This window comes from Coregonus clupeaformis, unplaced genomic scaffold, assembly GCF_020615455.1.
Source record: "Coregonus clupeaformis isolate EN_2021a unplaced genomic scaffold, ASM2061545v1 scaf0124, whole genome shotgun sequence".
Lineage (NCBI taxonomy): Eukaryota > Metazoa > Chordata > Actinopteri > Salmoniformes > Salmonidae > Coregonus > Coregonus clupeaformis.
The window spans coordinates 44,185-272,033 of NW_025533579.1; the positions used below are offsets into that span (position 1 = coordinate 44,185).

The window sequence follows — 227,849 nt, forward strand, 5'->3', positions numbered from 1 at the left end:
GACTGCCCGCTCCATGATCTAACATCAAAGCGGTGACCCGATCCTGCAGGTTCATGCTCTACAACATTCGAAGAGTACGACCCTACCTTACACAGAAAGCGGCATAGGTCCTAATCCAGGCACTTGTCATCTCCCGTCTGGAATACTGCAACTCGCTGTTGGCTGGGCTCCCTGCCTGTGCCATTAAAACCCTACAAATTATCCAGAACGCTGCAGCCCGTCTGGTGTTCAACCTTCCCAAGTTCTCTCATGTCACCCCGCTCCTCCGCACACTCCACTGGCTTACAGTTGAGGCTCGCATCTACTACAATACCATGGTGCTTGCCTACGGAGCTGTGAGGGGAACGGCACCTCCTTACCTTCAGGCTCTGATCAGACCCTACACCCAAACGAGGGCACTACGTTCATCCACCTCTGGCCTGCTAGCCCCCCTACCTCTACGGAAGCACAGTTCCCGCTCAGCCCAGTCAAAGCTATTCGCTGCTCTGGCACCCCAATGGTGGAACAAGCTCCCCCACGACGCCAGGACAGCGGAGTCACTGAACATCTTCCGGAGACACTTGAAACCCTACCTCTTTAAGGAGTACCTGAAACAGTATAAAAGTAATCCTTCTACCCCACCCCATCCCCCATCCCCCCATAAAAAAAAGTGGTTGTCCCACTGGCTATCATAAGTTGAATGTAAGTCGCTCTGGATAAGAGCGTCTGCTAAATGACGTAAATGTTAAATTTTTAAATGTGTATAACTCTCAAACAGTGATGTAGATAAGCAGAGTATGTTTGATTTTATATTAATTTATTAGGATCCCCATTAGCCTGATGCCAATGGCGACAGCTAGTCTTACTGGGGTCCGACATATAACGAAAAAGACATTACAGACAAAATACTTTACAATTTTCATACATTTAAAAACATGTAGTGTGTGTGTGCATCTATCAGTTACACATATACATGTATGTCAGTACATACACACAACAAGTAGGTCACATGGGGTTTAGCATTTCACATTTTGAGATGATGCCTTATTCTTTTTCTAAAGAAATTAATCAATGAATTCAAAGTTCCCAAGAATTGAGGCTGTTCTGAGGGCAAACGGTGTTCCTAATGTTTTGTACACTGTGTATGACTTTAATTTTCCAAGATACATTTCCCCTCAGGGATAACAAAGTATATCCTATCCTATAAGAGGAAGTGATGGAGACAGTGACAGTAGATCTCAGACCGTCTTCAGACTTTATACGTGTATAAACTTAAATTCAGTTCATATTATGTGCGTTATCAGGTCCTTCAATTGGATATGAAGTCTACTGGACATTTTTATTGAGCACATTAATCATATGGATATTCCCCTCAGTAAAACAACCTTGCAGTCTAAGGGCAGTTTGTTCTGGAACCTTCCATGTAACTGGCAGTAGGAGTTGAGATTCCGAAGAAGTGAAACTGGATCAATTGTAGTCTGCTTTTTTTCTATTCTTAAAGTAAATGAAATATAAGGATCTGATTAACCTAAAAGAGTAGAGCGGCAACTATAGATAGTCTACTTCCAATCCTACAGGAAATGGATGATTTGAAGTGTGTGTTCCTAAAGTAACTGGAATATCAAGCCAGTGTTTATCACTGATTTTGAGATACTGTATAGCAAAATTTGCAAGAAAGTGGAAGCTGTTTCTATATTCTATCACATTGTACTGTAATATAGTATCCATAGCCGTGTGAAGTAGGGGTGCTGGAGGTGGTAAAACTTCACAAATTCGTGTCGTTGCAATAAAAATAATTGCATTATTGATCTAAAGGACATGGGATTGGTATAAGGGAGAGAAAAAATATGGGAAAATAAAGAGGTGTAATGGGTTTGCACACAAAAACATGTAGCAGAAAGCTTACTTCATTATTCAATAGCGGAACAGAATGAAACATAACACTTGCTAACTGGTTTAAACTATCACAAAAGTTTGGAACAGACTATATTGCAGCAATTACCAAGAAAGGCTACCGTACCCAACAAATGACTAATGATATTAGCAATAGGCTAACAATATTTATTTTACAAAAGGCCTACTTATAACCTATCTTAAACTAAATATGGAGCACACAACTAAAAAGACAGACCAAACTTAATTTAGCCAACGAAAATGTCTCAACAGAATTAAACAAAACACGTTTAGCACATTAAAAGAACTGGTTTAGATTAATAAATAGGCTACATTAATAGCAATAATTTATAATAATTGTAATGATTTTTTTTTTAATGATTATACATTTATTTCCATGACAGAATTAAAAAGCAATTTTGGACTGACCAATGTAGATATTTTCAAATACATGCAACTTAAAAGTTACATATCACAAAATTTCTCTATTACTTTTGGACATTAGAGCAACCTTGGGTGTATCTTATTTGAGTCAGTAAAGGATGTTCATATGTTAGGTAAGATATACAAAACCTTGAAGAGAGCATATCCAACTGACAATCTCTTAGAAAAAAATATAAACTATTGGAATCAAGACTTTAAAATAACTGATGTTGGCACAAGATGGAGGGAATGTTGGAGCATAACTAACAAAATTACAGTTAACAAAAATGTACGCTTAATCCAGTATAAACTAATGTATAGAATTTATTAGACAAGAGACAAAATTCACAAATTCTTCAGCACAACGGCAGAGTCATATCTTAAGTGTAAAACGAACAATGACTCAATAATCCATGCTTTCAGTGAATGCTATAAAGTCCAAAAATTATGGGTGGAGCTAGAAAGTTGGCTGTGAGAAGTATTAAAATGTATACTTACCTTTAATCCGTCTGTCTGCATATTTCAAGACATGGCATATGGGGGTATAGTGAGATAGACGATTCTCTTCTCATCACTCATCTTGAAAAAACGTATACAAAAAACCTGGAACTCAATCAATCCGCCATAATTTACTAAATATAAATATATCTAATTATTTATTATTGAAATAGCATGGGAGACCGAGAAAAACAAATTGGTACAATTTAAGGCTATGTGGTAAACAATAATGCAGGCATTAGGGCAGGGGTGGGCAAACCTTTTGGCTCAAGGGCCACATTGAGTTTTTGAAACCAAGTGAAGGGCCACATACTACATGCATGACAAAACATGTGAAGCCTTTATTCATTTTCACATTGACACTAAACTACTAGTGTACTGTAAGTGTACATATGCTTGCAGAACAATTCTACCCTTGTACCATCTCTACCCTTGTTTTTGTGAACACATTTTTCACAAAATTGATATAACTTATAACATCACAGACACAGTCAAACACACACACTGATCCTGCATCTCTACCTTTGTAAAGTACAATCAAACTTGCAGTCACAATATGCAAACGTAAATATATATATATATTATATGACTGGAGACATGCAAAATGTAACAGCAGATGTGTGAAAATAAACTATTCTAAAATGTGAGTGAAACATATGGTAAGAGCTGTTTCATTTGGAATGGTCTGTTTTTGAAAGCATATTAAGGAACAATCTCCATTTTGAGCCATATTTACAGTTATCCAATCAACTGCATTGCTGGATAATTCTCACTGCATAACCATCACCATGAAAAAGCATAATCCTTGCCTACCCCAGTCACGGTTATTCAAGTCTTAATGTGAACAATGGGTCTGGTCACCTCTCTTGACAAGGGCATCAAAGTCTGGTGTCATCTTTGATGTAGAGATTCTCAGAACAGATGACAAGTGGTAATTTGTTAAATTTGACCTGTGATGGGATTTGTTGTAATTCATGACTGAGAACGTTTGTTCACACACATATGTGGACCCGAATAAAACAAGCATCCTTTGTTCGTGCTTTTTAATGTTTGGAAACTTTGTTTAATTCAGTGAGCCATAGAACTGGTCTATTGTTGCTGTTTTGTACTTCTCCTTCAAAGCACTGTCACATTGGATGTCGATGAGCTCCAATTGTGTGTCTGGTGGTGCTTTCTCAATGTCAAAAGACAGGGGGCATGATACAAACTCAGTCTCAATCTTGGTGAAGTCTGAGAAGCGGCGGGAAAACTCAGCATGCAGGTCGATCAAGGTGCTACTGTATGTCTCAGTGCGGCACTGCGATGTGGGCGCATTCAGTGCGGCCAGTGTCGGAAAATGAGCGAGAGACCAGCTGCTCATTTGTCTGGAGAACAACATAAGTTTGGCCTTGAATGCTTTCATGTTGGAATACAGTTCATGCACAAAAACACAATTTCCCTGCAGTTTCACATTTAGATCGTTCAGATACCCCAATAAGTCCACACTGAAAGCAAAGTCGCCCAGCCAATCTGTGTCTTTCAACCCGGAGAAGTCGTCAGCTTTACCAACCGAATGAAGGAACATTCCTATCCCCCCTCTCAGTTCCCACACACAGCTAAATACTTTCCCCAGGCTTAGCCAGCGCACATTTGAATGGTACAACAAGTCCTGGTGCTCTGCCTCTGTGTGGAAATCCTAAAAACGTGTCTGCTCCACTACGCAAATGTGAGTTTACTGTAGATGCATGCAATGCTTTATTATAAAGGGGATTTTTTTTCTCCCCCTCCAGCACCCTCAAAACATCTTCCCGCTGCTATGACAGTGTCCCATTGCAGACGTTCAGTATAGTTCCATGATGTTGTGTTTTCAGGAGGGGTTTAGCCACATAAGAGTACTGAGGAAGAGGAACAAAGCCTTAATGAAGATCAATAAACAGCTCAAGAAAGGAGAGTTACAGATGACAGAGGTGAGTCTATGTTACATCCTTAGAAATTAAAAGAACAGAACAGATCAGAATTGCTTATTCCACATGAAATGTCATGGGCAAACAAACCTCCACAGAGAACAAATACACAAAGAACCAGGACACCGATAAGTGTTATCACGCATCTCTCTTGTTGACAATGTCCTCCCATATATGGTGGATTCCATAAACATAGTCCCTCACGGAGTGACGTTTCACTGTGGTCCCGTGGGTTGTACTGGGGTACTGTTTATGGTCACACATGTGCACACAAATACACTTGACTTCTGAACCCTGAGTGTACATCCTGGAGAAACCACACAGCTGCATGTTCTTTGATGATAAGATCAAGACGTCCATGTTCTTCCCCACTTCATTACGCCAGATCATTCACAGGACATGCATAAGGTAAGGCAGGAACCTCAAGCATAACATATTACTTCACAATATGTAGTGTCAATTACACATTAGGGAATTGTGTGTACACAAAGGTCTTTGTGTCACAGTACTTTTCCCCCTTTATTACATTGATCATTCGTACATGTACAGACACTCGGCCCCTTTTCTTTTTTGTAACAGGGTAACATACTGCGGGACACTTATTTGGCCATCCTTAAGACACATTGTACGTGTTGCACTGAATGAAGAGTCAGGATAGTCCGTTTTACTGTTATGGAGTTTCTGTCTTTGTTTTGGTTATCTGTTGACCTACATTACCGTTTTGTGAATGCCTTTTCAAATGTATTTCACTACTCGTGCAATGGAGCCTCTCCGCGTTAAGATAGGAAGGTTTTCTGTTTATATGCACTGAAGCTGTGCAAACATCAACCTGCTGTCTCCTTTTGCTGGGGAAGGAGATTTTGGGTTTGGGTGTGAGGGGAGGGGAGGGGGAGTGACCTTTTTTGGTCCCATTTTTTATTATTTTATGTCTATTTTTTATTTCTATTTGTTACATTTTTTGTGCTTTTTTCATCCGTTTTCTCTGTTATCTTTGCAAATGCTTGGTCTGTTTTCACACCTTTTTCCTTTCAATATTTTAGATGGCTAACAACGCTAAGTAAGAAAGTATTCGCCCCCATTGGTATTTTTCCTATTTTGTTGCCTTACGACTTGGAATTCAAATAGATTTTTTTGGGGTTTGTATCATTTGATTTACACAACATGCCTACCACTTTGAAGATACAAAATACTTTTTATTGTGAAACATACAAGAAATAAGACAAAAAAACAGAACGCTTGAGCGTGCATAACTATTCACCCCCCCAAAGTCAATACTTTGTAGAGCCACCTTTTGCAGCAATTACAGCTGCAAGTCTCTTGGGGTATGTCTCTATAAGCTTGGCACATCTTTTTGCCCATTCTTCAAGGCAGAACTGCTCCAGCTCCTTCAAGTTGGATGGGTTCCGCTGGTGTACAGCAATCTTTAAGTCATACCACAGATTCTCAATTGGATTAAGGTCTGGGCTTTGACTAGGCCATTCCAAGACATTTAAATGTTTCCCCTTAAACCGTGTTGCTTTAGCAGTATGCTTAGGGTCGTTGTCCTGCTGGAAGGTGGACCTCCGTCCCAGTCTCAAATCTCTGGAAGACTGAAACAGGTTTCCCTCAAGAATGTCCCTGTATTTAGCGGCATCCATCATTCCTTCAATTCTGACCAGTTTCCCAGTCCCTGCCAATGAAAAACATCCCCACAGCATGATGCAGCCACCACCATGCTTCACTGTGGGGATGGTGTTCTCAGGGTGATGAGAGGTGTTGGGTTTGCGCCAGACATAGCGTTTTCCTTGATGGCCAAAACCTCAATTTTAGTCTCATCTGACCAGAGTACCTTCTTCCATATGTTTGAGGAGTCTCCCACTTGCCTTTAAGCGAACACCAAACGTGTTTGCTATTCTTTTCTTTAAGCAATGTTTTTTTCTGGCCACTCTTCCGTAAAGTCCAGCTCTGTGGCGTGTACGGCTTAAAGTGGTCCTATGGACAGATACTCCAATCTCCACTGTGGAGCTTTGCAGCTCCTTCAGGGTTATCTTTGGCCTCTTTGTTGTCTCTCTGATTAATGCCCTCCTTGCCTGGTTCGTGAGTTTTGGTGGGAGGCCCTCTCTTGGCAGGTTTGTTGTGGTGCCATATTCTTTCAATTTTTTTATAATGGATTTAATGGTGCTCCGTGGGATGTTCAAAGTTTCTGATATTTTTTATAACCCAACCCTGATCTGTACTTCTCCACAACCTTGTCCCTGACCTGTTTGGAGAGCTCCTTGGTCTTCATGGTGTCGCTTGCTTGGTGGTGCCCCTTGCTTAGTGGTGTTTCAGACTCTGAGGCCTTTCAGAACACATGTATACATATTGAGATCATGTGACAGATCATGTGACACACAGGTGGACTTTATTGAACTAATTATGTGACTTCTGAAGGTAATTGGTTGCACCAGATCTTATTTAGGGGCTTCATAGCAAAGGGGGTGAATACATATGCACGCACCCCTTTTCAGTTTTTTATTTTTTTGAATTTTTTGAAACAAGTTCTTTTTTTCATTTCACTTCACCAATTTGGGCTATTTTGTGTATGTCCATTACATGAAATCCAAATAAAAATCCATTTAAATTACAGGTTGTAATGCAAGAAAATAGGAAAAACGCCAAGGGGGATGAATACTTTTGCAAGGCACTGTAATATTGAAATAGGTAGGCCTAATCTTATAATAAGACAATTAATAATCCTGTCAAGAGGACTAGGGTCTTCTCCTATTTGAAAAAGCTAAAAGCAGATGTGGTATCTTAACAAGAGACCCATTTACGCATTAAAGATCACTCAAGGCTACAAAACTCCAGGTTCAGGCAGGTTTTCCATTCAGACTTTAACTCCAAAGCCAGAGGGGTTGCAATTTTGGTTAGTAAAATAATACATTTCTCTACTACTAATGTTATTTCAGACAGTAATGGGAGATTCATAACTCGCACCATTTGGCACACACCTGTAATATTGGTCAATGTATATGCTCCCAATTTTGATGATGTTGAATTTGGCAATGGGTTGCTGGAGGAAATCCCTTCTCTGAACAACCATCTTTTGATATTTGGCGGGGATCTGAATTGTGTTATTAGACCGGCTTTAGACCTCTCCAACCCCAGAACTATGTCTCCTTCTGCTATGTCAAAGTCCTTCTCAGATTTTATGGTTCAGAATGGGTGTACAGATCCCTGGAGATTTCAGAATACCCAGGCAAGAGAGTATTCTTTCTTTTCACATGTACACCATTATTTTTCTCCTATTGACTATTTATTTATTGATCATAAGTTACTTCCAAATGTCACCTCTTCTGAATATTTACCCATTGTAACTTCTGACCATGGACCTTTAGCCCTTGACATAGTCCTATCAGAACAAAATCGTACTCCTCTCTGTTGGAGATTCAATTCTCTTCTCCTGTCTGATGCAAACTTCTGTAACGTAATCTCCAGTTCTATTGATAATTTTATTTTTTCAAATCAGACAAGCTCAACCTCTCATTCTCTCTTATGGGAATCACTTAAGGACTATCTTAGAGGAGAAATTATTTATTATTCTTCTCATTTAAACAAAACTCGGAAAGCTAAACTAGAAGAACTCTCTAAAGCCATCCTTGACTTAGACCACCAATATGCCTTGACACCATCTCCTTGAGCTTCTTACACGAACTATGAAGACAAAAGAGAAAAACACCAGAAAATCACACAATGGTGGCCATACTGCATTTGTATATCACTCTGGAGAAAAAGTATAGCAAAGGAACGTTCTTTGCCGGGGCCGAGGGGGCAGGTAAGTGTTTGGGATCATTGTCATGCTGAAAGACCCAGCCACGTTTCATCTTCAATGCCCTTGCTGATGGAAGGAGGTTTTCACTTAAAAATTCACGATATTGGCCCCATTCATTCTTTCCTTTACGGATCAGTCGTCCTGGTCCCTTTGCAGAAAAACAGTCCCAAAGCATGATGTTTCCACCCCCATGCTTCACAGTAAGTATGGTGTTCTTTGGATGCAACTCAGCATTCTTTGTCCTCCAAACACGACGAAGTTGAGTTTTTACCAAAAAGTTCTATTTTGGTTTCATCTGACCATATGACATTCTCCCAATCCTCTTCTGGATCATCTAAATGCACTCTAGCACACTTCAGACGGGCCTGGACATGTACTGGCTTAAGCAGGGGACACGTCTGGCGCAGCAGGATTTGTGTCCCTGGCGGCGTAGTGTGTTACTGATGGTAGGCTTTGTTACTTTGGTCCCAGCTCTCTGCAGGTCATTCACTAGGTCCCCCCCGTGTGGTTCTGGGATTTTTGCTCACCGTTCTTGTGATCATTTTGACCCCACAGGGGTGAGATCTTGCGTGGAGCCTCAGATCGAGGGAGATTATCAGTGGTCTTGTATGTCTTCCATTTCCTAATAATTGCACCCACAGTTGATTTCTTCAAACCAAGCTGCTTACCTATTGCAGATGCAGTCTTCCCAGCCTGTTGCAGGTCTACAATTTTGTTTCTGGTGTCCTTTGACAGCTCTTTGGTCTTGGCCATAGTGGAGTTTGGAGTGTGACTGTTTGAGGTTGTGGACAGGTGTCTTTTATACTGATAACAAGTTCAAACAGGTGCCATTAATAAAGGTAACGAGTGGAGGACAGAGGAGCCTCTTAAAGAAGAAGTTACAGGTCTGTGAGAGCCAGAAATCTTGCTTGTTTGTAGGTGACCAAATACTTATTTTCCACCATAATTTGCAAATAAATTCATAAAAATCCTACAATGTGATTTTCTGGATTTTGTTTTCTAAATTTGTCTGTCATAGCGTGCATGGTAAAAGTGAGCCTCTTACTTTTATTGGGAGAACTTATATATAGGCAATGCTTGAACAATCTGAATTCAAACTCTTGTCCACTACAGATGCAGAACGGTTACTATTGCATTCACGTGGTACCTACTATGAACATGGCGACAGGGCAAGTTATCTGCTCGCACACCAATTAAAACACAGTGCTGCTACCCGTCTGATTCCCCAAATTAAAGATTCCTCTCATAGCTTGATTTCTGACCCTATGGGGATCAATGACGCCTTCAAATCTTTCTATTCCTCCCTGTATACGTCTGAATTTCCATCAGTTACTGCCAATATGACTCAGTTTTTGGGTGAACTGGAGACTCCCACAGTTGAGGCTGAAACTGCAGATTACCTTGATTCTCCTCTCAGCCTTGAAGAAGTTATTCAGTCTATTAAGTCAATGCAGAGCAGCAAAGCTCCAGGGCCTGATGGGTTTTCAACTGAGTTCTTTAAGAAATTCCATACCAAGTTAGCCCCTTTACTTTTATCTTGAACGTGGCTCGCGGCCACCCACCCTAACAGAGGCTTCAATAGCGCTTCTCCTTAAGAAGGGGAAAGACCCACTTCCTGTTCTTCATTTAGGCCCCTAAGCCTCCTTAATGTGGATGTAAAGGTGTTGGCGAAGGTGATAGCAAGGCGTCTGGAAGTAGTCTTACCAGGACTCATATCACAGGAACAAACCGGCTTTATAAAGGACAGATATTACTTTTTTAATATTCGGACGCTGTTTAACATAATTGATTCTAAACAATCCTCCAACTCCCCTGAGGTGGTAATCTCCCTAGACGCAGAGAAGGCATTGGACAGAATTGAATGGGAGCACCTATTTGCTCCACTACATCTTGTGCTCTCTTGGTCTCATACAATTTAAGGTTTTACATTGAGGGCATTTTTCCAAATCCAGATTGTCTGAAATATATCAAAATGTAAATGATGAGTGTGATAGATGTCATGTCTCACCATATGACCTTAGTCAAATGTTCATTCAATGCTCTAAACTACAAAATTACTGGGATTCTGTTTTTATTTTTTTATTTACATTTACATTTTAGTCATTTAGCAGACACTCTTATCCAGAGCGACTTACAGTTAGTGAATGCATACATTTTTCATACTTTTTTTTTTTTCATACTTTTTTATCTGAGGTGCTTGAAATTAACCTGCAGCCATGTCCCTTGATAGCTGTTTTTGGTATTCTAGAAGACTTGTTCTCCTTGGACCCCAAACATGCCGATATTGTTGCTTTTATATCCTTATTAGCTCGACCTAGAATTATTTTCCAGTGAAAGTCTGCTCAGCCCCCCTCTATTTCTCAATGGCTCAACGATGTAATGTTCTTCCTAAAGCTTGAGAAAATTAAGTATTCTCTTAGGGGTTCCAATGACACATTTGTTTGAAAATGGCAACCATTTATATCATACTTCAATGGCTTGCAGAGGCTCCCCTCTGATGAGATGCTTTAAGGTTTCCAAGTAGGTTGGGAGGGAATCGAGGTGGGTGGACTGAGGTAGGGCGGAGAGGTAGGGAAGGGACTGGGGGGGTTGGGAAGGAAGGAAGGAAGGAAGGAAGGAAGGAAGGAAGGAAGGAAGGAAGGAAGGAAGGAAGGAAGGAAGGAAGGAAGGAAGGAAGGAAGGAAGGAAGGGAGGGTGGTTGGGATATGATCAAATCTTTGTACTTACATTGATGTACATTTTGTAAAACATGAATAAAAATATATACACCAAAAAAATAAACATGTACTTTTCCTACTCTTGATAAATCCAATACTGTATAATCAACATGTTTACTCAATTATAACTCTGTTGGCTTTCTCAGTGGAAAGGTACAAAACAATACAACGAACTTCAGGTAGCCTGGTGGTAAGGAGTGTTAAGCCAGTAACCAAAAGGTTGCAGGATTGAATCCCAGAGCCGACAAGGTAAAATCCCTAATTGCTCCAGGGTCGCTGTCAATAATGGCTGATCCCCTGGCTGTGGCCCCACTCTCAGGGGGAGTGGGATATGGAAAATATATATTTCACACCTGTGCAGGTTACCCACTTGTACATACAGTGAAACAGGACTTTATAAGCACCCCCTAATTATATTAACTTTGATTGAACAAAAGAGTCTGTCTGTGAATGAAGTTATCTGCATGTGTCCAACATTAATTGGAAGTTCTAGCCTCTTGCTGGGGACGAGCTTGATAACAGGGTCTACTCCCTGGCCTCTCCTGAGAACTGAGAGTCATGGAATTTCGGGAGGGAAGATCTGAGAGAAAGCTCATTATTTTAGCAATAATAAGGTTCCCAAATGATCTTTCGTCCAAGGTCAAACAAGTATGCTGTAATAGTAGAAAGAGGAGGGAGGGAAGTGCTACTAAGGTACACAATAGTAAATGTTGGTAGACAGAAGGTGCTCTTTGGTTAAAGGGGTGAATTGGTCATCAAAAAGAAAGGAGGACCAAGGCACTCTTCATATAATTAATTAAAATGCCTTTATTTGTATGGCATGTTCAATAGAAACAAGTTTTTTTTTTTTATCCGTTTCGGCTGCATGGCCTTCGTCAGGGAGTACAAAGAAATAATACAATGTCCTCTTTTGAACAGCTATTCCAAATAGCCCTAATTTGAATGCTGTAATGGTCGATTTGAAACCCAAAACCTTTTAATGTGATTTTTTACATGTTCACATTTTAGTCATTTAGCAGACACTCTTATCCAGAGCAACTTACAGTAGTGAGTGCATACATTTTCATACTTTATTTTTTTCCATACTGGTCCCCCATGGGAATCAAACCCACAACCCTGGCGTTGCAAGTGCCATGCTCTACCAACGGAGCCACACTGTGATAGGCTGATTGCAGATATTTTATGTTTATTAATGATGTGAAGACCAATCACTGGGAAGCATTGGAATCAACATGGGCCAGCATCCCTGTGGAACGCTTCACACCTTGTAGGGTCCATGCCCCGACGAATTGAGGCTGTTCTGAGGGCAACAGGGGGTGCAACTCAATATTAGGAAGGTGTTCCTAATGTTTTGTACACTCAGTGTATACTTCTGTGTAGCAAAGCCCTTTTTTTAATGAACATACAATAAAGTTGCTTATTTTCAAATAGCCTCAACAATCCTTGGTATCAACAAAGCAAATACTCCACAGTAAAACACTACTAGTAGCTAGATATAATTTTAAAAGCAGAATAAACTCCTGAGGCATTTGCTAGGGAGGGTGACATCAAAAAGCACAATGCAACAACCATGCAGGATAACAGTTGATAATGAGTCATAAATGTGAGTAAAATACTTTTTAATAAAGTAATCTTGGGGTTTTGTCCTTGACACAATTACAGTGCCACCCCTCTCAAAATGTATTTATTTTCTCCCAGCAGCTATCTTCTCATTTATCGCACATAACTAGGGCCGTGTATTGGTCAATCATGTCACATGACCTGGATTTATACTTTTATTTTAAGCCTTTTCCAGAAATGAGAATTAGAATAAATATAAAAGCAATTGGCTGAAGGATGGTGCTGGACCATCTGACATTAAAAAAAGGGGAGTTTGATGAAAAAGATTTCAATAAAAGGTTAAAAGCCAGGTCATGTGATATGATCAACCAAAACACAGGGCTACCTATGCAAACAATGTCAAATGTTAGATCACACACTGCCCCCTATTGATATGGATGAAATACAGTTTCCACAACTAATAATATCGAGAAATAATGAGATTTAACTCTTTGTTCGAAAATATTTATTGAGACATCATCAAACCAACATTTTTCAAGATACAATGTCCATTGGAGACCAACACAGGAGCGATTCAAAATGTATCGCTGCTCATTTGACAGTCCAAAAAGTTCATATCAATTCAAGTGAGCAGCTACATACATACATTCACCATAGACTAGTCTCTTTAAAGTGTTTCTATAGAAATGACAGTCATACAGAACCCAGAGACTCATGTTCACATTATTCAAACCAGTGGAGAGGAATGGGGACAAGTCAAACAATGCCCCTGACTTTGTGGGGAGTTGAGAGTTTACTGATAATAAGGGCGGTAGCGGGACTGATCGGGGTGATGGGGTCCAGGCATCTGGCCCTGAGGTGGGGGGCCCTGCATCCGTGGAGGAGGAGGCCCTCTAGGGGCAGGCCACATCCCAGGGCTCAGACCCCCTTGCTGGTTAAAAGGGGGACTGAGTGTGCCCTGATCCTCAGGGAACTGCTGCATGGTGTTAGGGTTGTAGTGGTGGGGAGGGGGGGCGTTGACTGGAGGACCACCATGTTGAGGTGGGGGGCCTGGAGGAGGGTGGTTCATGTAGGGGGGCATCTGACCCATGATGTGTCCTGGCGGGGGGGTAATGGGAGGGGGTGCGTTGGACATAGGCGGGGGAGGGCCTGCCTGGTTGTACACCATGTGAGGTGTCCCAGAGCCCTGGGGCGGGTGCTGCATGGGATGGTTGATGGGTGGAGGGGGAGGAGGAGGGGGGCCGTAGTGCTGTTGCGGTGGCGCCATCATGTGGTGGGGGTGGGACACTACAGGCTGACCAGCGTAGTCCCCAGGATGGTGGTGTGGGGGTGGAGCAGGGCCCGGGCCGGGAGGGAGAGGGTCACGGGAGGAAGATGTGGAGGAAGAACCGGAGTCATCCTGGATGGGCACGGTGATGAGGTTGCTGCGTGCGCGTGTAGTTACCGTGGCGATGCGGAAGGTCTCCTGGGCAAGAGGAGGCGCATCATGGGAAGCCGGTGGTGGCTGACCGTAGGGGTCATGACCACCGTGTTGGAGGGGGGGTGGGAGGTGCCCTTGGGTCTTGGGCAGGTGAGGCGGGGGCACGCGGAAGCGGTCAGGCACATCTGAGGATGTGGGAAGGTGCAGGGCGTCCTGGCGGCTTGCCAAGGCCTTAGCTGCCCTCATGTGGCGGTGGTTGATGTGGGCCTGCAGGTCACGCTGGGAAAGGTAGGTGCGCTTGCAGCCCTGCACGATGCTGCACATGTACAGGGAGCCCCGCAGACACTGTTCGATGCGCTGGACCAGGTCTGTGCAGCTGAAGAGCTGCATACTGAACATAACAAAGGTTTAGTTAGTAAGTGCAGTCAGCAACCACACATACAGATAGTATATGGACAGTTGAATACACTAGTGCAGCGATTCTCAACTGGTGGGAAGTTTTGAATGGGTCGTGGGTAGTAATGGGGAAACAAAAATTCCTGAAGCATTGAGCATTTCCAGACAGTTGTGGAGAAAATAGGTTCATTACGCAAGGATTCGATCAACACAGAGTACACTAGTGGCACGTAATGGTCAAAAGAATTTAGAACAGCCAAATTGTTATAGATGGCATCACACATGCCTTCACGCCTTGTCTTCTACCGAAACCAATACCAAACCAATCAGGTGGTTGTTCGACAAAACGAAGCGTCGGACGTCATTGATCACGTGCTTCTGATAAAGTGATACAAGCCTCGGTACACTGTTGAGGCAAACTGCTTAGCGATTTTGACGCATGCCCCGGAATCAAACGTAAGGTCACTAAATGCAGCTGTCTGAGTTAAAAAATGATTTTACTCCAGTCTGAACTTAAACAACTACAACCAGGTAGAAAGTGTGTAGAAATTATAATGATTCTACAATTATTTATTTTTTATAATTTAATCTTTTTTTTTGTTCAATCAAAGTATTTTTTATAGAGCTATTAGCAGAGCTATTAAGCGGATTTGGTTGATTTTGTGGTCTCAAACCAGTGAGCTTATTAATATTCTTCATCAAGAATATGGGAACATTTTAAATATTGACAATGAAAAATGTGGGAATGTTTTTCCCTCGTCATATAATTTGCTACCTTTACAATCAATATAGCATTCAAAATATTTTTCTAGATTGTATTTTGGCTATTTTTGTTTCACGAGACGAATGTTGGGTACCGACTGAGACAACCTGGTTCAATTTGGCAAAACCAGTTGAGAACCACTGCACTAGTGGATAGGTTAAAAATAAAAATAAATGTCAAGAGCTTACCCTGGGCACATCTTGTCTCCCTTCTTCTCGTGGAGCAATGCACACTCATAGCAGAACACATGTTTGCATGGAATCTGGGGAGTTCATACAGATAATAACATTATATGCTGCTGCACTCATAGCCTTTTACTATAAAACGTTTTTAAGAGACACATAACACACTATGAAAAACTTGATCGAAGAGACATACCATGCGTCCATAGATCCTTATGGGCAGACCACACTTGTCACAAAAGTGAGCTGGAATGTCATCCTTTTCACCTATCAAATTCAACTGTGGGGAAAAGACCAAGAGGTCAATGACACAGTAATGATGTAGAAGGAATGCATTTTTTTCTCCCAAAGATAGAAATTAAAACACTACCTTAAAGTCCCAAAACATTTGCTGGGGGAACCTCCGTTGACTTGCAAAAACATCCCCAGCCTTGGTACCACAGTCGAACCTCTCCTCTTGCTTGAAGCTAAAACTCTCTAGAAACACAGATATGTTGCCTTACAGTAGTCCCATATGAAAGCTTGCTTCTATGACCTAGCAACAGGCTTCCCTATCCCAATACTAGCCCTTGGGAATTAAAACAAGGAGATAAGAAAGCACTTGTGGCTGGCTAACCTTCATCCCCAGCCTGGGGTTTGGAGGGCAGCCTGCCCATGGGTCTTTGTGTCCGGGGAGCAGGTTTGCTCCTGATGGTCGGTTTGGAGATGAGTTTGATGGGGATGCGTCTGCGGACATCAGGGCCCCCAAGACTCCCCGAGCCGTCCGTGCCTTGCAGGTCATTGTCTGTGGGGGAACGATGGATCATTCAAATTGTCAGTGGCCAGATTCAGTCATCAGTTACCAAGCGAACATTTACATGATACTTGCTACTAGCAACGACACTATAATATAATAATAATAATAATAATAACGACACTATAAGTTGACAATCCATAGGTGATCAAAACCACGATGAATAGTTTAGCAAAGCGCTCGTGTATCATTTTAGCTAACGTCGTCTGGAGTTACATAAGTTGATGGAGAATGCAGACCGTAGCTAGCACTTAGTCCAAGTTACAAACATCGTATTATTTATTCTGATTTTTTTGTCAAGGTTAGAGTACTGTCCTGGCAATTTTAAGTTCTTAGCTTTGCACTGGCAGATCAACTCCAACCGTCACTTTATTCTAAAAAGCACAACTAGCTAGCTAGCTACTACTGTAGCAACACAGATCTGCGGAAGCTAATGTTAGCTATATATTAGCTTTTTAGCTAGCAGTGGGCTGGCAACGAGAGGTTGCTACAAGGCCGCAATTTTTGTACTTTAAACACTCCACTGATAATACTTGTAATATACAATTGAATATGAATAAGTTCGCAAATGAAATGTATTTCGCTGTGTATGAAGTTAAATCCACTGATACACAAATAAAACTAAAATATAGGTGAAACTGGAGAGTCATTTGTCGCTTACCACTTTGGTCCATAATTCACCGCAATGCAGTATGGGAAACTATAATAAAAAGGGAGGAGTTGAATTCAACTACTGAGGGGTCGTCACTAGTTACTACGATCACAAAGTCATAAACCCAGCCCATTTCTACCATTTCTCTTCTTAAAATCTGTTTTTAAACCTAACCCTAACCACACTGCTAACCTTATGCCTAACCCTAACCTTAAATTAAGACCAAAAAGCACATTTTTGTTTTCATGAATTTTTACGATATAGTCAATTTGGACTTTGTGGCTGTGATAACTAGTGGAAACCACCACTGCGGTGCAAAGAACGAGATTTCAACCAAAGACAGTACAGTATAAAGATAGGCAGAAACTGCTTCTCTATTAGAAATCCCCGATTACGCTTGTAGGCGATATCATGGCGACGTTGGCTAGCTACGCTCATGCGCATAAACAACGGTCGTCACGCGCAAAACTGCGCATGTGCATGCCGACAAATCAAAGGCACTCCTTCAATATAAAGTCGTTTTTGACGAAAATAACAACGTGTCAGTTTGTCTCTTTCTCGCGGTTGTAGTTATAACATATTCATCTACTAAAGACATTGGCTTGAACCTAGGTTGTGCCTTTAGATTTTGAGAAAATGAACAACTAAGGAATAATTATTTACTTCTCTCATTGACTCCTCAAACCACAAACCCCGGCCTAGTCTGCTTGGTCTGCTTCGTAAGCGTTCCCAAAAGTCTCGCGATGTTGCACCTCTGGGTTTAAAAACTATGTGGTTCAATGCAGCGTCTTCTTCTTCTTCTTCATGTAGTTTTTCCGTCAGACTAGACGCTTCGTTGTGTATTGCTGCCTTTCAGAGTTCGGAAAGTGCTTTGCACATTTGTTCACAAAAAAAAAAGGAATATGGGGGAAAAAGGAAATTGCACCATCATCTAACCAGATACTGTATACAGTGATCCCTCGCCACTTCGCGGTTCACTTATCGCGGATTCGCTATTTCGCGGATTTTCATAATGCATTTTTTTTTTGGTGCATTGTGCTCTGCATTCTGATTCGCTAAAAACTCACTCCCGCTTCTTGTATCAAAACATGCTACGAATTGTGCTATCATTTTGTCGTCTCGTGCAGTTATGTGTACGTACATAAAACAGCTTGGCAAATTTACATTAAGTTGGCCAAATTATCTTGTAATTTCGAACATCTCCTAAACCCATAATGTCGACGAAACGGCCTGGACCGACAAAAGCACCTGCGGATGGGCCCAAACGGCGGAAGATGCTACCTATCTCAGATAAAGTTAAACTTCTGGACATGCTAAGGGAAGGTAAAAGCTATGCAGCCGTTGCTCGCCATTACGGAATCAATGAATCTTCCGTTCGTTACATAAAGAAGGAGGAAAAAAACATAAGGACGACAGCAGCAGTCAATTTTAATACGAATGCAAAAAGGGTTGTAACTGTCCGCAACAAGACCATGGTACGGATGGAGACGGCATTAGCTCTGTGGACTAATGACTGCAGGAAAAAAACATAACCCTGGATACAAACGTTATCTGCACAAAAGCGAGAATGCTGTATGAAAACTTTGCTGTCAGTGACGGGGAAGAGGGAGAGGATGCCGGGCCCTCAGCAAGTGCTGCTGACACAGTGGGAGAGGATGCCAGGCCCCCAGCAAGTGCTGCTGACAAAGTGCCAAGCGCATTTAATGCAAGCAAGGGCTGGTTTGAAAAGTTTAAGAAACGCTTTGGACTTAAAAATGTTTGTCTGCACGGTGAGATGGCGTCTGCGGATACCGCTGAGGCAGAAGCCTTCGTGAACAATAAATTCAAGGCGATCATTGATGGAGACGCACAGCCGCTGACCGATGCAGAGCTGGCAGAAATGACAAAGCCACAAAGCGACGATGAAAGAGAAGAGGGAGAAGAGGACACGAGAGATGAGGAGGAAGGACTAACGCTTGGTCGCTTAGCAACCATGGTGCGAATGGCCACTGAACTTAAGCGAGTAGCTGAGGAATGGGACCCTTTGATGAGCCGTTCGTTACAGTTCTCCAACGTAATCGATGGTGGCATGTCGGTGTACAAGGATCTTTTTGCAAAGAAGAAAAAAGAGCGACAACAGCTGCCTATCACTATGTTCTTCTCCCGAACAAACACACCTGCACCGCGGGCTTCAGAAGAAGAGAACACTGCAGAGCGCAGTCAGGATGCAGCGGCCCAGTCTGAAGAGCAGTGAAACGGCCTACACGTGAGTCACTGTATTTGTATACATGTAATAGTTGCTAATTGTAAAAAAAAAAAGTTTTCTATTTCGCGGATTTCACTTATCGCGGGTCATTTTCGGAACGTAACCCCCGCGATAAACGAGGGATTACTGTATACCACTATCCCCAACACACCCCACCACCCCTTCCCACTACTTTGGCTGTAAGAGATCCTACTCCAGGCCGTCGGCCTAGGAGGCTGGAACCCCTTCTCTCAGAACCCCCAGTAGTTCTTCTGCACTAAAATCTTTGACACCCAAAAACATCTCTGCTGCTGCTACTACCAGTTCAATCTTCTGGGATTTTCTTTCCATCTGTGCAGTACAATTAATGACCATAGCAATGAGCACCAAGAAGCCAACCTTACTAAAGCACAAACTGTTCGGGTCACTCTGTATTGGCCTACTATTCACAGGGATCCTCTCAGGCTTTCTCACACTTTGCCCTCCATCCTCTACTTTCATTACTGCCTCAGCAAATGACACTTTGTGCACTGCTCTCACCCTAGAAACATCAACCTGTCCAATTGAAGCATTACACTTTTCCCACTGAATCTACACACTCCTTTGTCCCATGCCCTCCTGCACACTTCTCACACCTTGGAATCCCCCTCCTACATACTGCTGTAACATGACCGTAAACTTGCCACCTGAAACACCGTAGTGGGTTTGGAACAAAAACTCTCATGGCTGTAACACAACAAAATGTGGAAAAAGTCAAGGGTTTTCAGGAGCGTAATTATCTCTTCTGTACTTTGTGTTGTTATGCGTTAATAACATGAAGACTATGTTACCCAGCAGGCTATGCGAGGGGGAGAAGTTGAAGTATGCCTTGCATGGCTACACAAGGAGATTGCTTACTAAAGTATCCGTTTATTAATAGTTCAACCTACGCCCTGGTTTGTCATTATTTAAGGAACAAACATAACATACTTGACTCAAAGGAGAAAGTACTCTGCTTGTGTTTCGCAGATGTTGATTTGGGTTTGAACCTCACACTCTTCTTTCTGCCTCGCTTCATCTCGCCATCCGCCAACTTCCTCGCCCAGGCCTACAACATGAATTCCATCTTCCGCATTTCATCCCAGCTCAACGCAGCATTAGAAGAAGTCCAGTGAGATAAATCAATATCTAACAAATATAATAAAGTCATTAATATCTTTATCATACATAATAACTGAGTTGCAAATGTAACACATTGTGTTTGTGCAGAAAAAACGTATGTTTGAACATTGTATTAGATCTGTAGGCATACTTGAAAAATTAAAGTTATTCCATGCACAGTGCAGATGATGCATGGTCATTTCTGTATTCAACTGATAATTAGTGGTAACTCAATTGATTATCTCATGATGGAATTATCGAAGACCTCTAGCCCACTCTAGTGGAAAAAGGCCTTATCAGAGGAGCAGGCCAAGACCATTAGGTCCACTATCCTAGACAGTACTGTCGCAGACAGGAAATATCATATGTACTTGTGATTTATTTACATTAATATGCAGCTTGTTGTCAACAATCCACTTAAGCCCCAACCTGGTCCCAATGTATTGAAAACTGAATCAGACAGACAGAATATTCCCCATGCTGGTGAATTTTTTGAAAAATAAATCAACTGTTTATCCCAATCAAAATGTAATAACGGAAACTATATTGTTTGATAAGTCTACAGTCTCGACAGGGAACAGAAGCAAAGATCTACAGTGAGGGAAAAAAGTATTTGATCCCCTGCTGATTTTGTACGTTTGCCCACTGACAAAGACATGATCAGTCTATAATTTTAATGGTAGGTTTATTTGAACAGTGAGAGACAGAATAACAACAAAAAAATCCAGAAAAACGCATGTCAAAAATGTTATAAATTGATTTGCATTTTAATGAGGGAAATAAGTAGCTGGCTGTGGCGTCTTATGACGAGGTGCCCGGACGTTTTCACGGAATAATACTGCACCTAGTTAGCTAGCTGAATAAACTAGGTTAATCTATTCCTAGAAAACATTGAACCGCTGTAGTTTACAACAATTATAGTTTCTGAGGTGGAAGTTGGGAGAGTTATATTTGGGAGTTGTGGTGAGGGAGGCCCCGCTCTCTCCTTTCCCAGATGTTTAGTTCATTTTATTCCGATCTCCTCTGCATTATTGTAGCCATCTGCTGCAGCCTGTCAACTATGCCTCTGCCTATCCCTGTTCTCTCCTCTCCGCACAGGCTACACAAACGCCTCACACCGCGTGGCTGCTGCCTCTCTAACCTGGTGGTCCCTGCACGCACGACCCACGTGGAGTTCCAGGTCTCAGGCAGCCTCTGGAACTGCCGTTCTGCTGCCAACAAGGCAGACTTCATCCCAGCCTATGCTACCCTCCAGTCCCTCGACTTCTTGGCGCTGACGGAAACATGGATTACCACTGAAAACACTGCTACTCCTGCTGCTCTCTCCTCATCTGACCATGTGTTCTCGCATACCCCGAGAGCATCTGGTCAGCGGGGGTGGTGGCACAGGAATCCTCATCTCTCCCAAGTGGACATTCTCAATTTTTCCCCTGACCCATCTGTCTGTCTCCTCATTTGAATTCCATGCTGTCACAGTCACTAGCCCATTTAAGCTTAATATCCTTGTCATCTATCGCCCTCCAGGTTCCCTTGGAGAGTTCATCAATGAGCTTGACGCCTTGATAAGTTCCTTTCCTGAGGATGGCTCACCCCTCACAGTTCTGGGGGATTTCAACCTCCCTACGTCTACATTTGACTCATTTCTCTCTGCCTCCTTCTTTCCACTCCTCTCCTCTTTTGACCTCACCCTCTCACCGTCCCCCCTACTCACAAGGCAGGCAATACGCTTGACCTCATCTTTACTAGATGCTGTTCTTCTACTAATCTCACTGCAACTCCCCTCCAAGTCTCCGACCACTACTTTGTATCCTTTTCTCTCTCCCTCTCCTCCAACACTACTCACTCTGCCCCTACACAGATGGTAATGCGCCGTCGCAACCTTCGCTCTCTCTCTCCCGCTACTCTCTCCTCTTCCATCCTATCATCTCTTCCCTCTGCTCAATCCTTCTCCCTCCAATCTCCTGATTCTGCCTCATCAACCCTCCTCTCCTCCCTTTCTGCATCCTTTGACTCTCTATGTCCCCTATCCTCCCGGCCGCCTCGGTCCTCCCCTCCAGCTCTGTGGCTTGATGACTCATTGCGAGCTCACAGAACAGAGCTCCGGGCAGCTGAGCGGAAATGGAAGAAAACTAGACTCCCTGCAGACCTGGCATCTTTTCACTCCCTCCTCTCTACATTCTCTTCCTCTGTTTCTGCTGCTAAAGCCACTTTCTACCACTCTAAATTTCAAGCCTCTGCCTCTAACCCTAGGAAGCTCTTTGCCACCTTCTCCTCCCTGCTGAATCCCCCCCCCCCTCCTCCCTCTCTGTGGATGACTTCGTCAACCATTTTGAAAAGAAGGTTGACGACATCCGATCCTCGTTTGTTAAGTCAAATGACACTGCTGGTCCTGGTCACACTGCCCTACCCTATGCTTTGACTTCTTTCTCCCCTCTCTCTCCAGATGAAATCTTGCAACTTGTGACGGCAGGCCGCCCAACAACCTGCCCGCTTGACCCTATCCCCTCCTCTCTTCTCCAGACCATCTCCGGTGACCTTCTCCCTTACCTCACCTCGCTGATCAACTCATCCTTGACCACTGGCTATGTCCCTTCCGTCTTCAAGAGAGCGAGAGTTGCACCCCTCCTCAAAAAACCTACACTCGATCCCTCTGATGTCAACAACTACAGACCAGTATCCCTTCTTTCTTTTCTCTCCAAAACTATTGAGCGTGCCGTCTTTAGCCAACTCTCTTGCTATCTCTCTCAGAATGACCTTTTTGATCCAAACCAGTCAGGTTTCAAGACTGGTCATTCAACTGAGTCTGCTCTTCTCTGTGTCACAGAGGCTCTCCGCACTGCTAAAGCTAACTCTCTCTCCTCTGCTCTTGTCCTTCTAGACCTGTCTGCTACCTTTGATACTGTGAACCATCAGATCCTCCTCTCCACCCTCTCCGAGCTGGGCATCTCCGGCGCGGCTCACTCTTGGATTGCGTCCTACCTGACCGGTCGCTCCTACCAACTGGCGTGGCGAGAAGCTGTCTCCGCACCACGTGCTCTCACCACTGGTGTCCCCCAGGGCTCAGTTCTAGGCCCTCTCCTATTCTCGCTATACACCAAGTCACTTGGCTCTGTCATATCCTCACATGGCCTCTCCTATCATTGCTACGCTGACGACACACAACTAATCTTTTCCTTTCCCCCTTCTGATAACCAGGTGGCGAATCGCATCTCTGCATGTCTGGCAGACATATCAGTATGGATGACGGATCACCACCTCAAGCTGAACCTCGGCAAGACGGAGCTGCTCTTCCTCCCGGGGAAGGACTGCCCGTTCCATGATCTCGCCATCACGGTTGACAACTCCGTTGTGTCCTCCTCCCAGAGTGCGAAGAGCCTTGGCGTGACCCTGGACAACACCCTGTCGTTCTCCGCTAACATCAAGGTGGTAACCCGATCCTGTAGGTTCATGCTCTACAACATTCGGAGAGTATGACCCTGCCTTACACAGGAAGCGGCACAGGTCCTAATCCAGGCACTTGTCATCTCCCGTCTGGATTACTGCAACTCGCTGTTGGCTGGGCTCCCTGCCTGTGCCATTAAACCCCTACAACTCATCCAGAATGCCGCAGCCCGTCTGGTGTTCAACCTTCCCAAGTTCTCTCCCGTCACCCCGCTCCTCCGCACACTCCACTGGCTTCCAGTTGAAGCTCGCATCTGCTACAAGACCATGGTGCTTGCCTACGGAGCTGTGAGGGGAACGGCACCTTCGTACCTTCAGGCTCTGATCAGTCCCTACACCCAAACGAGGGCACTGCGTTCATCCACCTCTGGCCTGCTGGCTCCCCTACCTCTGCGGAAGCATAGTTCCCGCTCAGCCCAGTCAAAACTGTTCGCTGCTCTGGCACCCCAATGGTGGAACAAGCTCCCTCACGACGCCAGGACAGCGGAGTCACTCACCACCTTCCGGAGACATTTGAAACCCCACCTCTTTAAGGAATACCTGGGATAAAGTAATCCTTCTACCCCCCCCTTTACTCCAACCCACCCCCCAAAAAAAAAATATATATATATATATTGTAAAGTGGTTATCCCACTGGCTATAAGGTGAATGCACCTATTTGTAAGTCGCTCTGGATAAGAGCGTCTGCTAAATGACGTAAATGTAAATGTAAAATGTAAAGTATTTGACCCCTCTGCAAAACATGACTTAGTACTTGGTGGCAAAACCCTTGTTGGCAATCACAGAGGTCAGACGTTTCTTGTAGTTGGCCACCAGGTTTGCACACATCTCAGGAGGGATTTTGTCCCACTCCTCTTTGCAGATCTTCTCCAAATCATTAAGGTTTCGAGCCTGACGTTTGGCAACTTGAACCTTTAGCTCCCTCCACAAATGTTCTATGGGATTAAGGTCTGGAGACTGGCTAGGCCACTCCAGGACCTTAATGTGCTCCTTCTCGAGCCACTCCTTTGTTGCCTTGTCCGTGTGTTTTGGGTCATTGTCATGCTGGAATACCCATCCACGACCCATTTTCAATGCCTTAGCTGAGGGAAGGAGGTTCTCACCCAAGATTTGACGGTACATGGCCTCGTCCATCGTCCCTTTGATGCGGTGATGTTGTCCTGTCCCCTTAGCAGAAAAACAACCCCCAAAGCATAATGTTTCCACCTCCATGTTTGACGGTAGGGATGGTGTTCTTGGGGTCATAGGCAGCATTCCTCCTCCTCCAAACACGGCGAGTTGAGTTGATGCCAAAGAGCTCCATTTTGGTCTCATCTGACCACAACACTTTCACCCAGTTCTCCTCTGAATCATTCAGATGTTCATTGGCAAACTTCAGACGGGCCTGTATATGTGCTTTCTTGAGCAGGGGGACCTTGCGGGCGCTGCAGGATTTCAGTCCTTCACGGCGTAGTGTGTTATCAATTGTTTTCTTGGTGACTATGGTCCCAGCTGCCTTGAGATCATTGACAAGATCCTCCCATGTAGTTCTGGGCTGATTCCTCACTGTTCTCATGATCATTGCAACTCCACGAGGTGAGATCTTGCATGGAGCCCCAGGTCGAGGGAGATTGACAGTTCTTTTGTGTTTCTTCCATTTGCGAATAATCGCACCAACTGTTGTCACCTTCTCACCAAGCTGCTTGGCGATGGTCTTGTAGCCCATTCCAGCCTTGTGTAGGTCTACAATCTTGTCCCTGACATCCTTGGAGAGCTCTTTGGTCTTGGCCATGGTGGAGAGTTTGGAATCTGATTGATTGATTGCTTCTGTGGACAGGTGTCTTTTATACAGGTAACAAACTGAGATTAGGAGCACTCCCTTTAAGAGTGTGCTCCTAATCTCAGCTCGTTACCTGTATAAAAGACACCTGGGAGCCAGAAATCTTTCTGATTGAGAGGGGGTCAAATACTTATTTCCCTCATTAAAATGCAAATCAATTTATAACATTTTTGACATGCGTTTTTCTGGATTTTGTTGTTGTTATTCTGTCTCTCACTGTTCAAATAAACCTACCATTAAAATTATGGACTGATCATTTCTTTGTCAGTGGGCAAACGTACAAAATCAGCAGGGTATCAAATACTTTTTTCCCTCCCTGTATAGTTTATTCCTCGTCTCTCTCTGAAGTCTTTGCACCAAGAAAGGTTGACAGACCAAGATTCAAAGGTCAGATTAGGAAGGAAGAGGTGATGTTTGCTCAGTTGTGTCTAGGACATTGTACATTTAACTCTTCATTACATCTGCTTTGTGTCTGGAATGTATGGTCGATGAAACAGTGGAGCATGTGTTGTTATATTGTTGTAATTATGTTGAAGAGAGGGAAAGATTGAAGTGTAGGGTCATTGAGGTTGGACGTGTTTGGACGGATTTAGAAGGGATGGGGAAGGGTCTGTTAGAAGTTAGTAGGGCTCTTTTAAATGTTCTTAATAGTACAGTTAGGTAGGTGGATTTAGGTTTATCGGTTTGTTTCCCTTAATACATGTAGAGCTAATGTAAACAGTGATTGACCACACACTCCAGCACAGTAGGTGGCAGCATGCACCTTAACGTTTGTGGTTTAAAAGCGGATGGTTTGAGTAAAAAAATAAAATAATGATAATGGACCTTTTTATACAGTTTCTTGACTGAGTCCAGCTCGCTAATAATCACAGAAATTCCAGCTAGACAGTCAGGGAGAATATACTTTAAAATGACTCAAACTGAACAGAAAAATAAACACAACATGTAAAGTGTTGGTCCCATGTTTCATGAGCTGAACTAAAAGATCCCAGAATTTTTTGCTGATGTCAATGTTGTTGAACAGAGTGCCTCATGGTGGCGGTAGGGGTTATGGTATGGGCAGTCCTAAGCATGATAATGCACGGCCCCATGTAGCAAGGATCTGTACATAATTCCTGGAAGCTAAAAATGTCCCAGTTCTTCCATGGCCTGCATACTCACCAGACATGTCACCCATTGAGCATGTTTGGGATGCTCTGGATCGACGTGTACCACAGGCACAGCGTGTTCCAGTTCCTGCCAATATCCAGCAACTTCGCTCAGCTATTGAAGAAAATTGTGGGACAACATTCCACAGGCCACAATCAACAGCCTGATCAACTTTATGCGAAGGAGATGTGTCGCGCTGAATGAGGAAAATGGTGGTCACACCAGATAATGACTGGTTTTCTGATCCACACACCTACCTTCTTTTTAAGGTATCTGTGACCAACAGATGCATATCTGTATTCCCAGTCATGTGAAATCCATAGATTAGGGCCTAATGAATTTAAATTGACTGATTTCCTTATATGAACTGTAACTCAGTAAAATCTTTGAAATTGTTGCGTTTACATTTCTGATCAGTATACTTTAAAATGACTAAAACCAACTCAAAACTGTGTAGAAATGATAATGGACCGTTTTATACAGTTTCTTGAATGTGTCCAGCTCCCTAATAATCACGGAAATTATAGGTAAACAGTAAGGGTGTATCGAACATTCCAAAAACGATGGATAGAGGACTATCTTTTGCAAATTTTGATGGTGAGGTACTGTAACATAACCAATTTTCAGTGCGGCCCTCCGGACATAGTTGGAGACCGAATGTGGCCCCTGGGCAAAATGAGTTTCACACCCCGGCCATAGAAGAAGTCAATGCGCACTCCCCTGCGCGCCTCCGCGAGAATATTCGCCATTTTGATTCGAAAATATGACCGAGTTTTTCCTGCTTTGCATGCTTGAGAAGGCTAGCATTTGATTTGATTTACTGTAGAGGATATACATAGACAGTACGCGTAATAATATTGAATATACAAGGTACAAATGTGAGGTAACTGCCTGTCCGTTGCAAGAGAATAATATATGTGTCACCAGGTTGACATATACTTTGCTCATACTGCTCGTCAGCCTGACCCATCAAAACAAATCACGTTTGGCTAGTTCGCTAACTAACGTTAGTTATTAGCTAACGAAGGTAGGTAGCGTTAGCCAACTTCTAGCCATACATACGAGTGGATTGCAAACTTTGAACAACACGGTAAGTTTCTCAGGACCAACGTTGGCTAGCTAAAGCTGGTGAGTTATATTTGGGCTTGGCGACTAACTATCTGGTTAAGCTATCAGTGACAGTACATAGTTAGCTAAATAGGGTTAACTAGCTTTTGCCAATTTAGCTAGATAGCTCAAGTTATGCTAATGATAGTTAACGTTAGCTGCTAGTTATCGGACTCCGAGAGAAACTAACGCCGACAACCAGCCATCTAACTAACTCGCAACGACAAAGTTGATACTAATGTGCTCAACTTGTGTTAACGTTAGCTAAATTGTATGGTAACGTTAAGTTAGTTAACTACCTGGAAAGCTAGCGGCTCTGGATTCTCTCTGCATTTGACTGAATGTATCGAATCCCTCTGGCTCAGCCAATCTACTTTGCTAACTGAATTAGGTAGCTATCTCGCTTGCTAATATGTCCTAGCTAACTAATACTAGCTGACGTTAGCTGCTGTTGTTCAGACATTCGACGTTAGCGAGACCAAAAAGAGAGAAGTTCGTTCTCAAGATCATGTCTCAGTTGCAAGAAATGTTATTAACTACCTAACATGTTACTTCCTGCATTCGTGAAGATATACTTGTTGCGGAAAATTCCACACAGTTGTAAAATTGTAGTTGTCTAGAAACAAATCGACGGTCTTGGAATTTCTATCCATTGAACAAACAAAGTCAACCCCGTTTCCAACTGCATGGCAAGGGTTTGGCACTGGCAGCGTTACCTTATAAATAATCAATGTCAAATCTCTAAGTAGTGAATAGAAGTAGCCAGCAAGTACTACAGTAGTGACTTGTGAAGTAAACAGAAATGTGAGCTACCAACACTCAGCAGTTGATGTGCATTTCTTGCCAAGGCCACCACCATATCATTTTACATTTCTACAGAACATTGTCAGGCAAGGAGTGATAGTAGACCCTAAAGGGTTCCTTATCTTACAAATGGTTATTCGGAGAAATTATCAACATGGAAAAGTAGAATGGGGGGGGTTGAGAAGTGAATTAAACAATAATACAAAATAATATACATGTTTACATGAGACAATAATACAAATAAAATATACACTTTGACAACTGTAGCAATGATAAATGTCCATTGGCGAGTGGGGGCTATTGGCCATTCTGACAGGTTTTGGCATGAAACTCTTATACTGCCCGCATCAAAGTAATGGAAGCGGGGAGAATATGCCGTGGCTGAGGTCCATGATAGGCATACAGACAAAATAGAACAGTCAAATTTGTAAATAAAGCAATTATCCAAAACCAACCACATCTTGAATCCTTGGTATAAGGTGGCAAAACAAAAGAGCATCTTAAATGGGGCTCCCTGTTGCTACTTCTGTTAGCAACTCATGGAGAAGTGCACGTGCTTAGCTGTGCAGCCAACTGAGACTGATAAGCACCTAATTAGGAGATGGGAGAGCCTGGCTATGTCCAAATGATCTTAGATAGCCTCCTTTAACCTATCAACTCTCCTTCATAACCACTGATCGTAGTAGACTTTATACGTTTCCACCATGTCCAAATTATCTTAGATAGCCTCCTTTAACCTATCAACTCTCCTTCATAACCACTGATCATAGTAGACTTTATACGTTTCCACCATCTTGCTTTTGCCTAACTAATCAGTGGTCATGAAGGTGAGGAGACAAGGAAAGGAAGCCATCTAAGATTTGTGACATAGCCTGCCCTCTGATTGCTCTGTCTATACCGCGTTCACATGCCATCGGAGTTATCAGAAATTCCTAGTTCCGACTGGGACGTTTCACTTAAACGACCCTCCAAGTCTGAATTACAAGTGGGAAACTCTGAGAAAATTGTTGACAACTACAACCTTATCAATATGGATAATGTAGCTAGATTGACCATATTGTCAATGTCAAGCTAGCAAACTTTTATTATTAGCAATGTTAGCTAGCTTATCAAGCTAACTAAAATCTTGTTGGTTGACGAATTGTTCCGATCAAAAAGCACATGAATGAAACAAAGTTGTATATCCGACATCACAACTAGGAAATAGGAAGTTCTGACGAGCATGTGAACGAACGCTGCATTACTACACTGCCCCATAAGCCACTTGCTTTGCTTAATGACAGGCTTCTGTTGGGTCATAGCATCCAGTTGATTGCTCTTCAACCATTGTTCCTCTTTTCATCATTTACTACATTAGCCAGTGGACTGTTTTGTTGAGGATGCCCCTGGTGAGTTCTATTTTAGATGAGAAGTCAAGTTTTTGCTTTTTCCTGTGTAGCACTCTAGGGGTTATTGTTGCACTAGTGAGCTCTGTGTAAATGTATGCCAGATGGGCGCTCCGCACGTGCAGGGCAGGGTTGTCCAAATAAGAGGAAAAAGGAGGAAACACGTTGATTTCCTTTTTCAGACCCATTCTTGTGTTATGTGTGGGCGGCCAGTCAGTGTTGTATTGCACAGGCCAGCACATTTGTCTTTTGTTGACTAAGCAAGTCGGTTTGACTTTGTCCCTTCTAACATGTCTGAATGATGGTCTTGATAGTTTAGTGTGTTTACCATAGCAACCATAGCCAACAGATTTTTCGAAACTATTCTCATTTCCTGTCTGTAGTTGTGGTTGCCTAGGCTATAGCTTATAGCTAGGTTGTTTAGTGTGCAATGCTGACGTCAAAAACAGTGAAGTAGCTAGAGCTAACCACAACCTTTTCACATTAGTGATGTGTGAGTGAGGGTCCAGGAAAGGGCAGTGTGCACTATATGCAATTTCTTCTGCATATCTTTTTAAAGCATACAGGTAATAATATTAATTGTAGTAGCTAGGCAGCTAACCCTGGTAGTCAGCCCAGTGTTCATACATTAGACTTATGACAAAGTTGTCCACAGGTCTGACCTAGAGTATGTGGACAACTACAAATACAGTCTGGTTAGACTGTAAACTCTCCTTCCAGACTCACATTAAGCATCTCCAATCCAAAGTTAAATCTAGAATCTGCTTCCTATTTCGCAAACGAAGCCTCCTTCACTCATGCTGCCAAACATGCCCTCGTAAAACTGGCTATCCTACCGATCCTTGACTTCGGCAATGTCATTTACAAAATAGCCTCCAACACTCTACTCAGCAAATTGGATGTAGTCTATCACAGTGCCATCCGTTTTGTCATCAAAGCCCCATATACTACCCACCATTGTGACCTGTACGCTCTTGTTGGCTGGTCCTCACTACATATTCATCGCCAAACCCACTGGCTCCAGGCCATCTATAAATCACTGCTAGGCAAATCCCCGCCTTATCTTAGCTCATTGGTCACCATAGCAACACCCACCCGTAGTATGCGCTCCAGCAGGTATATCTCACTGGTCATCCCCAAAGCCAACACCTCCTTTGGCCGCCATTCCTTCCAGTTCTCTGCTGCAAATGACTGGAACGAACTGCAAAAATCTCTGAAGCTGGAGACACTTATCTCCCTCACTAACTTTAAGCATCAGTTGTCAGAGCACCTTACCGATCACTGCACCTGTACACAGCCCATCTGAAATTAGCCCACCCAACTACCTCATCCCCATATTGTTATTTATTTTGCTCATTTGCACCCCAGTATCTCTATTTGCACATCATCTATTGCACATCTATCATTCCAGTGTTAACACTAATTGTAATTATTTTGCACTATGGCCTATTTATTGCCTTACCTCCATAACTTGCTACATTTGAACACACTGTATATATATTTTCTGTTGTATTTTTGACTTTATGTTTTGTTTTACCCCATATGTAACTCTGTTGTTTTTATCGCACTGCTTTGCTTTATCTTGGCCAGGTCGCAGTTGTAAATGAGAACTTGTTCTCAACTGGCTTACCTGGTTAAATAAAGGTTAAATAAATAAAAATAAATTAATTAATTTGACCGTAATTGGTAGCCTATGCAAGCCTATAATCCATTTCAAAATGCTAATCTCATTTCGTAAAGCATTTGCATAGGCCTAACAAGACCCAAAGCATGCATCTGGAATTTTGTTTAAGATTTTCCAGCTAGTATCTCGTAGTTGATGGCATGCCCATTTTTCAGTGTGAGCCTCTCCATTATGTTGGCTTAAATGCCATTCACTACTGTCTTCAGGTAATTAAGTTAGCTGGAGTTCTTTGTTGTTTGTGTTCTTGACGACACAACACAAAGCATTGCGCATTTCACTGTTGTTAGGCTAAATTGAGTTGATATATAACATTAGTCTAGGCCTAGTTTTTTTATAAGCCACAAGGCAAGTCAGGGCAGGCTGTTGTAACTATTGGCACAGCAGTTAATTGTCTCATTCATAAAACTGAAAGCTAAGAATTCTATAGAAGCAGGTTGACTTAGGGTTCGGCTGCCCGACGCTAAGATTTCAAAAGTCAAACCCTGCTTTCTCACTAGCAGTCTACTAACTAGAAGGCTAGGTCATGACCTTACAACTAATGGCAGCCAGACAAATGTATTTCTTGAAAGTTCTATTCAGAATCCTCCTTGTGATGTCAAGCAGTCTGAGTAAATCTGATGCCACACATGCATCTTGTGTTTAAAGATGACTATGCAAATACTGCTGCTGACTAATAATGGATGTCTTTGAGAGCTGATGCAAGGTCCTATATGAATTTAATTATAATTTATTGTAACCCCAATTCCCTTCTCTCTCTCAGGTTATGGTGAGCCCTTCAGTGTGTTGTGTATTAAGGAGGCCCATGTTCTAAGAGGAGACCCATGCTGATAAATGCCAGGCCTCGCCACTCTCTCTGCCGTCTGCACAAACACAAATGCCTGCCTGTCTGTGAGGAAGGTCTGATTAAAGATACCCACATTTCATCTACTGGTAAGCACAATTACTGGAGGTTACATCTCAAATGATATCTGTAATGAGTTTGTTGTTCATGTGTTGACCGAGTCAGTGACCGTGCTTATGTGGATGTTTTTAGATGTTCCTGCTTCATTGTTTTCATCTTTGTGTGTGTATTTCCCCTGTTACCCTCCCCACCTACGCATGAACCTCACCTCTTTTAATCTCCCCCCTTTTCTTCCTCTTCTCCTTTATAGTAAATTACATTTCTTTTCATAATCTCAAAAGCAAAAAACTAAAAAGTAATTCATCATCATGAGTAGCCTAGCTTTAGTTAGCTAGGTCAACCAATACATCATTATGAGTAGCCTAGCTATAGTTAGCTAAGTCAACCAATACATCATTATGAGTAGTTGGCTAGGTCAACCAATAGAGGCCACGTCTTTGAGTGTATGCATCCTTTAAAGATGGAGAGGGACAGTTCATGGCTTGCTCAGCGGAAAATAGTCAGGGAGATGGTTGAAGTGTCTGGTGGTGATCTTGTAGAGGGCTACAAGATCAAAACCACCAGAAATATGCAACAAAACTCAATGTTATCAAAAACAAAACAGCTCATAAAAAATAAAAACAACTTGTAAAAACACATTTACAGGAGCTCTCTGCTTAGGCTGCTACTAGGGCGCCATGCCAACATTGCGTCCCTCTTTCTCTGACTCTCTCCTTCTTTCTCCTCCTAGGGCTGTGCCCCCTGTCCAAGCAGCCATCATGTTCTGGAAGTTTGACCTGCACACCACGTCCCACATCGACCAGCTGCTGGACCGGGAGGACGTGACGCTGCGGGAGCTCATGGAGGAGGACGATGTCCTGCAGGAGTGCAAGGCCCAGAACCGCCGGCTGCTGCTCTTCCTCTCTCAGGACCACTGCATGACAGAGCTGGTCAACCTCATCACCACAGAGCCCCCTGCTGACCTAGAGGAGAAGAGCCGCTTTAAGTGAGAGAAAAGGGTCGACCGAGGGGGAAGAGGGATGGGCTGAGATGTGGCCGCTCAACACACGTGTATATTATGACATTATTGTAAGAGAACATTTGTGCTAAACAAAGGATACTTTTAATGAAATAAATATTCAAATACACCCTATGCTTAAGCCATCACGGACTGACCTTCCCTCTAAAAAACAGTTGTACGGAATGAAAGGGGCTTCTCCGTAACATGCTCTGACATTGCCTGGGTTCTATGCTCAGTGGATGATAAGTACCAACTGCCAAGTTTCAACGCAAGACCAGCATGCATACACTATTACGGTCTTTTTTATTTTCCTGTGATTCTCAATGTCAAACACACAGAGATCCCTGTCTAGAGTGAAAGAGCTTGTGGCTGTGCGGTCTAGTCCTCGCCTTGTCGGTTATGAGTTCAAATCCAGTTATGTCTGCTCAGCTGTTATCTGCAGAGTTGGTCGAAGGGCAGCTGTGATGATTGGAGGAGGTTAAAGGGGCTGGAGCACAATGGCCACTTGGTATTTAAATACAGACTTTGCCTATAAAAACTAAAGCCTTGTTCACATTAGCATTTTGAAGTGACTTTTTGGAATATCTGTTTCGAATCTGTTCATTTTCCTGCAGTCTGAACAGCCAAAACGCACATGGAATCAGATATTTCAAGCCACATTCGTAGGTGGTTTGAAATCAAATACAAATCTGATTCCTGGCCATGCAACTTGTCTGAACGGTCAAATCTGATTTATTTACCCTCAAGTGGTTTTTATTTGGCATATCTTGTTGCTTGCTAGCTACTCTGACAGTATTGACAAGAACAGGTGGTAGCTAACTAGCTTGTTAATTGTTTAAAAATGAGTGAATGTGCTAGAAAGCGAAACAGCTACCTAGCTAGCTAGTTGAGGGTTGTGGATTTCTACAAAATACTTGTTTTGAAAGTTGTATCATTTTATCCTTTTAGGCTTTAAAATTGTTCTTTTAAGATTTTTAACATTCAAAGCAACTAGGAAACGTCCATGGCAGGCATTGTGGTCACCTTAGCTTGCTACATAACTTCTGAGTGATAGGAAGCATGAGCAATTTCTATTGAGCCGACATATGCAGCGTTCACCGTGAATGGGATCTCTGCGAAAACAGGAACATTGCCTTTAAAAGCCACAATGCCTATATTCCGTGATTGGATTGAATCCCGGCCTTAATGGGAGCCAAGATACGTTTTTGATGGCTTTAAGGTTGAAGACTGATAATTGACAGTGTAGAAACACAATAGGATGTTTTGAACTCACAACGTCATGAACTGGGAACAGAACTACCAGTGCCATGATAGATGCCTCTAAATTAGTTCATGTTTTTAGGTTGATTCTTCTAATGTGACAGAAAAGTACAACAGGTGGCGTTGGGTTTGAAACATGCCCTCATAGAAATCCTATTAAATTACTATTCTAATTCCTAACTCTATGCATGCCCTCTTGTGGACAAAATCTAGCCATGTAAAGAAGCTTACAAGACACAAAAAACACCCAATAGGGCCTGGTTTCCCAAAAGCATCTTAAGGTTAAGTTCATCGTTAGAACCATACTCATTCCTATGGTTCTAACGATGAACATAGCCTTAAGATGCTTTTGGGAAACTGGGCCCTGATCTTGATTGGGTCCCTTAGCATAGCATACACAACATGGTCTTCAGCATACTGAGTCCAATAAACATGGATTCAGAATTGACGAAATGAGCATCGTCAGAATATTTCCAAACATCGTAAAAGTATCATATTTCAAGAATTAATACAGACTGTACACCTCCCTCCCACACTGACACTTAGACTGTTTTCCCCCCCTCTCATCCTGTTGTTGTCGTCCCACATTACAGGTTCCCTAACATCGCCTGTGAGCTCCTGACATCAGACGTGTCCCTCATCAACGACAAGTTGGGCGGGGACGAGTCACTCCTGGAGACTCTCTACCACTTCCTGGAGCAGGACCCGCCCCTCAACCCGCTATTAGCCAGCTTCTTCAGCAAGACCATTGGCAACCTCATCGCTAGGAAAACAGAACAGGTAATCTCAATGCCCAAGAAGTCATAAAGGTGGATAAAGAAAATGTAAAGACCTATCTGGAGCTCACCAAATGTCTCTTTTGCTCCAGGTAATCTCCTTCCTGAGGAAAAAGGATGGCTTCATCGGCCTGGTGCTGAAACACATCGACGCCTCCGCCATGATGGACCTGCTGCTTCGCCTCATCAGCTGTGTGGAGCCTGCCCCCTTGAGGCAGGAGGTCCTGAATGTAAGCTGCCACTGTGGGTCTGTCTGTCTGCCAGCCATACCTGTTCTCATAAATGTTGTGTTCAATTAGAAATATAATTTCTTATTGACTTGGACATCTTGTATTTCTCTCATTCATTCCCTGTCATACTCTTTCTTTCCTTATCTCAGTGGCTGAACGAAGAGAAGCTGATTCAGAGACTCTCAGAGCTCATCCATACAGGCAAAGACGAGGAAGTGAGTATAGACCTTAGTCTGATATTGCAGTACTATACCTGGACAAGGCATGGTAGTTCATATTAACCATCTGGTCAGAAGTATGAATCCTGATTTGTTACATTTTTTTTTTTTTAAGAGACAATCAAATGCGTCCCAGACGCTTTGTGACATCATCCGCCTTAGTCGAGACCAGGTCAACCAGATGCAGGAGAACGTCGAGGCCGACCCCTTATTGGCTGTACTAGAGTCGCAGGAGAGCGTAGCGGGGCTCCTGAAGACAATGTTTGAGGGGGAGAGGAGTGAGGCCTCCATTGTTAACGGAACTCAAGTGCTACTTACCTTACTGGAGACCAGGAGGTCCGGGTGAGTGGAACAACTGTTCTCTCTCATATAAACTCTCCCTCCCTCATATCTCGTTCCATTGCCTTGTCCAGAAACAACCTCTAGCCACTTGTGGAGATCTTAAAAGGATATGATAGAGTTAAGCTATATGGTAATACCTCCACCTCGCCTTCTGAGAGGCTGGCTGGATTTATCACCACATTGCTTACACCTGTCCAATCCTCTCAGATCTCCACAAATGTTTAGGGCAGGTGTTATGTGAATTATTTATCAAACTATTTCAGTGTCTCTGTGCGTCTCCCAAAAGGTTGTAATGCTTTTGGATCAATGAAACGGACAGAGTCCCGGTCTGCATAGTCAGAGATGTTTATTCATTGAGAATTCTGCCATCTTTTATACTCACACGTCATACAAAAATCCCTCCCCTCTTTAGGTGGGCTGTAGTTTTCCACTTTAAAACTGCTCACCTGACCATCAGTTCACACATACAGTGGGGGGAAAAAGTATTTAGTCAGCCACCAATTGTGCAAGTTCTCACACTTAAAAATATGAGAGAGGCCTGTAAATAGGTACACGTCAACTATGACAGACAAAATGAGGGAAAAAAATCCAGAAAATCACATTGTAGGATTTTTTATGAATTTATTTGCAAATTATGGTGGAAAATAAGTATTTGGTCAATAACAAAAGTTTCTCAATACTTTGTTATATACCCTTTGTTGGCAATGACACAGGTCAAACGTTTTCTGTAAGTCTTCTCAAGGTTTTCACACACTGTTGCTGGTATTTTGGCCCATTCCTCCATGCAGATCTCCTCTAGAGCAGGGATGTTTTGGGGCTGTCGCTGGGCAACACAGACTTTCAACTCCCTCCAAAGATTTTCTATGGGGTTGAGATCTGGAGACTGGCTAGGCCACTCCAGGACCTTGAAATGCTTCTTACGAAGCCACTCCTTCGTTGCCCGGGCGGTGTGTTTGGGATCATTGTCATGCTGAAAGACCCAGCCACGTTTCATCTTCAATGCCCTTGCTGATGGAAGGAGGTTTTCACTCAAAATCTCACGATACATGGCCCCATTCATTCTTTCCTTTACACGGATCAGTCGTCCTGGTCCCTTTGCAGAAAAACAGCCCCAAAGCATGATGTTTCCACCTCCATGCTTCACAGTAGGTATGGTGTTCTTTGGATGCAACTCAGCATTCTTTGTCCTCCAAACACGACGAGTTGAGTTTTTACCAAAAAAGTTCTATTTTGGTTTCATCTGACCATATGACATTCTCCCCAATCCTCTTCTGGATCATCCAAATGCACTCTAGCAAACTTCAGACGGGCCTGGACATGTACTGGCTTAAGCAGGGGGACACATCTGGCACTGCAGGATTTGAGTCCCTGGCGGCGTAGTGTGTTACTGATGGTAGGCTTTGTTACTTTGGTCCCAGCTCTCTGCAGGTCATTCACTAGGACCCCCCGTGTGGTTCTGGGATTTTTGCTCACCGTTCTTGTGATCATTTTGACCCCACGGGGTGAGATCTTGCGTGGAGCCCCAGATCGAGGGAGATTATCAGTGGTCTTGTATGTCTTCCATTTCCTAATAATTGCTCCCACAGTTGATTTCTTCAAACCAAGCTGCTTACCTATTGCAGATTCAGTCTTCCCAGCCTGGTGCAGGTCTACAATTTTGTTTCTGGTGTCCTTTGACAGCTCTTTGGTCTTGGCCATAGTGGAGTTTGGAGTGTGACTGTTTGAGGTTGTGGACAGGTGTCTTTTATACTGATAACAAGTTCAAACAGGTGCCATTAATACAGGTAACGAGTGGAGGACAGAGGAGCCTCTTAAAGAAGAAGTTACAGGTCTGTGAGAGCCAGAAATCTTGCTTGTTTGTAGGTGACCAAATACTTATTTTCCACCATAATTTGCAAATAAATTCATTAAAAATCCTACAATGTGATTTTCTGGATTTTTTTTCCTCAATTTGTCTGTCATAGTTGACGTGTACCTATGATGAAAATTACAGGCCTCTCTCATCTTTTTAAGTGGGAGAACTTGCACAATTGGTGGCTGACTAAATACTTTTTTCCCCCACTGTACATACATACACACACACACACATGCATACACACACACACATTCCTTAGTTATCGCCGTCCTCACAATATCCTGCACCATATTTCATACTCCATAAAAAGCATATAAGTTGATTTGCATATAAAAATTCTCATTCAATACAGGTTCATCAGGGTTACCCCATGATTAAAAGCGTAACGTTACTCTTTAGCAATGGTACCCAACCTGTTTACCCACTATCTGGAAACAACAGTCTAAGCCTATAGTGAAGAACATTTGCTTCGTCACATCCTGCAACATCGGTTAACTAGTACATCATACTTAAAACAAGACTTTAATACACAAAATATAATTACAATAACTTTTAAACTAGAGATTTATAGTTCTAGGAAAACATCCAGTCTCAAACTATCTGAACCGTCGTCCTCCTCCACCAAGCCTGGTGGGTCATATTCTTCATTCGGTTGGTCGGAGTCCGGGATTGGGCCGAATCTCACCATCTGCTGTGATACTGCATACTCCAACGCCTTGCTCACCAACCCTCGGACACAGGGAATAAGACAACATCCACAAAGAACAAGTATACCCATAGAAGCTATAGCTGCAGCCAGAATAGTTACAACAATAGTTTTCCATTTACCAAACATGTTATCAAACCAACCAGTCATTGATGTATTCACCCCCCAGTTCTCAGCCCATTCTTTACTTAATGCAGTGAGACCTGCCAGTGCTCTAGTTACTGTACAATCTGGGGCTGTATTGTTGGGGATAAACATACAACAATGACCTCCCACCATCTTGCAAATCCGCCCTTCTCTGCTAAAAGCATTTCGAGAACCAAACTATTCTGCAGGTCATGAGTGAGGTGACGGATTGTTGGCCTGAGATTCTCTTCACTGCATCCCTTGTCTAATTAACGAACCTTTGTAGATGTAATTAATCCGGTCAACATTTTTATGAATTGTAACCCACCAGAAAACCTTGTTGTAAACCCTTCTCCAATTTGATCTGTGATTCGCATTACTTTGGTGTCTATAACATTGAGTTCATGGTGAATTGGGGTGCCTTAGTATTATCCTTTTTAAGAGTGGTTATTTTAATATCAGAACAATTAGGTGAGGTTTGGTTTGATCCCAAATCTATCACACAAGAGAACATGGTCTGAGGCATAGGTGCAGTTAGAAGGGTTGGCCTACCTGTTGAACAGGCATAACAATTAGTTTGACCCAACGCCCTAGCTGTGTAGTTCATCCACCTTACCCAGAAGTTCTCATTTGAAATTCCTTCTACTTCTCCTTGGTTCATTTCCTGCAAGAGGAAATATTCTACCCTTGGTGGTTTAGTGCTATTTAGGATTCCTTCTGAGGGCCTTCCAAGGGGTATTAGACTATTTGTTGATACCTCTGGTGATAACATTGGATCTACCTGCTGATCTGTCTCGGAGGTGGAAGATTCATTTCTCTCCTGAAAAATGCCCCGAAATCATCAACACAGGCCCAATAGTTCCTTGCTATGTCATCTTGCATAATTGACTTTACCGTTATCACCAGTTCCGTTTTACATTTATCATGGGTTTGTTTAATTCCCCATCGGTGTACTGCGTCCATTCCATTCTCATAGTATGTTCCCCAGGTATGTTTAAACACCCTTGCCCAAGGACATGAGCGTTCCCCAGTGCAAATGTATTTACCATACCTTCTAGGACCTAACTTTCTTGTACACGCCCCCTTCTTACCAAAGCCCACAAAACCTCCTATCTCTTTATGGGAGAAGTCGAATGGTATCTTGAATCCCCCATCTTGTCCTAAACTGACTTTTTAACTATTAAAATAATCATTCCCCCAATAGTCTTTCTTGGTTTCAGTATTTCTACGAGATCGAATCAGTGCATCATTTCCCTGTTTAGGTTGACCTGGATTAATCCATAATATGGTTAACATGATGATGCAGCTCAGAGTCCACCAAAATCCCTAAAACCGCCATCCCAATCCTGTCCAGTTCTTCTCTTTAACTCTGTGTGTGTTCAACAGTGTTGGTATGTGGGCCTACCTTTTTGCAGTGGGTAACGTGGACCCAAGTGGCTCTCTCAGCTATTCTTATAGCGAAGGCAGTTACCAATAGGACTTGGTATGGTTCCTCCCAGCGTGACTGCTTTCAATCCTTTTTCCTCAACAATTGGATCCACACCCAGTCTCCAGGTTATATACAGTGGGGGAAAAAAGTATTTAGTCAGCCACCAATTGTGCAAGTTCTCCCACTTAAAAAGATGAGAGGCCTGTAATTTTCATCATAGGTACACGTCAACTATGACAGACAAATTGAGGTTTTTTTTCTCCAGAAAATCACATTGTAGGATTTTTAATGAATTTATTTGCAAATTATGGTGGAAAATAAGTATTTGGTCACCTACAAACAAGCAAGATTTCTGGCTCTCACAGACCTGTAACTTCTTCTTTAAGAGGCTCCTCTGTCCTCCACTCGTTACCTGTATTAATGGCACCTGTTTGAACTTGTTATCAGTATAAAATACACCTGTCCACAACCTCAAACAGTCACACTCCAAACTCCACTATGGCCAAGACCAAAGAGCTGTCAAAGGACACCAGAAACAAAATTGTAGACCTGCACCAGGCTGGGAAGACTGAATCTGCAATAGGTAAGCAGCTTGGTTTGAAGAAATCAACTGTGGGAGCAATTATTAGGAAATGGAAGACATACAAGACCACTGATAATCTCCCTCGATCTGGGGCTCCACGCAAGATCTCACCCCGTGGGGTCAAAATGATCACAAGAACGGTGAGCAAAAATCCCAGAACCACACGGGGGGACCTAGTGAATGACCTGCAGAGAGCTGGGACCAAAGTAACAAAGCCTACCATCAGTAACACACTACGCCGCCAGGGACTCAAATCCTGCAGTGCCAGACGTGTCCCCCTGCTTAAACCAGTACATGTCCAGGCCCGTCTGAAGTTTGCTAGAGTGCATTTGGATGATCCAGAAGAGGATTGGGAGAATGTCATATGGTCAGATGAAACCAAAATATAACTTTTTGGTTAAAACTCAACTCGTCGTGTTTGGAGGACAAAGAATGCGGAGTTGCATCCAAAGAACACCATACCTACTGTGAAGCATGGAGGTGGAAACATCATGCTTTGGGACTGTTTTTCTGCAAAGGGACCAGGACGACTGATCCGTGTAAAGGAAAGAATGAATGGGGCCATGTATCGTGAGATTTTGAGTGAAAACCTCCTTCCATCAGCAAGGGCATTGAAGATAACGTGGCTGGGTCTTTCAGCATGACAATGATCCCAAACACACCGCCCGGGCAACGAAGGAGTGGCTTCGTAAGAAGCATTTCAAGGTCCTGGAGTGGCCTAGCCAGTCTCCAGATCTCAACCCCATAGAAAATCTTTGGAGGGAGTTGAAAGTCCGTGTTGCCCAGCGACAGCCCCAAAACATCACTGCTCTAGAGGAGATCTGCATGGAGGAATGGGCCAAAATACCAGCAACAGTGTGTGATAACCTTGTGAAGACTTACAGAAAACGTTTGACCTGTGTCATTGCCAACAAAGGGTATATAACAAAGTATTGAGAAACTTTTGTTATTGACCAAATACTTATTTTCCACCATAATTTGCAAATAAATAAATTAAGAATCCTACAATGTGATTTTCTGGATTTTTTTTTCTCATTATAGTTGTCATTATTATCTCTGTTATAGTTGACGTGTACCTATGATGAAAATTACAGGCCTCATCTTTTTAAGTGGGAGAACTTGCACAATTGGTGGCTGACTAAATACTTTTTTTCCCCACTGTACTATGAATCACCTTCTCCTTTAATTCTCCTGTAGGACACAAATTCTTAGACATACGGGTATGGTTAACGAACAATTTTCTCATGTGTTCTGCTAGTGTATTCTCTAGTTCTATGTCTGCCTGTTCTGGTCCTGCCAACTGTGGCATTCTGTAAGGTCTTCCAAACACTTTCTCAAAGGGGGATAACCCATCTTTATCTGGGGCTACTCAAAATTTCTTCCCTTCACTCCGTGATAACTCTATAAAATCAATTTCCAATTGCTGGAAGGGGTACTTAGCCGGAGGATACTCACCCTGAGGTGCCCTTTGTCTGCCCTGGTGATTATTTTGAGCACAGATAACACATCTTGAACAAAAGTTTTTATATTTATTTTTATAATTAGTAATCCCATATGCAACAAAGTGTTGTCTAATCTGCTCTACCATCCATCCCTCCCGTTGACACATGGCTCTGCCCGTGTGTCAATATTGCAGCATATCTAAACAGTAATTTCGGGAGAATTGGTAAGCTGTCTTTGACCCATATTCCTTCCTTATTTACTGTGCCTTGCTTCACCCATCTGTGAACTTCCTTAATTGGGGCCCTACTGTAGCTCTCTATAAGTAGATCTCTATCTATCGAAACTTCCTCTTTTGACAGCTGACTGGGACCAGAGAAGTGTTTTAACCCTGCTGCAGTGTGTGCAAACCTGGGCCAAAATCCCTGCTGCAGTGTGTGCAAACCTGGTCAAGACCTACAGGAAATGTATGATCTCTGTAATTGCAAACAAAGGTTTCTGTACCAAATGTTAAGTTCTGCTTTTCTGATGTATTACATTTACATTTTAGTTATTTAGCAGACGCTCTTATCCAGAGCGACTTACAGTTAGTGAATGCATACATGTTTTGTTTTTTTATTCATACTGGCCCCCCGTGGGAAACGAACCCACATCCCTGCCGGCCAAACCCTCCCCTACCTTGGACGACGCTGGACCAATTGTGCGCCGCCCATGGGTCTCCCGGTCGCAGCCGGCTGCGACAGAGCCTGGACTTGAACCAGGATCTCTAGTGGCACAGCTAGCACTGCGATGCAGTGCCTTAGACCACTGCGCCACTCGGGAGTGGAATGTATCAAATACTTATGTCATGCAATAAAATGCAAATTAATTACTTAAAAATCATACAATGTGATTTTCTGGATTTTTGTTTTAGATTCCGTCTCTCACAGTTGAAGTGTACCTATGATAAAAATTACAGACCTCTACATGCTTTGTAAGTAGGAAAACCTGCAAAAATCGGCAGTGTATCAAATTCTTCTTCTTCTCCCCACTGTAGGTAACTGTCCTTTCTAAGTAGGCTACAAATAACACCAAACACATGCCGTAGTTCACCAGCATATATTGAATTTATCTCCATAGTATTAATATCCAATGTAGCGATTGACGTTCCTTAATGGAAACCCTAAATTGTTTTTGTACAACATTATATTAATTATGTCTCACCTATGACGTATGTCTACGTTTGGGTGAGCAAGTTAATACAGTGAGGGAAAAAAAGTATTTGATCCCCTGCTGATTTTGTACATTTGCCCACTGACAAAGAAATGATCAGTCTATAATTTGAATGGTAGGTTTATTTGAAACAGTGAGAGACAGAATAATAACAACAAAAATCCAGAAAAACGCATGTCAAAAATGTTATAAATTGATTTGCATTTTAATGAGGGAAATAAGTATTTGACCCCCTCTCAATCAGAAAGATTTCTGGCTCCCAGGTGTCTTTTATACAGGTAACGAGCTGAGATTAGGAGCACACTCTTAAAGGGAGTGCTCCTAATCTCAGTTTGTTACCTGTATAAAAGACACCTGTCCACAGAAGCAATCAATCAATCAGATTCCAAACTCTCCACCATGGCCAAGACTAAAGAGCTCTCCAAGGATGTCAGGGACAAGATTGTAGACCTACACAAGGCTGGAATGGGCTACAAGACCATCGCCAAGCAGCTTGGTGAGAAGGTGACAACAGTTGGTGCGATTATTCCCAAATGGAAGAAACACAAAAGAACTGTCAATCTCCCTCGGCCTAGGGCTCCATGCAAGATCTCACCTCGTGGAGTTGCAATGATCATGAGAACGGTGAGGAATCAGCCCAGAACTACACGGGAGGTTCTTGTCAATGATCTCAAGGCAGCTGGGACCATAGTCACCAAGAAAACAATTGGTAACACACTACGCCGTGAAGGACTGAAATCCTGCAGCGCCAGCAAGTTCCCCTGCTCAAGAAAGCACATATACAGGGCCGTCTGAAGTTTGCCAATGAACATCTGAATGATTCAGAGGAGAACTGGGTGAAAGTGTTGTAGTCCGATGAGACCAAAATGGAGCTCTTTGGCATCAACTCAACTTGCCGTGTTTGGAGGAGGAGGAATGCTGCCTATGACCCCAAGAACACCATCCCCACCGTCAAACATGGAGGTGGAAACATTATGCTTTGGGGGTGTTTTTCTGCTAAGGGGACAGGACAACTTCACCGCATCAAAGGGACGATGGACGGGGCCATGTACCGTCAAATCTTGGGTGAGAACCTCCTTCCCTCAGCCAGGGCATTGAAAATGGGTCATGGATGGGTATTCCAGCATGACAATGACCCAAAACACATGGCCAAGGCAACAAAGGAGTGGCTCAAGAAGAAGCACATTAAGGTCCTGGAGTGGCCTAGCCAGTCTCCAGACCTTAATTCCATAGAAAATCTGTGGAGGGAGCTGAAGGTTTGAGTTGCCAAACGTCAGCCTCGAAACCTTAATGATTTGGAGAAGATCTGCAAAGAGGAGTGGAACAAAATCCCTCCTGAGATGTGTGCAAACCTGGTGGCCAACTACAAGAAACGTCTGACCTCTGTGATTGCCAACAAGGGTTTTGCCACCAAGTACTAAGTTGTGTTTTGCAGAGGGGTCAAATACTTATTTCCCTCATTTAAATGCAAATCAATTCATTAAACTTTTGACATGCATTTTTCTGGATTTTGTTGTTGTTATTCTGTCTCTCACTGTTCAAATAAACCTACCATTAAAATTATAGACTGATCATGTCTTTGTCAGTGGGCAAACGTACAAAATCAGCAGGGGATCAAATACTTATTTCCCTCACTGTATTTAATTATTATTCCAATTATTATTTTCTGAAGTCTCTAGCCTCTCATTCAACACAAATCCCCATCATCAAATATACTCCCAGCAGAACTGGAAAAAACAACAAAACAGACTGTGATTTCCAGGCACTGTTCCTTTGTTCTGGCCTCACTATCTCTCCGAGAGTTGGCACTCCCTTAAGATCTCTTACTCCTATTTTCTCTCCCAATCTGCTCTTGGTAAACTGCATACTTTTTTAACCTCAATCAGTGTTGCTGTGCCGTTCTCCACCCTATCAAAGTATTTTTAAAGGTCCTGCTTATCTCTGGTCTCATTCCACTGAGGAACGCTATATTTTTAATTGCTGATGGTAGGGCGTATCATTCCCCTGTCTCTGGTCTGGCTCGGTATGCCACTGTTTGCGTTAAACACATCTTTAACTCTCTCTAAGTACTGGCTGACAGTCTCACTATCCTCTTGTTTACACTCATGTGCTTTAGAGAAGTCTGCATGACGATGGTAATGTTCTCTGAGGCTATTACACAATTCAATTATTTTCCCAATATACTCTCCGTGATCGGCCCATGGCAAAAGTGCCCTCTGGGCATCCCCTGAAACCCACTGCCCTCTAACGGCAGCCCAAACCTTAATATTCCTGTTTTGGGGTGGGTCATTCCTTCTACCGCTCTGGCCACGTCCTCTGTGTTCATGGCCTGTCTGCTAAATGGCATATTATTATTATTATTACTGTATACATCTAAGGTTGATGGGGCCCCTTCATTCCCTGCCAATAGATTAGGTAAGGCTATCAGTGGGTACTGGCCCCCTCCTACTCTCTCATCTCCTGACTCATACCTTTACACACCTTGTGCATCTTTTTTACCATGGATTCGAGTTTGTCTGCGTCCAAACGTCCCTCAAAACCATACCTCTCCCTCCACCTGGTCACATAATGGAGATTTCTTCTATCCCTGGACTCCATAAATCTTGTATTCTATTGACAGGCAGTGTTGTACGAAACTCCAAGATATCATTACATGAAAAGCTTATTATTCAAACTTATATACAATTATCATACACACCTCTATCTCATCATTCAAACTTCAGAGTGCGACTCATTTACACCATTATACCACTCTCATTCCACATTCACACAATGTTGTTCTCAAACGCGCTTAATTACTATTTGTATAACCTACAGGAATATTTTATTCTATCAAAGGGCCCAAATTTGGAATGTTAACCTTATCCCAGTTATTATTTTACTGTAGTCAATTTTATTACAATCCTACATTACCTCTAAAGTTTCCAAATATAATGTCCGAAACACACCCTGAAAGATTGACCAAAATACAATGCATTCTGTCATGATCACACCGGTACACGTGACTTGTTCCTCCAACAGGATTTCTCATACCCCTCCTAGTAATGTGAATCTTCCACTCAGTTGGTAAATGTATATCCACATAACATTAATTATTCTCTTTCCTAATGCGAGATTGGGCAAGCCCTTTCTCCACCAGCTTTTAGAAGCTTCAAACGACCTTAAATATAGTCCCTTTCCTTACACTTTCTCCACAAAGAAAAGGCTATTATTTACAGGATTTATTTTTGTTGTCCGATCACCCACACAGATAAGCAGCCACTCGTGCTTAAATGAATCACTGAATGACTCACAGCCGCTCAAGCTAACCATTCACCCGTACGAGATGAGCAGACCTACTCTATCTTAACCTTCTCTTCACACATTACTTTCACTGTATTTCCCCAACCCGGATTATTTGTTGAACGTTACTGTTCTATAATCTACTACAGGTTCTCTGAATACAGGTAGTTTCTTTTGGTAATGGCCTATTACCGTGAATCGTTACGGACCCACCAACTTTAAATTGGCTACAACCTTAAATCGGCTACCTTAAAATGGCTACGCATTGATCAATTTGCTACTTTAAATTATGACGTTACCCTCAGTCAATATTTTAGCAAGTTCTCAAATCAATTTCACCAAGTAATGAATAAAGACTACTGACCTTATCCTTGCAGCCGAGATTCAATGTAGGTTTGGATTCCGTCACCGTCTCTGTCATTAATCAGGTGTCCTCTGGCCTGTTTTAACCCTTAACCCGACGGTTTTCAGAGTTACCTGGAATGACAGAGTCAGGTATTGGATTCCGGCTCAGAAGGACCAAGCTGTTATGTGAATTATTTATCAAACTATTTCAGTGTCTCTGTGCGTCTCCCAAAAGGTTGTAATGCTTTTGGATCAATGAAACGGACAGAGTCCCGGTCTGCATAGTCAGAGATGTTTATTCATTGAGAATTCTGCCATCACAATTTCAGAGTCCATCTTTTATACTCACACGTCATACAAAAATCCATCCCCTCTTTAGGCGGGCTGTAGTTTTCCACTTTAAAACTGCTCTCCTGACCATCAGTTCACACACACACGCATACATACACACACACACACACATGCATTCCTTAGTTATCGCCGTCCTCACAATATCCTGCACCATATTTCATACTCCTTAAAAAGCCTAACAGTTTCTCTCCTCCCTAAATTGGGAGGCCTCTTTATCTTGGTTTCTCAGTTGTCTGTAGACAGTTCTCCTTGTCCTTTGTTGTCTGGCCTAACTCTTATTCACATTGCTAAATAGTAGCTCAATGTCATAGTCTTTACTGGTCCTACACTCACACATTCTAACACATTTCACACAGTTTCAGGGTGTAATAATTAGTCATTAATAATTATTCTATCAGCAGGGGTAGGGGCTAGAGGTTGTTCCTAGACAGGGACCATCTCTCCAGCTATTTTAACATGTGAACATCTTTTTCCTTATCCCTCCCTTGTTCTCTCTCTCCGTCCCAGGTTGGAGGGGCTGATGGATCTCTATTCTCAGGGATATGAAAGGACTTACACTGTCAACAGCAGTATTCTACATGCCATTGAGCCCCATCTTAAGGACTTCCAGCAGCTTCTCCTGAATCCACCCAAGGTAAGGACATACAGTAAGGCCGTATGGCTGTGGCTGATCAATTTACAGTGGTCAGTGGGTACTAAGAAAGAAAGAGAGACACTCAGTCAGTCTACAGTCAATAATTTTTATGAAACATAAATACTTTTTGGGTTAAAATTGTCTAATTCAATTATGTTGGAAGCCAGCAGACTGCAGGAGAATTCCAACCATACTTTAATAAATAAACTTCAGGGGGTTTACAACCATTAACACACATAATTGAAATCAACTTGTTCAACACAGTCTTTCCTGTATGCATTGGACTGTTGAGTAATTTTATTGAACATAGTGTGTGTTTCTATGTGTGTAGAAAAGTGCAATACTGACGACCGTTGGCCTTCTGGAGGAGCCGCTGGGGAACGCCCGCCTTCACGTGGCCCGGCTGGTGGCTGCCCTGCTGCAGACCAGCGCCCCCAGTGTCTGTCAGGAGCTCTGCAAGCTCACCACCATGGACCAGCTACTGGTGTGTCTGCAATGCCGGGTCTCAAACTGCTCATGATCTCTCACTCTTTGGCATTCATTCATTTGTTCACGCTCTGGCACGCGCTTTTCTTTTATTCATTTCCTCTCCTTTCGGTCATTCACACTCACTCACTTTCTTGCTCTCGTTCACTCACCCACCATCGGTCACAACGGTTCTCTCGCTCTTTGCTCTCCACAGGACCTGTTCTTCAAGTACTCATGGAATAACTTCTTGCACTTCCAAGTGGAGCTGTGTGTGGCGTCCATCCTGAACCACTCTGGCCCAGAGGAGCGGCCTGTCCCTGGCCTCCAGAACCACAAGGAGGAGAAGCCCCCAGCAGGCCCAGAGAACCAGGGGGAGGCAGGAGGGGAGGCTGGGGAGCCAGCCAAAGCCAGCGACCCGGTGGAGGAGACCACCCTTCACAACACCCTGGTGGCACATGTAGGTGGCTTGGTAGCTCTGCGTCTGTCTATGTGCAGTAATACCCTTGTCTAAAACATCACATTTTATTTGCTTGCTATGAGCCCTTCCCAAGGATGCAGAGTTTACAACAAAAAAAATAGGAACAAAATAAAATCAATAAATGTGCACAGGTATGCGGTAGATACAGTATGTACATGAAGGCAGGGTAAAGTGACTAGGCATCAGGATAGATTATACTAATAAGAGTAAAATAAAGAACAGCGTAGCAGCAGCATATGATGAGTATAAAAGTGTTTGTGTGGGAGTGTCAATGAAGTGTGTACAGTGGCTTGCAAAGGTATTCACCCCCCTTGGCATTTTTCCAATTTTGTTGCCTTACAACCTGGAATTAAAATTGATTTTTGGGGGGTTTGTATCATTTGATTTACACAACATGCCTACCACTTTGAAGATGCAAAATATTTTTTATTGTGAAACAAACAAGAAATAAGACAAAACAGAACACTTGAGTATGCATAACTATTCACACCCCCCAAGTCAATACTTTGTAGAGCCACCTTTTGCAGCAATTACAGCTGCAAGTCTCTTGTGGTATTATTTTTTTTTTGTGTGTGTCATTTAGCAGATGCTCTTATCCAGAGCGACTTACAGTTAGTGAGTGCATACATCATTTTTTTATTTTTCATACTGGCCCCCCGTGGGTATGTCTCTATAAGCTTGGCACATCTAGCCACTGGGATTTTTGCCCATTCTTCAAGGCAAAACTGCTCCAGCTCCTTCAAGTTGGATGGGTTCTGCTGGTGTACAGCAATCTTTAAGTCATACCACAGCTTCTCAATTGGATTGAGGTCTGGGCTTTGACTAGGCCATTCCAAGACATTTAAATGTTTCCCCTTAAACCACACAAGTATTGCTTTAGCAGTAAGCTTAGGGTCATTGTCCTGCTGGAAGGTGAACCTCCATCCCAGTCTCAAATCTCTGGAAGACTGAAACAGGTTTCCCTCAAGAATTTCCCTGTATTTAGCGCCATCTATCATTCCTTCAATTCTGACCAGTTTCCCAGTCCCTGCCGATGAAAAACATCCCCACAGCATGATGCTGCCACCACCATGCTTCACTGTGGGGATGGTGTTCCCGGGGTGATGAGAGGTGTTGGGTTTGCGCCAGACATAGCATTTTCCTTGATGGCCAAAAAGCTAAATTTTAGTCTCTCACATGGTTTTTGGCAAACACCAAACGTGTTTGCTTATTTTTTTCTTTAAGCAATGGCTTTTTTCTGGCCACTCTTCCGTAAAGCCCAGCTCTGTGGAGTGTATGGCTTAAAGTGGTCCTATGGACAGATACTCCAATCTCCGCTGTGGAGCTTTGCAGCTCCTTCAGGGTTATCTTTGGTCTCTTTGTTGCCTCTCTGATTAATGCCCTCCTTGCCTGGTCCATGAGTTTTAGTGGGCGGCCCTCTCTTGGCAGGTTTGTTGTGGTGCCACATTCTTTCCATTTTTAAAATAATGGATTTAATGGTGCTCCGTGGGATGTTCAAAGTTTCTGATATTTTTTTATAACCCAACCCTGATCTGTACTTCTCCACAACTTTGTCCCTGACCTGTTTGGAGAGCTCCTTGGTCTTCATGGTGCCGCTTGCTTGGTGGTGCCCCTTGCTTAGTGGTGTTGCAGACTCTGGGGCCTTTCAGAACAGGTGAGATCATGTGACACTTAGATTGCACACATGTGGACTTTATTTAACTATGTGACTTCTGAAGGTAGTTAGTTGCACCAGATCTTATTTAGGGGCTTCATAGCAAAGAGGGTGAATACATATGCACGCACCACTTTTACGTTATTTATTTTTTAGAATTTTTTGAAACAAGTAATTTTTTTCATTTCACTTCACCAATTTGGACTATGTACATTACATGAAATCCAAATAAAAATCAATTTAAATTACAGATTGTGGTGCAACAAAATAGGAAAAACGCCAAGGGGGATTAATATTTTTGCAAGGCACAGTATATATAGTCTAGTGCAGGGGTATTCAGCTCTTACCCTACGAAGTCTGGAGCCTGCTGGTCTTCTGTTCTACCTGATTAATTGCACCTACCTAGTGTCCCAGGTCTAAATCAGTCCCTGATTAGAGGGGAACAATGAAAAAAACGCAGTGGAACTGGCTTCCAGGTCCACCGTTGCGTTTGAGGGGTCTAGTGAGTGTGCGTAGAGTCAGTGCAGATAGTTTGGGTACCATTAATTGACTATTTAGCAGTCTTATGGCTTGGGGGTAGAAGCCGTCTCGGAGCCTGTTGGTCCGACAGCGTTATACATTATAAAGTTGTGTTTTGATGTTGTCTCTGAATCTGTATTATTTTGTTCTTCCTCCTCAGCTCTTCCAGCAGTGTCGGTTGGTACAGAGGATCCTGGACGCCTGGGAGGAGAACGATCAAATACAGTAAGACAAAATGTCAGACACGCAAATCTGTGGAACTGCCTTTGGTATTGTTTCACTACAATGCTGGAATCTAACACATGATAGTACTGTCTGTTAGATGTCATTAACCTGTGTGTGGTTTTGTCTCTCAGGGCGGAGGGCGGCGCTAGGAGAGGTAACATGGGTCACCTGACCAGGATGGCCAACATGGTGGTACAGAACCTAGAGAAAGGACCAGTCCAGTCCCAGATCAGTGACCTCATCAAAGGTATGTGTTTTTTGATGAGCTGCCAGATTGCATACCTTCCTATTCTTTTATAAATACAGAAGTAGGAAAGAATGTTCAACTGCTATTGCCAGTTACTGTGCCTGGGTGAGTACTCAGAACTGGTCTGGTCTGTGATATTGCAGAGTTGCCAGAGGACTGCAGAGGACGCTGGGAGAGCTTTGTGGATGAGACCCTGAGAGAGACCAACAGGAGAAACACAGTTGAACTGGTGAGAACTGGTATCAACCAATGGTTGGGATGATGGGTTGCTTTTTACACGTCCCGCCGCCTCATTATTGGTGTTGATTGGCAGTGTCCAGGTCCAGTAACTGTGTTTCTCTCCAACACACAAATAGACACATTTTTCTTGCTCAAGCATTCCCTGCTACACATTCTGTCTGTCATTTCCTCACGCTCTAATTCTGTCTGTCCCAGGTGAGCACCCATAACCTACACTCCTCCAGTGAGGACGATGATATGGAGAGTCCCTTCCCCAACGATCTGTCACTCCAACAGGTAGGAAGCCAAAGCACCATGGCAACACATTTGTCTGCCCATGAGGAAAGAGAATGATTTATGAAAGGACTCATTTCATGTTTTCCCCCCCAGGCTTTCTCAGACTATCAGACCCAGCAGATGACTGCCAACTTTGTGGATCAGTTTGGGTTCAACGATGAGGAGTTCAGTGAGCATGATGAAAACATCAAGTGAGTTTAGTCGTCCGTTCCACTATTCCTTCTCCAATAACTAGAAGTCAGCTTTGAAACAGACTGTACAGCAGTTTGCTATGACAGACCTCAGGGGGCTAACAGCTGCTGTTTGCATTAAATGCTACTTTGTTTCCTTCCTTTCCTAAGTGCCACATTTGACCGGATTGCAGAAATAAACTTCAATCTAGATGCTGATGATAATAGTGTAAGTTGTTGTATTGTGTTCCGTAATGTCTACCAGCTTCATTGTGCGTGTAGTGAAAGTTTTACATGTTTCCCTCTCCCTGTGTGTGAATACAGGCCAACGCTACTGCCTTTGAGGCCTGCTGTAAAGAGAGGATACGTCAGTTTGACGATGCTGAAGAGGAGGAGGACATTTGGGAGGAGAAGGAGATTAACTATGCAACACAAGTGAAATCCAGAACAAGGTTGGTAAAAATTCAAGATCCAAAAACAAAGTAGGGGATGTTATGCCAATGTGCAGCTCTCTCCTCGATCTCACTCTCTCACTCCTTCTTTTTTTCCCCAACTCTCGCTCTTCAAACCTCTCTTCTCTTTCTCTCCATGTGTCAGGTTTGGGGTGTCCCACACCTCAGAGAGCAGCTCCAGGAGTAGTCTGGAGAACGGGGGTCGGGAGCGGGACCGCGGGTCGGGCTCAGACGAGGACGACGACTCCAGACAGAGCGCCCCAGACACAGGCAGCCTGCAGGAGAGCAAGGACAACACACCCAGTACGCCTGGCAATCAATCAGCTACTTGTAAACTATGCTTATTACCCATAGTTACTCAATCAATTAGACAGAAATCATGAATGGTCTCCACTTTGCGAAAACCATTATTGTAGACTTTTTTTTCTCCTCTTACCATGTTATCATGTGAAGGTCAAAGCTGGACAGCGAGTTTCGGGGACGCTGGGGGTAACTCATCCTCTCCGGGTCCTGCAGGCTGGGATTCCCCAGGGGGGAGTGGAGGAGACAAACAGGTGGCAGGTTGGGCCAACTTCACAGAGTTCCAACCTTTCAGCAGGTGGGGACCAAACACTCTCCATACAATTCTATATAAATTTGATTTGATGTTAGTGTCTGGGATATCGTAACTTGTCAATTTATCAAACATTTTTAGGAAGCCCTTTTTAAATCACCAACATAAGACGTTGTTGTTTATGTCATTGTGTGACATGCCTAGTGGTGTGTTGTCAGTGCTCTGTACCTGAAGCTAACCTCCTCTCCCTGCAGCCCAGAGGCTGGCCCCAGATGCAGCTCTCCCGTAGGCAACAGTGACGCAGACAAACAAGTCAAACAGGGTCCGGACAAGAGTGGTGAGTGTGGGATGATGGGAGGTTTCAGCCAACTGACATTTGGCTTAGCTCCCCCTTGTGGAGACAGTCACTATTGCATTGAGACCAGTAAAACCTTGTTTTTCAAGGCTTTCATTACCTAACGCACAAGCCAAAGCAATAAAGTGATTGTGTGTGTCCAGGTGCGAGCCCCTCTCCCGGTGGTGAGTGGCCGGTGGGTGAGGGTAGGAAGGCTCCCCTCGTAGCCTCAGATAGCAGCTCCTCCGGGGGCTCCGACAGCGAGGAGGACGACAAGACTGCCGCCGCCGCCAAGGCAACCACCAGCAAGAAAGCAGAGGTCAAAAGGTTGGGAAACTAGAACCTGTTGGTTTAACATGAGTTAGACGCCTCATCCTCACGTTCAGTCAATGCTAAATCACTCTGAAGAAGTCCACTCAAGCCTTAGTACCCATGTAAATAAACATCTATATTTGAAACATAACTACCACATTGAAGTAATTATATACTGGACTTGAACTGAAATGACTGGATTCAGAGTTTGGAAATCCAGGGAGCTTCCCATGAACTATGAATGTGCTTTACTAAAGAAAAATCACTAGTATTTTAAATAAGAGTTGGAGTGGTGAAGCTAAATATGTGAAAAATACAGTTTATATAAATTAAACAGGTCAATTCAATTCTTCACATGTTTATTTTCTACGCACACTTTTGTTGAAGACTGACTAACATGCAAAAAAAAAAATCTCTGTGCTACAGTGAGGAGAATCCCATCCCTCTGGAAAAACTGTCCCTCACAGACGCCCCCAAGTCCCACCCAAAGGCACAGCTTGCAGCAGACACACCGCCAACCTCGGCCCCCACCCCTCAGACAGACAAGTAGGTGCAAGCTTGTGTGTGTACAAGTAATGCAAATAATGCATGCTTGCACGTATACAACACACATACACATGTAGAGATCCCAGGCAGATCAGGGCAAAAAAATATTCTAGCAACCCAGTTTCCTTTTCTAAACAGCCAGAGCCAAGACATGCATCTGGACGTTGAACAATAGCAGTGCTCTTTGCCAGTGTTGTGAGCCTGTAGAAATATTTACTGTGAACTCTTATTCTGCCAGAGAACGAGAGGTGGTCTGCAATGTAGGATTATAATAATGTTATCACCCTCCTCTCACTTTGTCTCCGTCTTCTATCTTCTGCCTCACTTCCTTAAATCGCGTCTCTCTACCCCCTCTTCTTCTCCTTCTACCACCCTCCAGAGAGAATCCACCCCAGGCCCAGTACCCAGAGATGCCAGCAGTCAACGGGCCTGTCTGAGGGGCAGACAGACAGAGCCCTAAACCCCAGACTGGTGTGACAGACTGTGCCATTTCCAGGGAGACCACCCTCCTCCCCAAATAACCTCACTGCAACCTACAGTGTTTTAATGAATCACGCTGCCATGTTATTGGAACTGGACACTGCCAATCAACACCAATAATGAGGAGGCGGGACGTGTAAAAGCAACCAATCATCCCAACCAACAGGCAGAACAGTGTAGAGGAAATTGTCTTCAAAGCCTTTTCTGATGTTGCACATAAGTACGTGTGGTTTTAATGTAGCAGTGATCTCTTTTAAACAACCGAAATCTGAGAGGAGTATAAAGTTTTTTTCTGAAGGATTTGTTCTCTTACTCTTTTCACAAACAGTTGGACCTAAGTGGTAGGGAGTGGATAGCACAGGTTAACTAAACGAAATGATGCCTCAACAATAAATACCTTTCTGAAATATTTTTTTCCCTTGAGAGCTTAAAAGAAGGCACTTATGCAGTCATTTTTACTGTACATTCTAGCACAACGTTAAGTGTACTACCCTCATCTCTTTATTCTTGTACCGCACCAGTTCTCTGAATGTTTTTTAAAGTGTCCATCAAGGAAAAGGGGTGGGTCGAGGAACACAGTTCTATAGTATTAGTCTTCTGCTCATGTGCAATAATGACAATTAGCCATTTTATTTAAAAAATGACTTAAACCTTTTTTTTTTTATCTACTTTTAGTGTTGTCAAGAGGAAGACTCATTCGGTATAGTTATATGGGCCAACTAATTTAGATATAAACTGAACTCAAGGTTTTGATCTGTCTTATGTTATTGCATGTATAACTGGTTCTCTGTTGACCTAGCTAGTGAGCTGAGACCTGATTGTATTTGACTTTAAGTTATTGTTATCCCCCTTAAAATCAACCAAACATGATCTACCTATATTCAAATATTTACATTTAAAGTCATTTTACAAGCAATCTTGAGATTACCACGTGTCAATGTTCCGTTTTTCCTCAACACTTATAGGGAAGGAGTTGCCTTTGCAACAGATAGGGTTGAAGCTGTCCTCTTGCGAAACACGATTTGAGAGGGTCTACGTTGGGTTCTGCTAAATACATGATCTCTCTAGTGCAGTGGTACTAGGAACCCTGGGGGTACTTGGCCTATCAACAGGGGGTCCTTGAGAAGCCTCATGACACCATAGGCCTACTGGTAAAATTCACGAGGGGGTACTCCGGGCAGAGCAAAATTCAGTAGGTGGTACAGCAACTGGAAAAGGTTAGGAACAGTTGCACTAGTGTACTTAATCATTTGACACCTAGCTAGTTCTATGACTGTTGTTTTTTATGTTTTTAAATTAGACAATTAAAGTGTGTGGTTGTCCACATGAATAGCAAAGTACTTAAATGCATCCTTCCATTCTTGGAGATTTCACTGATCCAACAGAATTGGATGGATGACAACCATAGAGCTTTCACCCATCCAATTATGTATGATCACCTTCAGGCATAGAGGAAGGGCAGGATGCATTGGTGTTTCCCCCAGCACCCTCCTTTTAGGACTGTTACCAGAATGGAGGTGAGTGTCTTGATGCCAACTTAACTTGTTTCAGTCTAAATATATAAAGAGTGAGTGTAAAACAGATGATTAGTGTTTTAACAGGTTAATTAATGCCATAGCTTTTGTGTTTTAACAGGTTAATGCCATAGCTTTGGCTTGTGATTCATCTTCCTCAACTCACTTGTGAAAGCATCAGCTTTCCTCACACACTGTCATCTCCATCACTTTACATTTTGTGAATAGTATGTCACCGACAGTTCTTGCCTTGGTTACGTTTAGGGTTGAACAGTGAAAAGAGTAGATTCTAACTTGTCTTTGATCTGACAACATTTTCTTAAAGTGCATGTACTAACTTGGCCAGTCTGATTTCTGTTTCTCCTGCCAAGTCTAACGACAGTGGCCTCAGGAAGGCTATATAAAAAGTTCAGACTGGTGATCCCTGCCCATAGCACTGACCACTAACTACTCCAACAGGGTGAGGCCCCTCTAGACAATCATCCAGCAATCAACCATCACATGCATAGATATGTAATTAATAGATCTGTCATCCCATTAGAAACATTGTCAGTCACATATCTATTTAACCATCACATTCACACTCATAACCCTGTATTCTTCAGACTGGTGCTGTGTCTTTATTATAACCAGTGAATGAGGTCGGGCTGGTGCGGTGTCTTTGAACTCACGTAGCACTGAAATTGAGAGCTTCATAAATCGTAACTGATTAGAGACATTATCACCCAATAAAAGTAATCTGTTAATCTTGGACGAGAAAAGGGACAAACCTACACCAAACCAGTGACGTTTAAACCCACAGTGTTTTTGTTTTAATTCTAAAAAATATATTACATGATTGACAGACCCGGCTCAGAAGAAAATGTCTAATTAGAGAAAAAAAGAAAAACATAAAAATAAATAATAAAAAAAGGTTACATTGTACTGATCTGATTAATGTTGTGGATATAATCTACCCAAATCAGGAGAGATGAGTAGACTGCAGTAAATCGAGTGAGCTGGGCTTTTTAAGTGTGTGTCAGTGAGTGACATTTGAAAACACCCCACCTGTGTAGGTAAGCAACTTAATGAGATTCCTTAACTCCATTCTAGAACACCCACCTTAACTAGGGAGGCTAGTTCTTGCTCATACAAACACACCATTTCCACTCTGCTTAGGGGTTGATATTGGGGAAGGACAACAATGTTAAAAAACAAAACAAAAAAAGACATTGAGGGTTTACTTATACAACACATTTTCCAAAAAGTAGTAGCATTAGTCACGTTAATACAGAAATAAACAAATGGCACATTGGATTCCTAATTTTAAAAATAAAAGTGGTGCTTGAGGAACTTTTCTTACCGAGGAGACAAAGTTAAATAAATTACTACCATAAACGTTACATACAAATCTGAGTAGTATATACAAAAGGAGTTAAGACACAAACAATCTACATTTCAAATTTTATGTTCAACAAGACAGCAGTATAATCATATTTTACACGGCAATGTTTGTGTTAAACGAGAAGGAGTGTGTCTGTTTTTGTGACTTGGGGGCTTAAAATGAGGGCTAACCGATACTGCTCTGTAGCATAAAAAAACAAAAGTGATTTAATCACAAATTCCAGCTAAACATATTATTTCTCTACAATGCTCTAACAGACATTGACTCCTCTATGTACAGGCTTAAGAATAGAATGTAACAGGCTCTAGCTAAAAACACTGGTTTAGACAGAAGAGCAGCCGCGAGAGAGTTGGGACTCGCTGAAGTATTACTGTTCACACAAATGCAGTTGTTCAGAAGCCAAACTGCCTCACAGACCACCAAACAAAGGCTGAGTAGGTAAACATAGCACAGAGAGTGATATCTTATGTTCGGACACATGCTTTTGAGACTTTCAATGCAATTAATTGGCTGCGTAATAATTATTGTTGTTGGGGATTTGGTTAAAATGTGTGAATTTGAATTATTCTAAGTGCCTTGAACACCACCTCGTCTGGTTAAGAACTGTATTACCTGAAAACAAAAATCGGTTGTTTTTACTTGTTTAGAGCACATTCCAATCCAACAGTCTAATACTTGTCACATGTTAAAATCCACTGGCACTTGTATAACTGAAATACCATTTGTCCTATATTAAACCTGACCATATAAACAGAGGGGGAGGGGGGTCGTATCCAGGAAGTCTGCCATGTTAGTTGTCATGGCAGTCAGATCCAGTCTCAGCACTGTGCCATGTAAACAGACTAGTCATCCATACCATAATCCCCTCTGCTCTGCCCACAAGCCCCATCCATCTGCATCTCACCTTATCATTTTGTGCATAAATTAATCTTCACAAAAATATATCCCTCCTGTTCCTTCAGCATCCCTTAACATTTTCAACGGTAATAGTGGTTTTTATTTGTTTTTTTTAATAAGAAATATAAAGGAAGAACTTTAGCTTGGGAAGTACAGCCCATAGCTTCTTGTGTAAACACTAATATTGTTCTGCAAACAGAGACAGACTCCCTGTCCGGCGGATGTAGAATCTAATCTCCGACTGCCATTCTCCTGGCTTGATCACGAGGGCTAATAACAGCTTTCACAGTATATCACCATCAACTGCTCTGGGGGTGATAACTAGGAGGACTGATATCTCTGACACAATTTTGAGTGACCCAATTTTTTTTGCAGATAAGCTGTAAAAATTTTTAAAAAAGGTTTAAATCCTTCATAAACCGTTGAGGGCTCCCTTGGCGGTGTGTCTGGGGAATAAGAAACATCTTAGAGGAGAGGGGATCTATGAGTGTCCAACTCCTTACTGGGGTAAGACTCAGCTACATCAGGCAGTGAGAGGGGGAAACAGGGGAGGCTTCAACGTCAGCTAGCAGGTGACCATGACGACTGTCCAGCGTCAGTTGGGGCCGGTTTCGTTTGTCGTCACGTTCTGGATCCTTTTCAAAGTGGCCGATTCTGTGTTCTGTTGTTAAAGGAAACACTCCAATTCACTTCCTGTATTCATGGACTACAGGCAGGAACCTCTGCATGGCTGGGCTGGAGACATGGGCTGGATAATGTAGTTCATCATTACTTCCTCCCTGGAGTGTTGAGGTGTGTGGAGGAATGGGAGTTGTAGTCTCTAGGAGATGGGAGGGTCTGGATACATCTGCATGCTGGTGCATGCTGGAGGCCCCAGTTAGATTAGTCTGGTGAGAAACTGTCCATCTTCACACAACAAACTATATCATGCTTTTTTTCTTTTAGCTCCATTTTGCATAGACATCCAGCGCAAATAGTGGTAGATCTACCAAGGTGAGAGGCTACAGCCAGCAACACGGTGAGACAAAAGCGAGTGGTCATTCAGGGACTTCTCTTCCTTTCGTTTTCATTTCCTTTCATTTTTATAACAAAAACACTGAAACATGACATCAGTTCAACACTACTACAGACACTGAACGGCACTCAACTGTGGAAAGGACTCTACCCTCATATGTCTCAATCCCGCCTCCTTCTTGAGAGGACCTCCTGTGATTGGCCAGCAGAGATGTCCATCGGGTGCCTCAGCACTGCTCATTGGTTCCTGGTTGGATAGTTCCTGTTATGGTGGAGCCGTGCAGCTCTCTAGGCATCAGAGAGGCAACTCTGAATACTGTCCATCCACAGCTGTGTGTTGGGGCTGTCCTGCGCACAGAAGTTATATACTCTTTTGGTCGTCTTGAGCTGCCATAGAAAGAGAATGAGAGATGGTTAAGCCTGTTTGATCTTTCTTATGTTACCGCATAGATTTCCCTTTTACATTTACATTTGAGTCATTTAGGAAATGCATTCACTGATCATAACATGACAGAACATGTCACAATACACACTCATAAAAACCATCACTCTGAGGGCTCTGGTAACTCACATCAAAGAAGGCTTTCTCCTCTATGTGTTTGGGCGCTCCCATGGTGGGCGTGGCTGGAATGACAGACTCCACCTCCGCCAGCTCAATCACCCCCTTACAGTCCTTGTCCTTCCTGGTCTCATAGTATCTCAGCTAGACAGAGAGAGAGAGATTATCACCATCATCCACCACCACCACAGTAACAATCACCATCAGTATCATGGTCCACCTCCCTCCTCTTACCTGATGTTTGGTCTTGTCCAGCACAAACCAGCGGGGTTTCCATGGCTTCAGCAACGCACCTTTCTTATACAGGATGCCCTCAAAACTCCTGGGGGTCAAAGGTAGAAGAAACACAGTCAGCCACTATCGTAACACACTGAGGGGTAATGTGTTGCTGGGGCAGAGATGAGGGTAGGAGGCCACATTCAGGTGTCTGGGGAGTGGGTACAGACCTGTTCTCACTCTCCGTGCTCTGGAACTGGCTGTAAAGGGTGCTGGTGCTGGGACGCCCGGCCACAGGGGTGGAGGTGGTGCTGGCCTCACAGTCCATGGAAAGGTTAATAGAGGAGCCCACTCCACTCTCCGGAAGGTACACCCCCTGTGACCGCCGCTGGTGACTCAGGTTGGACGACATCAGCAAGGAGCTGTTGAACGACGGCTGAAAGAGCGAGAGAACGGAGGAAGAGCAAGAAAAAACAGAGGAGGATATTGTGTGTTAGGCAGGACTAATCTATTCAATAAAACACAAAGTAGCGTTTCTATCATCTTACCACTAGAGGTCAGTAGAACACATTACTATAAATCTACAAAAAGTTATTTTCAAATAATCTTCAAAAAGTGTCTTAAGTTTGTGTCTGTCAGCAGGATGGTATCCTAATAGCCAGTGAAACCCTAGGTTAGCTGCTGGTTGTCCAGCGTTTCTCACCCTGTTCTCCAGCTTGGCCTCGCCCCGTTGGTTGGCCTTGATCTTGTCCCAAGTGTCCTTCCATTTCTCTGGTGGCAGCCCCAACTCAGCCTCCAGACTCTGCAGGTCCTAGGACAGAATACACAGAGCAAGTCAGATTCATGTATAAGCATTTATACAAAAAGTTAGGGTTATACAGGGACTACTGCAGTATGGTGATGGTATGTAATGTGTGTAAGTATATCTCCACTAACCTGCAGCAGTTTGGTGATGGCGTCGGGTACCACTCTGCTGCGGCTGTCGTAGCAGGGCCAGACGATGTGTCTCTGGGACTTGGGGGTGGTGGTGTCTGGTTTGTCAGGCACCTCCTCAGCCAGTCTCTCCTGCCGGCCCCTCTGCACCAGCTCCCAGTCGTACGACGGGCCCTCAGACAGCGTCTCCTCTGTGTAGAAGTCCCACACCTTCAGGTTGGAGATGAAGCTGTACGGCCGCAGCACCTGGGGGGAGAAAATTGTAAAAACACAGAGGGATTTAGCTAGTAAATGACCACATGGATTTTTTTGTTACCACTAATCGTGCATCATTTATGTGATTAAAAGTAATAATTCTAACTACAATATCAGCTAGTATATCTTAAGTCAAGTCTAAGATCGTAAAACTAAACCTCCCCTTGAATTTTCTGTAAACTTCCCCACCAGGGGGCAGTCTAACGTAACCCAGTAGTGTTCCAGGCTCACTCACCTCCTCATCCTCTGGTGAGAACATGTAGTTGAAGAAGATAGGTGTTTTCTTGTTGAGCCGGTCGATGTAATCCCACACTGACTTACACACCTGTGGGTTCTTCCTCTCCCCCTTCTCCTCGTACAGAACCCCTTAACACAGACGGAAGGTTTATCAACTCACTGAACCCACTCCAATCACTCAACTGGCATACAAGTTACACTTAAATACCTCAAAGTGTACTGAAATAACCTACTTATAAGAATTCAGATAGTATCTATGGGGTCTGGAGTTTCTCCTAACCATGTAACCTGAATCTGGAGATAGGTCATGTGATAAGGAAAAACTCCTGCCCTGTAGAATGGAGAAAAGGCTCACCGAGCTCGATGCGTTCGTAGTCCGAGTCGAGCAGGAAGGTTCTGAAGCGGTTGGACACGTAGTGGTAGGCCAGGAACTTCAGGTAGTACTGACTGAACTCAAACTCCATGGGGAACTGAAGGTGGATCTGAGGAGGGGGGACAGGATTTAAGGTAACACGTCAGTTGCACTTCCTGTGTTTACTGCTCAACTTCCTGATCGTCAAACATTCACTGGCCTTTTCTCAATTAGATTTGCTAAACTCCTGTGTCCTCTCTCGCCTCCTTTTGAAAAAGGTCAAAGGTAATCGAGGAGAGGCGGTGAGGAGAAGGAACGTGGACGAAAATGCGCTTGTATGAAATTAGACTCTCCTCCACTCCATTTACAGGGCTGGAATCCCAAAATAAATGTGTAAAGTGATTAAACAAATGTATCTAGTTGTGCAAGACATTTTATAGATAAAAACAATATGCTACTTATCGTTTTAAAACGTGTATATATGCTTTTCTCCTCTGAAAAAATACAATATGATTCAAAGGGGGTGTGGCATATTTCAAAACTATTTTGCGAAGAACTCAGGTAGGATACATAAGACTATCCTCGATGAAAGGTGGCTTTCAAGGAGGGGAGGACAATTCCATTTGCCTACCCTTCAAATTGACACGCTCCTGTACCACTCGACCACTTAGGACAGACTTTTGCCCAAATGAGAAAAGGCCACAGAGTCAGCAGACTGCACTCTCTCAAACAAATGTTTGGATGAAGGGGAAAAAAGGAAGAAATGTTAAAACTTTTAAATAATCTGTTCTAGCACATCCATATAACAGGATGGTCGGACGTAGCGTACTCATCCGATTACATTCTGGAAATATTTGATCCAGGTTAATAGTTATTGGCTGAGCTTTGTAACATAGTTTACATGAAGAAGACTATTTAAAGATGATGAGGAAAAACACTAAAGAAAGGATCCTAGTGAGATATGGGTCATTCTACCAATTAGGTGCCTTTTGAGTAGTGTAACTTAGTGAAATTAACCTTTTTATTTCACCTAATTTTAACATTGTTATAAAGAGCAATTCTCAAGAGGTTAAATACAAAAATGACTTTAGTAAGTCTTAAAACATCCATAAATCCCCTTGTGACAGGGGCAATGCAAGCTTCGCCAATTTTTTTAAATTGTTTAAACATTTCCTAGATCGTCTTTGTATGGGTAACAGGGTTGACGTGTTATGCTATACCCACTCAGTTTTCCACCACAAAACACCAGAAAATGGCCAAACAGAGTAGAATGAGCTCACCTGCTTTTACACTATTATTAGATGTTCAATGTTTCTTTTTAATAAACATTTTTAAACGAGAGTTCAGTTCACGTAACATGGTTGGCCTTAAAATGAAGGACAGAACTTTCTTTTCCTCCTTAAAATGAATCACTAATCACGACATAAATATTAATCTTCAGAAATGACTTTATCAAAGTAACAAAATAACTAGTGCTTTACAATGATGTTGAAAACTTGGATAAATGTTGTGATTAAGTGGGTTAAAATATTCCTAGAAGTCAAAAGAGGATGCACAGATTTATTGAATTTTCCGTGTGCTCAATATTAAAGGGCTCTTCATTTAATACAATAGGTTTTTCAAATTAAATATTTGTGTAAAATATCAAAGGTACGCAAAAGGCACTCATTTCGTGGAACGACCCATATACACTGAGAAAACAAAACATTTGGAACACCTGCTCTTTCCATGACATAGACTGACCAGGTGAAAGCTATGATCCCTTATTGGTGTCAACTGTTAAATCCACCTTCAATCAGTGTAGATGAAGGGGAAGAGACAGGTTAAAGAAGGATTTTTAAGCCTTGAGACATGGATTGTGTATGTGTGCCATTAAAAGGGTGAATGGGCAAGACAAAATATTTAAGGGCCTTTGAACGGGGTATGTAGTAGGTGCCAGACGCACCGGTTTGAGTGTGTCAAGAACTGCAACGCTGTTGGGTTTTTCATGCTCAACAGTTTCCCGTGTATATCAAGAATGGTCCACCACCCAAAGGACATCCAGCCAACTTGACAACTGTGGGAAGCATTGGAGTCAACATGGGCCAGCATCCCCGTGGAATGCTTTCGACACCTTGTAGAGTCCATGACCTGACAAATTGAGGCTGTTCTGAGGGCAAAAGGGTGTTTGTTTTGTAAGCAAAAATGTTTTGTACACTCAGTGTACGTCCCTGTGTGTGTAATAACACTACTGTCATACCTGTACTCACAAAACCCCACACGTACATACCTGGTGCACGCAGTCGAGAAACTGCAGGAAGACCGGTGTGAAGCCGCTGCTCTGGCTGGCCAAGGTCTGGGCACCGCGATGACTGAACCTGTGGCCAAACGACAGCCACTCCTTCTCCACCAGCAGGCGGAAGCCATCCAAGGTCCGGTAGTATGGGTCTGACAGAAGCTGGACCAGAGACACCACCTAGAGAGAGACACAGAGTCGGTGCGATAGTCAGATAGACAGGATGACTGTAATTTATAGGTTACCTAAACTGCGGAGTGAGGAGAAAGAGAGACAGGCAGGCAGTCAGACAGACCGTTAGCACAGGCAGAGACAGGGTTGAGACCATGGAGAGACAATGCATCACATATATATACAAGGTGACCTACATTAGCTGTGAGAGGTGTGTGTGTTTGCATTGTGAGTATGTTTAGTGAGTTAGTGTGTTGATGTCATACCTGAGTAGTAACGTCCCAGCCGTCCTCCAGACTGACCATGACTGACGAGCCTGTATCTAACAACTCTACCACCAGGACAGACACCTGCAGAACCCTGTGGAGCTGGACACACACGGCATGATAAGCACACTTAAATCATACACACATTGCAATTAACTTATGCCCAGAGTCAGGATAAACACACGTAAACCAAATGCATCCATAGGTCTCTCTCTCGCACAATACATACACTTTTACAGTTGCACACGCTAACACACACACACACACACACACACTGTATGAATGAGAGCATTACCAGGCACATCCATTCGGACTCCTCCAGGCAGCGGTGGAAGGTCATGCTGGGTTCAGAGGTGGCTGAGCTGGGAACACAGGCCTTCATCAGCTTCTTAAAGCTGTTCTTCACCTGCCGCACGTCGCACACCTCGATGGGCACCACCTCCCACTGCTGGAACGAGTCCTGCTTCCCACCCTTTTCACATGGGACAAACAGGGGTCAAGGTTCAATGACACCAAGACCTCCAAAGACTTCTGGGATATTGAGTCTTTTATCGATGTTAAATCAGTAGACAGTCTAGTGTAGTATTGTGTATTGGCAGTTACCTTGAGCTGTGTCTTGTCTCCGATGATGTAGAGGTAGGCCCTCTGCTGTCTGAGGAACAGGGCCTCGCTGGGGCCCCCGTTGGGCTGGGGAGACTCCTTACTGGACAGCCTGTTCCCCACTTCTGGGTTGTAGGCACTCAGACGCCCACTGCCCCGGATACTGCCCCACTTCCCTGGAGCACACATATATACAGGTAGAGGTTTTAGAGGGGGTTATCACACATATACAGGTAGAGGTTTTAGAGGGGGTTATCACATATATACAGGTAGAGGTTTTAGAGGGGGTTATCACATATATACAGGTAGAGGTTTTAGAGGGGGTTATCACACATATACAGGTAGAGGTTTTAGAGGGGGTTATCACACATATACAGGTAGAGGTTTTAGAGGGGGTTATCACACATATACAGGTAGAGGTTTTAGAGGGGGTTTTCACACACATACAGGTAGAGGTTTTAAAGGGGGTTATCACACACATACAGGTAGCGGTTTTAAAGGGTGTTATCACACACATACAGGTAGAGGTTTTAAAGGGGTTTATCACACACATACAGGTAGAGGTTTTAAAAGGGGTTATCACACACATACAGGTAGAGGTTTTAAAGGGGGTTATCACACACATACAGGTAGAGGTTTTAGAGGGGGTTATCACACACATACAGTATGCATTCTCCAATCCTCTCTCCAAATCTGCCATTATCAACACACACACAAGCCATATATGCAGTGGCACATACATTCATTGTACTTCATACCAATAGACTAACTGAAAGCCATGCTGATAAGAGTTACCTAAGGTAGAAATAATTGAACAACTACTATAGTAAGATTGATCTATTTTGCTAAATAGTCTATATGTGAAAATGATGCTCCAAACCAAACAACGCTGGAAAAACATGAGTCATCAGACCACTCACAGCACACAGTAGTAATCAAACACAGAACAGAAACATGGACAAACACGAGGATCTGCAGCAGAGTGTGTGTAGAGTCGACGGCCCACTAGAACAGCATGCAAACAGACGCCTTGAAAGAAGAAGAGAAGCTCTCCATCAAAGAGATTGGACAACAAAAAGTTAGTCCTGAGAGAGAGACATACACACACACTAGGACATCACAGGGAAAAAAGGACTGACGGACGGGGGCGCCAGCCAACGCAGACAGACCGTCACTGTTAAGAGACCTGATTGGTTAGATTGGGGGGACAGGTAGCCAGGGGTCGGTGCATACTGTACCTCCAGGGGGGTTTCTGGCCTTGCCTGAAACTCTGGGCTGAGAGAGGGAGATGACCCTCGCCCTTTGACCCAGAGCTGAGGTCAAATGACACAGAGATGATGCCCGTTAACCAACACCATAGACCATAGGGAGAGATGGTTTCACACAGCTATACATACACACAGGCCCAAATGTGGATAAGCTATGGAGATGGGTTATTATTAAGGTAACATAACCACCATTCCTCTTTGGGTTAAAACACACTCGCATGTCAATTAGTTCCAGTGAACGTTCCTTGGCTGGTAATTGTAGGGCAAGCCACAATACAATCCCAAACCTATAAATATGAGACATTCCTTGCAAAGGAAGTTTCAATGAACTAATTGATGCAAGGAACACAACCACATACACACAAAGTAAAACCACAATCTCACCTCCGCGGCTGAAGGTTCCAGGTATGTCCTCCTTGCCTCCCATCACCTGTTTCATCAGAGCTCCGATCTTAGGCTGCCTCAGCTTATCTGACGAGTCTGGAGATAGACACAAGCAAAAGGTCACAAACTCTGTCTTAAGAGAGGGTGTGTGTGTGTGGTGTGTGTTTCAGGGTTTCCGTTAGGAAAATGTGGCCCCGGACATTTGATCGACAGCATTTTAATTGACCAAACTTTTGAGAAATTTACCAGATCTATACGTGTTGGGTGCGTAACCTGATTAGGGTGTCCACCCACGCTGCTCAGAATGACTGAAATCCCATTCAGTTTATGGTAATGCATCTTAACAGAACATGCAACTCGAGGATGCAACGGCGTGCGTCCTTCCGAATTCCGAAGCGCACTTTGAAGATGTTAGAATAACTGTCCACATTTACTTTTCCTCAGCCAACAAGACGAGTAACGAACAGGAAAATCACTAGCCTATGTCAATCTACTGTCCCCATTGTAGAAAAGTTGACCTATTCTATTGGTTAGCTTGTCGTTCTGTGCGAGAAAGAAATAGCCTATTCCAAACAGACTCTGGGACAGTTGTGGGACGATAGATCCCAAATTCATACAACCAGTACATCAAAATAATTTAAAAAGCATTGAGGCTCATGCACAGATCAAAACACTTGAAATGTTGATAAACTATTATTTATTCACATAAGCGCAGCAATGCGCACACGGCAGTTATAGGCTACTCGCTAATGTTCGTTCCATAATGCAATTAGCGGGAAAACACAGTTGCCGAAAGTGCACTGCAGATGCAAGCGGATTCATGTGACAGAGATGAAAATATCCATTCGAAATGTAGAATGATTGGAGATCTAAAGATGCAACAACTAGCATGGATTGCTAAATATGACTAGGATTGTGTTTTTGGCTACTGGACAATGAAAGAAAGTTGATTTGAAAACCAATAGAACAAGAGAAAATGTGGATACTTGTTTCATTGGCATATGGACATTTTTATAAAATAAATGTTTATAGAAACAGATTTTGGCTCAGCTACATTGAAGCAAGGCAAGACATGCCTCATAATGAAATAAAACGTTAAGGTTTCACACAATTAAGTATATGTTTTTCAAAATACATACCATCTCCAGCTCACATTGAAAAGTGGTGTGACCTGCTGAATCATGCCTACCGTTGACTAAGCACTTGAATGGCAAATGGGAAGCGCGCTTCAATTACCAGTTAAAAAAAAAAAAAATAGTAGCTCTTTTTAAATGGTGGCTATCAAAACTGTTTTTAACACGCGATTGCATTTAGAATTGTTGTGCAATGATTGGGCTTATAAAATCACGTTTCACTCCAGCAGCAACAGGAGCTGTAGCAGCAGCAGTCTTACAGATTTTCCTCTAATAATAATAATAATAATAATAATAATAATAATAATAATAATAATATGCCATTTAGCAGACGCTTTTATCCAAAGCGACTTACAGTCATGCGTGCATACATTTTTTGTGTATGGGTGGTCCCGGGGATCGAACCCACTACCTTGGCGTTACAAGCGCCGTGCTCTACCAGCTGAGCTACAGAGGACCACATATGCTCTGTATGCTATGTGCGTGTGATAAATAAGAATCATAACGACTAACGAAAATACACACATGCCAATTTAATTCCACTAAATTATGCAAATTAACCTATAGACCGATAAGCATGACCGGTCAAATGTATTTCCATCGACTGGTATTTCCAGCAATGAATAGGCTAAAAAGCATTATTTTGAAATTGGATTATTAATTTTTTGGGTGGACAATTTACCGGTGCCAATTTTATTTATTGGCTTGTCATTTTAAAAAAATTGGGCCAAAAGCCGGCTATTACCGGCTAACGGAAACCCTGATGTGTGTGTGTCCTACCTGATGTGTGTGTGTCCTACCTGAGATGCTCATGTGAGTGGAGGTGAAGCCGCTGAGTGTGTTCCTGCCGCTGGGTTCACTGTAGGAGGGCATGGAGCTGATGATCGCCTGCATGTACTTCTCCTGCTCCAGGCTGGTCGAGTCTGCCTGGGAGGGGCCTGGGGAAGGGTCACAACTGTCAATCACCACTGGTTTATGCAGCTTTGCATGCTGGGTATACAATGCTGAATACTAAAAAATGCTGCTCAAGCTGTAAGGGGCATGCGCTGTGCATTTCAATGCACCTAAAGTGTTTGTCTATTTGCTCATTGTTTCTGATGAGTTTAGACTTTCTCGATCACATTCTTATACTTTTCCATAAAATTGCTACTAATATAGCTAGCTTTGGAGTGTTTTTGAGTGTTTTATTATTCCTAAACAAAGCCCAATATTCCCTTAAAGACACCATCTAACTAACTTTTAGTACGTGTCGTACCGGCGCTGGGGGCATTGGGGGACTTGAAGAAGCCCACCACTCCCTTAGCATGGAGGCCTGCAGAGCGCAGCAGCACAGCCTTGGTACGAGAGTTCCTCCAGCACACCACAGGGAAACGGTTCTGTCTGTAGCAGCGGGAGATGCGCTGGATGGTGGAGTCTGGGATGCTCTGGGGCACGATCAACAGGCCGGGGTAACTGGTAACACACAGACAGACAGAGAGAGAGAGAGAGACAGAGAGAGAGAGAGACAGGGAGTTAGGGTTGAGAAGACATTCTGTTCATGTCCCTGCAGAATGTCATGACCACAAGATGTCATGTGTTTAAATATAGTCTGTTCATTGACCCACTCTGCATATCAAGTTGCATCATCAAAGTAAAACGACTGAATGTTTATTTATATAAATGTCAAGATCAAACGTGTACTTGAAACAAGAAGGCACTCAACCTGAATGCAGTGCTTAGAGACTAAACTCAGAAAGTTACTTACTTGAAACATGGTCCGTATACGGTTTGACCATAAACCTACCACATGCGATTGAGATTCATTTTTTAAAAAACACCACTTCGATACAGCTACCACTGGAAGTGACTTTTTCATTGCAGGTTAGGAGAACTTATGCAGCAGGTTAGGAGAATTAGGTTCAGGTTAGGAAAATGGTTAGGGAAAATGCTCTCCTAACCTGCTACAAAAAGTCACTCCCAGTCATAGCTATATCTAAGTGGTATGTTTATAGGGAGTCCCACATGAGATTTGACCGTGAACCTGTCGTAAAAACATGTTCCATCTGCGGTTGGACCGTGAACTTACCTCCTGCAGACGGTGTACATGCGGTTGACGGTGGAGATGCGGAAGGGCTCGTTCTTGGAGCGCGTCAGGCTGTTACTGAGCGTGCCCAGTCCTAGCCGCTGGTAGTCCCGGCAACAGGCGCGCTCCACCACGTTGCTCATGGTCTGTCTGTCCGAGGAGCGGATGGTGGAAGAGAGGGTGAGGGAGCCCTGGTCCATCTCCTCTGAGACTTTAGCAGAGACATAGACAGTCAGACACAGTGTACACTGACCTACTACATCAGGTCAAACACTGACCTACTACATCAGGTCAAACACTGACCTACTACATCAGGTCAAACACTGACCTACTACATCAGGTCAAACACTGACCTACTACATCAGGTCAAACACTGACCTACTACATCAGGTCAAACACTGACCTACTACATCAGGTCAAACACTGCCCTACTACATCAGGTCAAACACTGACCTACTACATCAGGTCAAACACTGACCTACTACATCAGGTCAAACACTGACCTACTACATCAGGTCAAACACTGACCTACTACATCAGGTCAAACACTGACCTACTACATCAGGTCAAACACTGCCCTACTACATCAGGTCAAACACTGCCCTACTACATCAGGTCAAACACTGCCCTACTACATCAGGTCAAACACTGCCCTACTACATCAGGTCAAACACTGACCTACTACATCAGGTCAAACACTGCCCTACTACATCAGGTCAAACACTGCCCTACTACATCAGGTCAAACACTGACCTACTACATCAGGTCAAACACTGACCTACTACATCAGGTCAAACACTGACCTACTACATCAGGTCAAACACTGACCTACTACATCAGGTCAAACACTGACCTACTACATCAGGTCAAACACTGACCTACTACATCAGGGTCAAACACTGACCTACTACATCAGGTCAAACACTGACCTACTACATCAGGTCAAACACTGACCTACTACATCAGGTCAAACACTGACCTACTACATCAGGTCAAACACTGACCTACTACATCAGGTCAAACACTGACCTACTACATCAGGTCAAACACTGACCTACTACATCAGGTCAAACACTGACCTACTACATCAGGTCAAACACTGACCTACTACATCAGGTCAAACACTGCCCTACTACATCAGGTCAAACACTGACCTACTACATCAGGTCAAACACTGACCTACTACATCAGGTCAAACACTGCCCTACTACATCAGGTCAAACACTGACCTACTACATCAGGTCAAACACTGACCTACTACATCAGGTCAAACACTGACCTACTACATCAGGTCAAACACTGACCTACTACATCAGGTCAAACACTGCCCTACTACATCAGGTCAAACACTGCCCTACTACATCAGGTCAAACACTGACCTACTACATCAGGTCAAACACTGACCTACTACATCAGGTCAAACACTGACCTACTACATCAGGTCAAACACTGTAGAGACCATTCAACATTTTAAATTGCTGAAAGTTAAACAGCAACTCAAGACTTTTACATAAAACATGTATTTATGTCAATGGGTGCGTGGATCTCAATTCAAAATGCCACCCTAAGCCTTGACGTTGCTACTTGAGTTGTCAACACCATGGCCTACCTGAGACCTCATCCTCGTCCAGCTCTGACTGTTGGCTGCTCCTGTTCTCCCAGGTGGGAGGTGAGTATTTCTTCCGGGTCACATACTGTCGACCGATCGTCCTCTTGGCGCTCTTCACCAGGTTTTTGGAAAGTGTTCTTAGGAGAGAGGGTTCAAAACATAGTTAACTTAAGACCACAGCAAAACACACAGAGGGGCAGTTAAAGCAAAACTTAATGACATCTACTTCCTGGGTCATATTCATTTGGGCACACCGTAGCAAAACACTTTGCAACAGAAAATGAAAACAAGTGTTTCTTATTCAACAAGTTTAAATAGCACCTCCCTGTTTCGGCCCTTTTGCTTCCATTTCACGTCAAGTGAATACAACCCTGGTTAGAATTGTAAAAAGGTACAAATGCACTGAGTGGGTACTTAGAAGTTTAATGAACCTGTTAATTAAATCCAAGGCACATCCCTAAGCCGATTCGGCGGTAGTCTGTATGCATAATTAAAGTCCATGAATGCATTAAAAAGACTGCTAGCTGAGCCTGCTCACTGCTGCAGGGGGGTTGGGCCCGCATTGTCGTGAGGTTAATATCAGTGAATGAATGGAGTCTTTTAGTGGCGTGACGACTTGGGGAGGAGATGGAAACACCAGGGACAAACATGGAGGAGCCGTCACTGTTTCCACTGCTGCATTATTCAACAGATAGAAGCCAGCTCTCTGTGAGAGCTCGTGCTCTTTTCATACCCCACATATGCGAGAGAGAGAGAGAAATAGAAAGAGGGTGGGAGAGAGAGTGGGGCATGATAAAGTAAAAGGGAACTCTGGGGGTCTACTGGCAGTGACAGTTGATAGAATAGAGTGTAGGATGTGAAGCTGCATTCCTCTGTACTTATCCCTGCCTAGAATAAGTCAGTGAGCAGCCAGCAGAACTAAACAGTGCATGCTATATGGACCATTGGTGGTTACACATGAACAAGGGTTCACACACACTCAAGCATTTACACTCGCAAGCAAAAAGTCTATATATCCAGTTATTAATATAAACCACAGCAAACACCGACTTTAAATCAGAAGTCAAATTAAAAAAAGGTTTTGATATATTCTGTAAGCTGTCAGGATGGCTATGAAATGTAGTGCAATAATGTAGACTACTATATCTCTAGAGGGTGCTGCTTGGGGCAGGCCGTATATTCGGCTCATTTTACAGAGCTGGGGTGTTATCTGTGACTCAAATTTTTTAGTTAGCGCTTTTTAATTGGATGTTCTGTACTTGACCTGGAGGATGTGAGAGGTGTGAAATGTCTTACAGATTTACACTTTCTCATTGCTAATAATCTGCCGACAGATGATAAAACTGGAACAGTACTGAAGTTTTATACAATGCTGATGTGTGTCGAAATGTGCATTTTTGGCGTGTGCATGCCCTTACTGTTTCTTTTTAGGGTTGTTTTGGTTCTTGTGGTTGACGTGAGTGTGTATTATCTCGGTCTTGTCTTACTTTATTGACTGGTTCTTGTCCTTGGTCTTGTGTTCAACCAACGTCTTGCCACTCTGGCCCACGGTGAAGGCGAAGGTTCCCTGGACGTGCTGGGGGTAGCGGAGCTTGTGCATGTGCTTCCGGAACACCTCGGCCAGGTCCGACGCCACCTCCTCATCAAACGCTATCTTCAGCAGCTACAGGAGGAGAAGAGAGATATTAGGAGGAGGGTCTGAGAGAGACAAAAATTCATGTTCTGTCAAATTTTAAATGGAGAGAGTTACGATGCAGAAGGAGGGTAGAGGTGTACCTGGAAAGTGCAGGAGCGTAGCTGCAGACCCTCCTGTATGAACTGGTCCATGGACAGACTGACAGAGATCCTCTTCTCCTTAGTCAGGGAGGCGATGGGGAACGACCGAGTCACCACCTGCTCACCCACTGCACAGCAACAACACTCAGGGTTAGCAAGAAAGTGTGTGTGTGTGTGTTATTGCTAACATGTGTGTTTTCAACACCCTCTTACCCAGCGGGTCGTTAGGCGTGCCCTTGAAGATGAGGCGGTAGGTGGTGAGGAAGATGGCCCCCTCAGCAGGGAGGAGGGGTGGACCCCCCATGGCCCCCGTGGCCTCCTCCCGGCCATCTGAGATCAGGTGCACCCGCATGCCGTCCATCACCAGCTCCTCCCCCGCCAGAAGAATGGGCCTCAGAAGCTTGGGCTGCAGCACGGAGAGAGGGAGGAGTGAAGGAGAGAAGAGGAAAGGGGGAAGAGATTGGGGACAAGAAGAGAGAGGGAGGGCAGAGGAAGATAAGGAAGAGGTAGATGTGGGGTAAAGAAATGAGAAGAGTTGATAATTGATGGAAGGAGAAGAGTAAGCAGATTGAGTAGAAGGACAAGGTAGGTAAGGATGAGGGGGAAAGAGACAGACAGTAGAAGAGCTGTTAGTGCTTTATGTCCAACAGAACTCAAATGTATAAGCCATCCTTACATTGGTGCTTCTATATTTCAAAACAAACTAGAGCAAATTCACCACAAAAAATGGCACACATCAATCCAGGTCGCATGCTGAAGCACAAATTTATCACACGACACATATAAAATGGAGACATTTGCTTGCAATTTGTTATTTTTGTTAAATGTTACATAACAAACGGTTTGCCTAAATCTCAATTGGCTGGTGGGATCTTGGCAAAGACAACCCTGATGCTCAACAAGTAAAACAAGCAGAAGGGAAAATACAACACATTTACGTGGTTATGTTTATAAAGTTCGGTATGAAACTATTCAGATCTATTAAGACCAGTATCATATTATGGCAATTTTGAGTGGTTTAGAGTTTTCCCCTTAGAAAGAGGTAATATGTTTACAACCATTTGTATATTTCCTCAAATTTTTCTCATAAAATCATCTAAAAGCATCCTTGAGAGGTATTAAAAGTATGAAGAGTGGCAGGTCTAGTTTCTGTTAAAGACCAATAGACCATCTGGCTCAGAGCATTGACATAATTTCCTGTCCCCAGCAACGCTGGAGAGGCCTGCGCTGGGGCAACTACGCCAAACAGAGCAGCTCCACTCATAATAGAAAATAAATTAAGGCACTCGTTTTGTAACCCATTTCATAATCTGTTGTGCAACACCTGATGCCCTGGGTGCAGCTCCTTCGGAGGGTTTAACTGGAATTCATATGAACTGAACGCTCACGCAGAAAAAAACTGAGAGCATTCTGGGAGGTGGGATCAGGTCAAATGTGAGGCGCTCTCTGAGGTATTATAAGATGGGATAAACACAGAAAACTCACAAAAGGTGAGATGCAATTGGACTGATATCTGATACAGGGCATCCCTGAGCTCTTGGTTGATGCATATGCTTGGACACTGCTAGGTTTCCATTAACACAACAGATATGCAGATGATGCCATGCTAAGCTACCATCCCTCTCCAACTGCTGGCAGAACACTCCACAGAACAACCAGAACAAACAAGCTGTAGTCAACCAGGTCACTGAGAACTACAACCTCCAGCATGCACTGCTCAGGCTGTAGTCATCTACCAGGTTCACGTTCAGTAGGCACCAACTAGAGAAAATATAATGAAAACAGAAAATCAACGTTCTTCTTCGTATTGGACAAAGTCAGATAGTACCTCCTCCTTTTCAAAAAAAAATTATCCCATTTAGTTCCAACTGAACGAGACCCCAGCTTCTGAGAGGAGGGGAACTACATCACCCAGCATGCACTGCTTAGGCGTAATAGTGTGAGTCACACATGGTGCTGTTGCTGGGACAGACGTACCTGCCGTGGGCGTGGCACTGTGACACTGAGCTGCAGAGATTGGTGGAGAGGGGGTTGGGCGGTGCTGGCCTGGGGCGGGGCTCTGCATGGTGTTTGTCCAGCGTAATGTAAAATAAGGAATTGGTTACCTTTTGGATCGGTGGCAGTCGCTTACTCTCCCTGTGGACTGCATCCAGCGTCTCGATGTGCATCTGAACGATGTCTGTGGAGCAACACAGGAAGGGGAGAGAAAAACTGATTAACACTCACTCCTAATACACAATTTGAACTGTCTAGAAAACCTGGGTCATATTCATTAAGGCACACAGTAGGAAAACGCTTTGCGACGGAAAACTAAAACAAGTGTTTCTTATTGGACAAGTTCAGGGAATCCCTCCCTGTCAGTCAGTTTTCTTTCATTTAGTGCTTAACGAATACAACCCTGATCTGTCAAGAAAAGTTCACAACATGAGTACCAAAAACACAAAATGGAGATTCCTACCTGGTATCATGGTGTGTAGTGCCTTGAGGTGCTCGTTGGTCACCCCACTCTCGTTACACACTTTGTCTACGAAGCGATTGATAAATCGTACCACAGAGTTGGCCACGTCAGAACTCTCAGCGTCCTCAAAGCCGCTCTCTGTGTCGTAGCTCTCCGCCATGCTGCCAGCAATGCTAAAAAATAAATAAAGGCATCTTAGGAATGACCAATATGAGCTTCAACTTCAAAGTTAAAGTCTTATCCCTAGGCATCATTTTGTTGCTGGTTCCATTGTAAGATGTTACAAAGCTGCCCACAGTTTAATAAGCTGTTTCTAACATGTGATGAAGCTGTTGGGTGTGCTTGTCTGTCTGTGTGCCTCCCTGTTGTCGTGTGTGTGTGTGCGTGCGTGTGTGTCCCTCACCTGTTGGTGTACCTGTTGGTGACGTAGCTGTTGCTAACACTCTCCACGTCCCCAATCCCAGACCTGTTGAGCAGGCGGTTCTTGCTGGTGTCCAGGGGCAGTAGCAGGTAGGACATGCGGTTGGCGTAGTGGATGGCCTGGCTGAACACCGTGCTCTCCTCCTTCTGCACGCGCTCACTCTGCTGCTCCTTGTTGAGCGTGGGCCACAGCCTGCTCTGCTCTGACGCCAACTCCAGAGCACCCAGCAGCTCCTGACCTCCTGCTGCTGGACCAGACTCCTGCTGCCCGTGGGACTGGAAGGGGAAACGTCAGATGGGGTCAATGTAAGAATGTACTCCAAGGACTAAGTACCATTATCAAGGAAAAGGCCTCGGTTATGTTTTTATTGCTGTGTTTGATACTAATATACAGGAGCATTAGCTTAAAAACAGTTGCATCTATAAGCTTAAAAAGGTTCTGCTTGTTCTGAAGTTTTAGGGTCTGTTCTTACAGGGGTGGGCTGCTCCCCCTCGTCTACCTCCAGATACAGGGCTCTGATGTGGTTCTGGACATCACTGTAGAACATGGCCTCCCAGAACTGCATGTTGGTCCACACCATGTGCTCCTGCACACAGCTGTAGGCAAACTGGGTGATGCCCGCACCTAGTTTCTGCCAGACACAAACACACAGCCACACAGAAGCTTTAGAAACAGACCACTTTGAGGACAATTATTTGTGTTGAATAAGGATTGTTTGTGTTTGTGACATTTTGTAGACTTACTCTGCAGAAGGCCGTAACCAGGGGAAGGAGGACGGCTGCAATACCGTGTTCATCCATGTGGGAGCAGTCCTGAGTAGAAAGAGAATAGAGGTCAATGTCACCATACTCTCACTCAATGTCAGCCATGCAAACAACACAGATTAGGCTACATTATTCAGTGTATGATATTGTGAAAATAGAAAAGCCTCCATAGCAGTGTAACAATAGGTAGCCTTGTACTGTTTTGAAAAAGTCCCAAGGAGTTAAGGTTATTGCTTTCAGAACTCCTTCAATACAGCCGCTCTATGTACTGAACCCGACTGGAATACAATAGAACTTTGACTATAAGAGGACAGATACTTTTTTGGGGGCGTCAGCATGTACCTGTAAGGTGCAGTTCATCATGCGGACGATGTAGTCAAACTGCTGGTCATCCAGCACAGCTCGGTTCTGCAGGACGTGCTGGTTGAGCTCCTGGGTCAGACACACCCTGGCCGCCCGGCCCTTCAGCGCCCGCAGTACCGCTGGCATCAGCTAGGGGTGGGGGCGCAGCAAAGGACAACAATATTAGGAGATGCCAACTTTAGGAAGATATTTATGGTTAGGTGTTATGTGCAGGAACTTCATTTTGCTTTTATAAAAAATTATCTGTATGTTTTCAAAAGATAAAAAGTCACTAGACTATCATGTAGGTCAAACCTCTAAACTAGCTATAAATCAGCTATATATTCTTAACATCTAAGGAGTTTCAAACAACTTTTATCATTCCAAAATGGCAGAGCACAGAGATGCTGTTGTGGCCTTGTTTCTCACCTTCTTTGCTTCCAGCATCTTGTTGTCAAATATGTAAGTAATGCAGTTCCTGACCACCTCCAGCCTGCGAGCACTGTTAGCCAGGACATGACCATGCCTGTCCACGATGTCTCCTGGAGGAGCAACACGACTCAGGGGTTATTACATCACACTCATCAGTCTACACTGAATCTACACTGAATACAGCTCAATTAAACCCATGCTGAGAGATAGATGGGTCACAGAGAGGTTGTCCTAACACAGAGGACAGTCTGGTGGACCGTAGGACAGTCTGGTGGACCGGAGGACAGTCTGGTGGACCGGTAGGACAGTCTGGTGGACTGCAGAACTAACTGTCTGGTCGTCTGCTGGACTGTCTGTGTCTGGATCAGCCTCTTTAGACCAGACATCAAGCCAATCCATCAGACACAATCTCATGTTGGCATCTCTGCTAACTTCTAACCCACAACCCAATAGGAATGTCTGCATCAGTCTTTCAACTGTCCATTCACGGCATCTATTTAATCCCACCATCCCATGCCTATACCGCTCCACACCCCCAGCCCTCCACTACCCCCATCAACCCCCTCCACTCAGTCTTTCCCACCCAGCCTGGCACACTCACCCAGTGGGGGTCCTGAGGGCACCATGCCCCTGAGCTCGGCCTTGACCACGGGTGGGGCGGTCTTGAGCTTGGCGGCGGCGTGGTCGATGAAGAGCTGGACCGTGACGTCGTCCAGCGGGGGAAAGATGGCCAAGTTCTTGGGGTCATTGTGACCAGGGCTCTCAGCTGGCCGCTGCACCTTATGCATGGCCACAGCAGGGTACGGGTTCTCCTGGTGGGAGAGAATAAAAGGTGAGAGACCATAACGGGGGAGAAAGCGCAAAGAAATTGGTAACTGGTCTCCTGTTATTTTAGTTACTACATTACATACATATGGAGGATCTTAATTTAACCTATATTGTCACAGCAACAGGATTTGAACACTTAGTCCATAATGTTACTTGATCGGTGGTTAGGCTATTAGCTGGCCAAAAGTAGGCTACATGAAAAGTGCAATAGGGCGATTCCATGCCAGCGTTGCCAGAAAATATTTTTGGTATCTCAGATTGTTCATAGAAACTTAATTGGGAGGAAGGATGTTTGATACTCTTTGTACATTGTAACACAAACCATTTTGAGAAAATCCTGAAAGTGAAAATTTCAGGCCCTTTTTAGACCTATGCATGCCTCCTGTAAGACCTATGATCCAAGAACCGTACATGATACAGACAACACCTTGGTGTCATTATACACCTTATAGTATACTGTAAAATATGGAGTATCGATACATTCTGAAATACAATTTTACACATGAATCTATTCAACATTAAAGCTATTAATATTAAAATCTCAAAAGTACCCTTTTTGATTTTGTTCATTTTTAGACATTGTTTTAAACAATATACTCTACAAGCAATGTTCCCTCAAAAAAAATTAGGCACTGAACAAATTTCAGGTCTGCTGAGCACAAACTTGAACGTTGTGAAAATTCTGTGCAACTTCTGGCGCGCGTTTACTGTGAACACTGAGGCTGTATCCGCTTCAAGTTAGTTATAACAGTGGCCAAGTAGGCTACTGTGGCTATTTGATCATATGTAGGCCTATCAGAGTGGCTTACCATAAATAACTATGGAGAAAATGCATCCCATAACATTTTAACATGGAAACAGCTGTTCTATCATTCAGACTACAGTAGCAGCCAATGTGTGGTGTTCAATGTAGGCCTACATACCATGAGACTTTTGAAAAAAAAACATGTAGGGATTGCCATTAACCTGTTTATGCACTTGTCCTTCAGACAAGGAGGTGACTGAAAATGTTGTGTTGTTTGATACAAAATAAAATGCATTATTATTCCCATACCATTATTACAGAGAATCACACAAATTATGCTATCCTCTGCCTATTGGCTAGAAATGCACACATTTTGTGCTCTTGTAGGAAGCAACCGCTCCACCATTGCTGACTAGAAATGTGGTATAACTAATAACTCACTTAATAGCCAAGAAAATGAACAAATGTACACACCTGGACAGATGCAAAACAAGCACATCTACTCACAACCACTCATGCTGTAAACACAGTCCAGTTCAAAGGGAATGGCACAGATCCATATATGGCAATGATCTATTTGCATATAGGGATACTGCAGCTCTGATTGGTTATGGCGCACCGGTCTGTGTAGAGCATTGGCCTGTCATTGATAGTGTTAACTAAAGGGGAAAACTAGAAAGTTGAGTGAAGTTCAATCTCGTGCTTCTCCGCGCAAGCTGATATTTCTTCTGCGCGGCAGTCCCGGGGAGCTGCGCACCTGCGCACGCGCAGAGCTTAGAGGGAACATTGTCTACAAGTAAATCACATTTCCAGAGTGGGCTCTCTGCTACTTTTAAAGTTATGATAAATGTTATGAGCACCACCAACACAGTGAATGGTAAAATGAATTCAAAGGGAACTCCCTTTGCTACAGGAGGCTGTGATTGGTTAATGACCTATAATGTCAATTGATATGTATAAAATTGATAATTTCTTCAAAAGTAGCAGAGAGCCCATACTGGAAACTTGCTGTGTTTTAAGAGTATAGTTCCAAATAATGTCTAAAAATAACTACATCAAAAAGGGTACTTTTGAGATATGAATAGTAGTTTTAATGTTGAATAAATGAATGTGATTTTATTAATTTCAGAATCAAGACATACCCCATATTTTAAAGCACACAATAAGGAGTGTAATGGCACCAAGATGTCTGTTCCATGTACAGTTCACGGATCATAGGGTCTTATAGGAGGCATGATTGGTCTAAAAAGGGCCTAAAGTGGCCACTTTCATCATGATAAAAAAATGTTAAAATAACCACGTTAGTGTGGGTTTTCAGTGAATTTGACTTAAATCACGAAGCTCATCAGCATAAATTCTCAGCAACAAAAGGGTGATAAAATTAAGATCCTACATCTGTAAATAAAATAAATAAATAACTATGTTTTTCATTTTTTTATGCACAAAATACGTTTTTGAAGAGCTGCTCGGCCAGCTCCTTGATATGGTTCATGACTTTGTGCGGGCTGCACTCCTCCTGGCGAATACGCTCCACCTGATTGGCTATCAGCTGTAGACACAGGAAAAGAACCAGGAAGTTAGAATACTTTTTCCTTCACATCTTTACCACTGATTGGGAAGGTGTGTGTGTGAGGGACACTCACGTCATCGAACAGGTCTGTTGGTCTGTAAGGCGGCCCTCTCTCCGATATGAACCCAGCGAACGCCATACCGTCCAGAACCTTCATCAGGAAGTCATCCTCAGTCAGAGCCCTCTGGCCCAGGAACGCAGCCTGGAGGAACACACACTCGTCAGGCCTGAGATTCTTGGGTTCCACTCTTCCTTTTTAAGTGTTAGACTCAAAACAGACAGTTTGCAGGTCTGTTTAGAGCAAAATGTATTTCTCCTCCAGACAGACAAAGTGATCTATTCCATTATGTTCATAAAGACCGTAGTTAGTTTTAGGCTAGTATGAACACAACGTAATATATCACCTTAGGAATTAAGTTCTGAGAGGTAGAGGGTGATGTGTACCTTATGGAAGCGGATGACTGGTTCAGGATGGATCCGGATGATGTGCAAACACCAGCGATAGCCATGGAACAGCTGGCCGAACAGCCACAGAAACACCGCCCGGATCTCCTTATCCTGCAACACACAGATAGGGAATTATAACATACTGAGGGGAGAGTACGGGACAGCTGGACAGTAAGCCTGGGAAAGCTCAGAAATCCAGAGACCTTGCTGCTGATGGAGCGTTGCCCCAAACAAAGAGACAGGGAGTTTCTCACATTTACGTTTTTGTCATTTAGCAGTTGCTCTTATCTAGAGCGACTTTCCGTAGCGAGTGCATACATTTAAATATTTTTTTTCATACTTTTTTTCAAAACACACCCAGAGTCACACACCCACAGTCACACACCCACAGTCACACACTTTCCACCGAGGATAGAGGGGCTCTACATTACCTGGATCTTGAGTGTGGAGGGTTGTGTGGAGGAAGGGGGGAAGGCATGGTCCGCTATCTCCAGCTCTGGGTCCAACACCTACAAACACAAGATGGCAGGAGTCACATTACAACAACATGGACAGAAATATCATCTAACAGTCTTCTCATTACATCCGTTCAGTTCATCAATATTATACAGTACATAAATCCTACAGCAACTGCTGCTATATTTTGGCTTTTGGACACTGCTTCATCGGGTATCCTAAATTACAATATGATGTCAGTGGCTTTTAAGAAGATGTGAATTCTTAGAAGCCCCTCTCATAAATGAGACAGATGTGGCTTCAGACTAAGCAGCAGACCCCCATTAACTAAATTAGCTGCAGTATCTCCTATTCAAAGTCCTATTTATGTTTGGGGATTGTGAGGTGAATTAATTCAGCTAATCGTTAAGAGAGCAGCAGAGTACCTAGCTAAGCCAACATCCAACGGTTGCTACAAACTATCTCTAGAAGCATCACTGTAACAACCTTCACCCACCACACACACATCACTTTTCCAGATGATTAAACAAATTAACTATCCCTCCGGTCGCAAAACCTATCGCTTTTCACGCTCTGCAATTATCCTCTCTGTGCTGGTCTGGGTGAGGGTCACTTAGACTCAGGCCTGTTATGTTATGTGAGCTGGCTGTGGGGCTGAGGCTGGAACTGGGGCTGGGACTGGGGAAATGTGTCCCTCCCTGACAATGCAGGTCAGAACCCATCCAGACTGACAAGGCCATGGGTCCTGGGGCTGGCGCCATAAGGAGACAGACAGTGCAGACAGACAAATGCAGGGCAGAATGGACCCCACAATCACACACACACATTCACAAAACCACACACACACTGTGCTTCATTGGTTATGGAAGGACGCATGTGTGCATACACGTCACACGCACGCAAAGTGTTTTATTGACTCAACAGAGGACATCCAGTGAAATGCTCCCTGCATTACAGGGCTCTGGTCCAGCCCAAGTCTCCCATTCCAGCCATGCAGGGTCACCGGGCCAGCACTACAAGTCTCTATGGCCCACACAGGTTAGGACAGAGGGAGACGGGGGAAGGAAAGAAAGGAGGACAGAACAGAGGGAAGAGAGAGAGGCCTGTATATTGTATTGTAGAATGGTCGGGTCACATCACAGGACTGGTTGTTCTGAGATGGAACAACTTTACAGTCCCTATTACTCACCAGAGCAGGTATTGGCTGGTACCTAGCTCTTTCCACTGTTGTTCATCAAACATCAAGGAATGTTTAAACACGGTAATGAAGGACAATGAAAAAGTATACTGGTTTAGGAGCAGGTCCTTTTCAATGTCCCTCTGACCAAGAGGACACTTACAGCCTAACCCTCATTCTCTCTCTCTTTAGCCTTTCCCTCCTCATTTATGTCCCTCCCTCCCTCCTCTCCTCTCCAGTCTAGCCGTAACAGATTGACTAATAACCGTGCAGATTGAGTATGGCTCATGTTTCATGCCCTCCAGCCAATAGAGATCAAAGAGACCGGCCTGAGATAAAGCCCATAGGCCTCAGACAGACAGACAGCCTTGGAGAATTACAAAAGCATGAACACTGTAAAAATATAATTTACCCCAGACTTGTGTCAGAAAACAACCACAAATGTTTTTCTTCTTGAACAGTTAAGAAAAGTGCCAAAGGGCTAGTGAAATATGCATTTTGAGCAATTCCGGTCAATGTCTATCCGGCAACATACAACTTTGACTCTTATCCTGATAAAGAAATGAGGGGAGGAAGACATTTTAATCTAGGGAATAATATGTTCCCAAATATTTCTCATGTGGGACAGCATGTCAGATTCTATGATTAATCTTCTCCCTCTGGTCCAACTCTGTTAACACAAACACACACTATGTTTGGGCTGTGGGAATCAATGCCAATGTCATTCAGGCAAACAAATAACTCCTCTTTTGGCTGCAGATTGTAGTATCATTTCATTCATTGAAGATGGGAAGATCCATTCTTTCATAATTCTTTATTGGACTACTGTGTATTACAGTAAGCCCCGTCTCACCCTGGCACGTACAAACTCACACCAATTCTGAAACTAAACAGACATATCCTCATGAAGAGTTCATGACTGCATTGTTTTTATAGTTGTGTCTCATGCGTAATTTCAATATTGTAAAATATGATATTGTTTTATAGGGGTATGTAATGGTAATTCCGATTTCTTACCTTAGAATTTAAGATTGTGATCTCACAAAGGAATTTCCCACAAACACATGATTGCTTACAATATCAATGCGTCATTCAATAAATAAAATCTCCTACTATTTGTCAGCTGTAGCTATTGATGGGAAAGCTATGGCATGGCTCTCCTCTACTCCACGTAGGAACATGCAAACAAAAACAAAAGCATAAACCAGCCAGCAGATACCAATGATACGCAGGCCCAGTCAGGAAATCTGATTCGTTTTACATAACATCGATCTTATTTGAACAATAACTTCAGATGAGATAAGAGGAATTTCCAGATTGTGCTGGCAGTGAGAAGTTCAATTACAATAAGGCACTTGATCTTATTTAGAGAAAGAGTTGGTTCAGTTGGTGTGGAAGTAGTAAACCAAAGTCTCAGTGTTGTGCTGTTGTTAAACGACTATAGCTGTACATGGTTCAGGTTAATGCGCTAGTGTTGTATTGGTATTGGTGACGCTGATGTAGCTGTATGAAGTGAAGGTGTAGAAGTCTGAAGGATGGGAGTGTTGTTGTCATGGTGGTTACCATGGAGAGGGCGGTCTGGGTCTGCTGGAGGAGGGGGTCGGGGAGCAGGGAGATGTGGACACACTCAGGGATGGTCACCGTGCCTCCGTCCAGGTCAGCGATGATCACGTCCAACTGTAGAACACAACACACAAGGGCGGCTCAGTCAGTACGATATCTTTGATAGATCTCATAAGAGAGCACTATACTGCATTCTGTAGATGACGCTAAGTATGCTGAATGATAACAGTAGTGACTGACAGCACCACAGACACACACAAACGCTTCTGTCAACAGCTGTTCATTACAGCACTTTACCTAATGCAGCAGTGAAATGTACCTTTTAACAGGCAGTTGGGGTTGCCAAGGCGATAACCTCTCACTCCTGACCCCTTACACTCCATCATCAATCGATCTATCAAAGCCATGTGACTGTATAGTATACTATATTATACAGACAGGCAGTCCGTTGTTAAAGTCATTACATTACAAAGCATGGCGAGGGACCACATGTAGTTTAATGCACACTAACCTAGACCCCAGAAACAGACTAATGACTGTCTTTTCATAGTCCTAGTCCCAATTTGAAATGTATTTAGCACCTAGCCCACTGTTGCCATTTTACCTGCCTTGATTCTAAATGTATGTTGTTTATATTGTATATAATTTAGAATTTTTGAGCTTTGAGATAACTAATGAAAAGCGATATACAAACTAACTGTATTATTAGTATTATTCATCTTAATCATTAGTTTGTCCTTAATAACAGGAAACTCTTTCAAAGTCATCCAACATTCCACGGAATATGGAAGAAAATATATTTAATTTACATGTCAGGTACACCTTGGCATGGTTTACAAAGACTGTTGTGTTAGTGCTGAGAGGAATCTAAGGCAACAGAGGTTTCCGATTGCTAGAACACAGCAGGTCTGGGTTGTTGAGTGAGATTAATTATAGATAAGGAAAGGGGGCCAGAGAACTGACAAACACATATCTAGTAATCAAGATCGTACTACAGTCTGTCAAAGTATGGGGGGGCAACTCAGAATGAAGAAGGTCTTTACTGTCATCAGATAGGCTTTACAGACGCATACACCGACGAGACTATATAAACATTATATAGAAAATAAATCAAAAGAAGTATTGTAGATTGGGACATACGGTCATGCTACCCACCAGTTCCTGGGTCTCGGAACGGAAGAAAGAATTGACCCCGATGATGAAAGGCGTGGGTGTGCTCAGCACCTCCAGGAGTTTCCCTGGCAGGATGGGGACGTACGTAAAACTGACGGGAGGGAAACAAGAGGATATCAGATTGACCAGGAATCAGATTAGGAGATGATATGATAAGTGTGAGGAAATCATAAAATTCCCTAAACTAACAGACCACTATCTTGTTAATCAAATCCCTGTAAATTCACTACATTAAGACACCTATGAATGTATTTTACAATGAAAAACACATACAAAAACAACCACACACACACCGTCACGCACACACTCACACAGTCATGCACACACACTCACACACCTACCTGTATTTGAGGGGGAACATGATGGCCAGTAGTGCTCTGCAGGCGTCTGTAAGTCTCTGGTAGCTGCTGGACAGGAACAGGATCTTGTGTTCCGTCAGAGCAGCACAGAACAGATACAGAACGTTCACTATACCTGAGAGAGACAACATAACAGAGGTACAGTATTCACTTTACCTGCAGGGAAAGACTGACTGCGTGGATTGTAAAGATCATCAAATGTGTGTTCTAACAAATGATCAAACATGAAGGCATAAAAGATAGATCTCTACTATATACATGTAGGCGTATTTGGCCTTTTCTCCTAACTCATATCAAATATAGGCCTATGATTTGCATTCATCAAGCAATTAAACAACTGGTGAAGGTTCTCTCTCAAAGGGCAATCTTCAAGGTGAGAGAACATTGGACTCTGCGATTGGTCCATGTCACTAATCATAAGGTGCCCCATTGGTCCAGGGCTGAGTAGACTGCGTTGTGATTTGCCGTACCAAGCTGTCTAAAGAGATGGGCTACGCTGCTGCCGCTGACAGGGAGGGAGTCGTTGATGGGCGTCTGGATGACCTGTCGATCACCTGCACCCAACGTTATAGTCCTCTATAAGAGAGAGAGAGAGAGAGAGAGAGAGAGAGAGAGAGAGAGAGAGAAAGAGGGGGTAGCATGGAAAAAGAGAACAGATAGTGTGAACGCCCTTTCTTGGAAAAATTGGGATTAGCAATTACACTTCAGCACAATCACAGAGGGTTGGAGTGTATAGAGGAGCGGAGAAATCAGAGATGGAGAGAATCACAGGGGTTTAGCAGGTACATTAGAACTACACAGTCACCGGCCATTCACAGCTGAACAGGAGAGAACTGACCTATGCTGAACTGAGAGCCCCATAGCAATGGGTCTTACCAGATTCAATCAGCCCACTATATTAATGGACCTTTATGGGAGTCAAATACCAATGACATGCCAGATTGTCCATTCAGGGACATTTCCATTGCATTTTGAGTAAGTATGGAAAGGGAAGAGTTCATATGTTTGATTGATTTTGGGGGGTTCTTAACATTTGAAATGTGTTGGTTTAATCACGTCTTATTGGTTTAGTGTTACTGCATAGTTCTTACGGCCATGTGACGCAGAGGGAAGGGAAGCGCAAGACAGAATGATTTAGATTTTTTGTTGTCGTTTGTAACATTCATGAAACATCTGATCTTAGTCATGTAAACTTCACATTGCAGCACATACATGACATTTATAGGTCAAGAGAGTTGTAGTAGTTGTTGTAAGTGCCTTCATCCCCCTTGGCGTTTTTCCTATTTTGTTGCATTAAAACCTGTAATTAAAAATATTTTTATTTGGATTTCACGTAATGGACATACACATAATAGTCAAAATTGGTGAAGTGGAATGAAAAAAATTAATTGTTTCAAAAAATTCAAAAAAATCTATAACGGAAAAGTGGTGTGTGCATATATATTCACCCCCTTTGCTATGAAGCCCCTAAATAAGATCTGGTGCAACCAATTACCTTCAGAAGTCACATAATTAGTTAAATAAAGTCCACCTGTGTGCAATCTAAGTGTCACATGATCTCAGTATATATACACCTGTTCTGAAAGGCCCAGAGACTGCAACACCACTAAGCAAGGGGCACCACCAAGCAAGCGGCACCATGAAGACCAAGGAGCTCTCCAAACAGGTCAGGGACAAAGTTGTGGAGAAGTACAGATCAGGGTTGGGTTATAAAAAAATATCAGAAACTTTGAACATTCCACGGAGCACCATTAAATCCATTATTTTAAAAATGGAAAGAATATGGCACCACAACAAACCTGCCAAGAGAGGCCAAACTCACGGACCAGGCAAGGAGGGCATTAATCAGAGAGGCAACAAAGAGACCAAAGATAACCCTGAAGGAGCTGCAAAGCTCCACAGCGGAGATTGGAGTATCTGTCCATAGGATCACTTTAAGCCGTACACTCCACAGAGCTGGGCTTTACGGAAGAGTGGCCAGAAAAAAGCCATTGCTTAAAGAAAGAAATAAGCAAACACGTTTGGTGTTTGCCAAAAGGCATGTGGGAGACTCCCTAAACATATGGAAGAAGGTACTCTGGTGAGATGAAACTAAAATTGAGCTTTTTGGCCATCAAGGAAAACGCTATGTCTGGCTCTAACCCAACACCTCTCATCACCCCGAGAACACCATCCCCACAGTGAAGCATGGTGGTGGCAGCATCATGCTGTGGGGATGTTTTTCCATCGGCAGGGACTGGGAAACTGGTCAGAATTGAAGGAATGATGGATGGCGCTAAATACAGGGAAATTCTTGAGGGAAACCTGTTTCAGTCTTCCAGAGATTTGAGACTGGGACGGAGGTTCACCTTTCAGCAGGACAATGACCCTAAGCATACTGCTAAAGCAACACTCGAGTGGTTTAAGGGGAAACATTTAAATGTCTTGGAATGGCCTAGTCAAAGCCCAGACCTCAATCCAATTGAGAATCTGTGGTATGACTTAAAGATTGCTGTACACCAGCAGAACCCATCCAACTTGAAGGAGCTGGAGCAGTTTTGCCTTGAAGAATGGGCAAAAATCCCAGTGGCTTGATGTGCCAAGCTTATAGAGACATACCCCAAGAGACTTGCAGCTGTAATTGCTGCAAAAGGTGGCTCTACAAAGTATTGACTTTGGGGGGGTGAATAGTTATGCACGCCACTGTACGTTGCCATAATTTGTAAGTGTGATCTTTATGTTGCATGCAATTTCAATGACTGTTTGGGATTTTTACGTTTTTGCAAGACCGAAAAAGCCTGTTAGCCCACATGAGTTAAGGCATAATTTGCACAGCATGATTATTACAGTGAGTCTTGGCTGCAAATGAAGACAAATAGCATAGAGTTGCATACAGGACAGGTAGCACAAGGACTAAGAAGGCATCCTACAACCACAGCAGCCTCTTGGACAGACATCACATAGTAATACAATAGAATACACAGAAACAACTGGATCTGCCTACAGAGGCTGTATACCACATCAGGTAGGAATACAAAGTATTTTAAGTACTTCCAGGTAGTTCTATATACATGTATTTAGAAATTCTTTGAAAATACATATTTCACTATAAAAATTACAAATGTATATATTTATAAATAATTTCAACAAAAAAATTATACCCCATTTTTTTGGGGGGGGGAGGGGGGATTTATTGAAAAACAGGCCTTTTCGAATAAACTCCAGAAGCAGGAATCGAATGTAGCCAAATCTTCATCTCAAAGTACTTAAAATACAGGGCCCAGGTATATCTGTGTATAGCTGGAAAGGAAAGGTTGGCGTTAGCCATGCTCTCTACAGCAGCAGCAATGGGAGAGCTGTTGAGACATCAACGCAGTGACCCAACTGATCACCATTTCACCGTCACTCTTCTGGTCAACAATCAATTATATATCCTTGAATTTACCAATAACAGATTTGTAAAATGATCAGCCATTGGGTCACAGATTGAGCCTTATCAAAGTGATTTGATTGGTTTTCCCATGAGAGGTCTGCGTTTTGACTGGCAGAGGAGGAGAGGAGGATGGACTTAGAGAGAGGTAGGTGAAATACACAGACATAGGAGGATTCTGACAGAACTAGGGAAAGCTAGGAGCTGATTGGTTGAGAGGAGAATAAAGTAGTCAGGTGGCGTACCAAGCTCTCCTCTCTCTCTTCCTGGCCCGGCTACATAAGTCAAGCACCCCACAGAGAGAGAGAAACACACAGAGAGAGAGAGAGAGAGAGAGAGAGAGAGATAGAAACACCATAGGAGAACACGCGGATTAGACACAACAGGGTGCAAACAAAAACATGACAAAACAATATGACAATAAAACATTAACATGACAATATAAATATACACAGACGGTAACAGCGTGGCATTATGACATGAGAATGTGGCAACATTAACATAAGGCACAGAGTCAAACCAGCTGTCAAAAAATGAAAGCTCCCACAGCTCAGTACATACATCAAATGGGCGAATTAGTCAGACGAGGTGTTCATGACCACGGGGTGAAATAACTGAGGAATTAAAATGTATACTTGTGTAACATTGGCATTTTTCAGTGAAGTTACTTTAAAAAGGTACATTTCCTTAGTTCATGTTTTACAGTTAATATTTCAGGAAATCAAAAAAATACATTATTTATGGAGCTTGGCCGATTGACAGAATGTCCTTGGGCTGGTAGCTGGAAGTCATTGTGGAGACTGGCTGGTAGCTGGAAGTCATTGTGGAGACTGCACAGACAGACAGTCATTTACAATTATCTATTCAATCACACAGGCAGGTGCATACACACAAACGTTCAGGCAGGTTCCATATTAGACTCGTTTATAGTCCAGAGTACAGTAATTGGGCTAAAGGTTGCTGCTCTGTATGCCAGGAGTGCGTATCTGACAGTTGAGATAATTGCCAGTTCCAGTAGTAAAGTGGATGTGTTGCAATGCATGTTGGGTTGACGTGGCATGACTGGGGAGAGTCCTAGCAACTCCAACATTAGACCTGAGTCTAATAGAAAGGCCTGTGTCATTAGAAGTTTGACATTTGACCTGCTATTACACGTAACAAACACCTAGCATAGCTTTTCATGCACCGTTAGATTACAGAACGCTCTGCGCTATACTATCCAATGCCTGAAGGTCTGTGTAAGTCAAGCGTATGTTTGTTTTTGTTTGCAAGATGTGTGTGTGAGTGTGTCTGTGTGTTAATGCTGATTAGTCCTGTCTCTCATTCAGACCACTGCACTGCCTGCTATGAGGCCATCTGGTGCCCCATATGGTCACCCTCAGAGAACCAGTGTGTGTGTTGTGTGTGTGTGTGTGTGTGTGTGTGTGTGTGAATGTGTGTGTGTGTGTGTGTGTGTGTGTGTGTGTATGTGTGTGTGTGTGTGTGTTCCTCACCAAGTGAAAAGTCTATGCACTTCTATAACAGATCAATAATGGCGACCACATCAGATCAATCCATGACAAACAGCACACAGAATCAAAACAATTCATTGACTTTAAAAAGGTCTCAAATGATCAAAATGATTGGACAGGTTAATGTAGCATGGAATATGCAGGATCGTTAGACCACAAAACCCACAAAAGCAGACTAATGCAAACTGCAAACCACTGAGTGCATATTAATCAGCATGGTTTGAGATGATTATATGAAATACAAACATACTTTTTAGAATCATCATGTTTATCTAAACAGATAAAATCACAATAAGGCAAGCGGATTGGTAAGAAGCTGCCGGAAGGTGATGTTACCTGGTCCTGAAAGCAGCCCAGTAGCCAGTCACAGGCTAGGGCCTGAGGAACCGAAAGATTTAAACTACATACTGGGGATTCATTTATCTGTAACACACAGGAGGAACCAATGTACAGCGAGGTTGAATTGCATGTACACAAGGGAACAAAATGTACAGAAATGTACGTACAGTGAGGGAAAAAAGTATTTGATCCCCTGATGATTTTGTACGTTTGCCCACTGACAAAGAAATTATCAGTCTATAATTTTAATGGTAGGTTTATTTGAACAGTGAGAGACAGAATAACAACAAAAATTCAGAAAAACGCATGTCAAAAATGTTATAAATTGATTTGCATTTTAATGAGGGAAATAAGTATTTGACCCCTCTGCAAAACACAACTTAGTACTTGGTGGCAAAACCCTTGTTGGCAATCACAGAGGTCAGACGTTTCTTGTAGTTGGCCACCAGGTTTGCACACATCTCAGGAGGGATTTTGTCCCACTCCTCTTTGCAGATCTTCTCCAAGTCATTAAGGTTTCGAGCCTGACGTTTGGCAACTCAAACCTTCAGCTCCCTCCACAGATTTTCTATGGGATTAAGGTCTGGAGACTGGCTAGGCCACTCCAGGACCTTAATGTGCTTCTTCTTGAGCCACTCCTTTGTTGCCTTGGCCGTGTGTTTTGGGTCATTGTCATGCTGGAATACCCATCCACGACCCATTTTCAATGCCCTGGCTGAGGGAAGGAGGTTCTCACCCAAGATTTGACGGTACATGGCCCCGTCCATTGTCCCTTTGATGCGGTGAAGTTGTCCTGTCCCCTTAGCAGAAAAAACACCCCCAAAGCATAATGTTTCCACCTCCATGTTTGACGGTGGGGATGGTGTTCTTGGGGTCATAGGCAGCATTCCTCCTCCTCCAAACACGGCGAGTTGAGTTGATGCCAAAGAGCTCCATTTTGGTCTCATCTGACCACAACACTTTCACCCAGTTCTCCTCTGAATCATTCAGATGTTCATTGGCAAACTTCAGATGGGCATGTATATGTGCTTTCTTGAGCAGGGGGACCTTGCAGGCGCTGCAGGATTTCAGTCCTTCATGGCGTAGTGTGTTACCAATTGTTTTCTTGGTAACTATGGTCCCAGCTGCCTTGAGATCATTGACAAGATCCTCCCGTGTAGTTCTGGGCTGATTCCTCACCGTTCTCATGATCATTGCAACTCCACGAGGTGAGATCTTGCATGGAGCCGCAGGCCGAGGGAGATTGGCAGTTATTTTGTGTTTCTTACATTTGCAAATAATCGCACCAACTGTTGTCACCTTCTCACCAAGCTGCTTGGCGATGGTCTTGTAGCCCATTCCAGCCTTGTGTAGGTCTACAATCTTGTCCCTGACATCCTTGGAGAGCTCTTTGGTCTTGGCCATGGTGGAGAGTTTGGAATCTGATTGATTGATTGCTTCTGTGGACAGGTGTCTTTTATACAGGTAACAAACTGAGATTAGGAGCACTCCCTTTGAGAGTGTGCTCCTATTCTCAGCTCGTTACCTGTATAAAAGACACCTGGGAGCCAGAAATATTTCTGATTGAGAGAGGGTCAAATACTTATTTCCCTCATTAAAATGCAAATCAATTTATAACATTTTTGCCATGCGTTTTTCTGGATTTTTTTGTTGTTATTCTGTCTCTCACTGTTCAAATAAACCTACCATTAAAATTATAGACTGATCATTTCTTTTTCAGTGGGCTAACTACAAAATCAGCAGGGGATCAAATACTTTTTTCCCCTCACTGTATAGGCCCAATATACTAGTCGTGCACGATTTAGTATACTAGTTTACTGTATGTTACACTGCTTCATGCAGTAGCGTCATTGAATTAGTTTGAGACAAACAGTAAGTTTAAACTGTGCACATAGGGTGAATACAAGAGCTAAGTAGATATTCCTATACATAGTGTGTTACAGTGGAGGCTGCTGAGGGGAGGATGGCTCATAATAATGGCTAGTACCATTCCACTTATTCCGCTCAAGCCATTACCACGAGCCCGTCCTCCCCAATTAAGGTGCCACCAACCTCCTGTAGGTTACTATGCTGGCCATCTCCTCTGTGCTGAGGACCCGGCATTGACTCAGCACTGTGGGTTAGCATAGCACACCCGCTAATGCTAAGCTACAATGCTAACAGGTTGGTTAAGCTAATGTGCTAGCTGTCTGCATTGGCCAACATGCTAAGCTAATATGCTAGCAGGTTGGATGGGGCTAACAAACTAATAGGCTAGCTGGTTGGGAGGGTTGCATAGCCCAGGAGAGTACGTACAAGTCGGTATGCATGGTGAAAGGAGGTGTGTTTACCTGAGAACCACCAGCAACGGGGATGACGCAGGTGAGGAGGTTTCCGATCACCGTTTCCAAGGGAACGCTGAGGCTGTCCACATGCACGGTGTAGATGAGCCCCAAACAGTTCTGCACAGAGGAGGCACACAGTTAAAAGACAAGCACACACTTTCCTTGACTTTTAGCGAAATGACACAAATGGGGGTTATTTTGGTGAAGAACACATCTACTACCTAAAGAAAAATACATCCAAACCAAGCCTAGAGTTTTGTCTCAAACACTCTTTGTTGTAACAAGAAACAGAGATGAGATGTGCAATTGGAGTATTGGACAGAGACATGCAGTGGTGCTTTGAGGTGCGTCTTACCCTGAAGACCTCTGTGTGGTCCAGACGGGACACCAGCACCAGGCTCTTGGGGGCGAAGACCTGGGCCGGCTGGACCAGCCCTGGGACCTCGTCCTCATCCACCTCACTGGCCTCAGCCTTCTGTAGCTACACACACAGGGAGAGACAGAAGATCAAACAGTGTACAGAACGTAGCTTACTTTGTGCAAATGTTCTATTGATGTATCATTAAAGATCTAACGTCATATCACAGACGTCACATACTGCTTAGAACTTTTATAAATCGTTATCGGTTTCTCATATGATTAGATCGTCTTTGATGCCAGTGTAAAATGTTGGCACACAGTAGCTACACAGTACTGCTGTAAGGACACTGTTATTGGTTCATAATGACATTGGCTCAGTGTGTGAGGAGCAGTGTGGCCAGGGGGCCTCATCTCTTTCTCCTCCAGTCTCTCACCTGAGGGTTGTCCAGGCCCTCCCAGAACGTGAAACAGGCACAGTAGTGACGCTCTGAGTTGATGTCGGTCAGAACCGACACGAAGAACGACGGACGCTCCCTCTCTGGAACTAACTGCCATCCGTTGGGCTGACAGAACTGAGAGAGAAAAGGAGAGAGGGAGAGAAGAGGAGCGAGGGAGGGCGAGGTCGACAGAAAATGGGTCAAGGGGGCAGGGGTCGAGAAAGAAGGGAAGAAGGAGGGAAAAGGGAATGAGGTGAAAGGGATAGAAGGAGAGAAGGGAGAGATAGATCCCCTGTAGCTCAGTTGGTAGAGCATGGCACTTGCAACGCCAGGGTTGTGGGTTCGTTTCCCACGGGGGGCCAGTATGAAAAATCTATGCACTCAAAAACTGTAAGTCGTTGTGGATAAGAGCGTCTGCTAAATGACTAAAATGTAAATGTAAAATGAAGCACGAGAGAGTGATGACAGGAGAGGAACATACAGTATTAGTGTGCCATGTCCCAGTGTGGTATATCACATGTCCCTACTCTTCATCTCTCTGTGACTCACCTCTGATCTCTAGCCTATAATTTAGTTATTTTCCACCACTAGGCTACACCAAGTTAAGAAAACTTTCCACGTGTCAGAAATTATTAACCTTACACCACTATTTTGGATCAGGGTGAGAAATAGGCTAGAAGCAAGCCAAGGAATAACCATTGAACACATTGTGCTGTAGGCATTAATCTTGTAAAACATAATGAACACTTAGGAATTCTTCAATATTAACTCTAGCAAAACACATTAGACAATAATGAGGTAATCAGTATTGGAATAAGGGTTATTTGGGAGACAATAAATACACATTAACAGTAAATGATTCTGGGTTGATCCCTTCATGATGCAGCCTTTCTTCAGGTATGGATGATGTATGTAGTATCGGGTAAATATGTAGGCTATTGTGCATTTGTTTGTGTGAGTTATGTTAGTTACATACCAGTTCGATGCCTTGTGGAAAGGGATTGTCCTCCCAGTCCTTCTCAGGAAAGCGCTGGAGAATGTGACCTTGCCCCTCACTGCCCCCTAGAGAAAGAGAGAGGAAAGAGGGTGACAGAAAGGTCAGGTCGGAACTCTTGATCAGAGAGCCAAGGTATCTGTCAGGGCCTAGTCCACTACTGTAGGGCTCACCATACGATATTATCACAATACTTAGGTGCCGGTACGATATCTATTGCGATTCTGAACGATTCTATATGTATTGCAATTCGATACTGCGATTTTATGTTCCAAACATATTTCTCACTATATTGCTGCACAGAGACAAGAGAGAGCATGAGAAAATGAGTTGGAAATAAAAAGGCTGAAAATAGGTTGACTCACTATATGAGCATGGCCTTATTTCTATTACAGCATATTGGATGACTCTCATTCATATTCCATTCATCCAGTTCAATGGAACAGCAATAGGTTTAGGCTCCTACATGATACTCTAATTTTCCCTATACCCATCATTAGGTTGCTACAACCAAGCCTATGAATGCTGTTTTCTAGTGACATTTATTTGGATACATCCATAACAATGAGCTAATGAGGCGCGATTTTGCCTGGCATAGAAAATATACTCTCTCGTCAGGAGTGTTGTTCAGAGGAGCTAGCCAACAACACAGCTTACACAAACAATAATGTAATTATTAGTCCAACAGTTGCAAAGAAGAGTTTCCATTTGGTTTTTGCGACTGCACTTGAAGAAACTTTAAAAGTTCTTGAAATTTTCCAGATTGACTGACCTTCATGTCTTAAAGTAATGATGGTCTGTCGTTTCCCTTTGCTTTTTTGAGCTGTTCTTGCCATAATATGGACTTGGTCTTTTCCAAATAGGGCTATCTTCTGTATACCAACACAACCTTGTCACAACACAACTGATTGGCACAAACGCATTAAGAAGGAAATAAATTCCACAAATTAACTTTTAACAAGGCACACTTGTTAATTGAAATGCATTCCAGGTAACTACCTCATGAACCTGGTTGAGAGTGTGCAAAGCTGTCATCAAGGCAACGGTTGGCTACTTAGAAAAATCTCAAATATAAAATATATTTTGATTTGTTTAACACTTTTTTGGTTACTACATGATTCCATATGTGTTATTTCATAGTTTTGATGTCTTCACTATTATTCTACAATGTAGAAAATAGTAAAAAATTAAGAAAAACCCTTGAATGAGTAGGTGTTCTAAACCTTTTGACCGGAAGTGTAGTTCCAAACAATGTCTAAAAATAACCTAAATCAAAAAGGGTACTTTTTAGATATGAATAGTAGGTTTAATGTTGAATAAATGAATGTGATTGTTTTAATTTCAGAATCAAGACACACCCCATATTTTAAAGCACACTATAAGGAGTATAATGGCACGAATATGTTGTCTACATGATTCCATATGTGTTATTTCATAGTTTTGATGTCTTCACTATTATTCTACATTGTAGAAAATAGTAAAAATAAAGAAAAACCCTTGACTGGTACTGTATATCTTGACCAAATTTATGCAAACTGGTATTGTTCCTAAAGATTTCATAATTGGCAAAGTTATCACCTTCTATAAATCTGGGGATCAAAGATCTTTTACAAATTATCGCCCAATATCTGTACTACCATGTTTTTCTAAAATCCTAGAAAAATTGGTATGAGCACCAATACGGTTTTCGTAAAAACTATTCCACAGATATGGCTCTTTTGCAACTTGTGGATAAAATATTTACAGCCCTTAACAATGAATACACTCTTGGCATCTTTTTAGATTTATCCAAAGCGTTTGACATGGTTGATCATGAAATATTACTTTCTAAATTGCATTATTACGGTTTTCATGATTTGCATATAATTTGTTATATAGTTATGTTTATGATAGAGAACAATTTGTTTATGCAAACGGCTGTGCATCTACCATGGCCAAGATATCCTGTGGCGTCCCACAGGGTTCGATAACTTTACCTTTGTTATTCCTAATCTATATCAATGACCTTGCTGCTGTGTCTTCTACCGTACTTCCCATTCTCTGCTGATGATACCAATTTGATTTTATCACAGAATAATTTTGATTGACTAATTAATGAAGCCAACTCAGGCATGGCCACCTTTTCTGAATGGTTCCAGATAAACAAATTATCTTTAAATGTAAAAGAAATCCTACTTGATTGTATTTAATATTAAGAATAAGAAATATTGTAAAAAAGAAGAGCCAGAAGTGGGTGGGAATTAAATGGAACAAGTCACATCCACTAAATTCATCTGAGTTCTAATTGCTGAAAAGATATCCTGGAAATATCATATTCAATTTGTCTGCAGCAAAGTGATTAAATCTGTTATCATCATCAGAAAGATTAGTGGTTTGGTTAATCAGACTTGCTTCCTAACTCTTTACTATAGCTTAATTTAACCGTATCTCATTTACTGTAATATTGTCTGGGCCAGTATTTACATGTTAGTCATTTAGCAGACACTCTTATCCAGAGCGACATAAAGTAGTGAGTGGATACATTTTCATATATGTTTTTTCCGTACTGGTACCCCCATGGGAATCGAACCCACAACCCTGGCGTTGCAGGCGCCATGCTCTACCAACTGAGCCACACGGGACTGTACATATTACAAATTACTCATCATACAAAATGCATTTGCAAGACTAGCCACCACCTCTAATTACCACCTGGCTCCATCTGCACCTTTGTTTAAGAAACTCAATATCTTGTATATTTATGACATCAATGTACGCCAATTATGCATTTTCATCTACATAACAAAAGACACTGTGATAACCTTGACCCTCCCCACTGCCGCACCTCACATAGTCAATTCTCTATCAGATACAGAGGTACCATACCCTGGAATTCTTATCTTCACATTGCCAAAACCTCAGCATCCCTCAATAACTTCAAGCGAAGACTAGGGGTCAGCCTAACGAACCAAACGACTCCGTAACCTCCTCCATATAGCCCAACTCTCACACACGCACATCCACATTTAAACAAAACATTTACTGTTTATATATTTTTTGTGATTGCTGATCGGTTAATTTGTACATTTGTGATTAGTGGGTTTTGTTATTTGTTTTTACAAACCTTTCTTATTTTTGCACTTATGTATTGTATATTGTTTTTTTGTGGTGTGGTTTTTACAGTATATAATCCCTTGGGCTTCCAACCACACCTACACAGTTTATTTATTTGATTTTGTTTTTATCTGTATTGTTGTTTATCACTTATTTTCTTTGGTGCAAATAAATTAAACCTAAAAGTATCGGGATATATAACTGTAATCGATTTTGTACCCCATCACTACTGTCATAAAGAAAAAGATAAGCTCAATGCCCCAAACTGTTACTTCATGGCACAGTGGTTTAGGTTACTCTAGTTTAGGGTTCTGACACACCATTAGTGTTTGCTGTCCGAGATGACTTCACCTCTGAACGTCATTTGCTAACTGAGTGTGCACAGATTGTACATGTAGTGAAAAATGGCGGCAGTCGGACGTGTAAAGCGGGTTGTCCCTAAAACAAAGGCTGCGTTCGGCAGACGAACGCTAGATCCACATTCATGTGATGTGTGCGAACCTTAAAACCTGGCCTTGAGGGATCATGACCCAGAAGTGCATTGTTCTAAGCTGCCTCACTAATAGGCAAATACTTTCTTGGCACAACGCTCTTGCGATTCTTCCCGAACACAGTACGATTTCCTTTCAGACTTTAGCTAAAACATTAGTGCTGCTCATCTTAACAGAATGCCAAAGGCCTTCTTATGTAACCTCTACAAATCACCCTGTTAACCATCATTTGAGCTTCTCTGTCCAGACAGTCGTCTTCACACAGAATTCTCTTTGTTATGTCAAAGCATGGGACCAGTCACTGAAAGAGACATTATTCCCAAAGTAAAGAAGGAGGGAGGAATAGAGGGTTTGTGGTTGAATGCTGCATCAGTCTGAGAAAAGAATAAAAGCCTCTGGTCTTTATCCCAAGAACAAAACCAGGAGCCCGGTAAGCCCAGTCACAATACACAAACAAAAACTAGGGCAGGCAGGCCAGCAGGCAGGCAGCTCCCAAAACCAAACACACAGATGGGAAGGAAATAGCCTACTCATCCTCTCTTCTGCACTCTCTCCTTCACCCTCTTTCTCTCTCCCCTGAATCTATCTCACCTCTTTCTCTCTCCCCTGAATCTATCTCACCTCTTTCTCTCTCCCCTGAATCTATCTCACCTCTTTCTCTCTCCCCTGAATCTATCTCACCTCTTTCTCTCTCCCCTGAATCTATCTCACCTCTTTCTCTCTCCCCTGCATCTATCTCACCTCTTTCTCTCTCCCCTGAATCTCTCTCACCTCTTTCTCTCTCCCCTGAATCTCTCTCACCTCTTTCTCTCTCCCCTGAATCTCTCTCTCTCTCTCTCTCTCTCAAAGATGGGAGTCATGAGACATTGAGTTGCGTTTAGCAGACCAGCTGTCCTTCATTCCTGACCACTTAAAAATACAGTTGGGTGTCAAAAACACATGATGACCAGTCAAACACAGAGCTGCAGGAATGCAGGAAGCCAGCCTTTCATATTACATTTACTCTCTCATTTGTTTAAAACACCACTCAAGATACGTCTAAACAGACGTGCGCAGCGGTCAGGGACAGGGAAGGCATTTACATTTTGCAACTTTTGTATCGCACTGCTGTTTATTAATTTAGACCTACATTAAGTGATGTGCAGGCAGCATAGATGGGATGGGCTGGGAAGGGATGGGATGGGCAGATTATCAATAGTACCTCTGGCTAAGTTATCCGTACTAGCATACCACTTACAATGCATGTCCAATGCATTCCTTCATCTTAAGTAGTATGCTAGTGTGGATATTGGAACATATTGTTTCAGTGGCAGCCAGGTGGTGGTGAAGAGAGTGTGTTTTCTACATGCACTCAGAGGACCTCTTCAGTGGTGGACTGTAGACTGAGATAGGAGAGGAGTTCATAAAAACTTCCTTAAGGTTTGGCTCTGTGAGCTTCAGCGCGTAGCACAGGTAGGTAGGTGTGCGTGTGTCTTAATTTCACAGAACATTGTCCTAATGCATATTGTGTGTGTGAGTGAGTGAGTGCATGTAGTCTATATACTCTATACTAGAGATTATTATTATTATTATTATTATTATGTAGTAATATGTGGAATGGGTTAATCTGTGCAATAACAGCTTGCGTGACCAATAATCGGTCGAAGGTAGAGTATCGCTACATGCAAGTGGCTTGGCCAGTGTTTACACATCTGTGTTTGCAATACAATTACCGGTAGTCTAGGGCTGGGCGATATGGCCTAAAAATTATATCTTGATTTTTTCAAACGTATGGGCGATTCACAATATACACTGAGTGTACAAAACATTAAGAACACCTTTCTAATATTGAGTTGGGCCCCCCCTCCCCCTTTGGGTGGTGGACCAGTCTTGATACACACAGGAAACTGTTGAGCGTGAAAAACCCAGCAGCGTTGCAGTTCTTGACACAAACCAGTGAGCCTGGCACCTACTACCATACCCCGTTCAAAGGCACTTAAATGTTTTGTCTTGCCCATTCACCCTCTATCTCCAACTGTTTGAACAGCATACTAGCCTGTCCACTTTGTTCAGATGTTGAAATAGCGGCCTACCTTATTTCTCAGAATGAAAACGAGTTGCCAATTCATTATATAATCGTTTTTTATGCTCATGCACATTTAAAAAACACAGACTAGGCTAGCTGCTAGCTGTTCCAGCGTGAGACAGAAACTGAACATTCATTTTCCAGAATCAATGTTCATTGATACTCCTGTTTTAGTAGGGTAAAATCAGAGTAAGCAGTGATCTTTCATCTTTGTTATTGTGAGTGGCAGGGGGAGGGGCTTGATGTGTGGGGGAGGGGCTTGGTGTGTAAATGGAAAGGTGCACAGTCACAGCAGAAGGAGTGAAGGAGACAAGACCAAAAAGACAAAAGCCGTGAACATGCGGACATAAGCGTTCATAAAAACAAGAACAAAATTATAATACTTGATTCTTGCGATACAGACATTTGCAATTTTGTGCTTAAAACAAACTCAAATTAATTAGATATATTGCTCAGCCCTACATTTACATTTCAGTCATTTAGCAGACGCTCTTATCCAGAGCGACTTACAAATTGGTGCATTCAACTTATGATAGCTAGTGGGACAACCACCCAATATATATATATATATTTCTTTTATGGGGGGTAGAAGGATTACTTTTATACTACATGAGTCAATCGTAACGTGGTAGGTAGGCAGTGGCACATCACTTATGTGAATTCTGGTTGTGCTGCTTTTTGACTGCAATACCAGTGTTACACTAGTGCAGACATCCTGATGTTATACTAGAGAAATTGTGTTTCCATAGCTAGGGCTGCCTTGGCCCCAAGTCAGAGCAGGTCCACTGAGGCCATGGCCCAGGGAGTCCCAGGAGCCGGGCCGTTTTTGGTAAAACACCGGGGTAATTTGGAGGTGGAAACACAAAAGTCTGAGGCTTTTCAGTAAAACACCAGGGTAAATCTTCAGTGGAAATGGAGTTGACATGCAGAGTCACTGGGCCCACAACAAACTTACAGTAACCTAAAATTACCTTTAATAATAATAATAAATGTCTCACAATAGACTGCAGTTACCGTAACAGATACAGTCAGGTAAACACCCTGGCAGAGTGATTCCTCTGCCACTAGGTTGCGATATGCTATCAGCCTTGGGCAGTGATTGGTGTGGATATAGTAAAATCTAAAATCTAATTTGATTTGTCACATGCTTTGTAAACAACAGGTGGAGACTAACAGTGACATTCTTACTTACGGGCCCCTTCCCAACAATCCAGAGAGAGAAACAAGAGAAATAGTAGAAAAATAGTAACAGAAGGAATAAAGCCACAATCTGCACTATTCAAGCTGATCTAACCCCCCAAAAAAACAAATACACAATGAGTAACGTTAACTTGGCTATATAGTGGAGATAAGCATTCTGGTTTATGGCACTGAGTACACAGCCAGGCTGCAGGACATCCTGCATCTGGTAAAGGTCATATTACCAAGCAGAGCTGAGGGAAGGAGTCTGCCTTAAGGAACGGACACAGCGTTAGTGTTTGCTGGCCGAGAGTACTTAGCACCTCTGAACAAAGTGGCGGCTGTAATTTGCAAACCGAGTGCAAACAGATTCTACATGCAGAAACGGACGAAAATGTCGGCAGTCAGACGCCCAGGCGTGTAGTCCCTAAAACACACTGTGTAGTCAGCAAGCGAACAAATGGCAGACAAACGGCACACCATAGTTAGGTGCAATGTGTTTTCTTAAGCGCTTCTAAGACAGCTAGCAAAATGTCGCCTAGTAGCTAGCTGGCTACATCAGGCCACTGTGTTTAGGCTAATGAGCTGCTAACTAGCTAGCCAATTAGACATACTGTATAGCTAAGAGAACTATAAAATCAGCTAGCTCATTTCATTTTAGCTTGTTATCTTTATGTATTTATCATTGTAAATTAAAAACACATGCTACAAATGCATGTGTAGATAACAGGCATGGAGGAGGGTGAAAGGATTTGCCTCTCCAGCTGTCAGAAAAGGGAGAGAGTAGGCTACTAGCTAGTTAGATAGGGCAGGTCATTTTAAGGGAGGACATTACGAAAATATTCTCCACTTCTAGTCCCTAGAGGGGAAAGCTATGAAGACCGACAGAGTCAATAGCAACCACAGGAGGCTGCTGAGAGGAGAACGGTTCATAATAATGTCCGGAACGGCGCTAATGGAATGGCATCAAACACCTGGAAACCATGTGTTTGATGTATTTGATACCATTCCACTTATTCCGCTCCAGTCATTACCACGAGCCCGTTCTCCCCAATTAAGGTGCCACCAACCTCCTATGATGGCAACATAATAATCAGGGCTGTCTAATTGTAATAATGCTGTGAAAGCCTGTCTGCAGATGAAGAGGTTCCAATGAATGTCCCAAGAGACTGCTGGCACATCCTTGTATGCCATGAGTGGTATGTGTACTTATGTTACCAAATGTTGTATACAACAATACAGTTAAAAGTCACAATGTAGCTATTACAACTTGAGCGGGCCAATCCTGCTCCTGGGAGGTGTGCAGGCTTACGTTCCAGCCCAGTACTAACACACCTGATTCAACTTATCAAACCTAATGAGTTGATAATGTGTATTGTTGCTGGGCTGGAATAAAGGTCTGCTCACCCAGTAGATCAGGGAGTGGAGCAAGGTTGGCCAGCTCTGGTATGGTAAATGTTTTGTTCACCTGAAATTACGCTCTAGTAATAATAACCTACTTAGATTTCTAACATTTACAAACAAGTTGGCTTATATGTACATTTTGAAATGATATGTTGATTCATTCGATGTTGCTTCATTGAAGTGTTTGTTTTAAAACTATTATTCAAGAGTAACTAGTGTCAATGTCCATCTATCCTGCAATAAAAAGGGGTAAAGATCTGTCTCCAATGTGATTGTGTTTCTGTGTTTCTCAAATGAACAATAGCGTTGTGAGCTTTCCAATCTGTTAAATTGATTTGATTGTCACTCTGTTCTCAGGATATCAACCATGTTGCTGCTTATCATAATGGTGTGCATCACCGATGCAGCCATAGGCCCACAGTATGATGGCATTACTGGCCTTTTCGGCATGTGCAATGCGCCCTTGTCATTGTACACCTGAAGCAGAGAATAGCTAAACTCACACATTGTTTGAACATTGTTAAGCTGGCTATATGTTCTCAATTTAAAATGACTTGGGCTCCCCTGAAATTCTCCTGCCGACGCCGCGTCTGGTGGAAAATGCACTGTTAGTCAGTAGCACACAGATTCCCACATTCACACTCTCTGTCAGTGTACCCGAGTCATCCTACCCATCACTTCCAGTGGCTCTCTCCTCCTCCTTTCCATCCCACTCTCCCTCAGCCCATCAGACTCCTAACAAACAGAGGAGAGCTCAGATCCATGTGATTCATTTTCAGCGGCTGTGTGTTCAGTCAGCCATCTGGAACGGGAAACGCAAGCTGACTTTCCTTGACTCCCTGAGTGCTGATGGAGGAATACTACAGTCTCACTCCGGTTCCAACATTCCCAGGACCCATTCCAGGATTCTTGATTTCCAATATATTTATGTTGCTGAGTCAGCGAAACAGAACAGGCTCTTAGGATTTCCATTAATACATGGCATGGAGGACAACACACACACACACACGCAGGCGTTTAGGGATGCTTTTAGTGTTTCAGAGGTATTGCTAATGGATTTCCTCTCTGCTGCTGGTTCTGTCTCTGTGGGATATCACTGCTTTTAAACACTTTACAACAGTCAAGTCATTGGCTCCTTCACTTCTACCTAAAAAGAAGAGGCCTTTTCACTTCAGCATTGCATAGAGAATCATGCAAGAGCATGTATGCACACAACCACTGGTTGTCATGACAACAGTATGTGTACTGCACAACATAGAGCCTAGAAGCCTGCAATTTAATGAAGCTTACCATGACAATATACATAAATCAGGAAACAGAATAGGCCGCCAACTGTCTGCAAGTCTAAAACATTCAAAGGGACCTGGTCCCTAGAAAGGTCTGTGCTACAGAGATGTACCTGGCTTGGCCAGCACAGGGAGGCACCGGGTACTAGAGCAACTCATGACCCGCCAGTCAGCCCTGTCTGGTATACCCCGTGGCCATGGGGAATGCACCCAGCAACCGGATGACCAGCTGGCATCAGGACGGGCGAGACGGAGTGGGGACTGGGGTTGGCATCCAGTCAGTGTACAGGTCAAATATAGACTCAATGACATGATCAGATGACTGATTAAACATGACGGTTTGCCTTACAGTGGCAATCAGCAGTTGAAACAATAACAAAGCGTTCGCCCTGCCCGTTTCGGTAAAAATGTGTGGGATGGGGCTGAAGAAAAGTAACCACTCTCAAATTCATCGACAGAGATATGGATGCAAGGACTGACCATCTGTGATATAAAAATTATAGTTTCAACCATGTTGAGGCTATATAGTGTTTTACTTTGTTTACAAGCATTGGTGTAAAACAAGCTTATATTTTGGGTTCTGATGGGCTACGACAGTTGAACTAAGCTTATGAGGCATGTATAAGTTATATTCTTCAAGAATCAAATGGGTACATAATATGTCATTCATTTATTAGTCCAAAAATTGATGTAGTAACTGCAGATTGCCTCTTTAAAGTGGCTGTTGGTATTCGAAGAGGTGAGAGTTTTGGCTTTAGTTTTGGTGTTTACCTATGATTCTGCAATGGTTAGGCACATTCTGAAAACCTACTTTTTAGTGACCGGTGGCACAAGCAGGAGCCTTTGCATAATCCTTAGTTAATCCTCCCTGTAGGTGAAAGTTGAGCCATTTTGGGGTTTGGCTGATGGGAAATGAACAGGCCCTAGGCCCTGGAGGCACTATCAACATTTACAGTAAAGGGTGTTACCTGCAAACACAAACAAAAATACTATGATTTGAAATATGAATCATAGCTACAGTTCTGGAGAGGCAGTTGGCAGCAGCATGTCAAAATTAAAGTTAGGCCTATGCCTGGTGACAAAGAGGTATTTGCATGAGTGAGGTTTGCAGGCCATTAATCAGTAGGTTCCCCCTGCGAGAGGCCCAGTGACACACTCAGTGTGACACAGTGGAGGTGAAGTGAAACTAGGAGCAGGTGATGCTTATTTTGGGCCATGGTCACGAGGTGAGAAAGTTAGCGGATGTTAGAAGGTGTGGACTGAGTGGTTCTGCTCTTCCAGAGAAGAGGGAAGGTCTCAGACAGTATTGTAGTGCTTCCCCTAGCATCACAAGGTAGAAGTAGCCACTAGCCACCTGACGTGTTGGTAGCAGCCCTGACCATAGTTCTTTAGACTTCACCCTTAGAAAGAAGGCTGACATGGAGATCACCTGTATAGAGACCATAGTAACCTGAGTTAACTCCAGGGGACCCACAGGACTGTGCAGGCTATTGTTCCAGCCTCAGGCACAAATATGTGAGCTGATCAACAGTGAAACCTCAGCAGGGTGAGTCTGGGCCAACCTGGACAGTCAGGTAGACTAGACTACAGTTGTCTCCTGGGTGATGAAGTAACAGAGTCTGATTTAGGGGCAGAGCATTCAGACTGGAGCGTGACTGGAATGTGAACTGAGCCGGGCAGCGTGAGGGAATGTCAGACACTACTATCAGCGGGACCTGCTGTTGGGTAATAACTACTGGAGGTGGAGAAAGAGAGGGAGGGAGAGGGGAAGAAAGGTGGTGAAAGGTGAGAGGTAAGAAACCGGTGAAGCAGGGTCAGAGTTGAGGTGGGGGAGGGGTCCTATGCTGACAAGGTGCTGAGATGGAGGCCTTAGATCAGGGTTTCCCAAACTCGGTCCTGGGGCCCCCCTGGGTGCACGTTTTGGTTTTAGCCCTGCACCACACAGCTGATTTAAAGAATCAGCTGTGGGGGGTCACTAGGACCGAGTTTGGGAAACCCAGCCTTAGATCACCATAGAGCCAGTGACTGAAACACTAAGTGATCTTGGAGGATAGACAGTTGGAATAGTGACTGGCTGTAGACTGATAATGATCATATGGTCTTGGATGGACAGTCAAGGGTATTAATGCACTGTTGAAGCTAGGAACATAAGCATTTCGCTACACCCGCGATAACATCTACAAAAAGTGTGTGACCAATCAAATTGTATTTTATTTGAAAGCAGGCTGATAACAGCTCTCTGTGTGTGTTGTGTTCTTGGCATCAGAACAGACCACAACCACAGCTTCTCGCTTTAGTCTCCAAACCACTATGACGTGACAGCTGGTTACCATGGTTACTGTAACTCACATGATAAATTAGCACAAAACGGTGTGTGTGTGTGTGTGTGTGTGTGTGTCTGCATGGTGACAAAATGGGAGCTGCTCTGGGGCCTGCCATCACATTACTTATGCTTAGCACATAGGTCATTATCTTGATCTAATCTTCATAGTTTCAACATCATCAAATATGTTTTTACCTGATAAAAAAGATGTCAGGACACTTGAAGCTAACAAGGTTAGCGTGCCATAGTTATTGCACTGTGCAGCTCTGCATTTTTCAGGCTCCTGAGGTCAAACCACACATGGCCAGAGAAGTGGATCCATTACAGGCCCGATGCACAATGCACTCTTTCTCCCTCGCACACAGTATACAGGCCATAAACCTACTCAACACACATAACACAAACAGACACCATGATATCATTTTCAAGCCTATCACCACACCCACTCACACTGTCCTCTCTGTAATGCACTCTGACACAGTCCTCTCTCTATGCTGCACACACACACACACACACACAGCAGTGTTGATGTGTAATATGAATGAGGGTGAGTCAATCTCTCTGCTTAAAAGCAACAGTGCAGGCCCACCCAGACCCAGGCCTCTACTTGGCTCAGAGACACTGGGTGGGATGCACAATGTGACTGGACACTGGAAAGTATGGCAATAAATTAATTAATAGGATCCAAATATCTCTAACATTTGTTTTCAGAATTTGGCAACAGTAGACACCAGGAAGAAAATATCACTATGGAAAAAAAGATGAACCCAATCCATTTTAAAGCGGTCTCCTGTAGCAACCAACACTGGCATGCAGACAGACCAGAAGGGGGAAACCGCCATCGCCATGGTGACCATGAGGGTCATTTTCTTTGCGCAAAAAACTTCACTCACATCCTTCCTGCTAAACTAATACCCCCCTCTGTCGGCCCCTCTCCCCTCCCCAAACCAAAAACGCAGGCTTTCAAGGAGAGGAAATTCTCTATTCTGTGAGAGAGAAAGAGGCTGTGTCCCAAATGGCACCCTATGTAGGCTATCCGAAATGCACTTCCTGGTCAAAAGTAGTGCACTACATAGAGAATAGGGTACCATTCGGACAAGAGAGATGTGACCAACAAGTCTTCGCTTTAACTTTTCACTTTTTGTTTTGCAGCAAAACAGTCAAGGTCACGATTCGCCTCCAAATATGGTCGACTGATAAACATAATTTACTACACTTCCTTTGCAGTCGTCTGCGTTTGTCTCTGAGGTCTGTCTTCTGTTTCCATCTCCTTCCTACTCTACTACTTTCTGGCCATTGCGACACACACACACACACACGGGTGAACTTTCCAGTGAATCTTAGTTCCGTGAAGTCAGACTTTTTTTCTAATATCAAACTAAAGTGCCTGTTCTGTTTCAAACTTCTCTATTTGAGCCCCTGTCTTTTCTACATTACCGGTATGCAAATACAGCAGCCTACAGCATCTACCTGCCCTGTCTCAAAGCCCTTAGTGCCCTGGTCTAGAAAGAGTGTTTTGGCTTTGCTTATCATGGACGGGGTCAGGTTTGGGGTCAAGGAGAACTGATCTTGCTACAGTTCATAAGCGTCACATTCCTTCATTGAACTACTCACGCACTATACACACACTCCTGGCCAGCCAGCAGCAGCACACAGTCTGTTAGGTGACAAGCTACTAAACTAGAGTTGTCAACATATCACATTCACATCACAGCTGTATGCAGACAGACTAGGAGGAAAGGATCCAAATATCTCCAACTTTAATTAGTGACACTCTTCAGCATGTTAGCACAGTGCTATGCTAATGGATATAGCCTACAGCTTTTAGGCCTGTAGTGGTCATTGACTTCTAGAGCAGGGATCATCAACTAGACTAGGGCGGTATACCGTATATATACCCTTAACTGAGGTATTTGGGAAAAGCGACTGGATGGTTGTTCAATATCTTTTTTTATACATTTGAATATTTGTAGCTACTTTTTAAGTAAATACCTGCAGTCAACTTGTGCAATATGTTAGGAGATAAAGAACATTGCATTCTTCATTTCACTGGTCACATTATGATGTTGCTTATGGTAGTCCCCAGTCATTTCACGTGGTTTTTGTTTACAAGCACACGACGAGAGACCCTTGTGAGTCACTCACTGTTGTACAGCATGCGCCAGGTGATCTAATTACAGTATGGAATTCGCAACTAAATGTTTTCCAGCTAGATATCTTATAACTATTAAGTTAACTGTCTAAAATGTGCTAAATGCTCTGCAGCTGTGCATTTGGTTTGCTAATTTAGTAGCAAGTTAGCTATCTAGCTAAGTGGTTAGCTTCTTCCAAAATCAAGCATTCGCTTGGTAACAGCAGAGAATCCCCTCCTGGATCAAGAGCCTTGCAGGCTATTATTCACAAACTGTGAGTAGAGTTTGAGAGTTAATTGTATAGTTTAGGTCAGAAACTGTACAAAATGTTCGCAATGCGCTCATTAGCATTTAGTTAGCATTCTCTATGAGGATTCCTTAGTACTTGTTAGCACTCTGGTAAGTGACATCTTATGGACTTTGAATATTAGTACTCTTTAAATAAATACCTGAAGTCAACTTGTGCACTAGGTAATACATAAAGCAGATCGCGTTCATCATTTCAGCCGTTAGATAATTTTTCATTATGAAGCTTTTTCATTATGAAGCTTACCGTTACTAGTTTTCCAAAACCGGTGTTTGAGCCAGTCACGTGTGTTTGTTTACAAAGAAGCACAACGAGCAAAATTGGGAGTTTCGTAAGGTGAGTCATCTCTGCAGCGCAACTCCTACTAATATTTGCCAGATATATATATATATATATTTGAAGTCGGAAGTTTACATTTACATTTAAGTCATTTAGCAGACGCTCTTATCCAGAGCGACTTACAGTTTAGTGAATACATTTTTTTTTTTTTATACTGTCCCCCCGTGGGAATCGAACCCACAACCCTGGCGTTGCAAACGCCATGCTCTATCAACTGAGCTACATCCCTGCCGGCCATTCCCTCCCCTACCCTGGACGACGCTGGGCCAATTGTGCGCCGCCCATGAGTCTCCCGGTCCCGGCCGGCTGCGACTGAGCCTGGATTCGAACCAGGATCTCTAGTGGCACAGTTAGCACTGCGATGCAGTGCCTTAGACCACTACGCCACTCAGGAGACTAGTAGCTACTAGTTTACATACACTTAGGTTGGAGTCATTAAAACTTGTTTTTCAACCACTCCACACATTTCTTTTTAGCAAACTATAGTTTTGGCAAGTCGGTTAGGACATCTACTTTGTGCATGACAAGTCATTTTTCCAACAATTGTTTACAGACAGATTGTTTCACTTATAATTCACTGTATCACAATTCCAGTGGGTCAGAAGTTTACATACACTAAGTTGACTGTGCCTTTAAACAGCTTGGAACATTCCAGAAAATGATGTCATGGCTTTAGAAGCTTCTGATAGGCTAATTGACATAATTTGAGTCAATTGGAGGTGTAGCTGTGGATGTATTTCAAGGCCTACCTTCAAACTCAGTGCCTCTTTGCTTGACATCATGGGAAAATCAAAAGAAATCAGCCAAGACCTCAGAAAACAAATTGTAGACCTCCACAAGTCTGGTTCATCCTTGGGAGCAATTTCCAAACACCTGAAGGTACCGCGTTCATCTCTGCAAACAATAGTACGGAAGTATAAACACCATGGGACCACGCAGCCGTCATACCGCTAAGGAAGGAGACGCGTTCTGTCTCCTAGAGATGAGCGTACTTTGGTGTGAAAAGTGCAAATCAATCCCAGAACAACAGCAAAGGACCTTGAAGATGCTGGAGGAAACAGGTACAAAAGTATCTATATCCACAGTAAAACAAGTCCTATATCGACATAACCTGAAAGGCCGCTCAGCAAGGAAGAAGCCACTGCTCCAAAACCGCCATAAAAAAGCTAGACTATGGTTTGCAACTGCACATGGGGACAAAGATCGTACGTTTTGGAGAAATGTCCTCTGGTCTGATGAAACAAAAATAGAACTGTTTGGCCATAATGACCATCGTTATGTTTGGAGGAAAAAGGGGGGTGCTTGCAAGCCGAAGAACACCATCCCAACCGTGAAGCACGCGGGTAGCAGCATCATGCTGTGGGGGTGCTTTGCTGCAGGAGGGACTGGTGCACTTCACAAAATAGATGGCATCATGAGGAAGGAAAATTACGTGGATATATTGAAGCAACATCTCAAGACATCAGTCAGGAAGTTAAAGCTTGGTAGTAAATGGGTCTTCCAAAATGGACAATGACTCCAAGCATACTTCCAAAGTTGTGGCAAAATGGCTTAAGGACAACAAAGTCAAGGTATTGGAGTGGCCATCACAACGCCCTGACCTCAATCCTATAGAAAATGTGTGGGCAGAACTGAAAAAGTGTGTGCGAGCAAGGAGGCCTATAAACCTGACTCAGTTCCACCAGCTCTGTCAGGAGGAATGGGTTAAAATTCACCCAACTTATTGTGGGAAGCTTGTGGAAGGCTACCCAAAATGTTTGACCCAAGTTAAACAATTTAAAGGCAATGCTACCAAATACTAATTGAGTGTATGTAAACTTCTGACCCACTGGGAATGTGATGAAATAAATAAAAGCTTAAAAAAATAATTCTCTACTGTTATTCAGACATTTCACATTCTTAAAATAAAGTGGTAATCCTAACTGACCTAAGACAAGGAATTTTTACTAGGATTAAATGTCAGGAATTGTGAAAAACTGAGTTTAAATGTATCTGGCTAAGGTGTATGTAAACTTCCGACTTCAACTATATATATATATATATATATATATATATATATATACACAGTATCTCACAAAAGTGAGTACACCCCTCACATTTTTGTAAATATTTGAGTATATCTTTTCATGTGACAACACTGAAGAAATGACACTTTGCTACAATGTAAAGTAGTGAGTGTACAGCTTGTATAACAGTGTAAATGTTCTGTCCCCTCAAAATAACTCAACACACAGACATTAAATGTCTAAACCGCTGGCAACAAAAGTGAGTACACCCCTAAGTGAAAATGTCCAAATTGGGCCCAATTAGCCATTTCCCCTAGTGTTAAATGTTGTGTCCTCGCTCTCACACTCCCTCATACTGGTCACTGGAAGTTCAACATGGCACCTCATGGCAAAGAACTCTGAGGATCTGAAAAAAGAATTGTTGCTCTACATAAAGATGGCCTGGGCTATAAGAAGATTGCCAAGACACTGAAACTGAGCTGCAGCACAGTGGCCAAGACCATACAGCGGTTTAACAGGACAGGTTCCACTCAGAACAGGCCTCGCCATGGTCGACCAAAGAAGTTGAGTGCACGTGCTCAGCGTCATATCCAGAGGTTGTCTTTGGGAAATAGACGTACACGTGCTGCCAGCATTGCTGCAGAGGTTGAAGGGGGGGGGGGGTCAGCCTGTCAGTGCTCAGACCATACGCTGCACACTGCATCAAATTGGTCTGCATGGCTGTAGTCCCAGAAGGAGGCCTCTTCTAAAGATGATGCACAAGAAAGGCCGCAAACAGTTTGCTGAAGACAAGCAGACTAAGGACATGGATTACTGATGAGACCAAGATAAACTTATTTGGTTCAGATGGTGTCAAGCGTGTGTGGCGGCAACCAGGTGAGGAGTACAAAGACAAGTGTGTCTTGCCTACAGTCAAGCATGGTGGTGGGAGTGTCATGGTCTGGGGCTGCATGAGTGCAGCCGGCACTGGGGAGCTACAGTTCATTGAGGGAACCATGAATGCTAACATGTACTGTGACATACTGAAGCAGAGCATTGGACTCCAGTGGCAACCTGTGAAGCTCTGGTTAACTCCATGCCCAAGAGGGTTAAGGCAGTGCTGGAAAATGATGGTGGCCACATAAAATAGACACTTTGAGCCAAATTTTGACATTTTCAAAAAAACATGTATTAATTTTTTATTTAACCTTTATTTAACCAGGTAAGCCAGTTGAGAACAAGTTCTCATTTACAACTGCGACCTGGCCAAGATAAAGCAAAGCAGTGCGATAAAAACAACAACACAGAGTTACATATGGGGTAAACAAAACATAAAGTCAAAAATACAACAGAAAATATATATACAGTGTGTGCAAATATAGCAAGTTATGGAGGTAAGGCAATAAATAGGCTATAGTGCAAAATAGTTACAATTTCGTATTAACACTGGAATGATAGATGTGCAAAAGATGATGAGCAAATAGAGATACTGGGGTGCAAATTAGCTAAATAAATAACAATATGGGGATGAGGTAGTTGGGTGGGCTAATTTCAGATGGGCTGTGTACAGGTGCAGTGATTGGTAAGCTGCTCTGACAACTGACGCTTAAAGTTAGTGAGGGAGATAAGAGTCTCCAGCTTCAGAGATTTTTGCAGTTCGTTCCAGTCATTGGCAGCAGAGAACTGGAAGGAATGGCGGCCAAAGGAGGTGTTGGCTTTGGGGATGACCAGTGAGATATACCTGCTGGAGCGCAGACACCGGGTGGGTGTTGCTATGGTGACCAGTGAGCTAAGGTAAGACAGGGATTTGCCTAGCAGTGATTTATAGATGACCTGGAGCCAATGGGTTTGGCGACGAATATGTAGTGAGGGCCAGCCAACAAGAGTGTATAGGTCACAATGGTGGGTGGTATATGGGGCTTTGGTGACAAAACGGATGGCACTGTGATAGACTACATCCAATTTGCTGAGTAGAGTGTTGGAGGCTATTTTGTAAATGACATCGCCGAAGTCAAGGATCGGTAGGATAGTCAGTTTTACGAGGGCATGTTTGGCAGCATGAGTGAAGGAGGCTTTGTTGCGAAATAGGAAGCCGATTCTAGATCTAACTTTTGATTGGAGATGCTTAATGTGAGTCTGGAAGGAGAGTTTACAGTCTAACCAGACACCTAGGTATTTGTAGTTGTCCACATACTCTAGGTCAGACCCGCCGAGAGTAGTGATTCTAGTCAGGTGGGCGGGTGCAAGCAGCGTTCGGTTGAAGAGCATGCATTTAGTTTTACTAGTGTTTAAGAGCAGTTGGAGGCTATGGAAGGAGTGTTGTATGGCATTGAAGCTCGTTTGGAGGTTTGTTAACACAGTATCCAATGAAGGGCCAGATGTATACAAAATGGTGTCGTCCGCCAAATTCGGCCCGCAGGCCACCAGTTGGGGAACCTGTTCTAAAGCCTTGGTTGCAGTCTTGTTTAACAGAGAACAGTGACAATGAGGAGAGCTGTTACACAGGGCATTGGCCACGGAGATTGACCACAACAGACAGAAGGCCTATGGCTTAATGACCATGCAGTAGTCTCCCAATGATCTCCTCTGAGTAGGACAGGGGTGGGTGGCTCAGGAAATTCAAACACAATAGATTTACAGCAATCAAACTTATCAAAACCCTCTCCCTACGCTTCACTTACAGCAAGTAAACTGATGGATATAAGATATGTTCACTCACTAGGGCTGGGAATTGCCAGGGACCTCACGATACAATATTATTACTAAATAGGTGCCTATACGATATGGATTGCAATTCTCACGATTCTATTGTATTGAGATCTACGATATTGAGATCTACGATGTGAAGCCGTTTGTGGTGACAAAGGGCACGATATAGCATCCATAATAATATTGCGATATGTAACTACTCTTTCCCTTTACCAGCTCCCCAGGTACTAGTGTCTACCTCCCATGGCCATCCTAGTAGCTATCCCATCCAAAAGCATCGTCCTAACCCCACACCATCCATCACACCCAAAAGGTAGGAGTTTATCTCCAAGGTGTCAAAAGGTCACGCTGTTATGTTTGCTCTTCCGCTGGCCAACACAGGAAAGAGGCAGTGGATGATTTAGCCACAGAGTTTCTAAACCCAGAGGCGCAACAATGCGAGACTTTTGGGAACGCTTGCGAAACAGACTAAGCAGACCAGGCCGGGGTTTGGGAAGTCAATGAGAGAAGTTAAAAATTATTTGTTAGTAGTTAATTGTCTCGAAATCTAAAGGCACAATCTAGATTCAAGCCAATGTTTTAAAGTGTCACTCCAGTCTAATTTTCACCTCATTTAACACCTGATTTACTTAACATAAGGCACATCTCAATAGGTGGTCCAGGTAAGTCATGACATTGCACAAGTGGGGGGTGAGCCTTTCCTCTTTTGTTCTCTATTGCTCCTATTTTTATTTTATTTTTTATTTCACCTTTATTTAACCAGGTAAGCCAGTTGAGAACAAGTTCTCATTTACAACTGCGACTTGGCCAAGATAAAGCAAAGCAGTGCGATAAAAACAACAACACAGAGTTACATATGGGGTAAAAAAACAAAGTCAAAAAATACAACAGAAAATATATATACAGTGTGTGCAAATGTAGCAAGTTATGGAGGTAAGGCAATAAATATATATATTGTTCCTCAATCAAGGCGGGAGGCTGATGATATCACGACTTCCCATCAGACCAACTCCTTGAATGCCCTACTCCTTGAACTTTGCAGTTATGTCAACAAAAAAAAACTTTTGCTCAAAACATATTTTTTTACCCTTTAGTGTGTGTACGTTACTGTATTTATACTTGGGATATCGCTTTTCAACAGTAAAAGTTTTAAAAAACGCTGTAGGCCGCCTATCAAAATCACACTTTAATAGAAAAGTCCACAACAATGCTTAAACAACATTAGGAGACCACTTGAGGTCTGTAAAAAAAATATGCGAAATTTAGATTTTTGGGTGTAATTACCCTTTAATTCAAGTGTGCACCTAGCAAGAGGCTGTTTAGCTGTGTTTTTGTAGCACACATGGGATGGTAGAGTTTGCAAACCCAATACCCACTGGATTTATGGAAATAATCATGATAATTCTGCCAGGTAAGCATAGGCTACTTTGTAGTTAACATTTAATTGAGAACGTTTTTTGGGAAAGCCTTTCCATCTACCAGAAGACTGTTTTCATTAGCATCATCGCTAACGGCTACACAAAGTGGTAGACGCACGCACCACACACACACACAGACGGGCATTCTCATTGCCCCTTCAGAAAGTTGCAGGAAATACGAATCACTGATGCATTCTGTTCATGTCTTTTGATCAACTCGGGCAAAATAAAATGTTCAATACCTTTAGTTGATACACTACTTAAGGTCAATATGTTTTTGAATATTGTTGAATTCCGTTTTAATGCCTGAATTCCGTGACAGCCCTAGTTATCATATGTGGACCAGAATGAGGCTCTCCACTACCTTATGTTATTGCAGTGATGATTCACCATCTTCATCAAATGTTTTCATAAATTATCTGCAGATAATCGCCAAAAAGCCTAGGCCTACCAGTTGCCTATGTAAATTAGGGAGTCAAATAAAACGGCTCTTTCACTGATGCCATTCGGTTGCATGGCTACCCACACTACTTTCTCCGGCCAAATGCTACAGCATGCCCACTGATGTTAGTTTCTTCTCTGCAAGGAGTCTGGATCGGTGTGTCTCCCCGACCATTCACCGAATGCGAACACATTCTGGGCCATCTGATTGGTTCAGAACCCGATGGGTTGAGCCAGAGCTAGAACACATGTTGGTAAAGCAGCGGTTAGAAAATGTGTCATTGGCTTTGATACTCTGATTGGTTAGAGACTATCCAATCGCTGATTACTTGATTTTGTACAACGCCTCTCGTGCCCTTCGTCACCACAAACGACTTCAATGATGGCAGTCTCAAACTAAAGTATGTAGAGAAAGAGCAGCGGAATAATTTAGTTTGAGTCGTCACGCTAGCGATTCGGTAGGCTACTACACTGACTGAGGCGACGAGAGTCACTCACTTTAACACAACAGCGTCTGGCAAGCCCCAACATCCTAGGAAAGGAAACCTAGGATATCCTTTGGTTTACTTGTCCCGACGCGACAAATTAACTTTTAACAAGGCACACCTGTTAATTGAAATGAATTCCAGGTGTCTACCTCATGAAGCTGGTTGAGAGAATGCCAAGAGTGTGCAAAGCTGTCATCAAGGCAATGGGTGGCTACTTTGAAGAATCTCAAATATAAAATACATTTTGATTTGTTAAACACTTTTTTGGTTACTACATGATTCCATATGTGTTATTTCATAGTTTTGATGTCTTCACTATTATTCTACAATGTAGAAAATAATAAAAATAAAGAAAAACATCTTGAATGAGTAGGTGTGTCCAAACTTTTGACTCGTACTGTACATATTACATAAATTACCTCAACTACCTCGTACCCCTGCACATTGACTCTGTACCGGTGCTCCTTGTATATAGCCTCGTTATTGTTATTTCATTGTGTTACTATTTCCTTTTTTTATTTAGCTAATTGTTTTTAATTTTTTTACTCTGCATTGTTGGGGAAGGGCTCTTAAGTAAGCATTTCCCAGTGAAGTCTACACCTATTGTATTCGGCGCATGTGACAAATACAATTTTATTTTGACTCCGCATGGCTGGCTATGTGAAAGAAAATAAATGAATGTGCCAGAAACAATAATTTGGCTAAGTGGATTTCGACTCATTGTTACCACTTACACATTACATGGGACGTGCAAATTCACGAGCATCATGCTCTCTCCCTCTGTGTAAAGAAATTTGACTGCAACCAACCAAAGCGCACACAAATTGTACAGGGAGGCGGAACAGAAAGCAGACTGCATTTCCCTGTCGTCGCTCGCTTTGTGACTGACAGGCGCCTATCCTATCAATAGATCACTAGAAGATGCATATCTTTCATTCTAGTGGGAGATGGCTCGACGGACTAGCAAATTGAAACTTAAATGAAAAGTAGCCTACTTAATACAAAGGCAACAGTAAACATGTCGTCCCCCACGAATGATGCAGCGGCCCCCTTTGGGACAATCAGTGTAATTTGGTAAATGACGAATCTCAATGGCAAGACTCATCATTCATTAGGTAGTAGTCTGGAAAATATTGCGTCTAGAGACCTTTGTTCATAGATGCCACATATCAAGTTTCGTGCATATCGGTCATTATGTGCCAGAAGAATAGCATTTTAAGTGTTATTCAAGAAATTCAAAACCATCATGCCGGACCTTATGGGACATTGAGGCAAATGTGTTCCTTGTGAGGCGAGAGAACTATGGACCTACAGTCATGAAATTTGGGACAACGGGGTGAGGGGCGTGACCCTTCAAAGTTTGCATTTTCAATCTCTTGTTATAGCGCCATCATCTGGCCAATTTGTGTAATTTTGTAAATGCCGTATGTATGGCAAGACGGATCATTCACCAAGTTTCGTCAAAATCGGTCAGCGGTGTCAGATATCACGTGTGACTAAAGTACGGACTAACGGACGGAGACAAATCCACAGTCCCCTCCCCGATTTCATCGTGGGGGACAATGAAGTGGAAAAAGTAGCTGAAAATGAGTCTGTAACCGGCTGATTAGCTGACGGCCGGCGCTAATGGAAAACACTGCCTAGTAGACAGACAGGTACAGAGACACCGAGAAAAGAGCCAGTGGACCACACTTTGAGGAACGCAGTACATTTGCATATTAACAGACAATCTTATCTGGTGTGACCTACAAGGAGGGGTGCATACAAAAGACGGCAGGGGTGGGGGGGTGAACAACACACAGTAATAATCTGGATCCATAAATCAAACAGCTTTCCTTGGGAGAGGGGAGGGGGTGGGGTTGACAACTGTAAAAAATAAATATCACCCATTCACCAGAGATGAATAACCATCCAATCAGGAGCAACCTTTTCCGGTCCAGGACCAATCAGCATTGCTTCCTCTGTCCCTTTCAACCAATCAGATGCTGTGTGCGGGATTAGGCCAAACACAGTGGGACACCAGATTATAATTCCTTTCTTTCCGAGACTAAACTGTGATGGCGATGATGAAGAAGGGGAGGGGGTCTTGATCATAGATAAACTGTACGGGCCTAACAGACATAATCTAGTCCCACTGCTGAATTACCCTCGGGGGGATTGGAACGATTACTCGTCTAACCCCAGGCTGACTGGGAACAGGATTGCCCCAGTCCTGCCCTGAGGGGTAACAGCAGGAGGGGAGGAAGGGTGAGGGGGATAAATGATCCAAATTCCAGGGAAGACAATCAAAGCAAAGCATGCTTCTAGTAGGGCTGGGAATTGCCAGGGACCTCACAATACAATATTATCACGATACTTAGGTGCCAATACGATATGTATTGCGACTCTCACGATTGGCTAACTTTTTAAAAAGAAGATTGAGCACAAGCTATGAAGGAAAAATACTGGATTATTGGTGCAGGTACAGCCTACTAGCGTAAAAATAATATTGCGAAATTTGCAAAACGATAAGACATATCGTAAAATAATATCCCGATATGTAACTGTATCGATTTTTTCCCCCACCACTAGCTTCTAGAAGTGGTTCACTGAGGGCAGGCTGCAGGGCCCTGGGGCACTCGGCTGCCTCCTGAATAAGAATCATTCATTACAGCAGACAGAGAGCCATGAAACAGCCACACGCACACAGCCCCGGGCTGGGGCAGGAACATAAACAAAAGTCCCACACTAGAAGAGCAGTAGGCTTACATCCAGGTCAGAGTCGGGACCAGAGAGTCACTTCACATAATGTCTGCAGGGAAAGAAGTATCCGGCACAAGCCCTGAGCGAGACCAGACCAGCCAGTATTCAGTGTAGCTCCACACTGAGACAAGCAGTGGCTGTTTATAGCCTAACAGACAGGGAGAGGGTAATGTTACCAAGATACCATGGGATGAAGAGTTGTCATGTGAATTTCTATCTCTAATTCAACCTAAGCTTGAATCATTACCAGAGGTTGTAAAGCTCTGGTTTTAATCATCAATGATTCAAGGTCCACAATCCACAAGTAATTATCGGTAAATTTATTCAAGGAGAGCTCTGCTCAAAAACGCAAACATACTGTTTTTATACCCCTTGACAAAAAGACACTATGCTCCTCACACCTTTAGGTGGCTTTCTTAAACAGTTCCCGCCTTCCCCCTTGAATGGTTAGTAACGCCCCCTCTGTTAGTGGGTTGACACTACATGATAATTCTAACATTTATACTGTGTTTGGGGTGAAATTCTTTAGTCATTATTCTTAAAATCCAAATTAATCTAACAAGAGTCCCTTTGCCATGCCAAATACACAGAAAGACACAGAAAGGCACATTCCGACACACACACAGGAGCACACAGGCATGCACGTCACACACTCACAGCTCTGTCCCCCTTCCAGTAGCACCCCGTCCCCTATGAAAGACAGATTGTGAGGTCTATTTCTGGAGATCCTGAGTGGCTGCAGCCTGGCCTGCTCTGGAACCAGGGAGGAAGTGGTAGCCCACAGATCGAGATGGGCATTCGCTGGCAAGATCACGGCACTCCTCTCTCTCGCCTTCTCCCTCACTCGTGTCCTTTTCCGCTGCATTGGTTGTTGTGGTGTTTCAGTCTCACTTTGGCCATCTCCAAATGTAAAGCTGCTTAAAATCGTCCAGCAAAATGTAGGCATATCTATGCACCTGACCTAAAGAAGCAAATCTACAATAATTAAGAATTTCAACAAGCATTTTGCTACGGCTGGCCATGCTTTCCACCTGGATACAACTACCCCGGCCACCAGCTCTGCACCCTCCACTGCAACTTGCCCATGCCCCCCCCCCCTTCTCCTTCATACAAATTCAGACAGCTGAAGTTCTGAAAGAGCTGCAAAATCTGGACCCCTACAAATCAGCTGGGCTAGACAATCTGGACCCTTTCTTTCTAAAACTAGCTGCCGAAATTGTCGCAAACCCCTATTACTAGCCTGTTCAACCTGTCTTTCTTAACGTCTGAGATCCCCAGAGATTGGTAAGCTGCCGCGGTCATCTCCCTCTTCAAAGGGGGTGACACTCTAGATCCAAACTGTTACAGACCTATATCCATCCTGCCCTGCCTTTCGAAAGTTTTTGAAAGCCAAGTTAACAAACAGATCACCGACCATTTCGAATCCCACCATACCTTCTCCGCTATGCAATCCGGTTTCCGAGCTGGTCATGGATGCACCTCAGCCACGCTCAAGGTCCTAAACGATATTATAACCGCGATTGATAATAGACAGTACTGTGCAGCCGTCTTCATCGACCTGGCCAAGGCTTTCGACTCTGTCAACCACCGCATTCTTATTGGCAGACTAAATAGCCTTGGTTTCTCTAATGACTGCCTCGCCTGGTTCACCAACTACTTCTCAGATAGAGTTCAATGTGTCAAATCGGAGGGCCTGTTGTCTGGACCTCTGGCCGTCTCTATGGGGGTGCCACTGGTTTCAATTCTCGGGCCGACTCTATTCTCTGTGTATATCAATGATGTCGCTGTTGCTGCTGGTGACTCTCAGATCCACCTCTACGCAGACGACACCATTTTGTATACATCTGGCCCTTCATTGGACACTGTGTTAACAAACCTCCAAACGAGCTTCAATGCCATACAACACTCCTTCAGTAGCCTCCAACTGCTCTTAAACACTAGTAAAACTAAATGCATGCTCTTCAATCGAACGCTGCTGGCACCCGCCCACCCGACTAGAATCACTACTCTCGACGGGTCTGACCTAGAGTATGTGGACAACTACAAATACCTAGGTGTCTGGTTAGACTGTAAACTCTCCTTCCAGACACACATTAAGAATCTCCAACCCAAAGTTAAATCTAGAAATCGGCTTCCTATTTCGCAACAAAGCCTCCTTCACTCATGCTGCCAAACATGCCCTCGTAAAACTGACTATCCTACCGATCCTTGACTTCAGCGATATCATTTACAAAATAGCCTCCAACACTCTACTCAGCAAATTGGATGTAGTCTATCACAGTGCCATCCGTTTTGTCACCAAAGCCCCATATACTACCCACCACTGTGACCTGTACGCTCTTGTTGGCTGGTCCTCACTACATATTCGTCGCCAAACCCACTGGCTCCAGGCCATCTATAAATCACTACTAGGCAAATCCCTGCCTTATCTTAGCTCATTGGTCACCATAGCAACACCCACACGTAGTATGCGCTCCAGCAGGTATCTCTCACTGGTCATCCCCAAAGCCAACACCTCCTTTGGCCGCCATTCCTTCCAGTTCTCTGCTGCCAATGACTGGAACGAATTGCAAAAATCTCTGAAGCTGTAGACCCTTATCTCCCTCACTAACTTTAAGCATCAGTTGTCAGAGCACCTTAGCGATCACTGCACCTGTACACAGCCCATCTGAAATTAGCCCACCCAACTACCTCATCCCCATATTGTTATTTATTTTGCTCATTTGCACCCCAGTATCTCTATTTGCACATCATCTCTTGCACATCTAGCATTCCAGTGTTAATACCAATTGTAATTATTTTGCACTATAGCCTATTTATTGCCTTACCTCCATAACTTGCTATATTTGCACACACTGTATATATATTTTCTGTTGTATTTTTGACTTTATGTTTTGTTTACCCCATATGTAACTCTGTGTTGTTGTTTTTATCGCACTGCTTTGCTTTATCTTGGCCAGGTCGCAGTTGTAAATGAGAACTTGTTCTCAACTGGCTTACCTGGTTAAATAAAGGTTAAATAAATAAATAAATAAAAAAGCAGTGGGTGAATCTCCTGCCTATCAATGACAAGAATGCTGCTCACTTGTCGCTGATAGGTATTTAGTTTTATAATGAATTGGACACAACACTATAGTAGGTGGCATTCTTCATGCTTCTCTTGCCTATACAGATCTGTGTACCTCTATCTGGGCTGCATGCTGTTGTAAAGGGAGCTGAGGCGCAGCGCTGAGCTCTGGTCCAGGCTCTCTCACTGTGCCAGAGCTGTCACTCCTGGGTGAAAAACAACTGCCGTGCATTCTGTCTAGTCCCCCACTGCTGCATACACAAACAGTAACACTCCTCCAGTTGCCTGGGAGGGAGGTAGAAAAGAAGGGGTCAGAACGGAGAGCAGTGTGTGTGTGTGTGTTGCGGCTGATAATGGAATGAGGCCCTTGGCTTCTACAAAATGACTGACAGCTCCCCACCCACATGAGAACACACACCCCTCTCCCAGTTTTCATAGAACACAGACACACAACAGGGGGACAATCTGGATTCTCGCTCTAAACACGTCTCCCAAGGGTCCTCTCTCCTATTTCCTGTTTGGGCCGGGAGCCCCATGGACGGAGTATCCGATTCGCTGCAGTGTTCTCAGCACAAAAGGGGAGGGCTGTCAAAACAGACCTACACAAGAAACCCCAGTCAGGCTGACCACAGACCGGCCATCTTGTTCCCCATGTGAAGTCTATCTGATGGATGAGAGTCTGGGTTGAGCACAATTATCAGGCAACCTGACACCTTAGTGACTAAGGGAATGTGTGAATGGGAGCTGCAGGCAGCGGTCATCAGGGCGGGGGCATGTCCTACAACCACAACATTGACTGTATACAGTACAGTAGCAAAACCTGTCCCACATGGTGCAGAGGTTTTGTTCCTCTGGATATCCTCTTCTAATAATTCAACTGATGAATGCTTTAAATTGTACACTGTCGACTCTAATTCTAAGCCTAGTCACATACAGTTAAAGGATGGGTGTACGCAGGTAAAAGCCTTTCTCCATCGCTGAATGTCATTCAACATCACTGAATGTTATGTTGATGATGTAATCACCCAGGAGGCATCTTCTCTAGAAATACAGTGATGTTTAACAACCCAGTCAGTGGAAGCAACTTGCAAACACTGATCTCACACACCCAACCTGTCAGTCAGCAGTTGTGAAACATTCCAGGCCTGTGTAAATGTGTTTGTTTCTGTGCGTGTCAGTCAAAACACAGATGAAGCAACACCTCCACAACTGTGCTTTCAGGACACCGCAGAACATGCAGGCTGCAGCTCTGTCATAATGTCAGGGAGCATCAAGCTCTCTCTGGCATGCGAGAATGATGTCAGAAGACGATGTCATTGCCCCTTGGAGCATGCATCAGCCTAACAGAATAAAGAGTATCAAACTGGAGTATCGATCTGATTGCAGAAGAGGGGGTATCCACTTTAGGTAATGAGTATGGAGCCAGGGAGTCAGTGTTCTGGAACAGGGGGGGTAAGACTCTAAAATATGCTTGTGTTGTTGAAAAGTAAAATGCATACGTTAAAGAAAGAATAAGATGTAAGATGCATATGTTGCAACAACTTATTTACTATGCATGTATTTATTATGCATTGGGCTGCTGTAAAAGGGTTTCAACTACAGATAAATCATCATCACCACCACTGAGTGTTGTTTTTATATTGGGTACAGATGCCTCATTTCTCCTTGATCACCTCAGCGCTTGGGGTTTTAATGTCTGCTTCCCAGATGCTTTACAGGCCTAGTCTGCATTCAGCAGCAAGAACAGCAGGGTAGAAACAGGAAGGAGAGACATTCTGCAGTGTGTGCAACGTCCACATTATAACATCGTGGCACTGAACCTTGCAGGTATTGGCCCCCTTCAATACAGAGATGCGTTAAATGTATGCAAAAAAAAAAAGGCTAATTGTCAAACCTCGTTAACTTTCCAACCAAGAAATAAGTACACAAGCCAGTTCTTGCTTGATTTTAGACGCAGAGGACTTGTCATAGTTCGATGTTTCTGCATGCTCCATCTAAATAAGTCAGACAGAATCCATTCTATAAATAAAATAAGTTACAAGTTTCCAACTAGCTTAATATATTCATCGGATAAGGTGGCTTTAATATACTTCATGGAGAACGGGCCATTATACCGCACGGATCTAGGCCACCATACAAACGGGGGGGCGTCAGATAACGGTCCCAAACCCTGAGCGTCCGCAACAACACAACAGGAAGAAAACGGAGCATCTACTGAGCTCCGTTCTGGCCGCTCTGGTTCAAGTGGCTTGGGGAGGGGCACAGCCATCTAGTTAGTCCACAAACAAAAACAGACAAAGAAAACAACAAACAATACTTCAATTTCTAACCAACAATACTTCCATTTCTAAAACATATATATAAGGTTAGTTGTTCACAAGCATAGGCAGTAAGAATAGTACGCTTTTATCGAGCAAAGATTTGCTTGCTTCTCAGAATGACCAGTTGGTCCTTTTAATTTCTACCTTTTTTATGTAAAATCTCGACACAAATCTGTGACATTTGCACTAACTCATTCCTGTTAGCTTGGCGAGCAGTGACAGAAAGTGGTTTCGCTTTAGTTAACTAACAAGTTGGTTTAATAAATCCGTATTTGCTAGAAGTCTACTCTAACCAACGCCGCCAGCACGTTAACTAGCTAGCTAGCTAACAATTAATTATAATATACCAAGCTAGTTAGCTTGCAAGTTATAATAATAATAATAATATGCCATTTAGCAGACGCTTTTATCCAAAGCGACTTACAGTCGTGCGTGCATACATTTTTGTGTATGGGTGGTCCCGGGGATCGAACCCACTACCTTGGCGTTACAAGCGCCGTGCTCTACCAGCTGAGCTACAGAGGACCACACTTGCGATACAGAGGACCACACTTGCGATACAAGTTCACATCAGTTATTAGTTAACGTTAGTTAGCTAGATATATAGCTAGCAATGCAAAATTATGCATGACAGCAAAAAAAATGCAATGCAGACATTCACTCAAACTCTTTCCTCGTGGTTTGAAATGACACCAGACGGCGGGCTAATCTCGAGAGGCCTTTGACATCCACGATTTGTAGTTCAGTGCCCTGCCCCATAAGACACCCCAAAACTGTGGGACGCCGTTTTGTCCTGGCCCGTCCCCGCCTCCCGTTCCTCCGCCTCCTCCTGTTTACCAGGGCTGAACCGCGGCTAATACGCTAGCATTAGCGAGCTAGCACTTATGAAAATAGCTAGCCCAACACTCACCTCTCTTATCGAGGTCGTAACCGACCACCACGAAGTAGTCCGCGAGCCTGGCCATCTCGGAGTTCACGGTGACAGGCCTTTATTGCGGTATCCTTTCCCTTTACCGTCGATATTCCATTCACATTCTGTTGGCGAAAGACACATCACGGGCGACAGTACCATCCTTCCAGCTGTATCCTGCCGCCATACTGTCAGTATGCCTTGCCCTGACAGCGGAGTGTGATGAGTCTGCGCACTGGGTTACAGAGAGGGGCGCATGGCAAGAATGTCCCACAACGTCCCATTAATGTAGTTGGGTGTAGATCCTTTCAAAAAACTATAACCACAATTGCCTAGAAATGCCGCACTTAGCTAGCTAGATGCTGACAATTATCTTACTGAAAACATGCAATATTTGCGGTTGAATGATTCTGAACAATTCGTATATTTAGCATGCATCAATAACATCTTGGCTACAGGGCATGGTACACTTGGGAAACCTTATGTAATCTACCAAAGTACATCAACATATCAAATAAACACGTTAAAACACGTCTGACAGCTCAAAGGGGCTATTTACAGTGAAAATGACAAAACTGTATCATAACCTTACTGTTCACTCTCTGTCAATATTTTGGGTATCTAAACTAGAGACCATTTCTTACCCATATATGTCACAAGGGTTCCCCAGCCTGCATGTAATTCCTGAAATACTCTGGAATCAGAGGGTCTGCCAGAACTGATCAGAGGACAGCCCACAGGAATGCCTGCTTTCGCAGTGTGTGGTCAAAACAGATGGTAGCCCATAAAGTTGAAATGTAATGTAGATCTATACAGAAAATAATCGGTATAAAATAGGATTGATACATTTTCAGTTTTACGCAGTATGCTTGTATGAGAGAGAGATTGAATAGAACATCACCTCTGTGTGCAGCTGAATAGCCAGTGTGATCCTAACCACAAGCGTCACTCACATTGTCTCCTCATGATCGCCTGAACAGAACTAAAGTACCTGTTACATAATAAATTCATGCTCATTTCAAATTCCAGCATGAAACTGCAGAGCACTTGGAATACAGCAGTCCCAACACAGAAAAACTCTTGCCTTGTAACGAACACAGAACAATATTGTCACAACATTGCAGTGATGTTGCGATACCGTTAAGTGATAGGGAGGTTGAGGGCAGATGAGATGTATCCCGGACATCCTCTGAAACAGAGGCCCAGTTCCGTGCGGCCTGCTGTCCTTGGCTGCCGGCACCGTAACGTCACTGAGAAAATTCCAACACTTCCTGCACTGCGACCTTTGACCCAAAGTATTTATCACTCCGGGATTAAAAACCAGGCATGGCTCTTAATCATTTTTGTCTTTCGTTTTTGTTTTGTATAGCAATCAATCAATCAAATTGATTTATAAAGCCCTTTTTACATCACCAAACAGCAAGCAATGCAGATGTAGAAGCACAGTGACTAGGAAAAACTCCCTAGAAAGGCAGGAACCTAGGAAGTAACCTAGAGAGGAACCAGGCTCTGAGGGGTGGCCAGTCCTCTTCTGGCTGTGCCGGGTGGAGATTATAAGAGTACATGGCCATTTAAGGCCAGATTGTTCTTCAAGATGTTCAAACGTTCATAGATGACCAGCAGGGTCAAATAATAATCTGTGGTTGTAGAGGGTGCAACAGGTCAGTACCCCAGGAGTAAATGTCAGTTGGCTTTTCATAGCCGAGCATTCAGATGTCGAGACAGCAGGTGCGGTAGAGAGAGAGAGAGAGAGTCGAAAACAGCAGGTCACGGACAAAGTAGCACGTCCGGTGAACAGGTCAGGGTTCCCTAGCCGCAGGCAGAACAGTTGAAACTGGAGCAGCAGCACGACCAGGTGGACTGGGGACAGCCAGGAGTCATCAGGCCAGGTAGTCCTGAGGCATGATCCTCGGTCTCAGGTCCTCCTGGAGGAGAGGGAGAGAGGGAGAGAGAGATAATTAGAGGGAGCATACTTAAATTCACACAGGACACCAGATAAGACAGGAGAATTACATGAGATATAACATACTGACCCTAGCCCCTTGGCACATGGACTATTGTAGCATAGATACTGGAGACTGAGACAGGGGTGGGTCGGAGGACACTGTAGCCGATATCCCGGACAAGGCCAACCAGGAAGGATATAACCCCACCCACTTTGTCAAAGCACAGCCCCCACACCACTAGAGGGATATCAACAGACCACCAACTTACTACCCTGAGACAAGGCTGAGTATAGCCCACGAAGATCTCCTCCACCACACGAGCCAGAAGGGGCGCAAAGCCTTCTCTCTTACTGTACTTGTCCCAGACGATTGATATCCCCCCTTGACTTAGAATGATAGACTGTCACTGTGGGTGGTTGGCAAAAAAATGTATGTCAAGAAACCCCCCCCCCCATACCTTCCCCCTTCAGTGAGCGCAGTGTCAACCCGATAGCATATACTGTAGATAAATCATTGTTGACAATAGAGAGATACTATTTTCGTATGCCTGTAGTGAGTCAGGTCAAGGGGAATGGTCTATGCTTCTTACAGCTGACGTGTAACATGGCCTTGAACTTCACTTGACAAACTGCCAGTAGGCAGGAGGGAGGGAAACACACAATATCCATATCCTTGGCTCTCCTGGTTGAGCACTAGGCTATAAGGTAACACCATTCACTGCCCTGTTAACTGCAGTTACCCTGCTGGTGCTTAATTAAAGGTGTTGTAGATACAGAGAGACCTGAGAGAACGAACTAGAGCCTTTTGGCCTTAGTTACAATGGATACACTGACCAAGTTCCCCCACAATGCCTTGGGAAAGACGGCGTCTGTGCTAATGAAGTCGTCCCTTGCAGCTGGGTCATCTCCGCATCCAGTTCCAGTTCCCCTCTGAAGACAACTCAGCCCAGCACTGCTGACATTCCTGGTCCTTCTCACCGCTCCTGTGTATCTCCCCTGTGAGGAGCATCCATGCCCTGGGTAGACATAGCACAGATAGCAAGATCTCAGATTGGCATACATGCACTGTTATTATGTTGTGTGTTGATAATGTTACTAAGCAAAATTAATAAGTTCATATTGAGTTACACTTGAAAACGCCATTGGCGTGGGAAAACAAAACAGACTTTAAAGCAGAGAGAATTGGCTAGTATTTGTTCCTGATCTCAGTTCCTACATTGATTACTATTGTCACACAGAGACAGCGCTCCTCCTGTCACTGATTCTCTGTAACTCATGACACACAGCCCACTCAGAACACAAAGAGCAGAACTGTCGGGCCGGATGCGACGAGTCACCTGACTTCCTGCCAACAAACCAACAGACAGGAAGTGGGTTGAAGGCCTCTTGCAAATCATAGCTCTTCATGGGGTATCCAGCGTTCAATTGCTCATCCTCTGAGATTAAGCAAGCGTGAAAATGTCCTTAATGAGGACAAGAAGAGTAGCGATCAAAGGGTTTCACTTCCCCAAGTGTCTCAGACAGACTGTATTGTATCTGACGATGGAAGTGAAAAGGGGAACTGTTTTATGATGTACTGGTAGTCTGGTGAAGGTAAAATCTGGTCTCTATATACTGCAGTGCTCCCACCGTGGAAGGAAGAGGGGTAGTTCAGGATGTCAATAAAACTGACGTCTATAGTGCTGCAATAATACATAATGTTTCCTTTCAAGGAGGCAGATACCATCTAAGTATACATAAACACAATAGTAATTGAGCCAATGATATTTATCTGCTGTGGGAATTTACTCTTTGAGAAAACAAACCAAATGTAAGTGTTGGACAGACTGAGGCCTGTATGAAGAGGTCGTTGGACCAGTCTGCGATTGATAGGAGAGGCCCTGACCCAGGCTGTAAGGCCCAGCCTCCTCATCACTTCCCAGGGGTCAGTGCTCCACATAGTCCCCATGGTACCCAGGTGCCTGGAGCACACACTCACCCGCAGGCGATGGGAAATGTAGCAAAGGGCTTTGTGTACAGTAAACTCTACCTTCCTGCTCTGTAACTATTAGTGTTTTCACTCATAACATACAGAGAAGAAGCTCCGGGGCAGGAAGAGATGTCAGAGATCACTCTCCTGAGCTGTCTGTTGCAAGAACAATTATGTTCATTTATTTAAAGTGAATTAAAGGTCACATTAATTTACTGTATCAATTAAATATTATAAGCGAGTTGTATTTTGAAAATCCCTGTCCATTCAAGAGCTGAACCAAACTTAACCCCTGACTTTGGTCGTTGCCAGGTCTGTAAGTAAATGTACTAATGAACCTAGCATGCCTCTGAGAGCATGCATAAAGTAGGTTAACTGCAGTAAGTTTGCCCTCAGAACAGCCTCAATTCGTCAGGGCATGGACTCTACCAGGTATCGAAAGCGTTCCACAGGGATGCTGGCCCATGTCGACTCCAATGTTTCCCACAGTTGTGTCAAGTTGGCTGGATGTCCTTTGGGTGGTGGACCATTCTTTATACACATTGGAAACTGTTGAATGTGAAAAACCCAGCAACGTTGAAGTTCTTGACACAAACCGGTGTGCCTGGCACCTACTACCATACCCCCGTTTTGTTTTGTCTTGCCCATTTACCCTCTGAATGGCACACATACACAATCCATGTCTCAAATCCTTATTTAACCTATCTCCTCCCCTTCATCTACACTGATTGAAGTGGATTTAAAGAGCAGGTGTTCTTAATGTTTTGTATACTCAATGTACATAGACATGATACTATCATTAATCTTTTATTTGTTTGGTTATTTGATACTGTGATCTCCTGTTCTACTGCCGCCAGTTAAAAAGGGCCCGGTCAGGCGCGGTCAGTTCTGGAAGCACCACTATTGTCTGCCTCCACTATCCCACCTAGCAACAAGCACACTGTCTGTGCTATCATCTTTCACCACACAGATAAGTAATCCCTCATTTGCCCATGAAATGGGCACACTGTGCAAAACCCTGACTCCCTTAGGCCATCTCCTCCAACCCCCCTCACCTTCGGCCCCTCGCTGGTAACAAGAGCCATGCAAACAAACTTGACTGTGAGCCGTCAGAGAGACGACTACCCACACAAACAAACTTGGTTGTGCGCCATCCCAAACAAACTAGCCGTGTAAACACATTTGATGGGGGGAGCCACTGTGCCTGTGAGCACACAGGGGAGATGGGGATGCTCATCCCAGTGGGAAAGACCATGTCTCCAAAATTATTTTTCTTAGAGGATTTAATGGTGCATCATACTTAGGGTTTAAGGGTCTGCTTGACATTACAAAAAGTCCTAATTCGATCATGTTTGTTTTTTTGTGTTTAAAAAAATGCTGACAAATAATGTTTATCTTCTATCTGGGACATAGTCCCCAGCCCCATAGTAGGTCAAAGCCTTTGTGTTTGGCAAAGCTCCACTGGGATCAGCCATGTGTGCCTCTGCAGCTGGCCTCAGTAACTGGCCTCTGCTGTAGAACATTCGACTGATAGGAGGTTCACTAGGGGGCAGCAATTGTAAGATAACTAGATACAGTGAGGTTTCTGGTACTGTGCAGAAGCTCACAGACAGTGAACTGCACTGTAACTGAGTAAAACAACATAAAAAGCAGGAAGGAAATGAATATATGAGTGAATTAATGGATGAATGAATAGATGCACATGGAATTGTTGGAGGATGGAGTGAAGTAGAAATAAATATTTGAGAAATAATTCCTGAAATATCAGACAGCCACTTGAATTGATCAAGTTGCTGTGCAAGGAAGGAAAGCAGGTATTGGGTACCCACTGGGCAAGCACTGATTGAATCAACGTTGTTTCCGGGTCATTTAAATTAAATTACGTTGAACCAATGTGGAATAGACGTTGAATTGATGTCTGTGCCCAGTGGGTTATACAGTAACTGTTTACAGTACGTACAGATAATGAAGTACTGCACTACCAGTCAAAAGTTTGGACACACCTACTCATTCAAGGGTTTTTATTTATTTTTACTATTTTCTAAATTGTAGAATAATAGTGAAGACATCAAAACTATGAAATAACACATATGGAATCATGTAGTAACCAAAAAAGTGTTAAACAAATCAAAATATATTTTATATTTGAGATTCTTCAAATAGCCACCCTTTGCCTTGATGACAGCTTTGCACACTCTTGGCATTCTCTCAACCAGCTTCATGAGGTAGTCACCTAGAATGCATTTCAATTAACAGATGTGCCTTCTTAAATGTTAATTTGTGGAATTTCTTTCCTTCTTAATGCGTTTGAGCCAATCAGTTGTGTTGTGACAAGGTAGGGTTGGTATACAGAAGATAGCCCTATTTGGTAAAATACCAAGTCCATATTATGGCAAGAACAGCTCAAAAAAGCAAAGAGAAATTACATCAGTCAATATGGACAATTTCAAGAACTTTGAACGTTTCTTCAGCGCAGTCGCAAAAACCATCAAGCGCTATGATGAAACTGGCTCTCATGAGGACCACCACAGGAATGGAAGACCCAGAGTTTCCTCTGCTGCAGATGATAAGTTCATTATTGTTACCAGCCTCAGAAAATGCAGCCCAAATAATTGCTTCACAGAGTTCACATCTCAAAATCAACTGTTCAGAGGGGACTGTGTGAATCAGGTCTTCATGGTCGAATTGCTGCAAAGAAACCACTACTAAAGGACACCAATAAGAAGAAGAGACCTGCTTGGGCCAAGAAACATGAGCAATGGACATTAGACCAGTGGAAATTTGTCCTTTGGTCTGGAGTCCAAATTGGAGATGTTTTATCCCCGCCGTGTCTTTGTGAGACGCGGTGTGGGTGAACAGATGATCTCCGCATGTGTAGTTCCCACCATAAAGCATGGAGGAGGAGGTGTTATGGTGTTTTGGGATGCTTTGGTGGTGACACTGTCTGTGATTTATTTAGAATTCAAGGCACACTTAACCAGCATGGCTACCACAGCATTCTGCAGCGATACGCCATCCCATCTGGTTTGGGCTTAGTGGGACTATCATTTGTTTTTCAACAGGACAATGACCCAACACACCTCCAGGCTGTGTAAGAGCTATTTTACCAAGAAGGAGAGTGATGGAGTGCTGCATCAGATGACCTGGCCGCCACAATCCCCCGACCTCAACCCAATTGAGATGGTTTGGGATGAGTCGGACGGCAGAGTGAAGGAAAAGCAGCCAAGTGCTAAGCATATGTGGGAACTCCTTCAAGAGTGTTGGAAAAGCATTCCAGGTGAAGCTGGTTGAGAGAATGCCAAGAGTGTGCAAAGCTGTCATCAAGGTAAAGGGTGACTATTTGAAAAATTTCAAATATAACATATATTTATATTTGTTTAACACTTTTTTGGTTACTACATGATTCCATATGTGTTATTTCATAGTTTTGATGTCTTCACTATTATTTTACAATGTAGAAAATAGTAAAAAATAAATAAAAACCCTTGAATGAGTAGGTGTGTCCACACTTTTGACTGGTAGTGTAGTACTTCATTATCTGTACGTACTGTAAATCCAAACTTTTGACTAGTACTGTATATCCGTAGATTTTTTTTAGGGATCTATCAAGAGGTTTTCTCAGAAACAGGGGGGAACTTTTGGCCTCTGGGAGCATCCATAAATCTTCCCCCAGGCTACATGTGTTGTTTGTTTGTATGCACATCTTCTCCGCCACTTGAATGCACATTACCGGTACTAAAATGATTAGGCTGTTTTGCAACGAAGCCACCTACTTTGAGAGAAATTATCAGAACACTTCAGCTCTGTAATTTGTTTATGTGGTGCTCCCTGTTCAGAAACCATAAGCGGACATATCCTGACCCCCTGTGTACACAACATTAGATAGCACAGATGTTTTCTACACACATTATGGCGTGGAATATGTTCAGTTTTGCCCTGGGGAGCCTCTGTTTATAAGGGCTCCCGTGAAATCACAGTAAAACATTTAGCATTTCCAGAACATTTACACAACAAATCAGCCAGTCTGTGACCCCAGAAATGTCACATCGGCTGAGACAAGAAGAGAGGAGGTTGGGCAGTACCACTCTTGAATGGGTTGAGTCCTACTTGTTGGGGAGGGAACAAGTGGTTGAGGTAAATGGTTTGCCCTCCGAGGCTACCTATAAGCTGTGGCGTGCCACAGGGGAGCGTGCTAGGGCCTCTGTTATTCCTGCTGTACATTAATGTACATTAATGATACGAAGGATGCTTGCTCATGTCATCTGTTTCTGTATGAAGAGGTCTCTGTACTCCTGGTGTCTCACGAAAACCAAACCACATTGGAGAGAATACTGAGTGCAGAGCTCACTAACATTAATGCATGGCTCATAGACAACAAGCTATCTCTGCACGTCGGCAAAACAGAAGCAATTCTGTTCGGGTCTAAATTGAAACTAAGCAAGTCCTCAGACATCAGGGTACAGCTAGCAGGAAAGGTACTCTGTGCCAAAACAGCAGTTAAAACTCTTAGAATGTACACTAAATTGCAACCTGGGAGGGGGGGTATGGCCACTAAGGTACCAGGTAAGAAAGGGCTAGCTAATACACTTATTTTGATTATGCTAGTGTAACGGGTTAGAACCGTCAACCTATTTTGAATTCACTCTTGTTGGTCTGCCTGTGCCAGGTGTGTGTGTTAGTTATTTAAGGGTGTGGCCTTTTGTATAAAACGCTTCCTGTTTGTGTCATTCAGGGGATCCCCTTACTATGTGCTGGTCGGCTTGCCTTGGGGAGCGGTGAAGGTGGTTTTAACAAAGTTTGAGAAATAGGAATTATTGTTCATGTAGTGTGTTTAGGCAGTGGCGTCCATATTCCACTAGACCTGCTCTCCTTCTCCCTGGGCACGCCCTCCGTGACTGTGGCAACACATTATTATTGTCTGTTTGAGTATGTGAATGGAATGTATAAACCAAGTTTTATTTGTTTGTGAGAAATCTGATATTGAAGTCTGTCTTGTAGGATCAAAATTAATTGTTTTTGTCTGATTCCAATGCTCCACTCTTTGATGCAAAGAACCTGTTATGTTTAGCTTAGTCCCAAGGACCTCACCTCGCGTATTAAAAGGTGGCATAGTACAACTACAGGAATGAGATGTTTCTGTGTATTTCCTCCACGTTACACTTCCTAGTTCGAAGGCTTAACTAATCTACTAAAAAGCAAGCTTCAGATAGCCCAGAACAAGTTGATTAGGGTGGTGATAAATCTGAGCCCAGGTACTCATATTGGTAGGAGTCAGTTTCAGGAGCTCAACTGGCTGCCCGTCGAGTCAAAGGTCACACAGACTAGGCTTAGTCTGGTACATAGGGTCATCCATGGGGCAGCTCCTAGGCATTTATCTGACTACTTTCCCCATGTTAGAGATTGACACAACCATAAAACTAGAGCTAGGATAGCTAGTGTGTGTGTGTATGTGTGTGTGTCTGTATAGATTTAGAAGACTGACAGGGAAAGGTACTTTTTTACACTAAGGAGCCTCTGAGTGGAATAGTCTGCCTCTGTTAAAACTATTCCCACTCTGTGTAAGATTTAAAAGGAAGGTGAAATCCTGGTTATTGGTTAGTGTGCCTCTGTGAGCAATCCCTCCTAGCCCATTGATGATGACCAAGGCGTTCCTTTGTCTATAGTATGTATATGTGTTTTTATGACTAAATAATCAATTTGCCTGCCATTTTAGCTTCAGTTTCTTTTATCCTGCTACATGCCAAACTTGCCACATGCTATCATGAAAATGAGGACCACAATGGAAAAAAGTCGTAGACTTTGTGGTGTTTATCCTCAATGATTCTTAATCAAGTGCATCATTTTGTATGTGTACCTTGTTTTAAATTATATATACACTACCGGTCAAAAGTTTTAGAACACCTACTCATTCAATGGTTTTTTATTTTTACTATTTTCTATATTGTAGAATAATAGTGAAGACATCAAAACTACGAAATAACACACGCCATAACACCTCCTCCTCCATGCTTTATGGTGGAAAATACACATGCCGAGATCATCCATTCACCCACACCGCGTTTCACAAAGACACGGCGGTTGGAACCAAAAATCTCCAATTTGAACTCCAGACCAAAGGACACATTTCCACCGGTCTAATGTCCATTGATCATGTTTCTTGGCCCAAGCAAGTCTCTTCTTCTTATTGGTGTCCTTTAGTAGTGGTTTCTTTGCAGCAATTCGACCATGAAGGCCTGATTCCCGCAGTCTCCTCTGAACAGTTGATGTTGAGATGTGTCTGTTACTTGAACTCTGTGAAGCATTTATTTAGGCTGCAATTTCTGAGGTTGGTAACTCGAATGAACTTATCCTCTGCAGCAGAGGTAACTCTGGGTCTTCCATTCCTGTGGCGGTCCTCATGAGAGCCAGTTTCATCATAGCGCTTGATGGTTTTTGCGACTGCACTTGAAGAAACTTTCAAAATTCTTTACACTTTTCCAGATTGACTGACCTTCATGTCTTAAAGTAATGATGGACTGTCGTTTCTCTTTGCTTATTTGAGCTGGTGGACTTGGTCTTTTACCAAATAGCCCCCCCCCCCCCACACACACACACACCTTGTCACAACAAAACTGATTGGCTGATTGGCTCACAAATTTACTTTTAAGGAGGCACACCTGTTAATTGAAATACCTTCTAGGTGACTACCTCATGAAGGTGGTTGAGAGAATGCCAAGAGTGTGCAAAGCTGTCATCAAGGCAAAGGGTGGCTATTTGAAGAATCTCAAATATAAAATATATTTTGATTTGTTTTAACACTTTTTTGGTTACTACATGATTCCATATGTGTTATTTCATAGTTTTGATGTCTTCACTATTATTCTACAATGTAGAAAATAGTAAAAATAAAGAAAAACCCTTCAATGAATAGGTGTTCTAAAACTTTTGACCGGTAGTGTATATAAAAAGAAAGCAGCGTCGCACAATCAGAGATCCATGTCCTTTGATCGCTTGACTACGACTCTAGAACATTATCTCGACAGGACATCATGGTGCTCTGTCGGTCCATTTCAAAGCCAGAGAGAGTAAAAGTTGGAGGATCATTTCAAGCACAGTGTGTGCTGCATATTACACAACCAGTAATGCCAGTGTATGATTGAGAGATCAAACCAGGCGGTAACCTCTCTGTTCATCAGTACACTGAGGGCACTGATTCACAGGGCTGATGTCACATGATGCCTGTTCGTTGTTACATAAATGGTTCAAAATCCTGGTAGAGCTGTCCAGCTTTGGTATCCAATACATCCTAACCTCAGTTTGAATCAATCAGTTACCAATTCAGACACCTGTAATACATTGCAGAATCCTTGTGGTTGATATTCATCTCTTGATTTTGCAAGGGTCAAATTATATACTATTGGACTTTTTCTCTCTTTAAAAAATCTTGATTGGAAACTCACTTTTGGCCAAATTTGTATTGCCATCTCTAGAGTAGGAGAATTACATGTCTCATTCATTATGGTCAGAAAATCACAATTCTCTATGTAGCTATAATGTCATGTTTATAGTATGCTTATAGATGAGTAATGTATGCTGTATGATATAATGTACATTTTTACCAAACACTGTAACAGGCTAGACCTGACAGATGCCTTTTGAGGACAAGAAGAAGGTGAGTTGATGTCCTGATTGGTTTACTTTCGCTGACTGCGTCATTGTTATGATCCCCCCCTGGGAAAATAACACCAAACCAGAGATTATAATAGATTATAGGGAGTGGATACTTTAATTTCAGCCCAGGCTGGATTAGGCTGATAGTGGCTATTACCTGTGTGGGCACTGATACTAATGTTATTATAATACTTATGAGAGACTAATGGAGGACTTCAAAGCCTTCAACACGGCAGGAAGACACACAGTGACAACAGTGGAGGGTGAGAAATTGGGAAGTTGGCAGCAGCCAGACGATTTGTCGAGTAATGAGCATTGCTTAAAAACACAATTCATAACAGAGAGAGAAGGGGAGAGAGACGAAGAGAGAGACATTTCAAATTGTGGAAAACTGTCTGACTGAGTTAAACAAAATGTATTTGATTCTTCATGGGTGCTCTGTTTCAGACGTATATTCCCTATATTTACTTACCCCACTCTATAGTTTATATTAACCCAAGCTGAAGCTTAAGGGGGCTCTCATAAACTGGGAAAGACACTCAACCTTTGGCATCCAATTTGGTCTGTTTTCTCTGAAATGATGGTTGCATAACTACGTAACTCTCCTCTGTGTGTTGTGTGGATCAGGTATGTACATTATGACTATGCAGCCCAATTAATAAAACATGTCACAATTAGGATAGAGCACAGGTGTTCATGCTTGCTAAGCTCGGAGACAATACAGACTCGCCCACTTTCCCAACGTACACTGAGTGGCACTGAGTGAAATATGACTCATGTGATTCATCAGAGTCAGTTGTAGGATATACGAGTCTAAACATGTGACTGACACATCTACATCACCGTAGTAAGGTTAGTAAACACAAATGACAACATCCTCATTGTATACATGAAGAAAACGTCCTAAACAACTTAGCTGCACGTGATCTTTATAGCCCTGGTAGCACCAAGCCATATAATAGCCACTTTAACCACTAATTATCATAGGTCACATTGTACTCTTTGTGAGGTCATATTTCCTTATAGTTCTGGAAAACCATGTTTGTATAAATGTATAAACCAAGTTTTATTTGTTTGTGAGAAATCTGATATTGAAGTCTGTCTTGTAGGATCAAAATTAATTGTTTTTGTCTGATTCCAATGCTCCACTCTTTGATGCAAAGAACCTGTTATGTTTAGCTTAGTCCCAAGGACCTCACCTCGCATATTAAAAGGTGGCATAGTACGACTACAGGAATGAGATGTTTCTGTGTATTTCCTCCACGTTACTAAATGTTTGTGGCATAATCAGGAGCAATCTGTCAAATAGCTTATGTATCAATAGCACATTGGGCAGTACTTAGAATGTGTAGCCATGGGTGTGTCCCTCCAACATTCAGAGGAATTTGAAAGAGAAGTATCTATTCTTATCCCTAAGGCTCACTTGGTGTTGAAGGCAAAGATAAGAGAGAGGGGAAGGGAGCGCGTGGAAAACACATGATAAAAGTCTAAGAAAAGCATTTTGAGAATATGCCACCATTTGTTTGTATGACATATACTATGGCAATTGTTAATAACACAACATTTGTATCAATGGTCAGTTAAGGATTAGTATGGATATGTCTTAAAATCTATCTTAAATATGAAAATCTATAACTAACAGAACACACATTGAACTTGTTCTCTTGGAAGTTCTTGGAAGGTCTTTGACCAGTCAAGCACCATCATCATTTTGGCATGTCAGTTGGCATTTGACACCAAAACCTACAACAGCAAACTTGTAATGTCACACTTCAACAGACACACATCCGACAATTGACGGAGCCTATCAGGTGCACCGTGCGGAATGAGTCCCGCCCACTCAATATTTATACGCACAATGTCATCTCGCGTTCAGCTTCAGAAGTTGAGTCTGAGAACTTCATCTTGACCAACACTTGTTAGATCCGTGGGAAAATACTTTGAACTACGAGAATATTGCTGAAAATCCTCATATACGTAAGATAATACTCACATTAATGAAATGTACTATTTCAACGAGTTATTACAGTTATAATTTGAAATGCTATATAATTTTTATGTAAAATATGAAAAATGGGTGTAGCTGGAAATATTTTTTATACCTTTTCTTTAGTGCTTGAGGTTTCTTTATGCATAGCTTTTAATTGGCCACACATAAAGTGGTTCGTGCACTTTGTATGCACTATTGAAATTATTAGGCTACTGAATAGTGAGTGAATAATGCACTTGCAGGTGTAGAACAGGCACTCTTGAATATTTATTGCAAAATAACTGTATTTCTTGCATATTTTGATAACATATCCTAATCAATATCCTGATCAAATTAGACAATTGATTTACTTTTCTCTACTTTTTTTCTTCTCTGTTTATCACAGGATTACTTGACTGTCTCACGCATTGTTGCCTGGATATCAGTACTAGCCTAAATACCAAAACCTTTTGGAATTTTTCTTCACCGGGAGTTGAACATCGTCCAGGTGGTTTGGGAACCCCCTCCTTCCCAGGGGGTGTGCGTGAGAACTCGTCCGGAGATGCGTTCGCTTCTGCCGGTTGCTGTGTATTGCATCAGCCTACTCTCCCTCCAGCAGCTCCTGGCTCTCCCGGTCGCAGACCGTCTGGAGAGAAACAGGTAAGAAGAAAGACATTACATCACTTTCCTATATTGAACGTGCGTTCCAGTTCCTTCTCATTCACTTTCTAAGAGTAATCCTTTCAGGATGTGATGATTATTGAACAGAAATGCTCTTGTGGAGGGCACAATGGACATATGAAAGCGCATGCAATTTCAAGAGGAAATCTAGAGGCCTAATTCAAATATAGGCTACATGTAGTCTTATTTTATTCAAGGATTCGGAATATACAGCGATGGGTGAGATGCATTATTATGATATTGTCTATTCTCGAATGTCCAACGACTTTGCCGATGTTTGGTGAATTGACGTGCGCCTTTTTTTTAGCCTACTGTTTTTTTAAGTCACACTGTCAAACCACAAACCCGTTGAACCACTTATTATATAATGTTGAGGTTAACGCATTAAAGTACGCTGAAGTTTTTGTTCAGTCAGGTGTTGTGTCGGGGAGATAACGGATAGAGAGTAGTAACGGTTAGAGAGTAGTGCTAGCCGGCAAGGTCAGAGAGAGACAGACGTGATACACTGAACGTGCGTTCACGCTCAGATAACCTGGGGGCTCTGTAGTTATGATATGACCATGTGAAAACGTTTGAGGGGAATCCGTGTTTTTAGAATGGATTGAGAGTTCATCCATGCGCGCTTTGCGCAGTCTCTGGTTTGCACTGCTCTATCCATTGGGCTAGGTCTGTTATGGGATTTAAACACTTATATTGACTTAAAGTTCATGATAATGTAGGCTAAAGAGCACTATCTTATCCATGATCTCTATGTTGGAAAATGGGCACCATGATGAAATTACGCATTTATTCCATCTGCATAATAAAGTGTACTCTTCAGAATTTATGTTCTTATATGATGCAATTGAATTTAGTCAAAAAACTCAAAACGTAGTTAATGGGACAGAGGACAATACGACTGTCATTGCATCATATTGTTTCACACTGCGCTACAAACCCAAACTGATGCGCAGGTTAGACGCGTTATTACACACTGTTATGTATTTTATTGAAATATTACCCATGAAGATAAACGTTACATCCAATCTGGCACTATTCATGAAATACTTCCGTACAGTTCGTTATAGGTCCCTAAACAAAAGTGATAGCTACTTGCGTCAGTGTTCAAGGGTAAGGTTAATTGCGCCAAACTAATATACTATCCCCCTAATGTTCCATGTGATTTGATTATCTACTTTATCTGACTATATTTTGGAATGCAACAGATATATGGTTGTGTGTTTGTCTTACAAATTAGGTTTGGTTTTAGTAATTTGTTCAGGCAAATGTATGGTCCTGAAGTTAACAGTATGTTGTGTTAGGAATATGACCTCATGTGGGACATATGATAGCAGAGGTGGAAAAAACAGGCCCCCTCATGTTGACATTTGCTGAATTTCCCCCCGAAATTCCAGGCATTGGCTACTGTACTGTAATACTGTAATGAGTGGCACTTGTATTTTTCCACTCTGCTATTCTTCTGTGTGTGACATGGTAGTAAATCCCAAGATCACAGGGAATTGGTCAATAATACACACAAACACACACACACAATTTCCCATTTCCTATTTCATTGGGTGGGCAGACGTGCCTGTGCAAAGTGAAGGAGAAGTGAACCAGTGAAGACTCCAGTCTCTGGTATGTTTTAGTGCAGTGAGAACTAGAGCAGAGGGTAGAGTCAGTGTCTGCATGCCCTCTTCTGGTGGGAGACTGACAGGAACCTGGACCCTGTCAATGAGAGAAACCAATGAAAACAGATGATTGCCTTCACCCAGAGCCGTGTCTTTACATAGAAATCTGGGATGTTGAAAACTTTAAGAGGAACATTTTCATGTGTTAGTCATTTTTTGGGGCAAATGAAGTGAGGCACTTGGTTGTATCCAGATGTTCCTCTAATGTGGGTTAGCGCTGTAGGACACAAAAAAAAAAAAAAATGTCCATGAGTTGTGTTGTTGGCCTGGTAACTCAGACATGATCAACCAAGGGATCTGGAGATGATCATTTGTTGAGTCTTATTCATATTATTACTAGGTCAGTGACACTACTGTTAACTTGCTGTATATCTGCACTCAGACTCACCATTTTAGGGGCATCAACTTTCAACAGAAAAGTGATACATGTCAAATTTTGCAATTTAACAGTTTAACCACCTCTGTCTACAGGTGTGTGTGTGTCTGCGCATCTGTGTGTGTGTGTGTGTTTCACAGAGCATAGACAAACACCTGCTGCTGAAATCAAATTGAAGCAAAGGGAAGCATGACTCAAACCCCTCTCTGTTTATGTCAGTATGAGCTCCCAGCAGGGATGGGCTATTTCTGCTTCCCAATGGTTGTTATAACATTCATTTCCATTTAAAACAGTAGGGACAGAATTTGTGGGTAATGATGGATGGGATTGCGGTTGCAACAGTGCTCTCTATCAGTGTATTTGAGTGAACACAGCAGCGTTTCAAAAACAAACAGTTCAATAAGAGGGAGTCTGTTTGTCCTTTCCAAGCTGTGGTTGTGTGAGGGGTTATCGTTCCTCGTAATCCCCTCTGGATGTTCCCTTGGTGATGGAAGGGAGATTCATAATGTCCTCCCTCTATTTCCTCACTCTCTCTCCAATTCTGGTGTCTCTCTTCTCTCTCCCTCTCTAATGCTGGTTTCTCTCTCTCTAATGCTGGTTTCTCTCTCCCTCTCTAAGGCTGGTTTCTCTCTCTCTAATGCTAGTTTCTCTCTCCCTCTCTAAGGATGGTTTCTCTCTCCCTCTCTAATGCTGGTTTCTCTCTCCCTCTCTAAGGCTGGTTTCTCTCTCTCTCTAATGCTGGTTTCTCTCTCCCTCTCTAATGCTGGTTTCTCTCTCCCTCTCTAATGCTGGTTTCTCTCTCTATCTCTAATGCTGGTTTCTCTCTCCCTCTCTAATGCTGGTTTCTCTCTCTCTCCCTCTCTAATGCTGGTGTCTCTCTCCCTCTCTAATGCTGGTGTCTCTCTCCCTCTCTAATGCTGGTCTCTCTCCCTCTCTAATGCTGGTGTCTCTCTCCCTCTCTAATGCTGGTGTCTCTCTCCCTCTCTAATGGTGGTGTCTCTCTCCCTCTCTAATGCTGGTGTCTCTCTTCCTCTCTAATGCTGGTTTCTCTCTCCCTCTCTAATGCTGGTTTCTCTCTCCCTCTCTAATGCTGATTTCTCTCTCTCTCTCAAATGCTGGTGTCTCTCCCTCTCGAATGCTGGTGTCTCTCTCCCTCTCTAATGCTGGTGTCTCTCTCTCTCTCTAAGGCTGGTTTCTCTCTCTCTCTAATGCTAGTTTCTCTCTCCCTCTCTAAGGCTGGTTTCTCTCTCCCTCTCTAATGCTGGTTTCTCTCTCCCACTCTAATGCTGGTTTCTCTCTCCCACTCTAATGCTGGTTTCTCTCTCCCTCTCTAATGCTGGTTTCTCTCTCCCTCTCTAATGCTGGTTTCTCTCTCCCTCTCTAATGCTGTTGTCTCTCTCCCTCTCTAATGCTGGTGTCTCTCTCCCTCTCTAATGCTGGTGTCTTTCTCCCTCTCTAATGCTGGTGTCTCTCTCCCTCTCTAATGCTGGTGTCTCTCTCCCTCTCTAATGCTGGTGTCTCTCTCCCTCTCTAATGCTGGTGTCTCTCCCTCTCTAATGCTGGTGTCTCTCTCCCTCTCTAATGCTGGTGTCTCTTGCCCTCTCTAATGCTGGTGTCTCTCTCCCTCTCTAATGCTGGTGTCTCTCTCCCTCTCTAATGCTGGTGTCTCTCTCCCTCTCTAATGCTGGTGTCTCTCTCTCTAATGCTGGTTTCTCTCTCTCTCTCTAATGCTGGTCTCTCTCCCTCTCTAATGCTGGTTTCTCTCTCCCTCTCTAATGCTGGTGTCTCTCTCCCTCTCTAATGCTGGTGTCTCTCTCCCTCTCTAATGCTGGTGTCTCTCTCCCTCTGTAATGCTGGTGTCTCTCTCCCTCTCTAATGCTGGTGTCTGTCTCCCTCTCTAATGCTGGTGTCTGTCTCCCTCTCTAATGCTGGTGTCTCTCTCCCTCTCTAATGCTGGTGTCTCTCTCCCTCTCTAATGCTGGTGTCTCTCTCCCTCTCTAATGCTGGTGTCTCTCTCCCTCTCTAATGCTGGTGTCTCTTGCCCTCTCTAATGCTGGTGTCTCTCTCCCTCTCTAATGCTGGTGTCTCTCTCCCTCTCTAATGCTGGTGTCTCTCTCCCTCTCTAATGCTGGTGTCTCTCTCTCTAATGCTGGTTTCTCTCTCTCTCTCTAATGCTGGTCTCTCTCCCTCTCTAATGCTGGTTTCTCTCTCCCTCTCTAATGCTGGTGTCTCTCTCCCTCTCTAATGCTGGTGTCTCTCTCCCTCTCTAATGCTGGTGTCTCTCCCTCTCAAATGCTGGTGTCTCTCTCCCTCTCTAATGCTGGTTTCTCTCTCTGCCTTCTTCCCTCCTTTTATCTATTTATTTACTCAGTAAATGTCCCACTTTTTCTTCCCTCCAAACCAAACGCTCTGTTCTTCCCATCACACATGATGATCCCATCACAGGCTAATAACAATAACACAGGCCTCATTGCTCCGACTCTCATTCCCCTTTTCAGACTGAGGTGTGATGTCCTGATCATGGGCCTTGTGTTTTGACACCCCTGCTCTAGGCCATTCACAATACAAACTATACCCTTATAATACGCCATTTAGCAGACGCTTTTATCCAAAGTGACTTACAGTCATGCGTGCATACATTTCGAACCCACTACCTTGGCGTTACAAGCGCCCTGCTCTACCAGCTGAGCTACAGAGGACCTTCATTTTACATACAGTAACAACTTGAGAGAAAATAGTTGAAGGTCAGAGCCAAACCACAAGTTAAATATGGCTTTAGAGATGAAGCAGCTTTACATTGTGGATTCCAGTAGTGGGATGCAGGGTGCCCCAGAGAGAGGCGTGTTACTGCACTTGTTGCCGTGATGACCCTCACTGCTTCCACACAGTCTGGGTCAGAGGTCAACGACATGATATGACATGTCAGACATCCCAGACAGGATGCACGCATCACAGTTTGTGTATTGAGAGTTTGTGTATTGAGCGTGTGGAAGTGTAAAGTGTATTATTGTTAGAAAGATGGACTGTGTATGTGTAGCCTCCTGGTCTGGCCATGTGTATTTGAGTCTGTGTGTATTTGAGTCTGTGTGTATTTGAGTCTGTGTGTATTGTGGGCATGAGTTTGCTCAGGATCCTTACTGGACAGAAAACCCCCAATGATTTTCCCGTCTGTCCATCCTCCTCCTAAATCATTAACTCCTTCTGTCTCCCCATATGGGACCAGCATCAGGGCCAGGACCCTTGCCTGCAATTCAGATGTCAACACCCATCCATAGTCCAAACACAATATTTACCCCAGAAACAGGCACATTGCATCATCATCCACCACCTAGAGGACATACTGTTGTCTTCTGAGGAATATATCAGATGCTCTTTGCATCCATTAGATGGTGATAGATTTTATAACTCTATATACAGTAACTTTATATAGATTTATAGACGTTTATACAATATCAAAGACACAACATGAACATTACCTTGACTAATATGGCTCATAAATACCTAAACTTTACGTGAGTTATCTCTTATATGTACTTGCAATACACTTTGCATGCTTCACGGTCTGATATAACCGCGTAGATCGCTATGTGAGAGGCAGTATGTATGGCTCTGAGGTTAGACCTCTGCTCTGAGGACGTATGGCTGCTCTGATGTGGGCCACACTGTAAACAGAGGCCTGGACTGCCGATGTATGGAGATATACTGTCTCCCTCTCTGTATCTACCACATAAACACTGCCATGCCCCTCCCTCTCTCTCTCCCACTCTCTCGCTCTCTCTCTTTCTCCTTCTCTCTCTCTGTGCTCCGTGGGGGTCATTGCGACCAGGCCTAAAGAGAAGAGAGAACTAGTCTCCCGCCAGGCAGCTCAGAATTCCACAGTGGATTAGTGTCTAAGACCTAAATTCCACCGTCCACATCCATGAAGAACATGCTTCCACTCTGCACTGAAAGCCTGAACATGGCGAAAGGCTTGTGTGTGTGTGTATGTATGTATGTATGTATGTATTGTGATGTCACGAGAGGCTGTGTCCTGGAGGGACGTTACATCCCCCTGAGATGGCTGCAAACCCAGACAGCTATGGCTCCATCTGCTGGTAGGGTCGGGAACTCCACCCCTCTATGGCCAATCTTCCCACGCAGCTGAAACAAATGAGGAGCTGATGAGCTGAAGGTTGGTTGAAGGGAAGAGACACAGTCTCCAACCTGGGCTCTCTGGAGGACAAGAGTGCTGCACGTCCACTTCCATGAGGAATATAAGGATTTGGAGATACTTACCTTTGGGAAATACTCACCTTTGGATATATGCACCTGTGGAAATACGTGAGAGACATTTGGAAGGACTTTTTTGCTGGGTTGGCCACTAGCTGCAACGTGGACTACAGTAAGGCTGGGGAAAAGTTATCTGAGCGAGTGAGAATTATGATTTTGGATGTGGAAGAGACATCCCTGAACTGTTAACCCTTAAAGAGCCACAAGAGAACAGAATTTTGTTATATTTTCGTTAATTTCCCAAGACCGATAATAAAATCCTTGTTTTGTTTGAACCTTGTCTCCTTGCACTACTTGAGCAATCCCGCTGAAAGCTGTGTAGCCTCTCGTGACGTCACAGATGGTGGAGAATACGGGCACGCTCAAGCGTTAATAGTGCATGTCAGAGGAGGATACCGAAGGTTTGATCACCCAGTTTTCCAAGTTGGCCGTAGGCTCCCCGCCGACTGAAATGGAGGACATATTGAAAGCCCTTGTTGCTGGCCAGCAAGCCCAGATGCAAGCAAACGTGGCTCTCTTGGAGGAGCAAAAGAAAGCCAACCTTCTGAAGGCAGAGGAATTGCAGTTGCAGAGACAGAGGGTTGTCCAAAATACCCGCCCAATAAAGGCAAGTGACTTTATATCTAAGATGGGAGCTACCGATGACATTGAGGCATACCTGCATGCATTTGAGGCCACGGCCACTAGGGAAGCCTGGCCCAAGAAACAGTGGGTTGGTCTGTTAGCCCCCCTTTCTAACCGGGGAATCGCTGAATGCTGTCCGGGACCTGGGCCCTGACCAGGTTACTGACTATGATGCCCTGAAGTCTGAGATCCTCAGCAGATATGGACTCACAAAGTTTGGTATGGCCCAGCGCTTTCACAGCTGGACCTTCCAACCAGACCAACCTCCTCGGGCGCAGATGCATGAACTTGTCCGAATCGCAAGGAAATGGCTGGATCCGCAGAGGAATACAGCAGCGGCGGTGGTGGAGGCCGTTGTGGTGGATCGTTACCTACGCGCCCTGCCTTATGAGGCAAAACGGTTCATCAGTCAACAGGCCTTGACCACGGCTGATCTGACCGTGGAAGCTGTGGAAAAGTACCAGGCCACAGCGGAGATGCTGAATGCTTCCCGAAAAGACCCCAGGAGTGCGGCCCCCACCACAAATGGGAAGAACCCGTCCAAAGGACCCCAAGGTCTCGAACCCAGCCACGTCAGGACTTATCCCGGCTCCAGGGGGAGCCAGAAACCAGGCGGGTCCAAGAAGAGTACACCAGGAGGGGGAAACTTCGACAGTGTTACCGGTGTGGGGAGATGGGACATATCTCCTGGCAGTGTGGGAAACCAGCCGATGAACCTATGCCCACTGCGGAGTCCTCCAGCTCAGCACCCACACACCGTTTTGCCTCGCTCTTGGGAGTCGTAGATGGCGGCCCAGATCGACCCCCCACCTGCCCGGTAACTGTGAATCACCATGATGTGGAGGCCTTACTGGATTCTGGTAGCCGGGCCACCCTGGTGCGTAAGGATTTGGTGGGCCCAATGTGTCTGACCCCGGGGAAAGTCCTCCCAGTTTCCTGTGTCCATGGGGACACCAGAGAATACCCCATTACTGAACTTACAATGACCAGCACACGGGGAACCATACACACGACGGCGGGGGTGGTTGATTCCCTCCCCGTCCCTGTCCTAATTGGACGAGACTGCCCAGCCTTTTACCCACTCTGGAGAGAGTCTCAGGAGAGGATAACCCGAGTACCTCGGAAACGGAGAGGCAAGACTCATCCTGGGAAGGCTCCGGTGCAATCCTCCGAGTTACTCACTCCCGCCCGGGCTCTGATAGGGATGGCAGGTGCCCAGACCGACACAGAGACGGAGCTACAGAATCTGGACAAAGAACTGTCTGGTCTGAAGGGGACCGCTGAGAGGTATCGTTTGTTAAAGCAACAGTTAGACATGAAGACAGAAGAGTTAGATATCCTCCAGGCTAAACTCCAACAGAGCTCCTTCCCTAAGCAACAGGAGGAGCTGGAGAGGCTGCGCAGGACCATCGAGGAGTGTGAGGAGACCCTGCGCAGTAGTAAGGAGGTCCAGAAGAAGGCAGAAGAGAAGTACAAGGTGTTGGAGAACAAGATGAAGAATGCGGAGGCAGAGAGAGAGAGGGAACTGAAAGCTGCTCAACAGAAGCTAAACTCTGCTAAAACCAAGGCTGATGCGTTCAGTAAGAAACTCAAGGAGAGACAACAGGAGGCTGAGTCCCTGGTCCTAGAGTTGGAGGAGTTGAAGAGAGAGCAGTCTGGCAAGCACCACGGCAATGCGGACGCCCTCTCCCGGCGTGATGCCTTCTTCGCTGCCTTTACCCCGACGAGGACGTCGGTCCCGAGGAGGGGGATGTGTGATGTCACGAGAGGCTGTGTCCTGGAGGGACGTTACATCCCCCTGAGATGGCTGCAAACCCAGACAGCTATGGCTCCATCTGCTGGTAGGGTCGGGAACTCCACCCCTCTATGGCCAATCTTCCCACGCAGCTGAAACAAATGAGGAGCTGATGAGCTGAAGGTTGGTTGAAGGGAAGAGACACAGTCTCCAACCTGGGCTCTCTGGAGGACAAGAGTGCTGCACGTCCACTTCCATGAGGAATATAAGGATTTGGAGATACTTACCTTTGGGAAATACTCACCTTTGGATATATGCACCTGTGGAAATACGTGAGAGACATTTGGAAGGACTTTTTGCTGGGTTGGCCACTAGCTGCAACGTGGACTACAGTAAGGCTGGGGAAAAGTTATCTGAGCGAGTGAGAATTATGATTTTGGATGTGGAAGAGACATCCCTGAACTGTTAACCCTTAAAGAGCCACAAGAGAACAGAATTTTGTTATATTTTCGTTAATTTCCCAAGACCGATAATAAAATCCTTGTTTTGTTTGAACCTTGTCTCCTTGCACTACTTGAGCAATCCCGCTGAAAGCTGTGTAGCCTCTCGTGACGTCACAGTATGTATGTATGCATTAGGGTTGTCACGATGCCAGTATCGTGATACTACAATACCAGATTTTCCAATAAACAAATGTGACTCTAGGTGACAACATAATGCTGTTCGATTCTAATATTAGGACTGTTTTCCTCAAGAAATTAAATCTGCTTCGTGGTTTGTTTCCTTGCCACGATACTTCTGACTATCGTGATACTGGAATCGTGACAACCCTTGTACAGTATGTCTGTTTGTCTGTGTGTGTGTATACTGTAAGTGTTAAAGAAGTAACACAGGATAAAGGCAGAAGAATGAACACAGATGGAGCTCTGAGGTCTGAGGAGAGAAGGACTAAGCTCTTGTTTCATATTCTGTTGGTGGTTGAGAACAATTTAGGTGCTATACTAGCTAAGTACAGTCATTTGTAGCGTAGATGGATACCTACATTACCGATGGAGAGCAGGCCTCAATCAGGAGTCAGCACTGCAGCTGTGAGTGACTGCCTCAGTCCAATTGGAACGTGGAACTGCAACCACTGTGGGGTTTGAAGTCCGTCTCCCAATTCCTTAACCCCTACACACTTAAGTCTCCTGCGGGGAACAAGAGAGAATAGAGAGAAAGTGATGAGTCTCCTTTCGGTTTCTGGATACGTGGCAGTCGTTCTTTCAAGCCATGGACTTTAGCAACTGTGTACACTTTCACCCAATCCAGTGCATGATGAGGAAAGTGCTAAATCACCCCTCTTAGCACGTACTTATCATCAACACAAGAGGTTATAAAAACACCAACGCATGGAGAACAAGCGGCAGCAATGGTTCATTCACAAATAAATCGCCTTTCGCTTATTTCTGTCTCCTTACTGAGAACACAATCTGTCCTCTGTTAGCTGCATGGGGCCTGGCGAGGATTATGTATGAATGTGCCACATTTACTGCTGATTACGACAGCCCATGGTAGGCCCCTGGGTATAAGCATGTATGAAGGGCCTGGTACTGGCCAAGGCTTACCCCTCTCTGAGGGGGCCTTACTGGGGCAGAGGAGGGCATCAGGCTGGGGCTGGTGGGACAATGGGCGATTCCACACCAGTGGGAGTGTAACATATTTTTGGTATCTCAGATTGTTTTGACAATTCTCACATTGAAACTTCATTGGGGCAAGGATGTTTGAAATGCTTTTCACATTTGTACCACAAGCAATGTTTGAGAAAATCATGATGAAAGTAGCCATTTTAGGCCCTTTTTAGACCTATACATGCCTCCTATAAGACCCTATGATCCGTGAACCGTACATGATACAGACAACATCTTGGTGTCATTATACTCCTTATAGTGTTCTCTAAAATATGGGGTATATCTTGATTCTGAAATAAAAAATGTCACATTAATTTATTCAACATTAAAATATGAATATGAATATCTCAAAACTACCCTTTTGGATTTTTTTCATTTTAAGACATTGTTTGGAACAATATACTCTATAAGTGAATAACATTTCCAGTGTGGGCTCTCTGCTCATTCTGAAGGTGCGATCAATTTTATGAGCACCACCAACACAGTGAATGGGAAAATGGATTCAAAGGGAACTCCCTCTGCTGGTGACTTGCTGAATGTGCAATCCTAAAGGAGGGCTGTAATTGGTTAATGACCTATCAGGTAAATTGATATGTATAAAATGGGTAATATCATTAAAAGTACCAGAGAGCCCACTCTGGAAATGTTACGTGTTTGAAGAGAATGTCTAAAAAGGATAGTTTTGAGATTAATATTAATATTTGTAATGTTGAATAAATGAATGTCAAAATGTGTATTTCAGAGAGAACACTATAAGGAGTATAATGACATCAAGATGTTGTCTGTACTATGAACAGTTCACAGATCATAGTGTCTTACAGGAGGCATGTATACTAAAAAGGGTATAAAATGGCCAATTTCATCATGATTTTCAAAAAAATGGCTTGTGATAGAAATGTTACAAACATGTTAAACATTCTTCCTCCCAATCAAATGTATATGTGAGAATTGCCAGAACAATCTGAGATACCTAATTGCTCCTGGAAGTAACTCTGGATAAGAGCGTCCACTAAATGAATAAAATGTAAATGTAAATACCACAAAAAAAATCTGCTCCCGCTGGCGTGGAATCACCCTATTGTTGTGGTTCCACTGGTGGGTCTCAGTTGTGATTCCAGACCTTAACCTCAGTCTAAACTGTGGGAGTAATACGAAAGAATAACCCCACACTGCAGCACAAAGGAGTTGGGATCATCTTACCCTTTTATCGAACCCTCAAATCCCTCCTCCCTCCGCCCCTTCCCCAGGCTAAGTGACTTTTAGCTTAATGCCCTCTGATGAAAATGTGACTTTTACAGAACAAGTAGGTGGATTTGTTACCAATATATTAAAAACAATAATCTTCCACATATCAGATGGTGCTCAAAACAAATGTTGAGTGAGTGAATGTTTCCAAGAATGTGTAGCTCTGATATCTTTGATCCCCTGCCAATCACAAAGACCTCCATTACTGTCAATTTGCAGGATTACTTTCTCAATAGCCAAATTAGACGGGCTGTCAGATCAGATGTGATCCAGTGAGAGAGTTCCCACGTTGGGCCGGCCTACAGTACATGGTGCTGTTGCCTTCTCCTGGCTGTGGGCTAGAGCAAAGGCTTATTGTGGGATCAGAAGAACATCCCAACGAAACTGGAGAGGAGCATGTGCACTGGGTGGCCAAAAGGCTTATTGTGGGATCAGAAGAACATCCCAACGAAACTGGAGAGGAGCATGTGCACTGGGCACACTCACAGTCACACCTCCGGTCCAAAGTCTTTGGCCAAAACGCTCCCCTCAGATCCATCCGATCTCTCTGGAACAGACACATACAAATGAGTCCTGGCTGTACCTAGGGACAAAACAGACAAGTTCACATTTGCTTGTGAAGCCATTATATAAAAGTCTAAGGGCATCAGTGTCAGGTGAAGGTAAAGCCGTCAGGTCAGAGGGTGTAACAGAGAAGAGAGGAGGACAAAAGGACATGGCAAGAACTCGCTGGGTGGGAGGCGAACCCCACAGAAACCCAAACACGTTTAACCTCCTTTAAACAGCAGACTCGCTCTTTCTTTCTTTTTTCTCCTTCTCCGCCTCCCTCCAGTTACTAATTCGCCAAGAAAATAGTTTTTTAACTACATCACAGGGTCTTTATGGCTGTCTGCCAGCCCAGAATAGCCTGACTAGCGAAGCGGCCATCGTCTGACTGCGTTGGGTCGGGCTCGGGGTGACATGGTGTGTTATGGGAGATTCCAGTGCTGAGTGAGCCACAAAGTCCACTACTGCTCCACCAGGGGTGGATGAGGGCATGTTAAATGGGCATTAAAACACACACAAAGACACACACAAACAAACGACTTGGTCGATGGGGTGGATTGGGACTGACACAATGTCTTAGAGCGGCAGGGAGACTAGAGTTTTGCAAGGTCAAACATTTGTTGATGTGCCCTTGAGCAAGGCACTTAACCCTAATTTGCTCCAGGGGTACCATACTACTATGGCTGACCCTGTAAAACAACACATTTGACTGCACCTATCCGGTGTACAGTAAAACATATATCAATTGTTTTTTACAGATGTGAAGCTGGGTACAGCACACCCACTGGGCACAGATCAATTCCACTTTGGTTCAACGTCATTTCATTGAATTGATGTGGATACAACGTTGATTCAACCAGTGTGTGCCCAGTGGGCATTGTTTGGCACTGGCAGTCTGCACACCGCATCAGACCTGTTTTTGTCCCATGATCCAGGGGTTAAATGAAGCTGTTCTGTAGCGGTTTCACCTTTCTTTTGTTTATTCACCATCTCTTCTTTCCTAACGGATTAAGTTTCTTCCTTCCTCATGTGTGAGAAACACATTTTCCACCATGGATTCGAAACACAAAAGAAGAATGAGCCTGTACAGAAGATTGTATTTCAGCCTTTTTGTGTAAAGAAAGGTCAACTAAATAAAAATGTACTGTAATGAATATAGACTATCCAAATCTATATAACAACCACATTGCAGTATTTATGCGGTATATAAATGTAGCTTTTTCGACGCAGTCAAATACAATTTGTGCCTGTCTGGCAGCCTGGTGTTTGGCACAGAAGGTGGGTGTGACTTTGCGTTGCCATGGCAACAGGACAGAGCTGAATGACTAGGTGCTCCTGGAAATAGTGCTCCCTCTGTACTACCACAGTGGTTACCAGTGACACCCACCATCACCAGGCACCAGGGCCCTGCCCTGTACGGGCAAACAGGCTGGATGGCAGGGAGACACAGGTGGTGACAAAGCTCTTTCAGTGTTTTCTTTGTGGTGGAACTGCTGGAATAGCATTATATTTTAGCTTGTAAAGTAGCTAGATTGGCTAGTTACATTGGGCTGCAAGCCCGCAACTCCCTTTGAGGTTAAATTGGTTGAACAAACCCATACAGGTTCATTGTCATGTTTGTAGGGTATTTTCCAGAGAAGAATGTTTAACTTCAGAATTTTGACCACGAACAACATGTTAGGCAGCTTCATACATTTACATTACATTTACGTCATTTAGCAGACGCTCTTATCCAGAGCGACTTACAACACCACCCTGCATACCCTGCTGACTTGCCTCTGAAGCTAAGCAGGGTTGGTCCCTGGATGGGAGACCAGATGCTGCTGGAAGTGGTGTTGGAGGGCCAGTAGGAGGCACTCTTTCCTCTGGTCAAAAAAAATATTCCAATGCCCCAGGGCAGTATTTGGGGACATTGCCCTGTGTAGGGTGCTGGCTTTTGGATGGGACGTTAAACAGGTCACCTGACTCTTTGTGGTCACTAAAGGTCACTTATTGTAAGAGTAGGGGTGTTAACCCCGGTGTCCTGGCTAAATTCCCAACCTGACCATCATACCATCATGGCCACCTAATCATCACCAGCTTCCAATTGGCTCATTCATCCCCCCTCCTCTCCCCTGTAACTATTCCCCAGATCGTTGATGTAAATGAGAATGTGTTCTCAGTCAACTTACCTGGTAAAAGAAGGAATAAATAAAGGCAAGAGCCTGGCCAAGGCACTGAACACATGAACTAAGAGACCGTCTTTAGGAGGCAGAGAAGGTTTTGGAACCCTGTTCATTAATATGGCCACTTCTCACTGTGTCTGTACAGAGATTGGTTGGTTACCACTGGCATAGTGGCATTCTATAGTAGGCCTACCCTGTTATTTCTCACATTCCAGTCAGCGTTTCACAAGGAGAACGCTGCTCTTTTTATAATTACGCTGTATGCCAACTATCATTACTGCTTCTCCTAAAGAGCAGTTGGAAGCCGGTCAGAACCTGATGCTGTGGAAATGTTTCTATGCTCTTTAAAATAGAGAAAGTATACAAAAGGGACATTTTCTCTTCCTTGTTCTAACTTTATCATGGGAGGACATTTAGCACACAAAGGTCATACTTAATACTTCAAAGAATTGAGGCTTGATATACCTACACCCACTGGCGCCATTTTGAGAATCGAATTCCCTGACTCACTGCGGCCAGTGCTTGGCCAATATGACTTCCGCCAGGTGCATGAGCCTCTACCTCTTTAGAGCATCTGTAACGAACTAAGACACAGAGACACAAATTAGAGCCCTCTGAGCAAACACACCCACAACTGTTCAGAGAAAAGCATCCCCAGTGCCAAGTTTAAGTTGAGCAGCCGGTGTCATCGTCAAAAAGAGAACAGATGGCAGGGTCTCCTCATTCTCAGCACTAAAGCCAGAGTCAATCTGAGCTGTGTTTGCTAAACATGCTGTTCCTGAAACTTAGTGATGCCTCCGTCCTGTGGACACTGGCCACAGCTTGCTCTGTACATTAGCCTTCCCTCTCTTGAGTGGGTAGTCAGTAAATCTCCTGAGCCACTCTGTCTGTTTGCTTTCGCTAAGGTGGACATGGAGTCTCAATAGTTGTGACGTCCAGTATGTTACCATGTAATAAATGGGCAGCAGCCAGGTCCCCATGCTGTTTTGTTCCTGTGCTGAAAGGCCATTAGTCTTCTCAAATGCAATAAGACAGGATGGTGACACATCAACGCTCACCATGCCCATTCCATGTGGGTAACGTTTACTGTCAGTGTGTGTCGACATAAAATGCTGTTGGAAGTGTGCTTAACAACAGTCTGATAACAACTAGGCCAGTTCTAAAACTAGTTCTCTGATTCAATGGTCAGCATTGACCCACAGTGGAAATATACAGACATCAATCTTGACGTATCAAGATCTGAACTTTGTCTTATTTTTTCCTGTGTTCCCAGGTTGGAGCTGCTTAAGAAGCTTCATGCGCTGAGAGAGGAGGAGATCTTCACTCCAAAAACTGGCACCAAACTCGCCAGCCCAACAGACTCCAGCCCTTCATCAGACCTCCAGCCCTCCATCAAATGGCTATCTGGCTACCTCCTCAGAGACACACCACCCACTGTCATGAACACAGCCCATCTTGAAGCTCTGGTATGGGCGAGGGGTGAGGAAGGCGTGGAGCCCCAACGGACGGGGTCAAGAGGTCGTCGTCATGCCCACTCAGGGTTGCGGGGGGGTCCCCACCGCCCACAGCTGATGAGAGTGGGGTGCGCCCTGGGAACCTGCCAGGTTCAGAACCTCAGCCACCGGCTCTATCAGCTGATTGGCCAGAGCGGACGGGAAGACTCCTCCCCCATTAACCCCCGGAGTCCGCATAGTTACGGATGAGCAACGGACGGATACTTTTCTCTCTCTTCTCTGAAAACATAAACACCCCAGCAAACCTATATCTATAGACATGTATCTCTATTTTACGTATCACAGATAGCCTTTGCATTAATGTTAGATGTAGTCCATACATTTTTTAGATCCTGAAATGTCAATTTCTGTACTTTTTGAATGACATTTGCCTTACTCCTCTGTACGCCTCAAAAATGCATCATGCTGTTTAAGTAGAAGGAATCTGACATGAATGAAAGCCTCTTAGTCGACACTTCCCACCACCAACCACCCCTGGGAACGAAACCTGTCACCCATAGATCCTCTGGACATTTGGGCCTCGTCAAAGTCTTTGTGTTTCTCCCGGCCTCCTGACTAGCCAAAGAGCTGCAAGGGGCTCAGTTTGACGTTCTAATCCTGTTAATGTAAGAATAAATGCCCCCGTCCACCGGTCTTTCTCCTTAACACAAGCCAGCGCAACTGGACGTGTCTGTATAATGCCTGATGACCTCCACAGCAGCAGTTAGCTCTGGCCCCATTGATCAAACACTTAAGCCTCTAATGTGGATTTCTACCAGGGCTAGGATCAGATCCCTGTCAGAGCGAATATATTCCTGAAGACCCGTCAAAACAACCCGATGAACCCTTTTACCCCAGAGCCCCCTAACACCCTAAACCCTGCCCCTTTAGATCTGCCAGGACAATTTGAGGGACCATGTTTGACATATCTGGGGTAAGCCTCTGATTTACAGACCACCAGCAACCATTTATGGGCAGACACAGACACTGACCTTACAGACAAGAACCTACTGTAAGTTCTCTGTCATCTGCAGCCAATGGTGTTCCCGACAGAAGCTGTCTGTGGTTCTGTGAAGGAGATGTTTCAGCAGACCACAGCCTTGACAGCCGCATTCAGCCATAATAGTCAAGTTCTGTTCAGCAGTGGCTGGATGGAGTTCTGCTTCTGGACTCGTCTAGTAGAGACTGTTTATAGAAAGAGAAAGAAGAGGGTCAACATTTCAATGACTCAGCTCCTATACAAGATGGAGGTTTTCAATGTTTTTATTATGAATCATTGTGGATCTATTTCAGCGTTGAGATCTATTGGTTGGCTCATGAACACAGTGAACACTCCTGCTGCCCTTATCCCAGGGGCTGAGTGTGAAATATTATCCCCTCCACCTGATTCTTAAGTTCTCCCTCTAAGTCTCGACTTTAAGTTTACAGCAATTTAATCAATCAGACCTAATCTCTTTAGTTGTACCGCCATGGTGGTGAGGCGGCAAACACACCAACTCTACCAGACTTAGGCCATCGTCTGCTGTATTTATAAACAAAAGAATCCTTGACCGTGCCTTGCCCAGGGGACCATATAATTACTAGCTAAACCATCACAACTTGCCAACCCAAACCCAAAATCTGCCACTAACAGTACTGCCTATGAATATTGTCGTTATGAATAATAATCAGGTCAGTTATGAATACTTAGATCCTAAAAATGCTAGTAGTTTAGTGTGTATAAAACAACACTTTACGCTGTATGCTTGTAGTTTGTCAAATGAGTCTAAATTAGCACAGAGTCAACAGCAAAGTGCTCTGCTGTTACGTTGTGGCTTTGTAATGACAGACCACGGAGACCAAGTTAGGGAGACAGAGTGCCACATTTTAAATCTGTATACGAAATACCATAAAAAAATACATGTCCTGAGATCCCCTTTTTCCCTTGTTATAACTGTCTCTGAAATGGTGGGCGGATGCCCTCACTAAAAATAACTAAAAACAACCTCAACTCAGCAAGCATACAAAAAACTAGACCAACCTTCAAAAGGTGCAGAGTCTGTCGATCTGAAAAATCAAGCCACAACATTTCCATGACATAATGCCCATAATAATAATGCAGCCTGGCTCTTTGAAACACATACAAATGTTTCATATTCTCAATGTCAGAGGATTAGAATAGTTGAAATAATCCTCAACGTTCAGACTATTAGTTTTCTAATATCTTTGATCTAAACTTTCTGATGTTGTTATTATTGCAGTTAGAAACCAGGTCAGCAATTAGTCATACATTCATGTATTTATGCTCACAACGACTATGTAACTATTAGGTTACTGTGTCATACTTCTACAATCACAGGAGTACCCAAAATTAGCTTAGAGACTTTTAGGGTCCAAGTTTTTACTGTTTTGTTTTGACCACAGCGTTGCCTCAATCAAATAATTATACAACTAATTAAGTTATAATTCTACAACTAATTAAGTTAGTTGGGCAAGTGGTTTAAATTCACCAAATATCTGACAATACTTGACAGTCATTTTCTTTTTTTGTGATCTACATACTATAATGTGCTGTTATATTCCTCTATCCATATTTCCCTTTCATTTTGTCTTGCTTCTTTTTGTGTTTTTGGACTGAATCATCTTAATTGAAAGTGGGACTTTAGTTTATTTTAGATTTCGCTCATTTAATCGTAGAATGATTCTCTGTCTCACTCTCTCTATCTCTCCATCTCTCCCTCTACTACTCTCTCTCTCCTATCTCAGTAATTATGGCGACGCCAGGTCGCAGGTCATAATCAGTGGTTCATTGGTTCTTTAAGTCTAATCTGTTCAAAGGCTTTGTGAAACACACATGCCATTCTCTGCTGTAATGGAGCTAATCAGTGTCTCGTGACAGTTCATTAAAAGGCTTTTCAAACGCTAAGAACCCTGGTGAATCTCTCAACTTTCTACCCACCACTGTCACAGGTGTGTGTTTGTGTCTGACCTGCCACATATAGTATCAGGAACCAACCTTGTGTTTGTTGGATTTTTGTTGTAGTCATTTTGTTTTTGCTATACTTTGTCTTTGTATTGTGAATCTTATGTGACGGTAATTACACGTCAGCGTTGTGTCACTGGCGGGTCCGTAACCTTTCCTAGCAGCATAGCTGAGTGTTTTGTTTGGGTAAACTTGCGTAGCACCAGATTATTTACGACCTTTGACCACTAATACCTCCCCTTGTGTGCTGCGAGAAACACTCTCCATCAGTCTTACATCAAAACTAACACTGCCATCGCCTGCCATTGTTAACTTAACCTACGTTGTAAAGAGATGCAGGAGTGTGTTGTGTGCTCTGAGTGGAAGTGCTCAAGTCTGTATGTGAGTGTGTATGTGTAGGTATGTGTAGGTACTTATAGTATAATCCTAGCCAGGGATCTAACACATCACAATCTCATTCAATATTTAATTATACTTAAGGTCAGAAGCCTCTTTTAGGGTCACAGCAAACTGAGCAAAGCACTTTAAGGTTGTTAGTTCCTCACAACTTGAATTTCAAACGTTGCAATTATATTTTTTATGACAGATGAGAGTTTTATTGTATATATTGCATTTGATAAAGATCTGTATGAATGTCTTTGAAGAGTTGTCAGTGGAGTGGAGTGAAGATGATTGAAAATATAATGCGCACGTGTGCATATTATATATTATTAGTGGTACTATTTAAGAAAAGTAATGTATTTAAGTTATCTTTGTATGTTTATATATGTATGTCACCAAAGACACTATTTATCTCGTATTTTCCACGCTCCTAAAAAGTGACATTTTGTTAGGAAAAAAAAAAAATCCTAATTGTAGTTAAATGTTCATGTCAGACAATGTATTTCATTCTCTGTAAAATAAAGAACTACACTGTAGTGAGATAAAGTCTAGTGTATGCCTCTAATTTGTGAAAGCGTGTGTGTGCGTGCGTGTGTATGCATGTTTACCTTCACGTGTGTGTGAGTACATTATGAGCAACTCTTCACAACAGTTATTGTTAACAACATCGATGCCATTGTCAAAATGAATTAAGTCTACTCTTTACAGAATTATACAAACATTAGAAAACCTGACAGTTGCCAGTGCTCATCAATATTACTACATCTTAAAATAAATATAACTAGAGGTACCAAGAACATACATATTACTCAATATTTCCTTCAAGAAACAGAAATATCTGAAAAAACACCCATTCCTGGAATCTGGTAAACCTGGGCAAAGGTGGCATCATAGTGGAAAAGTGACCATGTCCTTCACCATGTCCTTCACTCTACTACTACTAGCAGCTAGTTAATCATTATTAAATGGAGCAAAATCCATACTGTACAACACATGATTCAGATTCATGTAATACCGGGAAGGTTGTGCCTACCACGGAGAGTTAATGAGTAACTAGAGGGCACATGCAGAGTCAGACACATCACTGGACTGCCCGCCCACCTAGAGGCAGCTGGTTGGTGGTCAAGGAGGGTGTGGGGAAAGGGGAAGAGGGGGACTAGTTCTACCACTGAACCAGAGAAATCCAAACCTTTACAGAGTGCAGGACACCCGACCACGCCCACAGACTATTCAGAGTATGTGTGACATCCGAGGAGTACTTACAGTATGTTACAGCCGTCTTTCCTGATATGAGTTCCCATGTCAGCTAAAACTGTGTCACACACATCAAGAGTCCCCGGATACGTGGAGATCAAGTCACATGACTTGTGGAATCTTAACTTGGGAGACGGTGTGTGTCTGTGTGTGTGTTTAAACTTACAAGGGTGTTGCATCATACACAAATGCCTAAATGGTGACAGAGATCTACTGGACCTGCATCAGAGATATCAAGTCTGCAGCACCCCAGTCCAGTCCAGTACATTGCTCTGATACATCCAAGATGTCTTTCTGGGTTTCTACAGTGGCTTGCGAAAGTATTCACCACCCTTGGCATTTTTCCTATTTTGTTGACTTATAACCTGGAATTAAAATTGTTTTTTTGGGGGGGTTGTATCATTTGATTAACACAACATGCCTACCACTTTGAAGATGCAAAATATGTTTTATTGTGAAACAAGAAATAAGACAAAAAAACAGAAAACTTGAGCGTGCATAACTATTCGCCCCCCCCCCCTGCTGGAAGGTGAACCTCCGTCCCAGTCTCAAATCTCTGGAAGACTGAAACAGGTTTCCCTCCAGAATTTCCCTGTATTTAGCGCCATCCATCATTCCTTCAATTCTGACCAGTTTCCCAGTCTCTGCCGATGAAAAACATCGGTGTTTTCAGGGTGATGAGAGGTGTTGGGTTTGCGCCAGACGTAGCGTTTTCCTTGATGGCCAAAAAGCTCAATTTTAGTCTCATCTGACCAGAGTACCTTCTTCCATATGTTTGGGGAGTCTCCCACATGGCTTTTGGTGAACACCAAATGTGTTTGCTTATTTCTTTCTTTAAGCAATGGCTTTTTTTCTGGCCACTCTTCCGTAAAGCCCAGCTCTGTGGAGTGTACGGCTTAAAGTGGTCCTATGGACAGATACTCCAATCTCTGCTGTGGAGCTTTGCAGCTCCTTCAGGGTTATCTTTGGTCTCTTTATTGCCTCTCTGATTAATGCCGTCCTTGCCTGGTCCGTGAGTTTTGGTGGGCGGCCCTCTCTTAGCAGGTTTGTTGTGGTGCCATATTCGTTCCATTTTTTAATAATGGATTTAATGGTGCTCATTGGGATGTTCAAAGTTTCTGATATTTTTTTATAACCCAACCTAGATCTGTACTTCTCCACAACTTTGTCCCTGACCTGTTTGGAGAGCTCCTTGGTCTTCATGGTGCCGCTTGCTTGGTGGTGCCCCTTGCTTAGTGGTGTTGCAGACGCTGGGGCCTTTCAGAACAGGTGTATATATACTGAGATCATGTGACACTTAGATTGCACACAGGTGGATTTTTAAAACTAATTATGTGACATTCGGAAGGTAATTGATTGCACCAGATCTTATTTAGGTGCTTCATAGCAAAGGGGGTGAATACATATGCACGCACCTCTATTCCTTTATTTATTTTGTATAAAAAAAAATTACAAGTTATTTTTTTCATTTCAATTCACCAATTTTGACTATTTTGTGTATGTACATCACATGAAATCCAAATATAAATCCATTTAAATTACAGGTTGTAATGCAACAAAATAGGAAAAACACCAAGGGGGATGAATACTTTTGCAAGGCACTGTAGGTCTTGTGCGAACGTTTCTGGGGGCCTCATTGTGTATTCAACTGACTGTTCATTGTCTGACTGATACAGTACAGTACAATGATCCATCCACTGAAAACCACGTTTGCCATGTTTGTAAAACTTCTAGTGACAGAATGTAACTGCAAACATCTCTGACCTACACTGTAAAAATAGAAAGTCTCAAAACACCATGATTGTGTAATGAAACCATGAAAAGTAATGCACCTAAGCTGAGATCTGGCGTTTGGAGGGTGTTTGAATGTAAACCCAATTGAAGTGTTTTAATACACATAATGTGTTTTATAACACAAATGAAGTACTCTGAAATACCCAAAGTGGTTCTTCAACCTGAATATTGGTGTTTTTAGGAGAGTGTTGTGAAAACACTTTTTGGAGTTTCAGTGCATTTAAAAGGCAGCATCAAAACACAAAAACTGTGTTTCTCATACAATGAATGGCTTATAAATTCAAATGGTTTATAGCCAAAATATTGATTGTGAAAAGAGACTATGGAGAATATATTTTTTTGTAATTCCACCTTCATTTTTGCAATGCTTTATTTAGACAGATTGGAAACAGCAGGGGCAGTAAGATGGTACATTTCTTTGGAATTTTACGCTCAACCACACAGCCACACCGTAAGAAATTATTCTGGGGTGAATTGAAATTGTCTAGCGGTAACGCACCCGGCTTAGTCACCCCTCTCCCCACTGAAGACCAGGGTTCAATTCCCCCCTTCAATCTGTTTCTCCCACCTATCTGTATTCCCTCTGTCATTTCATAACTGTCTCAATAAAGTGTAAAAATAACAACAAAATATCTATAAACAACATTATGCAAGTTGTTTCAATGATTTGTTAATGTCATTTTACCAAATAATGTAAGAATAAATCCAACATAATATGTTGCTCAAAATGTAAGTATCTTTCATGAGGATAACCAGAGAGAGAACATTTAGTGATTGAACTCATTGGAAGTCTGGTTTTAATCACCTTGCGTTTCCTATCTTGCCATGTGACTCTGTTCTTAGAGGATTGTGGGTAATTCAACAATGTTTACTTTATGATTCTTTCACACAATGTTGTATGCATGTTTGAAGAAATAAACGTATATTTGTATATTAGTATTAAGCTTGTTGTGCCATGAGGTGTAATGGAACATGATGAACAGATATCAAAACCATCAAGCAAATTGATGTCAGGCACCCATTCCCACATTCATGACTGTCAATGAAAGAAGCAAGGTCAGAATCCTGTTCTTGCAATTCAATCTCCAGTTACCGCTGGTGGTTTGAACACTGTGTCTGCCAAAATGGTATAAAATGGCAAATTATCAAATACATAAAACAATGTTAAACATTAAGACACTTGAGAAAATGGGATCTAATTGTGCACTAGACAGGATTTAAAATGTCAAAATGGTGTTTAGAAGCATTAGAGAGAGGAAACAAAATAGTGTTTTCAATATTATCTGTTATTGCTCCCAGTCCCTGTCAAGGTGTTGTAGAACACTTGATTAAGTGGTGTTACAACACACCATGTCATGCTCCAAAACATCTCAGGATGATGTGTTTCAATACTCCAAAATAAGATAAGGTTTTCGTCTCCTTCAAGTTGGTGGCAGCTCAGTTGCCATTCGTTTTGGTGTTAAAAAGCACCTCATTTTAACAGTGTCTTGGAATCTGTGATGGATTTTGACCGTGTCAGTGTGTTGATCTGGTTTGTGTTGTCTGTCTATATAACACATTAACATTTACACACCACAGTACCGGTCAGTGGGAGAGATGTAAAACTGTACTTAGTCCATAGAATTCATCTTCCTCTCACTACCATGGTATGCATCTCACAAATACAGCATATATACTTTGTGTAAAACAGCTATGGGTCAACCACTAACCCGAGAGAGGTGGAACAAGAGAGATGGAGAGAGGAGGAGGGTTTGGAAGATCGAAGAGAGGAGGGAATAAGAGAGGGAGCTGGAAAGCGATAGGGAAGACGTGGAAAGATGCACATATGCGATGCACGCAAGTTCTCAATGCCAGCAAAAAAAGCCTCCATTTACATGTTGCTTATAAGTGCATTTCACACTTTTTGAGGATTATGATAGGATTTTAAGGCCCGTATGAATGTCCTGCTTAATTTAATGTTTGTGTCATCATCGCAAATCAACTGCATTATACTTAAAAAACACTTAAACCAGTAAAATGGCTCTTTGGCTAGCGTTTGCTACAGCGTATGTCAATGAGCGTTAGCATTCTAGCTAACAACTGTTATTTTGCAAAGATCACAACCAAATAATTTTAGCGACTGTTCAAGCAATAACCAAAACATAATTGTAAGTGTATGAGAACCCCCCAAAATTATTTTGTTTAGAAGTAATAAAAACGTAAATCTAGGCTAAGCGCAGATGGCGATTACTTTCTTACTGCTGCCAAAAGTTGCTTGCATCTGTGCTTGATGTCAGTGTGTCTTGTAGTGAAACGGGGTCTGTAGATTGTGGGAAAGAGACAAGATAAAGAGGAGAGAGATAGACAGAAATGGGGAGGAAGGTAGTGATTGAGTGAGACAGTTAAAGAGAATTATAGATACAAATCGTAATGATCTATAGTATGTCAAACGCTGCTGGTCAGGTGATAAACTGACAGAACCCAGAACTCTTCTTTCCTCACACACCTGACCAGAGCCTCATATGTCAGGACTCACCCTCTTCCCCTGTCATAACATTTACATTCCATCACATAGGAGTTGCATAGTAACACACACATGCACATACTGTCAGGCTGAAAAGTAATGTGAAAGTGTATAGGTTTGCACATGAAAGAAAATTCATGCATTATAATTATTTGTAGGACTCTGTCAGAAACTTTCATTGGGGTTTCTCCATGTACATTTATGTGTGTGTTTTGTCTTCCAATAAAATGCTTGTTGAGAAAAAGCAGAAATGTTAAGTAAATCCTAAAATCTGTAGAATCAAGCAACCCAGATACAGTGCCTTAAGAAAGTATTCACAACCCTTTACAGCAGGGTTCTTCAATTCCGGTCCTGGAGGGCCGAAACACCTCTGTTTTTCATCCTCTCCTTCTAATCAGGGGCTAATTCAGACCTGGGACACCAGGTGAGTGCAATTAACTACCAGGTAGAAATAAAAAACAGAAATGTTTCGGCCCTTCAGGACCGGAATTGAAGAACCCTGCTTTACAGCCTGAATTTAAAATGTGTTAAATTGAGATTTTGTGTTTCTGATCTACACACAACACCTCATAATGTCAAAGTGGAGTTATGTTTGTAGAACACTTTAGAAATTAATAAAAAATGTAAAGCTGAAATGTCTTGAGTCAATAAGTATTCAACCCCTTTGGTATGGCAAGCCTAAATAAGTTCAGGAGTAAAAATGTGCTTAACAAATCGCATAACAAGTTGCATGGACTCATTACGTTTTCAATAATAATGATTAACATGATTTTTGAATGACTAACCCATCTCTGTACCCCAAACATACAATTATTTGTATGGTCCCTCAATCGAGTAGTGAATTTCAAGCACAGATTTAACCTGTCAGTGTTGCTGTAGGTGGGTGTGGTGGTGGAATCAGGCGCAGGACGCAGAAAGTAAGTCCAACAGACTTTAGTGGTTGCACAAAACACAAGCACGAAATAAATGCCCTGAGGCGAGAACTCCGCACGCAGGCGAAAATAAAACGGGCGCACTAAACAGGTGCGACAAAACACTCCAACACAATGGAGAACAGCTCAACCGAGCAAACAGTATACGTCCAAGCAAACGCACGACAGTGAAAACAATCACACACAACACTTGACAAACACAACGAGAACTTATAGGACACTAATGACACTAAACGATAACAGGTGTACAATACCAGACCAGACCAAACGAACATAGAAACATACAACGGTGGCAGCTAGTATTCCGGAGACGACGAACGCCGAAGCCTGCCCGAGCAAGGAAGAGAGGCAGCCTCGGCCGAAACCGTGACATAACCACAAAGACCAGGCAGTTCTTTCAATGCCTCGCAAAGAAGGGCACTGGTTGGTAGATGTGTAAAACAAAAAAGCATATCCCTTTGAGCATGGTGAATTATTAATTAGGCTTTGGATGGTGTATCAATAAACCCAGTCACTACAAAGTTACAAGCGTCCTTCCTAACTCAGTTGCCGGAGAGGAAGGAAACTGCTCAGGGATTTCACCATAAGGCCAATGGTGATTTTAAAACAGTTACAGCGTAATGGTTTTGATATGAGAAAACTGAGGATGGATCAACAACATTGTAATTCACAATACTAACCTAAATGACAGAGTGAAAAGACGGAAGACTGTACATCATTTTTTTATTCCAAAACATGCATCCTGTTTGCAACAAAGCACTTAAGTAGTACTACAAAAAATGTGGCAAAGACATTTACTTTTTGTACTGAATACAAAGTGTTAGGTTTGGGGCAAATCCAACACAAGACATCACTGAGCACCACTCTTCATATTTTCAAGCATGGTGGTGGCTGCCTCATGTTATGGGTATGCTTGTCATTGACAAGGACTAGGGAGTTTTTTAAGATAAAAAGAAACGGAATACAGCTATACTTAACAAAAAATATAAATGCGACATGCAACAATTTCAAATATTTTACTGAGTTACAGTTCATAGAAGGAAATCAGTCAATTGAAATAAATTAATTAGGACCTAATCTATGGATTTCACATGACTGGGCAGGGGCTCAGCCATAGGTGGGCCTGGGAGGGCATAGGCTGACCCACTTGGGAGCCAGGCTGTCACGATCGTTGAACGGAGTAGACCAAGGCGCAGCGTGATGAGCAAACATATTTTATTATCTTTAGTGATAATAATAACAAAACAACAAACGATAACGACACGTGAAGTCCTAGGTTTAACACAACCAACACGGAACAAACCAAACGGAACAAGATCCCACAACTATTGTGGGAAAACAGCCTGTTTAAATGTGGTTGCCAATCAGAGACAACCAGCCACAGTTGACACTCGTTGCCTCTGATTGAGAACCACACTGGCCAACATAGAACTAGAACACATAGAATATACAACACAGAACAAGAACACATAGAATCTACACACCCTGGCTCAACATATAGAGTCCCCAGAGCCAGGGTGTGACAGTACCCCTCTCCCAAAGGCGCGAACTGCGACCGCGCCTTAACATAAACCAAACAGGGGAGGGCTGGGTGGGCATTCCTCCTCGGAGGCGGTTCCGGCTCCGGGCTTGCCCACCACCCTCCAATAATCCCCCCGTAGCGCCCCTGGTCCGGTCCCGCTGGCTGGAGCTGGACTGGACATCGTAGGAGCGGATTGCTTAAGCTCCAGTGTGGAGCAACTGACCGGTACCTGACCAGGCACCGGTGACCCAGGCACGGGTTGTGCCGGACTGACGACGCGCACCCCAGGCTTGGTGCATGGAGCAGGAACGGGCCGGACCGGGCTGACGATGCGCACCCCTGGCTTGGTGCGTGGAGCAGGAACGGGCCGGACCGGGCTGACGATGCGCACCCCTGGCTTGGTGCGTGGAGCAGGAACGGGCCGTACCGGGCTGACGACTCGCACCCCTGGCTTGGTGCGAGTGGCAGGAACAGGCCGGGCCGGGCTGGCGACGCGCACCGTAGGCTTGGTGCGAGTGGCAGGAACAGGCCGGGCCGGGCTGGCGACGCGCACCGTAGGCTTGGTGCGAGTGGCAGGAACAGGCCGGGCCGGGCTGGCGACGCGCACCGTAGGCTTGGTGCGAGTGGCAGGAACAGGCCGGGCCGGGCTGGCGACCGCACCGTAGGCTTGGTGCGAGTGGCAGGAACAGGCCGGGCCGGGCTGGCGACAGCGCACCGTAGGCTTGGTGCGAGTGGCAGGAACAGGCCGGGCCGGGCTGGCGACGCGCACCATTAGCTTGGTGCGGGGAGCAGGAACAGGCCGGGCCGGGCTGGCGACGCGCACCATTAGCTTGGTGCGGGGAGCAGGGACAGGCCGGGCCGGCGACGCGCACCATTAGCTTGGTGCGGGGAGCAGGTACAGGCCGGGCCGGGCTGACGACGCGCACCATTAGCTTGGTGCGGGGAGCAGGAACAGGCCGGGCCGGGCTGGCGACGCGCACCGTAGGCTTGGTGCGAGGGGCAGGAACAGGCCGGGCCGGGCTGGCGACGCGCACCGTAGGCTTGGTGCGAGTGGCAGGAACAGGCCGGGCCGGGCTGGCGACGCGCACCATCAACTTAGTGCGGGGAGCAGGAACGGGCCGGACCGGACTGGTGACGCACACCACTTGCTTGGTGTGAGGAGCGGGACTGGGTTTCGTCATAACCCTCCGCTCCCTCAGCTGCCTACCCAGTTCCTCTCACCGTGCCTCTATTCTCACCTTCTCCCTTATCGCCTCCAGTAGCTCCACCCTCTGCACCACTAACTCCTGCTCCCTCTGCACCAATAGCCCCCTTAACCTGGTGGCCTCCTCACCTAACCTCCTAATACGCCCTGTAGCTGCCTCCTGCTGCCCCGTCGCCCATGCCGTGTGCCCCCCCCCTCATTTTTTTTTGGGGTTGCCTCTCGTCCGTCCGACGACGACACTGTTGACGCCGTTGCTCCTCTCTCCGTCGCGCCTCTACCGTCTCCTTCCATGGACGGCGATCCATCCCGGCCTGGATTTCCTCCCAGGTCCAGGACCCCTGCCCGTCCATTATCTGCTCCCACGTCCAGGCTGCCTGCTCCTGGACACGCTGCTTGGTCCTGGTATGGTGGGATCTTCTGTCACGATCGTTGAACGGAGTAGACCAAGGCGCAGCGTGATGAGCAAACATATTTTATTATCTTTAGTGATAATAATAACAAAACAACAAACGATAACGACACGTGAAGTCCTAGGTTTAACACAACCAACACGGAACAAACCAAACGGAACAAGATCCCACAACTATTGTGGGAAAACAGCCTGTTTAAATGTGGTTCCCAATCAGAGACAACCAGCCACAGCTGACACTCGTTGCCTCTGATTGAGAACCACACTGGCCAACATAGAACTAGAACACATAGAATATACAACACAGAACAAGAACACATAGAATCTACACACCCTGGCTCAACATATAGAGTCCCCAGAGCCAGGGTGTGACACAGGCCTACCCACTGGGGAGCAAGGTCCAGCCAATCAGAATTTCCCCACAAAAGGGCTTTATTACAGACAGAAATACTTGTCGATTATTGTCCCATGTCTGTCTTGGTCTCGTGAATACCATGTATTGTGCTCTTGGTATTACGGTCTCGTCCCGTGTATTGTTTAGAGGTTGTGCTCTTGTTATTTCAGGTCTCGTCCCGTTATTGTTTAGAGATTGTGCTCTTGGTATTACAGGTCTCGTCCCCTGTATTGTTTAGAGGTTTACACCTCGCTCTTTCGTTTGGGTTACATCCCTGTGTAATTGTCACGCCCTGGCTCTGGGGACTATGTTATGTTGAGCCAGGGTATGTAAGTCTATGTTTGTATATCTATGTGGGCCTGAGTGACTCCCAATCAGAGGCAACGAGTGTCAGCTGGTTGTCTCTGATTGGGAGCCATATTTAACTATCGGTCTTTTCACTTTGTGTTGTGGTTTCTTGTTCCGTTAAGGTTTGTTCGTGTTGTAACCTTAGACGTCACGCATCGTTGGTTATTGTTTTGATCGTGTGATCAGTTAATAAATATATATTATGTTCACCTTCAACGCTGCGCATTGGTCCTCTCTCGTAGACGATCGTGACAGAAGAAACCACCAGAACTGGACCAAGCAGCCTAGTGAGGAGCAGAGTAGGTGGACTTGGCAACAGTGGAGGCAGAGCTTCGACTGGGTCAAGCCGAATGAGGAGCTGAATGACGGAGATTGGAAGCAGAGGAGCGAGAGGTGGGCGAGAATTATCGAGGCCTGGCCCACGGGGAAGAGAGACTCCCAGAAATTTTTTAGGGGGGGGCTCACGACGTCGGACCAGCAGGAGGCCGCGATAGAGCGGCCCAGTGGGTTGCCAGAGGAGGCCGCCAGGTTACGGGGCCACTGGTCGAAGAGGGGATGGAGGATGTAGAGGCACGGCGAGAGGTACTGGCGTGTGTTGCCAGTCCGGTCCAGCCCGTTCCAGATCCCGGTGTAGGGCCAGTGGTGTGTGTCCCCAGTACGGTCCGGTCTATTCCTGCTCCCCGCACCAAGTCAGGGGTGCGCATCGTCAGCCCGGTTCGGCCCGTTCCTACTCCACGCACCAAGCCTACGGTGTGCGTCGACAGCCCAGCCCGGCCCGTTCCTGCTCTCCGCACCAAGTCTGTGGTGCGCGTCGCCAGCCCAGTCCGGCCCATCCAAGCTCCCGCACCAAGCCAGTGGTGTGCGTCGTCAGTCGGCACGGCCCGTGCCTGCTCTCCGCACCAAGTCTGTGGTGCGTTTCGTCAGCCCTGTCCGGCCCATTCCTGCTCTCCGCACCAAGTCTGTGGTGCGCGCCGCCAGCCCAGTCCGGCCCATCCAAGCTCCCCGCACCAAGTCAGGGGTGCGCTTACGTCAGCCCGGTCCGGCCCGTTCCTGCTCCCGCACCAAGTCAGTGGTGTGCTCGTCAGCCCAGTCCGGCCTGTCCCTGCTCCACGCACCAAGCCTACGGTGTGCGTCGTCAGCCTGGTAAGGCCCGTTCCTCCTCCACGCACCAAGCCAGGGGTGCGCGTCGTCAGTCCAGCACAACCCGTGCCTGGGTCATGTCCGAGCCGGATCCGCCGCCGGGGCGGGAGTGCCCACCCGGTCCCTCCCTGTTGTGGTTGTTTGGCGCGGTCGGAGTCCGCGCCTTTGGGGGTACTGTCACGCCCCTGGCTCTGGGGACAATGTTATGTTGAGCCAGGGTATGTAAGTCTATGTTTGTATATCTATGTGGGCCTGAGTGACTCCCAATCAGAGGCAACGAGTGTCAGCTGGTTGTCTCTGATTGGGAGCCATATTTAACTACTCGGTCTTTTCACTTTGTGTTGTGGTTTCTTGTTCCGTTAAGGTTTGTTCGTGTTGTAACCTTAGACGTCACGCATCGTTGGTTATTGTTTTGATCGTGTGATCAGTTAATAAATATATATTATGTTCACCTTCAACGCTGCGCATTGGTCCTCTCTCGTAGACGATCGTGACAGTAATATATATATATATATATATATATATATATATATATGTACCTTGTGTTGGGTGGAGAAAATAAAACCACTATTATGTATTCCTGCGCCTGTCTTCAAATCCTTATACAACATGACAGGTAAATAATTATTATCCATGGACACAGCAACTTTAGATATAGACTCAAGGTTTAATTAGAACAACCACACAACTTCAGGGGACAAATAAAGGATTAAATCCTATGAACAGAGAGCTGGAACCTGCTAAGGCATCAAAATCTAAATATTTACACCCCAGAGCCCCAGCATCCGGTATCAAAATAAAAGTCCTCCAATTACGGTCCCACACTATCACAGTACTGCAATGGTTTATTACAGCTTGTGTCTAAGTCTGTGTCTGTGGGTGTAAGCACACTGGCTTCTTCTCACACTGACTTCATTGATATACAGTAGACGTTGACAGTTCTAATCGGTCAGCTGGCAGTAGAGTTTGGTTTCTAACCTTGGTCTCAAACTCTATATGAACTCAGCACTACAGATAACCAAGGAACAGCGATTGGTCTCAAGGGTGAAAGTAGTGCTTAATTGCCAACCCAATGCAACTTTGTAATGTTAGTGTTTAAACCTTGTGATTCACTCACAGAGGAGGTGTCATGGGTTCTTTTCTGGGCAGACTCGGTACCTTGCAAGGATCACGTAGATCCCTGTGGTAAAGCATTCTTTCACAGTGATGAGAGACAAGCCATCGTCTGAGAGGGCAGGGAGGTTCAGAATCTGTTAAAGAGCGATAAGGAGAGAGGTTGAATGAGATGGTAACTCTGGTCAGCTGAGATGAAATTGTTACATACACAACACATACACACACATACAGTAGCTGAGTGTAACTCACTTTATCAGGCTTGAAGATTACTACAGATTGTGATTTGAAGTGCCACTGACATGCGTTCAACAACTTTGTTACAGTGGTTAGTTGAAGAAAGAGTACAGCGCATGCACACACACATCAAGACTCATGGTGTCAGATCTCGTTTGTCTGAATCTTACTGACGGGAAGCAGGCTATGACTATCATAATAAGCACTCATGGGTGGGAGATGGATATATAGCCTGCTTTAAGCCTTAAGTAAAACACAATTTAACTCCTGTAATCACACATAAATCCCTGGACTCTAGTGTGGAAACAAATGTGAGAGACCTAGAGGCTCAAAGGCCCTGGAAAACCAGCAGCTTTTCTCACTTGTGGGAAAACTGAAGTATGGTTTACTGTATTGGGGAACTTCAGAATCAATAGTGCTGTGAAGTCATGCCTCATGTGATTGGGAAACACACATGCATCTCTCTCTGAACGTCTGAAAGCTACAGTTCCATGATGCCACATACCTCATGTGTCTGGTCATGTTCACTAACTACTGTAACACCCTCTGGGTACCATGGGGTACCACACCCTATTACGCACCAGCCAAGATTCTGGGAGAGCGCACTGGTTCTCTTTTGATTACCATGGAGGTAACTCACTAGATCATAGTTGCCTCAGATTCCTGCAGGACAGGAAGATGATTGACTGTAATGTGTGGGTGGTGTCAATTTAGACGTACTGTCTCGGCCGCTGCATTACATTTAAAACAGATGGAGCAGGCCACATTGAAGTTTTCATTACATGTAAGTATGGGGTCATTCGAATCTGGTGTCATATTTTAACGTAAGTGTTGCCAATTCAGGACTATTACATAACACACGATAGGTTGGGAGTAAACGAGTGGCGCTATGGTCTAAAGCACTGCATAGCAGTGCTAGCTGTGCCACTAGAGATCCTGGTTCGAATCCAGGCTCTGTCGTAGCTCAGTTGGTAGAGCATGGCATTTGCAACGTCAGGGTAGTGGGTTTGATTCCCACGGGGGGCCAGTATGAAAAAAAATTAACTAATGTATGCACTCACTAACTGTAAGTCGCTCTGGTAAAGAGCGTCTGCTAAATGACTAAAATGTGAACGGGTGAGAAGGTTCATGCTAGCAGCACTGGCGAATAATATTCTGTGCATGTACTGTAACCATTACACTTAACACTTTTAAGCTATACTAGGAGTGACATTCAAAGTAATCGCCATTTCATTATTAATGGATAAACAGTAGTGTGTGTGTGGTAAAAAGCAGCTGTTAAGCATGAATACGTGTGTCATCTATTATACTAGTGGGGTTATTTTAGCCTCAGTCATAGAGAGGAAATAGAGAAGAGCTCAGCTGGTCTGTGAGGTCATTCACTCCCCAGGCATCAGCAGCCAGAGAGGAGCGTGACTCCACACCACGCCTCACATTTTCAGCTCTCTCTCTCTCTCACTCTCGCTCTAACACACACACACACACACATATGCATGCACAAAACACACACTTTCACACGCACACACACACACACACTCTCTCTTTGTCCACTATTCTAAAACCACACTGGTTACTGACACAGACACACACACAGTTCCTCTACCCTCCCCTGAACCCGTGATCTCCAAACCTGGGTGTAGTAGTATACGTGCCGTCTCACACATAGTATCTCTCCTCAAGCAACCTCTTCACCCACCGAAAATGGAAAAGATGACCTGAATAACTATAGGCAATGCTATTACTAGCCTGCCGCACAAGATTATAATTTAATACAGATCAATTATAATCATTATGTTATTATGCAATGTGTATTTGGATTAGCTGGGTTCGGCATTGTAAATAGAGGATATGCTAATTATCTATCCAGATTTTATTTTATGTCACATGAACCTCTGGCATAACTGATGAGAAATAATTTATGTTGTTTTCTGTTTAAACACTTAAAATGCTTGGAATGTACAGTATCTCACAAAAGTGAGTACACCCCTCACATTTTTGTAAATATTTGAGTATATCTTTTCATGAGACAACACTGAAGAAATGACACTTTGCTACAATGTAAAGTAGTGAGTGTACAGCTTGTATAACAGTGTAAATGTTCTGTCCCCTCAAAATAACACAACACACAGCCATTAATGTCTAAACCGCTGGCAACAAAAGTGAGTACACCCCTAAGTGAAAATGTCCAAATTGGGCCCAAAGTGTCAATATTTTGTGTGGCCACCATCATTTTCCAGCACTGCCTTAACCCTCTTGGGCATGGAGTTCACCAGAGCTTCACAGGTTGCCACTGGAGTTCTCTTCCACTCCTCCATGACGACATCACGGAGCTGGTGGATGTTAGAGACCTTGCACTCCTCCACCTTCCGTTTGAGGATGCCCCACAGGTGCTCAATAGGGTTTAGGTCTGGAGACATGCTTGGCCAGTCCATCACCTTCACCCTCGGCTTATTTAGCAAGGCAGTGGTCGTCTTGGAGGTGTGTTTGGGGTCGTTATCATGTTGGAATACTGCCCTGCGGCCCAGTCTCCGAAGGGAGGGGATCATGCTCTGCTTCAGTATGTCACAGTACATGTTGGCATTCATGGTTCCCTCAATGAACTGTGGCTCCCCAGTGCCGGCAGCACTCATGCAGCCCCAGACCATGACACTCCCATCACCATGCTTGACTGTAGGCAAGACACACTTGTCTTTGTACTCCTCACCTGGTTGCCGCCACACACGCTTGACACCATCTGAACCAAATACGTTTATCTTGGTCTCATCAGTAATCCATGTCCTTAGTCTGCTTGTCTTCAGCAAACTGTTTGCGGCTTTCTTGTGCATCATCTTTAGAAGAGGCTTCCTTCTGGGATGACAGCCATGCAGACCAATTTGATGCAGTGTGCGGCGTATGGTCTGAGCACTGACAGGCTGACCCCCCACCCCTTTAACCTCTGCAGCAATGCTGACAGCACTCATACGTCTATTTCCCAAAGACAACCTCTGGATATGACGCTGAGCACGTGCACTCAACTTCTTTGGTCGACCATGGCGAGGCCTGTTCTGAGTGGAACCTGTCCTGTTAAACCGCTGTATGGTCTTGGCCACCGTGCTGACCTCAGTTTCAGGGTCTTGGCAATCTTCTTATAGCCCAGGCCATCTTTATGTAGAGCAACAGTTATTTTTTTCAGATCCTCAGAGAGTTCTTTGCCATGAGGTGCCATGTTGAACTTCCAGTGACCAGTATGAGGGAGTGTAGAGCGATGACACCAAATTTAACACACCTGCTCCCCATTCACACCTGAGACCTTGTAACACTAACGAGTCACATGACACCGGGGAGGGAAAATGGCTAATTGGGCCCAATTTGGACATTTTCACTTAGGGGTGTACTCACTTTTGTTACCAGCGGTTTAGACATTAATGTCTGTGTGTTGAGTTATTTTGAGGGGACAGCAAATGTACACTGTTATACAAGCTGTACACTCACTACTTTACATTGTAGCAAAGTGTCATTTCTTCAGTGTTGTCACATGAAAATATATACTCAAATATTTACAAAAATGTGAGGGGTGTACTCACTTTTGTGAGATACTGTACGTGCTTCAACATCATATTGCTCAAATGATGGCAGGAATCATTTGTCATGTTGTCATTGGCATTATACCAAATTGATGTAACAGTTCAACAATCTAACTACAAATGACTTATGCAAGAACACGCAATTCACCATTGACACATTCAAAGCAGTGGAGGCTCCTCAGAGGTGTAAGGGGAGGACCATCCTCCCCAGTGAATTTCATAAAAATAAAAATAGTGAAATATTTAAAAAGTGAATATACTAAATATATTCACTTCACCAAATAATTGATTAAAACAGTAGCCTCAACAGCACTCTGCAGGTTAGCACTATGGTGTATCTAGCTTCTGTCCTCCTCTGGGTACATTGACTTCAATACAAAACCTAGGAGGCTCATGGTTCTCACCCCCTTCCATAGACTTACACAGTAATTATGTCAACTTCCGGAGGACGTCCTCCAACCTATCAGAGCTCTTGCAGCATGAACTGACATGTTGTCCATCCAATGAAAATATCAGAGAATTAATCTAGTACTGAAAGCATATGCTACAGCTAGCAAGCAATACAGTACATAAAATGTAGTAGTTGACTAGCACTGCAGGGCATTAAATGTAGTAGCTGACTCAAAGAGAGAGAAAGATAATAGTTGAACAGTTTTGAACAAATTAATTTCTTCCAAAATTAAGGAGAAGCAAGGGGGAGAGAGAGAGAGCTGGCTATATTTGGTTGTATTTTTTTGCCTTTAACTTTAACTTAGCTAGGGAATGCAGCTAGCTAGTTTAGCCTACTCAAACACCTGGCTCAAACAGAGAGGGATGCTATGTTAGCTAGCTGACTATGGCTATCCAACACAGGAACTCTTCCAAATCAAGGTAAGCTTTTGGTTTTATTAATGTATTGCCACCGGGTCCAACCGGTGTAACTGCTAAACTGTTTTCTGACTGTACTGCAAGAGTGTGGCTAGTGGGTTTACTAACGCGATAGTTCTAGTAGCTGTGTTGACTATGACGTGACAACGATGTAGGCTGTGTGTAGTGGTTATAGCAGTCATGATACACTACATGATCAAAAGTATGTGGACACCTGCTCCTCGAACATGAGAGAGGATGATTCTTTTTTTATGAGCATGGCCTTATTTCTATTACAGCATATTGGATGACTGTCATTCATATTCCATTCACCCAGCTCAATGTAACATAGATAGGTTTAGGCTACAACATGATACTCAAATTTCAAAATCATGTGCATTAATATGGAATTGGTCTCCCCCTTTGCTGCTATAACAGCCTCCACTCTTCTGGGAAGGCTTTCCACTAGATGTTGGAACATTGCTGCGGGGACTTGCTTCCATTCAGCCACAAGAGCATTAGTGAGGTCGGGCACTGGTGTTGGCAAATTAGGCCTGGCTCGCAGTAGGCGTTCCAATTCATCCCAATGGTGTTCGATGGGGTTGAGGTCATGGCTCTGTGCAGGCCAGTCAAGTTCTTCCACACCGATCTCGACAAACCATTTCTGTATAAACCTCGCTTTGTGCACGGGGGCATTGTCATGCTGAAACAGGAAAGAGCCTTCCCCAAACTGTTGCCACAAAGTTGGAAGCACAGAATCGTCTAGAATGTCATTGTATGCTGTAGCATTAAGATTTCCCTTCACATGAACTAAGGAGCCTGAACCATAAAAAACAGCCCCAGACCATTATTCCTCCTCCACCAAACTTTACAGTTGGCACTATGCTTTGGGGCAGGTAACGTTTTCCAGGCATCCGCCAAACCCAATTTCGTCAGTCAGACTGGTGATTCATCACTCCAGAGAATGCGCTTCCACTGCTCCAGAGTCCAACGGCGGCGAGCTTTACCCCACTCCAGCCAACGCTTGCCATTGCGCATGGTGATCTTAGGCTTGTGTGCGGCTGCTCGGCCATGGAAACCCATTTCATGAAGCTCTCCTCGCCCCTACCTGGGCACGAACCAGGGACCCTCTGCACACATCGACAACAGTCACCCTCGAAGCACCGTTACCCGTCGCTCCACAAAAGCCGCAGCCCTTGCAGAGCAAGGGAAACAACTACTTCAAGGTCTCAGAGCGAGTGACGTCACCGATTGAAATGCTACTAGCGCGCACCGCTAACTAGCTAGCCATTTTACACCGGTTACACTGACATTGCTTCCAGAGGCAGTTTGGAACTTGGTAGTGAGTGTTGCAACCGAGGACAGATAATTTTTACGAGCTACGCGCTTCAGCACTGTGGTACTGTTCTGTGAGCTTGTGTGGCCTACCACTTCGCAGCTGAGCCGTTGTTACTCCTAAACGTTTCCACTTCACAATAACAGCACTTACAGTTGACCAGGGCAGCTCTAGCAGGGCAGAAATTTGACAAACTGACTTGTTGGAAAGGTGGCATCCTATGATGGTGCCACGTTGAAAGTCACTGAGCTCTTCAGTAAGGACATTCTACTGCCAATGCTTGTCTATGGAGATTGCATAGCTGTGTGCTCGATTTTATACACCTGTCAGCAATGGGTGTGGCTGAAATAGCCGAATCCATTAATTTGAAGGAGTGTCCACATACTTTTGTATATATACAGTGCCTTGCAAAAGTATTCATCCCCCTTGGCATTCTTCCTATTTTGTTGCATTACAACCTGTAATTTAAATGGCTTTTTATTTGGATTTCATGTAATGGACATACACAAAATAGTCCAAATTGGTGAAGTCAAATGAAAAAAATTAATTGCTTCAGAAAATTCAAAAACATTGATAACGGAAAAGTGGTGCGTACATATGTATTCACCCCCTTTGCTATGAAGTCCCTAAATAAGATCTGGTGCAACCAATTACCTTCAGAAGTCACATAATTCGTTAAATAAAGTCCACCTGTGTGCAATCTAAGTGTCACATGATCTGTCACATGTTCTCAGTATATATACACCTGTTCTGAAAGGCCCCAGAGTCTGCAACACCACTAAGCAAGGGGCACCACCAAGCAAGCGGTTAATGAAGACCAAGGAGCTCTCCAACCAGGTCAGGGACAAAGTTGTGGAGAAGTACAGATCAGGGTTGGGTTATAAAAAAATATCAGAAACTTTGAACATCCCACGGAGCACCATTAAATCCATTATAAAAAAATTGAAAGAATATGGCACCACAAAAAACCTGCCAAGAGAGGGCCGCCCACCAAAACTCATGGAATAGGCAAGGAGGGCATTAATCAGAGAGGCATCAAAGAGACCAAAGATAACCCTGAAGGAGCTGCAAAGCTCCACAGCAGAGATTGGAATATCTGTCCATAGGACCACTTTAAGCCGTACACTCCACAGAGCTGGGCTTTACGGAAGAGTGACCAGAAAAAAGCCATTGCTTAAAGAAAAAAATAAGCAAACACATTTGGTGTTCACCAAAAGCCATGTGGGAGACTCCCCAAACATATGGAAGAAGGTACTCTGGTCAGATGAGACTAAAATTGAGCTTTTTGGCCATCAAGGAAAACGCTATGTCTGGCTCAAACCCAACACCTCTCATCACCCCGAGAACACCATCCCCACAGTGAAGCTTGATGGTGGCAGCATCATGCTGTGGGGATGTTTTTCATCGGCAGAGACTGGGAAACTGGTCAGAATTGAAGGAATGATGGATGGCGCTAAATACAGGGAAATTCTTGAGGGAAACCTGTTTCAGTCTTCCAGAGATTTGAGACTGGGACGGAGGTTCACCTTCCAGCAGGACAATGACCCTAAGCATACTGCTAAAGCAACACTCGAGTGGTTTAAGGGAAAACATTTAAATGTCTTGGAATGGCCTAGTCAAAGCCCAGACCTCAATCCAATTGAGAATCTGTGGTATGACTTAAAGATTGCTGTACACCAGCAGAACCCATCCAACTTGAAGGAGCTGGAGCAGTTTTGCCTTGAAGAATGGGCAAAAATCCCAGTGGCTAGATGTGCCAAGCTTATAGAGACATACCCCAAGAGACTTGCAGCTGTAATTGCTGCAAAAGGTGGCTCTACAAAGTATTGACTTTGGGGGGGTGAATAGTTATGAACGCTCAAGTTTTCTGTTTTTTTGTCTTATTTCTTGTTTGTTTCACAATAAAAAATATTTTGCATCTTCAAAGTGGTAGGCATGTTGTGTAAATCAAATGATACAAACCCCCAAAAAATCCATTTTAATTCCAGGTTATAAGGCAACAAAATAGAAAAATGCCAAGGGGGGTGAATACTTTCGCAAGCCACTGTAGTGTATGAAGGTTTGGCTTAGAAAGGCTTTTTCGCCTTGTCTCAGGTCACAGACAGCTGATGTGTTGTCCACTGAAGTGGAAAAGGTGAGAGGAAGAGAGTGCGTAGATGCGAGAAGGAATTATATATACAACGAGGAAAGTGATCACGCTGTTTTTATGTGGCTGCAATAAAAGTGAACTGTGTTTGCGTGTGATCAGGGGTGCATTCATTCCGTCGATTCTGTTGAAAAACGTTTCTTAAACGGAAGCAAAAGGAACAAAATGGGGATCAAAATACCAGAATTTGTCCAAAAGAAATTTACATTTACAAATGTTGGACTAATGATTACTTCCTAGATCAGCTAGATGCAGGCAAGTGTGTGCAAAGCAGTATTGAATGTGTCACTGTCTTTCACCTTTCACAAAATTCTCTATGTTGTCAACTTTAATTCAAAGGCTAGGTTGTAGCAACCTCATGATGTGTAAAGGGGAAATTCGAGTATCATGTAGTAGCCTAAACCTATCGATGTTACATTGAGCTGGGTGAATGGAATATGAATGACAGTCATCCAATATGCTGTAATAGAAATAAGGCCATGCTCATAAACAAAAGAATCATCCTCCCTCATCTTAAACGGCACCGACTGCCACTGGTTCAAAGTCACCTGGGTTGAACTTCAAAACAGGCAGTGGTTGAAAAAGTACCCAATTGTCATACAGTACTTGAGTAAAGGTAAAGATACCTTAATAGAAAATGACTCAAGTAAAAGTGAAAGTCGGCCAGTAAAATACTACTTGAGTAAAAGTCTAAAAGTATTTGGTTTTAAATATACACTACCAGTCAAAGGTTTGGACAGACCTACTCATTCAAGGGTTTTTCTTTATTTTTAAAATGTTTTACATTGTAGAATAATAGTGAAGATATCAAAACAATGAAATAACACATATGGAATCATGTAGTAAACAAAAAAGTATTAAACAAATCTAAATATATTTTATATTTGAGATTCTTCAAATAGCCACCCTTTGCCTTGATGACAGCTTTGCACACTCTTGGCATTCTCTCAACCCGCTTCACCTGGAATGCTTTTCCAACAGTCTTGAAGGAGTTCCCACACATGCTGAACACTTGTTGGCTGCTTTTCCTTCACTCTGCGGTCCGACTCATCCCAAACCATCTCAATTGGGTTGAGGTCAGGGGATTGTGAGGCCAGGTCATTTGATGCAGCACTCCATCACTCTCCTTCTTGGTAAAATAGCCCTTACACAGCCTGGAGGTATGTTGGGTCATTGTCCTGTTGAAAAACAAATGATAGTCCCACTAAGCCCAAACCAGATGGGATGGCGTATCGCTGCAGAATGCTGTGGTAGCCATGCTGGTTAAGTGTGCCTTGAATTCTAAGTAAATTACAGACAGTGTCACCAGCAAAGCACCCCCACACCATAACACCTCCTCCTCCATGCTTTACGGTGGGAAATACACATGTGAAGATCATCCGTTCACCTACTCCGCGTCTCACAAAGACACAGTGGTTGGAACCAAAAATCTCCAATTTGGACTCCAGACCAAAGGACACATTTCAACCGGTCTAATGTCCATTGCTCGTGTTTCTTGGCCCAAGCAGGTCTCTTCTTCTTATTGGTGTCCTTTAGTAGTGGTTTCTTTGCAGCAATTAGACCACGAAGGCCTGATTCACACAGTCCCCTCTGAACAGTTGATTTTGAGATGTGTCTGTTACTTGAACTCTGTGAAGCATTCATTTGGGCTGCAATTTCTGAGGCTCTAATGAACTTATCCTCTGCAGCAGATATAACTCTGGGTCTTCCATTCCTGTGGTGGTCCTCATGAGAGCCAGTTTCATCATAGCGCTTGATGGTTTTTGCAACTGCACTTGAAGAAACGTTAAAAGTTCTTGACATGTTCCGTATTGACTGACCTTGATGTCTTAAAGTAATGATGGACTGTTGTTTCTCTTTGCTTATTTGAGCTGTTCTTGCCATGATATGGACTTGGTATTTTACCAAATAGGGCTATCGACCATTTTCCTGTCCTGCTTTCAAACTGTATCAAGTAGTTTTGGGAGTCAGGGAAAAAGTCAAAAGAGTCAAAAGTACATAATTTTCCTTAGGAATGTAGTGAAGTAAAATTAAAAGTTGTCAAAAATATAAATAGTAAAGAGAAGTACAGATTCCCCCCAAAACTACTTAAGTAGTATTTTAAAGTATTTTTACTTAAGTACTTTACACCACTGAAAACAGGTTTCATCCAATGAGGGGTCACAGAAACAAACAGGCCTACGCACAAATTCAAGGATATGCTAACATAAATACAGACATATACACACATGCATACAGACCTCAGAACTCATTACCCTAACTCTACATTACACCACATGGTAAAGTCCAAACCAGCTTACTTAGGGGGAAAGTCGTACTTCACATCATCTGTAACATGTTGCTCAATTAATGCTTTCACTCAGATCACTGCCTGTGGAGAATTGACAGATCCATTTACTAGTGCTTACAATGGTTGATAACATTACCCTCTTTTGGTTACTAAAAGTACTACAAGTATTGTCTTCTAGGCTATTTTGATCTACAGCTTTCACAACATTCATTTTACCAAAGTTTTGATCCAACTATACAGAAAACAAAGGTTTGATTAATTAATAAATTGTCTGTATAGGGACATTTATCAGAAGAATGTATTGCAAAACATAAATATTTTAATAGATCTCAGGCAAAAAGAGGATTGGTATCAAAAGTGGTTAAACAATAGCAGTTCAAACATTACATGAAAACAGAGTGCTCTTCTTCTCTCTGACATTTTCCCTTCTCTCTAGCACCACCTGGTGGAATAAGACTCTCTCCTCCCTGTCCTTGGCCTGTCTGTCTGACCAGTGGTGTGCATCTCTGTGTGTGCAAAGGGGATCCAATCTCTCTGTTTAAAGCTGTTACTGTCCGTTCCTCCAGAACGTACCTGCCTGGTCGGTGGCACCAGCCTGCCCTATGCAGCACCAGGGTCCTGTCTATGGAACGGAAGCCCGGTGCTGAAGCAGGTCTGGGTTTGAGTTCTGAGATCAGGTTTCTGATGTCACTCTGTGGCCCGAACACTGTGGTCTGGAAGGCAGGCCAGGGTCAGTGATTCTGGTTCTGGTTCTTGACTGGTTCCTGATCTGGTTCTGGCTGTGTGTGGAGGGTCTTGTTGGACGGGGCTGACAGGGATCTGTTTACGGAGGGGTCCAGAGGGGTGTATGTGGCCCTGTCCCAGGCCAGGTGGGAGTGAAGGGGTGCGGCTGTGTTGGGTCTGGTCCCACTGCTTAGCCTCCTAGCGGAGAGGTGGGAGAGGGGTCTGGACCTGGGTACCCGAGGGGTCAAAGGTCTCCTGGATTCTGTGTTTAAAACCCTAAAAGTACAAAGTTCAACTCTGTTAGTTTAAGATTATTTACTTGAGGTCCTGGGACACAACAAGCAACTCCAGTCTAGACCCCATGTTTTGCAGTTTGCTGAAGTTTTTGTTCAATATGCACAGAGTGTTTATCATTTGGCGAGCGATTGCATCGGTCAAATATTCCCTTACTAATCCAGTTGCTGTTTGTGGTGTGGCTGATTTTGTGTCCAATTTTCAATCCTGTACTGGGTCTTACTGTTGTAAGTCTCTGGTCAGTGTGTGATCAGATCCCAGGAAGCAGATGTACAGGTCCAGAGCTCTCTGCAGCAGTTCAACAGCCTCTCTACTCTCTGTCTTACTGGGGTCCTGACACAGAAGCCTGCCTCCCATGGGAAATTTAAATAGACACAATCACACACCGCAAGTCCGCAGCACAGAGCAAAAACCACACAATCACATGGATCCAACAACACACAGCAAAGGCAGACACAGATGGACAAACAACCTAAAATGAATGGCTCATGAGTACTGATTTTATCCTGTGGATTAATGCTGAGGGACAAATAACATTCAGAATTCAAGTGTGAAAGGGGGTTGTAGCACTCCTAATTAAAGCTGAGATAATTACCTATTTTGACCAAGGTGAGTGCGAGACTGCATCTCTTTGTCTGAAGAAGCGGCAATGTCCTGATCTTTCACGTACACCTTGTGCCGAATCAGCTCCATCGCCTGCCTCAACCTGAACACATCACATCTTTACCACACAGATAATCTTCACAACACAGGTAATCTTCACAACACAGGTAATCTTCACAACACAGGTAAACTTCACTATATTTTGGCAGCTAGAGTAAAGGTAACTGCCAAAATAAAGTAAACACATCAATTGGTGTTTTGTTGGTGGTGGTAGAAAACGCTGTCTCAGGCGCCGCTCCTGTATCTCCCATAAGTGTTCAATTGGGTTGAGATCTGGTGACTGAAACGGCCATGGCATATGGTTTACATCGTTTTCCTGCTCATCAAACCATTCAGTGACCACTTGTGCCCTGTGGATGGGGCCAGTGTTATTAAAAGTCTTATTGAAACGTTCTCAGAACTTTAATTAAATATCATCAAATAACCTATATTTTACGTTCTGTGAACATGAATAAAACCTCCCAGGAAAACAATCAGGGAACCATATTCTAAGAATCTCCTTGCAACCTAAAAATGAAGTTCCTAGAACAGGCGAAATGTTCACTTCCGTTCTCAGAATGTTTAAAAAACGTTCCTTTTTACCAGTCAGGAAACTTATGGCTTTGTTCCCAGAACCAATGGTAAACCAAAAACTTATGTTCCCACAACTTCCAAGGAACCAAATGTGCTAGCTGGGTAACTACTATAACACCCTCTGGGCACATGTTCACTAACTATAGTAACAGCCTCTGGGTAGCAGGGAGGTAACTTATGAGACTAAATCATAGTTGCCTCAGATTCCTGCAGGACGGAAAGAGGATTGACTGTATTGTGTGGGTGGTGTCAATTTAGATGTACAGTGTCGGCCGCACTGAAGTTTTCAATCATTTAAAACACATAGGCCCGGCCACATTGAAGTTGTCATTACATGTAAGTATGGGGTCATTGGAATCTGGTGTCATATTTTAACTTAAAGGAAAAATCCACTCAATATTGTGGTATTTTTTTCGTTAGTCCACTGTTGATACAGTACCAAAATGTTTTGCAAGACAAGTTTTCAAGATATAGGATTTTCAAGAACCAAAGTGTCACTTGCCACATCATCATGATGATGATACGTTTTGCATCATTTGATGCATTTCACTCTTGCATTCAAACACACACACACACACATACACACATACAGTGCATTTGGAAAGTATTCAGACCCCTTTACTTTTTCCATATTTTGTTATGTTACAGCCTTATTATAAAATGGATGAAAAGTGTTTTCCCCCTCATCAATCTACACACAATACCCCATAATGACAAAGCAAAAACAGGTTTGTAGAAATTGTTGCAAATTTATAAAAAAATATCACATTTACATAAGTATTCAGACCCTTTACTCAGTACTTTGTTGAAGCACATTTGGCAGCGATTACAGCCTCGAGTCTTCTTGGGTATGACGCTACAAGCTTGGCACACCTGTATTTGGGGAGTTTCTCCCATTCTTCTCTGCAGATCCTCTCAAGCTCTGTCAGGTTGGATGGGGAGCGTTGCTGCACAGCTATTTTCAGGTCTCTCCAGAGATGTTCGATCAGGTTCAAGTCCGGGCTCTAGCTGGGCCACTCAAGGACATTCAGAGACTTGTCCTGAAGCCACTCCTGCATTGTCTTGGCTGTGTGCTTAGGGTCGTTGTCCTGTTGGAAGGTGAACCTTCGCCCCAGTCTGAGGTCCTGAGCAGGTTTTCATCAAGGGTCTCTCTGTACTTTGCTCCTTTCATCTTTGCCTCAATCCTGACTAGTCTCCCAGTCCTTGCCACTGAAAAACATCCCTACAGCATGATGCTGCCACCACCATGCTTCACCGTAGGGATGGTGCCAGGTTTCCTCCAGACGTGACGCTTGGCGTTCAGGCCAAAGAGTTGACGCTTGGTTTCATTAGACCAGAGAATCTTGTTTCTCATGGTCTGAGAGTCTTTATGTGCCTTTTGGCAAACTCCAAGTGGGCTTTCATATGTCTTTTACTGAGGAGTGGCTTCCTTCTGCCCACTCTACCATAAAGGCCTGATTGGTGGAGTGCTGCAGAGATGGTTGTCCTTCTGGAAGGTTCTCCAATCCCCACAGAGGAACTCTGGAGCTCTGTCAGAGTGACCATTGGGTTCTTGGTCGCCTCCCTGGCCAAGGCCCTTCTCCCCCGATTGATCCGTTTGGAAGAGTCTTGGTGGTTCCAAACTTCTTCCATTTAAAAATTATGGAGGCCACTGTGTTCTTGGGGAAATTTTTTGGTACCCTTCCCAAGATCTGTGCCTCGACACAAACCTGTCTCTGAGCTCTACGGACAATTCCTTCAACCTCATGGCTTGGTTTTTGCTCTGACATGTGTTACACCCCTGAAAAAGGGGAGAAATAATCACGAACGTGACGCAGTTATGTTTCCTCACTGACAAATTTAGTGTAATCTTTTTACAAAAATACCACATTATACAGAACAACAGATCTACAGGAACCAGAGATTTGCAGGGTACAAAGCTTATTCAAGTCACAACAGCATAAACTGTAATTCACTAAAACATATACAAATGTTTCAATATAACTGTCAAACACAAAGTAGCTTTAGCTCAGTAACCCATAACTACATTTATCAACCATGTCAACAAAGTATTCGAAACACATTATACAAATAACCCCAAATATATTATTAACAACGCACATATTCATTCACAATTAGCATAAAATGGCAGCTACTCTCAGTACGAGCTATATCGCTGCAACCAAGCAGATTACAGTCACACACGCACCTAATAACTCTCTTCAACTTAACTCTAACTTACTCAAGATGTTACTAACACATACCTTAAACTCTCTTCACAGGTTAGCAAGTTATTACATTCAAATTAACTCGTTTCATATCAATAACGTACCTGAAAAAGGGAAGAAATAATCACGAACGTGACGCAGTTATGTTTCCTCACTGACAAATTTAGTGTAATGAGAAAAAGACCGCGATTCCCCCAGGAAGTTGGGTGGAGACCAGAGCAATCGATCTCAGGCTCATAGATTAAGAGCATTTAGTAGATCACAGATGAACACTTTTACCCTTAAATTAGGCACCACAAACTAAAGTAGTCAATATAACATTTACACATTCCTCTTACAATATTAACCCTTTGACTCTTGACGGATTTTAAACACATTTATGCATTTTATCAATCTCTATGAACTAGTACTGGATGCATAATCTTTTTAACCTTAGATATTTTAAGATCCTTACATACCATGAACTTACTAATACTTTTTAGTGTATAACAGGCTATGAATATGTCCTTTAACCTGTCACACTCTCCCCGACAAAATAAATGTTGTCCCAACATTACCAACATTGTCTTCTTAAACAGTCTATAAGCACTGGACGTAGAAAATCCTCTTCTGTAAGATAGTCCTTGAGCAGAGGTCAAAGTTCACAGTTCAAATAGAACCAAGAAGTTATATTCACAGTCCATATCTGTTGACCAGCTGTATAAACAGTCCATAAGCAGTCTTTTCTCATACTATTGTCAACAGTCCATCAGTTTTAATGATCTATATGCATAGTCTGCTAATTGTCTTGTGAAAGTCTGTGAAATCAGTCAGTAGTCCATGGTCAAACATGTCAACTCTGTCTGTGGCCTCAAGTTTGCTGAAGTCCATACATGTAGGGTGGCTGAAGGTAATATCGCTGTAGTGATGGCAGCCATGGAACCAGTCCTGGTGCAGGGTAGACAGGGAACAACTGTGGCTGTGGCTGGATACTGTAGCAGGAAGGGATACCAAGCTGATCATAGGTGATACGTCTTGGAGGGTGTCTCTCTCTTTGTGGCAGCTGGTAAGCTGGTTCCTCAGGTTCAGCAGCAGCAGTTAATGAAGGAAAGGCACTTAGTGGACGATCATCCAGCACATTTTCAGCAGGCAAGTTCATCTCCTCAGCAGGCAGTTCTTTAACTGTTGTTTTCTCCTCCAGCTGATTTTCAACAAGAGGCTGTGCTGGTAGCGTATCAGGAACTGGCACCGCAACTGTTTGTTTCACTGGTGGGGGCCTGTTTTCCGACTCTCTCGCTGGTTCAGCATACCTCTCAGGCACTGTAGGAAATGTGGGGACCTGTAGCGGCTCATGATGAAGGTCATATTCATCCCCGCTGTCTTCATCAGAATCTAGAGGCTGTGATCCAGGCTGATGTCTCTTTTTCTTACTTTTGTCATCTTTAGTCATTTCTGGTTGTTTCTCAAAAGGTAAGTGGTCACAGGACATGAGCAGGTTTCTGTGCAGGACCCGGGAGCGTCCCCTACCCCTTTTCTGGTCTCAACTCATAAATCGGCAGGTCTGAACCCATTTGTCTCACTACTGTGTGAATTTGATCTTCCCAATAGTTACGGAGTTTGCCTGGTCCTCCTCTTGGTGTCAGGTTTTTAATCAGAACTCGCTCGCCAGGCTGTAGCACTGAACTCCTAACTTTAGTGTCATAGTACTTTTACTTCTTTCAGCAGCTTTCTGAGCATTTTCATTTGCAATGGCGTATGCTTCTTCCATTCCTCGTTTCCAGTTCTCCACGTAGTCTCGCTGGTTACTGGAACCTGCCTCTGTGCACAATCCAAAGAACATATCAACTGGAAGCCTGGGGGATCTCCCAAACAGAAGATAAAATGGTGAATAGCCAGTCACTTCGCAACGGGTGCAGTTATAGGCATAAACCAGTTTGTTTAGAGACTCCTTCCAGTTTGACTTTTGTGTCTCAGTTAGTGTCTTTAGCATTTGCAACAATGTTCTGTTCATTCGTTCCACTTGACCGTTCCCCATCGGGTGGTAGGGTGTTGTTCTGGACCCCGCCATGCCACTGAGTTTCTTTAACTGATGGAACAACTGATTTTCGAATTCTCCCCCTTGGTCATGGTGGATGCGGGAGGGGAACCCAAACTTCAGGGCAAAGTCATTGAAGATGAGATTTGCAGCAGTTTTTCCTGACTTTGATGTGGTGGCGTAGGCTTGAGTGTAACGTGTAAAATGATCAACAATCACGAGGATGTACTCATATCCCCCTTTGCATCTGTCGAGATGGAGGAAATCTATACATACCAGTTCAAATGGCTGTGTTGTCACAATGTTTGTCAGAGGAGCTCTTGTTTCATGGCCTGGCTTTTTCTGCTTGACACAGCTACAAGTTTTAGTCACATAGTGCTCAATGTCAGATTGCATATAAGGCCAGAAGAAGCGGTCACGTACTAGTGATACAGTGCGGTCAGTACCTTGGTGTCCCATGTTATTGTGCAACTCTTCCATCACTTTACCTTTGTACTGCTCTGGTAGAACTAACTGCTTGCGGGCTGTAGTGATTCTGTAAAGAATACCATCACTGTCGATTGTCAATTTGTCCCATTCTCTGAATAGGCATTTTGTCTTTGGACTGAATTCCTTTTGCTCTTTAACTGGCGGTTTGGAACCAGACAGCTTGAAATCGAGCACAGGACGGATGACCGGATCAGACTCTTGTGCCTCTCTTATCCCCTCTTTTGGGATCGAGCTGATTGTTGCTGTAGTTGTCTCACCTTCAGCTGATACTGACATAGATGCAGCTGAAATTGACCAAGGCACAAAAGGCTCTTTCTGTACCTCTACTGCTTGTATAGTGGCGGCAATGGTGTCTGGTGGAAGCTCCTCAGAACATTCTCTCATCAGTGACTCTACATCCAGTGGCATCCTCGACAAAGCATCTGCATCACCGTTCTCTCTGCCTGGCCTGTACTTTATTGTAAAGTGGAAATCAGCCAATTCTGCAACCCACCTGGAAGTGGTTGCGTTCAGTTTTGCAGTAGACAGAATGTAGCTCAGCGGGTTGTTATCACTGTATACAGTGAAGGTCGGAGCATAGTACAAATAATCATGGAACTTATCAGTGATTGCCCATTTTAGAGCTAGAAATTCTAGCTTGCCAGAGTGGTAGTGATAGTTCTTCTCAGCTGCTGTTAAGGTTCGAGAGCCATAAGCAATGACCCTAAGCTTCCCATCTTGCTCTTGATAAAGAACTGCTCCCAAGCCTTGGTGTGACGCATCAGTGTGTACAACAAATGGCTGAGTGAAGTCAGGGAAACCTAAGACTGGTGGGTGAAGCAGACACTCAATCAGCTGTTCAAGTGCCTGTTGATGCTGGTCAGTCCACAGGATTGGCTTGTTTGAGGGCACCACATGACTTACTTTCTTTGTTTTTGCTTTCCGTGGGTGGTCAGGTAATTTCTCTGAATCTGCTTTCAGGAGGTCATACAGACAGCTGGCCCTCCTAGAAAAGTCTTTGATGTACTGTCTGTAGTAAGTGAGTAAACCAAGCATTTTTTCTGAGCTGGCCCACAGTCTGTGGTCTGATCTCTTTCAATGCTCTTACTGCTTCAAAATCGGCTGGGTCAACTTTGCTGCCGTCTGCAGACACTATTCTGCCCAAATAACGGACCTGGGGTTTAAAGAGATCACACTTACTTGGCTTGAGTTTGATGCCATACTCTCTGAGACGCTGCAAAACCTTTTGCACATCATTCACATGGCTGTCGAAAGTTTTACTGAAAACTAGCGTGTCGTCCAGATAAGGAATGCAGATGTTGTCCCGGAGCCCTTCCAAACATTCCTCCATACAACGCTGAAAAGCTGCAGGAGCGTTCATGAGGCCGAATGGCATACGTATCCACTCATAGAGTCCCCATGGGGTCACAAATGCTGTCAGTGATCTGCTTTCTTCAGAGATGAACCCTTGGTGATATGCTTTTCCCTGATCTAAAAGGGAGAACCAGGAATTACCACCTAAACTGTCCATGATGTCCTGGACCCGAGGGATGGGCTGGCGGTCGGGATGTGTCTTTCTGTTCAGGTCTCTGTAATCTATACACAACCGGAGGGTCCCGTCCCTTCTTCCTAACGCAAACGACAGGTGAAGAATATGAAGAGTTTGACTTCCTAACCCAACCCTGGGCTATGAGGTCATGAAGGTAACCCTTCATCTCCTGATACAGTGGCCTGGGCACTGACATGTATGTGCGCTTGACTGGTTCAGAGTCCTTTAGAGAAATAGTCATTTTCAATCGTTCAATGCAGCCAATGTCATTGTCTGATCTGGAGAAGGAGTGACACTCTTCTCTAAGCATTTTCCTAACAACCTCTCTCTGTTCTTCGGTTAGGTGACTTAAACCTACTGGTGGATCCCACTGTTCAGTAGCAGTACATGGGGTTTGAACACTGGTGTGATTCACTGTGGCTGGGGTGACAGCTTTTTTCAAAGACTTGGGCAGGTAACACAGTCACAATGGTTTGTACTGTACCGATTATGGTGCGTCCTAGCAGGGCAATGTCAGTGGTCAGTGGGGTTAGAGACATCAAGCATGACAACTGGAAAAACACCTTTCTTAACTCTGACTAGTGTGTCAAAGAACTCAAGTTCATCTGGCCACTGCGGGTTCAGGTCTGGCTGGAAAAGCATTGTCATGTCATCTTTGAAAGGCTGGGAAGCTACCCGGCACTCAATCTGAATGCTACTGTGTTTTGGTACAGCAACCTTCTCTTTCTTGGTCTTCACTGCGTATTCATCTGTCTGTTCTGCGCTAACAGCCTGTATAAAAGCCCTCACCTTATTTCTTTTGAGGCTTGGGAAAGCTTTTTTCACTGTACTGTACCGTTTAGTCTTTTCGGTCATTGTCAGGATGTGCTCAATAACATTGAAACCTATGATGGGATGAGATAGGTGACAGCCTTTCATTACCAGCACTGGGATGATCAGTTCCTTCGTTTGGTCAGTTTCAGAGGCTAGCCGAAAAGTTGTTTCAATCCATCCCAGGTACGGCATTTCAGTCCCATTTGCTGCCGTCAATCTTAGATCATCAGGTGAGTCCAGAATTTCTGAAACATCCCTCAGCCTTGCGTTTGGGAGAGATTCCGCTTTCCATCGTTCATCAATGACCGATACCTGAGAGCCTGTGTCCCATAGAGCTTGGAGGTGGTGGCGATTCAGGTGACACTCAACAAGGCACTGTCTACCGACTAGCGAGGTGACCTTATGGGGGTGGCAACCTTGAGCTAGGGATGGTAAAGAGTGGGCATTTTCTTCTGTACAGGAAAGCTTTTCACAGGTAGAGTCCATTTTCAGGTGAGTGCATTTTTCCTTATGTTTAGTCCAATGTTGGTTTTGACATCCTTTGGAACAGTACAGTGTCTCTTTACATGATGAACATTGTTTCAGGTTCTCAAATGAATCTTCTCTGGCACAATTTGCACATTTCTGGGACTTTTTGGTAGCTACGGTTAACACTTGTCCCTCAGCGGTAACCCTTCCCCGTTTAAAGGGGCCTCTTTGGATGGTCTGACTCCCCGGATTTTACATCCAGCTTGAAAATGTTCTCCACTCCCACATCGGAAGCAGTGTGTGCAGCGTGCATCTGTTCTGGCCTGCTGGCAGACAAAACACCTCCTTGGAGCTTGAGCAGAGCGGTTGGTATACAGGTTAGGTGCATATTGATACTGCGCAGGGTCAGGTGCTTGGGGCTGACTGTAGTTGCTGTAATACTGCTGCTGGGAAACAGGTGGCTGGGGTTCCCTATCTGGCCTCCTAACTGGAAGTGGGGCATGGGCATAAGGCGATGACTGAAACATAGGCTGCTGTAATGTCTCCTTAATCTGAGCAATCTCTGCACTGAGACCTTTTAGGGAAGCTACACCTGTCTTAAGTTCAGCTAACTCTGTTAACAGTTCTGCGGGTATCTTAGCTTTGGCTTCCTTCACAGGACACTTTGCAGATGGCGTATCTTCTAACTGGACTACACTTACAGTTGTAGCAGGCTGTGGGGCATTAAAACGCTTTTTGTTTCGTCTTTCTAACTCATTAGCACAAGCAATGTTAAGCTTCTCTAGCAAAACCTCATCTGATGTTTCGCTATCAAGCAGGAGAGGCTGCATGTCTATCCTGATACTGTCACTCTGGAGACCTGTAAGGACTGTGTGTAAACACATGCGCTGGACTAGGGCAGGGTCATACTTAAGCCCTGATTCTGACTCCTGGGACGCAAATAGTACTTTCTGCCTCAAATCTAAGACGCGCATCAGGAAGCTTTGAGGGGTCTCCTTGCTATGCTGTGCTTCTGAAGCTAGCTGTTTGTAAAGCTCTGTTGCACTCTTCTCTTGGAAGTGGGAACGCAGGATGCATCTAAGTGTGGGAAGAGTTAGCTGGGGTTTACCTTCCAAGTAGCTGCGTAGCTGTGAGCCTGGAGAAATAGCCCTGATTACTGCGTCTACTATTTCTACCTCAGGATAGCCTCTGTTAAGTCCATTCTCAATCTGATGGGCAAGGCTGGAAAAAGTCAGTTTATCTTTCTGGCCCGGTTCACCTATCTGACCAGAAATTTTTAACTCTTTGCGCCAGTATGAGCCGGGCTGTGCACTGGGTGAGAGCTGCATGCTCCTCTGAAGATGGGCAGGGGGTTGGGGCTGGCGCAGAGAATCACTGGCTTGGTCTGCAGTACTCTGCTCAGTTCCCACCCCTTGTTGTGGGGTTACAGTTCTCAGTCCCTCTATTCTGTGATGTGTTCTGGCTGTTTCAATATCATGGTCAGTTTGCCCTGTCTTGCTATCTATGCCACTGATCATCTCTGTCATTTTGTCTTTAAGTAACAATAATTCCGACATGCCGCCATCTTCTAACTCTGCAACTTCCTCTCTTTCAAGGAACATCATAATGTGAGTCATCAGTGATATGCGGGATTTGTCTTGAACATCTCTTCTCTGTTCGCCTGATATGTCAAGGAAATCACATACGTCTAGTAACTTGTCTTTAGTCAGGGTTTGCAATTCTCCTACTACCTCTTCCTGTAGTTCTTCCAAGGCGGTTGTCATGTTGACAGGACAGGAGGAACCTTTACTGTGCAGGAGTTGACTCTGAATTAGGTGGTCCTTACTGTCTCTGATGGTCTCTCAACGGCCTCAGTCGACACGTACTTAACCCCCAACTTCCAGCTCCCCTCGAACAGCAACACTTTCCTCACTGCAGCCTGCCTGGGTTGTTATGTAGGGATTTAGCTGGCTCGGAATTCAGCGACCAGGATGTGGAAGCCGGACATCTGAGCAGCAATCTCAGCGGAGCCTCCAAAATGTTACACCCCTGAAAAAGGGGAGAAATAATCACGAACGTGACGCAGTTATGTTTCCTCACTGACAAATTTAGTGTAATCTTTTTACAAAAATACCACATTATACAGAACAACAGATCTACAGGAACCAGAGATTTGCAGGGTACAAAGCTTATTCAAGTCACAACAGCATAAACTGTAATTCACTAAAACATATACAAATGTTTCAATATAACTGTCAAACACAAAGTAGCTTTAGCTCAGTAACCCATAACTACATTTATCAACCATGTCAACAAAGTATTCGAAACACATTATACAAATAACCCCAAATATATTATTAACAACGCACATATTCATTCACAATTAGCATAAAATGGCAGCTACTCTCAGTACGAAGCTATATCGCTGCAACCAAGCAGATTACAGTCACACACGCACCTAATAACTCTCTTCAACTTAACTCTAACTTACTCAAGATGTTACTAACACATACCTTAAACTCTCTTCACAGGTTAGCAAGTTATTACATTCAAATTAACTCGTTTCATATCAATAACGTACCTGAAAAAAGGGAAGAAATAATCACGAACGTGACGCAGTTATGTTTCCTCACTGACAAATTTAGTGTAATGAGAAAAAGACCGCGATTCCCCCAGGAAGTTGGGTGGAGACCAGAGCAATCGATCTCAGGCTCATAGATTAAGAGCATTTAGTAGATCACAGATGAACACTTTTACCCTTAAATTAGGCACCACAAACTAAAGTAGTCAATATAACATTTACACATTCCTCTTACAATATTAACCCTTTGACTCTTGACGGATTTTAAACACATTTATGCATTTTATCAATCTCTATGAACTAGTACTGGATGCATAATCTTTTTAACCTTAGATATTTTAAGATCCTTACATACCATGAACTTACTAATACTTTTTAGTGTATAACAGGCTATGAATATGTCCTTTAACCTGTCACACATGCACTGTCAACTGTGGGACCTTATACAGACAGGTGTGTGCCTTTCCAAATCATGTCCAATCAATATAATTTACCACAGGTGGACTCCAATCAAGTTGTAGAAACATCTCAAGGATTTTGAGTCTCATAGCAAAGGGTCTGAATACTTACAGTACCGGTCAAAAGTTTGGACACTCCTACTCATTCAAGGGTTTTTCATTATGTTTTACTATTTTCTACATTGTAGAATAATAGTGAAGACATCAACACTATGAAATAACACATATGGAATCATGTAGTAACCAAAAAAGTGTTAAACAAATCAGAATATATTTTATATTTGAGATTCTTCCAAGTAGCCACCCTTTGCCTTGATGATAGCTTTGCACACTCTTGGCATTCTCTCAACCAGCTTCACCTGGAATGCTTTTCCAACAGTCTTGAAGGAGTTCCCACATATGGTGATATTTTGTATACCAACCCTAACTTGTCACAACACAACTGATTGGCTGAAACGCATTAAGAAGGAAATACATTCCACAGATTAACTTTTAACAAGGGACACCTGTTAATGTACACGCATTCCAGGTGACTACCTCATGAAGCTGGTTGAGAGAATGCCAAGAGTGTGCAAAGCTGTCATCAAGGCAAAGGGTGGCTACTTTGAAGAATCTCAAATATAAAATATATTCTGATTTGTTTAACACTTTTTTGGTTACTACATGATTCCATTTTAGTTATTTAGCAGACACTCTTATCCAGAGCGACTTACAGGAGCTGTGGGTTCGATTCCCACGGGGGGGGGCCAGTATGAAAAAAATAAAAAATAAATATAATGTATGCACTCACTAACTGTAAGTCGCTCTGGATAAGAGCGTCTGCTAAATGACTAAAATGTAAATGTAAGTGCCTTGCTCAAGGGCACATCGACAGATTTTTCACCTAGTCGGCTCAGGGATTAGAACCAGCGACCTTTCGGTTACTGGCACTATGCTCTAACCACTAAGTTACCTGCAATATATGTGTTATTTCATAGTTTTGATGTCTTCACTATTATTCTACAATGTAGAAAATAGTAAAACTAAAGAAAAACCCATGAATGAGTAGGTGTTCTAAAACTTTTGACCGGTAGTGTATTTCTGTTTTTAATTTTTAACACATTATGGGGTATTGTGTGTAGATAGCTGAGGAAAAAATAATAATTTAATCCATTTTAGAATAAGGCTGTAACACTGTACTTGCACATACACACACACACACACACACTTCCACTCACACAGACACACACTCACACTCACACTCACACACACACACACTCCACACTCTGTCTGTGCTTCAGATCAAAGTGACACAGCATTCACTATTCTAAACCACACTGGCTACACACACACTCAGTTCCTCTACCATATCCTGAAGAGGTCTTCATGGGTACGGGTGGAACCCGATTACCGGGTGGGGTCCAAAATTCTTAGTATACCACGGATCCCGATCGGGTTGGTCTGAAAGTCTTAGTTGACCCTTGGATCCCGGGTTGGATCCTGCTCTGTGGCCACGCACCTCGGGTCTGTGTGAAAATGTGAAATACTGACCAGTTTAGAAATTATATTTGAAGAATTTAGTTTGTTAACAACATAAATGCACATTTCACACATTTACATGTTATTCTCTTAAATGATTGTCAGGGGGTCCCCTTCGCCATATTTGCTCTATGAGCACGAGCCACTGCGCACTGCACGTGATGCAGAGTAAAATAGGCTACTTGTTGCATTAGTGTGAAACTGCAGCCCGCAATTCGGGGCATTCCTACATGTGGGCATTCCTGCATCTACCGTCTACCAGTCATCCCTGCCTCCCGCTAGCACAGCAGGCGGTAGGCTGGGGCGACACTGGGGTACTTGCTAGCTTGATAGTTAACGACATCGTGTGCTTGCTAGTTAGCTAGTTAGCACCCGGTGTCGCCTTCTGCCTGCTGTGTAACGGAGTCCTCCTTAGGACAGCTGGCTCCCTTACAAAAAATATTGCAGTTTTAAAACTGCAGTAAAAGTGCAGTAACTGCAGTCGACTGTGGTATTCTGGACGCAGTAATTGCAGAATAACTGCAGTGTACTGCAGTTGAACTACAGTTATACTGCACTGTAACTGCAGTTACACTGCATAATTACTGCAGTAAAAAAAAAACGGTATTATTTTGGACGCAGTATTTGCAGCATACTGCACTCTGAATGCAATTTTTTTTGTAAGGGGAAAGTTAGCACACAGTGTCCTTCGCTCCCGCCTGCCGAACACCTGCCCTCGCCATCGTTAACAGAACAGCGGGAAAACAGTGCCCAACAGACAGGCGCGAGGGACACTGTCTACCGGTGTACAGCTAGCTAGCTACCATTGTCCCCCCACCCCTTCTTCTGTGGGGTTTATAGGCTGTTGGCATCCAACATTATGTGCATTAACAGCACCTACTGTAGTTGAGCACCCCAGCCTCCCGCCTGTCCTAACTTAAAAATTGACCAATAGAAGTATAAAGAGTGGATCCTGCAGATGCAGGAATGCCCACATGCAGGAACGGCCTGAATTGCAGGCTGCGATTGCACCCTTCTCACTTGTTGTGGGAGAAGAGGAGGATGCAGCGGAAAATAGTGATAGTAGGCTTTGTAACGTATGTTTCTGAAACATGGAGTCCTTATTTGCCTATGTGAAGAATAAACGGAATGAAAGAGAGTACAGGGAGGAAAAACCGACATGTAAATCGCCTATATGGGTCTCCCCAGTGAGCAGAAAAAAAAAATATGTAGACCTCCATCGGCATCCGACGGTGCTCACTGGGTAATTTATACACATTGGCTACTGAGAGGGAAAAGGTAGGTGCTGCTCTTGGCTCATATTTTCAAGACCTAAGCTATTAATGACTTGAGTCAAGTGTGATATTTGTCAGCATGAAGCTGAGTGACTCACTCATACACTAGTTTCGTGGCTTTCGTTCAAAATAAATACGTTATACTATAATGCAGAGTTACCGACACATTCTTTTTGATCATCTTTAATAAATAACATTTTCGACCAAGTTAAACTGCTTATGTTGTGTGTGTGTGTGTGTGTGTGTGTGTGTGTGTGTGTGTGTGTGTGTGTGTGTGTGTGTGTGTGTTTGTGTGTAAGGTAGACTGATAGCCTATCTAGTGTTAAGTTGCGTCAATTCAAATCTGGTATTAGGAACAAAAGAGGTCAATACACGTCTTCTAAAATAGACTAGTATTTTAATTAATGCACACCACTTCAATGGTAAATATGATGTTCTTATATACGGCAGGCAGGGGCGGTGTGTTCAATAGGGCGATATGGGCGACGCACTGCCAAACGGGAAAAGGAAGGGATTTTTTTTCTAATCAATTATATCACGGCAACAGTAGTTATCAGTGTTGTAATCTAGACGTCTGATCTGCCACAGTGCCACTAAATGTCCAATCAGGCTAAAGTCGTGCTTCAAATGGCCCCCCCCCCTTTTGGGGCGATTTCAGTCAGGTTGAAAATCGCCCAGAAGTCTGTCATAGACTCCCATGTAAAATCTATTTTTTTCAAATATCAGAGCTTTCAATACAATCTCTATGGGTTTCTGAGGGCTTGCACTTACGCGCTTTCGTCATACGTAACATATAACCATGAACGTAACTAAGAAAAGAGCGGGTAGCAGCGTCAATCAATTCACTACTTCTATCAAAATGGCTAGGCTTCAGTGCAACTCGATTGTGTCTTTGAAAGAAGTTCCTTTTTGTCGGCGAACAAATGAAGATAAATTAGCACGAAACAATTAGGACCTCCCAGACCAAATTTAATAATTCAACAGGTTTCTACTAAAGGGGGAAGTCCTACACCCGAGGATTTTCCAAAAATTGGTACGAACGAAAAACCTGGCTAGCAGGCTGCGATGTAGCTAATGCAGTCTTCTACTACCCCCTGCTTACTCTTTCACCCTGAAGGCGGCACGGCAGACAGCACCGCTTGGACAGCGACTGGTGTGTAACGGACATGCACCATCTTTCAGGAAAGATTAAGAAACATGAGCTGTCAAAGACCCACATGGATAGCTGTTTGAGATTGTCTGCTTTGGGGAGAGTGAACATTCCCACTCAACTGGATGAGGGATACAGGCTAGCTGTCCGCCGCCACAACGATGAGGTTAGTGTTGATAATCACAAGTTTACTGGAGAACTGAAACTGACAAGGCTGACAAGATAGGACCCTTTTGTCCATTGTTATTGGATAGGAACAGAACTTATAACCAGCTCCTGACCTAAATAGATCTTAGCACAACATTTTACTCAACATATCATATTCCATATTCACTATAACAAATATATTTACTACGACATTAGCAAGAACCGCCACATCCTCAGCCGGCTAATCCAGTGTGTGAAGTTTTGCGGAGTGTTTGAGTTAGCTTTGCGAGGCAAAGATGAAACTGAGGGCTCCACCAACCCTGGTAAGCCAACACTTTTGAGATCAGTCAATAAATGCTTCTGGTATTGACTTATATGCTGCCCCTGTCTTCATGTTGTTGCTGGACATATCTTTTTTAAAATGTGTGTAGGTCACCTAAATCATCAGAAAAATTGCCCCCCCTGAGAATTTTTTCAGGAGCCGCGACTGACGGCAGGGCAGACAGAGAACTAAGCCATTGTTATGAGTTCTTCTTAAAATACTCTGACAGAGATAGTTCCCCGCTCCCTGCTGGCCAATCAGAGTAGAGACTGAGCGTGGTTTAGACTTACTCAGCCAATCCGTTGGCGCACAGGCTGGTCCCAGACCCTTGGCGCTCCACTGTTGCCAGGCATAAGTTGTTATCATAACAACCTGTAGATTCATCACCCATAGACACCGTTCCACTGTACTCTATGCACCTACGTTCAAGGACGGTTCACAGATCACAAAGAAGCAGTGTAGTCTAGTATTTTGAGACACAAGTTCTTATCTCATCCTACCCCCTAACGTTCCTCACATGAATCACAGCTTGTTATGTGAAACAATTCATATCAGTACAGTACAAACCTTCTATGTTTAATCACCAATGCATTCCTTCTAAGCTATTCATCACATCCAGATCCAGTTATGAGAAAATAGATCCCCACACTAGGCTACAGAACATATTGTATCCTAATGTTGAAAGGCTGCCGATGTATTGATTGTGTATGTCATGGTGGATAGGTATAAGAAATATCAGGACAATGTGGGGTTCTATTTTCTCATAATTGGATCTGTATGTGATGAATAGCTTAGAAGGAATGCATTAATGATAAGCATAGGTTTGTACTATACTGATATAAATTGTTTCACATAACAGGCTGTGATTCATGTAAGGAACGTTAGGGGGTAGGACAGATAAGACTTGTATTTCTTACAGATACGAACACTGCCTCTTTGTTGTCTGTGAACCGTTGTCTGTGAACCGTCCTTGGACGTAGGTACGTACAGTCTTTTGGGTGCTAACTCCACAGGTTGTTATGATAAAAACGTATGCCTGGCAACAGTGTGCAACAAGGGAGCGCCAAGGGGCTGGGACCAGCCGGTGCGCCAACGGATAGGTTGGGCAAGTCTAAACCACGCCCAACCTCTACCCTGATAGGCCCAACAGAGAGTGGGAACTAAAAACTGTCAGGGTATTTACGGAAGGATTTGTAATGAGGAAGTCAGTTCTCTGTCTGCCCTGCGTGGTATTTCAGTGAGCCCGTATACGAACCATCATACTTATCATACATACATTTTGCATATCATAAATTTAGCTTGGATTGAATATCTCTTGATTATGTTTTCTCTTATTCCAATACCAGATTTGAATTACGCAATTTCTAACAACAACTTCTCTCTTCAATTATGAATCATTAATTAACTCTCCAGACGGTAGGCTACATGTTCTCTTGTATTCAGACCGGACATCAGACCGAGCACTGGGCGCCGTGGCATGGATGACTTTCAGCAAACCAATCCAAACCAATCTCAGGCTGTGTAGACTAATACTGTAAAGGATATATAGCTACATTTACTTTAGAACAAAAATATAGGCTATTATAATGAGTTAGACCTGAGTTAGGCCTATAGAAATAGAATACCCAAATCTATATCTGTCTATAACACACAGCACTCATCGCTGGCCATTGCTGACTGTATTTAGCGTCCTAAAATCACCACATAAAATCACATAAAAATCCCCTAACCTCAAAAATGTTATCAACAGAAGCACAATTAACAGATCTCTGAAAACTTCAAAATATTATCTGCCCAACTATAGTGTTGTCATAGCGGGAATACTAATCTAGACCTATAAATCCTAATTGTTGGAAATGACACGGGAATGCAGATGGGAGACTCATGATCAGAATACCAGGCAGGCAGCCATTGCGAGTGTAGTTTACCAGTCAAATTGGCAGTGTTAGAGGTTCCAAACTCGTCCTATTCATTCTATTTCTATAGTACATCCACCACCACAGAGTGGCAGTAGCTAGTTTTGGTCACAGTCACACACACACATACATTGTTAACACCAAAGAAGAGATTTACATTTCCGGATTTCCGTCGATGTCACTTTTGTCACCAAAGAAGTTACGGGTTCACTTTCACCACGTGTTCAACCAGGTACATTTGTGTTTTTTAAAAGAGTTGTATCATATTTGATTTACGTAGCTAGCGCTACTTTCGTTAGGTAGCCAGCTAGCTACCTAGCTAGCTAGACTATTTGGATGAACTATCACATGTTATGTAGCCACTAGCCAGCCAGCTAGCTAGTTATCCCAACATTGATCACACGTGTGCAGGTATGTCCGAAAAAGTGAACGTGTGTTTTCATATGCACGTATTTTGCTAATATAATTATGGTAGCTAGTTAACGTTACCTAGCTGCTAAAGTTCATGCCTATCCATGCTTTCACATTTAGGAAACAATGGATAAACGTTAATATTGTCTTTCTGTTACAGATAGAGAAAATAGGTTATGCTGCATCCACCATGCTGGGGACTTCGACATCCACTGAACAGGGGGCAATTAAGAATCCCGTATTGCTTGAATTGTCTCGAACATCCCCTCTTTTATTTGAAGAAACTCCTGAATTAATCTCATCAGTGGCACCTGATACAGTCGAGGGATGTAAAAAAGACAAAAAGAAGAAGAAAAAGACTAAAGCACTATCTGAAAGGGGACCAGAAGAACCGGCAATTGAGCATAATCAAAAGGAGGTTCACCAATTGACAGTAAAGAAAAGGGGTAAAGAACCTAAACATAAAGAGCAAACAGTGACCGAGCTGGAAGTGGTGGAGAAAGAGAGGAAGAAACGTAAAAAGGGAAAGGAAGAGAATCAACTAAATGTTGTTGAAGATGAAATGGAGGTACCAGATCCTGAGGAACAAACTGGAGGGAAAACGAAGAAAAAGTCAAAGAATCTTCAAACACAACAGGTGGGAGAGGATGGAGTGACTGCTGATGAGGAGAATATGAGTAGCAGGAAGAAAAAGAAAAAACATAATGACATTGAGCCAGAAGGGGGGATAGATCGGGACCTCTCAAAGCCTGCAGTAGATGTTTCAGCAGTAACAGTGCCAGATGAGGCCAGAAAGAGTAAGAAGAAGCACAAGAACAGACAAACAGATCTTGAAGAGGGAGCGGAAAGCTGTCAGACAGTTTCAAGAACAGCAGATGATGCAGAAATCATAGAACTGCACACTGAAACGGTCAAGAGAGGTAAAGATGTGGTAACTGAGGTAGAGGAGAACGTAAACGAGAGGAGGAAACGGAAGAAGAAAAAACTCAGAGAGAGTCAACTGAACGATTGTCCAGATAAAGCAGACCTTCCAGGTATAAAAGAACAAACTGAAAGAAAATTGAAGTCAAAGAGGCCGAAAACGGATGGAGGGTCTGCAGCTGTGCAGGGCAGCGGGAGAAAAAAAGAACACAGCAGAGAGTCAGACAAGGGAATGGACAGTGTCCACTCTCAGTCTGCAGTAGATGTTTTGGATTTAACCGTTCCAAATGACAACAGGACTCATGATGCTGGAACAAACGGTGAGACAGAGGAGGGCGCCCATTCAACCATGGTTGAGACAGGGACCCAACACAACAGACCCAGCCTAACGGAAGAAACTCTAAGGTGAGTAGAAAGAAACCTGGTTCACTTGTATTGAAGTGTGAATCTAGCGTATTTGTAATGAGTGATTTCCCTAGTGAACACAACCATTGACAGTAGGGCAATTCCACAGTAAGAGTGATGCTGAGACTCCGGTTTTCCATTTTAAGGTATGCCCAACAAAAACCAATGATTGAAAAGTTTAACAAACCTTACAACTCTATGCACAAGGATGACTTTTAACCATTTCCACTGAACATTTTACAAACATACATTTAGGCTACTTGTAGAACAGTGCCAATGCAAAGTTTGGTAACAGAATGACTGCACCAACACCCCATACTCATGCTGTTACCAAAATTTGCATCTGCACTGTTCTTCAAGTAAATGTGTTTTTGTAAAATTTTCTGTGGAACTTGTTAAAAGTAGTTATTGTGCATAATTGTATGGTTTGTTTCACTTTGCAATCATTGGTTTTTGTTCGACATGCATTTTAAAGTGAAAAATCTGTCTCTGCATCACTCTGTTTCCGTGGAATTGCCCAGTAGCATTTGCTGGTGAAAACCAGACCTGTTGTGAATGCTGTGTACCAGAATTTCATCTGGAACCTCTTCCTGTGCAGAGAGGAAGGCATGTCTCTCTTTCTCTGTCAACTCAGAGGTTTCAAAACAGATGTTTAGACATTTGTTAATGATTTTCTCCCCTCATTATTCTACAGTGTGGACGACTGGCAGGCTCTGAATGATCTCAAAGAGTTCATTCCCAATGTAGAGACAAAGTCAGTTGATGAGATCCGTAAGATGATAAAGTATGATCTTGATCGATTCAAGGAATTCCGAAGACAAGGTACGTTTATTCTTCAGCCACTCATGGTTCAATATTTTTGAGTGTTTATCACGGCATTATGTAACATGTAAGCAATGATATGTAAGATGTTACTGTGTTTAGAGATGTGGCTGAATGTATTATCATATGTTTTATCATTTCGAACCAATCGGTTAAGCCCCTGTGGAATCTTCTGTTGTTCCCAGGCCTTTCCCTGCGAAGTGGAAGATTCAATGCACAGGAGAACAAACGACTCGAGAGTAACGTCTATGACTTCCTGGCTCTCACTGGGATTCAGAGTGCCTCTAAGCTCTTCCATCCACAGCACTTCAAAGAGGAAGAAGCAAATATCAAGAAGTTGAAGAGTCAGCACAGATTCCATGAAAGAATAGGTACGTCGTCTTGTAGCCAGGTTAATTCGCTTAGAGAACTTTATCCAGTTTTATCCACATTACATCCCTGTTCGTCAGCATTGTCTACAATGGTCAAAAAAGTATGCTAAGGAATTTCCCAGAAAACTGATCTCACCTCTTCCTAACCTGTTGATCCAGCTGAAGGAATACCCAGGCCTTGGCATCACGTCTATATACGTGGGAGGAAAATGTTTGATGGCGGCAACTACATGGGCAGGTGAGACGGGGCTAGTTACTATAAGGAAATGACCCTAACGGTCATAAACGGCTATGACGGCTTACATTATGTTGCCTCTATATACAGTGTACGAAAGTATAGTAATATTATATTTGCATTTTCTTTAATTACAGTGTTCACAACTGTGCTATTGTTCTGATATAACCACTTTACGGTTTGCTAACATTTTGCAGACATATTGCGCCACTTTGAAAGCTTATTTCCTTGATTTCCTTACCGAAGGTTCACCAAAGAAGAACTTCACTCTTTGAAAAAACTGCAGACGTTGCACGGCAACAAGTGGGCGACGATCTCGCAGTTGACTGGCCGAAGCGAAACGGCCCTTGAGAAACGTTTTGCTCAGATGTGTAAGTCATTGGGAACTTTGGGAATTTAAAGCTGGAATCTGCATAAGGTGACACATTGCCACTGTTCGCCCCAGCGTCTTAGTTATTGTTTTTGTCTATTTGATGAAACAGAAGAGAGGATGTCCAGCATCATGGTAAAACAATTATTCTGCAGATCTATCACGCATGCAATGATGGCCAAAGGGAGAAAAAAAGTGTTTGAAGTAACTTTATAATATCCCAAACAAATGTGGCAGTTTCACTGATTACAGCTTTAATATATTGACTCTGACATCCTTGCCGAACATCCTGCTCCACTCATCTTTTTGGGAAAATGGTTGTTAGCATTGTATGACCTGGGGCAATGCTCTCGCTTTGTTTGGTGTGTATTTCTCAGCTGCAAACAGAGGAGCGTGGACCGAGGAAGAACTGAAAAGACTAATGGAAGCTGTGCGGAAGCACCTGGTGGGACAGGCAGAGCCTGGCAGTGGACCGGCCATCATTAGGAAAGACAAGCTGTACAACAACATCCCCTGGACAGATGTGGGCCAGACGGTTGAAACGCGCCACTGGTCCCAGTGTCGAGCAAAATGGTGGGTAGGGGGTTTCAGGGGTAGCTGTTACAAAACAAACCGTTCTCATTGAATTGTTTACACAAGCGTTCAGATTCAGAACTTTTGAGGCTGTATCTTTGATCCTTCTTTTCCAGGTTGACTGTTTTGAAGCACAAAATGGCATATGAACAACCAGTGTTCAGTGGAGGCACGAAATCCTTACAGGGCAAAGTGGATTTGATCAAAGTGTAAGTGTGTTGATTTCCATTCAATCTATGCAATGGTGAATCTGTTTTTTGATACTTTGTTTAAGATTTATTAGCCCAGTCTAGTGACGTTGACTTGGACCTTTCTGCACTGTCGTGATACACAGGACAAAAGGTAGAGTTTTGGTCCTGATATCTTCATGTGAAACTGTTGCATGGTGAACTTTTATTCATGTAATTTTTGACCTTTCAGGTTGAATGCAATGCAGGTGGAAGATGCTGCAGATATCGACTGGGAAGAAATTGCTCACACAATTGGGTAAGAAGTTGTTATTAAACTCAGATTATAGGTCATTTTAGACAATGTGTCATGGATTACCTTGTTACGTTTATGGAATTTGACATTTTCTCTGATTTAAGGTTTTGTGTTGTGTTAGTATTAACTTTTAGATTGTCAAGTCTCTCAGTACAACGCTGAGATGTCATTGAATTAGATCAATGCATGACAAAGCTCTTACAAAACGTGTTCTATCTTCTAGGAGTGTGGAATGCAACAGTGCATGTCAGTGTGATGTATGTGTGTTGTAATGCAGTGCTATGTGCTAACATTTGTATTTGATCTTATCCTTTAAGGGATGTTACTCCTCGCTACGTACAGACGCATTACTACATACTAAAAGTAGCCAAAGTTCCGTTGTGGGAGAGCAGGTCCTTCTGTGGTAGGTGTAAGCTACTGTTATATACACACTAGCCTCTTCTATTATTTTTAAAGGAGTAGGGCAGACCCACTCCTTTTGTCATTCTTGTTTATTGGACAGGATAGAAAGAGAGAAGTAGATTGGAGGATTGAGCACTAGAGCAGTGGGTCAGATTCAAACCCATGCTCACAGCAGTAGTACACAGTACCTGTGAGCCCGAGGCAGCGGCTTAGACCACTGTACCACCCCAGGCGACCACACAATATTCTCTATCGCTAGGTTTTTAGCATTTCATTAGAATAGTTACATGTGAATCACTATGATCAGTGACGACATAAAGGGAGAGGAAATGTCGCTAGGTCCCCCTTGACCGTACTGTTTAAATATAATGATGCTTTGGGGAAGAGTGCTTTGATTTTGTCCCAAATCACACCTATTCCCTATAAAGCGCACTCCATTTGACAATGGGCCCTGGTAAAAAATAGTATACTATATAGGGACTAGGGTGCCATTTGGCACGCACCTTGTTTGCTGGAACCACTTACTGATTTAATTTCTGTATTTTCTTTTCAGAGATCATTGACTTCCTCAACAGTAGAGTTCTCCCCAAGTTTGAAGAGAGACTGAAAGTTCTGATAAAATCAGGAGAGGTGGTGTCCAGAAACGATCCACAAGAGCTCTTCCTACTCTCTGAGATCTTTGATAATGAGGAGGACAGCAACTACTACAGTGAGGTTGAGAACAGTTGATGAATACACAAAGCACACATGGATCTGGCTCAAGGAGGCTCAATGCCCCACTGGGTGGGTGGGTGGGGGGGATAGCAGTGTGCCCCTCTCTGTCACACAATTAAGGATTCGGCTCATTCATGGAGGTGGTTAATAACGATTAACTTTTGGGTTTCTGTAAGACATTACAATGTCGTCACCCCCATAACGATTCACTTTGATTTAATGCATTCTAGGGGATTTGGTGAATACTCTGGTAACCAGCTGTATAATTGTTTTGTTCTGTATTGTGTGTTTGCAAATCTCTTAACAGGTTACATTTTTATCGAATCCCCTTTTATTTATTTGAATAAATGTCTCATTGGTTCTAGTTGCGCTGTCATGATTGGCTGGTCTTCATCCAATGCGAGCATTTTTTAATGAAAATCACTAAATCAAAACCTCTTAGCTATTGACTGCTATTAACATAGCTGACAACTGGTGTAGAGCGTCATACATGTTATTTAGTTTTGTGAATATATTTGACTGCTTCCAGTTGTGCTTTGTTGATATTTTTCTGTTTCCGTCCACTGTCAGCATGTTTGATGGACATGACATACCCTTTGAGTCGTGATGGAAACCCAGTCTGCACAAGAAACAGGAATATCTGAACCCGGCATGCTACAGAAGTGAAGAAATCCTTGTCCCATTTATTACAGATGTAGTAACGTACTGCTAAAGATACATGGGCTAACAGTATTAGCGTAGAAGGAAAGGAAATAACTAAACTGTGTAGTGTGGATTACATGAAGATTTTCTCTCTCCAAGAAAACCCTAAGATCAAAACAGCGTCAAGAGAGTATATTATCCATCACAAATTGGTACCCAGTCTAACAGTTGAAAGGGGATACCTAGTTAGTTGCACAAATGAGTCAAGTAGAAGCTTTGGGTGAAGTTGCCCCTAGGGGAAACCTCACCCTGGAGGGGTTCAGACACACAGACCAGCCATGGCCCGTTCAAGGGGATCACTGCTCCAGTACCCATGGTCCCAGCCCAAGAACCAGCCAGTGAACGTGGGAGGCTCATGCCCTTGCTTTAACTTCACTATGGGCGTACTGCTGTCCCGCTTGGTAGGGTCTGTCTCTATGTAACGAACGGCTGACCACAGAACAGGCAGTAGGCAAGAGGAGAGAAAGAACAGTTCATTTCATGAAACGGCACATTTAAGTTCCCTGCGGCACTTTTATCAGGTAATTATGTGATCTTGTTTTATAACCACCATTGCTTACCTGAGGCCATACCCTCGGTCTTCTCCTCCTCATGAGCTTCATCACCGATCCAAACAAAGATCTGAAGGGTATATGGAAAATGTTTAGCGAATCAACAGGTGTGCATTATTCGCAAAAAACATGAGGCACTTTCAGTAGGATAGAACGTTCAGATCGAAATATGCTATGCAGAACAAACATGCCCCTCTGACATGTGGAATAAAGAATCGCGTTGGCTCTATTTATGGCATTTCTACAACGTTCGGCTACTGAACGTGGCTCTGGTTGCACCTTGACAATCCCTCTACTAGTCACCTGTTCCCAGGTGTCCAAGAGCATGACATCATCTGGGGCCAGGTCTTCTTGTGTCATCTCCCCAGGCACCTCTTCAATCTGTGGAAATAGTATTGTGGCATTTTGACAACGGGCCAGGTCAGTGCACATTCCGGAGGACAAGGAAATGGTTTCCCACACTGTTACGTAAAAAAATGTGGATCAAAGGCTATTTCATTAGCAGAGGAAACTGAATTTGTCCAAATGGATATTCAAATAATGTAAACAGGAATGCAGCAAAGTAAGCTGGAAAATGCTATACTATAGTTATAAAAGAAGGGCAGACTCACAATGAACTGGCCAGTTTTGTTGGAGCAGGCAAACAGGCGTGGTGGATGAACGTCCATTTTGTTTTTCAGTCTGGCTGAGGTATGGTAGTCCGCTTTACCTCCCAGAGCATCCCAAAAGTCATCTTGACACACAAACACATACATACAATTGTGGATCTGGAAGAATATGGAGCGGATGAATAAGCTTTGTCTTGTATCCTCATAAGTAACATTCTGTGGCTAATGGCTAAACACCATTTCCTAGTGAATTTGACTGCTGACAGGATTTCCCTATGTACCTGCTTCTTCACCTTCATCCAGCTCTGAGGCCGAGACCCCTAGAAGGTCACTTAGCTTTTGAGCTCCATGCTTCTCACTGTCACTTGTCCCCTTTCCCACCCATATGAAGGAGGATGCCGGGGTCACCAGCACAAAGGCATCGTTGGAGTTCAGATTTGAGGCAGCAGCATCAACCTTGAGTGGAGAGAGGAAGAGAGGAGGCAGTGAAAAATACTGTACACTGGAGGTACTAACTACAGTTCTGCAGTAGCAAACGGACTGTAGTCAGCTTCACCAACAAACTGACCATACATCACAAGGGCTGGCTACTCCACTCTATCTACTGGGGTATATTAGTGTACACCGTAGCAAAGACATTTTGTAATGAACTAACAAGCCTTTCTTATTGGACAAGTTCAGGTTAGTCCTTCCCTGTTTCGGCTTGTTTGCTTCCTTTATTGAGCTCTTCCCACCTCACCTTCCATCTCCTGTTACTCACCTCTATGGCGCGTGTGCAGCCAGCAGCATTGGACCGCACCTGGAACAGCTGTGTGTCTGCAGCGTGGGCCTGGCCACCCTCTCTGGAGGTACCACCCTGGTGCACTACCATCGGCTTCCCCCCGAAAAGACTCATGAGGTGGGCGGGCTCCTTACCCTGGATCACCCGCACCTTCAACACGGTAGAAACAGACAGATCGAAAATCATAGTGTCATATACCTGGCTTTAAACCTAACCTTCCCTCATTTCATTTTACAGACCAATGCTCTGACCCTGTTGATATCCATGACCATGGAAAGGTATTCATATAGATCCAGCATCTGCAGACAAAAAAACTGACTAATATTGTTCAATTCTGTAATCCAGAGCATCTTGATTAAACATTATCTGGACCGTATAATCCGGGCCAGACTGCGATAAATCAAAACGATCCAGTCACCTGTACTGCCCCTCCTCCCAACTCGTCATCCAGCTGAGCAGCCAAGATGGCAGAGGCTCCAATTTCATCCTGGCTAGAATCCACTCCTTGCCTGTGGAAAATAGTACTATTCAAGTGCTATTCACATACAGTTGTGCTTATGTTATGTCATACAGTATATAGTTGGTTCAGATGTGTCTAATACAGTATGTAGCAAAAGCCCTGGTGCTCATAAATGATGAAGCCGACTGTACCGATACAGGGGCGATAGCAGTTTTTGCTGTAAGACTGTGTAATAACACATAGTAAAGCTTCCTGCGGTCGCTTACAGAAGGATAATCTCCATGGTCTTTACCACATGTAGATGACCTGTCCGTTACGGCCTCCATGCTGGTAGTTGTAGAGGATGATGTAGCTGTCTCCTCCATAGAATCGTCCATAGGTGGAGGGCTCCACAGGCACCTTGTCAGCTCCCTCAATACGCCAGATCTACGGAGGTTAACAGGTAAATACAGCTCTTACTAGTAGTAGTCCATTAATGGAAAAGGGTCCATGAATGGAAAAAGGTAACACCCCTTGCAGCTCTTTTCTCAAAGGCTTGTTTCTGAGATTGTGACACCTTTTTTTGTGGGTGTGCAGGCCCGCAGTCGTAACCCTTAGGGGCTGTATGTATCCCTTTACTGAGGACACATGACTACCCTAAACCTTGACACATAATATTTAAGGGTAACTACCATCTACCACATATGGTGTTTACTCAGAAAACCCCAGTATCCCCCCAAAAAAACATTTTCCTCACCTGCTTCTCTCCATTCCCCTCGTCCACCATCCCATGCTGAGCCGCCATGGCGTCCGAGTGATGGAGAGTGGAGGCATCGAAGGGCACCTTCTTGATCTTGGCGATTTTGTTGGACACGTAGGCTGTTCCCAACCCCACTGTATGGTCCGCGTCACGCCAGATTTTGAAGAACTGCTTGAACAGAGGGGTCTCCCCATTCTCAGGTAGGATCTGGACCTGGGTGTGCTTCGGGTAGCCCATCTTTGTGATAAACTGTTCGGCAGCACTCATCACCGCACTTCTCTCCTCTTTGTTAGCAGCCTTACCTGTTTTTATTCAAAATAAACTCATGATTAAACTGCAAAGGCAGAAGAACTAAGTGAGTGATTACTTCCAGGCACAACAGTATTGAAAAGTAGTGTCTAATCTAAAGGAAGATTAAAGCTTGGGGTTTTACAGTCAAAAGAAGTCAGACCAGCCGCTACAAAGAAACCAATACCTTTCCAGACAAAGATCATGCCATTGGGGCCATTGTCCAGGATAAAGCAGTCATTTGACTCCAGGGCATTCTGTGAAAACGGGTTCTCTGATGCTACCATATCCATGCCCATATCCCCACTGGCATTAGATACCTTTGGGGAAAACATTTCAATTTAATATTTGTATTTGAAGGTCTGCTCAAAAACTGCTTATTACATAATAGTTAATGATTAAATTGTTTATTTCGAAAATTGATCTGACCTTGTATAATTTCGCCAGCTTCCTATTGGACACGTCTGTATTTGTGTCATCTGTATTTGCCTCAGGCAAATCGGGTTTGGGTCCAAGAATCTGGAACGAGACAACGAGAGTCAGGCATCTCACAGCGAATGATCACCAATATGTTAAAAGGTAACTAACTATAGATGTTTATTGGGAGCATATAAACAGTTGCATGACTTTGAAGTGTATAGAAATGAACCATTGTTTCCGTCCCTTACTCCTCAGTGAAAGACTCACCTCCAGCATCTTCTCACGTTCTGCCCCCTCGTCACATATGTACAACTCAGCCCGTCCACATCGCTCGTTGTCACGGATATCCTTTGACACCTGAGTGGCCTTCAGCTTCTCAAAGTGATTGGCCTTGGAACCACACCATTGATAAATCTCCTGTAATACGACGAGTGAAGATTATCAGTACAGTGGACCAAGTGTAGTACTGTAACTCTAACTCCTCTGCCTGTTGACTATGTTAAAGTATAGCTCAACGTATACAAATGAGCTTTTAAATTATTCATGACCAAAACAATATTGGTTTCAAAGTAGATTGCTTACAATAACAGCTTGCTAACAACATGGGCAATTACTATACAGTCTTAGCCTACAGTGTACAAAGACAATTCCACTAAATTAATTCAGTAATATAGATAAATAGATTGCTGTAGAAACTCTGTTATAGATTTCAGTGAACTTACTTTGCCCAGGTCGAGGATAAAGATGTCTCCCTGGTTGAAGCTGTCCCAACTGACTGCTACCTCTGTGGCTCGAACCACATGCCGACCCCTGACCTGGAGCACACGCTGCACCTTCACCTCATTGGACACCACATGCTTGAACCCTGAAGCCACACCCCCTTTCTAAGGTAAAGATTGGGAAGATAATCAATAAGATAAGTGGAGGAGTTCTTGAGATAAGTAAATACATATAACAAACGTATTGAATGTCTTTCAACATTCCAGTAAAAAGCATGAGCTGACGCACACCCCAACATGTTGGTGGAGGTGCTGACTAACGGAATAGTAAACTGTGTCAAAATAAATAAATTATCGCATACTCTATACATACAGTATGCTCCCAACAATTTAACAGGTAAACCAACGTTTTGGCCCACAATACCTTCTACCCAGCACACAGTTCCTTCTTGAGTAGAAGGTACTGTGAACACTGAAGAAGAGACTGTGGGCCAAAACGTTGGCTTACACATTAAATTGTTGGGAGCATATGTAGACTGTGCGACTTCCTTTGTTTCTTTTTACACGTCTTTGAACATTACCATGTACTTCAGTCCAGTTTTGAAGTAGCCTGAAAATGTTCTTGACTCATAACCCTGCACCTCATGGTACTGAATAGGTTTGCCACCCAGGTAGTCATCCATTTGAATGGTAAAAATGGCTGCTGCTCCACTCTCATCTTGTGTACAGTCATCTCCTGTAGGACCAGAGAAATAATGATTGGTCACATTTCAAACATTATTTTCACAAATAATGGAATGGATTTCAATTTTAAAAGTGCATGAACACACATCACTGGACTGACATGTATAAACACTGTACAACATTTCAAGAAATAAAGTAATTCTGATCAGATCAAGTTATACCTTGCCAGAAGTGAAGGTCATACTGTAGATGCCCAGAACGTTGCTTGATGGTATTGAGAACAAGGTATGCGTCCCCTGAGTAGAACCCGCCATGCAGACTCTCTGGCACGGCCACCAGGTCCAGACTCTCAACTCTCCACACCTGGAGGCCAGGCTTCTTCCCGGCCCTCTTAAACTCAGGGTGGTACGCCATGCTATAAAGATATGGGGCGGGAAAAACTTGCCATTCAAAATTGATACCTGTCCCTAGGATAGCCTGGAATCCAGACCTGTTTTGTGCTAACATTCCACTCCTTGCCACTTCGAACTGATAGAAAGATTAAAGATAAGAGTTAGGGATCATGTGTCAAATAAGGTCTCTGTGGAGAGACACAGCAGTTAAACCAGATAAGTTCTCTAATGTTGATACAGGTCTTGATTTCACCACTCGCTCATAAATAACTTGTCTGAGCAGAGAAAGAGATGAGGGAGTGCTCTCATATCTCTAGCCAATTAGTAGCATTAGCCTCATCTTGCCCAAGGGCTTTCTCCATTATCCTCCCTCACACATGATACACTAGGCTAGTCCCCTCCCAAAACAAAGAGGAGTGAGCGAGTTCGTTTTGCATGGCCCGGTGCCCTGGCTGGGCGGAGTTCAAACATTTTAGACCATTCCATTGGCCCTTAAGTGAAATATCCACCCAACCGGGGCACCCAACCATGCAAAACACTGACCCATTGTTTCAGCTGCTGATTTATTTTTTCTTGCCTGGCTACCAATCCGCATCACTCCGTCCAAATGCCACGCCCACTAAAATGTCTTCTACACCATGACAAATAGAACAGTCAAATAAAATTTAGTATGAGTCATCAGGCAATATTGTTTGGACCCTATAATAAAACCACCTACTGTCACGACTTCCGCCGAGGCTGCCTCCCCTCCTTGTTCGGGCAGGTTTCGGCGTTTGTCGTCACCGGCTTACTAGCTGCTGCCAATCCATTTATCATCACCACACTTGTCTTGTCTAATTTATCACACAAACCTGGTCCTTATCCCCAATTAGTCATTGTATAAATGTTCCCTCTGCTTCCTTGTCTGTGTGGGTGATTGTTTGTTGTGAGCTGTGTGTAGCTCGGTTGAGCTACCCTTACCTTGTTGTTGCCAGGGTAGTATTTTCCCCTGTGCCTGAGTGTTGTTGTCACATGCTTGCGCAACTGTTTATCGACGGAATAAACTCTTTGGATGCGTATTACTCTCCTGCGCCTGACTCCTTCTATCACACGCATCACAGAATCACCCACCCGCTATGGAGTCAGCAGGAGAAGAGCGCATGCCTGGAGTTGTGGCACAGGTCCAGGAGCACTCCACGATGCTGGCCAGCTTGGGGGAAGCGATGGGTTGGGTTCTTCAGGTCGTCCAATGCCAGGAGAGGACCAGACCCGATCTGTCGAGACCAGCTGGCCAACCGGATCCAGCCACCTACACCCCAGCACCAGGAGGGATCCAGATATCTCGACCACAGGCGTTTGAGGGGACAGCGGCGCTGTGCCAGGGATTCCTCCTCCAATTGGAGCTTTACTTTGCCAGCATCAGGCCGGCACCATCGGAGCGGGAGAAAGTGTCCGTCCTCGTTTCCTGCCTCTGTGGGAAAGCCCTGGAGTGGGCCAACGTGGTGTGGAACGAGGGAGGAGCCGCGTTGGAGGACTACAGGGAGTTCGCTCACTTCTTTCTGGCGGTATTCGACCACCCACCCGAGGGTCGAAAGGCGGGTGAGCGACTGGTCCACCTGAGGCAGGGGAAGAGGACCGCGCAGGACTTCGCGTTGGAGTTCCGGACGCTGGCAGCGGGGTCCGGGTGGAATGAGCGGGCCCTGATCGACCATTTCCGGTGCCATCTGCGGCAGGACGTCCGACGGGAGCTAGCCTGCCGGGACACCATGTTGTCCTTCGATAAACTGGTGGACATGGCCATTCGGTTGGACACCCTGCTGGCAGCCAGAGGACGTCCTGGTAGGGGTCTGCCCGTTTCCACCCCGAAAGACCCGGACCTCGAGCCGATGGAGCTGGGTGGAGCCGCCGGCCGAGAGAGCGGAGGACGACAGCGACAGTGCCACTCTGGTGGCACGAAGGGACATTTCACCACACGTCTTAGTCAACGTTCTTTTGGTCCTGGAGGTGGCAGGCAGGGCACTCTCGCATCACCACAGGTATCAAACACCCACACTCGTTCAGAGCCCTCTGCTGTGCACTGTAAAATACTCATCTCCTTTCCTGAGCACATGGATGTTCCCCAGTGTAAGGCGCTAGTCGATTCAGGCGCAGCTGGGAACTTTATGGACAGGGCATTCGCACACTGTATAGGCATTCCATTGATTCCCCTATCCATTCCACGCCCCATCAGAGCACTTGATTGTCGACCATTAGGGTCCGGGTTGGTTAAGGAAGTTACTGCACCAGTCACCATGATTACCCTGGAGAATCATTGTGAGCAGGTGACTTTTACCATTATTGAGTCTCCTGCTTTCCCTGTGGTATTAGGTATCCCTTGGCTAGCACTCCACAACCCCACCTTTTCATGGCCGCAGAGGGTTCTCACGGAGTGGTCACGAGAGTGTCAGGGTAGGTGTCTAGGTGTTTCCGTTGGTGCAACCACGGTGGAAAGTCCAGACAGTACCTCCACTGTGCGCATTCCCCCTGAATAGCTAGATCTGGCGCAAGCGTTCTCGAAAACGCAGGCTATTAAATTACCACCTCATCGGGCGGGGGATTGTGCAATAAACCTCTGGGTAGACGCTGTACCTCCCAGGAGTCATATACAGTGGGGGAAAAAAGTATTTAGTCAGCCACCAATTGTGCAAGTTCTCCCACTTAAAAAGATGAGAGAGGCCTGTAATTTTCATCATAGGTACACGTCAACTATGACAGACAAAATGAGAAAAAAAATCCAGAAAATCACATTGTAGGATTTTGTATGAATTTTTTGCAAATGATGGTGGAAAATAAGTATTTGGTCACCTACAAACAAGCAAGATTTCTGGCTCTCACAGACCTGTAACTTCTTTTTTAAGAGGCTCCTCTGTCCTCCAATCGTTACCTGTATTAATGGCACCTGTTTGAACTTGTTATCAGTATAAAAGACACCTGTCCACAACCTCAAACAGTCACACTCCAAACTCCACTATGGCCAAGAACAAAGAGCTGTCAAAGGACACCAGAAACAAAATTGTAGACCTGCACCAGGCTGGGAAGACTGAATCTGCAATAGGTAAGCAGCTTGGTTTGAAGAAATCAACTGTGGGAGCAATTATTAGGAAATGGAAGACATACAAGACCACTGATAATCTCCCTCGATCTGGGGCTCCACGCAAGATCTCACCCCGTGGGGGTCAAAATGATCACAAGAACGGTGAGCAAAAATCCCAGAACCACACGGGGGGACCTAGTGAATGACCTGCAGAGAGCTGGGACCAAAGTAACAAAGCCTACCATCAGTAACACACTACGCCGCCAGGGACTCAAATAATGCAGTGCCAGACGTGTCCCCCTGCTTAAGCCAGTACATGTCCAGGCCCGTCTGAAGTTTGCTAGAGTGCATTTGGATGATCCAAAAGAGGATTGGGAGAATGTCATATGGTCAGATGAAACCAAAATATTACTTTTTGGTAAAAACTCAACTCGTCGTGTTTGGAGGACAAAGAATGCTGAGTTGCATCCAAAGAACACCATACCTAATGTGAAGCATGGGGGTGGAAACATCATGCTTTGGGGCTGTTTTTCTGCAAAGGGACCAGGACGACTGATCCGTGTAAAGGAAAGAATGAATGGGGCCATGTATCGTGAGATTTTGAGTGAAAACCTCCTTCTATCAGCAAGGGCATTGAAGATGAAACGTGGCTGGGTCTTTCAGCATGACAAAGATCCCAAACACACCGCCCGGGCAACGAAGGAGTGGCTTCGTAAGAAGCATTTCAAGGTCCTGGAGTGGCCTAGCCAGTCTCCAGATCTCAACCCCATAGAAAATCTTTGGAGGGGAGTTGAAAGTCCGTGTTGCCCAGCGACAGCCCCAAAACATCACTGCTCTAGAGGAGATCTGCATGGAGGAATGGGCCATAATACCAGCAACAGTGTGTGAAAACCTTGTGAAGACTTACAGAAAACGTTTGACCTGTGTCATTGCCAACAAAGGGTATATAACAAAGTACTGAGAAACTTTTGTTATTGACCAAATACTTATTTTCCACCATAATTTGCAAATAAATTCATTAAAAATCCTACAATGTGATTTTCTGGATTTTTTTTCCTCATTTTGTCTGTCATAGTTGACGTGTACCTATGATGAAAATTACAGGCCTCTCTCATCTTTTTAAGTGGGAGAACTTGCACAATTGGTGGCTGACTAAAGACTTTTTTTCCGCACTGTATACCCTTTGTTGGCAATGACACAGGTCAAACGTTTTCTGTAAGTCTTCACAAGGTTTTCACACACTGTTGCTGGTATTTTGGCCCATTCCTCCATGCAGATCTCCTCTAGAGCAGTGATGTTTTGGGGCTGTCGCTGGGCAACACGGACTTTCAACTCCCTCCAAAGATTTTCTATGGGGTTGAGATCTGGAGACTGGCTAGGCCACTCTAGGACCTTGAAATGCTTCTTACGAAGCCACTCCTTCGTTGCCCGGGCGGTGTGTTTGGGATCATTGTCATGCTGAAAGACCCAGCCACGTTTCATCTTCAATGCCCTTGCTGATGGAAGGAGGTTTTCACTCACAATCTCACGATACATGGCCCCATTCATTCTTTCCTTTACACGGATCAGTCGTCCTGGTCCCTTTGCAGAAAAACAGCCCCAAAGCATGATGTTTCCACCCCATGCTTCACAGTAGGTATGGTGTTCTTTGGATGCAACTCAGCATTCTTTGTCCTCCAAACACGACGAGTTGAGTTTTTACCAAAAAGTTATATTTTGGTTTCATCTGACCATATGACATTCTCCCAATCCTCTTCTGGATCATCCAAATGCACTCTAGCAAACTTCAGACGGGCCTGGACATTTTTGCTCACCGTTCTTGTGATCATTTTGACCCCACGGGGTGAGATCTTGCGTGGAGCCCCAGATCGAGGGAGATTATCAGTGGTCTTGTATGTCTTCCATTTCCTAATAATTGCTCCCACAGTTGATTTCTTCAAACCAAGCTGCTTACCTATTGCAGATTCAGTCTTCCCAGCCTGGTGCAGGTCTACAATTTTGTTTCTGGTGTCCTTTGACAGCTCTTTGGTCTTGGCCATAGTGGAGTTTGGAGTGTGACTGTTTGAGGTTGTGGACAGGTGTCTTTTATACTGATAACAAGTTCAAACAGGTGCCATTAATACAGGTAACGAGTGGAGGACAGAGGAGCCTCTTAAAGAAGAAGTTACAGGTCTGTGAGAGCCAGAAATCTTGCTTGTTTGTAGGTGACCAAATACTTATTTTCCACCATAATTTGCAAATAAATTCATTAAAAATCCTACAATGTGATTTTCTGGATTTTTTCCCCCCAATTTGTCTGTCATAGTTGACATGTACCTATGATGAAAATTACAGGCCTCTCTCATCTTTTTAAGTGGGAGAACTTGCACAATTGGTGGCTGACTAAATACATTTTTTCCCCACTGTATACCCCCCTGTCACAGGCTGAAATGGTGGCTATGGAAACATATGTCACCGAGTCCCTGCGCCAGGGGTATATACGTCCCTCCACTTCACCCGCCTCCTTGAGTTTCTTCTTTGTGAAGAAAAAGGATGGAGGTCTGCGCCCGTGCATTGATTATCGACCACTGAACAGGGAGACAATAAGATTTAGTTATCCTCTCCCCCTCATTCCTTCAGTGATTCAGTCAATGCATGGGGCGCGCTTCTTCACCAAATTAGATCTCAGGAGTGCGTACAACCTGGTGCGTATCCGAGAGGGAGATGAGTGGAAGACAGCATTCAGCACAACCACGGGGCATTATGAATACCTGGTGATGCCCTATGGTTTGATGAATGCTCCCTCCGTTTTCCAGTCCTTTGTGAACGAGGTGTTTCGGGACATGCTTGGTCGCGGTGTAGTGGTCTACATCGATGACATCCTGGTGTATTCCACTACGCGCGCCGAGCATGTGTCCCTGGTTCGCAAGGTGCTGGCCCGACTGTTGGAAAATGACCTTTATGCTAAGGCAGAGAAGTGTATGTTTTTCCAGCAGTCCATCTCCTTCCTTGGATATCGCATTTCCACCTCAGGTGTGGAGATGGAGGGAGATCGCATTTCAGCCGTGCGTAATTGGCAGACTCCAACCACAGTTAAGGATGTGCAGCGCTTCCTTGGCTTTGCCAACTATTATCGGAGGTATATCCGGGGCTTTGGCAAGGTCGCAGCTCCCATTACCTCCCTGTTGAAGGGTGGGCCGTCCCGGCTCAGCTGGTCTGCTGAGGTTGACCTGGCCTTTAGCAAACTGCGGGGTCTGTTCACCTAAGCCCCAGTACTGGCCCACCCCGATTCATCACTACCGTTCGTAGTGGAGGTGGATGCGTCCGAGGTTGGGATAGGAGCTGTCCTGTCTCAACGCTCGGGTATGCCACCCAAGCTCCGCCCCTGTACGTTATTTTCGAAGAAGCTCAGCCCGGCAGAGCAGAACTACGGCATTGGTGATCGGGAGCTGTTGGCTGTTGTTCGAGCCTTGACCGTGTGGAGGCATTGGCTCGAGGGGGGGGGCAAAACACCCTTTCCTCGTCTGGACGGACCACCGTTACCTGGAGTACATCCGGGCAGCGAGAAGGCTGAATCCTCGCCAGGCCAGGTGGGCCCTATTTTTCCCCCGGTTTGATTTCACTCTATCATACATCCCGGGTACGAAGAACGTGAAGGCAGACGCGCTGTTCCGGCTGTATGACACAGAGGAGAGGCCCAGAGACAACACTCCCATACTGCCGGCCTCCTGCATTGTAGCGGCGGTAGTATGGGCGATGGGCACAGATATAGAGCAGGTATTACGCACGGATCCCTCTCCACCTCAGTGTCCAGCTGGGCTGCAGGACGTGCCTGCTCTTATCTGTGATCGTCTGATCTACTGGGCACACACGTCACCCTCCTCTGGTCACCCAGGTATCAGCCGTACAGTGCGCTGCCTGAGTGGAAAGTACTGGTGGCCTACCTTGGCTAAGGACGTGAGGGTGTACGTCTCCTCCTGCTCGGTGTGCGCCCAGAGTAAGGCACCTAGGCACCTCCCAGCGGGTAAGCTACAACAGTTACCAGTTCCACAATGACCATGGTCTCACCTTAGCATTGATTTTCTAACTGATCTTCCCCTCTCCCAAGGTAATACCACCATCCTGGTCGTTGTGGACCGCTTCTCCAAGTCCTGCCGCCTCCTTTCTCTGCCCGGTCTCCCCACGGCCCTGCAGACTGCAGAGGCCCTGTTTACTCACGTCTTCCGGCACTACGGGGTACCAGAGGATATAGTGTCTGACCGAGGTCCCCAGTTCACGTCCAAGGTCTGGAAGGCGTTCATGGAACGTCTGGGGGTCTCGGTCAGCTTGACCTCTGGGTTACACCCCGAGAGTAATGGGCAGGTGGAACGGGTAAATCAGGACGTGGGTAGGTTCCTGCGGTCCTACTGCCAGGACCGGCCGGGGGAGTGTTCGGTGTTCTTGCCATGGGCAGAATATGCCCAGAACTCTCTCCGCCACTCCTCCACTAACCTAACGCCTTTCCAGTGTGTTCTAGGTTACCAACCGGTTCTGGCACCATGGCACCAGAGCCAGACCGAGGCTCCTGCGGTGGATGACTGGTTTCGGCGCGCAGAGGAGACGTGGGATGCTGCCCATGTTCATCTCCAACGCGCCGTGCGTCGTCAGAAGGCCAACGCTGACCGCCACCGCAGTGAGGCCCCCGTCTTTGTACCGGGGGATCGGGTCTGGCTCTCGACCCGGAATCTACCCCTCCGCCTGCCCTGCCGGACGCTGAGCCCGCAGTTTGTGGGGCCGTTTAAAGTCCTGAGGAGAGTCAACAAGGTCACATATAGGTTATTACTTCCCCCTGATTACTGTATTAACCCCTCGTTTTATGTGTCTCTCCTCAGGCCGGTGGTAGCTGGTCCGCTCCAGGAGTCTGAGGTGCGGGAGGTCCCTCCTCTGGACATCGAGGGGGCCCCTGCGTACTCGGTCCGTTCCATCCTGGATTCGAGGCGTCGGGTAGGGGGGTCTTCAGTACCTCGTGGAGTGGGAGGGGTACGGTCCGGAGGAACGGTGCTGGGTCCCGGTGAGGGATATCCTCGATCCCTCCATTACATTTACAGGATTTCCTCCATGTTACGGGATTTCCACTGTCGCCATCTGGCTCGCCCTGCTCCGCGTCCTCCTGGCCGTCGCCGGGGTCGGCGCGCTGCTGGAGCCGCGCGTGAAGGGGGGGGGGGGGTACTGTCACGACTTCCGCCGAGGCTGCCTCCCCTCCTTGTTCGGGCAGGTTTCGTCGTCACTGGCTTACTAGCTGCTGCCGATCCATTTATCATCACTCCACTTGTCCCCAATTAGTCATTGTATAAGTGTTCCCTCTGCTTCCTTGTCTGTGTGGGTGATTGTTTGTTGTGAGCTGTGTGTAGCTCGGTTGAGCTACCCTTACCTTGTTGTTGCCAGGGTAGTATTTTCCCCTGTGCCTGAGTGTTGTTGTCACATGCTTGCGCAACTGTTTATCGACGGAATAAACTCTTTGAATGCGTATTACTCTCCTGCGCCTGACTCCTTCTATCACACGCATCACACCTACTGCATGCATGATGTTCTCATGTCAGCAGATAAAAAATGGTTTTGCCCTGGTTTTATTAACAGATACTATTTATAGCCTGTGGGTTAGCCTACTTTACACTTTTCATCCATTACTTGATGGGTCAGTTTCTCTGGACACAGATTAAGCCTAGTCCTGGACTGAAAAGCACTTTAAATGGAGAATCTCCATTGAAGATGCTTCTTAGTCCAGGACTAAGCTTTGTGCAAGAAACTGGCCCTATACCACGCCCAAGGCTTATCTAGCAGTTTATAAACTGCCCAAGAAACCTCATGATTATTGTGCAAGTGAGTCATTAATCATGAGATTAAGTAATACTAGAGGGAGGGACTCATGACTACACAACATCTCATAAATTAACATTTGAGAAGATAAGGAATTCAATTAAGAAATATTTTCTCATGAGAATATAAGGAATTAATAAATGTTGTTTTACTTTGTAGAGAACAACTGTATACAATTTAAATTGTCACATTTATTCAACATCCTATTAGAACATCTTCACTTTGTTTTAACAAAAACAAAAATCCACAACATTTCATTGTTGTCTCTGACTTTCAATGAGGAAGGCAATCAAGAGAATTGGAGAACATAATAAGCGATTCTAAAGTTGTAAACATTTTAAATGTCAAAACACATCTTAATTCAAAACAAAACAGCCTACCTGATGTGCAAGTATGCAATAATAAATGAACGATTATGCTCGTCGTTAGCAGCTGGTTTGAAGAGGTTGCTCAGCGATAAGGTCACACCGCTCTTCCGTAGATTGTAAGGGGTAAGCAAGGACTGAATGGGCAACTCCCTTCTGCACCAGGTAAAGGTAACTGCCAAAATAAAGGAAACGTCAACATAAATCGTCTTAATAGGGCGTTGGGCCACCATGGCTGCGTTTAGACACAGGATTCCAATAAAAAAATTATATTAGCATCCAAAAGAAAGATCTATCAGATGTAGGAAACTAAATCCAATATGACTGGTTCCAAAATGGATTCAGGATTTTTTATTGGAATCATATAGGATTTTTTGGGTAAAAACATTTTTTTTAATAGGGATCAGAGTTATTGTATAGTTTTTTTTTTAACAGGACAGATAGATATAGAGAGGGGTACAGAAAGTAGTTAATTAAGGGCACAGACAATTGGCTGAGCTGGGGCTCAAACCCCCATCATCGAGGGGGCATATCTGGTCTGGAGCCGGGAGTTTAGACCGCTACACCAGAATCCAGCACACTGCTATGATTTTCCTATTAGATTCTTGTATATAAATTCCAATAGGATGCGCATAATCCTATAGGAGACCAATAGGACTGGTTCCCATATTTTTCTATGGGATTCTAATTGGATCCTTGTATTGGAATCCTATAGGATTTCTATACATTTTGGCGATGGGAATTGTATAGATATTTACATTACATTCTAAAGGATTTATCCTAAAAACTTAGCTATACACTATAGTTAACTTGACTGCTTAACATATGGAACACAAACTCTCCAAACATCTTAGACAATTACATTTAAAGGTGAACAGTGGACACAAGTGAACTAAACTGAACAAAATTATAAACACAACATATAAAGTGTTGGTCCCATGTTTCATGAGCTGAAATATAAGATCCCAGAAATGTTCCATATGCACAAAAAGCTTATTTCTCTGAAATGTTGTGCACAAATTTGTTTACATCCTTGTTTGTGAGTATTTATCCTTTGCCAAGATAATCCATCCACATAATCATTACACAGATGCACCAAGTCATTTGGCTCTGTCATATCCTCACATGGTCTCTCCTATCATTGCTACGCAGACGACACACAATTAATTTTCTCCTTTCCCCCTTCTGATAACCAGGTGGCGAATCGCATCTCTGCATGTCTGGCAGACATATCAGTGTGGATGTCGGATCACCACCTCAAGCTGAACCTCGGCAAGACGGAGCTGCTCTTCCTCCCGGGGAAGGACTGCCCGCTCCATGATCTCGCCATCACGGTTGACAACTCCATTGTGTCCTCCTCCCAGAGTGCAAATAACCTTGGCTTGACCCTGGACAACACCCTGTCGTTCTCCGCTAACATCAAAGCGGTGACCCGATCCTGCAGGTTCATGCTCTACAACATTCGCAGAGTACGACCCTAACTCACACAGAAAGTGGCACAGGTCCTAATCCAGGCACTTGTCATCTCCCGTCTGGATTACTGCAACTCGCTGTTGGCTGGACTCCCTGCCTGTGCCATTAAACCCCTTCAACTTATCCAGAACGCTGCAGCCCGTCTGGTGTTCAACCTTCCCAAGTTCTATCATGTCACCCCACTCCTCCGCACACTCCACTGGCTTCCAGTTGAGGCTCGCATCTACTACAAGACCATGGTGCTTGCCTACGGAGCTGTGAGGGGAACGGCACCTCCTTACCTTCAGGCTCTGTTCAGACCCTACACCCAAACGAGGGCACTATGTTCATCCACCTCTGGCCTGCTAGTTCCCCTACCTCTATGGAAGCACAGTTCCCGCTCAGCCCAGTCAAAGCTATTCGCTGCTCTGGCACCCCAATGGTGGAACAAGCTCCCCCACGATGCCAGGACAGCGGAGTCACTGACCACCTTCCGGAGACACTTGAAACCCTACCTCTTTAAGGCATACCTGGAATAGTATAAAAGTAATCCTTCTACCCCTCCCTCCCCCACCCTCCCATAAAAAAGAAAGAAAAAAAAGTGGTTGTCCCACTGGCTATCATAAGTTGAATGCACCAATTTGTAAGTCGCTCTGGATAAGAGCGTCTGCTAAATGATGTAAATGTAAATGTGCTGGGGTCAATAAAAGGCCACTGTAAAATGTGCAGTTTTGTCACACAACACAATGCCACAGATGTCTCAAGTTTTGAGGTAGCGTGCAATTGGCATGCTGACTGCAAGAATGTCCACCAGAGCTGTTGCCAGATAATTGAAAGTTAATTTCTCTACCATAAGCCGCCTCCAACGTCGTTTTAGAGAATTTGGCAGTACGTCCAACTGGCCTCACAACCGCAGACCACGTGTAACCACGCCAGCCCAGGACCTCCACATCCTGCTTCTTCACCGGAAAAAGTAGTCCAATAGGATTCTGATAGAGGTGACACAAAATCCTGTAGGATTTTGAGAATGTTATAGGATTCTATTGGAAGAATCACTATAGTGACCACTTGGGCCCTGTGGATGGGGGCATTGTCATTCAATGGGGGCATAGCCATGATAGCCAAAAGAATGCCCTGCCCAACATTTTTATACATGACCCTAAGCATGATGGGATGTTAATTGCTTAATTAACTCAGGAACCAATATTTCAATATACTTTGTATCCCTCAAAATAAAGTGTTTCCTTTATTTTGGCATTTACCTGTAGTTTACCTTTCCTGCTTTGGAGCTCTGCCCATGGGGCAAGCATAGATAGACTGACTTTCCCATTGAAATGCAAATTATTTTCATAACCACAGGGCATCAAATGTATAGATTGCATTTATAGAATAGTATACCTATTTGATTTTCCATGTCTTTGCATTGTATGCACGTTTGTAAATGAAGGTAGAAGAGGGCATTATCATCTGTTCTTTCAACAGCTAGGGTTCTGTTCTTTCAACAGCTAGGGCTCTGTTCATTCAACAGATAAGGTTCTGTTCTTTCTAAATTGTTATTCATGGAATCATTCAGGAATCAGTGGCGTAGGCAGAAATCCGTTGATGGCAGGGCCAGCAATAATTTAGGTTGGCCAAAATTTGCGCACCCAAATCATCAAGTTATCATAAAAGCCTACCCTGTACCCTACTGTAATCGATTGCACACAACAAACTATTTAACATGTGATTTCATATTACAGACCAAATAGTCTTGTAGGCCTACGTAAACCCATGACTCGTTGATTCAACATGTGACTCACATAGACCTACACATAATAAACCATAAGCCTATAGTTAATAGACTGAGACTCAAACATAATGTCCTGATATAACAACAATAATCACAATAGGCTTGGCAACCTCTCACTGGTTCAGCGACCAGGAGATAGTATGCTAGGCAAGGCTAGGTTAGGCTACACTAGGCAGCCACGAATGTAACCATTTAACACTAGTAGAGCAGAGAGTGTCATATTGACTCAAAACGAATGTACTTTTATAAGTACTCTGAAATTTTTAAAGTAATGTCTCCCCCTTCCTTGACTTTTCCTAAATAAGTCTAACACACTATCTTTGTTAGAATTTTAATATCACAAACAGAATGTGTTATAAGCAGTTTTAAGAGGACATGTCATCCCCCGCCCCCCCCCCCCTCCCCTCCCCCCCTGCCCGTTAGGCCTGTGCAGCTGATGATGGCCCATCGAAACTACACCTAAACTATATCGAAACTAATTTCACATATATAGTAATAGAGTTAGCCTAAATAAAAAATGTAATTGACAATAGTCTGATGGGTGAGAATATATTGTAAATGAAGAATCTGATGAACAGCTTAACAGAGTGCCAAAAAGTGACTTTTGCAAATTCTCCTACAGTCACAAGCACGTAAAACATTTTGATGTCTATATAGTATCAGAAAGAGCAGATTCTGAAGTTTCCA

General features: G+C 43.7%; 6 protein-coding genes across 20 annotated transcripts; 3 read left to right on the plus strand and 3 right to left on the minus strand.

The window, feature by feature from the left end:
* Positions 1-13,294: 13,294 nt before the first annotated feature.
* Positions 13,295-17,098, minus strand: LOC121548685 (E3 ubiquitin-protein ligase Hakai). The gene is made up of 6 exons (XM_041860211.1): positions 17,022-17,098; positions 16,184-16,351; positions 15,938-16,044; positions 15,764-15,847; positions 15,574-15,647; positions 13,295-14,617 (listed from the first exon to the last, which is right to left on the minus strand). Exons 1-6 carry the CDS (start codon positions 17,032-17,034, stop codon positions 13,600-13,602), a joined length of 1,464 nt encoding a protein of 487 aa, XP_041716145.1. The 5' UTR covers positions 17,035-17,098; the 3' UTR covers positions 13,295-13,599.
* A 10,426-nt stretch (positions 17,099-27,524) lies between these two features.
* LOC121548656 (serine/threonine-protein phosphatase 6 regulatory subunit 2-like) lies at positions 27,525-56,336 on the plus strand. 3 transcript variants are annotated; one of them, XM_041860177.2, is made up of 24 exons: positions 27,525-27,875; positions 32,526-32,695; positions 33,397-33,651; positions 35,520-35,706; positions 35,795-35,932; positions 36,082-36,147; positions 36,266-36,492; positions 48,329-48,455; positions 48,787-48,939; positions 49,138-49,380; positions 51,023-51,055; positions 51,735-51,799; positions 51,931-52,046; positions 52,190-52,275; positions 52,482-52,562; positions 52,656-52,753; positions 52,904-52,961; positions 53,057-53,184; positions 53,330-53,514; positions 53,638-53,782; positions 53,992-54,074; positions 54,236-54,398; positions 54,810-54,929; positions 55,309-56,336. In XM_041860177.2, the coding sequence occupies exons 3-24, from the start codon at positions 33,425-33,427 to the stop codon at positions 55,364-55,366; spliced, it is 2,787 nt and encodes a 928-aa protein (XP_041716111.2). In that variant the 5' UTR covers positions 27,525-27,875; positions 32,526-32,695; positions 33,397-33,424; the 3' UTR covers positions 55,367-56,336. The 3 variants fall into 3 exon arrangements, with proteins under 3 accessions (XP_041716111.2, XP_041716116.2, XP_041716124.2); XM_041860182.2 differs by having other exon boundaries at positions 53,330-53,487; XM_041860190.2 differs by lacking the exon at positions 51,023-51,055.
* Positions 56,337-57,707: 1,371 nt separating this feature from the next.
* LOC121548677 (myotubularin-related protein 5-like) lies at positions 57,708-127,334 on the minus strand. 12 transcript variants are annotated; one of them, XM_045213540.1, is made up of 44 exons: positions 127,124-127,334; positions 96,406-96,491; positions 95,427-95,564; positions 94,988-95,113; positions 94,639-94,749; positions 92,306-92,392; positions 90,704-90,733; positions 87,520-87,625; positions 87,032-87,164; positions 86,673-86,781; positions 85,518-85,631; positions 82,753-82,830; positions 82,319-82,432; positions 81,948-82,076; positions 81,755-81,853; positions 79,333-79,543; positions 78,729-78,841; positions 78,300-78,449; positions 77,937-78,005; positions 77,666-77,824; positions 77,176-77,468; positions 76,773-76,945; positions 76,420-76,493; positions 74,528-74,720; positions 74,315-74,442; positions 74,026-74,201; positions 72,539-72,675; positions 70,933-71,140; positions 70,105-70,319; positions 69,668-69,805; positions 67,735-67,830; positions 67,321-67,395; positions 66,086-66,258; positions 65,778-65,954; positions 65,483-65,584; positions 65,040-65,225; positions 62,774-62,900; positions 62,417-62,547; positions 61,930-62,172; positions 61,697-61,804; positions 61,224-61,429; positions 61,012-61,099; positions 60,790-60,921; positions 57,708-60,605 (listed from the first exon to the last, which is right to left on the minus strand). In XM_045213540.1, the coding sequence occupies exons 1-44, from the start codon at positions 127,176-127,178 to the stop codon at positions 60,507-60,509; spliced, it is 5,895 nt and encodes a 1,964-aa protein (XP_045069475.1). In that variant the 5' UTR covers positions 127,179-127,334; the 3' UTR covers positions 57,708-60,506. The 12 variants fall into 12 exon arrangements, with proteins under 12 accessions (XP_045069475.1, XP_045069477.1, XP_045069474.1 ...); XM_045213542.1 differs by having other exon boundaries at positions 70,123-70,319; positions 77,188-77,468; positions 86,658-86,781; XM_045213539.1 differs by having other exon boundaries at positions 77,188-77,468; positions 86,658-86,781.
* A 13,238-nt stretch (positions 127,335-140,572) lies between these two features.
* On the plus strand, positions 140,573-161,017 carry LOC121548645 (protein ADM2). The gene is made up of 3 exons (XM_041860168.2): positions 140,573-140,664; positions 141,063-141,316; positions 156,908-161,017. The coding sequence occupies exons 2-3, from the start codon at positions 141,219-141,221 to the stop codon at positions 157,335-157,337; spliced, it is 528 nt and encodes a 175-aa protein (XP_041716102.2). The 5' UTR covers positions 140,573-140,664; positions 141,063-141,218; the 3' UTR covers positions 157,338-161,017.
* Positions 161,018-202,764: 41,747 nt separating this feature from the next.
* On the plus strand, positions 202,765-208,390 carry LOC121548632 (transcription termination factor 1). 2 transcript variants are annotated; one of them, XM_041860151.2, is made up of 11 exons: positions 202,765-202,850; positions 203,190-204,355; positions 205,050-205,177; positions 205,363-205,548; positions 205,708-205,786; positions 206,030-206,154; positions 206,531-206,726; positions 206,843-206,935; positions 207,147-207,212; positions 207,527-207,612; positions 208,165-208,390. In XM_041860151.2, the coding sequence occupies exons 1-11, from the start codon at positions 202,794-202,796 to the stop codon at positions 208,338-208,340; spliced, it is 2,358 nt and encodes a 785-aa protein (XP_041716085.2). In that variant the 5' UTR covers positions 202,765-202,793; the 3' UTR covers positions 208,341-208,390. The 2 variants fall into 2 exon arrangements, with proteins under 2 accessions (XP_041716085.2, XP_041716093.2); XM_041860159.2 differs by lacking the exon at positions 202,765-202,850 and adding an exon at positions 202,857-203,029.
* Positions 208,391-208,960: 570 nt separating this feature from the next.
* LOC121548622 (gelsolin-like) lies at positions 208,961-224,016 on the minus strand. The gene is made up of 16 exons (XM_041860140.2): positions 223,937-224,016; positions 214,499-214,692; positions 214,175-214,329; positions 213,597-213,758; positions 213,142-213,291; positions 212,884-212,973; positions 212,642-212,774; positions 212,164-212,468; positions 211,720-211,853; positions 211,386-211,476; positions 210,947-211,117; positions 210,468-210,642; positions 210,190-210,311; positions 209,882-209,959; positions 209,588-209,648; positions 208,961-209,456 (listed from the first exon to the last, which is right to left on the minus strand). Exons 2-16 carry the CDS (start codon positions 214,689-214,691, stop codon positions 209,287-209,289), a joined length of 2,190 nt encoding a protein of 729 aa, XP_041716074.1. The 5' UTR covers position 214,692; positions 223,937-224,016; the 3' UTR covers positions 208,961-209,286.
* Positions 224,017-227,849: the final 3,833 nt, after the last annotated feature.

Bases quoted from the DNA above. Each gene is read 5' to 3' on its own strand.
- LOC121548685 (XM_041860211.1), bottom strand. The intron at 16,045-16,183 runs GTTAGCCAGCCA...CTGTGTTTCTAG, and splicing joins ACCCCAGGCTGGGGATGAAG to AGAGTTTTAGCTTCAAGCAA. The intron at 15,848-15,937 runs GTAGTGTTTTAA...TTTTCCCCACAG, and splicing joins AAATGTTTTGGGACTTTAAG to TTGAATTTGATAGGTGAAAA.
- LOC121548656 (XM_041860177.2), top strand. From the start codon at position 33,425: ATGTTCTGGAAGTTTGACCTGCACACCACGTCCCACATCGACCAGCTG. The intron at 49,381-51,022 runs GTAGGTGGCTTG...CCCCTTGCTTAG, and splicing joins ACAACACCCTGGTGGCACAT to TGGTGTTGCAGACTCTGGGG. The intron at 54,399-54,809 runs GTTGGGAAACTA...TCTGTGCTACAG, and splicing joins AAGAAAGCAGAGGTCAAAAG to TGAGGAGAATCCCATCCCTC.
- LOC121548677 (XM_045213538.1), bottom strand. From the start codon at position 127,178: ATGGCCAGGCTCGCGGACTACTTCGTGGTGGTCGGTTACGACCTCGAT. The intron at 96,492-127,123 runs GTGAGTGTTGGG...CTCTTTCTCTAG, and splicing joins TTACGACCTCGATAAGAGAG to GGGGCAGTGAGGGGCAAGGT. The intron at 94,750-94,987 runs GTAAGACGCACC...TCCTCTGTGCAG, and splicing joins ACCACACAGAGGTCTTCAGG to AACTGTTTGGGGCTCATCTA.
- LOC121548645 (XM_041860168.2), top strand. From the start codon at position 141,219: ATGCGTTCGCTTCTGCCGGTTGCTGTGTATTGCATCAGCCTACTCTCC. The intron at 141,317-156,907 runs GTAAGAAGAAAG...CTGTGTTCCCAG, and splicing joins GACCGTCTGGAGAGAAACAG to GTTGGAGCTGCTTAAGAAGC.
- LOC121548632 (XM_041860151.2), top strand. From the start codon at position 202,794: ATGTCACTTTTGTCACCAAAGAAGTTACGGGTTCACTTTCACCACGTG. The intron at 205,787-206,029 runs GTGAGACGGGGC...TCCTTACCGAAG, and splicing joins GGCGGCAACTACATGGGCAG to GTTCACCAAAGAAGAACTTC. The intron at 206,727-206,842 runs GTGGGTAGGGGG...CTTCTTTTCCAG, and splicing joins TCCCAGTGTCGAGCAAAATG to GTTGACTGTTTTGAAGCACA.
- LOC121548622 (XM_041860140.2), bottom strand. From the start codon at position 214,691: ATGGCGTACCACCCTGAGTTTAAGAGGGCCGGGAAGAAGCCTGGCCTC. The intron at 211,477-211,719 runs GTAAAGACCATG...TATTTTCCACAG, and splicing joins GGACAGGTCATCTACATGTG to GCAAGGAGTGGATTCTAGCC. The intron at 210,312-210,467 runs GTACATAGGGAA...TTGTGTGTCAAG, and splicing joins GGATGAAGGTGAAGAAGCAG to ATGACTTTTGGGATGCTCTG.